Source organism: Talpa europaea, assembly GCF_964194135.1.
Source record: "Talpa europaea genome assembly, chromosome: 9".
Classification (NCBI taxonomy): Eukaryota; Metazoa; Chordata; class Mammalia; order Eulipotyphla; family Talpidae; genus Talpa; species Talpa europaea.
In genome coordinates, this window is record NC_140076.1 from 29,688,789 (window position 1) to 29,977,146 (window position 288,358).

Here is a 288,358-nt window from a genome sequence, read left to right on the forward strand (position 1 = left end):
CTCACAGAACAATCTTGATTACCCTAGGGCTCCAAGGGTCCTGTCCCTAAAATTGTCCTCTGTCCCATTCTGTCCTCCACCCAGCTCGCCTGTCTGGCTGTGGTTTCACCAGCCGCTCTGTTGGTCAAGCTGGGTTAACAAGATGGGACAAGGGAGGTCTGGATTCACACCTGGATCTCCCACCTTCCTCTCTTTGGATCTCAGGGACTAGGGAATCCCCTCCCTCTCAGCACCAACACCCCTCTCCCTCTATAGGGCTTTGTTCGAAACTTTGTTTTCCAAAGAGCTCTGCAGGGTCAGTTCACAGACACTCAGGGTTTTCAAAATAGCAGCATTCTCTTTCCTAAAGTATCCTCCCAACCCCAGGAGGCATTCAGGGGAGGGAAAGACCATCACCATGTCACCATTCACTCTGGCTCCCAAATCCAGCTTCACAAAAGCTAAGCCTGTCTGCCTGCTCTGCACTCTGAGGTCCCCAAGGTGGGAGAAACCAAACATGGACTCGAGGCTTCTGCTGATTCAGGAGCCAGCCAGGTCAAAGCCATGGTCGGTTCACACAAGATCGCAGATGTCCTGGCCACCTGGCCTCACCTCCCGGCTTGGCATTGGGGCTAATTTAGGAGTTTTTAACATAGGTCACATAAAGATAGTTTTATCGGTAGAATAAATACATTTTTTTTTTAATATGGACACTTATTTTACAAAAGAGCCCCATAGCACTATGGGAAATTAAGATCCTTCTACAAAAAAGAAGATGTAACTTGGTACATTAAAGCTCTAGTGTGCTAACGGATCCCGTTTGGACTGCCTGTGAGGGGTCAGGCACCCCTGGAGCTGGTGGGAGGGGCAGTGGGTGTGGCCACAGACCCTCCTGTGGTTTCTCTGGCTTCTCTGCCCCCAGCGGCGGAGGTCAAGAGGGCCAGAGGGTGTGAAGCAGAAGGCAGGCTGAGAGGCTGGCAGCCATGATGGGCAGGAGACCCAGGGAGGCTTGTGAGCAGCCGGACACTGAGCTGCTGGCTGGCCTTGTCTCTTCTGGCTGTTGGAGCTGGTCGGAGAACTGCACGGGGGGCTTGGCGGTCCCAGAGCTGTGTGTGGACTGGAGGGGCAGTGGCGGTGGGGAGCCAGTGGTGCTGGAGAGAGAAAATACACGAAATGTGGAGTCCTCTCCGGGGCCCTGGTCTTAGGGTTCAGACCTGACTTGGAATTTTTTTCATGACGTGGGGAAAGAAACAAGGGATTCAGACAAGAAAAGTGAACAGCCCAGAGTCACACACATATCGTGAGGCCACACACCCTCCCTGCCAGGCTCGGGACTGGGCTGGGCAGAAAGGCCACAGGCTTCCCCTATGGCCACTGGAAAGGATAGATCTGGGTCACTCTCGGGCCGTCAAGAGTCCCTACTGATGTATGCAGGCACCCCGACCTTTATGTGTCCCTCCCCTGCTCACTCTGAGCTAAACAGAAAATAAAACAGAATGCAAACAGCTCCAGCATTTCCCGCCTGCATGATCACACCTACCATTTATTGAGTGTGTCTGGTTCTCAAAACAAACCTTCACACGGGTCTCAGCCCTCTTTCACCAGATGAGAAAACAGAGGCCGAGAGAGGCTCCAGGCAAGAGGCGGCCGGCAGCCCTTCATGGGCTGGAGCCCCAGGCCCGCCTCACTTGGCGGAACCACAGGGGGTTTTAGTGAAAACTGCTGTTCTTTGTGAACTTATAAAAATGCAATCCAGTTTTGGAGGTAACGGGTGAGATTGTTGTCTCAAGTAAGCCTGTGTGAGAAAGAGGGCGGGAGAGAGACAGAAACACAGAGACCGAATGAAGAACAAACTGGCAGCCTGAGGCAGGCACTGGGTGGTTGGAAAGTGCGGGGAGGACTCGAGAGCAGGTTACTGGCTCAGAGAGAGAGGAAGTGATGAACTGAGAGGGTCAGCGGGCAAGACATGCTGGGGGAGAGGTCACAACAGCCACAAGGTGTAACAGAGAGGCCACGGGGAAGGCTGTGGGATGGAGATGGGGCTGGGACCCCAAAGCTCATGGTCCACACCCACCTGGGTAGTGTGGGGTGTTGGGAGGCAGGTGGAGATGCAGACAGGTTCTGACAAATATCATCACACCAGAGGGGTAAGGTTTTGAGAAGCCCAAGGGCAGCAGGGAGACACAGAAGCCCCTTCCAGGAAGGGCTCTTGGAAGAGGTGACCTCTTATCAGTCAGCTGTGAAGGCAGGGAGTGTAGCTTGCACATGGCTGCTGAACACTGATGGGTGAGAGAAGTACTTACAGAGCCTGGCCCTGTGCCAAGTTCTCACCATACTCTAACTCAAAACCTCAACACTTCAAGGCAGGTAAGCCCTTATACCTGTTTCAAAGATGAAGAAACTGAGGCACTAAGGGGTTCAATGACTTGCTCCAGGACACACAGTAGGGCCAGGGTCTGAAGTGGGCCTGCAGCTGGTGCTCACCAGCAGATACTGGATGGGCAGAAATCTTGCCCTCCGTGGCCAGCCTACGGAACAGGCAGGCAGAACCCGGGCAGGGCCACCCCTGGGAGTCTGCATTGTGGGTGGGCCTCCACCATGTGGGACACTGCCCTCCTTCCCAGTGCTCGCCCACAGGCTGCTCACTCCCTGGGTCTCAGGGCCTCCCCCATGACTCCCTCATCCCATGGGGGCCCAACAACTGGGGGAACCCCCGTGGGAGCTCTACCATCACCACCAGTGCAGCCAGTGCCACTGTAGCCCTGGCCCAGGAGCCTCTCACACAGCCTGGATCAGCCTCGGCCTGGGCAGTGGGCAGGGGCTCAGCAGTCAGTGTGCACCCCCATCTTAATCTGGGCTGGGGCCTCTGTTCTGACAGCAGATGTCCAATCATCCTCAGTAAATGAAGGGTCCTCCTCCATGCTCCATCCCCCTACTTCCCTCTACTCCTGGTCACATTCCCTGCATAGGAGGCGCCTGCGTCCTGGTCCTTGTCCTTGTGTGCGTTTCTTCCCAACCTGGAGTCTGCGCTCATCTCAGAACCCCCGGAGGAGCTGGCAGGGAGGAGGGAGCAAGCTCCAGCCCCGCACCAAGGACACAGGGATGTTCCTGAATAGAGAGTGTGTGTGTGTGTGTGTGTGTGTGTGTGTGTGTGGACTGCAGGAGAGTCAGCTTGGCTGACTTCAAGGCCCCTCATAACCCACACCGGTATGCCTCCCTTCAGCCTGCCTGGGACTCGCAGTGATCAGGTGCCTCACCTTACCTTTCAGGGCTTTCCCAGCCACCCTCTCCAGTCACATCTAATGTCCTGCTGCCAGCTTCCTCCTCACCTATGAAGGCCTGGCTCAATGGCCCCCTCACCTGGAGGCCTCAGATCTGTCCTACATCCCCAATGCCACCTAGGAGAGTTGTCTCCCATTAAACCTTGTACATTTCTTGTCAATCACACTGTCAGAGATTCCTTTTTAGTTGTATGAGGTGTGAAGGGGTTTCTCTGTGCTGTGCTTAGAATGGTGGGGAGTACACCGAAAATGCCATATGGTGTTGGCTCGTTTTAACAGCGTTATTAATAGGATTACGTCTAATAACGTGCTCCATTCACAGAGCACTTCCTGTGTGCTGACTGACTGTGCTTGATTCTCTACGCGTGTCATTTTAGTAGTATTCCCATTTCCAAGACGAGGAAACCAAGGCTACAGGAAATCAGGACACAGATGTGCACTGGCGCTTGGGCTCCTGAGACTGAGCTGGGCCAGGGTGTGTCCCTGACTGAGCAAAAGAGACGAACACAGCAGGGAAGCTCCTGGTTGAGCCCTTGCTGCCTGGGGGTAGAGGCTGGCCGGGATCAGAGGCCAGAGGTGAAGTCTCCTATGGCCTCTGACCTAGCTGCCCTCAGCAGGGGCCATTACCTCAGCACCTTCCCTCCCTTTCTTTTCCAATAAAAGAAAACCCCACATCAACGAGGAAAGTTCCACCTAGCTGCTGCCCGAGCCTTGCAGTCTGAGCAGCTGGGAGCGCTGGGAGGGGGCTGGCCTGGGAGGAGGCTGGCATGCCACTTGGCCTCAGTCAGCTCCCTCTGTCAGAAGAAAGACCAAGTAGGAGTTATGAAAACTATGCCTCACAGGCGCCCAAAGGCATTTGCTTTCACACTTTGAAAACCAAAGATGCCAGCTCCCCCTTGGAGCCCGAGTGGGGTTTTTATTGCTTGGAAGAAGTCCCAGGGAAATGGGCTGAGGTTGGGGGGTAGGGAGGAAAAGCCCCTTCAAATGCTCCCCCACCTCCCCAGCCCACTGCTCACAAAGCTCAGTCCCCCAGCTCGGGATGCCCCCTCCCCTTGCTCCCCTGCCCCCGGCCCATGCTGGGGAAAATTGTCTCATGGCAAAGTGGCCTCAAAGCCAAACCAAACACTCTGAGTGTTCCCAGGCTCCACAGCCGGCTGGCACCGAGGGGCTGCGTCTGCTCTAAGCCGACAGGGCCCCTTTGCTTGGCTGGAAGAAGCCCCGTTCTAGCCTGCCCTGTGTTCCCATTTGCCGTCTGATTTTGGGGAAGTCCTGTCCTCTAGCCTGTTTTCCCTCGGTGTACAATGGAGGAGCAGGAATAGACCCATGGTCTTTAAAATGTTTTCTTGCAGCAGAAGCCAAGGTGAGATCTTTGCCTGAAGCCCCAGGGCATGAAGATGGCAGGATCTGGGAGTCTCTGGGCTGTGGCTTTCTGGCTAATATGAGGGGCTGCTGGGCTGTGCCCTGGGCAAACTTTTTAAAGGGTTCTGAGCAGACAAAGCAGAGATGGAGCTTGGGGCACATGGGGTGTCGGAGATAGGTCGACCTGTTGCTGGGGAGTGGATTAGATTGGCTAGAGGAGACTCCGCTAGATTCTAGGCTGGCCCCTAGTCTTGCTGGGCCAAGCAGGTCAGATGCAGGCAGAGATCTTAATTTGACAGTTTGCCTGCAGCTCTACGTCCTGCTAGCATGCCTTTGGCCACAGGGCCTTCTCTGCTGGGAATGCCTTCACCTTTCCCTCAGCCTCCCTCAATCATTCCTGACATTTAAGGTCCCCCTGATCCGTCGTCTGGGTTCCTTCTCAGGCACAGGCTGACTGTGGCTCCAGGGCCCTTTCAACTGGACCTTTTGGGGAAGCTGTCCCTGTGCCCAGTGGCGGCTCATTTAAGGCTGTAAGTCTAGGACATGCTGCAGGCTCAGGAGCAGTTTTCTGCTAGGGGGAGACTGGAGGTGTCTCAGGCTAGACTAAGTCTGCCACCAACTCTGGACACAGCTGTTAGCAGGTGACACCAGGGCTCTGCCGGCTGCCAATTCTAAGCATATACTCATTTACTCTGAGCCACAAGGCGACTACAAGGAGAGGCCAGGATTTGAATCTGATTCTGCCTGAATTCATCTGTGCTTTTATTCAATGAGTAATCCAGTTTCCCATTTCTCCTGGGGAAGTCTTTGACCTCTAATCAGACAATGTCCTGGCCTCATACAGAGACACTGATAACCCTGGACCATCCCGAGAGAAGGTCTGGATGTGCTAAGAGAAACCAGAACTGGGGAGCCCTGGGCAGCAGGAGGTGTAGAACAAGATTCTCTTCCCTCTGCAGGGCTTCTGGTCATCGGTTCCCCCAGAGAAGGAGGTCAATGACCCGACAAGGCTCTGGGTCTACCACATACAGATGTCACCTGTGTGTCTTGCTGTCTGCCAGGCCCAACACTTGCAAATGACCCCCTCACTGCACCTGCCCCATCGTGACTTTCCCAGTCCAATGGCCCAGAACTCTACACGCGGTTTATCCAATGTGTTTATACAACATATCTCACTCACACACACACACACACACACACACACACACACACACACCCCTCCCCCCCGCCTCCCCCTGTGAACTTCAAGAACAACAGAGCTGGTGTGACCTTCATTCAAAGCCCTAATGGCAGAAAAGGAGAAACTGAGGGTGGTCACGGCTGCCACACATGGGTGATGCCCTGCACACAGCCCGCTTGGGACTGGTCTCCACCTCGCTTGCCCTGGTCACACCCTGCCCTGCTGGCCCCTACTGGCTCTCAGATGTGACGGTCCTGGAGAGTGCTGTCGCTGCTGTGTAGCCTTCTGCAGACACACGCTTGGCCCTTTCACGGTCCCCCATAAATCATCCTGCCACGGACTGCTGCTTCCCTAAACCTCCTCGGGTGTGTTTACATCTTGGGTAATGAGGGGCAAGGGGAGGCTAGCCTGCTCCAGGTAGTGTCCTGACCTGGTGCTTGCGCGCGCACACACACACACAAGCGCGTGCGCACATGCACACCTGTCACTCATGCACACGTGAGCAAACCATTAGCCAGGCCCCCGATGACCTAGAGAAATCTACCCAGATCTGGGTTCCAGGGCCTCCTGGTCAAGAAACACAAGTGAGGAATTGAGGTCTGTGTGCTGTGTGGACCTCCACAGGGGCTAGCGGAGGAGAGCAGGGAGACCCCAGCAGTGGTGGCGTGGCTCTTCGATTAGATAGAGCTGCATGCAAGTTCTGACTCCACAGCTGACTTGTTACAGGGTTTGGGCAAGGTATCTGATCGCAGAGCCTTGGCTTCCACTTTGACAAATAAGGTCTCCTTCCAGGACTCTTGACAGAACGGGGACATGATGGCAAGAAGTGCCTGACACAGAATGGGAGTTGGACACATGGCCAGTGGCACCGGGCTCTGCAGAGAGGGCAGCATGGAGGGTGGAGGGGTCAGGCAGGGCCTGCTGAAGAGCAGCACAAGCCTGGCAGGGGTGGGGTGGGGCAGCAGGCTCTTAGCAGGAGGGACAGCGGGTGGGCAGGGAAGGAGGTGGAGGCTCTGCAACTGGGCAGACAAAAGGAAGATCATCTGGGGGAGAGGGAGCACCGAAGACTCTCACATGGAGGGGGGTGATGTAAAGCACAGACCTGGAACCAGGCCTGTTAGGACCCCAGCATAGGCTTACAGGCAGAAGATGAGTAGGGACAGCAAAACAGCAAGGAAAAGGGCCTTGTTCGAAGAGCTACAAAGCGGGCCTGGGGCCCTCCGATAGCACTCGTCTGGCCTTTCGGAGAATTGGAAACCTAGGAGGAGGGGATGAGTTCTCGGGGAAGGACAGGAGCCGGGCCCTGCACCTCGGCCTCTTGGGGAGCTCAGGGCCCATGGGACAAATTGGGCCCATTTGCACACTGGGTGCGTCCCAGGAAACCAAAGCCAAGGTTTCCAACAACAGGTTGCCAGTCAGTGGAAACTTTGTTCTTCATCCCAACCAGATAGAAGAAAGTTTTCTTCTATCCAACCACAATTTACCTGTTTGGACTGAGAAGGGGCTCCCTCTTGCCAAAGAAAAACTGTTTTCTTCTCCTGAAACTGGGCCCTGTGTTTCAGAACTATGTGTTGTGAAAAGGAAACTGTTTGGAACCATTTATAGAAATTTGCCTTTCAGACATGGTTAGGGGCTGGGGGTCCGTAGCCTGAGCTGACAGCCAGCCTCCTGTCGCCTGGTGGGCTGGACCCACCACTGGCCGGGTCTCTGGTCACCCATAGGGTTCATCAAGGCTCTCAGTGACCTACTGATCTGAGCTCTTCATGGGCTGCCAGCTCCTCCATTTGTCCCTCGTCTCCCTGGCAGCCTGCATGCCCTCCCCAGGGCTGAAGGAAGCGTGCTTGCTAACGGTGCCCTCCTCCCCTGGTTTGAAGGGGGCATCCCTGCTGGGCATGTGAACCACATGTGTCAAGCCAATTTGGTGACAGCTGTGTCTCTGCTTTGGGCAGGCAGGCTGGGCGACCAGGGCTCTGTAGATGTTACTATCCCAGTAGTCCAAGCCAGCACTTTGAAACCAATGCCTCAGGGGCTGATGGCTTGATGCTTATTTGCTCAAAATCTTACAGATAGTTCATACACCGAACCTTAAGGTAGTGGACTGGGTGTGGTCAACCTTTCATCAGTGACAGACCTGGCTGAAGGAGGATCATGAAGTAGCCAGTGCGGGAAGCAGCCGACACCTGTGTGACCCTGGACAAGCCTTTTGCCCTGCACCCTGGGCCTTAGCTGTTCATTATCTGGAGACTCATCTATATCTGCAGTGCACATTTAACATGAGGCCTCCTGTGCCACGGAGTCTGGTTCCCAAGCCTAGGCTGGCTGCTGCAGCTTGGGACACCACCCTTCCCTGGGACATCCTCGGTGCTCGGTGACACTGGTCACCAAAGGTGGACATTCCTGCCACAAATCCTGCAGGTGGAGGATTAGAAGTTTAGAAGACTGTCCTGGTTATAGCAGGAACTTTGGGAACAGACAGGCCCAGAAGGTGGGGCAGGAGGGACACACAGCGGAGGGCAGAGGCAGCGGCATAGTAGGGGGATTCCTGCAGCTGTTGGTTTCCAACAAGGTTTATCGCAAATTCCCTGCACCCTGATGAGACCGAGCTCGGGCAGGCAGGCCTGTCCTCTCTCTGGCACAGTGGGATCCGCCCTGTCAGGATGTTGCTGCCCAGGCCAGGGAGTCATGCCTGGGATGGAGTCAGCCTACCCCTTGCCCTCCAAGTTTCATCTTCTGTCCATGGGACAAACTGGGTGCGACCCAGGAAATGAAAACCAAAGCTGACTTTTGTCCACTGCACCTAACAGAAGCTTCTATTCCCCCACCTTTAAAACGGAGAAAAAGATGCTCACTCTTTTTTGAGATTGTAAGTGAGAAGTCAGATATGAGCGTGCTCTGGAAGCCCCAAATAAGAGGATCCTCTGTGAATGGGGAAAGCCAGGCCCACGTTTCCCCTCAAGTACCCACTGGCCATGCTTCCTTAGAGCAGGACTTGGGGCAACATAGTGCCAGGCCCAGGGCAGGTTCAAGGTCAGCTGACAGGCTCCTGGCAGACCTGCCCTGCCCCCCAACCTCTGGCTCACCTGTCCTCGATGCGGACCCAGAGGTCATTGAACTGCCGTGGCCGCTGGTGTTTGTTCTGCCGCTTGTGCCACTTCTTCTGGCGCCCAAACTCTTCCAGCTGGCTGAGGCTGTCGGGGAGCAGGAGGTGAGGGGACAGGGCGGGGTCTTCCTCCTCAGGGGGGGCAGTGGGTGTCGCTGAGGGCACCGGCAGGACAGCAGCGGCTGGGGTCTCCGGGGCTGGGCTCGCCGAGGTACCTTCAGGAGGGGGTGCTGGGCTCCGGGCAGCAGGGCTGTAAGGGGTAACGGCACGTGAGACACACATGGAGGGCAGGGCTCTCATGTGGGACAGAAGTGCAATTCCCTGGGAGAGTCCTTAGGTCAGGAGGAGATGCGGGGCTGGTCAGAGTAACCAGGACAACTGTCACCTGGTATTGCGAGGCCGACCTATTCTTTCATTTACTGATTCGATGCATACTTACTGAGCATCCGCCCTGCAGCAGACGCTTTTCCAGAACTGGGCATTGGCAGTGATGCCAACAGATAATGTTTCCCTGCCTTCTCTGAGGGTGCACTTCAAAATCGATGGAAAGTAAGACAACAGGACATCAAACAGTCTTTTGGGTAGTCCTTCGGCTAGCTGCTGAAGAAAAAGATCAAGAAGAGAGAGCAGAGAGCATGGGGCGGGGTGCTGGTCATTGCCAGGTGACGTTTGAGCCCAGGCTGTAGGAGGTGAGGGAGTGAGCCATGCATGGGTTTCTGGTCAGGGTCACTCATTCAACCTGCTCTTGGACTGAGGGGTGTTAGGTGAGTTACTTAACCTTGTGGTGACTCCATCTGCTGCCCTGGAAAATGGGCCATTACAGCCTGTTACCTCATAGGGGCCTCCTGAGGGTGGTACAGTTAATGCAGCCCAAGTACTCAGAACAGTGCCTGGCAAAGAGCAAGCTGCTGAAGCACTCAAGCAGTTAACATTAGTAATTACATAGTCGAGGTCACCAAATATTGCATTTTAACATATTACTGCTATGTCATTGGTCCAATGGTCCATTCAAACACCTGTTTACTGAGCCCCGTTTCAGGGGAGGCAGGGCATTGTTGATCAGGTTAGAGCTGAAGCTGGAGGTAGAGAGATGTGGGTTTGACCAGGACACTGCACCTTGCAGACTGTGACTGAGGGGCAGGTGATATGATCATACCAAACAGCAGTTTGCTGTCAAGTGCTACTACTGACCACGCAGGGCTGTCATAGGATGAAGGAGAGGAGTTCAAACAGCTCTGGCACATAACCAGCCTCTCTGTGATGTTGGCCAATGGGCAAAGAACCTGGCTGCAGCAGGCCTGCAGGGCACAGGAAATACGTGTGTGGAGCTCAACCCACACAGAGGTGCACACAGACACTCCTTAGCCTGGGAGTAGCCTCTGCTCCTCTCCCTTTTTCCTTCCTTTCTGTGGCCTGAGGGGAATTCCTGGGGGGACATCTGACCCTGGGGGAAGTTTGGGCAGGGTTTCAGGAACTGTCAAGGGGAGACAGTGCCCAAGGAGTCAGCAGCCTGTTCCCTCCACTCCCACATGCCAGTGTGGTGGGGGGTTTCTTTCTCCTTGAGAGAGAGAGAAGGCCATCTACTCAGTCTGTGCTCCCCCAGCCCCCATGGCAACCCCAGATTCCCAGGGCCCGGGAGATGCCGCAGCTGCTGGGGAGATAATTCAAAACAGGCAGACAAAAGATGGACCTAGGGAGCACCTGTGGCCGATGATGGCTTTTATTGTTGGGGTGGCCTTAGCATCCCCTCCCCCTTATCCCACCAGAGGATTTCAGTGTGCTCTCAAGACTCAGGCTGAGCGCCCTTGGAGCAGGGCTCTGGGGGGAGAAATGGAGGGACCCCTCTTTAAGGCCTGGGCTCTGAGATGAATAGGAGTTGGGGCAGCCTCAGTGGCCTGCCTCCCGGCCCCTCTCCCACCCTGACCTGGGCTGGCACAATGAGCTTCAAGGTGAAGGTCCCTGGGGCTGACAGGGTGCTTGAGGAATGCCTTGCTGTGCTCAGATGCTGAGAAAAAGCAGTCTTGTCAGGCTGACTCAAGAGATGAGAAGAGGAAGGACTCAAACACGAGGGGTTATAAGCGCCTCTAGAAGCGCCCTGTGAGCAGCTGCTGACCTGTGGATGGTCTGTCCCGCGGGCGTGTGCTCCACCTCCAGCCCTGCCTGCCGCAGCACGTCGATGACGGTGTTGTTCCCCAGAAAGTGACCTGCAACACAAGACACAAAGTGAGCTCAGCCTCATGCCAGGTGACCTGCAGCAGGGCACGCCCCAGGCTGGGGGCCTACAGCAAAGTGAGGTGCCAGACTCTGAGGCAGGGCAGGTTAGTGGGAAGATGTACTGGTGTCACCCTGCCTGGGTCCAAATCCTGGTTCTGCTGTTCATCAATTGCACCTCCCTGAGGCTGTTTCCCCATCTGTAAAGAGGGAATGTCTGTTGTGGCAACCTGCAAGGTTGTGCGGATTACGGGGTGGCAGCCGGCATAGAGCAAAGGCTCCCAAGGGTCTTGTGCTGCATCACTGCATCAGCCCAGCTGTCCATGCGGGGGTTGCCTCCAGCCATCACGCAAGGCTAAGCGCAAAGAAACCTCTTTCAAGAAGCCAGCAAGCCTTCGACACACCTATGGCTCATCTTTGTAAGATCCGCCAGCAACTCCGGGCTCCTTGTTCTGCGTGTCTTGTCTGTCTCCTCACCAAGTCCCTTGGGGCACAGACTGCAGGATCACTGCTCTGCATAGGCCTGGCATGTGCTGAGTGTTGGTTGGATCTGAGCCTTCCCCGATTCATTTTTGCACCATTTATCTAATATTTATGGACTGATACTATGGCCCAGGCACTGGGATAGCCCCTGAGGACTCACCAAGGTGTCAGATCCTGGAGGGGTGACCATCCAATCACAGGGTCCAGGAGGCAGTGGCAAGGGCATGGAGGTGGCACAGACACAGACATTCATGTGTAAGGGGGAGGGGCCATCTCAACACCCAACCTGTAATCATTCAACAAACACTCAGGATGCACTGACTCTGTGGCCAGCCCTGTGCCAGGCACTGGGAACACAGGAATGAATCACCTAGCCAGCAGACGCAGAGGAGAGGGGGAGCCAGCCTCCTCCAGAGGACGCATGCTGAGAGCTGAGAACACAGGTGGCTCTGCCGGGCTCTGGAAGGAGGCATCCTCTGAGGCTGGGCTGTGAGGCAGCTCCCTGGCAGCCCCCACTGTTCACTGTAGCAATGTAGGCAGACAGGGGTGGCCGGTGTTTACCCAGAGCTCTGGGGGCCTGACCCGCCTGTGTGGCTGTTCCTCAGCCCCATCATCCGTGTAGAGTGCTCCCCTCCTGCTTACCAGTCTCCCAGACCCCTGGGGAGGGGAGTCCTGCACCACGACTCTAATTGACTTGACGGGTGGTGACAGGTGACAGGCTGGAAGGTCAGCATGTTGACAGCCCCATGGAGGTCTGAGGAGACCAAAGAGTGGACAAGCTGTCGGGGAATACAGCGGTTCCCACCAGTGCAACTGGGACGGCACAGCAGCAGGAGCGAGGGGAAGCCCTGCAGCCCTCCCCAGCGGCCTTGGCTTTGCTAACCTAGGGAATGCCCAAGGAGGCCCCCTGCCCAGCAATCTCTCTTGCCGCCTGCCACTGTCCCTGAGATCCTGCCTCTGGAGCACTGGACACGCGGCGTGGGGTATGGCCCAGGACCAGCTCACTTGGAGACCTTGGCGAGCCCATTATGCTAAAATGCCTCCATTTCTGTGTGCAAGGTAGGAAGCGGCTGCATACTTTCTCTAGCTCTCAGATTCTACAGGGAAGGTTTTTGATGCCAGAGACCCTCATAGAAATGTATTTGCCCTCTCTTTAATGCCTTTTCTCCACGTCCATTTCATTCATCTGAGTAACACTGCCTGAGTGCACGTCCAGTGCTGGGCAGAGGGGCAGGCGGCCTCCGGGCCAGGCACTCACTGAGAGTCAGGCTCTTCTGATCCAGGTGCCAAGGGCTATGTTGAAGGGAGCACATGAGGATTAAGGTCACCCAGGAAGCGCTGAATCAAACTTGGGGTGAGGGATGACCTCCCTGAGGCGGCACTGCTAATTGACCAGAGGCCAGCTAGGCGAGGACAGGAGAGGGAGGCACCCAGGGGGGGTGTTCCAGTTAGGGAAGAGGGTACTGCAAAGATGAGGAGGTGGGAGAGGCAAGTTGGGGAGCTGGCTGCAGGAGAGATGAGGACAACAGACAGGCCCTCCCAGGCTCTGGCCTTGATCCACTGCTGTCAGGGACAGAAGCCCCAGCCTCCTGCCAGACTAAGTCTCTTGTGCATGTTCCTGAGCAAGTGGCTTCCCCGCTCCCGGGCTGTTTTTCTGTGTGGCAAATGGGCACAAGCCCTTGGTTGACTTGTTGGGGCATCTGTAAGGCCCTATCAAGGAAGGAGAGCGAAAGTCTCTGGGAAAAGTCCAGAGTGCACTTTTGAGTGATGTGCTGAGCCGGCCCCTGGCAGGGGCCATGGTCACCCCCACTCTAGCCTCCTCCCCACCCGTGGCTGGAGCACGAACCGGCTGGAAGTGAGCGGGTGTGGCGGCCTCCAGTCCCCAGGCTGCTGCGTGAACTCCACTCCCTGCCAATAGCTCTTGAAATCCACTCCTGGCAGCAAAGACCGTTCCTTTGCTGCCTCCATGGAGACCCCTCTAAAGACGAGGGCCTCCAGATCCAGCAGTGGTCTGCTTGGAGGATTTCAAGAGCCGCCAGAGAAAACAGCCTGACTCAGGCTGCACAGGAGCAGCCGTATTACTGATGGCACAAGGCGGTTCCAAAGCATGTTCCTGGACTGGCGGAGGGGGCATCGGGAGGGCGAGGCTTAGCGGATGGAGGCCCCGGATCCCGAGTCCTGCCTTCCATGTCTCGGTGTCTAGGCAGTGCCTGCTCCATTCCTTCAACCTCAGCAGTTCCAGTCCCTTATTGTGAACCTTAAGATGCTAAATGGAAGCATTAAGATGTTTTTACAAGCTAGAAGCAATCAGCAATGATTTTTTTTCTCAAATTCCCATGCCCTCTCAAGGCCACAGCAGCCCGCACCTCCATCCTCCAGGGCAGGGAGGATGGTGTCTTACTCCCGTCCCGGCTCCTGCACAGCTGCAGGGGGGTCCTTCCCATGCAGCCCATGCTCCGACTGATGCCTCACGCTTGAGCCCATGAGTCCACGACCTTTCTCTCCTCCCCTTCTTTGGGGTTTGGTTTCATGGGGCCCACAATCATGTTGGTCAAGCCAGTATATTCTGGGAGCCCAGGACATGTGCTGTGGTTCTCTGCATACTCCTGTCACTGCTCCCTCTTCCTCTCGGCGGGTTCTTCTTTCTCCTGCTCAGTAAATGTGGGAACCCCTGGGAACCCAAGATCCTCTTTTCTTCTCATTCTACTACTCACAACTGTGGACAAATCATCCATCCACATGGTTTCAAAGACCACACAGTGCTGACCAGTCTGGAAATACTGCCTAACCCAGACCCACTTGTGCAGTGGCCTATTGGACACCCCACTCCCCCAACATCCTCTAGAACCTACAAAACTCAATTCACTTCCCCTCCCAGGCTGTGTCTCAATACAGCTCCATTATCCAGGTCAGATGGAGGGCCCTGCCTTGATGCTTCCTCTCCCTTCTCATGCACATACCACCAGTCACCGGAGTCCCCTGATTTAATCTCCTAAACCTCCTGACTCTGGCTCAGGTTATCACCTTCCTCCCTGCAGCCGGAATGAGTTTCCCACACCCCTGTGCTAATTCTGCCAGAATGTGTTCTCAGCAAGACACTTGAGGGGAGATCAAGAGCTTCTGGAGGGCATAGGACATGCCTGATTCATCTCTGTCCCTGTGGGCAAGCCCAAGTCTGGCACATGGTAGTGACTTCATGAATGTTTGTTGAATGAATGAGTGACAAAACCTGTTACTCCATATCCTTTCCATGATCTCATCCTCTTCCCAGGAGACCTGAACCTGCCTATCACCCGCCTTGCAGCCCTAAACTAGCCTCTCGGTGACACCCCTCTGGATTCCACCAATCCCAGGACTTGGGCCTTGGACGAGCCTTAGTCAGGGCCCAGCTCATGTTGTCCCCAGAGGCTGGCAGCCAGGGCTGAGGCTTGCTTCCAAGGTCAGAGATCCTGAAAAAGCTACCACACCCATCTGGAACCTGCTAGAAGGTTGTGGAAAGTTTCCAAAGGAGCCCACAGTGTTGAGGCTTAGCCTGCATGGCTCGCCCAGGCTCCTGGGGTCTCCTGGCCACTGCTCAGCAGCTCCTTCCAGCACTGACAGATGTTCTCTGGCCAGCTCTCTGCAGGAAGGCAAGTTCTGTTTCATCTGCTGAGGCTGGGTGGATGAGAGAGGAGGAGGAAAGCAAGGGAGGACAGTGGGGGGCGGGAAATAAAGAGCCCAGAGACAGGGACAGGAGACAGGGAGCAATGAGAGAGAGGAGAGGTGTTGAGAGAGGAGGGCAGGGGAAGAGAGCTCCAGAACCTAAGGAAAGAGAGAAGAGAAAGACAAGAGAGAGAAGCGGGAGGTCTTGAGATAGGCAAGAAGAGACATGAGCTACAGCCATAGTGGTAGGAAGAAAAGATACAGTGAGACAGAGAAAGAGCTACAAAGAGACAGGAATAGAGAGGGAAGGAGACAAAGGGAAAAAGTGGACGGAAGAGACAAGGATCCAGAAATAAAAACCAGGGTGTGGTGGAGAGATATCTATGGAGGACATCAGGGAAGGCTTCCAGGAGGAGGAGGCTATGTGGCTGGGACTCCCAGCACGGGCAGGTGTTAGATGGAATGCAGGAGAGGACTAGCAAAGGGTGGAGGAGGTAACGGTCTTGGAAATGGTGGGATTTGTTTGGTGGTCATGTCCTCTGATTTTGCAAGCCAGAGCGCCCTTGAAGAGCACGTGTGGACTAACAGGGAAGGCGCCCTGCTCTGAGCAAGCACAGCCCTGGATTGTTTTAGTGCTGAAAGGGCCCTTATCCAGGCACAAGACACAGTAAATGGGGCATGGACTGGATCTGGCCCCTGCCCATCAGCTGGCCGCAGTCCACAGTCCTGTCATAGAGGCAGGGGTAGACAGAGAAAAACGCTGCACTAGGTTCGGACAGTAAAGCCAACTGTGGCTGTGTGACCTGGGGCAGTTCTCTGCACTTTCCTGGGCCTCAGTTTCCCCACCTGGTCTCATGGGTCTTCCTCCCTCCACCACAATTCCATCTTTCGATGACCCCGAACACAAATTCCAACTTAGTCAGCCTCCTGCGTACAAGAGGCTTCTCAAATGTTACATTTCATCCCTGCAACCTCTCCAGGTACCCCCAGGTTTCAAATGAGGAACCTGCAGTGGGTCCTGCCCAGGGTCACACAGCTGGTGGAAGGCAAAGCTTGGGCCAGCTCACCGCACCTTCCAGTACACCCACTCTGCAGGACTGGCGGCTGGGAGGGGCCCCGAGTCCCTGTTGGTGGGCAGGAAATTGTCAGCAGCATGTGTACCTTCCAAGGTTCACCAGGTTGGAGAGAAGAGCGCAGAGAGCTTAGCAAGAACAATAAGCCAATTAACAGGGTTATTCCAAGACAGTGTTGGGGGGCTGGGGGTGGGGAGAACCATATGTTCCCACAAAGGCTCCAGAGTAACAGGGCTCCCCTCAGCCAGCACACATGTTTTCTCTCCAGTGACTGCCCGGCTTTCCAGTTTTCTTCTCCTGGAAGAGGGCTCCCAAGACCATATTTATGTTCCGTCTGAAATTAATGCAAGGGAAACTTTCAAATGCTAATCTAGCTGCCAGGCTCGGTGGCCGGATATCAAGCAACAGGGGTGTTTGTTTTCCTGAGGAAGTGTGACAGGAGGCCGGGCCAGACAGACCAGGGGACTGACAACTGGGGTACCGCAGGGCTTGCAATCTCCTAGGGAGGGTCTGCGAGGGACACTGGCAAGCGGTGCTCCTTTCTCCTGCTGTGGGCCAGCCCTGGGCAGGGTTGGGCCTCTTCGGTCAGCAGGGTCTGCGAGGACACCTCCCCTGCACCCAGTCTTCTGCCAGGAGCTGAGACCCATGGTCCTCACCCCAGAGGAGATCAGTGTGGAGGGGAGACAGGCCTGCACATAACCACAGGCCAGCGCAGCCCTGCAGTGAGAGGGCTGCTGGGGGCCAACAGGCAGGACCCCACCCAGTGGGTCAGCAAGAGGGGCCTCGGGTGAATTGGAGGAAGAGGAAGAGTCTTCCCAACAGCGGCACCAACAGTGGTTCTGAGTTGTCAGAATATAAATTGAAAGATGAGGTGGGGCAGCGGGATGAGCCCTGGGATTTTGATCTGTGGCAGGATAGGACGCAAGGGCAAGTTTCAGCTGGGTCCAGAGAACATTCTCCCAGACAGCTGTCCACTCCTGTAAGGGCATGAACACCCATCCCTGGAGGCGTGCAAGCAGAGGGTAAATGAATGTGTCTCAGGCCCATGTGGAGAGGATACCGACACTCTCTGGGGAGCTGGGCATGTTTGGGTGGAACCTGATTTCAGCTGGTCAGCTCAGCTCTGCCATGAATAATGCCAAGATAGACACATGCACAAGCAGGGCAACCTACACACCATCTCCCGTCTCCCCAGCTTAGACTGCATGACGTGATTTTTGGTTCATTTTCTCACTTTGGTTACTTCCCAGCAATCCTGCTGAAGGCGATAGGTTGTCCATTATCACATGGGCAGAGCTGAGGTTTGTTTTATACCCATATAGGACAGTTTCTTCCCTATCCTCCTACCCCTTCCAGGCAGTAGGAGCTTCTGGGCCTCTAAAATGCATGTGATGTTGCTTGACAGTTGCCCAATTTAGGGGTCACTATTAAGGCCTCCCCCAATTGAGTACTACTTCTTAGAAGGTTCCACCCCATCCCCTGCCAGGCCTGTCCCTCTAGCCAACTCTTTTAGTTCAACTGAAATCTTCAGGTTAGTCTTTCATTTCCATTGGGTCAGATCTCCTTTCAATGGCTATTTGGTGTAGGGGTGAAGAAGCCTCCTCTATCTGGTCCCACTGGGGAGGACCTAAGTGCTGGGGGTTTCACCAGCATGTGCCTATGGGCCTGGAGCTAGTATATTCTCTAACAAGACTCAACCAGGATCTCTTACATTGGACCCTGGGGATCCTGAGATGGATCAGATGTGGCCCCTTTCACCTGGGGTCTGAGGCAGCTCCGGACCAGGCCATGCCTGTGCAGAGTGATTATTCCAGGTCAGCAAAAGGTGCATGGGGAGATGGAGCCAGGGTCACCTCTCTAACCTCCAGAAGCCCCTTTCCTAGAGTGACAGCATCCAGGACCCCCCGAGAGCTCTCCATGGGTCAACTGCAGGGAGGGGCCCACTCAATCCAGAGCCTCATCGTCACAGAGACCCATTCTGTATGTCTCCCTTCTGAGTCCTGGGAGGCCACAGAGCACTTCCACCACCTCTCAATGGCCCTGCTCTGGTCTGTGTGGGAGTCCTGACCTTGGAGGACAGAGGACTCTGAGGGGGCATAGACCTCAAAATCATGCCAACCCAAGTGTTCATGTACATCTGAATGTGCTGCACAGGCTCTGAGCTGAGCCCCTGACCTGCCCAGTTACTTCAAGAAACTCAGGGAGCCTAGTTCCTAAGCCCATGCTCTTAATCTAGGACATTTTCTTCTTGCCCTCCCCACACTGCCCAGCAAGAGTGCTGAGCCCACAGCTGATGCTCCCTAAACCCTGGCTCACTTGGAGAGCCAGCCTGGGGTAGGTCCGTAGGAGTCCTCCATTCTCCACTCTCCCCTGTTTCAGAACAGAGTTGGCTCCAGTTAGGGACAAACTAGCAGATGGGATGTTCCGCTGGCTGGCTGGCTGCTTTGGGCTGAAACAGGAACAGTGACTCTGGCCAAGGATCGGAGCCCAGAGCAGGCATGCCAACTGCCAGATGTGTCCGTGGTGGGGCAGCAGGGCCCTTTGAAGCAGCATCGGAAATTCTGAAACACTTCCGAACACTGTGGCCTCTGCTCTCCCTGGGGCATCTGCTTGGGAGAAGAGAAAGCAGCTGGGCATGTGCTGTGCTGCCTATCTGCTGGGCCCCTTGTTTCTAAGGGTAGAAGGGGCCATGCTGCTCTTCTGTGCCCAGCCATGAACTCTGAAGGGTTTCTGCTCCTGAGGCCACCAAGTGAAGAAGTAAGGCAGAAAGAGGAGGGTGTGGCCCTTGTCCTGAGGGTGGGGATGATGAAGGAAATTTTAACAGGTCTCACCTCCTCCAGGAAGCCTTCCCTGACTTACCCTGACTTTCAGTGCCATTCACTCAAGTCTTTTCAGTTATGCATGGACTTACTGATACGGGGACTAGAAAGGATCTTAGCCCTTATGCTGTTGAAGTTCCTCACTAGGTATTGAAGGGAAGACTCTGAGAAGGCTATAGGAAGGTTTCAGCATACAAGAAGATTCCATAACACCAGGCTGTTTCCCTTTCCATCCTCATGTCTGTGACTAACCTCTCCCCTTGCACTTTCCTTTCTCAGATTCCCTCCTAACCCTCCTCGGGCCTCCCCTTCCCAAAAAACCCCCGTGCTTAGCACTGAATGCCCTCTCCTCCAGCCTCCGACTGGACCAACACCAGTACCTGTGACTCTGTTTCTGGCTGGTTCTGAGGTCTTGTCATTTGCCACTTCACCCTCACCTTTCTAAGGGTAGATGTGTTGCTGAACCCCATGGGTTTTTCCCACAGGGGGGCAGCAGATGTGGGCTCTAGACCAGTTTTACTGTGGGAGGACATAGGGTGGTATTCTGCTCAGGTGGGACTGTTCATTCATGCACCCATTCATTTGTTCGCTCATCCATCCAACAAGTGGTAAGGAAGAACCACCTCATCGGTGTCAGCTGTCATTTTGCTCCAGTCCTGAGTCTCTTACTTCCCAGCTGCACCTAGATTTACCCGTCTGCCAAATGGAGTAACAAATGCCCTCTATTCGCCCTCCAAGAAGAACTGAGGACACGGAGGAGCTGATGGACATGGGTTTTTCTTCAAGCAGGAATGTGGCCACTCTCCGTGGAGCAATTACTGCTGTTATTTATAAAAAAAAGATGCTAATGTACCTGGTATGTTGGGCTTCCCTCTCTCCTCACAAGCTGGGTCCTCACTGCTGATTTGCTTCTATGTTCCAGCCCCATGGGTGTGTTTCTGATTATGGGTCCACAACCCTTCAACAGGGGAAGCGGGGCCGGCGTGGGCCTGGCAGAGGGTGTGCTGTCTCTGGCACCCACACAGCCCACTTTTAACACTTCAAGTCCTCCTTCTGCCTCCTGCTTCCTGTGGGGACAGGTGGGAGCAGTCCCACCTGGAGGGTGGGACTGGAAGACGCTTAGCATCGCACCACTGTGGAATCCAAGAGCGGTGCTGGAATGTCAGGGTGCTGTGGTGGTGGGGTGTTGGGATCCCAGAGCCATATGATGTTAAAACTGAAGTTCTAGGATCAAAGGATTTGGTCCCAAATTCAGATGATAACCTGATGAATAGCACGCTAGGGGTATAAAATGTGTGCTCACCACTGGCTCTCAGAGTTTGAAAGAAAGAGGTCCCAGAAGTCACCTGGTCTAGCCTGGTGTCTGACTTGTGTTTCCAACCCAGCTCTGCCAGTTCCTACATGATTCACTATTTCGGATGCCAGGAGGCTGACCAAGTAAACACATCCAGGGAAAGCCCCAGCTCCCTGGAGTTAGGGACAAATTGTCATTTTCTTCCTGTGCCTGGGACTGAGATGGCCCCCTGAAGCCTGGGGGCCAGGAGGTACCATGTGACTGGGTAGAATGAACCTGAATGGGAGTGATTCCATATAGTATGTCTCTATAGAGCATGTCCTAGGTGCTGGCAATTCTGAGGAAACCATGTGCGGGGTGGGGACAGCCTGGAATGGGACCCAAGATTCATGTCAAAGGTCTGTCTGCACAGCCTTGACAAAGGCATTCATCCTCCCTAGGCCTTGGATTTCAGAGATGGGCCTGATACTCGCCTGCTGGCCTGGTTCCTGAGGGGTTATCCGCACCTGACATTTGGGGTTTCAGGAAAAGGAAGTTAGTACCCAGGTTGCCTGCCCTTCTCTGATTTTCACCCCCAGGCTCCTCTGTCTTCTTACCTACAGGGAAGAACTGGTATTAGCTAAGCCCCCATTTTGGGAAACTTTGGGCCTCAGGGCAGATGGGGCATGGACACCCCGCACTGGGGTGAGGCATGTGGGATGCCAGAGCCCTCAATGGCCTCCCTCCACAGCCTGCCTGTCAGGGGTTCCTTCTGGGCCTGGGGAGGTGCCTGGGGCTGCCTGAGCTCAGAGTGGGTCCCCATTTGCAGTCAGCTGTGGGCCACACCAGAGCAGGACACACTGCCTGGAGAACCACAGGAGGGCGTATGGGGAGGCATTTGGATGGTGAGGGAGAGGGTGTGTTGGGGGGCACTTACTTCCCAACACAGCCCCCAAGCCCCAATTCATGCCAGGTGTCCAGCAGGTATCCTGCTCTGGAGAACAGCCTTGCCTTCTCCGTGTTGTCAGACAAGGTCCTCTTCTACCTCCTCCAGGCCCTACAGGAATCCCTCTCTTCTCTGAAACCCTGACAGCCACTGTACTCACAAATGGCCCAAGTGGGTCCTGGCTCCTTCTGTTCAGATGAGTAAGCTGTGCCTGCAAGAGGGGAGGCCGCAGGGGCCCTGGCATAGCTCAAGGTGAGCCCAGAACTCTTTCTGCCCAGCAGTAGGTCCTATAAGAGTGGACCCCAGAGGTCCTGTGCTTCTAGGTCCTCCCACATGTCTTGACCATGCTGGAGGCACAGAGGAGGAAGCTGGGCAGTCAGATGAGCCCTGGTTCTTGCCCTTGAAGTGTCTGGGGTTGAATAGAAGGAGACTGGCATCAAACAGTGGGCATGCCCCAAGATCACATGGGGCACCCATAAAGGCGCTGTGTGTCAGACTGCTTGATCTCTACCCAACTCACCTGATCTGGGAGGCAGTGTGTGGGTGACCAATCAGGGAAAGTGGAGGTGAAGGGGGCAGCATGTGCTCACAGACACAGGCTGGGCACATCCATAAGCCACCTTGTTTCACTTGCACAGAACAACCGGCTAGGTAACACGTACAAGAAATACACATCAGTCTTTGCAGCTCTGGTGGTGCCAAAGCTGAATAAGAAAGGAAGCAAATGCAATATCCTGGCCCCAGTGTGGACAGCCACAGAGAAAGGAAGAAAGAATAAGGGAGAAGCAGGAGGAGAAAGATAAGACAGAGCAGGGAGAGAGATGCTGAGCAAGCCTCGCACCTGGGCATCTGGGTTTATTTTTGTACAATGAGGCCAGAGTCTCCAAAAAAAGTGTCAAGTCCATGGTCTCCACTGGGATGCTACATCTTTTATATTAATTGCCGTCACAATAATGATGATCACCATAGGTGTCATTTTGAGTTCCTACTATGGGGCAGGTTATCTAAATGCTATCACTAATCTTTATAGCTCTAGGTAGATATTTTCAGTTCATCAAAGTGTTATTGCTATCACTGCCCATTTACAAAAGAGGGATTGAGCTTTGAGAAAGTTCTGGGCTGAGCTCTGAGAAGGTTCTGCAGCCTGAATAGGGCTGGGCCAGGAATGGAGTTGCAACTGAGGGATATGGAGGCTCCCTTTCCTGCCCCCTGGCCTTCACAGGCTGGGTCCTGGCTCCCCTGGCTGGGCCTGAGGCTAGGCACGGCAGTGGCAATTGGCTTCTGTTCTGAGTTTTCAACACAGACTCCCAGCACACAAAGAGGCCACAGAAATTGTCCTGGTTGGGCAGGGTTAGGCCCCTTGCCCAGGGGTCGGTGATGAAAGATCCCAGGAGAACCCCCTTGGGTCCCAGCTCTGCTGGGTGCCATGTGGGTTGTCCTGCCCGGCTCTGGACCTCAACTATTCCCTTTATGAAGCAGAGGTCAGGAGAGGATCTAGCAAGTCTCCCTACCCCCGAGGACATCCTACCCCTGCCCCACTTGGGTTCGAACCTGCGCCGAAGGCAAAGAAGCAGATCTTGTCTTCATTCTCCTGCAGCAACGCCATGACTCGCCTCCCCATGCGCTCATTCCTCTTGTAGATGAGCTCCTGGCGGAAGTAGCTGTCGATCTCCTGGGCCGTCACCTGCTCGTGTGGGGGCAGGGTGGTGTTGATAAAGTTGGGCAGCTGAAAAGGCAAGACAGGGGCTTTCTTCAGTCCTCTCCAGTACCATTGCCTCCAACATGGTGGCGCCCAAGGGGAGGCCAAGCAGCTGAGAAGAAACTGAGAAACTGAAGCAGTGGGTCAGATCATGTCCTCTCCTCCCCCACACCCATCAATGTCACCCCAACCTCCAAGCTCCTGCTCACAGGTTGTCATCCACCTGGCACCCTCCTCTGATTTCTGATTTTATCAACCCCATCACAAGGCAGGCGGCCGAGCTGCCAGATGAGCTAGCTAGAGAGTCTGGCACGAAGACACTCATGTTTTGCAGGTGTAAGCTTCTCAAGGGGCATACAGTCCAGCCACAGGGCTTCAAGAGCCATTGCCAAATTGGCAGTATTCTTTCTGAGGAAGATGGAGGTGTCAAACCCTGAGGGCCTTGGAGAGGCTGGGGCAGTTGTCTCTGCTATCTGCTGGCCAAGGGTGAGCGCGTTTCCCACAAGGAGGCATGGGAGAAGGTGCTTCTCTGCCAGAAAGGTCTACTGGCTGTTCTGGGATGAACAATGATATGACCGAGGGACTCTAAACTTGGGCAGTGCACAACCTGCTTAAGCTGCAGCCCTGCCGGTGCCTGATCAGGACCAGCACGGAGTCAGTGCAGGGGCCTGTTTGGCAAATGAATACATAAAGCAGTAGAGTTTAGTCCTTCCCCTAGCATGCAAGGGAAGATGGCCATGCTGGAAAACAGGCCATACTTGGAACTCTAGGAAACACTGCAGGCTTCTAAGTGGGATGTGACTCAGAAGGATTCTCTCTGGAGACTCTCACACAGGCTTCTCTTTCTGTGGATATGGGAGAGACTGTGAGATGATGTACCAACAAATAAATGTTTATTCAGTCCTGAAATGGATGAGCGAACATCTGAGAGGCAATAGTGGTGGCTGTGAATGTGGGTCCTGGAGCTGGACAGCCAGGAAAATTTGGGCGTAATCTCTCCAGCAAGTCACTTGGCCTCATTGAGACTCGGTTTCCAAATTGGTAATATGTGGGTTCTCTATGTTGTAGGAATGGAATAACGTCAGTTTGGGGCTTAGCACAATGCATAGCACAGAAGGTCTTAAAGTCAGCTTTATGCAGCTAGCCTGGGGGATGGGGCTGGCTCTCTACCTTCCCCCACCTGCCTGGGTGGCAGAGGCCACAGGGAAGAGTGCTCAGGCAGGGGCAGAGGTGGAGAGGACCAAGAGATGGCTCCTGGGAACCATGAAGGCAGCATTCTGCTTCCTGCCTCCTGGCAGGTCCAAGCAGAGGCCTTTGCCCTGGGTCAGTAGACATGTCCAGCCCTCTCTCCTTTGCCTCCTGACCATGGATGTGCATGTGTGGATACAGGAATCTCCATTCTTTAGGTAACTAAAAAAGCTGAACATGGACAAGAAGCAGAGAGTAAAGTTTCCACACTGTGAAGGAGCTGGGCCCAACACTTGGTCCCTGGGCTCCCCCGCGGCTAGCTGACATTCTCTGCACGCTTCATGCGGATAGGCCATGGCTCCATGCCAAGGATGGGGCCTGGGTTTGGGGTGGAAGGGAAGCAAATTAATGAAGTCATTAGACTTGTTGGGAGCCTTAAATCTCCTATGACAAGTTTAAGTGCAGGATGCATGATAACATTTTAAAGAGGACACGTCAGGTCCCCGGGGCCCTCGAGCAATGGATATGAGAGGGGCGATGAGTAGATGGGCCGCAAGAGCTGAGAGGGGCTGGGGGGATGTTCAGTGTAGGTGCCCCCAATCCTGGCCCAGGGCTGTGTCGGGTCTGAAGGTCAAGTCTGGTGACGGTGCCAGTCTCGATAGCCTTGTCCCTCTCTTTATACCATCACCCAACAGATGCCTTCTGAGAATGGCCCTAGGCCAGGCTTAGTGTTGGCCTAGAGGGTCACTGAGCACCCTCATCTGTGGATGAGGCTCAGAGCCCAGTGGGGGCATCTGACTTGCACACAAGAACACTCGGGCATCTGGTCTGAGAGGCCAGTGGGTATGTGGATTCTGGGAGGGATTAAGTACCTAGCAGGGTGACCCTGTGTCTTGTTTGCCCCGGGCGGCTCAGGCTCATGGTTAGGGTACATGGCTTCACGACTCCTAATTGTTGTCTTAAAAATACACTTGACTTTCACTCTCAGAAATGTCTGCATTTAGATGATTAACACATATGGCTACTTTATATTTAGCACTGGCGTGGGGTGCAGACAAGGTTTCCCAGGGGAGGTCTTTGCATTGCCCTGCTGATCTAGGGGTATTGACAGTGCAGTGAGCTGGGAGCTGACAGAGCCTGGGCCATCAGCCACTTGTGAAGGTGGGTGGTGGAGTGAGAAAACAAGGTGGACCCAGGGTGGGGAGCACACAGCCTAGCCGCTGACTCCAGTGTTACCCTGTCCTTCCTGGCCTCCAGAAGCTGCTCTGGATCCTTGGCACTTTAGCCAAAAGCATCTTTCTGACCACACCACCTTCTATCTCAAACACTTTGGGGCTTTTGCCCTCAGTGGGCATTCTCCCCACAGTGGGTCTGCCCTCTGCTCTGCAAATCATGCCTTTTACCTCACACTTGTCCAAGCTCTGCCTGCCAGCCCCTCCCTTGTCCTCTGCAGTTCCGGCCCAGCAGGGTGTGTGCATAGATGGAAGACACAGCCCACCCTGGTTATGCCTCCAGCCCACCTCCTGCTCTCTCTTGCCTCTGGCTCATGTGCATGCAGTTTCACATGCTGGAACATTCTTCCCCTCTATCTGGTCAATTCAGGCTGACCTCTCATCTTGCCAGAATCTTGGCTTCTCTTTCCAGCCCTAGCCTCTGTCCCCAAGTCCATCTAAATCAGCTGCTCCTGCCACAGGCTCCAACTGCACCCGCCACTCAACCTCATAGCAGGTCACACTACAGACCAGCCGCTGTGGAATCCCTTCACCTGTCCTATGAGACCATCGGTCCCACGAGGGCAGTTCTCTCTGTCCCCCCCCCCCAAATCCCTTCTCATATCTCTCTGCCAGGCATTTGTAAACTATCTCATTCATTCGTACGTTCACCAAACATGTATGGGCCCTGCTCTCTGCCAGGAACTGCTTTGGTCACTTGGAATAACTGATGAATAAATCCCTGCCCTCAGAGGGCTATCTCTAGTGGTGAAGAACAGACGATAAGAAGTCAATGAATGAAGCTATCCAAGCATGCGAGGAGATGATAAAGGCCATGGGGAAAAATAGAACAGACAGAGGGATGAGAGTGTGGGTTCAGGTTTGGGTAGATGGGGCCCACCCACTGGGATGATACTTGAGTTAAGTCTTGAAAACTGAGAAGGAGTAAGGAAGGGCATTCCTGGCAGAGGAAACAGCCAGGACAAAGGTGAAGGATGCCCATTTGGGCTCTTGGCATGGCTAGGAGACTGGCATGTATGAGGAGAGGGCAGGGCAGAAAATGATAGGGCCAAACAGGCCATTGTAGAGACCCTGATGTAATATCCTGAGAAAAGTGGAGGAACCCTTGCAATGTTCTGAGTGGGGAGCAGGCTACTCAGAACTAGTTCAACTACATCCTGAATGAACGGGTATCTGAGCACCATGATTCAGAAAGCATAAGGGACCTAGGAGCCCTCTATCTAGAGAGTCAGGGAGGGCTTCTCAGAGGAGGTGACATCTGGCCATGGTCAAGTGGGAAGAAACCAGGAGGGAGAAGTCTGAGCAAAGGTTTGGCAGGATGAAAAGACAGACTACACTGGGGAAGAGCTACAAGTTGCTAAGATCAGAACAAGGTCTGTGTCATGAGGGCCTGGCTTGTGACAGGTCAGTGGAGGGAGGAGATGGAGGGCCTTAGGTGTTGGATCCAAGATTTTAGAATTTCTTATGAAGGCAATGGGAGGTCTGGTGGAGCCATGTCAAGGCCTCAGGATCCTGCTCACTGCCAGCACAGCCTGAGGTTAACCTTCCCTCTAGGATTCAAATCCAGGGAGAGTGCTCAGGCTGGACTTGAGTCTCAGGTCTAAGCAACTGTGGACTTCTCCTTCCCTGGGCATCCCCAGATGCTGCACCGAACCTCCCTCCTCTTACAGGTTGAGCTTCTAGGGCCCAGGTCCCAGAGCTACACACCAGGCTCAAGGGCTGTTCTCTGTAATTCGGTAACAACTAATAAGTCACATGATGTTAGACAAATATCTTCCGCTTTCTGAGCCTCAATTTCCCCATCTGTAAAATGGAGCTGCCAGTATCACCTGCTCACACCAGTGAACTGGCGCATAGTAGGTACCAATGCCAGGTGGGTTCACATGGGCTTGGTCTTTTGAGTTGGTGACCTAGACAGGGACAGGGTGCCTCACCTGGGAAGTGTCATGGTTGAAGATGACAGCATTGAGGTCCCCACAGTTGTAGTGCTTGATGAGGTCCTCGGTGGTGTAGGGTGCCTGCAGGCTCCCGGCCCGCACGCTCTCATGCTGCAGCAGGGTCTGGTTCAGGGCAAACAGCACCTGGACAGAGGAAGAGACAGGGCTAAGGGCTGTGCTCAGGGACTCTGGTGGAGACCCTGATGCCTCCAGGACTAGCCTCCTCCCTCTAGGCTTCGGGACAGCAGGCCCTGAAACAGAGAAGGTGTGTGGGGCCTCGCACCAGCTGGCTTGTGCTGAACGTTTCCACATTTCCCTGTCTTTGTGGCCTCTGAACACATTCAGCCTGTTCTCATCCCCAGGCTTCTGCCGGCACAGAGCTCCACGTCTGCTCTGGGTGTCAACGTCTCAGAACTCTGGCAATCTGAGAATCTTAGTTTTGTCTGGGTTTGAGAATGATGCAGGAGTTTTTCTTTTTAAGCCATTCTTTTTTTGGGCTTTGGGAAAATTCTAGAATGAGCACATGCTCACTTATAATTAAGAGTATCCCTAAACATAGCAAAAACGAACAAATGAACAAACCAAACTGCCCACTTAGAAGTCAAGGCCCAAGCTAAATGCCCCTCCTCCAGGAGCCGTCCTCACTCCAGGCAAAGGCCTCAGGAGCCTGGGCCCCTGTCAGTCAGACCCAGGCAGGCATGTGGCACCTTTCCTCAGGCCCCCTGCACCCTAGGCCACCACCCCCGGCTCTGGGACACAGCTGCATGGTACATCTGATGGCATCAATGTCCTGTGCTCATTCAGGCATCATGGGGGCGGGAATCTCAGTTTAAAGAAAACGGATCATTGGTCATGGAGTACATATGTGCAGCCGGTGCCAGGTGTGGTGCCTTCTCTTCCTCCCTAGCCCCCATCACGTTTCACTGAGGTCATTTTAGAAGCAAACACCTGCCAACTCCTAGACTAGGGGGCGAGCCCAGCAGAACTACCTGCCAGATGTGCCTGCCCAGTGTGCTCGCTGCTGTAGCTACACAGAAAGTTGTGTTGATAACAAGCAGCCCTCCCCGCCTCCTCCCCAGTGCTGTGAGCGCGAGCTTGCAACTGCCATCTAGTTACCTGTCTTCCCCATTAAGCTCGGAGCTTCCGGAACACAGGTGCCGCATCTTACTCATTTTTGTATTCACAGCACACCCTGGTGCTTGGTAAAGATAGGGTGTCATCCTGTCCTTTCTTTCGAAAGTTGTCCTTTTTATTTTTTTTTAAAGATTTATCTATTTATGCATACAAGAGCTGGGGTACAGGCCAGGGGTGTGGGGGCGAGAGGACTTATCAGAGACAGAGTGGGGAGCAGAACAGGCAAACCAACTGAAACACACTGCTGAGGGGAGCAGCAGGCGAGACAGGAGAGGTCGGCCTCGCTATGTGGGTTTCTCTCTGGCTGGCTGGGGATAGAACTCGTGCTGCAGAGGCTGAGGATTGCTTCACTAGTGCAGTGCATAATGCCTTGTGCCACCAGGGAGGCCCTCAGCAAGTAATTTCTTAGTGTTATAAACCTGCATAGTCACAGGCAGGCAGGAGAACTGCTGCTGCTCACTCTTCCATTCAGATTTAATTGAACATGCTGCTTAAAATCTGGGTATTTGGATGCCAGCTATGCAAAGTCAGGAGGTTTGTCCTTGTAGCTATTTCTTGCATGCATTGATTTACTCAGAGCCATCTCTGAAGTCAAGATCCCTACCAGTCGGGGTTAGACCTCTACACATGCAGAGCAAAGCTCCCAGAAGCGCAGATGTTATGCTCGCACAGCCTAAAGTTGTCCTTTCTTTAACAGCTGCACTGGACACTTCATAGTTCAAAGCTGCTGGTGAAGTCCTTAGACTAGTCCCCGAAACGCTGAAATTCTGCATTTGGGGCACGTCATCACCACGTGGCAGAAGTTCCTACCAAGGGGTCACATGGTTTCAGAACACATAATCTCAATGGAAAAACTCACACAGTAGGTACATATGGTTTGGCCAAAATACTCTCATAGACAACAGGGCCAAGCTTGTCCTTGTGAGATCACCTCCACCCATCCTCTCCCTCTTTTGTTTCTGTCAGGGCAAGAGAGCTGGATTGCAATGGGGTGAAGCAGCCCAAGCTGCTCCCCATAATGAACTGGCTAGAGATGATGTCAGACCCCATGGCCCCACCTCTGGGCCTCCTCCAGGGTCTGGCCACCACCCCTGAAATCTGATCTGTAGCCACCTGGTGCGGGGTGTCGATGGCAGTGGGGTGGCTGGGGATGGATCACAGGAGGCAGTGGCCCTGTTGCTGTGGACATTGCTAAGGCAACAGGCGCTTCCTCCTGCACGGCACATGCCGAGGATGAAAACGTCCGTGTCGAGCTGGAACCTTCCCTTCCTCTGGGGGGCTGGGACACAGACTTCCTGTGACCACACCCTGCTGCTACACACACCTGCCCTGCCCCTCCTGGAGTCAGCACTGCCTGGCTGGTGGTGAGGTCATCTGTTCAGGCGCCCAGAAGACCCAACTGGAGGGGAAATGGCTCCCCTGGACCTTCCGAGGCACATGGAGTCACTTCCGCAGCCTCGTGGCTCTCAAGGCTCTGGGAGGTGTTTCAGTGACTTAGGCATGTTATTATCTGCGGGGTGCTAAGAACAGTCCTGGCATGGAGTAAGGGCTGCATAAATGCTGGTTAAGTAAACTTGGAAGAAAATAGGCCCAGATCTTCCTGGATTGGAGCTGGAAGGGCCCTTAGAGGTCATCTGGTTCAGTGGTTTTTCAGACCTTTTTTAGCCATGGAATCCTTTTAAGTTGTTATTTTCCAAAAGATCTGTACTTGGAATGCAACATGTGGAGCAGATAAAAATGGAAACTTCCGTGATTGATGTAAGAGAAGCAGGCTAGATCCTAAAGTTCTGCCAGCTCAATGCTGCTTTGGAGCAGGGACTCCCAAAATTTCTCTGGGACCCACAGTTTCCAAGTTTGAGAATCATTGATGTCATTCTGTGCTCTCTTCATAAAGGAGAGGAGGAGAGATACCCAGGGAGCTGGGGCAGAGTGGGCTCAAACCCATTTCCTGACACCTAGTCCTGGCCCCTGCAAAGCCAGGCCCCTGCAGACCCTGGACCTTGTGTGGGCTGGATTTCTGGATGTCCATGGGCATGTTCCGTGCTCATTCCCCATACACTGACATGCCTGTTTTCTTTCTGGAGCCTTGTGCAATAGCCAGAAATAGCCAGGGAGTATTTATTACTAGCATTACAGAGAAAACCAAGGCCATATAATTCTAGAGGCACCCCAACATGATACAGCCAGAGTGTAGCAGGGCCAGAAATGAAACCCAGGCCTGTTGTGGGGAACCTGTCCTACCTCTTCAGGGTATGGCGCTTCCCTTTGACCTTGGAAATGATCCCCCTGAAGTGTCCACCTCGGGTAATTTCCTGCTCCCTGCCTGTTTAGACGGAGAGATGGCTGTGGGCTGGGAGCCTGTCTTTGCTCACTGGGGAGCAGCACATACTCAGGAACTACTTTAGAAGTAAGGATGCTGACCCCAAATCACATGCCCTTTTCCCGATGCTTCCCACTTCCTGTCCATCCTTTGCAATTTATGAAGCAGCCCTCATCCCTTCATTGCTAGGTTTGCTTGAATGAGTGCACACCACGTGTCAGGAACCCTCTAAGTTCATATTAATGCATTTAATCTTTGCAGTAACTAGTAAGTCTAGTATTCACACCATTTAATAGATTAAAAAAAAAAAGGGGGCAACAAAAGACATTAACTCACCAAAGGTGAAGCTGGAAGGGATGGAACATGTACGCATCCTCTGACCACTAGGCCTCCCTCTGTTCTAAGAGACAGCCAGCAGGGATGGTCTCCCCAGTCACAAGGGGAAGCCAGAGAAGTGGAGAGGAAGACAGGTCCCAAAGCTGCATGGTTTGAAAGGATGTCTGTCTAGTTCCAGACCAGGTTGGTTCCCAGGACTAGGACTTCAAAGTAACAAGTGCTCCTTTGCAAGTATTCATGGTGTGTCCAACAGACACAGGGAAGCTACATTCATTCATTCATTCAACAAACATTTACTTTCTGTTGACCCTTGCAGGAATCTGAGATGGGTGGATTAATAAGAGGTGGTTCCCTCCCATATGGAGTTCATTTTAGTGGCAAATATACCAATAGACTATTACACAGAAGGTGAGAAGAGGGGCTTCTAGGGGTGTGTGCACAGACACAGAGGTGCCTCTCTGATTTCTGCCCCCAACCCCCATTTGCCCTGAATTCCCAAGCCTGGTGTTGCCCACAGACCCCCAGGCTTCTGCTCCTGGCCACTTTAGAAAAACAAACCCTCCCTGCCTGTAGCCTCAGTGGCCCACTCTATGATAATGTTTATGATAAGGCCTTGACATGGAATAACAAACACACGGAAAAGGTTAGAGCCGCCTTGCTCCCCCTCTCGCTGCCATGACTGTGTGGAGGCTCAGCCACCAAGAGACCCTGGGCGCCCCAGCGGCCCCCTCGCCTGGGCTTACCAGCCAGGACCTGGCTCGTGGCATCTGCTGAGTGTAGGCCTGGAATTTAAACACATCTTCAGACTTGGGCCCAGGATGGAGTGAGGCAGGCGCCAGGAGGGTGGGGGCAGGTTTATTGTTCCACATTAGTCTAATAAACAGTCCAGGATGGCTGGAATGGTGAACACCGAAGCCTTGTGTTCGCTTGATGGCCCAGCATCATCACCATGAGAAGGCAGCGCAACCCCCTTTGTCAGGAAAGACATGCGTGGGGACCCAGGCTCCTGGGCGCAGGCCTGACTCTAAGGCGGGGCTCCAAGATGGGCAACGCTCAGCCACCCTTAAGCACTGGGACAGCTCAGCCAGGCCCCGACCCCCTAGGCAGTGCTTGCTGACACCTACTGCATGATGGGGTCAGACGTTGGGGATTGGCCAGGGACAAACAGACAAAAATCCTGTCTCACTAAGCCTACCTTCTAGGGGGCTCAACAGAATAAACTAAGTTATCAGCAAATGATTAATCTGATACTTACAGACATAACAAAGGATCTATTGAGCTGGAAGTGAAGACTCTCCCTGGCTACTCTGGGCATCTCATGCCTCTGAGTCAACAGGCAAAGAAGGAGTACGTGTGCTGGCTGGGGTGACTGGCCCTGGCTCCCGAGGGGAATTGGACTCTACTCCATGGTGCAGGTAAAGAAGAGGAGTATGTCTGCAGCACAGGAATCCCTTGGGGCATCTCTCAGTATTACCACACCCCGAGATTAACCTATGTCAGTGGAAAACTACAACAACCCAGTCCAGGCAGGACTATTATTGGCCCAGACCCTCCAAGCAGTGAAAGTGTGGGTCATCCCCCAAGGATGAATCACAAGCGAAGGTGCTTGCGGAAGGCAAGGGGAGCATGGCCATAGGGGAAGAGGCTGCAAACACTGGGTACCACCACATAATCAGTTACAGGAGCAAGGACGCTTTGTCAGGAGTATTCCTGGTTTTGTTCGCAACATGTCTGTGTGTGTGTGTGTGTGTGTGTGTATATGAAATCTTTGTTTTGTTCTTTCTTTTTATGTTCCCCAATATGTAACATAAAGCTTATTGACTTCATAACCTAGGGTTTTAGTTACAGGGTATCAAAGGGAAGAGGAAGCATCACCCATTGAGGAGTCTGCATCCTCCTAAACACATTAGTGCACTTGGGTTATACACAAGGTCAGGTGTCATGTCAGGGAGAAGATGGCTTTGTTATTGTCTTTATTTGTGGCTTAAGGATGGGTTAAGGAGTGCCGAGCTGGCAAGGGATGTGATGATCAGTTTTACATGACAAAAGGCTAGTCTGCGGTACCCAAATATTTGCTCGAACACTACTCTAGATGTTTCTCTAAAGATTTTTCAGATGAGATGAACATTTGAATCAGTAAACTTTGAGTAAAGCAAATGATGTTCCATGAGAACTGGGTGAGGGTGGGCCTCATCCAATATGTTGAAAGTTTTGTTTTTTTTTTTAATAAGTTGAAAGTTTTAACAGAAAAAGACCAACTTCCCTTAACCAAGGGATTTCTGCTTGCAGACTGCCTTTGACCTTGACCTGCAGCACTTTTTGCTCTTCCCTCGGTTTTCAGTCTGCCAGCCTACCCTGTAGATTTCGGACTTGCCAGCCTCCATGGTGGCAAGCCTCCATTTGTTCCTTAAAACAAGTCAATCCATGTATCTACCCATCTATATCCAACTGTCTGTCTGTCTACCCATCTAGATCCAACTGTCTGTCTGTCTACCTACCTATCTACCTACACATTCTATTGGTTTTGTTTCTCACCCTGACAAATGCAGTATGAGTTAGAGAAACAGGAAGGAGAACAAGGAATGACAAGGGAAGGGGAAAAGCACATGTGAGGAGGATCAGGGGCCAGGGTGGCTGGAGCTGAGTAAACAGTGATGGGGGACACGAGATCAGGCTGATTAGCCTGCCAGATTCCGTGGGCACTGGAAGGGTGTTGAGAAACCATTCCACACCATAATCTTCCAGAAAAGAGTTATTCTTACATAACAAATAGACAAACTAAAGCCTTGAGGATGGTGAAGTTACGTGTATGAAATCTCACACTGAAGAATTGGAGCTCGTATTCAGACGCAGGTCCAGCTCAGGTCCTGGCTTCCTTCTAATACCCCTTGGCCTGACCCACCCAGCTGTCTCCATCCAACCATTGGTAGGAAGGACAGACATAAACAGACAAGTAGGGGCCAGTGTGTGAGGCCCAAATTCTGAGTGGTCCACTGGGGAAGCTGAGGGATGCTAGAGCCTTAGCCCCTGGGCCTGTTCAGACCTGAAGAGGAAAGAGGCCACTTTTGCCAAGATCACCCCATCTGGAGCAAAGCCTCCCTGCACTGTTCTCACTCTGCCCTGGCCTGATGGAACCATGATCAGATCCTTGATTATTCTGAGCTCTTCTTGCTCCATGGTGATGCTCTGAGGACAGGCAAGTCATCTGACTTGGTCATGGTTATAACTGCAGTTGAGAACATAGTGCCTAATATTTAGTAGATGCTTGAGATATACTTAGAGAATGGCTGACTGAATGAATGAATGAAAAGTTGAGTGATTTGCCCATCGCAGGACCCTGGTACCTCCCCAGGCACAGGACTAGTATTGCTGAGCCCCCTGAATCCTGGCTACATCAGTCTATTAGAGCTCTGGGTTGTGGTGAAGGGCAGTTCTCCCTCACAGGAAGGCTGGGGGACATTTCTTCAAAGGTTAGAGTCTGCCAGGCTCTGGCTGAGGTTTATTTATTTATTCTCTTTGCCCCATAGACAGCACAAAGCACTGCCTACTACTTCCCTGCTTCCTGCTCACTCTTCTGGGTCCCCAGGGCCTCTGTACAGAGCCCTGTCTCTGGACACTGGACTACTAAGCAGCAGGACCCAAATAAACACAAGGCTTCCTGGAGCCAGGGACTGGCTCTGGGCTGGCAGATAGGACCAAGATCTGGTCTCCATCCCAATTTCCACTGTGAAGCTCTAGGCAAATCAGTTCCCTCTCCTGGGCCTTAGTTTACACACCTGTATAGAGACCAATTCACACATTCATTGAACCAAGACCTACTGAGCACTTATGTATCAGATGCCATTCCAGGCCCTGCAGGTACAGTAATAAACATAACAAAAACATCTCTGCCCTTCTGGAACTTTCAGTCCAGTAGAAGAAAGCTGACAATAAGAAAAGCCACTGGTAAAATATCTGTTACAGAGGGATGAAGAGAAAATAAGGCAAGGAGTATAGTGTGTGTGTGTGTGTGTGTGTTGGGGATTGACATTCTACTAGGTAAGATGTCCAGGAAAGTCCACAGTAAGAAGAAATCCAAAGGAGACCAGGGAGGTGGCACATGGATATCTGAGGAATGTTCTGGGTGGAGTGAGCAGCATGTGCTAAGGCCCTCAGGCAGAAGCAGATCTGATGGAGCGGGAAAGAGGCCAGGAGTGAATGAGGGGAGCTGTAGATGAGTTCAGACCCAATAGGAAACAGTGCCCAGGCAGTGAATGATTTCCAAGGAAGTAAGGTCGATGGGAAGGGTGGCTGAAAAGCAGTGACTGGGGAGGGAGGTGATAATCACAGGCATGTGGACAGGGATGATGAGCACAAGGAGGAGGGAGTGGGTGCTGCAGGGAATATCCCAGCTTCTTCCTCCTGCTTACGCATCTCCTGCCAGTGCTTTCTATTTCAGTCAGGACAAGGGAGCCCAGGGGATGTATCAGCACAGGGGGCATGTGGAGAAGTGAAGGGGGTTTGGAAAAAGGTCAGAGGAGTATGGGTAGGGTGGGCAGTTGGGACCAAATCCCATAGGGATCTGTGATGGTCTTTGGCTTTTCCCTGAGTGAGCTGGGAAGTCATGGAGAGTCTGAGGGGAGAAACACAGCAGTAGCTGTGTTGCTAGTGGAACCCAGGGAGGCAGGAGATCACAGTGAAGATAAGGGCAGCTCCTTCTTCCACAGGGAGAGGAACTGAGCACCCCCTCCCTTGCTCTCTCCTCATACCCTATCCCAAACCCCAGCACAACCCGGGAACCATGGACTTGGCTTCGAGCAGCTGTCCCTGCTCCATGCACAGACACCCACCGCTGGACCTGGCAGTGTGACCACATCCTCTGTCTGCCCTGCCTGCCCTGCAGTGTGGGCTTGCGGGGCCCTCTGAGCTTTCCTGGGCGGGCAGTGGAGGCTGACTCACCCTAGCGCTCTCCTTCTTTTCTCTGAATGCCGAGTTTCTCCACCCAAAGACCACCCTTAAAGATCCAGCGTTCCTCTTCTGTCCTTCAAGTCGTGCCAGGAAATGCTCATAAATCCGAAGCCACCCACATGAGGAGATTAGCATTCTGTGGGGTAGGGAGGCTGATAGCTGGGTTAGGGCTGGGGGGAGGGGCAGGCCCAGAGGCTTGGGGTCCTCAGGAAAGGAGATGATGTGAGGTCTGCCCTACTAGAGAGAAAGGGTTCCCTTCATATTTAGTTTTATGATCAGATAAGCTCCAGGAAGTCAGCAGACCTGGATTCTGGGGCTGTAGGCTTTGACCCAGGCCAGTTATGGGATCCACTCTTTGAGTCACAGGGTCCCCCTTCAAAACATGAGAGCATGGAGGATCTCTCAAGCTCTGCAAGCCACGCTCTATGAGTTGACCAATTTAGGACCATGGCACCCACTATTTTATCAGTGAAGCGTCTGTGGTTCCAGGCACTTTCCATATGGAGGCTCATTATTTATTCTTGACAGTCCTGTCAAGCTGACATTCTTGGATCCATTTCACAGACAGGGAAACCAAGGTCCAGCGAACCAGGTGACATCCCATGTTCCCAGTATTGGGGCTACGAGGCCCAGTGCTTGGCTATGCCCAAGTTTACTGTGCCAAGATCTTCTGCCCCTGGGGCCAGCTGCCTGCTATGGATGTTTCTTTGTCCCTCAGCAACCATCTCCAAGAGCCTAAATTGAATATATACTGTCTGGACATGGAGAGAAAAACAGACCGAAACATATCAGAAAGTGTCCCAAATCATTTAGTCAGACCTCTTAGTTGTACAGGTCTGAGAGCTTGAAGTTCATGAAGGAGATGAAAAGAAACAAGTCATTATGAAGCCAAGGGGTGTGCTCGTGATAAAAGGAAAAAGGGCCTGTGGGAGCTCATGGGAGTCTGAGAGTTGGTGAAGCGGTCGGGCTTGAAGCTGGGCTATGTGGGATGGGCAGGGTTGAGGAAGAAGCAAAATAGAGGCATCCATGGACAGCATGGAGTGTTTAAAGGGGTTCAAGATGTGTCTGGAGTTTGGCCTGGGGGAGAGCGTCCCAAGGATGGGGGCTATTTAATCTCAGCCCTCGGGCCCTGCACTTATGCCCATCTAGCTCGTCTTGATCTTGTGACTGTGGGCTGGTCACCTGCGCAGGCTGACAGACTGCTCCATCCATGCTTCCCCTCCTAAGACCTGGATAGTCTGCAAGGCAGGCCATCCGTTGACGGTGGCCATGGTGACCATCATCATTGCTATTATTGTGAAGGGGCTGCATCCACTGGCTCCAAGTATGTCGTTTTTATTTTTTTTTTGCTCTCAGACCTGCCTGCTGACACAGCTGCCTAGACTTCAAAAGGCAAGTCTCCATTTTCATTTGCAAAATCAGTATGAAATTCCTAGAGGGCTTGTCTAATTCCTTCTGGTCTGACCACACAGCAATTACCAATTTGCAGAGAGGAGGGGGGTGTCTTACATGCCCTCCAGCAGTGTGGGGACCTCTGCTCTCCCTGATCCTGGGCAGTGGCCAGGGAGGACTCCAGGGCGGGAGGTGAGGGGCTGGTTCTGAGTGTCCTCAATGCTGAGGAGTGAAATGGTTTGTCTGCTAAGCCACAGGCCACCAAGGGCTGCAGAGACAAAGCAAGTACAGAAGCAGAAAAGGGCAGGGCTGTGAATTGAGTTCAAATCAGGCTCCTGTCTCATACAGATTGTGAAGTTCTTGTTCCGGCTCTTTCAGTAATGTGCTGTAAAAGCATGGGACAGGGCTTCCTCCTCTCTGGGCCTCAGTTTACCTACCTGACAAGTGGGGAGAAGACTATTCATCCAGCCTGCCTAACGAGTTAACATTCTAAAATTATTGTTTTTGCCTAGGGCATTTTAAGAACCCTCCATTGCCTAAGCAGCAGTTGGATGGCTCAGAGGAGGGGCAGGAGCCGGGCTCGTGGACTGGATTCTCATTTACTCCTCAATGTTCAGTACAAATTAGTGTGAGGCACTGTGTTGAGTACAGGAGCTGTGGAATCAAATTGGTATCATTTCTATCCTCAAGGTCAGGGCTAGAGTGGACAAGGGAGGAGCCCCCAAGGAAGACTTGCAATCTTGTGTGCAAGCTACACACAGGGATGGACAAGGTGCTGTAGGAGCATATTGGGAGGGGCTCACAGAGGGAAGTCCACAAAATGGGGTTCCCACGGGAGATAACTCCACAGCAATGCCTCTGGGAGCATACACATACACTTGCATGCAGAAGAAAACGGAGAGCAGCACCAGGTAGTGGTGACAGCCTGTGTGAGGTTTGGGTGAAGCTGGCACGTTCATGGAGTTATCAATGATTCCCAGGGCTGAGTGCAATGAGTGGCTGGTGGAGGCCACGTGACTGGCAAATACAGCAGAGGTGACACCACAGCTCAGAATATACCCGAGGGACCATGGGAAGCCACTGAGTTATGGAGCAGGGAGTAAATGACTAGTCAGGCTTTTGATTAGGAAACCGTCCCTGGCTGGTGCAATGAAGAGAGGATGGAGGGGCACAGGCGGCAGCTGCAGGCTGAGGTGAGGATGCACGGAGGATGTGAAGGTAGGCTAGAATCCCCCATCCTGCTGGCTTGGGTGTTCTAGAACGCTTCAGCTCAGGGTTCTGGGCCTCTCTTCTTACAACGGCCCCTCTTCCTGCCCTGAATATCAGAGCTGAGCCCTCACCCTCTCCTTCACTTCTGTGTCCTCTGACATGCTCTGTGGCCTTGGGCATCTTCCTGCCCTCTCTGGACTGCAGCATCCTCTCTGAACAACAAGGACCCTCACACAGGTCTGAGGACACTCCCTTGCTTGGCATCCTCTTGGCAAAGCCAAAGGAAGTGTCGAGCCCTATTTAAGGCACCACTGGACAGAAGAGGAGTAGGTCCAGAATGGCAGGAAGGATGGAAAACTCTGTGGCCCTAGCATGGGATCAGTGGCCTTGACAACTCAGGCCACAGAGCTGCTGGAGTTTATCAAAAGAGCTGGCTGCATAGAACTTGGCCTCACAGACAAAACCAAAATGCATCCTAATTTCTCCCACATTTTGCCTATTTAAAGCACATCCTGGCAGCAAGATGGGAGAGCTGGAGACTTTGGCTCTGCCAAGAGGATGCCAAGCGAGGGAGTGTCCTCAGGCCTGTGTGAGGGTCCTCATTCAGAGAGGATGTTGCAGCCCAGAGAGGGCAGGAGGACGCCCAAGGCCACAGAGCATGTCAGAGGACACACAATAACGATGGCAGGAACAAGGCTCTGTCTGCTTTACTTGGGTCTCCTATGCCCTTTTATCCCTTCCCTCCCCCCACCACAGAAAGGGAAAATGTTTTTAGACGGGAGGCAAAAGAATGTGAAATGGAAATCTGAGCCTTGGATTTGGGGACAAGAATATAGAGAAGTGAGACACATTCTGGATGAGCAAAGATCATCCAGTGCAGACGGGAAATCCCCCGGCCTCCTGTGCAGGTCTGATCTGGGAGGGCAGGCTGAATGAGCCGATGGAGTACAAGGGGAGCCCCAAAGTGCTGCTAAAGTGCCAATCTGCTTCCAGGATCCACCATGGGCAGAGGGAGGCCTGCTCAGCCACTTAGCTCCCTGCCTGCAACCTTCCAATGGGGGTGTCAGGCACATGATGGCATTCCACTGCCCTGCCTGGACCTACCCTAAGGCTCTGTCCACACCCCCATATTCATCCTACTCACCTTTTCTAAGAAGGGCCCCCTGCAGCTCCAGTCCATGTTGTCAACCCCTTTGTGAACCTCTGTAACTGCAAAGTCACAGGCCAGCATTTCTTTCTGCCCTGGGGTGTCTGGGACTTGAAGTGACACAGGATTGTGTAACAGTGTGTGTGTATGTGTGTGTGTGTGTGTGTGTGTGTGTGTGTGTGTATGTAAGAGAAAGAGGTAACGACATGATAGATAGATGACTGATAGATTCACGACAAGCGCGTGGGCTGCCCTGTGACTATCCGTTTCATTAAGAAGCCTAACCGGGACTTAACATTCCTGTGTTACAACCATCCCCTCCAGGTCATGGGTTGTGCAAGGATCCAGGAAGAAGTGTTTAATGCACTCGGTCCCCCACTTCCTGACAGCTAGGGGCCCCACGGATCATTCTCCATGTTCCAGTCTGAGCGGGGCCTCACCAAAGCCCTCTGTGATCTGGCCTCTGCCATGTCTGTGTCTGCAAACTCATACTCTTCCACTCTCTCCCCTTTACTCTAATTTCTACAAGCTGTCGACAGGCACAGTACAGGTGATCTTAGGCTCTAAGGTGCAGGGCCCGGCCTACGTCCTGTACCTGAGCAGCCCTGACCTGATATGGATCCCCTGGGGAATGCTTGATGTGGGTGTGATCTTTAAAAACCATAAATGCCTGGCACTGCCAGGCTTCAATCTGCATGACTCCCCTATGCTCACAGAACAAGACTGACTTCCTTAACACATCCCTGGGCTCTGCTTGGGGGGGCCCCTGCCTGGCTCTACAGATTCACTTTGCTCTGTGATCTCTACGTGCTGTCTTTACCTATTTTTTGGAATGTTTCTTTCTTTCCTGCTTTAGGGTCTTTGCATGCACTGGTCCTTTTGCCGGGTATGCCATTCCCAGCACCTGTCCCTTTTGCCAGGTTGGCTTGACTCACATTTCAGCCAGTTGAAGCATCGTCTCCTGCAAACTCCTGATCCCCAAATCAGTTTGGGGGCCCCATTCGAAACTCTCCTGTACTCTTCAGAGTGCCCATGAAAATCTGTCTTTATATATTTATGGGTGTAATTATTTGTTTTATATTTGCTTATTCTAATGGCAATTTTAATTACCAGTGATTGATCATTCTGACATTGGGGGAAGCTCTTCACTAATTGTTATTTCATTTAACCCCCCAACAACCCAGTGAAGTAGCTTGTTTTTAAACTCATTTTATTGATACATATGAGACAAAGGAGGCACAGCGCAGCTGTGACTTGCCTGAGTTCACACAGTAAGTGCAGGATGAATCAAGATAGTCTGGCCTTCCTAGCCGTGTACCAAACAGTAATCTCTCCCCACCCCACCCCTCTTGCTGTGCAGACATGATGAGGGGCTTGATGTGGGCTCATCCCCACATCCCCAGTACCCATGCAGGATCTGCTACCGGCAGCAACATGCTAAGGGAAGGGAGGCGTGCGAGGCCAGGGTGCTGGCTGCTAGAAAGACAAGCTAGGGCAGCCAGCTCGCAGGCACAGCCTCTAGAGGCCACGTTTGCCCTGCCCCTGGCTGCTGGATCAGGGAGAGCCAGGGCTGGAAATCAGTAAGTGCTTTTTCAAAAGTGGCTGGAAGGAGCATGCTGGGAACCTGAATGTGGAGCCAGGGCTGGGCAAAAGTCCAAACTTGAACCAGAACCTCTGGATTAGGAGGGGGCCTCAGAAATTGTGCAGGCCAGGGGGGTCCCAGTGGTGGCGGCATTTCTTTTCGAAGTGCACTCCACTCTGCGTGTCTGTCAAGTCTCCTTGGGGGACAGGCTGGAGTCACCAAGAGAGGGGCTCTGGTGTGGTGGCAGAGAGCTTCCTCAGCTGGAGGAAGTGGGCGCTGGAAGGGCCCTTCCTCCTACAGTCCCTATGGCTGCCTCTTGGAGGCAGCATTTCCTGCTGGAGGAACCCATCCTTCAGAGATGGGCAGGTTCCTTTGGAGACAGGGCCAAGTCTCCTCTCAGGACACGAAGGGGGCCTTGCTGCCCTTCCTCTGGACTGCACCCAGCCCCAAGCAGCCTGCAGCCGGCCCTGGGGGTCTGGGCCCCAGAGCAGGCCTGGGAGGTCAGCAAGCCTGAGCACTTTCCCCAGTTCCTCGGCCCCCCTTTGAAGGGGATCAGGTTCCCCCACAAACATAATTGAACGAAAATATGAGAGAGAAAAGGTCTTTGTTCTCCCATTTACAGCGTCAGAAAATATGTAACAAATTAGCCGTTTATGAGGTAAGAGAACAGGGCTGTGCACTGCGGCCGAGAGGCAGGGCCACCGCACAAGGGGGCCTTTCAGCGCTCGGAGTGTGGGGGGCAGCCCAGCAGGCGGGCGCTCAGCCGGGGAAGGACCTGCTCTGCCTTGGGCCTGCCTGCCTGCAAGCGTGGCCTGGCACCGGTAGGATGGAGGGAGGCCCCATCTGACCCCATGGCTTGGACTGGGAGAGGCTCAGCAAATGGAAACATGGTGCCAAGCAGCCACTGGACGACGCCTCCTGGACGGGCAGGCTGGCGAGTGGGAGTGGGGACTGGAGGCCTGGCTTCCAAACCTACTTCTGAGAGCCTCCCAGAGTGACCCGAAGGATCCTCCTTTTCACGGCCTGCCTTCCTATCTCTAAGAGGAGGGTCATTTCTCAGAGTTCCTCAAATCTCAAGGTACAAAGGTTGAACAGCAGACAGGTTTCAATGGCTTCCTTCTGGTTTCTCTGAGCTATAGAGCAGAGAGGTGGTTTTGGCATTTGGCATAGCATAGGATTTTTCTCAAATACCTTCTTCCAGGGTTTGATCAAAAATTCCAGCTGAAGCATCAAGCCGAGGATGTTTGCAGAACTGGTGAGAGGGTGACTGGCTGGGCAGGAAGCAGCCCCCTCCACAGAGAGCGGGGTGGTACTTCTCCCTTCAACCTTGTCTTGGCCTTTTCCTCATCCTTGGGTGACATAAGAACATTGAATGGGCCTTAGGGATGCTAAGAGAATCCTCCAACTTGACCTGCTCTAGACCTGATGCCCTATGACCCCAGTGATGCACAAGTCCATCACTCAAATTTTATGGCTTTGGCATCTCATGATTTGGAATTTCTGCTTCTAGGACATGAGTTTCCCATTATTTACGCTGTTGCAGGGCTAGGCACATGCAGGCCAGTGGTGAGTGGCCCGCAGGTATGGATTTTCCCCTGCTGTGGCCATGGGCCTGGGCCTCTCCTCCCACTGGGCTGTCTGTCCTCTGCCCCGTGCTCCAGCTGGCCTGCACTTTCCTCTCCAGTCACACAGGGGCAGGAGGCTCAAGACGGCCCCAGGCCTTTAAGTGCAGATGCTGGTGAGATCATGGGTCCCTGCCAGTCCGCTGTAAGGAATCCCCGCGAAAAGCGGGGTGCTGGGCTTCAGCATGAATATCCTGAGTGTTTCGTCTGCAGTCACAAACACATCGCTTTCCTGGATCTGATTTTATTTATTTTGATTGGATCTTAACAGTTCTTTACAAGGCTGAAACTGAAGCTGCCTGGGGTCCCCGGGAGACTTGCTAAAACTTCAACTGCACCCAGTTCAGCAGAGTAACTTGAAAGTCAATCAGCAGAGAGGGACAATTTGGCTCATTATTTCCAGCCCTGCAATTTGGCAGCAGATTGAATTCTGGGCCTGGTGTGGACGTGGCGTTGGGCGATGAACACAGCAGGGTCTGTCGCCCTGGGTATGTCCTGGCAGGGCCTGGGGCTGGATGGGCTCATATTCCCTCTGGGGTTGAGTCGGTGGTGCCAGGAAGGATCTCTTTCTGGGGAAGCAGGATGACAGAGCCTACATACCCCAGGTTCAAGGTGGTTGATCCAGACCCAGAGGATTGATCCTTTAGATATAGGATTCTCAGCACCTTTGTGGGCTGAGCCCTGGCTGGGTTCTGGAAAGCAGTGGTGAAGTCGGACATAGTAGGTCTCCTCCAGGAAACAGACCAGAGTGAGTGGGTAAATTCTTAGAAGAGGCCCTGGGAGCTCACAGGAAGATCCCAGTGGCTGACACCTTCTCTTTTAAGCCTCACTCTCCCAGTGAGGTCATCCTCAACTCCTGACTTAAATTGATAGGCCCTCCTCCCCAGCCACAACCATCCTCATTTACTCTGACACCATTTTTCTCTACTAACGAATGTCTAACACTGGCAGTTATTCAGTTATTACCTCCCATGAGGAGGTAAGACACTCCACGAGGGTATAAAATGTACTCCAGGATATCATGTGCTCAAAAAACATTTGCCACCTGAATGAATGAACCTGGTGGCATTTTACTACTGATTCCAGTGTTCTCCTGGGCAAGTCTAGTCCCTCCAAACCTCCATGCTTTCATTAGCAGGGCGCTGGTGCATGGGGAGAAGTAAAGGTGGTGTGGTGTGTACACACCACCAAGCCCAGTTGCTCACTTGGCTGACAAAGATCAGAGAGGGACAGAGGACTGTCCAAGGTCACACAGCACAGAAGCCCATGTTCAGACAGACCTTAGGATGTGCCTGCAGACCTGCTTCTCCCAGGCCAGCCAGTGAGGGCCTGGCTCACTCTAAGTTCCATGAGATACCAGGAAAGAAGGTCTGGGAGCACTAGCAACGCTAGCAACAGTGGGCAAGGCTGGAGGCTGTGTAGCAAGGCTGTCCTTTCTACCTGCCTCTTGCCTACCCTGGCCTGCCGGTTTCATCTCCAGCCCTCCCTCCCCATGTGGGAATCACAATACCATTTGTGTGCACACATACAAAATCTCACTTAATCCTCCCCCAAATCCCATAATTATGAATATTTCAGCTTAAAAATAACAAAGGTTCAGGGGGATTGTACATCTTGCTAAGGTTACACAGGTAGTGGAAGAAGTTTTGACCTCCGAGTTTTTCTTTGCTCCGGGGTCTTTGCATCCGCTCCCCAGATTTGTGTTGGGTTTTGTTATGGAGGTGCCTGGCCTGGCACCTTTCCTTACCCCATTGCTCCCCCCTACACAGGTTCTTTCCCTGGGCACTGACAGAGGCTTTGCTGTCAGGCTCTGGCTGAGTGCAGGCCATGGGCTAACAGCCGCCCTCATGTGCTGGTCTGCACAAAGCTCTGCCGCGGAGCCTTGATGGAAGGGGAGGAGAATCACAGTGGCAAACAGGCTCTGGGTTCACGTTAAGTGTGCCTCTGAGTCTCCAAGTCCTTGTGAAAGGACCAAGAAAAATGGCTATGAGAAATCCCAGGGCTGGTGGGGGAGCTGTGGGGACCCCCAGGACCTGGACTCAGCTCCAAGGCTGGGGCAGAGCCACAGTTCTGGATCTGGAAACTGGCAGGACCCTGTGTCCCAGATTGGGAGGCCCCGGTCCATGCCCCTGTGCCATGCCTCTGGGGCAGAGCTCTGTATTCCTGAAAAGGCTGACCTCATGCTCCCTCAGACCACACCAACTTCTAGAAAGTGCTTCTCACAGCAAACTGAACCCTGCCTGCCTAGGGGGATCCCAGAACTTGTGTGTACTCTGTGATCCTGAAAAGGCTGCAGAAATTTGGGGCAGTCATACCCCCTATGTGGGTCAGCTCCTCTCCAGAGCCAGTTCTCTTAGGGCCTGCATGGATTCCAGACCCCTCCTCCACCCACCCCCCAATCCTGGCCATCCTCTTTGTACACCCTTCAGGCTGTCATCATCCCTCTTCAGAAGCAGATGCAGTCATTTGAGAAAGAAAACATTCTACAGGGGCTGGAACAATGAGGCGCTGCTGATTAACTCCCAGCCAACCAGAAAATGTAATTAACCCCACTGCCCAGCCCAGCACTGGACGAGTGTGCTAGCTCTCTGACCATCTGCAGACACACACACATGTGCACGTGGATGCTCATACACACCAGGCTTCATCCACACCCCGAGCACATCCCTGCCACCCCGCGCAGTCATGAAGTCACATGCCCCAGTGGACAGACCCAGGCACACTGTCTCACAAACATGCTCCCACCAACACACACACTGCCCATCTCTTGCTCTCACTGCCTCCCCCTTCAGTGGGGGTCCTGCTCACCTCTAGGCCAGCCCACCCAAAACTTGATGATGCACTGCTCTGGGATCCCTACTACCTCCCCTCACCCCCCAGCCCCAGTAGGCTCACTCTGGGGAGAGGTCCCTTTACCTCTGGCCTCTGGGCATCCAGGAATCCCAGAACCTGGGCTGTTGCTTGTACTTAGGTCCTAGGTGATGTGCAGATCCAGGTGTTGTGAAGGGCCATGGACCCATCAAGCAGATCTTAGCAGAGAGGGCACCAATCTAGGTTATACCCTTATTTCCTGGCCCCTGGTTTCCCTAGAGTGTGTCCCTAATACCCCCACTGGCATCAGGGGCTTTCGGGGAGTAGGACTAGCTATGGTAGTTGACAAGCAAGCCTGATAATGTCACTGGGAGCAACTGCGCTATTGGCATCTCAGCCTGGACAGTCCAATGAAGCTAGTCCCCGGGGCACTGGGCCAGGGGAGGAAACCCCCCCACCCCCACCCCAAGCCCTCTTACTTTCAGAGGCTGGAACACATGGCCTGAGTATTTCTGGGCTATCATGTGCCCTCAACTCCCTCTGTCCCCAAAGAGCATGGACTCCTCTCCCTGAGGGGGCAGAGGCCTTCAAGGAATCCAGTGTGAGGCAGGGCTGGCCTGGCAGAGCCACGGGTGTGAGCAGGTCTTGCTACTGCTGACACATCCCCCAGGACACTACGGCTCTCCTGGGGACCTATCTGGGGCCTTGGTGCAGGCTGGGAAGGCAGAAGGACGGAATGCGTAGCTGCCCAGCAGAGGCAGACAGTGAAAAGCCTGCCAAGTTGGTGGAGTGTCAGCACATTCTTGGAGCAAAAGCTCTGAAAATCCTGTCCTCCGAATTCACTTCCAAGTGAGAAAGAGGGCCTTGCTGCCCCAACAGGGTCATTCTTGGGTCACTGCCTGCTGCTGGTGGCTTGGGGGGGTGGGGAGGAGGGGAGAGGCCACGGAGGTATCTTCTGGCTTCCCTGTCCCAGAGCACAGGCCTCTGCTTGCATTCCCCTCACGATGGGCAGCTCACTTAGGCCAAGGCTTTATTCCGTGGCTCCCCAGTAGGCCTGCTGCTTTTTAACTGCTGCCTCTTGAGAATGAAACTGTAAGTGTGTTTGCTGGCACGGGGGGAGCTGGGGCGCTGCTGGTCTGAGGGGAGAGTCAAGGTCTTGCTGCAGACTGAGAATGGAGCGGTTGGGAGACAGGTCTCTGGCCCAGCCAAAAAGGCAAGCTTCCCTGCAGAAGAGCAGTGTCAACACTGCATGAGCCCGTGAACTGCTTCCTCCTAGTCTAAATCCGTGGGTTTGCATAAGTGGGACCTAGACCCATACCCCAAGCCTGAGAGTTTCTGTTCACAACTCCTGCTGGGAAGCCATGGAAGGGGCAAACTTTGAAGTCTCCAAGAATCACTCCCTCTCTTAGGGCTCCCCAGGGCTCGAAATGGCACACTGCTCCCTCTCTCGGGGGGTCACAGGTGTCTGGGAATAGGTGCATCCTATCCTGGGGACCTGGTTCCTGCCATTGGCCCTGGGAGGGCTACTGTGACTCTCCTCTTTCCTGCACCCAGATTTCCTTCCTGTGAAACGGAGGCTGTTAACACCTACCTTACACGTTCCTCGTTCCTCATGAGGGTCAGTGACACGAAAGGAAATTGCCCAGCACAGGGCTGGCATGCCGGGGGCTCAGGCTGGGGTCAAGGAATGAGGCAGGAGGTTCAGTGTGGGATCAAGGAATGAGAGTGATGGGGGCAACCCCACAAGGTTTGCTGTCATGAGGACAGTGAGGGCCCCAGGGCCTGGTCAGCCCATCCTTATCTTTGCGCACGCGTCTCCTTTCCCACCTGCCCGGACAGGTTCGCCATCACTCAGCTCCTCCAACTTGCTGACAGCAGAGGACACGGGTGGAGAAGGGCTGTGTGGGAGAGAGGACCCTGAATCTAAGAGGGACAGCGCAGGTGCAAGTGACAGGATGAATTACGGAGGCTATGGTCAAGGCTCTGGGACCATTAATAGTTTTTTCCTTCCACTTTGTTCCATTGTTCCCAGGCCCAGGAGCTGCCTGTGGAGCAGCTAATCATGGGCAGTTACCGCAGTGGCACATCATAAACAGTCTGTAAAAGGCTCAGGGAGCTCAGCGCACACCAGAGCCAGTCAGCACCCTCGACACACACACACACCACTGCCCACAGGGCCCAATTTTTCCCCAGGGGAGGGAGGGAATGACTTTTCCAAGGTCACACAGCAGACCATGGGTGAGGCAGTGATTAGAACTACATGTCTTTGTTTCAAAGAACGACAAAAATAGGAATAAAGGCTGACCCCTCGGTGGCTCCCAAAGTACTTCTAATCTGGGTGCTCACTGAGGCTCACAGCAGCTGTCTTGGAAAGCAGACAGGGAGGCTCTGAGGAAGAAAGTCACTGTCCATACCAGCCTGCCACTAGGATGACCATCCCGCGGCAGAAGTCTGACCACAAGGCTTGGCCTCAAAGCCTAGGAAGGGGGGTCACCACTGCCCCCCCCCACCTCACACCGATACCACCCACCACCCATGCCTCTCCCACTCACCCATTCTCCCACTCAACCCTGTGGGCTGGTGCCTGCAATTCTGAAGTCTCCCAAAGAGTAAAGTCAAACAAACAAACAAACAAAAAAACAAACCACCATGGAATCTGAATGGGGTCTCTTATTTTGCAGTTTGGCCCCACAGACAGGACGGTGCAGGAAGGGTCCTCCTTTCCTGGATGAAGGTCACTGTGAAGATGCTTGAGGGGTGTGGGGATCCACATGGCAGCCCTTCATGGCCTCTCAGACCCTCTTTCTTGGGTGAGGGTCACTGTAAACATGCACGAGGGCCGCTCGGCCAGCAGTTGCTGCAGCCTCTGAGGGGACGCCTGGCTTCAGGTCATAGGACAAATAATGAGGAAAAATCTCTTGGTGAATGGTTCCCTTTTGCGGCCAAGTTGGCAGAGGCCAGAGATGCAAGGCCCTCACCAGGGCCACCTTCTCAGTCACCCATGCCAGCATGAGGGCTCCTGGAGTTGCTCCGTTCCCAAGCCTCTCCCAGAAGTAGCCTGTGGCCTGTCCTATTCTGGACAGGCCGAATTGAACCGAATGATAAAGTGAGCCCCAACATTCAGAACCTACACCCTTAAAACGGGGGGTCCTTGGAGATCTGAGAGCTGCAGCCCCTCAGGTGGTGGAGCAGCCTAGAGTGATCTCAGCACAAACAGCAGAGCCTTGGTCACTGGCCTGCCTGTATTGCGCCCGTGCCTACTGTGTCTCTTGCAGTGTGACATGCTATGGACATGACAATGGTGCCAGAGGGCTCAGAGGTGCTGGAGGGAACAGGTGATCTCATCTGATGCCTGTCCCAGCCTGTGACATGGGTACCATGGGGAGGGTCATTGCAACTGAGGAAACTGAGGCTTGAGAGGAGTATGACCAGCCCAAGGTTACCCATAGAGGTCTGTGCCAGTTTTGTCCCCTATTCTTGGTTATCAGGACAGGCCTTGGCTTTTTAAATTCTTATAAGAAGTTAATTTTAAGTATCCCAGGGGGCAAGACCCAAGGGATGTGCTGGCTTCTAAGACCTAAAGCTGCCCACAGACACAGAACCCTATTTGGCCTGGAGGAGAAGTCTCCAAGAGGCTCACACGCCTCCCCTGACAGAGGGGCTGGGCTGGGGCAGGAGAGGAGGGAGGGGGAAGAACTTGAGAGCCACAGTTTGAGGGACCAGGGCTGAAGCTCAGATCCTATGAGGCCTCAGAGGGGAAAAGTGGTATTTCATGCCTCTGTGACTCAGTTTCCTCAGCTGCCACTCATCATCCAAATCCTTCTGCAGAAGCAAATGCCTTGGTCTGGGAGTCACCCTGGACCAGGTGACCCTCCTGGTCACCAACCCCCACTGGATCCCTCAGTGTATCTCCCAACTCTTCATCTCACCACCTCTCTGCACCTGCTTTTGTTCAGGTTGTCTCTCTGGTCCTCCCTTGCTCATCCCCGCCCCCTTCATTTTCTTCTACATCAGTTCTAGGACCCAAATCAGAACACAAGCACCCATCGTACATTCGATGAATATTCCAAAATACATCCACAAATGACCCTTAAGACACTCATAAAAAAAATCAACCACAATGACACACACCATTCTTAGGGACAAAATCAAGTTGTGATGCAGCGTTAGGGTCCCTGGCCTCTTGGTCCTTGTCTCTTATCACTGCTCACCCCACAGCTTTGCCCTGGCTGCTCTTCCAAAACATCCAGCCCACTTGGCCTCTGGCCCTTGAACTTGCTTTTCTCTTACACCTCTGCCTAACTTCTATCCATCCTTAGAAAGTCACCTGAGCATCCCTCCTGAGGCCTTTCCAGCATTGGCACTCAAACGGGTCTTTCTGGGGTCTCACTGTCCTGCCCAGGGGTCTTCCCACTGAAGGCAGCAGCACACGCTCCACCCTCATTTACCCCTGGACTCATCTGCAACCCTGCAATGGGCCTGGCCCAGAGGACACCCCAACATGTCTCGGATGAACAAGCGGCAGAAAGATAGCAATGACATCAGATCCATGCCCCTGGGAGACAGTGACCGGGTAGTTCAGGGGCTGCAGACACATCGAGGCATTTGCTACCAAGAAATAAAGCAACTTAACACACTCACTTGAATAAGAAAACCCTCTAGGATGGGAATCAAAAGGGCTGGGTTTTAGTCGCAACTCTGCCTCAAATCCAAAAACCAAAACCCCCTTCTCCAGGGCCTCAGTTTCCCCTCCTGCTAAAAGGGACATGACTCCACTTTGCATGTCTTTGAGGATCAGACAAGATAACAGAGGGCAAGAGGAGCTTTGGCAAGTACAAAGTTCTAGCTGGAGGTGTAGGATGGCGGGTATTATTCATGCACAAAGAGAGGTTTCTCCAAGGCCTGTTATCTCTTCTTTATTTTCTTTCAAGGAAATGGCTCAGACCAGCCCGCCTGCATTATTGTTGGCACTGTGAGCCACGGGAGAGGGAGGCAGAGGGGGAGAAGGAATCTTTAAGAGAGACTCTCTGGGGGACACTAATATTTTTAATAGTTTGTGGGTTATGAAGCAAATCTCTGTTCTCCGTATTATATATCTCGGCTGAGCCTGAAGAATGTTTCCAGCGTCTTTAATGAAACTGAAGCAGTAACCCAGCAGAGAGAGAGAAAGGAAGAAAGAGGAGATTTATTTGCAGAGATGTTTGCTCAGAGAGAGGAGAAAGCAGCCAGAGGCAGGGGGCCTGCTCAGCCACATCCCCCCAGCCATCGAGTGCCCCGATCCCGTCCTTGGTCACTGCTCGACCTCCTGTCCTCAGCTTTTGAAGAACATAGATGGTGACAGTGCGCTTGGCCTCCTCTCCCCACTGCGAGGGGTGAGGGGGGTGTGGAGGTGGGGGGCACCTGTGCTTTCCCACTAATTGTCTGGAGAGGAGGGCTAAGTTGCCAGCGGTGGGGGGGTGGGGGTTGGCTTTTACTGTACATAAGAGAGCCGCTGCAGCCCAGAGCCTCGGTGGGAGAGCGGAATTATTAATAGGTCCTACCAAGGCCTCGGGAAAAATGCAGGGCTGCATGGAGTTGAAAAGGTCAGTGTGAATAACAAAAACAGACTTTCTGGGGAGTCAGAATGGATTTAAAATACACTCAGTGGGGCCTAGGGCTCCTTGGCCACTGCGGGTGCGGCAGGACCAGGCTTTGTGTTCGCCGGCGTGTGTGCACACCTCTGGGGTCTGGAGACGTCTGTCAGTTCCCAGGGAGTTTGCTGGAGATTTCAGCCTCACGGGTGTGTGCTCTGGGCAACTTTTGAGTGCCAAGAATTGTAGCTCGGCAGCTGAGCTGCTGTGTGCAAAGGTGATGATTCCCCCTCTCTCTAGAAAGCGAGGAGAGTGAATTATTTTGGTCCTAAGAACCTTTCCAAAGCTTTGGAGGATGGGACGCACCCGGCCCCAGCACTGCATAGACCTGGGTTCAGATCCTCAGCTGGCTATGCAGCTGGTTAGGTGCCTAAGGGCCAGCTGGTTCCCTGGGGCTGCTGTGGGAAGTGAGGGGAGGCTGGGACATGTCTGACACACGGGGTGTTCAGGACATGTGGTTCCTTCTCCTCATGCCAGGCCTCTTCTTTAGAGGATGTCCTTACTCATCCTCTACCTGCATCTGAGAAGATTCAGTTATTCACTCAACCAACATTTATTGAGCACCTACTATGTGCCAGGTGCTGTTTTAGGCACTGGGATACAGTCACAACCTCCTGTCCCCTGGAGCTCACATTTCATATCATCAGCGTTGCCTGTCCAGGGGTTGAGGGAGTCAGACTCTTTCAGAAGAGGCTGGAGGTAGGAGCAGTGACTGGGAGCGCAGGTCCAGTCAGACTGACAGTTACTGTGACTGTGGAGGAGACACTTCATCTCTCACAACTTTGGTTTCTGAATCTGCAAAATGAGGCTAACAGCAACAGTCCTCTTGGGGGGATGACTCAGTGCAGGACACTAGTAGGGACTTAATAAGCACGTGTTAGTGAATGACCGACTGGTGTGAATGCATCTGTAAACTTTAAAGGGGTGTAAAGCTTCCTTCTTCCCTCTCTTTCACAGGCTTTTGCACATATATTAGCAGTCATGTGACAAGTTGCAATGAGACTATCAGGAAACCCTAACAAGTTCCTCTATACTTCAGAGTGGGCACTGGTGTTATATGAGCACTGGCTGTATACTGGCTCTGGTGCTGGGGTATGAGGCACAGAGACAGATCTGGGAGGGCCCTTGCCCTTGTTAAATTCAGTGTGGCTGGGGAGATACAGACACAAACAGGCACTGGAGCTTGTGGGGACCCTGAGCGACATCTAGCCCTGCTTTAAAGAAATGACCCCATCCAGCTGCCAGTCACAGGCTCCGACTTTCACAGGATTCTTTCAGGGTTTTTTCAGGTCCCTGCTTTGTTTCAAAGGTTTAGAATTAGAACCATATAAACTTTGTTTTTAGGGTGTACTATGTACAGTTACAGAATTTACCAGGTGTGATTTCTATGTTAGTAGTTCCTTAGAACTTGCATTTAAGGAAATCTGAATTTCTTTATTTTTTTTTAATAGAGGCATGTTTTTATTTTTTTATTTGTTTGTTTGTTTTGTTTATACATGCACTGGGTACAGTCAGAAGTGTGGGAGGGTGAGAGAATTCACCAGAGCCAGAGCGGGGAGCAGAGCAGGCAGAAGGACCGAAGTACACTGCTGAGGGGAGTAACGGGCAGCAGGAGAGGTCTGCACGCCATGTGGGACCCTCCTCCGGTGGCCAGCGAGCAGCCGGGGATCGAACCAGTGCTGCAGAGGCCGCGGGCAGCTTCGCAACCCAGCGCTCAACCGCTGCGCCACCGGGGAAGCCCATGAATTTCTTTAAATATAGATGCTTGGACAAGGCAATGATTGATAATGGCCAGATTCTAGGAATTGTGGGGGACAGTGGCAGAGAGGTCCTGAGGTTCTGAGACAGGGAGTCCTGGGTTAATTCCAGACTTAACCTGGTCCTAAGCTCTGGTCAGCAAGGGAAAGGACATATCGCAGATGAGAAGATGGTTCTAGGTATTAAGATAGTCTCAAGTCCCATCTGGCTGAGCAGGTCAAAAGATAGGTTCTAGAAGAGAGACTGAAATTTAAAAACCAAGCCTGGCTTCCCCAGATGGATCAGTGTTATTTGGTTGAGTTAACAAAGACCCTGGTGAAATGTCTGGCCAGCAAATGGCCACTGGAAGAAGAGGTGTGTGAGGTGACAGAAGATGCCTGTAGGGGTGAAGGCACCTCCTCTCTTGGCAGTCAGAGCAACTCAGGACCTCACCTCCAGTAACATCTACCTGTACACTTCTGTCTACCTTGATCATACCCTCTGAAGATTCCTATGATGCTTTGGGCACACATTATACCTTCAGAATATTTCCTTCCTATTCCCCTACAATCAACTTTCTCCTTCCAGGCAAAAGGACAAGGAGTTAGCCATCAGTAAGCCACTTACTTAGTGGTGTAAAGACCTCCAAAAACTCTCTGCTCCACAAAAGCAATTAGAACACTGGAAAAAAATGGTCAGAATCAACTTTTTCAGAACTCTGGAAATTAACCAAAGGCTTGCAGCAATTCAGGGATCATTTATCCAAGAAAAACAACTTAATTTCAGTAAGAATTGCCATTTTTTGTGGCATTTTAAGTTGTTCTATTCCCATCTCTCACATTCCCTTGGCAGTAGCCTTGAAAACCAACACCTACAATCACAGTGAAAATCATCAGCCTGGCAGCCACTGGAGGGTGCAAAGTGATGTTGGCACTCTTTTAAAGCCTGATTCCTAGAACACTATCACCCTATGACCTGTCTGGTGATTCCCTGGAAGACTGCTCTTACACTGGCTCTATTTGACCTGACTTGGAGCTGGGCTAGTGCTAACAGCTTTTTCCCTAGGGATATTTGTCAAAAAAGCAATCCAAGACAATTGTTTAACATTATACTTGCCCAGTCAATGCATAGTAGATGGGGTAAGCGATAGACCATTTGCTGACCATTTAGCTAACTGAGCAGAGATTTCAGTGGCCACACATGACAAAGAGGACATATTTACCAGATGGTGCAAGAAAATCAAACAGTAATAACTGCACCTAGTAACAATATTCCCTGAGAAGGGGAGAAAATGACTTCCAGAGCTGTCATAATGTATTATTTTCAATAACTAGTTTTCAACAAAAATTTATAAGGCATGCATATAAATAAGAAAGCATAGCCCATAAACAGGAAAAACAAAGCAAATGATCTAAAGTGTCCCAGAGAAGTCCAGAAGCTGTAGACTAAGATTTTGAATTCTCCCTTTTAAATATGTTCAAAGATTTTGGAAATCATGTCTAAAGAGTTAAAGGAAAATATGAGAATTACACCTTACTAAATAGACTATCAATAAAGAAATGTCATTTTTTAAAAAGGACCAAATAGATATTCACATGTACAGTTGGAAAGTACAATAAATGGAATGAAAAATTCACTGAAATAGATCTGGGAAGACAGAAGAATCTGAAACTTGAAGATAAGTCAATTTAATTACGATTATTCAGTCTGAGTAACAGAAGGAAAAAATAATAAAGAAAATGAACACTATCAAGATGCATATCAACATATAGCTAACAGGAGTCCTGGAAGGAGAGGCGGGGTGAGAAAGACCAGAAAGATCACTGAAGAAATAGTATATGAAAACTTCCCAAATTTGATGAAAAAATTAACCTATACATCCAAGAAGTTCAATGAACTCTAGTAAGATAAACTCAAAAAGATTCACACCTAGATAAGCCATCTACAAATTGCTGAAAGTCAAAAATTAGAAAAGCACCTAGAAAGCAGCAAGAAAGAAATGACTTAACACATTTCTAAATAAAATAGCTAGCTGATTTCTCACTGGAAGTCATGGAAGCCAGAAGACAGTTACATGACATATGTACTGAAAGGGAAAGAATGTCAACAAAGAATTCTATATTCAGCAAAACTATCCTGCAAAAAAAAAAAAATTTATGAAGACATGCAGATAAAAGCTAAGAGAATCTGTTCATTACACCTACCCTACAAGAAATACTGAGGGAATTCCTTCAGGCCAAAATGAAAGGACACTAGATAGTAGCTTGAATCCACAAGAAGAAATAGAACAATGTTAAAAGTAATTTTTAAGGGGGGCCTTCCCAGTGGCACAGCGGGTTGAGTGCAGCGCTGTGAAGCTGTCCACAGCCTCTGCAGCGCCGGTTTGATCCCAGCCAGCGGGCGAGGGTCCCACATGGTGCAACAGACCTCTCCTGTCTCACCCACTGCTCCCCTCAGCAGTGTATTTAGTCAGTCTGCCTCCTCTGTTCCCTGCTCTGTCTCTGGTGAATCCTCTCACCCTCCCACGCATCTGGCCTGTACCCAGGTTCTTGTATAAATAAATAAATCTTTAAAAAAAAAAGTAACTTTTAAGGTAAATAGAAAAGATAGTACACATTATTTGGTTTGTAACTTTCTTTTCTATTATCTAATTTAAAAGCCATCTGCATACAGCTATAATTATCTGTATTGATGAACGTTATAATGCTTAAGGATATAATTTGTAAGATAATAACAGCCCAAAAGAGGGGGAGGAGGGACAGAAGCTATATTGGAACAGTTTCAAATGGTACCATAAATAAACTGCTCTTAATCTGACCTAGATTGTTATAAATTAAGATGTTAATTATCCCCAGGGAAACCAAAATGCAAAATGCTTTCACATGACAGGGTTGTCATTTCATAACTAGAAGACTTTGGGCAAGCTAATTCCTGTGTTTGAGTCTTTCCTCATCATTCAATGGCTGTAATTAATCCACACGTTTCTCCATGTCCTAAGAAGGTAATAAATATGCTGTGTTTGCTTAAGAGAAGAGGCTGGTCCTTTCCTCTGGCTTGTGAGAGGCTAAACTGGCAGCCAAGAGGGTCGAGGAGCAAGAATCACACCAGGCTACCAGTTTGGCCTCTGTTTCTTCTGCTGTATGTGACAAAATAGCAGTTCATATGAAGTTAAATGGGATCATGTGCATTGCTCTTATTTGGCAGCGTGCCTAGCATATAGATATTCAATAATGCTGTTGATTTTTCTTAACTGTGAGCAACCCAAGGGGAGGGATGCCCCCTTAGTCATCTCTGGTCCCCAGAGTCTGGCATAGAACAAGTGCCCAGTAGATGGAGTGTTCCTTAAACTAAGGTTCCAGAAACCTAAGATCCTGTGAAAGTTCACACTCCAGGGGAGAGAACTGGGGCTCATGAGGCCAAGGCTGGAATTAGAAGGGAAAGTTGCTGGAAGGATCCATTTGTGGGCCTGGGAGTCCACAGCCAGACCCAGCAGTACAGTGGACTCCTTAGCAGGAAATGTCATAACCTTAGCACCAAGAGGGGGCGGATCTGCGTTTTTCCCACATTAGAACATCTTGTTGAGAGTGGGTTCCTGGCCCTGAAAGATATTTGGGATCCAAGGGTGACCAGGCCAGTTTAAAATCTCTTAAAGGGACATCACAGCCTCCCTTGGCCCCGCAGGCCCTGGGAAGTCTTCCTCTCCTTCACAGGCGAACTTCACTTCCCAAATCCCCTTCCCCGCCAAGCCACTGTCTCACCTTTAAGAGCCTCCTCATGACTGAATCCAAGCCCACAGCTGTGGACTTAGCTCCAGGCTGACTGTAACCTGTACCTGCAGAGAGGCTAATTGGGCATCTGGGAAGTTCACCATTCATGGCCCAAGAGGCCTGCTGAGCTCTAAAAGCCAGGAGTTGAAAATAATCCAGAGGGCAATTATTGCCCGAGACTCATACCTGGGCAAATGAGCAGGGCTCAGGAGTCTCATGCTCGCTATGAGCCAGGCCTCTTCTAGATTCTTTCCATGAGTTTCCTCATTTTATATTCAGAGCAGCCCTATGACGCAGATACTATTACAATTCCCAGTTCATCCTATGTGGAAACAGAGGCACAGAGAAGTTAAATAATTTATTCAAGTCACCGAAGGAGGGGGTGGAGCCGGGCCTGGCATCTGAACAGTGGAAGGGCAAAGGCCATGCTCCTGACCAGAACCCACTCAGGTCTCTCAAGGGGAGACAATGGCTGGGGCGGACCAGAGAGGGCAGCAGAGCCCTTGCCTCTGCTAGCCTAATTTAGGGCTAGTTCTCAACCTGGGGTTGAATGTCGGGAACACAATCAGCTTCAATGACAGCGTCCCAGGAGAGAGCAAAGCAAGAGAGCAGGAGAGGGTGCAATTTGTTTGCGATCAGACGTGGTTGTTGTCCTCCCTTCTCACCTGCCTCTTTTCCAGGGACACTGGTCTTCTGGTCAGAGATCCACACTAACCTTTCTAGAATCATTCGCCCAAGGACAAGATGTCCTAGAGAAAGCATATGTCAATTGCTTTGTTTGAATGATGATATAGCAGAGATAGGGAAGGCCTCTGAGTGAATTCATGCAGCATCAGGATGAGCTGTGTACCCCATCTCTGCACACATAAGCAATGCAACTGCTTATCAGCTGGGGTCCTGCTGGTTCTATGAGGTTCCTTGCCTGCAGGCTTCTGATTGTCTTGAGACACTTCATTCACCTCTCTGAATCGCCTGTTTCCTGCTCAGCAATACAAGGGTGTTGAATGATGCTTTCTAGGGTCAGTTACAGATGCCAGGTTTAGATATTCAGCCACAATCACCATGGGGAAGACTAAATTGCTCTGGAGGCACTTTTAAAGAGATGTAGTATATGGTAAAGTGCCAGGCCTGGGAGGGGCTCACCTATCTCCTGGGGCAACCACAACTGCCAGGTGGGAACAGAAGCCAAGAGGGCAGGGGACTCACTATTGGCCACGCAGCAGATTCAGCACATTGGGGCCCTGATCAAGTGTGGGAGATGGAATGGAGGAGTGAACAAATCACAGTCAAGACTGGTCCCCAAAAGGAAATGGAAGGCCTTAAACAGGGGCCATAGCTGGACATGCACTGGCCCACTGGTCCCTGTTACTGTCTGATAGCTTTGTGTAGTAAGGGGTGCTGACAGGCAGAGACTGTTGGTCCTGCTTCATCCTCAGCCTTGAGTAGGCTGCCCCAGGCCCTCTAGAATGTGCTAGGAGCACCCACTCAACAGTCTGGTGGGGAAGTTAAGTGAGATCAGGGACGCGAAGTGCTTTGATGTCAGGGTGTGCGACATCACGTAGTAGGTGTTACAGGAAAGGCCACAACCTTCTCAAAGAAGAAACTGCTGCAGGAACAGCAGGGCCCTGGAAGACACAGCCAAGCTCAGGCAAGAATGTAGTGGGCAGGTGCAAGTGGAATCAGCTTTCCCTGGGACCATTCTCCACCTCACTTGCCAGGAGCCAGCCCCTCTCATCCCACACTGATCGCTTCCCACCACACACACACATTCATGCACACACATACCCAAGCACTTGAACATGTTCTCACACATGCTCATGCAATATGCACACATGCCCACACTAATGTACTCACTCACACTTGCATGCATGTGCATACATGTGTGCATACTCACACCTAATCAGTCCCCCAGCAGGCTGAGCTGGCCTCTAAATTTCCCGGAGCACCATTGCCATCTTCCTCTCTGGCCCACCATGCATGCCTGCCTCTAGGCCTCATCAGCCTCTACTTGGATTAGTACATGAACCTCCTCACTGGATCCCTGCAATGTATGCTCCAGCCTGTAGCCAGAGGCAATTGGTGAAATGCAAATCTTACCTCTGCGGGGAAGAGAAGAACTAAGGACAGCACTGGAGTAGGCCCCGCTCCTGGTGCAGCACTTGGTGACTCTGGGAAATGCAGACAGTGTCTCCCATCCCCACGACTACAACTACCAGCAGTGTGACTGCTAACTGAGGGCATGTGCTTAGCATCTGTTGCACTACCGAAGCTCTCAGACACTCTGCACAGCTGCAAACGGAGCCCTGTTTACCTGGTAGCACGAAGGAGAGAATGTGGGTGGTGTGGGGTGCAGACTCTGGCACCCCGAGGATGGCTGAGCCTGTTGCTGCCATGTCTTGTCCCTTCCTGTCTATCCTGGTCAGTGTGGGCATCCCCACTGTGGACTGCGTGTGCCTTAGATTAATTACTGCCCTGGGTGCGTCTCAGGAGCTGGCCATTGTGAGTCTGATCAGTGAACAAGCCGAGGATCTTGTATGAGCCTCTGTGGGCCATGGAGCTCAAAGGGCAGCAAGAGTCAGATGGGCAAATCCACCCCACAGATATGTAAAGTGAGCTCGGATGTATTTAAGGACTGGTGTGTGCCTCCTATAGCAGTTTATCCTTATGGGAAATCACTGTTCTATCTTCCCATATATAGGCACTAGGGTGAGGGGGCATGAGGAAGTTAGGCCCGAGAACTGGGTAATATGCTCAAGGACAGATAGGTTAGGCTGGCAAATGATGGAGCTGTGAATCAAACCCAGGTCCCCTGCGTCTATCATTCTTTCCTCTGCTCATATAGACCATACAGACCCAGTTCCTTGACCTTTCTGGAAGCAGCAGACAGAGTCTAAAGCAGGCCCTAGACTTGGTCACAGGACCCCCAGAGCACTCATATTTGGAACAGAACTCGGTCAACCCACTGGGATTAATTAATTCCAGGCCTACCTCCAGGGTGGCCCTGCTGGCTATCACGGCTGCTGTGTACCTGTTGATTGCATAATCCATAAATACATTTGACATCTTTAATTGGAATCAGGCCCCCCAGGCCCTGGCCACAGTTGAGTTATGAGCTCCAAACTCCCTGTTGGCAGCCCCGAGCTTCTGCCTGAATTGGGGCCCAAGGAGGAGGAATCAACTTGGGGCTCAACAACATTTCCTAGGATTAGGAAGCACAGGGAAAAAAATCATTGTTCTAGTGTAAGGATGTGGATCTTCCATAAGCTCTATGGCTGTGGGTCACCTCCCAGTCCCATCTCCTCGAGTCCAGGAAAGCTTTTCTGGGTCCTCTGAACCTGAGCTGCTGGACATGTATGACAGGAGAAACACACTGAGTATGACATATGGGCTTTGGGGCTCTCTTGCTGGAATCCCACAGCAGTCTGCCTCAACCTACCTTGTCTTTCAAGGTGCGCCCAGGCCCATCCCAGCCCAACACACACAAACCAGATGCCACAGCAACTGGCCAAGAGGGCCTGCTTGCCTGGACACTGCAGGAGCTTCCAGACGAGAGTCTGAATCCCCGACTGTCTCTTACTTGGTGCTCTGCATGCCAGACATCCCGCCCACCCACGTCTTGCACTCATTCATTCCCTCTCCCGCTCAGTATCACTGAACACCTCCCCTCACCAGGCTCCACGGGTGTGGGCTGCAGGGATGGAGGGAGCTGCAGCTGCTGAGGGACTCCCCGTCTACAGAAGCACACAGGGTGGGCAGAAAGGCCAGAGGAGGCACAGGCAGGGGGCAGGGGAGCTTGGAGAGGGGTGAAGTGGAGGGAAGGGAGGATCCCTGGAGCCGAGACCTGAGCCAGAGTTCCTGGACAGATCCTATAGGGCCTGCCCATCTGTTCCTCTGCCTGGTTTGATAACATAGCAGGTGGTTGGAACAATTAAACAAGAAACTGGTAGAAGTCCCAGTACTATGCAGCTCTGATACTAGGTTCCCTTTCCAAGCTTTCTCCCATCTAGACTCACGGAGAACATGACAGCACTGGTAGGACACAGTGGGGTAAAAGGCAGGGGCTCTGCTTACCTTCGTCTTACGCCACAGCCCAAGGGCTCAGGGCGCCCACTTGGGCTCATCTGTTGGGAAGCTCTGCCCGAGGGCACGCAACTCACACATTCTCTCTAAAGTTGAGCACCTTCCCCACAGCTTCTCCCAACGTCCAGCCTTGTTCTTCTTGCTCTGCCTGGTCCCCCGTGGGGGCTGTGACCTCCCGTGGTGGGGCAGTCCTACAGACATCTTTCCTTGCTTTGCGTGCGGAAAGCTTCCAGGCAACACTGGAAGGCCAAACTCCAGGAGAGAAAAGGCATGTTCTGTGACAGCAGCTGTCGGTGGCTGGAGCTCGGTTTAGTTTCCAGCACAGCCACATGCTAGCTGTGCGGCCTGGGCCAGCGGTCTACCTCTCTGAGCTTCCTTTTCCTCATCTACTAGCCTTACAAAAGTGACTTGGATAATTTATTTATATGAATTTATTCTGAGTACACTCCATTCAGAAATTGCTGTAGATTCTGGGGACATGCCAGTGAACAAAACAAATCCAACACACTGACATCACATTCTAATGGAAGAGACGGGAATTAGTAAACAAGCAAGCAGACTGCAGGCGGGTAGCACAGCCGCTACGGAGAAGCATAGGGCGGGGTGAGGGACAGCAAGAAGATGCCAGAGGGCGACTATTTTATTTTGTGTAGTAGGGAAGGCTTCATGGAGAAGAGGACATTTGAGTAGCAATCTGAAGAGAGTGTAAAAGCAGCCCTGGGGATGTCTGAAGAACATTCTAGACAGAGGGAGTCTCCATCATGAGGAAGGAGTGTGGCCACCATGCCTGTGGAGCAGCAAGGAGGCAACCGTGCGATGAGGGGGGGGCTCTGGCCCTGGGGGGGGGGCAGCGGAGAGACAGCAGTGGGTGCCCTGGATCCAACATGAAGCCAGAGCCAAGAGGGGTTGCTGACCCACAGGACATAGGGTGTGAGTGGAGAGCAGCTTGAAGCTGACACCTGCTGAACAGAGAACAGAGGCTCCATTTCCTGAGGCAGAAAGGATGCAGGAGGGACAGGTGTGGGGAAAGGGCAAGACTTGGAGTTCTGTTAGGGGTGTGCTAACCCTGAGCTCCTGCTAGACAACCAGGTGGTGGGGTCAGGAAGAAGCTGAGCATATGAGTCTGGGATTCGGGAGGGAAGTCCAGGATGGAGTCAGACATCTGGGAGATGATTTAAAGATGGGCAAAGATGGAGAAAAGAGAGGCTGGAGCCCTGGAGCTGTCGATGTGCAGAGGGCAGGGATTTAGGGAGAAGCCAAAAGTATACCGGGGTCGGGGGAGTGGCCGGTCAGGCAGGGAATGAAAAGAGGACCTGAAATCCTAGTAGAAGTTGTTTCAAGAGGAAGAAATTACCCACCGAGTCAAAGGCTGCTGACAATTACACATGCCCACAGGAGAATACAGACGAGTGTGTGTGGAGCCTAAAAGGCAGAGGGAACCAAAAACAAGGCTATTTACCTCCCTCTCCCAAGATGTCAACTCAGAATGGGTCTTTTTGAAAATTCAGTGGAACTTGCCTGTTGACTCTCTGTAGATGGTCTCCCAGCCCCAGAATCTGTGAAAGGAAACCCCAATAGAAGCCGATTTAGCCCAAACTCCTGGAATGTCTTTGAACCCCAGAAGGAAAAGTTGGAGTTCGGAAGCAGGTAATTTCAGCCAAGTGCACTGTGTTTGCTTAGAGTTTGGGTGCAGCAACCAGTTAATTGCACAAGTAAATCATGTCACCGTCCCCTGCAGCCACAGTGCAGTAACACCAAGCTGACCGCACTTTGAAGGGTGATATAAGCTTCTGAGTGAGAGCTAAGAGGTTTTATAGGCCACCCTTGAAAGGGCCCCTTTCTCCTCCAGCCCACAGGAGTTGTGAGCACCCACGTCTGCTCAGTGGTGGGCAGGAGGGTGGCTGCCTTTTCAGACAAGGTCCATATGACTTGGGGCCTGTCCAGGGCTGGCTAGTGGCCAAGCCTAGAGGTGGGAGAAATCCATCTTTTGTGTCTTTAGCTCATGTCATTGGGATGTGATCCTCCCACTGCCACAGACACAGTCCCACCCCAGTCTCAAATCTATTATCAATTCAGCAAACATCTACTGGGTCTGGCCCTGTGCTGGGGGTTAAAACGCCAGTGTGCTGAGGTATGCCCTAACATTCCCGGCAAGTGTCAGAATGTGCAGAGACACTAAGCGCTTCACAAGCGGCAAGGGACATAATGGGATGTGAACTCCAAGGAAGATTTGATGGGTTCTGGGATACATGTTCCCACAGCCCTATAAGGATAAGATCTCACAGACACTACTCGAGCATAAAGAAACCCCAGGGGGTAGAAGCAGCATGAGCAAAAGGCCCAGGGGATTGGGTATAGTTTACTCAAGGAAGCTGAGACCCCTGGACTCAGACACTCAGAACCAAAGACTCTGGGGTTGCTGAGTCGCAGACTGATGGGACCTAGCATGCAAGAATGTCAGCTTCTGGAGCAAGACAGAGGTACACTGGGTCAGTTCTATGCCCCCAGGGCTGGGGAGCTCTTTACCAGTCACCAACAGGTGACACCTTCCAGAATGGGTGGAGTCACGGCAAGGATTCCATCCTGCACAGGCATCTGCTCAGCATCCTGGTCCCTAGCCATCAATCTCCAGACACAGGCCAGGGGCATGCTTGTGGCCAGCTCTGCCCCCACTGTGTTCCAATGCCTCTTTACTGCCAGCAAAGCTCCTCTCCCGCTAGTGGGGAGCTCCTGCTCCCGCGCACAGTAGTGATTGATAGGGCCATGCTAGTGATTGATAACCGACTCGGACTTGGTTAGGAGCTTGGTCTTTGTCTAATCCTACCCTGACATATTTCTACAATCCTAAGCCACAATTTCTTCTTTAATATTAGGATGATAACAGTAACAATAATGAGCAATCAGCTTGCTTTTACTAAGTGCCTAGCATTGAGTTGATGGCTCTACAGGCACAATTTCTGCTAAACCACCTATGGACATTAATCACCCCTTTCATATGGAAGATTGAGGTAGGGAGACATCAAGTAATTTGCTCATCATCATCCAGCTAGAAAATTGTGGCGCTGGGACATGGACTAAGGAAGTCTGACGCCACAGTCTGCTATTGATGGCAATGAGATTAATCATAATTTTATAAGAATATTACAAAAGTCCTGCATTGAGAGACTTAACAGCTGCTGTGCAGAGACTCCTTAAAGTCTTGCCATTGAGACTAACATAGCACATTCACATAGGACACCCACAGCCCCTGTGCAAATGTGCTGCTCCACCCCTGCCACTCCCAGCACACAGGTCAGCCCTAGAAGGAAGGAATAATAATAATAAAAAGGAAAACAACCCCAAACAGCTGCATGCCTGCTACAGCCATGCAGCATACTCAAGAGAGAGGATCAGCATTCAGGGCTCCTGACTCCAGGCAGGCACATGGTTTCTAGAGGGTTGACTCCTCTAGAGTCCGGGCAGAGTCCACTTCACAGAGGAGCAGGACCACATGGGCAGCAGGGCAGGCATTATATATATTTACATAATATCAAACTACATATAACATTAAAATAGCATGCTATAATAATAATAACAACTATTATTATTATAGCACTATCCTTCCCCAGGCGTATGTGCAGCAAATTCATTATTTGAGTGGGTGTTTATAGTCTGCTTTAAGCGGTTTTGGATATAAAGTATATGCATATATGACCCGAGGCAGGTGGCGGCTAAGAAATTGTTATTTTTTTGTAGTGCAGAATATATTTTTATAAACTGAGTCATTTCCTCTTGATATGTTTGGTCTCCATTAAACCTTGGGCTTCTTAAGAAAAATGAACAAGTTTTATTTAACTCCCCAGAACAATGTCTGGCACACAGTAGGTGCTTAGTGGATGCTTGTGGAATGAACTGAGTCCCCTCCAAGTCTCACAAAGGGGGCTTCCTTCCGGGGCTGACCTGTGTGCTGGGAGTGGCAGGGGTGGAGTAGCACATTTGCCCAGGGGCTGTGGGTGTCCTATGTGAATGTTCTATGTCAGTCTCAATGGCAAGACTTGAACAGCTGCTGTGCAGAGACTCCTGAAGTCTCTCAATGCAGGAGCTTAAAAAAAAAAACAACAACCAGAACCAATATAAGCTAAGATGTGGTTAATACATTCAGCATGCTTCCCCCTCCAGTTAATTAGAAACTTTATTACAGGAAAGTTGAAGTGGTTTTTCTTTCCAAGGAAAAGTACTAACTTCTGAGAAGTGGGGAAGAGGGATGCCCACAGCTGCCCATCCTCATCTCCATCCTGCTCTCCTCGGGCCTGCTGATACTCGCCCGGCCGCCCACGTGGAATGGACTGTGAAATGCACTGGCCCTGCCTGCAGGCCGTGAGGGCTCGACCTTCTAGAAACAGGGTGCCTGTCTAGGAACCAGAAGCCCTGTGTGCTGATCCTATTTCCCCGATCTGCTGCAGACCACAACAGGGAGGGAAATGTTCAGGTTTTTCCTCAACTGTCGCACCTGATGGCTTCCCTGCCTCTCAGGTGCTTGGGAGGTTGAGTGAGACAGTGCAGGAAGCACATGAAATTAAGAGACTGGGCCTCAGAGATGCCAGCAACTGTGGTCTATTCAGGGCACAAAAGGAAGCAAAAACTCCAATGGGGTTCTTGGGGTCCTACAGACTAAGCATCTGGGTGACTTACTGGGCTTTTCAGTTCAAACCACCACTGGGTTGCTACATGGACAATGGGTGACCACGTGGGGCTACAACACCCACCCAGACCTGGAGGGAGTCACATCCTGTGAGACCAGCTGGCTTAACAGAAGGCAGGCCAGGCTAGGTTAAAGCACACACGCTCACTCAAAAATGAGGGCTGGGTGCCCTCTGACCCTCGGTTCAATAGCTACCTCCCAGACAATGTCCACATCAAAGGCCAGAGAGGGGTAGATTTATGGGTGTGCAGGGGCTCCTCCTAGGTGTTTCTGCCCTCATCCTCTCCTCCCCCCAGCATCTGGAGAGGAGGCATTGGCCTTGGAAAGGGAGAGAGAAGATGACTTGCTCTGGAAGCAGTTCCTACTCTGGATGCCAGAAGCGGCCCTGCACTGAAGGCAGCGAGGCTGCTGCCAGGGGCAGAGGGCATGTCACCTGGACTGACAAAATCTGAAACGGGGCCTTCTTAGCCAGGCACAGTGACCCATCCTTCGTGGTGCTCCTGGTAAGCACCTCCCCCATGAAGCCTTCTCTGGTTTCCTCTGCCAGGACAGCCACTTCTGTGTTCTCAAAAACATGCAACTTCTTTCATGGAGCTCCTCTTAGAGTGAAGGCCCGAATTCAATTCATGCTGCAGTACCTGGCGTGGGGCAGTCACACCCGACATCTGAGTGGAGCTGTTCTTAACATTATTGCGTAGCTGGATTCTAAATAATGCTCTTTTACAGGAAACATGGGGAAACAGAGGCCCAGAGGGGTCAGGTTGGGCTCCCAGGTGACTGCAGGGCAACAGCAGCCCATGCAGGACAGAAGCCCTACACCCACTGCAGCTCCAGGCAGCTGGTGCGCCAACCTGGCCTTCAGAAGAGTTTTCCCTCCTGGCCCTGCCTTAATCCACTCAGTGAGGCTGTGCACAGCCCAGCCAGGAGGGGGAAATGTCCACATTACAAAAATCATACGAAAGAAATTATGGATGGAAAAATCATTACCTTATAAATCGGCCGAGCTGTTCAGAACTTGTAGGAAACAGGGCATATAAAATTCATATGGCACGTTGGGGCTTTGATAGCGCCTCATTACGGCCCTCAGATTCCAGTGAAAAATGTCCTCACCCAGAGAGGGCTAATTTTCCTTTATTAATGACCTGGGGCGGGGCTGACACCATAAATTCCAGCCACCTGTGTGCCTGGAGCTTGAGACAAAATCTTTTGAGTGACATCTCTCTAAGCCTGCAATGTTCCCACTCTCCTTGACTCTGCTGTACCCAGAGGAAGCAAGATAGGGGAGATCCCCCCCAATCTATATCACAAAAACACAATGGAGAGAGTGGGGGCCTGGGGGCTTCCCTTCTCCCTGAAAGGGTCCGACCCACATGTTAAAAAAGTTCCTTCATAGGAAATGGGAGTGCCGAAGAGAAGGGGGTCCACATATTACCTCAAGCTTGGGGTATGATCCCTATAATAGGAGCGGTGTGCATTATGCCATCCATACTCCTCAGGATCAGGGCTCAGGCAATGACGAGGATCAAAGTCCAGCCTGTGACTAAGGTCAGGGATCAGGCTGTGGCCACGGTCAGGGCTGAGCTGGTGGCTGGGGTCAGGATACAGGCCGTGACCAGGGGTAGGGCTCAGGCTATTCCAAGAAGACAGGAACCCTGGTCACAGACCCATAGAGAATCCAAAAATATAGAGTCACAGTCATAACAGCAGAGACTAGTCAACGGAGTCTGAAGCAAAACTTGGCTGCCAGCTTGTGGTTTTGCCTTTGTTACAGCTGTGGTCAGCACCCGGGTTACACAACTTAGAAAACTTCTAGGTTAAATTCTCTCTTTGCCATGATACAAATGAGGAAACTGAGGGCCCACAAGTATTCCCCACCAGCCACGGAGAGACCTGGAGGGCCAGGGAAAGTGACCCCAGGCCACTGAACCCCTGGCCCGTGTGACTTCCAACTGTCCCTACTTCTTCTGCAGTGAGAACATGGTGATAGCCTGGCCTACCTCCTGGCTCTTTGTGACCATGTGTCCCCGTGAGAAAGGGAAAAGGGGAGTTTGTCTGTCTTCTTAGAGAGTTTCATGTCCCAAAACATCTCCTCGATGACCCCAGCTTCCTGAAATGCCAGGAACCTCTATCCCTTGGGGTACACAATTAGTAACCCTTCATACCTAGTTTTGTGCAGGTGCCTAATCTGAGCTCCACAGCTCCCTCTTAGTGCTGGGTTACAGATGAGACATTTTAAGAGCAGAGCAGATGGGAGCTGAGCTGTGACCCCCAAATGTGTATGTTGAAGATCTGTGTTTGGAGATAGGACCTTTAAAGGTCTTTAGGGTGGGGCCTAACCGCAAGTGATGGCTGTCCTCATGAGGAGACTGGGAGATGCAGAGAGGCACCAGTACACGTGTGCAGAGGGACGGCCATGTAAAGAGGCAGCAAGGCGGCGGCCATCTACAAGCCATGGACAGAGGCCTCCAAAGAAGCCAACCCTGCGGCCCCCTGATCCTGGACTCCCAGCCTCTAGGGCTGTGTTTAAGCTTCAAGTCAGTAGTATTTGTGATGGCAGCCCAGGTTGACCAGGACAGTGGTTTACCTACAATTTACCAAGATGAGACTGAACCCAAGCCTTCTGACTCCCACTTGGCAAAGCTCCACAAAGAGAGAACCTAAATCCTAAGATGACAAAAGTTGTATCTTTGTCTCAGTACCTGCAGCCCTAGTCATAGGGGTGGCTAGCAGAAGGGGCAGTTGTTGAACCAAGTGCGAGTTTATAAGATTGGTTTGCTGGGTGAGGGGAGATAGATGGAACCACACTCTGGAACTGGGGGTGGGATGGGGGAAGGGCCAGGACAGGTCTAGACCCTGAAGGCAAAATGGTGCTGGGGCTTTTGTCTTTGTTCAGGCTGCAGTCAGCACCCCAGCAGCCACAAGTGGAATCCTCTGGTGGGGCATTTGGCACAACCTGGGGTTTCACAGGCCTGCTCCTTCCAGAAGAAGCTGAAGACCCTGCCAGCACAGGCCCACAGACTCACAGGAGAATTGCAAAACTGAGGCGTTCACCCCAGATCAAATTCCCTGCCTTGGTCTTTGAGCTACTTGTTTATACAGAAAAAAAAAAAAAAAAAAAAAAAAAACAAAACAAAAAATGATTTCCCATCCTTAGCAGGGAGGTGGCTAGACACTGACAGAGTGTGGTTTCGGAAGCATCTTTTACCAGGTGCAAGTCCTCAGGGGACACTGCCCAGGCCCCTTGGTGGGGGTGGTGGTGGCGGTGGCAGGGGCAAAGCCCTGGACACTAGGACAGTGATGAGAGGCGTCCTTACAGTCAGAACAGACTGTGCGTGGCCGGGCCGAACTTGCCAGTGGGGCTGGTATGAAAGCTGCTGCAGGAAGATGAGGAAAAGGACTAAACATCATGTGAAAGATTGGCCCAAATGGCCCCAAAGGCCTTTCCCAGCCTTGAAAGAATAGGAGTCAAAGAATCTAGATCCGCCTACTCAGTGAACATTCACTGAGTATCTCTGAGCCTTGTATTGTGAGAAGCTTCTTGGGGTAGTAGCCATGTCCCTCTAAGATTCACAGGGTTGAATGTGGGGTAAATGAAGAGTGTGGGGTCATGATGGAGACGTGGGGGTGGGGGAAGGGAGAGAAGGAAGTCGATTCTTGACATGCTCAACAAGAAGTTTCAGCCTATTTTTGAGTTATACTTGAGCTGAGCAAGTGTCAGTTTATTAGTCAGAGGCCTCTGTTCAAGTCCTCTGTCCCTTGCCAGGTGAGCTCAGGCAAGGACACTCAACCATAGTGGGAGTGATGGTTCTGACTTCACAGGGCCACAGAGTGAATGAGGCGAGACAGGAGGGACTCGCCGACATGCATCCTTTTCCTGAAGGCTCCTGTGTACCCTGTGAGGCAGAAACTGTGAGCATTACCATATTACTGATGAGGAAGCCAAGGCTCAGAGAGGTTGAGTAACGAGCTCCAGAAAACTCAGCAACTATGTGTCACAGGTGGGGTTTGAACCTGGGCCATGGGAATCCAAAACCTGTGCTCATCAACGGGATTGACACAGTAGGTCCTTGAAATGTCGAAGGAGCAGCCAGGAGGCAGCACAAGCCGAAGCGGGGGCAGCTGCTGTGCCCTTTCAGAACTCTGCTAAGGGCTGAGCCGGGAAAGCAAAACAGAAAGATAGAAACTGTCCAAAAATAACCCCAAACCTAAAACCCCACAAGCCACAATGGTGGCCCATGCTGGGGCTGGGCTCCGGAGAATCTTGGGGGCTCTGGCTGGAGAGCTAGGTTCAAACTGAGGCCTAAGATGGGGAGGGAGGGAGAGGCTCCCTGACCCAAGCAGGGACTCTAAGACCACCTTTGTTGACACCGGAGACCAGAAATTCCAGGCCAAAGTAATCTAACCCACCATGAACAGACTGAACTTTGGGTTACCCCCACCTCCAGCCAGACCCAGGATGAGATTGATTTTCACTATCCCCCTTGAATGGTGTGAGGTGGAGAGTGGTGGAAGCAGGCCCATACAGCACCAAGGGTCCCAGCTGTCCTGGCAGCCACAAGGGCCAATACTGCAGAACTCTCCAAGCACCTGTGACTGTCCTCAGCTCCCGCAGGGTCCCTTCATGTCTTCTGCTCGCCTGGCCCAGCTATGTCCAGGTGCTGCTTAAACATTATTTTGCCTCGTTTAGGAGGAGCTGCTACATTGTTATCTCCAACCAACTGGGTGCTGGTGATGTTGGGGTTAAGCCATTTGTCCAACCTCACTTTTCCAAGTGTCTCTGACTCAAAAGCTCTCAACCACCAACACACCTGCCCCAAAGCTGAGAGACTCAAAGTGTAGTTTTCTTGATTATCTCTAAAATGGGGGTGATGGGAAGAATACCTCCATGAAAGGCCAGGCTGAGTTCTCATACTCTCTTTGATGTTGCAGAGTTTCACTGCCATGGCTCCCCAAAGGCAGCCGGAACTCCAGGAGGCAGGTAAAGGGGGGGCTGGTGGGAAAGCCCCTGCACACCCTGGGAACATGTGAGTGGAGAAAAGCTTTTTCTAATGAGTGCTGGCTGCACAGAGCGGCCCCTGTGCAAATACCCCAGCCGGAGCTCTGCTGGTACTGGGGCCCAGGGCCACTTACGGGGGGGCGGAAGGGGGGTTGGTTGAGCCGGACACGGCAGGCTCTTGGGGGATGAGCAAACAGATCCCTGCGGAGTCCACATTCCTCGGCCTGCAGCCTAGGGCCCCAATCCACCACCGTGCCCTGGCATTGTCTGGCGGTGGCCCGATTTGGGCAAAGGGGCAGGATCAATATTTGCTGGGCTATATTGGGTCCCACCTCCAGCAGCATCTGTGTTTGGACAGCCCAGCCTCCCACTGCCCAGCAGCTCATCCCTAACACTCTGGGCCCAGAGCGTCCTCACAGGAGAGTGGTGACTGGACTTGGCTGGGGAAAACTCGGGTGGGATTTCCTATGGTGTCTGACCTCTCATCTTTCCACATATTTCACAACCATGAAAGCTGAGCAAGGAAGACTCTCAAAGTTGTGAGACTAAGAGACTAACAGTCCTGCTTACAGACCATGTTAGTGAATATGTGTTATCATGGGAATCAAACTTAATTCCTCTTCTTTCCTTCCAAACCCCAGCATCGCATCATCCGACCATCCATTCATTGGCAACCCATCCATCCATTCACACAGCCAGCCAGCCATCTGGCAATCCATTCATCGGGCAATCCATCTCTCTGCCCATCTATCCATTATTTGTTAAGCTCGAACTAGCTCCGGAAGTCCGTCTTCTCAGCTGTCACTACCCCAAGCCCAAAGTCTTATCTGCGAAATTACAATAGCATCCTACCTGGCCCCCCCCACCCCTCTAGCCCTGCAATTTATTCTCTAGGCTGTGGCCAGAGTGAACTCTCTAAACCACAAGGGTGATCAGGTCTCCCTCTCCCTAATCCCGCTGTGGCTCCCATGTCTGTAGGCTTGAACCGAGCTCTACAGAGGGCCTGCAGAGACCTTAATGATTTCATTACTGCTTCCTCCTCCCTCTGCTCTCATTTGGATGTCCCCCCCACAATGACAGGGCATGATTGTAGGAGCACAGTTTTGTAGTGAGATAGACATGACTTGCAACCCTGCCAATTAATAGCTCTGTCCTTTTAGGCAAATCACTCAAATTTCCCAGCCTCTGTATAATGGGGGTGGGTTCTTGGGTATGAATCTAGAAAAAATGTATGTCAACTTCTCAGCATGATGCCCACCACCTAGAGAATTGTGGAGACTGGTCTCACCGCAACCCAGAGGACAGGGAAGGGGCCAAACACAGCATGTCTGAAGGCCTCAGCCGCTCCTGGTCTCGCTCACAGCTCCAGTCTGGTTGGTCTCTTCCTTCCTCCCATCTCTCCACTGCAGAGACTCTAATTCCATTTTGATCAGGAATGGAAAGTATTGGGTATCTGAACTAAGATTTCCTTCCCTTGAGGTCATAATCAAGATGCAGCCAGGGCAGATGTGTCTTATCCAGACAATGAAACTGAAGCGCCGGGCTAACTGGAGTAAGCCGTGGTCCCTGGGATCTGAAGGCAGGGGTCTCAGTCCCAAGTGTGAGGCGCCACAGGCACTTTAATGAGGATTAACAACAGGACAAGGGCAAGTGCACTGAAGGCCCGGCTAGGGAAGCCATGCTTCAGTTTGCATTTTGCAGTGAGGACAAGTAACACTTGGGGAGGGAAAGTCCTTCACCAAAGGTCACAGCCAGTTGGCACCAGAGGCAAAATTCAAGGTCAGGCTCTGACCTCTCACCCCTGAGCTTGTTTTCATTTTGTTTGGTGTTTGAGTTTATAACATTTTATCTATCAAAACAACTTGAGTGGTGCTGGGAGGTGGAGGGGAGAGCACGACTTTAGGGTCACACCTACCAGAGTCTGAAGCTCAGATCTTCCACCTAATAGCTGTGTGATATTAGACAAGTTGCTTACCAATTCTGAGCCTGTTTTCTGCTTTGTGAAAAGGGGTGATTAAATATAAAAATGCTCAAGAGAGCACCTTGCACAGGGCTAAGTCTTCAGAAGCCCTTGGACTTGTGGTTTATGTGGTTTTCGAGTCAGACTGTCTGGGTTTTGTTTAAATATCTTTATTTAAAATGCAACATTTCAAACAAACAAAAATATAGGGAAGAATCTAGCAAATACCTATGTATTTACCACTGAGATTTAACACGCATTGATCTTCTACCATATTTGCTTTCATCTATTTTTTAAAAGAAATAAAATCATAGCATCAGAAGTCCCCTTGCCTGCTCTGTGATCCTATTCACCTCACTTCCCCTTCAGAGGTAATCACTTCTGAGGTTGGGGCACATCCTTCCTGTCTGCATTTCTATTCTTTTATTACATGCATATGTGTGCATAAACAATATGGAATGTTGTTCTGATTTTAAATTTGCATAAGCAGGAGACTGCACGTATTGTACTATGATTGGCCTTTTGAGCCCCAAAGAAGGTGGGGTTTATTCGTATTGGCACATGGAGGTCCTCTGTTCTAATTGCCATGTAGGTTCCACTGCATGGATGTGGTCCACTTCATTTATTCATTTGACAGACAACCTAGGCTCTTGCCCATGACATTCTTGCCAAACTCATTACAGAGAGAGATGGTAGAAGAGAAGCCACTTTTCCTGGAAGATGAGCAAGTCCTGTTCTGAGCACAAAGCTGAACTCAACAAAAGGCCCTTGAGATACTGTTCAGCCTGGGTGGGTGGTGCCAAGGCAGCCCAATCTCCTCCCTTGTAAGCAGAAGCTGGGTATTATCTCCTGGAGACACAGAGAACATGGGGCAGAAGCCCTGCCCCTTCCAGTAAGTCCCTGCACACACACCCAGTGTGAAGGGCTTCCTGCTCCTGCTCGGTGGGCTCTCTGACTCCGGTGCTGGCCAGGAGCACGCTCCATCCCTGCTGCCCTGCCCCAGGTTCCACGCTTAGCACATAATAGGCGCTCAGTCAATGTTAGTACTGGATGCAAGAGAGAGAAGTCCAAGTGCAAGTGACGAATAATGAAAGGATGCAGTGGACGAATGCAATTAGTTCCCAGACTAGAACCATCTCCCTGCGCTGAGTAGCGGGCTGGGATTCCCGTCTCTTGGTTCTAGGCCCAGCTCTGCTGCTGACAGCCATGCCCTCTGCACCCCCACCCCCACCCCTGGGGTGCATACTGTCTGTACATGGCCTCTCATTTTTCAAGAGCATGGCCTGGGATGAATTCCTTGCTCACCACCTATGGTAAAGGAGATTTATTACCCCCTCAAACTCTTTTTATCCTCCCCTTCCCAGAGACTTGGACGGTTTTTATCTTGATAAATGATGAGGCCTGGGCCCTGCAGGCAGAGAGACAGAGAGGTGGGCGGGGAGCTGTGGCCTGGAAAGGAGAAGGAAAAGTCAAAAGTACCAGAAGCTCTTGGCCATTGGTGTTCAGGCAGGGCTGCCAATCTGAGCACCCTCTGAGTCTGGGCGATGACGTCTGAATCAGAGATTTGGGGTCTTTCCAGCCAAGTTCCAATAGCTTTCTGGTACCGCCTCGTGTATCTAGCCTTTGTGCTTTGGCCTGAACCATGGTAAAGGCACCTCTGCATGAAGTGGTTAGTGCTGGTGCTTAGTGAGGCTTTTCCTAAAGTGGCCTCTCCCCCTTAGCCCTGGTCCCTTGCAGGTGCTCCCTAATCAGGGTCCCCCATGTCCTGAGCCTGCCTCCTTCCTAAAGCCATTCTCAGAAGTGGCTGCCTGCATGCTCATCTGCTTGCTTTGCAGATCACACCTGTGTCTGGGCTCAGGCACCATACGCTCAGGTGCTGCTCACTGCACCCACCTGGCGTCTTCCGCTAGCCTCTCCAGGCACAGGGCCATAGACCTCAAAGGACCCCCTTTCTCCGCTGACCTCTGTTTACCCCTCCAAGCCCCTCCCACAGCTCTCCCAGAGGCCTGACTGGTCACCTGCCTGTGCTTTCAGGTGACTTCCTGGGTCATCAGGTCCGATCCACGCCGGAGTCCCAGCTCCAGCTCAGGTTGTGTGCAGGGAGGCCTCCAAACGGGGACGGAAGAGTGGGGCAGTGCGGAACTCACCCGGGATCCTCCCCACGTCAGGGGGTCTGTCAGCTGGACCATGGGCTCCCCTTTACTTCTCTTGAGCAAACTTTTTGCCACACAGCAGATGCCCAGTGACTGGTTAGTCCTGCTAATAGTTCCTGTGCCAGGCACCACACCAAGCACTGCATATCTCATTTAATACTTTGATGGTCTACAAAATAAGATTTATTATGCCCCATGCCAGACAACAAGGATAAGCTTCAGCAGTGGGAAGTGCCTTCCAAAGTTCTCACTGCTGGTAGGACAGAGCCAGATTTCAACACGACCGCCTGCCCCCAAGTCCCCGGGGACTTCACGCTGCCTCCTGCAACTGTGACAGTGAGTCTGAGGCCTCTTCCAGCAGCTCCAGGCAGAAAGGGCTCACCTTGTCCTGGGATGGCTGAGCCTACAGACACCCCAGAGAGGGGCCCCAGAATGGCATCCTAGTGGGGGCAGGAGGAGCGTGTGGGCACAGTGGGGCGCTCCTGTGTAGGCATGGGGACCCACAAGGCTTGCTCAGGGCAGTGGTCCTATCTGCTTCCTAAATCAAATGCAGCTTCAGCCCCCTCTCCCCCACCTCCATACAAGCACCCACTCACATGAAGCCCCTCAAGCCTGCTGGGAGGTGGCCTTTGCAGACACAAATTGTGGTCTCTTCTCAACTTGGTGAGGCACAAGGGGGTTTTCTCGGGATAGGGGCAGCCTGTCCAGAGGCTACATGTGCTTTATTATTGAGGACCAACCCCCTCCCCCTTTTGTTTCCCATCTTTCTTGTCTTTTTCCTGCTTCTCCCCTGTCCTCTCCATCTGGCCTGCCCCTCCCACCTCTGGATGCCCTCCCACTGCCAACACTGTGGTCCTGGTGGTTACTCAGAGCCAACCACACATGGCTGGGAAATGGATGTGGCTAACCAGTACCCCTCACCACTAGCTGGCCCCTTGAATGACAGTCAGACCCCAGCCCCTGCCTCTAGAATCAGCCCCACCGATCCACTGGCCTCCTACCTTCCATTTATGCCTCTCAACATCGTCAGAATAGACTCATGTGCCCTCAGGCTTTACTTGCCCTGGTTTTGACTTGTTTAAAACCCTGGCTGTGGAATTCAGAAGTCTTTCTGCAGCCACCCCTTCCTGGCCTGGCCCTGGGGTCAAGGGAGGCTTCTGCATGCACAAGCAGGCCTGCGGACACAGCCCAGGGGAGGCCTGCCTGTTCGTGTTGGGAGAAGCAGGGATCATGCCATGGGGCCTTGAGTGGCCCGGTTCCCTGCCATCTCCACCTGTCCAAGTGGGACAAGGCCACCCAACTGTCCCCTGAGGGTGAAGGCCTAGGTATCTTCAGCCCTGCCACATTTGTCTGTCTGTCTTTTTGTCTCTGCCCCTCCCTCCCTCCCCACCTATCGCAGTGCTGATCTCATTCTACTTGCTACAACATCAATATTCCTCGTGCCAGGCAACTCCTCCTGGTCAAGCAAACCCTCAGGCTCACATGAGCTCACATGGTCCTCACACTACCCCATAGGGCCTGTAGACAGATGTGGAAAAGGAGCTCATGGAGGTGGGCTGCAGTGGAAGGAGGATGTGACTGCGCCCGAGACCTGTCCCCTGGAGTGCTGGCAGTGGCTGTGAGCCCGACACAGCAGCCCAGGCTCCAGACTCCCGAGGCTTTCATGCTCCTGGAGGGCCAGGCATCTGGAAGGACTCACATCACTGTCGTGGACTCCTGCTACCCTCCTGTGTGCCTTCTTACGAAAGGCTCCCTCAGCATGTCTCCTTTCTCCAGGCAGCGCCCTGCACCAGTACCAGCCTTGTGACTGTGAGCTGGCATTCCTGACCAGCCCTGTCTCCTGCTGCCCCTGTCTTTTACCCAGCACCTCCTGGCACAGGGCTGGACACCTGGTGAGAATGCCTATTGCCCAGTCAGGGCCTGGGTCTATGTAGGAGAGGCCCCAGGCGCCGAGTCTTTGTTACCAATATTAGAGAACCCATGAGTCCTGGAGTCCTGATAGCGGGCACCTTCCTTTTGCTCTGTGCCTGGCATCGGATTAGTAAAGTGAGGGTCCAGTGGGATGTTAACCTTGGGAGCATCTCTTTCAAGTTCCTGTGCACTAGAGAAGACAAGGCCCAGAGGTGTTTGCTGGTTCCTGGCCAAATCAGGACCATACCTGGTCTAGCGTAGGTGACCACCAATATCCCTTCTGGGTCTAAATTCATGATTTATCTACAGCACTGGTTCTCAACCTGGGAGAATTTTGTGCTCCCGCCCCTCCCTGCCATGAGATGCTCAGCAATGTCTGGGGGACATTTTTCGTTGACACAAAGGTATTTAGGCCACATCCGAGTGTCTTCCCCTACTGAGGAAGCTTTGCTGGCTGGCCCTTTGATGCCTGCAGAATGAGGAACAAGTGTTCTGCTTGCATGGGAGGCCCTGTCCTTCTTATTCTGGTCTCACAGGCCCTGTATTGAGAAGCTCATGAATGGGGCCACACTGGGTGTCTGGCAAAATCTCCTGCAGTGGGGACAGGCAGCCCCTGCCTGGAGCATCCAACCCACCTCTGCTTCCCCACAGTCAGACTCTGGCTCATCTTGTCATATCAGTTCCAGCACCATGGTTGCTGCCAGCCGCCACCTGCCTTCAGGCACCAGAAGACACCATCATCACAGTGACACCCCCTACCCGCCCCCGTGTCCCGGTGTGAACTTCTCCAGGCCAGGGGCTGCATCTTGGGCATGCCAGGAACCATCCGGAATGTGGCACAGAGCAGGCTGGAACAACGCCCATTGGAAGCATGAGTGAAGACGTATAGTGATGAGTTACAGGCTTTCCCATGGAACAAACTCGCCGTCTATTTACTCCCCTTAGTCCTAGAAGAGGCATTTGTAGAGAAACTACACTAGGGGAAGAACCAGAAGCCATTCCCAGCAATCAGGTGATGCTGTTGTTCACTTAAAAGCAGCTCTCAAACAAAGTCACTCACTTAGGCCCTATAGGCGGTAAGCCCTGACACCATCTAACTAATAACAGCACCAGTGGGAGCCTGCTTCTCTGAGCCAGGCACCCTGGCCGGCTTCCCTTCAGTGCAGTGGTCCTGAAAGGTGGCTATGATTGTCACCAGCTTACAAATCAAGAAATTGAGACTCAGAGAGGAAAAGAGATGAGCTCGGGTGACAGAGCAGGGAGAACAGAGGGCCCAGGGAAGCTGTGCTTCCGCCTTGCTTACCTGGCCCACCTTGCTACCTGACCAGCATGGCAGGTCTACAAACTGCAGGCAGAGGACATTACAGGCTTGTCCCAAGGGGGCCTTCATCCTAGGGAGGCACGTGCTGTGGAGGAAAGTGTCTACTCTGTCTGCCTGGACCCACTGCCCTCCTCCTTCCTCTCCCTGTGGATAAGTGATGCTCGGGTACCCCAGTCACTTCCAGATTTCCTCTTCCTGTCAAATAGCCACTTCTGAGCCCACCCTGTGTGCTGCCCTGGCCCATCTTAGGTTACACACCTGCTCTTGGCCTCCACTGCTCTCAGATCATCGGTGGGGCAGGCCAGGGGCTATAGGAAGACCTGGCTGCTGGTAGAGAGAGGGTTGCAAGGGGGTTCTGGGCACAAGAACTGGGCACCAGGCCTTGCCATGCACTCCTTCCCAGGAAGGGCCTTTTGTGCAATAGGTCTTCTGGGAGGCCCCAGCTGCCTTTAGCATCACAATCCCTCCAGCTTCCTCTTGGGCCTTCTTCACCTTGGCCCACAGCAGGAACAGAAGTCAGGAGGGGGAAATGAGACCAGGCATGCTCCTCACTGGTGGTATTCTACCTCTGCTGCCAGGCCTGCTGCTTTTGCTTGCTAATTCTCTTCCTAGAAACTGACCTAAAGGCCAATGTCCCCCAAGTACAGATTTACAGGGACTGAACTTCCACGCAGACACCTATGCACTGTGGCTGCTGGTGGACTCCATCTACCCGACCAAGTAACATTTATGACAGCTTCACCAAAGGCATAGCAATTAAATGAGATTTTGCTAGACATTTGATGGTTCACCTTTGTGGGAAAGGACAAAATTTCATGGCATGACCAGCATCCCAGAGAGTCAGGAAAAATGACTGGAGATTCAGAAGTAAGACACTGGCTCCCTGCCCAGTTTAGTGCCCATCTGCTCTCTGGGCCTCATTTCTCATATGCAAAATCATGACTGTGGACCAGACTCTAATGGCCCCACAGCCTTGCATCCTGGGTGCCTGCTATGTCTTTAGGTGGTGGTGCTAACTCTGGCCAGACCAGTGCTCGAAGTCAAACACACAGACATGTGAGCGGCAGGTGTGTCTAGAAGGAGGGAGGATGTCACTGCACACACAGCAGATTTGGATTCAGTTGGGTCTGGGCTCAAATCTCGACTTCTCACTTCCTAAGTGTTACCCAGGCAGGCTTCTTCACTTCTCTGTGCTTCGGTCTCCTCAGCTGTAAAGGGAGATACTAAGGCCTGTTGGACGGACTGAAGTTAGGTGAGGTCTAGACGTAAAGGACCTAGACCAGCACATTAATTTGTGTCATAATGACAGCTGTTACCATCACAAGTGGAAGAACTTAGGGTGCACGGACCCCCAGCTTGGCCCTGTGCACCAGCAGGGTGAGCCCACTTGCTTGGGAGCCCCTGGCCTGGCAACAGAGTGGCTTCAGGGAACAGGCAGGACGGTGCAGACCCAAGTCCTCAGAGCAGCATTTGAGATGCTCTGTCCCTCAGAGGTCACACTCCAGTGTTGACAGGTGCAGGCCTGCCATCTCAGGGCTGCTGAGAATATCAAGAGCAAAGGGACCACATTCCCGTGTAAGCCTCAAAGGGGAGACTTTAATTCCCAGGAGGTCAGAGAAGGCTCAAGAGATATTACTTGACTTTGGGAGTCTTGACAGTTCCTTGACACCCTCCCTCGTTCAGGGGCACAGTGAGGCAAAGAGGGGGACCATCCTGCCTGCTTCTTAAGATGGGGCTCATGCACTGGGGGAGGGGCTTTGGCTCATCTCCTTGAGGGCCCTGACCAGTGAGTGGCCCAGCCAGGACAATGCTTCTTGCTTGCCAACCCCACTATCACCTCCCAAGCCCTTCCAAGTCCAAGAAAGGCCTGGAAAATTCCCAAGGCATGTGCTGGGATGAGGGTGAAGGCTAAGCCAGGAGGCCCCTTGGCTGTGCTCCCCCTATGTGTTAGAACTTGGCTGTGCCTGCAGTGAAATTCAGTGGATTTGCTCCTTTTGGACCCTCCTCACCCCACCCTTCCCATCCAAGCCTGTTACTCTCTGATTTTCTAACAAACGTCCAAATGAAGGCAGGCTGAAAGGCCCCAGGGCCTCTGTGTCCAGGAATGGACTATTAGTAGATTACAAATGCCCAGATTTGACTGCGAAGCTGCAGCCAGCTAGACCCTGATCCTCAGGCTGTCACAACTGATCTGCCCCCCACCAGCTGGTAAGAGAGTCCCTTCCACTCAGCTACACAGTCAGACTCGAGCCACCTGCCTGTCTCCTGCAAGGAATGAAAATATGTAATGACAACTGCATGTGCAGAGCTGCCCTCGATAGTCGACCCAGATGCTCTGAAGTCATTCTTGGCTGTAAAGTTTGCAGTGGCACATCTGCTTACACGTGAGAAAACGTGGTCTCTAGCCCAGAGGGAAGGCGAAGGTGTCAGTCCCTCTCTGGCTTGCACAGACATCCAGTCTCCCTAGCCATTCCTTCTCTGCAAAGTGGGGGAGGGGGGTGCTGGGGCATCAGGGCTGCAACTAGGAGTGGCCGGTGGTAGAAAAGGAGAGAGATGGTCAGTGGGAGGCTGCGGTTGATGCTTCCTGGCCGGGCGACCTGGGTCAAGTTTGTCAGCGTGTCTGAGCTTCAGAAGGGGCGGTTGGGAGGATTCAGAAAGATAATGTTTGTAAAGTACTTAACATTACACATGTTGGCTTCCTTCCATTTTTCTGGAAGGAAAAAGGAAGGCCGGAAAGAGTGAAGAAAGAAAATGGTGATCCTTTCCAAGGACAGGCAAGCGTGCCCGATGGACATCAGAAGTGCAAAATTATGTTCCTGCAGGCTCCAGAATAGCTTTCCTCTGACATTTTGGGTTTTAATGGATTCCAGAAACATTAAAATTTCGCTGCAGTCAGAACAGGATGTTTAACTTTCGTCCTTTATGAAAAAAAACGATGCACTCACTAATCTCTTCATTCACTGGAAATATGTGGGAAACAACGTGAAACGGACTAAAAAAAAAAAAGCCAACATAAAAATTCTGTTGCTAAATATGAGCAACCAACAGGAGGGCTGCAAAATATGGCTGGAATCAATAACAACACTTGGGAGATGAACCATTGAGAGTGATGCTTTATCGGGGCAAAATGCTTGGGAGACTCCAGTTCTGGAGGCCGTCCGTGGAGCTTGGACTTCCTTCAGTACCTCAAGGGCAGGAAGAGGAAATGCTTTTATGGGAAGGGGGTGGGAGTTGAACTGGCTCCCTGAGAAACCCTCATCCCTTCCTCCTTTCTCCTGAATTCCTTCCTATTGTGGAATGAAGGAGCAGAAGCTATTTTCCAGAAAACACCAATGAAGGGAAACAAATGCCAAGCACTGTTGGCATTTGGTATCCAGGGGGATAGTTTCATTCTTTAGTTTAAAATAACATGAATTCTCGAACTAGATGCTGCATGAAGCCATGGCCCGGGGACCGCACGCCACACTCTTGAGTGACAGCAGCTACCAGAGGGCGGCGCTCAGGAAACACACAGGACAAAGGAAAAAACGGAGGGGGGGGGGGGAGAAGAACTGACTGAGCTTGGGGGAAGAGGGAGGCGGGGGGAGTGGAAGGGGGGTGAGGCTGCTTTGTAAACTGGAAGGCAAGGTCCAAATTGGGAAACATCACTCTGCTCAGCCGGGATCAGCCTAGAAACAGGTGGGGGTTTTGACCTGGGAGGCCTCGCCTTTCCCAACTGGCAGATGGACATCCTTGGTCATCCTCGTGAGAGCCGAGAAGCCTCTCACTTGTTGGTTACCTGGGGACTCTTCATCCCCTTCAATTCCTTCCCTATGGGCCTTGCTCTGGACTCTGCCTGTGAGCACTGGCAGTAGCCAGGGAAAGGCTGGGAAGATGCCCCTGAAAGGTCCCTAACTCTTCCCTCCATCTTGCCTTCCCCCTCAGTGGGCTTAGTTCATCCTCTACTTATGCTTCTCCCAAAGAAGCCCCCATCACAGCGCTGTCTCTTAGAGTATCCATCTCCCACCTGGAGGACAGGAGCAGTTTTAAACAGTTTCTCCATTACCTAGAACTTAGCTGGTTCACAATAAAAGTTCACTGAAAGAATGGGTAGCTATAGCTCCAATAAGCAGGAGAAAGAAGACTCTCAAGACATGTAGAACATAAAACAGAACTGAGCATTTTCTGATTTGAGCACTAGGCACTGGAAGCACTAGGCACTATCATAACCACCGGGTCAGCAAAGATGGGCTTGCAGTTCGCCTGTTTAAGCAGATGTGTGCCCTGTGGCCTCCAAAAGAAAGTGAAACCCCACACTGTGCATCCTGGGCTCCCTGCGGGGTTCCCCCATCTCCGGGGCTCAGGGAGCTAGCACAGGGAGACAAGGACTGTTCTGCCAAGGCTTGGGGCTGTGGTATTGACAGTTCTTGGCTAGGGCTGCCTCCTCTGTGTCAAGGGAGAAGGAAGGGAGAGGGCAGGAAAAGAAGGCTTGAAGAACAGGTTTCTGAGGCCCAAAGGCCATCAGATAGCGTTCAAAATCACAGTGCCTTTGAGCACAGAGAGCTGAATCAGAAACACATGGCATACATTCCCTCCCAGGCACACGCAGTCTCAGGAATCAAGGCAAATCAGAAGCAAATAGCACTTTGGAGCCACAGAGACAACCAGGCTGGGTCCCAGCAGGTGACAACTGCTGTACTGATGGGGATTCTCTATTGGAATCGGTAGAACAAGGTACACCTTGAAAGCACTTTCATAAATAGTAAAAACCCATAAGCTCATCTTCCTCAATTTCCTACCTGTCCTCCCCAACCATGGTCAGAATGTGTCCCTCCCAGGAGTACCCACCTGTGTCCACCCCTCCACTGGGGTCACTGTCACAGGCATTAGAATCACTGCACTGCCCCCTCCTGTCATCCAGCACACACTTAGGGGAAGACATATGCATCACTGACATGCCCTGCCCTAGGTCTCCTGCTGGCCTTTCTTAGAGGCCTGAGACAGACAAGTCACATATATGGTCCCTGCCTTCTAGGGGCTCACTCAGTCTAGTGTGAGAGACAGACAAGCAGGGAGATGCTGCCTGCTAAGTGGGGGCCAAGAGCAGCAAGGGGACCATTGCAGCACAATAATCCCCAGTCGCAGCAATGACAGCTATACGCGTGTATTGTTTTCTACAGGATTCTGGGTGTTTTATATGTATCAGCCCTCTGAATACAATGACTTCGGTACTGTTATTTCCATTTTACAGTTGAAGAAACTTGGGCATAGTCACTTGTTCAAGGCCAAACTCATGGGAAAGGGCTAAGGTGTAGGCCCCAGCTAGAGTGAGCAGGAGTGGGGTGGGGGATGAAACCCGAAGGACCCAGAAGCCCCTGCACACCTGCCAATCAGAGGGGCCCCTCCCAGCCTCTCCCCTGCCCACTTTCCCTGCTATAATGGGGACCAGAGCCAGAACAGGGTTTGAAATCTGATAAGAGGCAAGATGGCTTGGAGTCAGCAAGGAAATACATTCATTTCCAAGAAAATTATATTGTTGTTGAAAAGAAAACGCTACCCCCCCTCTCTCCCCCACTCATTGGTGCAGACTTAAGAAAAGGACAGGGCACCCTGGACCAAGCTGCCAGCCTCCCAGGGGCTGGGGAGCCCTGGGCTGAGTCCTGTAAGACTCACACTGGTGCTCAGTCACTCAGAGGGGAGATGGTCATGTCAGTGGGGGCTGCCCTGGCCCCTCGCTGCTTCACAGATGGGGAAGGCGAGGCCCAGGGAAAGCAGTGGTTTCCTTTGTCTGGAGCAGATTAGTGGCAGAGCCTGCTTGAGGGTCTTCTGACCTCCTTTCACATGCTCTCTCTTTACCTCATTCATCCATTTCCTCCTGCGCGACCCCCCCGCCCCCCCACCCCCGCAACGTCATTAGCTCTCAGCATCAGCAAGTCCTAGACCTTGGTACCAACAGGCAAAAAGACCTCTGCAGTGATCAGGGGTTTCTCCAAGGAGAGGCGGGGGGTACCAAGAAGAATGACAGAGCCTGTGACCCGTGCACCAGTATGGTCCCAGGGGCATCTGGGACACACGTGAGTCATTCCACGTGTGTCCCAGGGAACAAGTTCTACTCACGAGCCTGTTATGAGATCCTGGAAGCAGGGGTGTCTGTGTTCAGGTGCATGCTATACCTGTGACACCCCAGGTGTGTCCTCCTGATGCACTCTGACAACACAGCCACACCAGGAGGAGAGCTGCCCCAAGGGAGTCACAGCAGTACTGTTCCCATCCTTCCTGGGGTCCCTCTCTCCATCAGCTCATGTCTATTTTGCCACATACTGTCTAGCTAGCTCCAGTCCCTCCGGACTTGGGTTTGGTCTCCCAGGAGGACTTTCCACCTCTTTTCTGCAATGTGACTGGGTTGTTGCAGTTTTCAGATGACTTTCACCAGACTCTGCATCCTCTGACCTCATAGGTGCCTCATAGCCTCTGACCTCACTGGCTGCCACCCTCCCTGACACCCAAGGGAAATTTAAAAAGAAGAGTGGCTGGACAGATAAAAAGAGCAGCCCAAAACCCCAGCAGGAGGAGAGGCAGACAGAGCTAGAGGCTGGAGTCCTAACTCCTAGCTCAGGAACTTGCTTCCGCTGCCCACATGCCCTGCACGAGGCAGCTAAGCCAAAGTGGGCAGGGAGTTGTATGGATGGGGTGAGAGATTGGAAGGTGGATTGAGGGTGGGGTAAAGCTGAGGGATAAGCAGAGAGAGAAGGACAGAGGTGTCTGCTAAGAACATTCTTTGTGAATATTAACACCCGGCTTTAATATCTGACTGAGAGACCGCAAGGCCCAGATTCACTTACTAGCTGGTGACTAGCAAGCTATTTGACTTTACATTTGTAAATTGAAGGGGAATGGTACCACTGCCTACTTCATGGGGTTCTACCAGGTTAAATAATCTGATATGATATGATCTCAAGTACTGAAGGCAGAGCCTGGTGCACTGTGCCATACAAGCATTCACTCTCATTATTAACTATGAACGCTGAGCATGAAACGGTGTGCCCTGCGTGTCACCAAAGTGGGCAACTGTGCAAGCTTTTGGCCCACAGCTGCTATTCCCACATCGCAGAGGTCACCCCTGCCTTCCTGGGAACTGTCCCCACAGATTGCTCTCAGAAGAAGAAAACCTGCGGTGTGGACCAGCCCTGAGTGCATCCAGGAGCTCTGGCCTGTGCTGCCCACACCCGTCTACTCTGACATTCACCTTGGCAATCACTGCATGCTGCACTCCTCAGGCTTTTCAAGAACTCCATGGGGGTGGGTGGGGTGTGATGTCATTTTACACAAGAAGAAACTGAGGCTCTGAAATGTAAGGCAGCTGTTGTACAACAGGGGAAATACAAAGTCCCAGTGAGGGGTGGAGGGCAGTAGTGCAGTTTGGAAGAGCCCATGAAGGAGTCATGGACGAGGTTCCTAGAGTTATTTTTATTCCTTCAAAGAAAAAGAGAAGGTATGGGGAGAATCTGGCTCCCTCAGGGAGTGAGAAGACCTTCCTTGGGAGGTCTGGAGGCTGGAGGAAGGAAGGTCATGTAGCTGGGGGTCTGGGCCATCCAGCCTGGGAGCAGCTGCTACCTGTGGGATGCCCGGGGTTCCTGTGCTGCCAGGATGACTCCTCCTGTATTTGAGGCTGGCCCAGGCCAGGGAAGAACGCTTCTGCCCAAATGCGAGGAAGGGGGTTTTTCCCCAATGGGTGGTGCCAGGCATGTGACTTTACTGGCTGCTCCTGACCAGATGTATCAGGTGGACACATCCATTTCCTGCTGACTGTTAAGAGCTGCAAACACAAACTCATTTAAAATAGGGACAGGGACAGCAAAATCAGTGTGTGGTCGGGGAGAGGGGACTGTGCCACACAGAGTCAGCCCTCAGGGCTGTGACAGGCAGGGAAGGGAGTGTTGGCCATGCTTCAAGGCACAGCAGTGTCTTTCAGATGTGTCTACACCACCAGATTTTTCTGTCTAGACCATGTGACAGATTTCCCATCCCCAGCGTGGAACTTTGGAGGTCCAAGCACATTCCTAACAAAGCAGGACCTTTGTGGCCCAGTGGAGTCTGAGAGAGTGCCACACCAACCACCTACTGTGTGCCAGCCCCTGGGAATAGCATGTTGACTGCCACATCATTTTATTGGTCAGAATCTGCAGGAAAAGGTGCCAAGAGCAGAATACCGGCTGAGTGCTTAGTGGGCATTTCGACACTAAATAAGTTGGTTTTGCCTTTTTACCTTTTTAAGAGAAACCACTGGATTTCTACTGAAGAGCCAGGCCACGTGAGAGGATGCTGATGGTAGAGGAAAGTGTGATGGGAAGACTGGCTGTCACATGCCTCAGAGCAGGCCACTGCCAGGCTGTGACCTTGTCTTGGAGAAAGAAGACTGCTTGCCTAGCAGAGGTCGGGACAGAGGGCACAACTTGTGAATCTGGAAGCTGGCCAAGAGCGCTCTAGCCGGGCGGGGGCCGGGAGTGAGTTCCCAGCAGGCAAAGTGGGTAATGAGTGAGCAACTCAGCAACTCATTTGGCCAAAGGAGGTCAGAGGAAGTGGGCTTCTGAACTGGACTTGAAAAGACAACAGGAATTTACCAGCAGGCAATGAAGTGGAAGGGGGCCTAGGTCGCTGGCAAGTCAGCTTGCACTTGAATGAGAACCCTCATGGGCTTACTGCTTGGCTGGACTGAGAGAAAAATCACAGAATCTCACAGCTGGAGCCTGCCTTCTGGATGCTCCACACTGGTACTGAGGTGCCAGCAAAATGTAGGGGGCAGGGCCGCTGAGGTGTGGCACCAAGCCCAGGGCTGTTCAAGGAGTTGCGTGGGCTAGTGCAGAACCTCAGTTTTTCCAACAAAAAATGGGAGTAAAAGTTCTGTCCCCTATCCCTCACCACCTCCCCACAGTAAATATAGCTCATATGGCTGTTTGGCAGGAAAAAAATAAGAGTACAGAGAGAAAGACCAAGGGATAGTGGGAAATCATGGTAACACCTGTACGAGTCAGCTGTTGAGCCCAGTGAGACCTGGAGTAATAAAAACTGGAGCTGGAAAGGCCCTTAGAGATAAACTGGCTCCATTTTAGAGATGAGAAGACTGAGGTCCAGAAAAGAGAAGTGGTTTTTCTCTCCTCCTCACTCCCTGCTGAACCCCGGCACTCCCAGCATATCTGCTTAGAGTGACTTTCAGGTCCTGCGGGGTTTTGGTGACAGATTCGCTGCTGTTGCCCAGGCTCTGTACGCTGCGGAAGGTCAGTGCGGGAGGTTTGGAATGTGTCTCTAGGGTAGGCTGAGCCTTAGGTGTTAAAAGGAGATCAATCCCTCCCAGATAGGAAACAGTCTCTGTTCCAAGCTGTTAAAAGCATGTTAGCACTCCATGGAGACTTCTTCCAGAGTCCAGTGAAAGCCTGGGGGTGGGGGGAGTGTTCTCTAGAATTCTCATTCTCTCTTTCTCTCTCTCTCTCTCTCTCTGTCTCTCTCTCTCTCACACACACACACACACACACACACACACACACACACACACACGCACACACACTCTGAAATACTGCCCATAAAAAGTCTGAAGCTTACATGCCACCAAGCTTTCTCTTCTGCGAAGGACAGTGTGACAATCTCCATCCTTGGGACAGTCACTCGACTTCCTCTATGTCCCAAGCCCCTGAGAACACTAATCTGACCCCCAGCTGAGACTGGAACCCAGTCACTCACTGGCCAGTGGCGGCTCTGGCCACAGTCCTGGCTCTTACATGCACTCACATCTACTCATATTTGTGTTTCCGCCCCAGCCTTCTACCCTGTGCTGCACCACACAGGCACTTAATACACATTTACAAAAGCATTGTATGAAAGAATGATGTCTTAAATCAAATCCAAGGCAGATGGATATGCTTTCTCACAGCTGTGAATCAAGATTGACGGGACACTGAAAGGAAATGGTGTTCCCCGCAGCCAAGAGGGGCCCCTACCTTCCAGAAGGTCAGCAGAAACTGAGTCCACCTACCTCACTTCTCCAGCAACAGTAATGAAGGGTCTGCAGCCAGACAAGTCTGATCTTGTCACTTAGTAGCTGTGTGACCTTGAACAAGGTGGCTGTCCTCTTTAAGCCTCAACTAGTCCTCCCCTGAGAACTTAGGGCTGTTGGGGAAAACCCCATCAAATGACTCAAAGGGAGCCATGCAAACCCTCTCAGAACAATGTGCTGTTGTTATTGCTGTGAGCAGAACACAGAGATCCAGTGGGGAGGCCTGAGTCCAAATGACCTTGAACCATAACTACAGCAGTTCAAATAATGTCATTCCATTCAATGCTGTTTCATTCTCTATGATGAAGAAAAACTATCCCTGCAGATGCTAAGTGACAGATGTCATTTTGTCATTTCCCTTCATGTTGTAGTTTCCGAGAAACTTCTACAAAGATAGTGAGGACTTCACTGTATTCCTGGCTCCTGGGCCACGGCATGGACTGTTTACCTCCCAGTCCTGTCCCTGGAACACTCAGTCATTAAGTCAAAGGGTCGAGAGGTCTGAGTGCATGGTGGGTGTGAGGAGGTAGAAAATTCTGGATCTCTAGGACTCAGACCTCTTGGAAAAGGAGCTCAGATTCATGGAGGAGGAAGATGCAGTTCTGTTCCCCAGAAACCACCCTGCACACATGCAGAGAACCCTCTGGCCCAGCACAGAGCCCTGAACACCCAGCAGGACTGGTAGGGTTCTGGGGGTCCGAGGAGTGAGAATTGGGGAGATACTGTTTAAGGGTACAAACTTGGGGCCAACAGAGAAATTAGTCTTGGAGATCCAATGCATACATGCTGAGCATAGTTAACCATACTTCAAAATGTCACAAACTTCGAAGTTGCTAGGAGACCAGATCTTAATTGTTTTTGTCACAGAAAAGAGTAACTATCATCTGATAGTTACAGGATTTGACAAAGGTGCTAGCTAGCAACAATGATGATCATATTGCAGTATGTAAATGTATCAGACCATCATTTTGTATACCTTAAACTTATGTTCTATGCCAACTATATTTCAATTAAAAAAAGGAAACCAGAATAGCTAAACAGGCATGTCGGTCCTGTTTCCCACCCTTATGTTCTCGTGAGTATGTGGGTGTGTGACCATGTGCCAGGGGTCCTGAATGGCATATGTATCAGGCTTATCTGAACATGTGACCGTAAGCACCCATGCATCCCTGTGTGCCGGTGGCATCTGTCTTTATGTCCATGCGTCTGTGTGACTGTAGGTCCTGGCGGGCAGTGCTTATTTGCAGGAACCCACATGTATCTGTGCACTTCTGGCTGGCTGCATGTGCCCGTGCATCGGCACACACATCTGGCTCTGATACGCTGCCTGTGGGGAGGGAGTGGCAGTCACATTAATCCCCATGGTGTGATCTGTATGTGCCTCCTGCCTGGGGAAGCTTGCAGAAACCCGACAGACGCCCTCTCTACTGCAGCAAGGCAGGCAGGCGGGCGCGCTGCTGGGGGCCTGGCTGGGTTTATTTTCAGCCACCGAGGAGGCCCTACAGCATTTAATTAATTCCACTCCCTATGTAAACACCAGCAAACACAGGGTTCCAAAGGCAGAAGCATGTCCCACCTCGCACCCCCTGCAGCTGCCACTGCTCTGAGATGTCACTGTGGTGACCACATGAGTGCCTGAGCACCCACCAAGTCAGTCCTGGCCACTGTACCATGGTCATCTCCCCAGGATCTGCTCCCCCAGTCTGTCTCCTCACCCCCTTTTCTCTACCCTATGATCTTTCTCTCTGTTCAGGGCTCACCTGGCCTGGACCCCCGCAAAAGTCTTGGGGGGGGGGTCTCTTCTCAGCTCCCTCCAGTGATTTACTCCCCTCACTGGAACCAAGGAGAAGGGACCAAGTTTTAAAATGTAGGCAAAGTGGTCTGGTGTTTGTTTCCGATGAAACAGTCTATTGACCATGACATGCAGTGGAGAGTCTGCATGCGTGAGTGACCTGGGAAGATACGGAGGGCCCATTCCCGAAGAGAGGCAGGCAGACCCCCACCCCAGCCCCCAGGCCCTGGTCCCAGTGCTGGCTTCACCGGGACTGGCTCTGTGAACACAGATGACAGTGCCAAATAAGGAGAGCAGGGATCACACGGGCCTCCAAATTAGGTCCAGAGGAAATAGCCAGAGGTGGGAAATTTGTGGGGAAATTTTTCTTTTAAGGCATGAGAACAGAAGGAGTGAGCAAAGAGGCAGGTGAAAGCCAAAGCAGAAGATGGATATCTATAAGGGATGGGTGAGGGGTGGCAGAGGGACCCACGGATTGAGAGAAGAGTGTCAGGGGAGAGGCTGCTCCCCCTCGCCTAACAGGATGACCTTGAGCGAGTCCCCTAAGACACAGCTGTGTCTCCCCAAATGTGCATGTGCTTTCCAAGCCTACAGATGCCCTGGTGGCTCTCACTTCATCAGACACCAGTCCTTTCATGTCCTATTTCACGCACTCTACACAACACCCCAATAGCTCACAGATGAGCAAATGGGGGTGCAGTGATGTCAGCTGCCTTGTCTAAGGCCACACTTGGTCAGGCAGCAGGCAGGATTTAATCCTGAGTCTGCTTTTCCCAGAGCTCCCTGGCTCTACACTGTCTCAGTTCTCCAGCTCAGAATAGGAATATTCAGGCTCAATGTTCATTTTTAGCCACCTCGAAAATTTTAATTCCATTGAAACTCAGATCTGCATGGGCTAGTGCAGAACCTCAGTTTCCCTAACAAAAAATGGGAATAAAAGCAACAAGATGGAGATATAACTAGTGGACAGCAAGCAGCAAAGGAAGCTCAGAGATGAGAATACTAGGGACTCTGGTGGAAGTGGGACAGCCCTGGATCTTGCCGCCTAAGGGGGTGACTTGGGCTGCTTCTCTGAAACCCAGAGGGACCAGGAGCCTCAGCTGTGTCAAAAAATCAGGATATGTGGCTGGTTAAGTGGTCCCAGAATAAAGAAAATGCTCTGGGGCATGTCTAGTGTCTGCATCACAGCAAAACACATGTACACTCATTTTGTTCCAACTCCAGGAAGGCTGACAATGTTTCTGACCAAGGCCAGCAAATGCAAATCCATTGTTCCGTCTCCATAATATCTCATAAAATGCCATCATCAACTTTCTCTTTATTCAGCAAGTTGTTTTTATGTTCACTTTAGTGAAAGCAAAAAAATATGTGCAAAGCATTTAGGAGGGAGGTCCACCCTACCCCAACTTTTCTAGAAGCTCTGAAGTCCCTGAACCCTTAATTCTCTTTCTCTGTGGGGATTTTAGGAAGCTGAGCCTGGTGGTTTGGACAGGATGACTGCACATCTCCCTGGGTGGCTAGGAGGATAAAATGTGACCAGTAAATTAGAAAGCCTGGAAGTAAATTCAAAAAGCAGTGCACAAACATCTGTGAGTTTGTATCACAAGAGAGACGCAGCACCACCAGCCCCATGTTGCTGGTAACTGGGGCAACCAGAACTAGCTTGATTTTCCCATCTACCAAGAACCTCACAGGATTTTCCTACCCTTTTTGAAAATAAAAATGGTCATTGCATTGGCCAGTGAAATGTGGTATGCATCACTTCTGGGAGGAAGCTTTAAAAAAATCAGTAAAAATCAGTGTGAAATTTACTCATTCTCATTCTATTTCCACATTGTGGATAGAGGCTGCTCTCAGATCTCCCCTCCCCCCTTCCCTCAGCTGGTTTGTGGCACTCTCATAATATAGGTGAGAAACAACCCTTTTCATTTGTAGCTACTTGAAATTTTAGGGTTGCTCCTTCCAGCAGCAAGCTCTAGCTGTCCTGACTGCAACCTCCCACAGCCCACATCTGCTGGTGGGCAATGATACAATGTGAAGAGCATCTGGTTCATCCCAGCCCCTCTGATGGTCTCCGGAGTCAGTCACCACTGTCATTCTCCACTCAGCAGCCTGGATCATCTCTTTAAGCCACAAACTGATCACAGCAGGTACCTGCCGCCCCTGCCTCCCCATCAGGCTGCTCAAACAGGATAAGGTTCAAGGATTTACAGCTGCAGCGCTGTGGACTTTGTACTGATTTGCAGTTTCCACTTTTGGGAGTGGACTTGTTGAAAGCAAAGGCTGAGCTTGTCGAGCTCCCTCGGTAGCCCCAGTGCCCATCACTGTGTTGGACACTTGGTAAGCAGGGGAAGTTTTCATGTGTCCCCTCCCCTGAAATCTCTGACTTGGGGGAAGAAGGCAGGGCATTCATGGTGATAAATGGACTCAGTGGATCACTGTCCAGGACACTCAGAGGACAGCAGTCTGGGCCCCCCGAGAGCTAATGGTTTTCAGGAGCAGTTTGGAAAGGAGTCCCACAAACAGTCGAAGCAAACATAACCTCTCCGGACCCCCTCTGTCCTGAGTGCTCAGCTCAGAGAAAGCTCAAAGGGGCTTAATGAATTATTATGTTTACGTTTCTAACTGATAAATGACAGCCTCATGCTCTATTACCAAATGCCGGTTGTAATATTTAATCAAAATCTAGTTTCATGCATCAGTTGGTTTTAGAAATATTTATGAGCCTGGAATGCCTTCAACCTTGAGGCATACGGCCAAAGAGACCCATTGTTTTGTAGCTACTGGTCCAGAACACAGGAAGTGAGATCAAGGCACTTTGAAGTTCCTTATTGCCTGTGTAATGCCAGGGCCTTTACTGGATGTCAGAGATGCCAGCATGGACACATGCCCAAGACCATCTTCCGGTCCAAACCTTTCCATCCTCTCTCCCATCAATTCAGGCCCCACCTCCTCCAGAGAGCCCTCTGTGATGAGCCCTGCCCAGTGAACTCCTCTCTCTCTACCCACTACATCAGGCACATTCCCTTTCTGCACTATGGGTGAACTTTACCCCCAAAGTCCTGGCCATCCCACTGGGTTGAGGGCTCCTCTGGGACAGGCAGGTTTGCCTCTTAGCCCTCTATCTCTCCTCACTGTTGAACACCTAGCTGGAGTTAGTGAAAGTCCATTTGATGATACTGGATTGGATTTATATAGCCTGTGGACCTTGCACACAAAATTTAGAAGCTATTTGATGCAACTATAAATTACTCCCCAAATTTTGCTCTATTCTTTATGCTCCCCATTTCAGTGACTATGCCAAGCCAGGCACCTGTTAGTCCTCTCTCTGCCTCTTATTCATTCACTCACTCACTCATTCATCCATTGGTTCATTTTTCCAACCCTTCAACAATAACAAAAATATGTATTCTCTGCTTATTCACTGCCAACCTATGTGCTAGAGACTAGGAAAAAACTATGGTGAATTAGCCAGAAAGTGGAGAGTTGACCTCCTAAATCATTGTTCAAATTGCTTTGCCACTCTATATCCCCAAGGCTACTGCCTTGGTTTGGACCTCTTCATCCCTAACAGACTTTTAACTGGTCTCTACCTCCATACCATCTTCAGCACACCTTGGAAATGACTGACTTCCAGCTCCCTATTTGAATGTGGATAAGTCTTTCCCTAAGCTTCAATGGGCTAATAACCCACACCTACTGTGAGTCTACCTTAGAGGCAGATCAGGAAGAAATAATAGAAACAATTTACTCAAAAGACCAGCACATTACATGTTTGCATTAACTTGAATAAGCCATTGTGGTGGGCATGAGTTCCTGTTACTAGAGGTCCCACTTCATAACCCAGAAACTGAGGCTCAGAGAGGTTCAAGGGCTTGCCTTGGGTCATACAGCTCTAAGTGGCAGAACTGGGATTCCACAAACAGGTCTGATGGACCCCAAAGCTACAGACTTTAGCCTCACAGTTTTACTAGCTCTTTCAGTCAATAAGGGGATACATATTATGGCCCGTGGCTTGATCTGTGGCTTTGAGTGGCATGGGACTTGGGGGTCATGACTCAGTTTCCCTTAATAGAGAAGAAGTGACATGCTATTTTGGGAGGTAATTACAATTTAATCTATGACTGTCAGGGCCTCCCCTGGTGGTGCAGCAGTTGAGCGCTGGGTTGCAAGGCTGCCCGCAGCCTCTGCAGCGCCGGTTCGATCCCGGCCACCGGTGAGGGTCCCACAAAAAAAAAAAAAAAAAATCTATGACTGTCAGATTCCTCACCATAAGTGAAAGGTGTGGAGTCCCCAGGGAGGAGGAGGGTGACAGCATGATAAAGCTGGGAGTCAGCCTGAACAAGAGCAAAGCTGCGGATCTTGCCAGGGCCTAAAGCACCAGACAGTAGGACAGAGCACCCTGGGGAAACACGGCTGGGGAGAGAGCACAGGGGCCAGGAGGGAAGGGGCCAGGTTCCAGTCTCTCAGAATTGCTGTGGACTTCTCCCCCCAGACTAGTCCTGGGTGCTCCCTGACACTGCACCCCGCACCCTCCGTCCCCACCCCCCAGCAGCTTCCTCTCTCATTAGGATTTCTCTGTCAAGCCCGAGGATTTACAATGTGAAATGTTTCCATTTCCCTGACATGATGTCTCCGCTTCAAAGAGGCCGTGCCTGCCCTCTGGAGCCCGGCATGGAGGTGATTTGGAGAGGGAGACAAATGAATCAAGGGGCTGACACCCATCCCTTTCTTTCCCCCCATAATACATCTGTTTATTATTGAACGGGGGCTTGCGTGCTTCCGTGATGAATTGTCTTCTCCCCCGTAGTCGTGCCCCCAGACGGCTGGGCAGGCTGAAGTGTCTTCCAGGAGCACCTGCTTTTCATCTCTGGTCCTTTTAAATCTCGGGTTAAAATCTTTAGCCTGACGGGTCTGAAAGGCACTTCTAGCGGCAAAGGAGCCTTAAAACCCTTGGAGAGGATCATTTGGGTTCTCTCTAGAGAGAGCCCCACAGGACACTCTCGAACAGGCTGGCAGCAGAGTCAGGGCCTCTGCCTGGAGGAAGCCCCAGCTCTGAGCCAGAAAGTGCAGCTCTCACCTGAGGCAAGAGGCCCCTGGGGCCCTGGGAGGAGGGTGAGGTCTGGGCTGGGTTTTGCCTGGAGAGAGGTTGAGCCTGATCCCTGGTCTCCTCTGAAATGCCACTTCCTTTGGGAAACCACTTTGGGTCACCCTAAACTTGGCATAGCAGATGCCACCTGCCCACCAAATCCATGCCCTCATCTTTCTGGCACACAGTCAGATCTTTGCCAGCCTCCTTTGTAGCTAGACAAGGCCACACTACTGTAAGGCCATTTGCAGGCCTGGCCCTCGGCCCCCTGGCCCGGTGTGGGCCCTTCTCATAAATGCTGGCTGTGTGTCCCTGCCAGGGCAGAGTCTCTGACCCCTGGTCCTGAGCTGTCCCTTGGCCCACTGCAAATACCCACTCTGGGACTACAGAGACACTAAAGTTTGGTGTTTGTCATTCTAACTATTAGTGTCACCCTAGGTTTGGTACCTGTGGTTCCTCCAAACTACCATACTTCTAGGTATTATCAGCTCCCCTGGTATCATTTCATGCTATGGAGAAGTTTGTATGATGTCCGTCTCTCCTTCGCCACTCAACGTGGGTCCAGCAGAGCACCTGCTACACACGGGGACCTAGAGAACAGCTCTGTGGGGACTGACTGTCAGGGTCGAGATTATCCTTCCAAGACCCTTGTTCTCCACAGTATCTGAGTGGAAGTGTGGGGGAAGCAGCCCAGAATGTGATGCCAGGAGTCCTGGCTTAAATCCCAGCCCTGACTGCCATGCAGGGGTAGAGTGTCCATGGTCATTTCATGCCATTTCTCTGACCTCAGTTTCCCTAACCTGGTAGCTGGGCACAGGTGGTAATTTTCACCACACAGGACCTGGGGGAGAACAAAGGATGGAGTGTGGGAGGACCTGCCAAGCACAGTGTGAGGTGCATGGGCATGCAAGTCACATTAGCAGCAGCCCCCGAATCTTAGAATGCAGGATGCATGGGAACTCAGAGGCAACCCAGCTCAGTGTTGGTTCCCCCATAGCACACTGTGTAGGAAATGTGGCTGGAAGGGAGATGTCACCAGAAGATGGGCCAAGTAAGACCCAGAGAGGCTCAATTACTAGTCCAAATAGCCTCCACTGCTGAGAAGTGGGGGCCAGGCAAGCAGATCTCAGGAATTCTGGAGGGGGCACTTCCACCTCAGCACACCTACCCGATCCCTGATGACAGTCCCTGGAGCCAGGCAGCGCCCTAACATTGAGCATCTGGGTACAGCCATGACCCCCCCTTGAGCCTTGGCTTCCCTCTGTTAAAAACGGGGGAGCTGATATTCATGTCCATCGACTAAGTGGGTTAAAATGTATGGGGACACCCATCTCAGTGTCTAAACTGACAGAATCATCTATAAACTCAATTATTAGCTCTCCTGTTTCTGAGATTTTCACGACCTGCATGGCATTGCCCAAGGTGCTGAAAGTCTCTGCCGAGTCTCCTTTTCCCCATCTGCCCACCTCACCAACCTGCTGTAACAGTCAAGGTTCACGTGTCTCTCTTCAAACTTACAATATGTGACATCTACTAGCACAGAACAACAACGATCATGCGTGGTAACAGTAATAGAAAGAGCAGTAGCTTCAAGCTGGCAGAAGTTACTGCAACCAAACATCACACAATGAGAAGATGGGTGGCACCAGCAGCAGCAGCTGCAATGGATCAAAAGCAATGAGCACAGAAAGGGGTCAGCAATGAGAGCCCTCAGGGGCAGTGGCAGTGGTCACTATGCTGTGGGCAGCAATGCTGGCCTTTCCAACACAGGGTCCTGAAGGTGGCAGCGACAATGGGGCGGCAGAAGTAACAAGCTGATGGCAGAAGAGGTGACAAAAGTGGTCACTGTACTCAAGCCACATTGGCTTTCTGTTATGAGGCCCTCACATCTGCTTTCTCCTGAGAGAGGCTATGTGGCATGGCCCGCTCCGGGGCTAGTATTCCTCCAGGACCCTGCTTCCGGAGGAGCCCAGGTGTCCACAGGTGACTAAGCGCTGACAGGTAGGCCAAAGATCCATGAACCTGACACTAAAGGAACACTTGGGAATCCCCTAAGCAAACCTAGGTGTTCTTTCTTCCACTGTGCCTTAACACTCACGATTCATTCAATGCCTGTTCCCTGGGATCCTACTGTGGATGCTGGAGAAGAATAAAATGGTCATCATCATCTTAAAAAGCCAAGTCTAGGGAGAAATCTCAAGTGTACCTTCTTCCAGGAATGGACTGTTATACTGGGGGTGCTCCTATGGGGGCCTCTGCATAGGTGTGTGAGGGTGTTCTTAGGGTCTGGATATAGCACTCATTCAGTGCTGGACTGCTTTCACTCCTTTCACTCAGTGGGTATTTTTGGAGGGGCTACCATGGAAAGGCAAGGGGTACAGTGGTTAAGAATCACTACTGGATCCCAACCTTGGGTCTTGGGCAAGTTTCTTCATCTTTGCCTTGTTTTTTCAAATGCAAAATGGGGGATAGAAATAGGACCTATATTGTGGGTATGTTCTGAGGACTAAGTGAATTATATAGCAAAATGTCTGGAATGCTGCTGATGCACCCAGTGATGCTATAGAAGAGTTGGATAGAATATGCCAAAGGCATATGCCAAAGGCCTGGTTACATATCGGTCACATAGCAATAAGCAAAACCAAGCCCCAGCTTTCATGGAGTTTATATTTTAGTGGGGAAACCAAAGCTGAACATAAATATATATGTCAAGTAGTGATAGGTGCTTTTAGCAAACATCAAGATGGCGAAATAGAGTAATGAGTGGCTGGTGTGTGGGGAGGGAGGGCCCTGAAGATGTGACACTTGAACAGAAGCTTGGGTGCAATGAGGTATAAGTACAGGCCATGTGACCACCTGGGAAAAAAGGTTCCCAGCAGAGGGAATGGCAAGTACAAAGGTCCTGAGGCAGGAACACGCCCTGTGTGTTCAAGGAAGAACAGAGACCAGTGTGGTTGGAGTAGACTGAGTGAGGGGGGTAGAAAATAGTGAGTGGCGCCTCCCTGGCGCAAGGAGTGAAGCACCACACTATGAAGCAATCCGCAGCCTCTGCAGCACGAGTTTGATCCCTGGCTGGTCAGGGAGCAACCACATGGCCAAGCAGACCTCTCCTGTCTCGCCTGCTGCCCCTCAGCAGTGTATTTCAGTAAGTCTGCCTGTTCTGTTCCCCACTCTGTCTCTGGTGAATCCTCTCACCCACCATACCTCTGGCCTGTACCCCAGCTCTTACATGCATAAATAAATAAATCTTTTAAAAAAAATAGTGAGGTAGGGTCTCCCCTGGTGGCACAGCGATTGAGCGCTTGGCTGCGAAGCTGCCCGTAGCCACTGCAGTGCTGGTTTGATCTCCTGCCGCCGGCGAGGGTCCCACACAGTGCGCAGACCTCTCCTGCCGCCCGCTGCTCCCCTCAGCAGTGTACTTCGGTCCTTCTGCCTGTTCTGCTCCCCTCTCTGGCTCTGGTGAATTCTCCAACCCTCCCATGTGTCTGTGCTTCTGACTGTACCCAGTGCTTGTATAAATAAATAAATAAATTTAAAAAAAAAGATTAGTGAGGTAGTTGGGATCAGATCATCTACAAGTTTTCAGGCCACAATAAAGATTTGATTTCTACAGCGAATAAAAGTAGGAACCAGTGAAGAGTTCTGAGCAAAGGAGAGAGAGCTGATCAAACTTAACGTTTGGGGTCCTCCCCTGGTGGCAAAGCAGTTGAGGGCTAGTCTGCGAAGCTGCCCACAGCCACGCCAGTTCGATCCCTGGCCACCGGAGGAGGGTCCCACATGGTGTGAAGACCTCTCCTGCTGCGCCCACTGCTCCCCTCAGCAGTGTACTTAGGTCCTTCTGCCTGTTCTGCTCCCCGCTCTGGTGAATTCTCTCACCTTCCCATGCTTCTGACTGTACCCAGTGCTTGTATAAATAAATAAATAAATCTTTAAAAATAAATAAATAAATAAAAATTAAAAAAAAAAACTAACTTAATGTTTGGAAGGCTGGTCCCGGCTGCTCTGTGAAGCATAGACTCGGGTGTGAGAGGGCAACAGAAAGCTTCCCGTTAGGAGACTATTTACTGCATGCAGCTGAGAGGGAGGCTTGGGGCAGGGTAGCAAGCAGGAGAGGCGGTGAGAAGCAGTGGGATCCCCAACACACTGAGAACAGAGATGACAGAATCTGCTGGTCCATGACACAGGAGATGAAAGAAAGGGAGCATTCAAGCATAAATGGAAGACTTTGGGTCTGGACAACTGGCAGAATGCAGCTGAAAACTCTGGCTGAGAAGCAGCCTGGGACTGTTGTTAAACACGAGATGTGCGCTTGCCCGCGGAGATTCCAGATGAGAGTCAGACCGATGGGTGCCGGGAGCCCACAGGAAGGGAGAACTGGGCTGAAGGTATCAATGCAGTCTGCTCTGGTGTGGAGATAAGAGTGGAAAGGGTGTTGAAGAAGAGAAGAGGGCCAAAGGTTGGGACCCTCCAAAGCCAGAGGTCAGGGGATGAGGAGGAAGCAGCAAAGGAGACTGAGGAGGCAGTAGGAAGGGAGGGAGAACGTGGGGTTCTGGAAAGTAAGTGAAGAAGTGTTTCCAGAAGGAAGGCGTGCTGATAGGCTGAGTGAGATAAGGACTGAAAACTGCCCACTGGATTTATCAACGTGAGCGAAAGGCCAGGAGGTGATAACAGCTGGAGGAGGTATCACGTCATCTGGAGGAAACAGGAGCCATAATCGGAATGCAGGCCGTCTCTGCGGCCCCTGGAAGCCCAGTGCAATGAAACAGCAGGTACGAGCCGAGTCTCCAGTTTTAGGGCCCTGGGAAGTGCAGTCTGACATGCAGAGCTTTAAAAATTTTATGAGGGCATCCAGAGGAATAGGAAAGGGAGAGAAGGGTAAGCTGGTGGGAACTGATTTACATCCACGGTGGAACCACATTAAAAAGTGCCGAGGGTTCCGGGCACCCTGCGCCAGCCACTGTGAGGTCAGTGCTGGACGGGTCCCAGGAGGCCATATGGGGCGTTCTCTGGCCAGATGGCTCCCCTGCCGGTGGACACGGCTCCTCTCCCCGGGGCGGTCCAGGCACTGACTTCTTTATGATTTTCTGTTTCATTAGATTCAGTTGACTATCATTTTCAAAACAAAAAGATTTGTTTTTGAGGAAATGTCCTCCTCATCCTCACTCCTGGCTTCCCCCCCTCACCCCGGGGTCTTTCAGGGGGTCTGGACAGTGGGTGGGTCAGCATATGCAAGGCAGGCTGCTCCAGGGGGGCACTGGGCAAATACCCCAGGCTCTTGCTGAATTTAAGCTTCCCTGGTTTCATCTTTTCAGGAAAGCCCCCCTCCAACCCCTTTCCCCCAGGCTCACTAAGTTCCCTTCCAGCCCTGCTGTTCCACATTCCACCCTGGCTTTGAATCTCCGAATAGCTTGTCCAGAGCGTGGCTGCAAGTTCCTTGAGGGCAGCACCTGTGCTCAGATTGTCACTGTGCACGCTGCTCGAAGCAGTCACAGGAGCACTGCTGTGCAATAAATGGGCAGCGGCCGCCCTCCCAGGCTCGCTCCAGGAACTGAAGGAGGAAAGGCAGCAGAAAGTCTCCACAGTTTGACAGCTCAGGGGCTCAGCAATGCTTTGGACTCCCTGGGTCATCGGCAGGGAGGCTCCTAGGCTCTGTGAGGTCCGCCCCAGAATCCTGGCTGTGGTGATGGAATTCCCAAAAGTGATTCTGGAGTGTTCCAGGTCTCGCACTATCCTCACAGTTGTGGACAGAGCTCTCACAACCCCACCCTCCCAAATGACCCGCGATAGATTTACCCTCTGAGAATGGACTGCGCTCCTTCTTAAACCTGCATTCACTCACTCATTCACTCATCCATATTCTTTTTTTTTTTTACTTCAATAATCCAAATATTGATAAATGGCTAGTATATGTGGGACACTGTTCTGTGTGCTGTGGATACAGGAGTAAGCAGTATGGGCTGAGATACATGGACACATGTACCAAGAATACTCACAAGTCTAGAATGAAGAGCCAAGTCACTAGATTCACACCCTGGCTTGACACTTAGTACTGTGACACTGGCCAAGTTCCTTTTTTTCTGCCTCCATTTCCACATCTGTGTAATGGAAATATAATGGTACTTACCTCACTGGGCTTGGCAGAACAGAAAGAGTCGATCATACAAAGTGCCTGACACTTAGCACATGCTCAAGTGCTGGCCATTGTCATAGCAGTGACTATGACAAAGTCCCTGTCCTCATGGAGTTATATTCCATGGGGGAAACATGACCAGCACATCAATATAACCATCTAAGAGCTGGAAGTAATAAGCACCACAAAGAACAAGGGGACACAATGTGACTAGCTTGTGCTATTGGAGACAGGTTAGTCAGGATGGCTTCCCTGAGGAGGTGACATTGAGCAGGCTGCTGAATGAATATCTAACCACAAAGGAGCCAGTTGTGTGGCTCTCAGGAGAATGAAGTTTCCACAGGGGAACAGAGAGTGTGGTGGCTGAGTGCCTAGCCCTGGTGAGCCGGTTCACATTGGGAAGCAAGCCTTTCTCTTATTTGCTCTACCTCCCCTTTCCACAACTCTGAAAAGCACTAGTGCAGATGGGGAGGACTTCAGGAGCTTCTGTTATTCCAGGCCACCTTGTCCTTGCACATTCCTATTCTCCACCTCCCACCCCTGCTTTCATCTTGCCCCAAGCCTGGGGAGGTCTCGTCTTGGTCAGGCAGGGCAGAGTGGTAGAGGGCCAGGACTCTGACATCTCTCGACCTTCTTTTTCTCATCTGTGACTGAGGGGGCTGCGTCCTGGCAGGGTGAGGATGTGTTGTTCTGTGATCTCCAGGGTGGTCCTGGAAGCAGGCACAGAACAAATCTCAAGCACAATTAGCAAATTCCATGCAAGGCATGTCACTCATGTTGTCCTTCCGCACAGCCCCAGGGACAGGATGAAGCACTGGAGAGGTCTTCCAGGCCCGTGTCACCAACCACAGCACCTAGCAAACTCCTCACGAACGGGAAAGGCTCTGGGGACAAACTGTGCTATGGAGATCTTCCTGGTCGGGAGCCTGGGGGACTGGCTGGCTGGATTTTATATTTTGCTAGAAGTATTTTCTGAGATTCTAACATGTCTACTATGAATGCCAGGGGCCTCACGGGAGCAGGAGAGGAGAAAACTGTCTCCAGTAGGAAAGGCAGAACTCCAGGGTGTGAGTTTGAATCCCAACTCCCCCAGTCACACAGTGTGAGCTACTGCCAGCCACACTTCCCCTCTTTGGACCTCAGTGTTCATCATCTGAGAAATGGGAGCAGTGATGACCCGGCTTATCTCGCCTCAAGGAGCAGAGTGCTGACCAATAATGCATGACAGCTCACATCTGCTACACAAGCGTGACAACTTTGTACAGACTCAAAGGCCATCTGGACCAGATGCCTATTAATGCACAGAGAGACCTTGGGGTCAGAGATTCCAGTGGCAGATTCAGCCCACATGAGCTGTATGTTCCTGGGTCAGTCATATCTCATCCCCCAGTTGGAATTTTCGTATCTGTCATGTGGGTTCTTGGGGCTGTTGTAAAGATTGGGGCTGCCGTAAAGACTTAACAGAGAAATGTGTGGGAAAGTGCTTCTCTGTGGGCTACGAAGAGCCTCACATGTGTTAGTAGCTATTATTACTGAAGCAGCAGAAGATTTGACATGACTGACAACTGCAGGGCTGCTCCCTTTGTCTTCGGACCCCAAGGCTCTACCAGTTCATCGCAGTGCCTGTGTGATGTGGGAAGTCCCCTCATTTAGGAACTAGGCTGTGCAGGGGGTTCAGCACTGGTACCATGTGAAGTCCTGTGTCCTGCTGACTTGGCATGAGAATGTGACCAATTTTGCCCTGGCAGACAGGGAGCACTGTGGACATGCAGGAGCACTGAGAGCAGACAACTTCTAGAACAAGCAGCTTTTGCAGGAAGGGAAGGCAGATGTGGGGGATTAGAAAAAGAGCCTGTCTGTCTAGTCGGTCAACAGATACTTTTTGGGATCTGCTAAGAGGGTAATGACAGTGACTGATGAAGATGGAGGTCTAGCCTTCCTTACTTTGGGTTCCTTTCAAACAAACCTGGGGATGAAGATTCAGGCCCAAGGGAATAATTTGGGAGAAGACCCCAGGAAGATTGACAGAAGAGTGAGGAACTGACACAGGGAATGAGCCAATGAAGGGTGGGCTCTGAAGCAGTCCCCCGAGTGGGGAGCAGGTTAATCCCCACCGGGAACTCAGGGAGCTTGTGGAAAAAGTGAACTTCAGAGGGGACACTCGCTTGCCTAGCTCCCCTCTATCATTGCTATAGACTGTTCCCTGAAGCTTTCACACCCCTGGCACCCTCAGCCTGCTCAGAGTTCAAAAGCAGACTCCAGCAGCAGAGAAAGGGCTGGAGCATAGAAACCGAGGTAAGGTTGGAGGTCAGGCCAGAATGCACGGAGACATCAGGACTGGGTTGTCCACCCAATTTACACACAAGTTCTAGAACACAGTGTAGTGGAGCCAGCAATGGTGTCTGGGGACATGATTACTATTAAATTCTGTGGAAAAATTTGTGAGCATTCCCAGACCCCCCAAATAACCTACCAAATCATACCAAACAGGTTTCTGAGAGAGGGGGAAACCTATAAGCCAGGTTGGTTTCAGGGTAAAGGCAAACTCAGATTCCACTGACTTATTATTTGTGGTTTTTTTTCTCTTAAATCTGTCACTTTGAAAAGCATTTTATTGACACAGAACATACAGAAGAAATATGCAGAAATCATAAGTTACAGCTGGACGACGACATAAAACCAGTACCCACATCAAGAAACAGAACATTATTAATCCCCCAGAAGCAAGTTTCCCCAAGCATAACCACTATCCTGACTTCTAAAGCCATTGATTAATTTTTCCTGCTTTTAAACTTTATATGGATGCAATTGTACAGTGTGTATTCTTTTGTATTTGGTTTCTTAAAAAAACCAAGTCACATTTGTGATTCATTCTAATTATTGCACGTAACTATAGTTTGTTCAGTCTCGTTGTATCTGTCCGCGGTGAGACTACACCGAGACTATACCTGTTCTACTCTTGATGAACTTTTGGGTAGTTTCACTTTTTGCTGTTACAAGTGGCATTAATAACATTCTTGCACATTCTTTGGGTGAAATTATGTTAGATTTTTTTTTTCCACCCAGGAATGAAAATCTTGGGTTGTAGTGTATACTTATGGCTGACTTTAGTAAATCTTGCCAGTTGTATCAATTTGCACCCACTGGCAGGATGTGAGAGTCCAGCTGTGAAGGGAGACATTGCCAGGGAGAGAATAAACAAGACAGCAGTGAAGCGTGTGGGCATGGAAATGAGCATGGCATGTCACTCTTTCTGCAAAGACTTTGGGTCCCCCTACGATGCATGCTCTGGGCATGTGCTAAGGGCACAGAGCTGGTTCAGATGAGACACTTGAGCGCAAGGTGATGCCTGGACTGGCCCACAAAGCATCACAATACCAGGGTTTGAACTAGGCAAGGATGGAACTAGGCTCGGGATGTCCCGTCTTCCCATCCACCACACAGTCTCGCTCAGCTTCGTCTTATGAGGTGTCTAAAATGGCATCTTAAAAGGGCTGGCAGATTATTTAAGAACTCTCAGGACAAAATCAGCTCCTGTGATGACTGCCTCACCCAGAGAAGTAGAGTTGACACTATCCAGGGGATAGTCTCCCAGTAAAGGGAGACTTGCATTTCAAGGACAATCCTCATCACTGCTTGACTTCCCTACCCTCCACCCCCGACGCTGACCTCAACCCCAGCTCCGACACGGAGGCTGAGCCCAGGGAGAGGATGGTCTCACCTTGTACCCTGGCTCCACCCCCTGTGTGGTGGCCCAGTCCAACACCTGCTTCTTGCTGCAGTTCCCATAAAGCACAGGCTGTATCTGGGCCCATGTGGCGTGCCTCTGCGAGTCGTGGGCTGCTCCAGAGAGCAGAGGGCAGCACACACATTTCCAAGGTTAACAACCTTGATGCCTGGCAATGGGTGCTCTGAGACTGCCCGGCCCTGGACCCCACTGCAGTTAGAGAAAGACTCCTTGTTGAGGAGAGGAGTGCGAAGCCTGCCGCCACATCGCAAGCTCCCAAGGGCCAGGTGTTTTGCTCGGCAGCAAACCAGAGCTGTCCTGGAAGCAACCTTGCTCAGACTCTGTCACCCCGTCCATCACCCCGGCTTGGCTGCAGGACCCAAGATGGCAGGAGACAGAGTTCACTCCTCATTTATTCTCAGCATCTCCCTCTGGGGAGGCTGGAGTCAAAGCCTCTTGGAATCACGGTGCCAGGAAGCCCTTGGGGGTTCCTCTGTGCTGATGGGGATTCAGAGGACAGAGATTTCCTCAGGTCCCACTGCTGGGGAAGGAGGGGCAAAGGTGGGACTGGAGAAGGTTCGTGCTGCCCCCACCTTTCACTGGCTTCCTGGTGCCCATGTTCGACCCCCTCCCGTACGGCTCATCATCTCCATCACCGGGACTTGCCCGCCTGCTGGAGGGGAGAGCTACCTGGTGCCTTGGTCCCAGAAGCCTGGGTCATTCCAGTGAGGGCTGTCGGGGCGCCTGCTCTGGCTGCAGAGGCGCATGTGGTGATCTCCTGCCCCAGCCGCAGGCCTTCCCTGCATCTGTCAAGTGCAATCTTTCCCGGGCGCCCGCCGGCTCCTCCAAACAAGCTATCTTTATGAAATGCAATGACTGCGCTTCATATATTAAAATAACACCTCCCCAGGAAAGCCCTCGCGTCAGGGCTGCTGCACAAAGGGACATTCACGGGCTGGCAGAGGGAAGCCAGTGGAGGCTTGGCCTGGGGCCCGGAGGGAAGAGAGGACGGGGAACTCCGAGCTCTGGGGTTATAGACAGGAGGGCGGGTTAAGGGGAGGCAGCATGGTGTTTGTGGAGGCTCCGAGTTAACAAAGAAACTCTGACTTCAACCAGCGGGTGCAGCCCACTCTGAGCTGATGGGTAGGCCAGGGCCCTCTCTGAGTGACTGGGCATAACCTGGTCACTGATGCCATTATCTGCTCAGCTACTTGGATGACCTGGCCATGCAAGCAGGGACCCCAAATTCTCCCCTGCAATACGAGCAGGTTCCCTGGAGGGGAAGTGAGAGGAGAAGAGATCTCAGATGCCAGGACACGTTTCCCAAAGATGCAAAGCAAGCGTGGGTACAGAAGCCTAGCCTGTGAGTCCATAGAAATCAGGAGCCTGGTGCCCCAGACTAGTCAGTCTTCTGCTCCCTGCCCGCTGAATGAGTGCTTCTCTCTCAGGCGCCTCCACCCCTCAGCTTGGGAAATGTAGCTCTAGATTCCGATCCACCTGGGTTCTGATCCTGGCACTCCCTTTTCCTGGGCAAGAAACTCTTCCTTAGCATCAGTTTCCTCATCTGAAATGTAGAGATCATGGCAACTAATTCAAAAGGTTTGTTCATGAGGGTTAACAGGAGAGCGCCAGTGAAAGCATCCATGGAGTAGGCACATCCTTCCAGCTTCCTTCCTTACGCTCCTCATGTCAGGATTTTGAAGAAAGTTGAGGTATTTAGCTCAGCCCCCAGAGCTCCCAGTCTAGTTAGCAAGGTGGGAAGAAAATCTGAAACACACACACACAGCCTCGCCACGAGGAGGAGGCATGTGGTTTCTGAGATGCCGGGAGAGGCAGCAAAAAAACGACTCAGCCAATATATCCTGAGCCCCTACTGTGTGCTGGGCACTGTTGTAGGGGTTGGGATATTTAGCACCTCACAGACCCAAATCCTGCTTTCCTGGGTCTTCCCTGCTGTTGTGCGTGAGAGGGTGAATCAGACAGTACAACACGTCACGAGCACACACCGTAGGACGCCAGACAGGGGTGTTTATGGAGGGAGGGACGCATGGGGGCTGCAATGACATTTAAATAAAAACATGGAAGATATGAGGGAGCTGGTGGTGCAGCTTCATCAGGGCAGACTGTTTTTGGCCTGGGGATCAGGCAGAGCAAACACCATGAGGGGAGGAGGGGCCTGGCCTTAGAGAGAAGCAGCAGGAAGCCAGTGGGCTGGAATGGAGTCAGGTGGGAGGTGATCAGAGAGGAAAAGCCTAAGTTAGGGGCAGCTGAGCATCTGGACCTGGAGGCCACTGTCCAGCTATTTTTTAGGCCACCTTAGAGAAGCAACCTGCAAAATAGCCCTGGATGGATGAGGAAGAGTTCACTAAGCCGGGAGCAAGAAGGCTCAGAGGTGTTTCTAGAATAGACTCTTCCACAGAGCAAGTCCCCTGGAGGGGAGCTGGGGAGATGGAAGTTTTTGATGTACATTTTGGAAAAATGTACAGACTGCATCTGAGGAAGACATAGCTGTTCTCCTTTGAGGCAAGGTGGGCCTCCCTAGCTCAGACTCACTACTTTTCTTCCCAAGTACACATCTGCCCTCATCTTCAAAGGATTGCTGGTTGAAAACAGCACTTGCAAATACGCCTTCAAACCCACACAAACACAAGTGTTAGATAGATATTGACCTCATATAGGAGAAAATTACTAAAATTTACTTTTATCCTAAAGGGGTTTTCCCCATCATCTCTACTGTCCTGAGTTCCAGGATTCACTGCACCGACCCCCAGCCATGTTGGCACATAGTACATGCTCAGAACATTTTTGTTGGATGAAGCGAGGATAAGCAAAGGAAGGCAAGAAAGAATCCGTGTATGGAAGCACACAGTCTCCCACCTGGGACACAGTACCGGTGAGGACTGCGGAGAGGCAATTTGTCAGCCAGGGGCTGTGACAAATGGGAAGTCAGAAGCCCTAATGATGCTGGAGAAACAGGCAGCACCACCCCCCTGGAGGTTGGCCCGGCCACCCCAGTCCAGGCTGACTGGCTTTCCTGCGGATAAGGGTTGCATTAGAGCTCAAATGGTGTGTGATCACACACCTGATGGGGACTCCCACTTCATGGCCTCAGGATGGGGGCTTTACCCTGGAGGCTGAGAATGAAAAACACACTGAAAGAGGGAGCTGAGAGCCAGCTCCAGTCTGAGGGGAGGTTGGGGAGTCATGGGATGGCAGTCAGGTGGCACAGGCAGGTGAGGTGGCATTCTGCATCTCCAAAGGTCTTCTGACGTCAGAAAGAACCTCGCTGGTAATACAGTGCTCACTCCCTTACGGGCCTCCTCTCCCTCAGTTCTGGAACCCAAAAGGCTCTGAAGAACCATGGGTTTTGGTAACCTGGCCTGAACCTGTAAATGGTTATATGGAGTCTTGATCTATCCCAATTTTTGCGACTATTCACCTTTTGCTGCATAAATATGAATGGGTTTGATTAGGGGTGCTGCTCCAGGTCCCAATGGGGTGTTCAATGAAAGATGAAGTTGCGTCATGTTTTACTCTCAAAACCCCAAATATACTGAATTCTGAAACAAATGTGGCTTCTAGGGTTTTGGATAGGAGAGTGGATCTACTCGACTCAGCTGTAGATTTCTTTGTTTCCTCATTTGCTCCGTCCCTCATTGGCTCACTCACTCATTCAGCAAGTCTTCACCACCTTCACCACGGCAGTTGGAGGAGGCCCTGATGATCCATTTATTCATGGCAAATGCCCACTGAACCAGTGAGACCTTCATCTGGGCCAAGAGAAACTCAGTTTGCACATCTGTTGCTGAACTTAGCTCACTACAGTCCTGTTTCTACCTGACCCCCATTCCAGGTTGCACAGGACTGAATCTTTTTCCACTACGCCCATGGGAATGGGCATGCATGTGGGTCTCAGCAAATGAAGTGTCCTGCGGAGGTGGAGAAAGCCTGCTCTCTAAGGTGTTCACGCACACGTGGAAAAACAGGGCACCCAGGTGGCACAGGGAGGCGTCTCAGGCATGGGGAGCAGCAGGGTTGGAGTGCGCTGGTCAGCCCCTTGTGTGCTCTGGCTCCCTCCATCGAGGCCATGCCAAGGTCACTTGCACACCACTGACCCACTCCCATCACACACCACACCAGGTACGGATGACTCTGCTACCTGGTAAGGGGAAATGCGCCTTCTTGGCACTCTGCCCATGAACCTTAGGAGCAGTGAGAGAAGAAATTCATTCTAATGGGGGAGCCAAGGAAGGCTTTCTGAACACGGTGATATGAGAGAAATCTGTGTGGTGTTGGCATCCTGTGTGGTGTTGGCAGTGGCGTGGGAGGGTGTGTGTGGTGGGGGGTTAGGTGTGGTGTTCCAAGGTAAGTGCTCTGGGGTAACGAGGAGTCCAGCTTGTGGAGGGCAGGGCGCAGCAGCCCCAGATCCCACATCAGTGAAAGTGGCTGAGCTACTGGTGCTTTAGGCAGAGCTGTCAGACACAACTGTAACTCCTGGCTCCCTCAGCATTTGCCTCAGCTGCAGAGGCACCTGAGTCAAGGTCCTCCTCTTCCCGAGCTCCCCACATCAGGGATGGACAGAGGTGGGTTTACGAAAGTCCATCTGGCCATTCAGATCCAGGCTTCCCCAGGGAAAGGCGCTCAGACCCGCATCTCAGCATGACTTCTCCTTTGCCCAATTTGCCTCCTGCCCCCTCCTTTTCCAGACAAAGGTGTTGGTCCCAAAATTCTCCCTAATAACATTGTGCACAGTCTGCTTTCCAGAGAACTCAACCCATATGACACTGGGGAAGCTGAAAAGATGGTGCATGAGGGAATAGAGGAACCAAGGCTGCAGCAGCAGGCAAAGGCCACCCTGCCCTTGAAATTACTGGGTGTGGCCAGCCCACAACCCCTCTCCCTGCAGACTTAGAGGCCTCAACAGTGGCCAGGCTGCTCTCCTGGACTCAAGGGGCCGCTGCAAACGGTATGAACTGGCATTAGCAGAACACGTACTACTGGCAAGGAACTGCACAGCTATTATTTAGCTGGATCTTCTACCTACTAGCCTGTATTCTGTCTTCTTAATAGTTGAGGAAGCTGGACACTGGAGAGCTTCAGTAACCGCACAAGGTGTGCACAGCCTGGAAAGGGGCAGAGCCTGGATAAGTCTGACTCCAAAGCCTGTGTATTTACCCAAAAGCAGCCCACACCCTCAGCAGAGCAAAAACAGCATGATCTCTAAGTCCAAGCCTGCCTGAATGGCCCACTTTTTCTAAATGGTTGAAGTGAAAACCTGATTTTCTTTTCTCGGTGCTAGCTGGGAGCTCAGGCAATGGCCAGACAAAGGCTGTCTGGGGATGGGGATGGGGCCGGGGCTCAATGTCTCCCCTGTGGCTGAGACAAGGTGTGTGTGGGAGTTTGGGTTCAGTCTGAGATTATTGACAGCACTCTTGTCTCTGTAAAATTAACTAACCATGACCCTACTGGAGCCATCTGGCTCTCTCAACCCAAACACCATCTTTTAAAAGCAAAAGAAAGCAGAGAGGGCCGAGTGGGTAAAAAGAGTCAGGAGACAGATTTGAAGGCGTTCTATTCAACCTTTTATCCATCATCAAAACCCTTCGTCATTCAGATAGCCGTGCCTGTCTGTCCCATAACATTTATAGACAATCATAAAAGGGAGGGTAATGGCTGCAATTACAACTGAAGGGCTGGTTTAATGAATATTAAACAGCTTTGAACATCAAAGTATTGACTGAAGTGGAAACCTAATATCTCTCCTCCCAGCCCTTTCCGCCCCGCGAAAAGGGCAAGGCAGATGGGCCGCCTTCTGCGGGGATGTCGGGAACAATTTGCAAGAGTCACCAAGTGGCACTTTGAACAATTCCTTTTTCCTAAAGGCCGGCCCAAGAAATAAAAGATCTACCATTATCTCTTCTGCAGCAGTCAATCAGAGGGGGAGGAGACAGTCCACCTCACAGGGAAAACCTGGAGCCCACAAGAAGCGGGCAAGGTGCCCCCTCTTAGGAGAGTCTGCTTAGGTCTGTCTGACGGGAGGAGAGAAGATCCTGCTCAACCAGCAGCCGGGAGCTGGGTCCGTGACACTTGGCCAGCCTCTCTGCACCTCCCAGGCCTTCCCAGACACCTCCTGATTCAGTCAGCTGAACCAGGCGGGGTTTCCACAGAACCATCTCCAATCTCTTCACTTTGCTCCCATTTGGGTGCTGAATGACCCTGCCCCTGTGCTCAAGGAGTTTGTCATCCAATGGTGGAGACAGACCGACAGCAAGTGCTGAGAGTGAGAGCACTCTAAGAGGGGTGATAATGGGGAAGAGAGAAGCATGGTTCAGGGCAGAGGAAGAGCACAATTAACAAGGCAGGTCTGGGCCTTCAAGGAACCCACAGTCTAGTTAGAGACCAGTCATATGGGCAGTCTATGGGACAAGGGTCATTATGAAAATCCAGGAGGAGGGGCTTCTTGAGCAATCAGGAAGGCTTCATAGAGGCAGTGACCCTGATACTAAGCAGGCAGAGCTGTAGGGCAGGCAGGCATTCTCCATGCCCAGTCTCCTCCTCCTGATCATGTCCATGCCCCAGACATCCTGCACTTGGCCAGGTTCCCAAGGTCACCCTGGTATTACTGTTCATGAACTGCCAGGTCACTATGACCCAGCCTTCTATTCGCAGGGGTGGGCTGGGGTGGGGTGATGGATAGATGCTGTGCTTGCTGCTTTTTCATAGGACCCTTGTAATCTCCAAGCCTTGCCATTTCTGAGGAAGCTTCTAACACGTCTCCAAAAGCCAGATTCTCAGGTATATGGCTCTCTTGTAAACCAGTCATATGGGCACAGAGTCAGAGTTCATGTATGAACTCTGAGCAGTCTGAGTACAAGCAAACAGGGGTCCAGAGAAGAGCTGACACCCTCCCTCCTACAGGGAAGAGTCCCACAGTCCTTAGTATGCTATTCTGACCCCAATGTCCCTACAGGGTCTCCCCTTGCTGTCTCAACTACTTCATACTCTAGGGTCAGCTCTAGACAATCAATTTCTTCTGGTGATGAAACTTCTACAGTATATCTGCATGGCTGCTGAGCATTTGAAACCTTGCTATCTAGTGCAAACATGCACAGGGCAGATTCACTGGATTCGGGCAGACAGACAGAGGATCTGTAAATATCCTTGGTGGATCTTTACAGGGCTTTAATGCTCTCCGGGGAAACCAGGTACAACAGGCAGACCAGGCAGAAAGGATGGCACACAAGGAGGCAGGCATGGGCTGGGCAAAGGGACCAGGAGGCTGGCAAACCTCCCAGCCCCCAGCAAATCTTCGCTCTTTATCTGGTCTCTCTGGCGTTCTCAGTCTCATGTCATCTCGTGGTCTCGCCTCAGAGTAGTCCTCCTGCAGCCACAGTCACACCGCTGTGAGCACGCGCCTCTAGGCTCAGGTGTGAGCATTTACACATGAGCACACCCATGCTCTTTGGGCCTAAGTGTCCATAATCAAAGGCACGTGTGCCCTGTGCCCACACCCCTCGGCCCCCGGCATCCACACTAACAGCAGGAGAGCGGAAAAAAGCCTGATTTTAAACTTCATTTACCCTACAGGCCTGTACCACTGAGTACCTGAATTTTAATTTTTGTTTAACTTTCATTAGCTTAAACTAAAATAGCCTCATATACTAGTGGCTACCATACTGGACAGCACAGGGCTAGCCACAGACCCATCACAGTCTCTCAAACACGCCAGATTTTTTTCCCATGCCTCTGGGTTTTGATGTACACTGCTCCTTCTGCCTAACACGCCATTCCCCTGCGCTCTGATTTTACAATGCAGTTCGAGATTTACTTCCTGGGAGATGCAGATGCTGGAATGATGAGATGACCCCTCCACTCCCCACAGCCCCCGGGCACCCTCTGCTCACAGCACCACTATGTGTAGCTTTGCCTGTTTATTTCCCCATCGAGGCCTCCAGCGTGGTGATCTGAGGGAGTGTGCACCCCAAGAATGTGCACCAAATCACCGGGGGCTTCTGTACTCCTCTAATCCTGGGACCCCGACATCTGAGCTTCTGTACAACCTCTCAGCTGTACATTTCCCCCAGATGTCCAGCTATGCCCTCCCTCCTCCCCATGTGGGCACCTATGTCTCACTGACCCAGCTAGTGCCAGGCAGGAAAGGACTAAGGCTCACTTCAGGACAGAGGACATGTGTAAGGAAAATGGAGTTACTCAGGCCCTTTTCCCCTCCCTGCCGCAGGCCTCTACAGCCGCCACCTGCAGCTTTGTTTTCCTCCCAGGTTTCACCACCCACGTGGTATCCTGTTGATACAAAAAGGACTTGGGAGCGTAAGCATGGGGCATGCACACCAATGATTATGGGCACCCAGGCCGAGAAGCAAGAGAGTGCGGGGCGTGAATGACACCTGGGCTGAGAATGGAGAGAGACAGAGAAGCCAGAAGAAGCTTGGAGTCGTGGGGGTGCTGCCTGCCTCCTAGCCTCCTCCGTTGGTCTTCCCATGCACCCAGTGCCGGTGCCCTGCTTCAGCATTAAAGGCAAGGGTTCCAAGATTCTCTTCCAAATCATTGTGAACCTGCCCGACCTGGGATGGTGGCATGACAGCATGAGAAACATGGGGACTCCTGGAGAGGAAGCAGCTGTGTCTGCTCCATGTCTGTGTCCCCAGCACTCAGGCTTCTGTGGGGAGGGATGGAGGGAGACGATGAGGGAGGTGAGCTGCCTGGAGGGCACAGGCAGGGCTTGAGAGTCCAAGACAATAACTAAAAGCCAAAGTCCTGCCTCCATGGGCTTCTGGACCTTGCTGGACTAGAAAGTTAGTGTATGTTGGTGGGGGTGGGGGAGGGTACATGGGATTCTGGAACTGGCCTGAAGGCAGTGGAGGGAGTTCCCTCTCCAAAGCCCCTAGGTTGCACGTGCTTCCACTACCATAAATGAGAATGGCTGCTAAGTCCTGCATTATGGCTGAAAACTTAACACCCAGTAAATATTTATTGATCACATGTACCCCTGATTAACTCCCACTGTGCCAGAGGCTCTAACAGGCCAGGCTACCGGCTCCTTCTGCCTCCTTAGGTGGCTCTCCATTGCCCACGCTCCTTGGCTGCCTCTGGGTCCGGTTCCCTGTGATGACCTCTCCTCTCTCGAGGAGCTGCCTCTGGGGAAGGAGAGAAAGAGGAACATTCTCCCCAAGTCTAACTTGAGTATAAAATAGCATGAGGCATGAGAAGCTATTTGTAGGCTAAATGGAGTTGGTCAGGCTTTTACACCTTTGGCCTCTGTGGTTATCACCTGCGGCTTTGATCTTGTTAATGTAGTGGACTCGTGGGCACGGGGCACAGGTGCCTGACTATGTACACCCGAGCATGGGTGTGTGCGCATGTGCAAGTGTGCACACCTGAGCCTAGAGGTCAGGGATATAAGGGTGGTGTTACTCAGAGACAGCGTGGCTACGAGGGGAAGAGGCCACGAGAGAATGCCGGAGAAAGCCCAGAGAAAAGAGCATGTAGAGATTTGCAGGGGCTCAAGTTGCCATCTCCCCACTGGCTTGTTTCTCCTGTTTACGATTAAAGCCGATGAAGATGATGCCATAAGGCTCCAAAGTCCTCTTTTAAATTGTTAGAACAGATGGTGAACCTACCCGGCCTGCGATGGTTGAAGACACTATTGTAGGGCACTGACTGGAGAGAGAGATTTGCAGCAGGCTAAATGAAGGAAGGCTTCCTGGAAGAGGAATCGGAACCTAACCTTGAAGGATAGGAAGAAGGGTGTGGCATGGGTCAGGGTCAGAAAGTCTATTCAAAGAGATGGGAACAGGGTGAGCCAAAGGGGGAGCTTGCAGAGAGGGGAAGGAAAGAAACGAGGGCGGAGTGGCTGTCAGTATTCACATCTAAGGACGCCGAGCAGAGGAGCTTAGATTTGTTCTGTAGGCAGAGATAAGATGTCAGAAGACTCCCCTGACTCAGCCTCCCTCAGTCTGGTTTTGGTTGGAGATTTCTGGGCAGCGAGTGCTACCACCTCCCCGCCCCCTGTGTCTATGTGGTTCCACCAGTTACTCCCTGCCCCTGTCTCCTGAGGCTGTACCTCCACTACAGATGGGACATCCACCCTTCCGCCTCTTTTAGGGCTGACTCCACCCTGCTGCTCAACGTAAAACCTCTTTGCTCTTGTTCTAGCTCTTCTTTCTCTCCCCTCGGTCCCCCTACCTGCTCCTAGCCCTAAGTCTCTGGCACATGTGAGTGAGTGCAGACGGACAGCTATCATCGGGAAGAGTCACCTCACGTGTTTCCAAGACTGAGTTAGTTTTAGAGAGGCGAGGTGCAAGACCAGATTTAGTTCTGGGGAAGGCCTCCAAACTGGCTGGCAAATTCCTACCCGGAGCCTTGTCTGCCCCGTGCCCCACACTTGCCTCTCCCCAGCCCCAGCACTCGAGTTACTCCTGGGCTGGGAGTCTCACCCCAGGACTGCCACCTCTCCCTCGCTCTCACCCAGAGACAAGTTAGCAATGGCCAAGAGAGTGGCAGAATCAGCCAAAATTACACCATGGCCTGTGGCAGAGATGGGATCAAAAGCTGGGTTTTCTGACTCCCAGCTGACGGCTCCCCCACTCCAGCATACCCTGGCAGCATTAAGGTCCCATGAAAGGAAAAACATTTGTGTGGTGCCAGCATGTGCCAGTCGCTGGACTCAGTGCTTTGCAGAATGCATCAAAGAAACATCCAGCTCAGTTCACCTGCAGAACCACCCCTGAGCTGGATACTATTGTCTTTCTGGTTTTATCCGAGGCTCAGCGAGGTGCAGGAATGTGCAAAAGGTCAACCGAGAGGACATGGACTTGGCCCAGGCCATTAAGTGCCAAGCTCCAGTGCTATGCCATGGCCCTCCTGCGCCCTTCTTCCCCTGTCTTGGCTCTATTGTCCACTGTCAGGGCTTGAGTGTGCCTGGACTTGGTTGAGCTCCCCATAGCGACGGGACTGATTCCCCAAGCCTGGAGTTGCTCTGCTGCAACCCCGCTTGGTGGCTGCCTAGCTGGGGGCTGTCGGCTGGCTGTCAACCACCCCGCAGGGAACGGCATGGTTCTCCACAGCTACCCCTGTTCAAAGGGACAGGGGCCCAGAATCTTGGCTAGGATGGCCTATACTATGATAGGTCTGGGAACCTTTAAAGTCAAAGACAGCTTAATAATGTAGCAATGTAAATACAAGTCCCTTGGCCCAGGCTCTCAAGGGCAGCCGGAGCTCAGCAGGGGGACCTGCCAGTGCTAAACCCTTGTGCTGTCAGTCCCTCACTGGCAACAGGCGCCAGTGCCCTAGAAGCAATGCCTGCCCAGCTTCAGCCCTTCCACAGACGTCACAGCCTCATCTCTGCAACAGGCTTCGAATTCTCCTGCCTGCACATGACAAGCAGCCTGCGTGGGCACCTGCTGTGCTGAGGTGGGTGAGTCGGAGGCATGTTTGAGCCATGAGAGTGTGGCTTTGCAGGCAGGGATGCCACCACCTCCAGGGCCGGGGCTGTGAGACCCTCACAAATACACTTTCATGCTCACTGGAAACTCTTTCGAGATGAGAGGTTTGTTCATAAAACGGGCTGGGCCACGAACACAGATTTTTTTTACAAGGGATTCTCCTAGTCACACGATTCTGTTTTCTAGCCTTTAGCCACTGAATAAAGGGATAGTTAACCAAGAAAAGGTGTACACACTTAAAGTAAATTCTCTGAGAAGCTAACACAATTTCAAAATGTATTTGTTGAGCACTATTCAATCAATTTGTTGAGCCACCATCTTTCACACTCCCTGCCACTCTTCTGTGTAACAGATGAGGAAACAGGCTGAGGCGTGAATCAGGGCACAAGATCACCCTGTAACTATGGAGGGAAGGTGGAAGTTGACCCTACTTTCCCATCAGTCCATTTCGGGTGGGAGAAGCCAGGGCAGCGGTGCATGCAGAGGATCCGGGACCTGCAGACCATGGGAAAAGCAGAGGAAGGGGCCCTTGCTCGAGCAAGTTGGTGGGAGAACCCTTGGGATACCCCCTTGGAACTCCCCCCTGATGGGTGGTAACTGGTGGAAAGTCACCCCGCACTAGAGACTGCAAAACTCATGGGGGGCTTTGCACAGCCCCACCTGCCCGTCAGCAGGGTGACTGCGCCAGGTGTGCTAAGGAGCGGCTGGGTTGTTTGTCTCTTCCCTAGCGCTGAAGTTTCTGACCTTCCTTTTCTTTCTCATTAAAAAGTTGCCTTGATTGTATAGTTTCACGTATGCCATTGTGGAAACTTGGGAATGAGCTTCCTGGGCCCTGTGGCCCGTGGACATGATATGCTTTCACAGAGGAAATGCGCGCGTGACAGGTGGAGTTGAGTAAAGAAGGTTTCTGAGCAGCACGTGGAGCAGTGATCCCCTATTTCATAAATACATATTCACTCAGCTGCACCTATACAAAGACACAGATTTACAGATGGAAGCAGCTGGACGGAGAGTCAGCAAACATAAACAGTAGTTATCCCCCCAGGTTGTGAAATTTTATAATTTTTGGCTTACGCTTTTTATAAAGATTACATACGCTATAATACCTAGTACTTTTTTTAAGAGGAGGAAAAAAAACTACAATCAGGTCATCAGTTATGTATATTTAGGCAAATCAGTGTCCTCTGAGACTCCGCTTTATGTGTAAAGGGAGCTCCATGTCCGGGCTCCCACTCTCCCACTCCAGTGTCTCACCACCACCGCCTCTCCCCCAAGCCCTCTCCATCTTGTCTGCAACTCTTTCCCGCCAGCCTCCCCGCCTCTGCGCCAACCTTTGCAGGTGACTCGGCTGCACACAGACCTGATGATTTCCCCCTGGGCTGCAGTGCTCCCTTCACCTACCCATTTTCAGGGAGGAGAGCCCCAGCATTCTGGAACACCGGCTTCGGCATTGCCTGGCCTGCTCCATGAAGGAGGCCAGCCTCCAGATGGCTCTGTCCCAACTGATCAAGGCTGCCAGAGGGGACCAGGCATGAAGGAGGACTGCCTGACCCCTTCACCCCTCTCCTGCCACCCCCGCGGCCCATTCTCTAGTCTAGCCTCCTGAGTGGCCCAGGTGTTGCTTTCCACTTTGCCTTTGCTCCTGCTGTTCCTTCGGCTGGACTGTAGTTAGAATAATGGACACCTATGAAATGCGTCGGGATACATATTATCATCCCCCCTTTGCCTGCAGGAGGCACATACTCTCACTGCTTCCATTTGACAGATGAGGAAGCTGATGCTGAGAGAGGTTAAACAACTTTGCCAAGGTGAAAGGACTGGCCAATAATTCCAATTCATCCTTTCACATTGAATTCCCCAAAGTATGAACTCCTTGAAAGCTTTCTTGACTCCCCAACTGAGATCAGGGATCCCTACCCTTATTCCCCAGAGTTCTATCTGTCCAGGACTGTCTGGTCACGATGGAACTGAAATAGTAATTAACCAGCAAGGTCCTAGCAAGGCCATGGGCATCTGTTGAGTATCCTACCACACGGAGTCCAAAACTGAGTGAGCAACCCTCGCTACAGGGCCTCGCACATGCTGGGTGTGCCCCTCCTCTCGGAGTCCAGGGGCCTTCTCCCAGGCCCCGGACCACAAGCGTGGGAGTCAGGAGCCACCCAGACCTGCATGTGCACAAAGGGGCCCAATCATTTCTCTCTGACACTGTTTCCTCACCAACAAAGCTGAGATAAAAGTAGGCATCTCACGTGACAGACTGCTCTTCCTCCCCCAATATCCCCTCTTCTTTTCAGCAGTAATAAACCTCCTGATTTTGTGGCTGGCCAGAAGAGACCCCTTGGCAGCCTCCCTGGCAGTGACATGTGGCCCAGGGGCCCAGCTGTGCCTGATGGGATGTAACAGCCCTGGAAAGTCTAATTCTATGCTCTCCCCTTCTCACCCAGAAGGGTCTGGAACACTGAAGGAGGAATGTTGGAGCACCCCAGATGGAAGGTAGCATCTAGAGGTATAGAACAAGTAAAAGCAGCCCTGGCCCTCCTGGGGCAGCACGTCTCCCCAGCAAGGATTTCACAGGAGAGAAGATGAAGATGTTCCATGCAAGCCCCTCTGCCTGCAGGCTGAGTCCATATTCCTTCTGATAGCCTTAGCAGCCCTCTGGGATGACTAGACGAGACACTTGGTGTTCAGACATAGTGGGGCATGATTGGTGGGCAGCATTTTGATGGTTAAGATAAATTTTCTCCCCTGGAATGATCCTTGGAGACTCACTCTAGACAGTCTGGGGGAGATACCCACCAAAGACATTTCCTCAAACTGCTGGGATGGTTACAATTTATTTCCCCAGGTCATCTTAGGACAGAGAGACTCGGACATTGGGGAGTGTCTTTTGTTCTTAGGGGAACAAAGGCCAAAGTCATGGAAGCTTCTGAAATCACTCAGGACAATGCACTGCCAGTCTCTATGGGCAAACATCCATTCCACACATGGGCAAGACCCTGGCCATGCTCCCTGCCCTGGGGGAGAGCTGGGAGCTCTTGCAAGAGATAGTTTCCCTCGTGGCCAGAGTGCAGGCTCTGCACACCTCTATTCCTTGTGTCCACCTGCATGATTTGCAGGGCAGAATGAAAATGCAGAGTCTCTTGTTCATAAATGGAAAATTTCAAAATGGTGACACCAGAGCATTTTGACAAGCAAGGGTCCTGTGTCACCCATAGAATGGCCTGGCCCCTGCCTTGCACACAGTAGGCAGTCAGTAAGCAGATGTCAGTGGAAGTAACAAATCTGTGTAGACCACGCAAATCCAGAGTCCTCTGGTCTCCTCATCACAGGGTTGATCTGGATGTGGCTTTGTTTTCTTTTCTCCAGTCTCAATTCTTTACGTGTCTTGGAGGAGGGGGCTGAGGGAAGCCTGGGGTTCAGGGACTAGAGGTCACACAGAAAGCAAACTTCCCTGGGTAAGTGAGTGCGCAGGAGCGAGCAGCAGGCATTTCTGAGCCTCTCTCCTTGTTTCTTGCCACAAGATATAAACTAATCTATTTAGTTAGAAAAACATGGTTTATTGCAATCTAAGTAATTTGTATTTCTTTTTCTACCACAAGATGTAAACTAATCTAGTTAGCTAGAGCAAGTTGGTTTAACTGAATTCAGAGTAATTACTCTCCAAAGCAAAGCGATGTGTGTGTTTTTTTGGTTTGCCGGGCATTCCCCACCACCCCCTTCCAGCATTCAAAGGTTGAGACGTATATGAACTTAGGATTAAATAAAACCCAGCCGTCTTTCGGTTTGCAGGGACCTTGGCCTTTCTAGAGGGTCTCAGCCTCCATCACCACCACCTGGGATTTCCCGAAAATGTGCTGGAGGTGGCATGGAAAATCCAGTATGTGCTCTGGTGGAAAAACAATTTGTAACAACATTTCCTGTAGCAGTGGAGTTCCAACTAATAGGGAGGGTATTTGCCATCCGGGGTGGGGGTGGGGTGTGGGGTGTGGGGGGTGCTGGCAGAGGGCAGCCCCAGGGCTGGGGCACGGGACCCTGGTCCTCCCAGTCACTTTGGGAGGGGGTGCTCTAAGGGAGCCCCTCTGAGTTCAAGCCTGTCAATGGCAGGAGGACTCCCCCTTTCCAGGCCTGCCATGTTCTAGAAGCACTGGGTCCCAGGGAACAGTGGCGATGAGGGAGGCTCAGAGGGAGAAAATGATTTCCGTGTGACCCTGAAGCTGGGAAGGGCACAGCCCCGCCAGGCCACACTCCCCATCCCAGAACACCCCCGCCTGCCTTCAGCGACAGGTTGCTGACTGTTCCCAAGCTGAGCAGCCAGGCGGCTCTGGACGGGGAGAAAGCCCTTTCTCACAGCCCCAGCTCTGTCTTTGTGACCGTCTTTCCTCTTGGCCGCAGGGACCTCTCAGCTCTTTGGGGACAGCCTCCTGGACTCCCCCAGCATCCCTCCTCTATCTTGACTCCTGGCGCTTTGGCTCAACTCCTGACCTCCTTCCTACTCCTCCAAACACAGACCTGAATTCCTGAGACTGGGGGGCACAGGCTTCTGCCAATGCCCTGGGTGCCGGGAGCCAGATTAGGCTGAGGTAAGCCAATCTGGTCTCCAGTGGTTTTCCTGCCGGAAGAGGGACACTTGGGAGTGACCTAAATGGTGACTTTGTGGATGGTAGAGAGACACCCAAAAAGAACGCTACCGTTCTGGCAGATCCAGCTGGCAGCTAATCGAGTGTCTGTTCTGCCCTTTGTCCTCAGAACACGTGCCCACCCTTCCCCACCTGACTTTAACAGGTGAGACTGTCCTCCCTTCCTTTCCTACCTGGGCTTGCTGTCTCATCACCTGGCTTCAGGAGAAGAGCAACAAACCAGCAAATAAACAAGAAATAAATGGGTGACAAAGGGGGAAGAACCTACTGTGTGCCAAGAGAGGCAAATCTTCCCTCTAAAACCTCACACATTCATTTTAATGAGGGAGATCACTGCTGCCTTTTTACATATGAGGGAACTGATGCACGATGGTTTATCAATAGGCCCAGTTCAGCCACTGATGCCCAGCCCAGCCCTGCCTGTCTCTATCCTGCATCACATCCACACTCCCACGTGGCCTCCTGCCCTGGGGAAGGCTGGAATTTCTGACTGTTCCTGGGCTTCTAGAGTTTTTGTATTTAGTGCTCCTAAGCTCCCTACTTGGCAGGGTCTGGGTAACTGGAAAAGGGGAGAGATTATGCACTTCTGAAATCCTGGCAGGTGAAGCTGTGACCCTCCCCAACCCACCCCCCTGCCCCCGACCCCTGCCCGTGTCCCTGAAGACTGGACCAAAGATCACAAATACCTTCCTTCTCAGTCACCTTGGCAATATGACTCCTGCCCAGGCCGCCAAAGAACTAGCCCCAAGAATGCAAGCATGAGGCAGACACCCAGACACCAGAGCGTCAGGAAGAGGGAGGGATCTGACCCGAAACCTATCCCAAACACAAATGTTTTTCTTAGGGCATTTCCTCCTCTCCGCTCTTTCTCTCAGGTTCCTGCCCTGGCGACCTAGACAGTTTCTGTTGGGCCTGCCATGGGGTGGGGGGAAAGCAGGGCCTCCTTGGGGATGGCAAGGGCGCCGGGCGCAGTGTGACGGACTGTTGGAATTAATGAAGCAAGGGGCCCGAAGCCAGCTCATTTGCCCACAGGCAATTTTAGCAGCAGTGTGCAATTGGATAATTGGAATCAGGGGTGAACACTGGTATGGAAGGAGCTGGCGTCCAGTACAAACACAGAAGACTACTCTAGCACCCACTGGGCCTCTCTCCCTCCATCGCCAGACTTCCAGGCCCCCTTCGTGGAGAGAAAGGACTTATGCCCCACCAGCGCTGTTGAGGAGGCCACGGCAGGGGGAATTTGACGTTGGAGGGAGTCTGGAGACGAAGTTAGCCTTCCAGTGAATGGGCCGGGACCCTGATCACCCCTGACTTTGTGGCTGCTTGCTGGGATTCCACAGTGAATCAGACCCACATGGCTTCTGCACCCACCCTCCACCCCTTCCAGCACAGACAGCAACTGCATAAGGCAGATGTGTTCAGGGAATAGAGTTACGGAGCGGGGAGGGAGTGCAAGGAGGGACAGGCAGGGCTTACTCATTCACGAATTCCATTACATAAAGCATGGCACAGAGCAGGTACTCAGCAATCACGTGCGACCACTTGAGAGAGGCATTCCAGGCAGAGGAACATCACACATAAAAGTTGGGAGGTGCAAAAGATGGGGTGGCCCATGGGGGGAGGTACTATAAGCAATTCTTTAGCACTGGGAGCTCCTCGGGAGCTCCGGGAAGGCAGTGAGGCTACAGACTTTCTGAAGGCTCCAAAAAGTTGAAAACACCAACTTAGGTTGGCACATGCCCAAGTTCACACACTGTCCCTCATTATTTCAGAGCAAGAGGCCTAGTGCTACAGTAAGTGTGTGATACCCCCAGGTCTGCACTGGGTCATGTGTACATGTGCACAAAGAATGGCCTCACCCAGTCCAATCCCACAAAACTGGTTGGGAGAATCTTTACTAACCCATTTTACAGATGAGTAAAGGAAGACGCCAAGAAAAAAATTAAGGTGGTGGGACTCACATAACTTATAAGGGGCTAAGCAAAGATTCAAAACCAGGTGATCAGGACACCCACACTTTTTTACTTCTTGGGGTGGAGGTGAAATATTGTGAGGTGAGAACAGGACAAGGTCTTATCTATTCCCAGCTGCCTTCTGAGGGCTTGCTCTGGCGAGGGCCCTCCTAGAACCAGAAATCCCTGGCTCCTCTGGTCCAGGCAGTGTGGGGGAGGGAGCCCTGTCAGTCAGTCTCCTGTGACAGGGGCATGAGGTGACTACAGCACCCTGTGCCGGGCCCTGGGAGCCAAGCACTTAGAGTAAGTCCTGCGGTGCCCCAGCCCCTCAGCTGCTCCTGAGGTGGTGACCTCAAGCTGCCACACAGCCGAGGCTGACAGGTCTCCAGGAGACACCTGTTTTTCATTGCAAGCCCCTGTGGCTCTCTGGCAGCAGTTGTGTTTGTTTTGGGGGAGTGTGCGAGTGGGAGGAGAAAGCTTTTTCTGCAGGTCTGCAAGGACCTGGGGTTGCTGAGAAGGACACAGACAGGCCTGGAGGAAAAGCAGAGGGGAAAGCAGACCAGGGACAGCATGAACACTGCAGGGCAGCCGGTGGCTCCTGTAAAAATGAGTGGGGGGGTTGGGGGGGTGCAGGCTTGCAACAGGGAGAAGAACGATAAGGACAGGCCCTTAGAGAAGCTTCCTCTGCTTAACTGCGCACCCTTTCGGTCTTCATTCATTCATTCATTCATCATCTGAATTTTCACTAAGCACTGAAGTCACAAAGATGAATCAAACATGTCCTAGGCTGCAAGAGACTCACAGTCGGGTGGGAGGACAGCGAAGCGAATACTGCGTGATGAGCGCCGTGTAAGAGAGCAGAGCAGAAGACGCTGGGAGTGGCAGACAAAATGGGGGTGGGGGGGCGCTAACTACTAGGGACAGGATCAACCAAGGAGGGCTTTTAGGAGGAGGAATGTTTCATAGTCTGAAGGTCCCAGTACAGGTGGAAAAGGGGAAAGCAACTGCTCACGCAGGGTGAGAAGCAGTGGCTGAGAGAATGGGCGAAAACACTGTACAAGTGGCAGGAAATTCCTGCTGGCTGGAGAAAGCATTTGGGGAATAAGCAGGATTTGGGACCAGAAAGAGGAAGAAGTCAGGCTGGGGAAGTTTTTCATGCCCGACTTTAATACCCTCCATTGGTCCTCTTTTCTCCCCATAGCCAAACCCACTTCTCCCTCTTCTCTTTTCTCCTTTTCTTCTTTTCATTTTCTCTTTTTAAACCTCTCTCCCAGCCTTATCTCAGCTGTGATAATAAGAGTCACTACTTGGAAGCTCCTGCTATGTCTCGGTCAACAGCCAGGGCACTGGATACAGTTCAGTGTTTGCACTTAAGGCCCATTTAAGAAGTAGTTATTATCACCCCATTGTGTAGCATATGAAACAGGTTCTAGGAGGCCAAGTAATTTGACCAAGATCTCCCCCACAGCCCCTGAAGAGCAGAGCCAGGGCTGCATCCAGAGGCCACGGGCTCAAGGCTCCCAGACTGTGTCCAGGACAGAGACCAACCCCACACTCCCCTGGAGGACTGCAGGTCCTGGGAATGAAAGAAGGGAGCCTCTGATGAGTTCCCTCTGGGCCACACCAGAGGAGAACAATACACCCCAAACACGGCCCATTCACTGGAAAGGAATGGGGAGGCGGGCTCAGGAAACGGCGGGTGGCCCAGGGCGAGGTGGCCTGGAAGAGCCAGGCTAGAGCATGGGCCCTCATGCAGGAGCTCCGAGAGGGACCAGAGGCCAAGAGGCCTTCCAGGAGTCAGGGGCCCCAGGTCTGGGCTCCACAGTGCTTGGGCAAGGGCTCCAGAGAGGATTCAGAAACCACTCTGGTGGGCCTGGATGCTGGGCGCTTAAGTCAGGTTGCTCACCTGAGAATCTAACCTATTTTCCCCACCACAACGAAAATCTCCCCTTGCATTTGGGGTGGGTGGGACACAGCAGGGCAATGTGGGAGGAGAAACGGCAGCCGCCGTCACTCATGGTGGGGAGTGACATTCTCCCCAAGCTCTCATGGACTAGAAACCAGTGTAGCTGCCTCCCTCCCAGTCTCTTCCTGGGGAAATCCTCCTGAATTCCTGTTCTGATCTGCGACACGCGTGTTGGCATGCACGTGTGTGCAGCAGGGAAGAGCTTCCGAGCTGGAGGCTGGGTTTGTCTTTGTTCAGTGAAGAGTAGCTCTTTCCCATTACAAAACCTGTTAACATGCATTGTCCTGCCTTGTTTTCACCACAGTTATTATTATTTCCATTTTGCAGTTGAAAGAACCCAGAGTCAGCATAAAGCAACTGAGCAGTGAGAAGCTATTTGGACTCAGGAAAAAAACCTCCCATTTACTCAGCTTCAAGGCCCAGTTAACATGCCACCTTCTCTCCAGAACCTTCCAGGATTGATCACACTGCATGGAAAGTGCAGCTGGGCTGTGACGCTTTATTTTTCAACACTCCCAGCACCTTCAGTCTAAACAGGCAGGCTCGGGCCTCCCCGGTGGCGCAGCGGTTGAGCGCTGGGTTGCGAAGCTGCCCGCAGCCTCCACAGCGCCGGTTCTATCCCCAGCTGCTCCCCGGCCACCGGAGGAGGATCCCACATGGCGCGCAGACCTCTCCTGCCGCCCACTGCTCCCCTCAGCAGTGTACTTCGGTCCTTCTGCCTGCTCTGCTCCCCGCTCTGGCTCTGGTGAATTCTCTCACCCTCCCGCGCTTCTGACTGTACCCAGTGCTTGTATGTATGTATGTATCAATCAATCAATAAATAAATCTTTTAAAAAAAAAATAAACAGGCAGGCTCGACCATAGTGTGCCAAGTAGATGCATGAAAAGCACAAGCCACCAAATTTTGAAAACCTATGCTGTGTCAAAAATGGGCACATACATTAGGTGATGAATCCTATGATTTGGACTCTATTAGCCACATTTCAGAGAAGGAAACAGGCTCCTGGGGACATAGCTACTAAGATCACATAGCTACTAAGCGGCAGAACAGAACTTGAATCCAGGTCTGTTTGTGTGTTTGCACACAGTGGCCTTAATACTACCCTACCGGATAAAGACATTTTTGTTGACTTTCCTCACCCTCCTTTGCTCTCTCCATTTTCCCTCTCCTCCGAGGCAGACAAGCAGAGGCAGAGGAGGCCACATGGAAGTATGCATTGCAGATAAGCATCTGCAAGACTGGCCAAGAAGGGGCTGGAAAGAAAGAGGAGCAAGCTCTTCACGCCCAACCAGACTCACCGCCTCCCACACCCCCCCGGTCTGGGGAACACCAGTGACCGTGGCCACAGAGTCGGGGCCAGACGGGAACAGATCCAGGGCTCAGTTCTTTCTGCCCAGGCTGTCAGCCCAGGTCTAACTGGCCCGAGAGAACCAGGAGCTAAAGGATATTCCTTTCTCTTCTCTCACCTGGGGAACTCCTGCTCCTCCATGGAGGTCCAAGGGGACACCCCCTTCTGGGGGGGGGTCTCTTGGAGTCCATTCTCTCCATTTCAGTGGCTCCCTCCAGGCTGCCCACTGTCTGAACCACGCAGTGGTGCTGCGGAGGTCTCCCCAGTGAGCACAGGCTTAGGGCTCTGTATTTGATTGGTAAACCAATGGGTCAATAAAGCAAACAAATAGGCCAGTGAGTAAGTGGATATATAAAAGAAATATAGAAATAAAGAGAGAATGGAACAATGAATGAAAGATTAAGTGGCTGGCTGGCTGGCTGGGCAATGAATGGACAATGTGCACTAGGTCTTTAGATGCTAAATGGCGTGATGGTTAATTTTGACCAGGGACCCAGATATTTGATCAAGCACTTTAGATGTTTCGGTGATGGTAATTTTCAGATGAGATTAACATTAAAATCAGTGGACTCTGAATGAAGTGGATGACCTTCAGCCATGGAGGTGGGCCTCATCTAATCAGTCGAGACCCTTGATAGAAAAAGAGCGGCCTCCCTGGAGGGGGACGGAATCCTGCAAGCAGACTGCTTTCAGACTCAGCTCACTTTGTCCCTGTATCTACTGTCTGCCGGCTCACCCTGTACATTGTGGACTTGTACCTCCACAATCATGTAATAAATTTCTCCCTCTATAGACATACATGTGTATAAATGTTTCTCCAAAGAAAATGAACCCTTTCCCTGGAAAATCCTGACTAATGCAAATGATGCCTAGATTTATGGTCTAGAATATTCTTGAACTTTGTTTAGTCCTCAGACTCACTGTGAGGAGCAGCTGTGGAGCCTGGCGCCTGAAGACCCAACATAAAGTTACAACTGTGCCACTGAATACGTGGGTGGTCTTCCCCACGCCAGAGCTTCATCTGGGTTCCCACTTGTGACGGGGTCCCAGTGACACCCACCCTGCCTGCTCGCTCCCCACTGACTATGGCCAAGATCAAAGCAGAAGACAAACAGCTGTGCTTTTTGAGCTGAGAGGTTTTTCACCCCAGCCGACACCTGATGTTCAGAACATGGACCCCTGCCTTGGAACACAGTCTACCGAGGAACTTGAGCCCAGCCAGTCTCCTCCCAGGACAAGAGAGCAGAGACTACAAGACAGCGAATGCGAAAAGATGACCGCATCCACCAGGGCCAACGCGTCCAGATCCTCTATCCTCTGCCTAGCACCCGCCTTCTCCTCAGCCCTTGGCTGGGGTGGAAATACTAGACTGCCCCACAAAATGGTCTGCATTTTTAAAGCAGTAACTTTGCTTGCACTTAGCTAGACAGAGCAATGGAAGTCACCAAGTACAGAACAGAATTCAAGCCCTCGCCTACTGTTCTGCTCGCACAGTTGCCTCTGTGTGAAAGAAGGTTCTGCGGGTGCTGGCAGAGGCCCGGAGCTGCACAGCCTGGTGTGGGGAGGGGCAGGAGCCATCCTCCCCTTTGCTAGTGATGGCGCTGGAGTGACTAAGAATCTGCGACTGTGCAAAGGACACGGCTCCAGCTGTTGGGGCCAGGGTCAAGTGTCAGGTTGTGAGCCCAGACTTCAATTCCTGAGAAGTGAATTCAATTCCAGAAAGTCACTGATTAATTCCCCTAATATTGCCAGCAAACAGACCAAACCTTTTGAAACCCAGTCCAGAAATTTCGGCTTCTTTACATCACGAGAGCAGACAGGCATCTCTTTCCATTCCAGGTTTATGACTAGTACTTGCAGTTCCTTCTTGTTCATTTCCCTCAAAACATCCTGTCTCATTCTCTGGTCCCCTTCCACAATTCATGAGGATGGCATTGAAAATAGATTTAAAGATAATCAGCACTTCGTGGAAGCTTCCTTTTTTTAAACTAAAAAGAATTAAAAAACCACTGGGGAATTAAATTTTTAAAAGGACAGGAAAGAACGGGGATTTGTATATTTTATATTGAGAATAATTCTGGCTAATATTTCACTTTATGAGAGTCAGGAACTGATGTCTGAGTGAGCAGAGGAAAATAACCTGGTCTCAAACATTTACTGAGCGCTGCTTTATTTGAACTCTTTCATTTGATCCTCACTGACATGGCTCTGACAGGTAGTTACATTATCACCTCGTGTACCTGCTGCAGAGGGGCCGAGAGCCTCTCCGCCTCGTTTGGCTTAGATTAGATCTCAAGGCACAGACACATCTCTGAGCCATCCCGTTTGCTTCATGGGGGTGCAAGAGCTAGACATCGTTGAGTATTTTCTCTATGCTAAGTGCACGCTAAGCTATTTACAAGGGATGTTCTAATTCTTAGATCAAATTAAAAGACAAGCATTATAATCCTTCCTTACAGAAAGGAGAAGCAAGTGCCCCTGAAGTCTGAGCCTGCCACAGTGCAGAAGAGGGACCGATGAGGAGGCCGTGTTGCTGCCCTCTCAGCTCTCACCCTGCTACAGGGGAAAAGGCACCCAGGTCTGGGATGTGAGTGGGGAAGGGACACCCCACATCACACACCACACAGCAGCAGCACTTCATTCCCCTCTGTACTTCTGCCCTGGCAGTCACAGAGCCTCGGAGCAGCTGGGCTGGGGAGAGGAAGGATCAGAGATAGGCGCAAAGGCAGTGTCCACCCACGGGTTCTGGCACCCAGCACAGAATGCCTTGTGCCATGACCCTACTTGATGTGCCAGGACTCTCCTGCCTTATAGGACTGTTGGTCCTGGCAGCCCCAGGCCCTGCTGTCCTTCTATAACCTTCTCCTGCATTCCATCCAGACCGCTCAGATCCTGCCACGAGGCTGCGAGCTGGGCAAAATCCTGCCGACTAAGCTGCGAGCTGGGCGGCAGCTCCCTTTCCGGTGGAGAGGCACAGTCAGTGCTGCCCAATGGCCATGTGTACACTGGGCCTGGGGAGGGTGGAGCGCCACCTCTATACTTTATAGAGGAAGGAGGCCAAGGTGCCTGCCCTGGGGCATGGAGCACCACAGGTTGCTGCAAACCTCTGGGCCCCATCTCTCCCTTCCCCTGACACTCAGGCTTTGGAAAGCCCATCCTAAGAGCCATATCTAAGTGCTGGTCTGTATTCGGCTGAGAGATGCAGATGCAGCATAAATCCTAGTTCCCAAGTCCAAGAAGTGGATGGAAAGCAAGGTTCACTCACAGACAAGTCCATGCAGCCCACATGTATACAAGGCGCCACAGCCAGGCCGGCAGGAGCCAGATAGTATGACGCAGGCTGAGATCACAGAAAGGAGAGATGGAAGTGGGTATGACAGCCCGCTGCCGGGGCCATGGAGGGCCTGGAAGGACTCAGATTGAGAAAGACAAGAAGACAAGGCATTCTTGCAAGGGCAGGGTGTGCCAAGGTGAGGGCAGAGACTGAGTTCACTTAGTGGAGGCCTGGCACTTGTGAGCAGTGGCCCCGGGCCTGGGTGGGCTCAGACCACCAGAGGTGCCAAGCTCAGGCTTCCTGATCTGGGTGACTCAGTCCCTCAGGCCCGTTTCCCTGACAATATGGGTAAATATGAGGTCTGTAAATCCATCCGCAAACATCCACTCTTGGGGAGCCTTCTCCCTTCCAAGTCAACAAGCCCGAAATCATCCCAGGGAGCGTAAGCATGGCAGTGCCAAGCACTACAGAGCCACTGTGGGTGGAGGACAGCCAACTCCTCCTCCCAGCCTACCCCTTCAGAGAGCCAGGTCCTTCTTAGGTTAAGACTCTGAGGGGGAGGGGGGCAGGTCACAAAGGACCTTCATCAGGGGGTAGCTCCCCATTAGAGAAAAGTGCTATGGGAGGTGCTTATTGAAGATGCTGACCCCCCACGGTGCCAAGAAGAGACTGCCAAATGTAGAAAGCCCCCCAAAGACAGTCGGAGAATACAGGCAGGAGCATGAGCCGGGCAGCAGCAGGAGTGAGCAAGCCTCATGCCCTCTCTGAGCCTCTGGGTCCTCTCCTATAAAGAGGAGACATTCACCTCACCCTCAGCTCTGCACAGAAGCTGAATGCAATGGGAAAGAACCCCAGAAAGATCTCAGTTTGAGTAGCACCTCCACTCTCTCCCGCAAGTTAGTCTCACAGATAGCGTGTTTGGACATGGTCCAGCCCTTGCACTCAAAGGGTGGTCCATGGACCAGGAGCATCAGCATTGCCTGGGAGCTTGTCCAAAAGGCTGACTCAGACCTGACTTAGAATGTGCATTTTAACAAGATCCCCGGGTGGGGACAGTAAAGTCTGAGAAAGACTGCTCTAGTCTACCAAATCCAACCCTCCATGTCAGTGGTGAAGAAACTGGCTCAGCAGGAATAAGTCACTTGCAGGATGTCTCAAGTTAATCAGTGGTGGATGTTGGCTGTAGGAGCAGGATGATGACAGGGCCTGAAATCAGGGCAACCTTGGTTCAAATCTGCCATAATATGCGACCCAGGAGAAGGTTAGCTCATGACTGAGCTTTAGTATTACCATCTGTAAAGTGGGTACAAGAATAGCTACCTCTTCTTAAAAAATTTATGCATACAAGAGCTGGGGTACAGGCCAGAGGTGTGGGGGTGAGAACATTCACCAGAGACAGAGTGGGGAACAGAACAGGTGGATCCACTGAGATACACTGCTGAGGGGAGCAGTGGGTGAGATAGGAGAGGTCTTCTGCGCCATGTGGGGAGCTCCCTGGCTGGCAGGGGATTGAACTCATGCTGCAGAGGCTGTGGATAGCTTCACAGTGCTGTGCTTAACCCCTTGCACCACCAGGGAGGCCCCAAGAATCGCTACCTCTTAGGGTTAAAATGAGATGACATGCTAGCATACACATCTAGCCTGGTGTGCATAAGCTTTACCTCCTTCACACCCACTGCCTCTGTATTCCACACTGTGACTCCTGGGCCCAAGGCCTGTGAAGAGAGTACTTTTCTACCTCCCACAATACCTCCCCTCTGGCTGAACTGAGAAGAGGGGAAAGGATGGGTAGGTAGGTAGCAAAGGCTTTTGAAGTTTAGATAGTCTTATCTTTTAATTCTCAACAGTACCCAATCGAATCTTCAAGCAAAAAGTCAATCTGTAAACACTACCCAATAGTAGACAGCCAGTGCCTCATACACCCAGTATGATGCATGTGAATGTGTGACGGATTGTCCCCATGGCCCGGTGCTGGCTCCAGCTTTCTCACCACCTCCGCCTCCCCGTGTCTGGATTCTCCACGACCCACACGTCATCGGAGCCAGGAAATCCATACTGATTCCCGTGGTGAAACAATCTCCTCAGTGAAACCCTGACTGCTTTCACGTGACATCTCAGGCACATTCTGACCCTTTGGCTAGACCAGGAGACCGGCAGGTCCCTGAGCACAGGCACCCTGGCCCCTCTGCCCACCCTCCTTCCTTGGCCAAGGAGGCTCTTCACACAGACCTGCTCTTCAACTGCTTCCTATTCATCCTTTATGGTTCTGCCTCCATGTCAGTTTAGACACATCTTCCTCCATGTCAGTTTAGACACATCTTCCCCTAGAGGACCAGACTTGGGTGAGGTCCCTAGACCACAAAATTTATGGAGGCCTTTCTCTTCAGTGCAGACCCTGAATAAATGAATCTCCTAAAAGCTTGCATTCTCGGCTCCTCCCTTGCTCACCCTGGGCCCTTTGCTGTTCCCCTGAATCTCCTGCTGATTCGAGCCCTGCTGTGCTACCCCCTTAGCGCCAGCTTTCCCCTGAGCACGCCCTCGCCTGGGGCTTACAGTCTCCCCTCCGTGCTGTGAGCTCCAGTCAGGAGGCTTCTAACTTAATCACTATTTTATTCCTGCAGCCTGGCACAAAGCACTGTGCCACTCTCCCTCCTGTCCTCTTAATCCCACAGAAGGCACAATGTCAGGCACTGACCATCTTGGCCTTCTACAACCCCTAAGGTGCTCTCACTGGCCTACACCCTTAGGGAGTCATCCCTCAGCTCTTATCTCTGTATGCCCAGAGATTAGCACAGGACCTACCAAGGAGTAGGGCTCATAAATATTGGGGTCATGCCAGGGAATGACACCCTAATGGGGGTGCTCTGGGCACCGTGGACAGCTAGGGCTGGACTTGGGCTGGACAACTCCAAAAACACCCTCCTCTTCCTCCCTCTGTCCTGCTCTTCAGCCAGAGCGGGACTGACATGTCTGCCTGTAGCTCGCTGCTGCTTAAAGTTTTGCAGCAAACTCATAGTTGTTCAGGTCCGAACTCCTCAAGCAAGGCTTTTTGGATCCTCTGTGAGACCAACTTTTTCACCCTCACCTCTGCCTCCTCCTGCCAGGCTGCTCTCGTTGTAGGCTTGGCAACCCCAAATTGCTTGTCCTCTCTTTCTTACCACCCACCCTCCAATCCCAATACACACACATAACTGTACCACTGCCCACTTTCTGGTTGGAATCTCTCCTGTCCCCCAACCAGGCCTCCCTTTCAGATTCCAAGAGGACACCTCCTTTCTCCAGGCATTTCTCTTTGTCTCTGAGCCTTTGCATATATGGTTCCCTTTACCTGAACACTCTGCTGCTTTTCACCTAACTGCTTTTCATCCTTCAGCTGCCCAGAGCCAGCCCCCCGCCAGGATCACAATGCACTGACCCAGCAGAGAAGAGCTGGTCACTGTGCAGACCTCACCCCGCTCCCCACTTCTGTCCCTCCACACATACACAATGACTGTTACCCAGCCGGTCACCATGACATTGTTTCATGCAATGTCATGGCATTATAATGAGGGGAAAAAATCTGTTCTGAAGTTAAAGAAAATGTTATTTGAGAACCTGCTTTCCTTATATGTCATTATGCTTAAAGTCGCAGATACTGAGAACCTAGTGATGAAGCTGAGTGAGGCCTCGCTCTACCGCCCTCAGTGGGACCAGCACGCCCTGGTCTCTGGTCCCCAACATGCAGTCATGCAGGTGCTTAGGTGTGGAGCGCAGGCTGTTCAACCTGCAGACCTCCCCCCAGTCGCCTGGCATCACCCCCACTGCTCCCTCCTCCCTACCCACCTCCCTCCCAAAGGGGGATCCTGAGCTACCCTCAGCTGAGGTTTAGGGTTCGATTTCCTGAATGCCTTTTGGTTTCTGACAGAAGACGCCAAAGAGAAAGACCAGGAGGCCAGTGATTTATGAGGGACGCGTTGGCTCTGACAGAGTTTGAGCCCCAGAGATTAGGGCAGGCCAGAACAAAATACACAGACCCTCCTGAGGGGCGGTGGGGTTTCTCCGGGTATCTGCACCTTGATCCCTCTGGATCAGCATTTAGCTCAGAGCTGACTCCACAGCTCTGCATCCTGAGACAGAGCAGGGCAGGGCAGTGTGGGAGGTGGGTGAGAGAAGAGAGCTGCGCCCGAGGCCATTCTCTGGATCTACTTTGTCCCACCCTCTTCCTCGCCACTCTGCTCCTCAGACTTCCGGTGGATGGAGGAGACTGAGCCGGCTGTGACACCTCTGCTTGTAAGCTGGCGGCATACAGATGCCCATTTGTCCTCTCGTCTCTCTACCAGAGACCGGTATCCCAAGAAAACTCATCCCCAGCCTTCTAGTCACACAAGCTTTCTCCCTCCCAATTGCCTTCATGTCCAGGGCCGTAGGTGGTTAGAATGTGATTTAGGACCAATTCCTCACTCTGTAGATAGGAAAACTCAGGTCCAGAGAGGGAAAGGGACTTACCCAGGGTATCAAAGTGGCTACAAGCAGAACTGGGGCCAAATTCCATATCTGTTGACTGGGGCTCTCCCAGGCTCTTCTTGGCACACCCGTCCAGGTGGAGGGAACATAAGGTGAGGGGTGGCTGCCGGAGGCAGGAAGAGAAAGATCTGGCCATAGAGAAAGATCTTCCCAAGGCTGAGTCAGAGGCTCTCCAAAGTTGTCCCTGCTCTAAAACACTCTAGGGCGCCAGAAAAAATAGACCAGACAAGAATAACCATCTCCATTTTTTCAAGTAAGCAATCAAGACTTCACAAGATAAGTCTCTTGTCCTATATGCATTCATTCATGCATTCATTCATCAGTTGTTTTGATCCCTCTGTGTGCCAGGCACTGTTTTTGTGCTGGGGATAGAGCAGCGTAGTGAGAAAAGGTCTCAGCCCTCAGGAGTCTGCATTCTGCTGAATGACATCGGACATATAAAATGAGTAGACTGGAGTGACAATGTCAGGGTTAAAGGTGGTCATAGAATCTTTGACATTCCTCCCATCAGAGGGGTGTGGCCTGTGTCCCCGCTCCCTGAACCTCAGTGGGTTCTGTGGCTACTTTTGATGGAGACATAGATGGGGGGTAGATGTGCCAGTTTTCTGGCCCAGGACACACGCGCACTGATGGTTTCCATTTCCTGTGTCTTGGAATACACTTTCCTGGAAGCAACCTCATCAAAAATGTAACTCTCTAATGAGAGCTCAGGGACACCCCCAACACTACACAGGGAGTGTGAGCATTCTGCTGGGCAAGGTCTTCCTGCTGTAGCTGCCTTCCACATTGAACCTCTTGAATTTGCCATGCCACACCAGCCCTGTTGCCACCAAATAGCCCTGAAGGGTCTCCCAGGATGCTGTGGAGAACGCCCAGCAGTTCCCTGCCCAAGGCTCTGACCTACAGGCCATGAGCACAATCAAAGCACTGTTAAGTCACCAAATCTGGGGCATTTTGTTAAGCAGTTTTAGGTAAGATCAAGCAGTGACAAGTACCTTGGGGAAAAATAATACAGAGTAAAGGAATATAGAGACACAGGGTGTTATTCTCTGAGAATGGGCCTTTCTGGGGATGTGATATTTAACCAGAGGTCATAATGAGAGGAGAGAGCCAGCAGGGAATGATCCAGGGACAGAGCCTGCCAGGCATGGGCACAGTAGCAAGCACAGGAGCCTGGGTTGGGAAGGAGTCAGTTCTTTTAAGGAGCAACAAAGAGCCAGAGAGGCCAGAGTAAGGTGAAGAGGTTCGCCTCATGTGGAGAGGACTGTGCACGTCATTCTAAGTGTGAAGGGGAGAGGCCTTGCAGGGTTACACAGGGCTGCAAAATGATCTAGAGGAAGAGAGGTTCTTCTGGCTTCCATAGGAGGAGAACCATAGGGAATGAGAACCAGAGCAAAGGACACCCACTGGGAGGCCACTGCGAGTCACACAGGTGGCCTGGATGAAATCAGTGGCAAGAGGCAGGGTTCAAAAGGCATTGTGAAAGGGCACTGCTGGGACTTTCTGATGGCTTGGGTCTGGGGGAGCAGAGGGAGGGAGAGGAATCAAAGATGGCTCCGGGGTTTCTGGCTGAGTCACTGACTGAGATGAAGCCTAGGGAAGGAGGAGGCTGGGAGGTGCAGGAGGGGCACTTGACATCAAGAGTTCATTTATGATCACATTCAATCTAAGATGCCTGATAGACCGCCAAGAAGCATGCTGAGTAAACAGACATTAGTCTGGAGACCAGGACTAGAGATATAAACTTAGGAGTAAACAGCACGTCCCAGCTCACTCATACTGAGCCCTTACAAATTCTGGGACAAATCTAATAGCTCCACATGTGTCCACGTTACACATGGATGGCATAAAGGGAGTGCAAACACGGTGTTCAAGCCATGGTGCTAGATGGGATGACCTGGAATATAGAAAGAGAAGGTCCATTAAGGGGAGGGCTGGTGAAATGGACTTGGTGAAATGGAAGTCATATCTTAAACAGAAGTGACACCAGAGCAGCATTGAGGATGAGAAGGGACTGGGAGGCCAGGCAGGGCACGGCGAGGATGGCCAAGTCAGAGCTTAGCTGTAAGGGAAAGCTGAGATATGGGGCCAGGCCTGGGAGGATGTTGAGTCAATAGACTTGCTGCTGGATGAGCAACAGCACAGCATGTGTGTGCGTGGCAGAGGGGGGCGTGGACACAGGAAAGAGAGGGTAAGGGCAGGAGCAGAGGCTCATGTGGTCAGGGAAGGAATGTGTGACCATATCATGCAGCGAGGTGTAGTTTATGGCTGTGACCGTCATCATGTGGCAGAGTCTCTATGCTTAGGAGAGGCCGTGACCACAGTGGCTAGTCCCTGCCCCACTACTGACAGCAGGAGGCAGTCATCCTCACCCCCCGGGAATGCTGGAAAAAATCCACGGGTATCAGCTCTACCTGGAGTGTCTCTACCTGACATCCCTTACTATCAGCTCATGCATGCGCGCAGCAGAGAAGCTTCTCTCACTTCCTCTAGACCCGTTCAGGTGCCTTTCCTCTAGGCCTACCATTGTGCCATTTCTCACACTGTTTGCCCATCTCTGTTGGTAAACTCTGCTCCTTGAAGGATAGAGCAGGGTTTCAATCATCTCTGTAACCCCAGGGCCTGGCCTGTGAATATGTCTGCTTCTTTTCCCTGGTAGCAGATGGATCTGGGAACAGCACGGTCCCACAGAGCTCCTGCAGTGGAGCCAGGCGGGTACGCGGCTATCCAGGCCAGGACTGCTCCACACGTGTGCATGGTTATGGAGCACTTGAAATGCACTGGTGCAATTGAGAAACTGAATTTTTAATTTAATTGAGTTTACATTAAATTTAAATAGTTACAGATGGCTAATGACTGCTATATTCGACAGCTCAGGTAGGAGGCAGACAGCAGGGCTTGGGGGAAGACTGACATTAGGAAGCACTTAGAACTTGTCTGGCTGACTGCTTAATGCAGGCATCTTCACAATGATCCATCCTGGGAGGTGGGAAATATTATTCCTATTTTACAGACAAGGAAATTGAGTCTTGCAGAAAAGCAATGACTTGCCACAGTCTCCCAGCTTGAAGACTGAACAGCAGGTTTTCTGATTGTGAGATCCCTGTGTCTTCCCACCAGACTAAGTTGACCCCACAGCTTTTTAGGGCCAGGTCCTGAAAGTGCTTTTGTGGAGGACCCCCTCCCACCCCAATGTCCTCCCTCTCCCAGCCATCCTGTCCCTGCAATGCACTTGCCTGCAAATGCCCGGAGACACAGCCTAAGTGGTGGGGTAGGAGGGCCCCCAGCTGCCTGCAGGAGGGGCAGGCAGGGCCCCGAGCCTGCTAGCATTCTGCTCCTTAGATTCCCACTCGCGTGAGTAGCTTTGGGGAGTTCTCTCGATGCTGTTGTAATTTATTGTTTCTGCTCTAATGATTGCTCCATGTCTGATTATAAATGCCTTCTGGCTGGGGGCCCAGATTCAGAAAATTCCCATGATCTGCTTCCAAAGTTGATGGAGCCGCAAAAGGGACTCATGTCTCCCTTTCGTCATCAGCTACATTTCCAAGGTTGGAGAGGTGGGGGGTTGCTCCGGGACAGACGCAGGGCTCGGAGTGAGGTTGCAAGAAGAGGAATCTTGGAACTCCAAGAGTCCCAACCAAGCATCTCCTGCATCCTGAAGAATCTTTGAGGTGGCACTTGGATGCGCCTGCTGCCCTCCTCTCAAAACCCAAGGCAGAGTCTGAGTCAGAAGCAGCAGACGCTACAACTCAGGGTGAAAGGAGCCTGGAGAGCCCAGTCAAACTGCCAACGTCCTTCTCCTTCCCTGGCTAATTCTCACTCCTTCAGGAGGCAGTTTTGGTATCACCTCCTGCAAGACACTCTGTCCCACTGCAGGCAGCTCATCTCTGCTCCCTGTGAACCCCCTCTAGCCCAGCGCAGATGATAATAACAATTACACCTGCTGTTTACCCAGGCTCGCCTCTTTGCCAGGCACCAGGGAGTGCGGTAGGTACCTTATCTCATCTAATCCTTGCACCATCCCAGAGGGGGAAGCACTATGTTTACCCACATTGACAGATAAAGCAACAAAAGCTCAGAGAGGTTAAGTGTTTTGCCTAAGGTCAAACAGCTGTCAAATAATGAAGTGGAACTTAAACTCAGAAGATTCTAATTCAACACTTTAGTCTCACATGCTCTTGGCTTTCCCACCTGTCATCGCTGGGAAGGAGCTTCTAGGGGCAGTGCCAGGCCACCCTCACACATGGCGGGTGCTCAGGGATTGCTTGTGAAGTGAACTGCCTGTGGAGAAAATCTTGCTGCACGAAATAGGTAATAAAACCAGTGCACCCAATGGCAGGCAATATAAGTAGACTCAAAAATAGCACGGAGCAGATGCTTAATGAGCAAGCAAGACCTGACCACAGAGACAAATGCTGTATCTCAACTGGGACTGAAAGACCCGAGTTTTCTGGATTAGTCCTAGTTTCAAATATCATATCCCACTAGCCTCTTACATCACTGGAATGACCTAGAAATTTCAATATTTAGGTTTCTAAACTGCCTCCCAAATGATATCTTGAGTCGCAAAGAGGCATCCCAAAGGTTCCACCCCAGCCTGTAATTTACAAGCTAGGAAATAAAGTCCCAAAAAGAAAAAGCATCGCCTTTAGAGGCAGGCAATCTGTGCTTGAATTCTGCCACTCACTAGCTATGTAATCCTGGGACAAATTACTTCTCTGACTCTTGAATGCAGACATGGGGCTAAGAGCTGCTGCCTTGCAGGGCTTTCAGGAGTAACCAGAACAGATGGGAAAGTGCTCAGGATGGTGCCTGGCACCCAGAAGGGGCTCAGGAGACATGAAGTCCCTTCCTCTAAGTCAGGGATTCTTAACAACAGACCCAGCCAGCTGCAGAAGTTGTGATGCTCTGGCAGGGCATCAGACAGAGAAATGAACCCACCTCGGTCTGGCATCGTAAATTGGTTGCTTCAATATTTATTGACTCTCAAAGTGTGTGGATCAAATAGTCTACCCAAGGCCATCCCAAGTAGGGCAGCAGGAGAGAGAGAGAAGGGCAAAATAGTGGTACAGCTGGGAGCCTACAGTGTGCGAGAGCAGAAAAGCAACCGGGGGAGAAGAAGGGATACTACAGGTATGAGGGTGAAGGACAGACATTGTGGGGACCCAGATGACGGTGAGGAGCTCTGCCAGGCTGGAGAAGTCAGGGAGGATTGTGGAAGAGCTGACTCTTAAGGAAAAAGCAGAACTTGTGTGAAAGGGCAGGTTCAGCTACAAAAGGGCAGCATGCAGACCAAGGAAAAGGCATGATAAAAACCAGAAAATGTTATTGCCATTATATTTTAGACTTGGAAGGGAGTTTAAAAAATCCATGGCATTGGGCCTCCCCGGGTGGCACAGCAGTTGAGCACTGGGCTGCGAAGCTGACCACAGCCTCTGCAGCACTGGTACGATCCCCAGCCGCCGGCGAGGGTCCCCATGCCGCAACAGATCTCTCCTGCTGCGCCCACTGCTCCCCTCAGCAGTGTATTTCATCAGTCTGCCTGTTCTGTTCCCCACTCTGGCTTTGGTGAATTCTCTCACCCTCCCGCGCTTCTGACTGTACCCAGTGCTTATATAAATAAATAAATAAATCTTAAAAAAAAAAATCCACAGCATCCCCTTTGTTAAAGGCACTCCACTCTTCCTATTTATGAGTCGTATAATCTTGTCAAGCTAATTATTCAATGCTTCAGTTGAAGAATAGGGATTATAACAATACTTGCCACATTGGGATGTTGTTAGGCAACCATTTACAACATACTGATCAATACACAAGGGTCACCCTCACCATCCTCACCATCATCTCATTATCACCACCACCAGCATTTTCACAGATGAGGAAACTGAGTCCCGAAGAGGGGGTTTGTTCAGGGTGACTCAGAGACTTAAGCCCCAACACTTATTTTTTTAACAAGTATAGGATTTTTTGAAACAAGCTCCCTATGACAAGAAGGAGCCCAGAGATCACTGATAAGAGTGAACGGTACTTGGAGACCAGGACATTCAGGGTTTACATAGATAACTTTGTTCAATGTCCACCTTTCTGCCTCCTGTGCCCTGGTGTTGACTGTCCGTCAGCTAGGCTCTCACCATCTGTGGTCAACCGCAGAGGGCAACATCCCCACCCTGCCCCCCGGATACTCAGAGGAGGCAGCAAGTGGGGGGGGCACACATCTGTCATGACTTCCTTCTTCCAAGAGGAAATCGGAATCCCCCTCCAATTCCCACCTCATTCCCACAGCAGTCTCCAACAATATTATCATTCTCAAATTCTACCACTCATGTATTTTGCCAGCCACAAACAGGGCCTAAATTACATATCATAGCCACCAAACCTCGGGCACAGGCCCACAGAGCAACAGTTGAGGGAAATTAGGTGAGGCCAAAGGGAACTCAGGCCTGGAAGAGACCAGAAACCAAACAAGGGTATGTACAGTCCACTCAGAGGAACCATCTCTCTTTGGGGTTTTATGCACACGAGTTCGGGTTCAAGGCCACAAGTGTGGGGTGCCTAGGGCAGGTAGATGAGAGAACAGTGGGGCCCAGTGAGAGAGAACACAGGATGAAGGAGTCACAAAATCTCCACACTATTCTAATTCCAACTCTGCTCCTCTTTGGAATATGGCCTTCCACAGTCTCTTCCTCTTTCCTCCTATTTTGCTGAAAACATTGGTCCCTTCTGCCTTGAATTCTGCCCTAAACATAAACGGCAGGCAGGGGGCAAAGAGGCAGAGGGGAGCACATGAAGATGGATGCTTCAGTCCACCTTCTTTCTAGAACCACCAGGAAAAGACATTTCTCTCTCCTGCCTCGAGAACTAGCGTGTATTCTGTGACCAGCTTACCAATAACTGGGGTGGGGGTAGGGGCTCACAGGAATTCTCTGGGATTGGGGTTGGGGTAGGAAGCTGAGGGCCCTTTCAGTGGACTTCTGTGTCCCTATCTGTAAAATGGTGGAGTTGGGCTGATTCAATTCAAGTCAAGCATGAAGCCCATGGCACTGGAAATGTGCAGGATGGCGGCAAGGCACACAGCCAGAGAGAAGGCCCAGCTCCTCTACATAGCATTCTTAATGGTCAAACTGTGTTCCATGAGACTGGGGGGCGGGGGGGCAAGATTCCCTCCTTCTGGAAAGAGATCTGAGAAGACTTCTGGAAGGAGTGGAACAGAGGTTGACTTTGACAGGTTCAGAATCCCACAGATAGAGAAGTGTGACTGTGCATTTGTGCACGTGAGTGCAGGTATGAGGACAGACGGCAGACAGACACCAGGTAAGGGAGAGAGGTGAAAGTGGGAGGGGGCTTTCCAGGGGGCTTTATGCCTGGGGTGACTGCACAGAGGTAGAGAGCAAGAACCAAGAACCCAGAGATCACACTGCGAGACCCTTGAATCCCCATGCTCCATGGGAGTCTCTAATTATTACTAATTAATCAGCTCCATTTTGGACAGGGTTTAGCAAGGTAAGATGAGATTGAAGAGCAGGCAGAAAGTTTTAAAAGTTTTGTGAGTCAAAGTCCAATGCAAACCAATAGGACCCTAAAGAGGACACAATGAACAGCCCAGAGCACAGCAGACAAGGAGGCAGAATGGGTGCGCTGGACTAACTTAGGGGAGTTCTGTGTAAACATTTTGTAATCATGAATGGTAAGAAAGGACTTTAAATGATAATAATAATGACAATAATGGTAAATAACATAGCAATAAGCCACGACTCTGAGAGCAGACATTTCTCTAGGCTTCATCCTCCAGGCCCTGTGCTCTGGTCTGTCTGGATGTTTTTTTTCTTTAAGATTTATTTATTCATACAAGAACTGGGGTGCAGGCCAGAGATGCAGGGGAGTGAGAGGATTCGCCGGAGACAGAGTGGGGAACAGTACAGGTGGACTGACTGAAATACACTGCTGAGGGGAGCAGCAGGCGAGACAGGAGAGGTCTGCTGCGCCATGTGGGTCACCTCCCTGGCTGGGAATTGAACTCATGCTGCAGTGGCTGCAGATAGCTTCACAGTGCTGCATCTTAACCCCTTGCACCATCAGGGAGGCCCCCTGTCTGGATTTTTCTTTTGATCCTCTCACTAACCCTAAGACAGTTTCTACTGTTAGCACCTTTTATTCATAAAGATGCCACGGCTTTGAGAGGTTTAAGTAACTCACCAAAGTCACCCAACGAGTGGGAAACCAGGCTGGGGGTCTAACTCAGATACTAATCATGAGACTGTTTTAGTGTCTTTGTTACAGATGGAAAAATATAAGCCATCAGAGGACAAGTGACTTCCTTAAGGCCACACAGTGAGCCTATCTCCTCCTTCCCAAACCATTTACTTAAATATCTATTTAGAGCCTCTTCTGTAGCAGAGCCAGCCCTAGCCCAGGCACTGGGGACCCCTCTTCTGGACTATCCCACAGGCTCCTCTCTGGCCTTCCTGTCTCCAGCCTCTCCAGTCCATCCTCCACATTGCCCTGAGTGACCTTCTGAGTGATGGGACACTTCCCCAGTGAGAAGCCAGGCAGGGCTTAGATGACCCAGGAACAAGTGTCATTAAAGACTCATCACAACCTGCCCTCCACTAATCTCCCAGCCTCTTTTTCCACGCCATCCCTGATGCCCACTTTCTCTCTGGGCCCATGCACCACCCCAACCCCAGGGTCTCTCTGCCCACCCATCTGCCCCCTTTAAAATGCCCTGACACCTTGTCTGCTCTGTCAGCTCTGACGCTTCAAGGAGCAAGCTTATAAGCCCTCCCTGGCTCCCGGATGGAAGGCCAGCGGGCGGGACTCTGCTGGTCCCACGCTGTCTCACCATCAGACCGGGAGCATCTCAACAGCAATGAAGAGGATGATGGAATTTGTGGGGGATTCCTATGGACAGGCATGATAATGATCTCAGTTATTACCTCATTCCTATTCTCATTATTATTCTCATTACTATTATTATCTCATTCATTATCTCAGTTCTCATTCATGAGAAAATTGGGGCCCAGAGAGATAGAGGGGGCTGCTCAGGCTCACACACCTTGGCAAGGCGGCGCTGGTGCTCAATATCTGATGAAGAGGCCATATGCCGACCGCTGCATCTCCACTGTCCCCAAGGGACCGTCACAGTGCACAGGAGCGCAGCAGGCCAGCTCCGCAGCCTCCTTCACCCTGTGCTCTGCTCCGTCCCATCACCCAGGCTGGCTCCTGGAAGGGGCCGCGCCGCCCAGCATTGAGCTGAGTTGCCGGGGCCACATGTGCAAGCCCTAGCCTGGCTTTCCCGTGTGCAATCAAGGGGAAGAGGTGGCATGCAGGAATCAGAACAGACAGACTCTAGTCAGGGAGGAATAAAGTGGGCAAGTGTGGGAGGGGAGCTTGGGGGGCATGGCAGTCCAGGAATTTGGAGGGGAAAAATGCCCATAATGGCATATTTTCCAGCAGTGAAAAACGTTAAGACCCACTCTAAAAATGTAGTTCTCACCACAGCTATTCCTGGACTCCAGCCCAGAGGAGCCGTCGGCGCGTATGAATGACACTCCCTGCCCACACTCACCCACTCCTGCCTGTCCGTCTCGGTCCCAAACAGCTTGTTCTTGGTGCACATCCTCTGCACAGCCTCCTGCCCCCAACCTCTCCCTGCTCTCTGTGGCCCTGGGCAGCAGAGAATGCCAGGAAAGACACCTTGGAGTCACTCCTTGCCCATCCCTCATCCTGGGTTAGATACCAGAGAGGAAGGCACAGTATCAAGGTCTCAGGACCTCGTTGTAGAGGCAGGATGCATGCCTTGGTCTTTAGGTTAGAACCCTCGGAGCTCCCACCAGGCCCCTTCTGTCTCATGACCCTCTCCAGTGAGCCTAAACCCATCCTAACCGCACACACACAGGCAGCCCTATTTACCTGTACATATACATGCACACAGAAACATGTACTGGCAAGCACACACAAACGCATGCAAACACATGCAGACATCGCCACATAGACACAACACTGGTACTTGGGTGTGTATACATGTGCACCTGTGTGCCTGTGCACACAGTCCAGTGCAGGAAAATCTAAACTACCTTAAGAGCCAGGAAAACCTGAGTTCCTATTTAATCTGGCCACTGGCTGGCTGTGAACCTGGCCAAGTCATTTCACAGCTCAGCCCTCCCATTTACGAGGCAGGTTCTCACCCTTGTCCATCTCTCGGGGCTGTCGTGAGGCTAAAAGGAGGCACGGGAAGGCACGGACTGGGCTTCATCTTTGAGAGGCCGAAAATTTGGCAGCTACTTGGGTTTGAGGCCCATCTCTGCCCCAGACTATCTGTGTGACCTTGGGAAAGTTTCTTCCCATCTCCATGCCTCAGTTACCTCATTTCTAAAACTGGGATAATAATAGAATTTATTCACTGTGTTTGTGTCAGGATTAAATGAATTCATAGTGGTAAAGTTCTTAGAACAACGAATGGGATACTATAAGTGTTCAGTAAATGTTAGCCAACAATATATCATTGTCAAATTATACTTATTAACTTTGTTTTGCCTGGCACAACACTGGGAGTTCAGGAAATGTTTGTCCAATGAGTGAACGAACACGGTGGCAGTGGGGTGATGTGTGGCACGAACTCCCACCTGGTGATGGAGAACTGGTCTGAAATGACTTCTGGTAGCCCCTTTGGACTCCTGCTTCTCTGGGGATGCCAAGGGCTTCTGGTATATGCCACTCACATTGTCAGGCTCTCTACCCACAGGGAGCAAAAATCTCTTGCTCTCTCGGAGAATAAGCAGGGCAGTTCCCCGCTCACCAGCCCAGAGCACTTAAGCACTTAAGAGCAGAGCGAGGCCAGGGCTGGGAGGGGGTGAAGGGGCCCGAGCAGGGGAGGCAGTGTCTCCATAGCCGGGGTGTTTATCATGTTCAGGGTCCTGCTCCAGCAATCAGCAAGCACTGCTCCAGGAAACAATGGTCTCCCAGGACAAGCGGGGCTCGGACGATATTCGTTCCTCCCCATGAGTCAATGGGCTGGATCACAGCTGCGATGACACTCCCCAGAAGGACAGCCCTCACCACCCACCTAGTGCCCTCCAGAACAGAAGAGCCAGCAGAAATCTGCCGGGTCGCAGGCTTGGATCAAAATAAGGATGACTACAACAACAACGCTAATGAGAAATAATTCCCAACGCTTATTGCATACTTACGGGGCTGCAGGCAGGCACCACTTTATAAACTCTCTATGCATATTAACTGATTTGATGCTTAGAACAACCTAGGAGGTAGTTACTAATATTATGCCCATTTTACAGATGAAGAAATGGGAACAGAGCAAGTTGAAGAACTTGCCCAAGGCTGCAAGACTGGGAGGAGGCAGAGCTGAGATTTCAATCAGGTCGGCTTCTTGAGAGTGCATGTTTTTTATTTTCTATGCCCAGGCATTCACTGACTTGTTATTCCTAAATAACTTAGAGGTTTTCATTGTTTTTTTTTTTTTTTCCTTCTTGTTCTTTCTTTTTTTTTTTTTAAAGCCTGAATGCAAAAGAACTTGACCTCAAAAGAAGAACGCAGGTTTTGGAGCCAGGGAGCAGTGGCTTCAAAATTCAATCATTTGGTTGTTCTGAGTCTGTAGGAAAGTTTCTCCTGCTCCCTGAGTCTTGGTTTCCCAGTGAAAAACATGAGAATAACATTACCTTCCCCAGAATGTAGCTCTGACGGTCCAGTGAGGATCTGCACCAAAATCTCTATACTGAGGCCTCTCTTGTGGCACAAGGGGTTAAACACAGCACTGGGAAACTGTCTGCAGATTCTGCAGCACGAGTTCAATCCCTGGCCGGCCAGGGAGCTACCCACATGGCATGGCAGACCTCTCCTGACCTCCCCCGCTGCTCCCCTCAGCAGTGTATTTCAGTCAGTATGCCTGTTCTGTTCCCCACTCTGGCTCTGGTGAATCCTCTTACCCCCTGCACCTCTGGCCTGTTCCCCAGTTCTTGTATGCATAAATAATTCTTTTTTAAAAAAATCTCTACACTGGCTCCCTGGCCCACAACTAATGCTTAGCAGAGGTTCATTTTCTTCCCCTATTTTTGATAAGTAATTTCAAAGGTCACTGAAAGACACCTATGTTCTTCCACAGGGAAACTGCAAAGTGTAATTAATATCAAGTTATAATATATAAATTAAATTAATATATATATTTCATCGTGCTATCTACCTTCTGTGATTACAAGTCCATATGATGAACTCTTAGCCTTTCATAGAGAAAAGAGGTGGGGGAAGGAAAAACCACAGATAATGTCAAGCAAATACCAAGTCCAAGTTCATTTCTACTGGTTGTGAACCATATTGTAGAGTCTTAGCTTTGTAAGGATTGTGGAAATCAGATGGGGAAATTGAGGCCTGGAGAAGGACAGGACCATAGGTCCAGCTACCACAGAGCCCCCAGGCTGGCACACAGTCCCGATGCCAGCCTGGTGTGTCAGGCAGTCACGAGGCATGCACATTTTGTCTCCTGTGTCTCAGAAAGAAAACACACAATGTAGAAGATTTCAGCATCTCTCTCTTTCCCAAAAATACGAAATGCACCAAGTGGGGAAAGCACTCAGGATGTAATAGAAGGGACATCAGCTCTGATTTGTGCATTATGTCATATCCCAGGAATATGTGAGAGAGCTGCTGCCAAGATCCATGCTTGCAGCCTTACATACATCATCTCTGCTAATCGACCCTGACAAGTCATGTGAGAGTCACCCAGACACTCAACTAGCAATTTCTGGACCCTAACATCCGCTGTGTCCTGTACTGACAGTCACAAGGCCAGGTGCCATTGCCTAAGGCTTCTCGAAGGTCTGAGAGGAGGAACCCACCTGGGGAATAAAGGATGGCATTGTAAGACCCAGCGATTAATGAGCCCAGGAATGGAAGACATGGAATTCCTGTGTGTGTTGGGGGTGGAAGGGCAGGAAAAGGCTGATAAGTTAGATCTATAAGCGTGCACTGGGAAGACAGCAACCTTGGCATTGAGCCGAGGATGCAGGCACTGTGATGGTGGACCTTGAGAAATATTTGTTGAGCGAATGACCAAATGCATGAATTTTTAATGGGAGAAGGAGGAATAATCAGTGAGGAGTCCTTCCAGAAGCAGAAGCCAAGATCAAGTATGAAGTGCAAGCAATTTTCTGGGGGTAAATGCTGACAAAAGGGCATGGGCAGAGTGCACAGAGCAGGTGAAGCATTCAGACTGTAATGCAGATTATATAAGACAAAAAGGGAGCAAAGTGGGCTGGGGAGAATAAGCTGCAGCCAAGCCCTTCTGAGGATGTCTGGTGGGTCCACCAAAGATCGCACACAAGAGTTTGGGGAACAAAAGCAGGGCCCTAGGCTGTGCTCAGCTGGCAGCTGGGGCTGTCTAAAAGAGCACAGATTTGGCTCAAAGGGGCAGATCCCAGAGGTGCTGCACCAGTCAGAGGTGTGACATCTGGGGAGAGGGGGCAGCATGCCACTCTGTCCTGGCAGGAACGGCTTAGGGGACCTTGCAGGGTGAGAAGATAGAAAAAAGGGGCTTGGAATCTCAGAATAAGAAAGAGTCCCCTCCCCAACCCCAAAGGCACCAAAGTGGGCGTCTGGCTTGGGCCGCAATTACAAAGCAGTTGAGGGTTTCTGGAGCTCAGGAAGGCCTGGGAAAGTGGGAGTGGGTGGGGAGCAGACTGCAGAGGTTGCACAGGACCTTGTGGGTTATGGGATGGTGTCAGTGTTCCCAGCACAGGCTGAGAGGAGCCTATGCATTTCGGTCTTAGATCCCTGGGGCAGCAAATGCAGGTGGGTAGAAGGGAGGAAAGCAGGGAGAGTGATGAGGCTGCTGCCATGTTCCAGGGAGATGACCACCTCCAGAGCCCATATTGGATTAGACAGGATGGTAGCAGTAACTCTGGAACTAGTCTGGAAGACAGTTTCAGCAGGGAACTAGAAAAGTCTAGGATTTCTCTACCTATTAGCAGGTCCAACAAATATCTGCATACCATCAGCCTACTCCCAGAGCGTTTACTGTTTTCCTTATTAAGATATTACTCTTTACATATAGTTCTGTAAATTTTGGAGCATAGTCACATCATTATTCAAAATGAGGTATGAAACAGTTCCAATACCCCCAAAGAATTCCCCTGTGCTCCTTTGCAGTAAACTCACTCTGCACCCGTGGCAGTCACTAATGTCTCTTTTTCTCTGCTTATGCTTTCTCCAAAATTTCATGTAAATGGGTCATACATTATGTAGACTTTTGAGTCTCCTTCTTTCACACAGCACAATGCAAGTGAGATCCATTGGTGAGTCTGGGTCAGTTCTTTCCTTTTCATGGCTGAGGTGTATTCCATTGCATGGATGTATCACAGCTTTATGTTTGTTTGTTTTGTTCCCCCTTGACCCCAATATCACAGTTTGTTTATCCATTCCCTGGTCTAGGGCATTTGGGTGGCTTCCAATTGGGGTGATTTCAGATAAAGCCACTATAAACATTTGTGTACAGTTTCTGTGTGAACATAGGTTTTGATTTCACTTCTGTAAATACCTAGGAGTGGGATTTCCAGCTGTGCTAAATGTATGTTTAACTTTATAAGAAGCCACCAAGCTATTTTACAAAGTGGTTGTGTACATTTTGCATTCCTAGCAGCAATCCAGGAACACTGTTGTTGCTCAGTATCTTACCAACAGTTGATACAGTGAGGTTGCATTGCAGTCATTCTATTAAATATGGATGTAGTTTTAATTTGCTGACTGCTAATGATCATCAGCATTTTTGAGAAGTCTTTATATCTTTTGCTCATTTTAAACCGTATTTGTGTTTTTATCATTGCACTTTGAGAGTTCTTTATATATTCAGGAGACAAACCCTTTTATCATATAGGTAACTTACCTTGCCCTGATTTTAGGAGAAAAGTATTCCATGTCCACTGTTATGATTGATGTCAGTTATAGGATCTTTGCAGATGTCCTTTACCAGATCAAAAAAGTCCCCTTCTAAGGGGTGTTACTGAATGGTGTTAGATGTTGTCAGAAGATTATTCTGTCTATGGAGATAATCATATGGGGTTTTCTTCTTTAGTCTGTTGATAAATTACATTAATTGACTTTTGAATGTTAAACCAGCCTTGCATTCCCAGGATAAACCCCACTTGGCCATGATGCATCATCCTATTTCGATATTGCTGGGTTTGATTGATAACATGCTGAATGTCGGCATCCACTGCAGTCACGAACCAGGGAGAATGGGCCAAGTTTCCTTTCCATAGTGTCTTTGCTGTTGCTGTCAGAGTAGTGCTGGCCTCGTAAAGTTGGGAGGTGAGTTGAGGGTGTGTGCCCTGCTCTAGCTTCTCAGAGTTCACTATTTTCTCCTTCCACTCCTCTGTGCAGTCTTTCGACCTGAGATATCTGTTGTGCTAATTCACTTGTGCTCAGAGATTAAGTTTTACCACACACAGCATCTCAAAGTGTTTGCAAAAATTAAGACTAGGTTCCTCCCGCATGGAGGCAATGGGAAACAATAACAGCAGTTACATTTATTGAGAGCCTGCCCTTCCCTTATGTTTTACTGATATTAGCACCAAACCTTATCACAATCCCGTTATACCAGTTTTTGAGGATTTTAAAGATTACAAAGTGGAGGCTTAGGAGACTGAGTAGCCTGCCTAAAGTCACCAACTCTCATAGGGCAGAGGTGTGGTTGAATCCAGGTTCAAAATTTAAGTTTTTCCCACCTTATTTTGCCATGCCTCCTAATGTTTGAATACCTGCTATGCCAGGTCCTTTAAATGCTTTAAGGCTAGTATTCTGCTCACTGTTAATCACTGCAACTTTATGAGGTTTCCCAATGTTAACAGTGAGGAAATTAAGATTCAGAAAGGCCAGGGGGGCCTCACCCAAGGGCATCCAATACTGTAAGACACCAAAGACCCACAAATGACAGGGAGCGTGGGTAATTGGCATAATAACATAATTAACACAGACACAGACAACATGTATACACAGCAGCTTTGCAGAGTACTGAGAGGTATAAATAGAGGGGGCTGAAGCAGGGGAGGGACTCATCATGACGTGGGCATCCTGGAAAATGCACAGGGAAGCAGGGAAACAGTGAAACTCGATGAGAGAACTAGAGGAGCCGGAGAGAGTAGACTGAGTTAAAAATCTGAGTAAACAGCAAAGGGCAGACAGGGCCCATGGAGCAAGTAAAAGCCAAGACAAGCAGGGCGCGCAGCTGGATTTTCCAGTGTCACGACGCTGATGCTGAGCGGGACTGACAGGTCCTAAAACAGGAACAGCTCACATATGGGAAGCACTTTCTTTTCCAGCACATTATCTTGTTCATCCTCGCAAACATGCTCCGAGGTTGTTTGTTCTCTGTATTTTATACGTGAAGACACCAAGGCTCAACCTGGGGAAAGGCTTGATGGTGGTTAAATTCCACCTACCAGCAGCCCCAGGACCAGACCTGATTCCTGGTCCAGGATCCTGCCAGAGGCAGAGCTGGGGACTGAGCAGACTGGAGAGCATGGATCTAAAGTCAGAGAAGCACCCTGGAAAGGTCTGGGACTTCGATGACGTGGACTCTTAAAATCATGGTAATGAAAATTCTGGAATTTGAAGGCCATGGGCTTTGGAATCTTGAGGTTGATGTCCTGACTTCATAACCTCTACGATCTTGGTCAAAGACCTGTGACAGGCTCTGGGACAGTGGGGACAAGGACTTTAGCATTTTGGGCAAAGGAGCTGTCATCCTAAGGGCATTCCTCAGGGGGATGGCTTGCCAAGGACATCCTTTAGGGGGAGCAGATAGACCAATTATGAAGCAAAATGGCTTCATAAAAGGTAAAAAAAGTGTTGAGTCAAAGATTAAATTTCCAGATCTGTCACCCCAACCATCACCCCAGTCACTCCACAATACCTGGAGCACCTGTGGTTAATACACCTCTCAGGGGCCATTAATATTTCACCTCCTGATGCCCCTGGGCTTAGAGTATGGTCTTCAGATTTCAACCTCAAAAATGGATACTTCCCCATCTCTCCCCACTCCCTGGATTTAAAAATTAAGACCATATTTGGATTTTCAGGAGAGTGATGGAGAGGAAGCCCCACTCAAAGAACTCGCTCCAAATTCTTTTCTTGGCTCTTGATCTGTTGGGAGGAGGTATGCTAAATCCTTACCTCCCACAAGGTTCAAGACCCTCCCAAGTGCCTTTTTCCCTCCCCTCCTTTTTGGCACCTAAATCCCTATATTCGCTCTTGAAATTCCAAGATGTTTGCCTTCCTTCGGGTTACCTACACTCCCCCATTTCTCTGCCTCTAAATCAATGCTCACAGACCCTACCCCACCTCCGGCCAAGCCTCCCAACCCTCTCTCTCACCCCTGAGTCTCTCTCCTTCAGCATATATGTCTCCAGCTTCCACGACTGCTAAGCACTTGATGTACATTTTTTTCATTACAGCCTTATGATAAATTTCTAAGGCTAGTAATTACCATTAACCATGGGGGACAATTGAGAAAATAAGTGAGAAAATCAAGGCTTATGGGGGTTCCATACCTAATGTAAGAATGCAAATGTAAATGTCAGAGCTGAGTTTTCTTTTTTTTTTTTTAAAGATTTATTTATTTATTTATACAAGCACTGGGTACAGTCAGAAGCACAGATGCATGGGAGGGTGAGAGAATCCACCAGAGCCAGAGTGGGGAACAGAACAGGCAGACTAACGAAATACACTGCTGAGGGGAGCAGTGGGTACGGCAGGAGAGGTCTGTCGCACCATGTGGGACCCTTGCCGGCAGCCGGGGATCGAACTGGCGCTGCAGAGGCTGCGGGCAGCTTCGCAGACCAGCACTCAACCGCTGCGCCACCAGGGCAGGCCCCAGAGCTGAGTTTTAATAACAACTGTACTACTACTACTACTAATAGTAAAAATATCAAATAATAAGTGATCATGGATAATATTAATATATTGCTTACTATGGGCCAGGTATTATTCTCAGTACTCTTCATTTAGTAACTCATTTACTCATCAAAACAATCCTTGAGGGTAGTGCTATTATTATTCCTACTTTACAGATGAGGAAACTGAGGCACAGAGAGATAAGTAAATTGTCCAACTCTCCTCAGTCTGTTTGGCCTTAAGGCCTGGTCATCTAACTTCTCTGTCCAATTTCGCTGGCCTCTCCCCATCAGTCAACCCTATTAATACGCCTTTCCAGGCACTGGTTCTTCAGATCTGTGTCCCAACATCATAGAAACTTACTGAATGAAACAATAAAATAGTCTGAGAAAAAGTCCCTAAAGATTAAGACATAAAATTTCAGATTTCATCCAATCACTTATCCAAAAATAAACAGATTGGCCAAGTTCCTAGGATGGGCTGGATGTGGAGTTCACAACCTAGTGGGGTGACAGATACACAAGCAAGCGTAGAAGTACGATGATTTTAGGAAGTGCCAAATGATAAGGCAAAGGAGAAGTGTTATGGGCAGTGGGAGACCATTTTTAAAAAAAGAGTCCCTCTTATCCATTGAGGGCCAGTCCTGCCAACATGGGGGCAAGAGAAGTCCAGACAGTGCAAAGGCCCTGAGGTGAAAATTAGTTGATAAGGAGAAAAAAACCCACAAAAAATAGAATAAGACCAGAGAGGTTTTGAAATACCAAGGAAGGAGGCTCTGGTGATGCTGCAGTATCAGGTGGGACCTGACTCCCACCTGACTCTGACTCTGACTGTCTGTCCCGCCTATGATGAGAGGCCTCAGCTAGGCACCCAGGAGGGTGAGAAGAGAAGGCTGTGGCCAAGCGGGCAGGGAAAGCTGATGACACCTGGGACACCTCTGCTGACCCACTGAGCTTTGCCTCTCCCCAGAGCAGTGGAAGGCTATGCCCACAGATTTCACCACTGACACTTCACTGTATAAACTGGAGGCTGCCCATCCCCTTAGAGTTGCCTTTTCTCTTTCTGCAAAATGGCAGTGAAAACTCAGTGGGCAGAGGTACAAAGGGCACGGGGCTCACCTGAGACCTGAGCCTTGGGCTTTGCTCAAGGAGGGAAGAGGGCTTCATTATGGTGGGCAGTGCTTGGCACAGGGTTGGGCCTCACTACATGTTTATGGACTGAGGGGCTACAAAGAGATTGATCTGGGGGAGGGAGCACAGAGGCACGGAGGACCCAGAAGGCCTGCAGGGCCCGGCAGGCCAGCCTAGAATGATCAGCCAAGGCCTCGGGCGTCTCCCTCCCTTTCTTCCCAGCAGCCAAGTCAAGCGGGCAGCAGCAGGCCCACTGGACCAAGGGCAGACAGGCGGGCGGGCAGGCGGGGGCGAGCCGTCGGGCACAGGGAAAAAGGAGGGCATTGTCTGCCGAAACCCAACCAAGGGGCCAGGGCCACAATGCAGGGGATTCTTGCAGGAGAAACAGACATGCCTTTCTTTCCTCCAACTGCTGCTAAAACAGCCCATTGGATTTGATTCTCTCCCATTTCACCCCAAACAAATGATAAATAAATAAACCTTGGTGAGCTCAGAGCTCTGGAGCCAGGACCCAGGCCCGGAGCAGACTGGACGCCGTCCTCCCGTGGCCAGCAGTCTCCTGTGCCAGGTGGGCCTGCCTGTGTTCCTGCTGCCAGGCGTGTGGGTGGATCAGTGAGGGGGGTGGTGGCAGGCTCTGGGGCAGCCTGAGGACATCCCTCCAGATGTGGGGTGGGGCTGACTGGGCTGTGCTGTCCTCAGACCCAGTGGTGGGGGGGGTACATCAGAGCAAGACCTGTGGCCTGGCCATAGGAAAGTGCTGGCACTTTCAGAAACATCTCCTGGACACGACACCTCCCAGCCCCTCAGGATCATTGGGCATGAGCTCTGTGTATTTCCCCGGCACCTTCTGCACGGTAACCCCAGAGGCTCCATCTGGTGACAACAGCAGCGCTTCCTTCTCTGACTTGATCATCCAGGCAGCCGAGACCCAGATGTGGCTCACAGTTATGAGGGGTTCGGTCACAAAATGCCACTGGGGGTGGTCACAGAATGTCAATGGTCCCTCCCTCCCATGTCCTTGTTTTCAAGTGGTCAACTGAGGCACTGGGCAGTAAAGGACACCACCACAGAAGCTGTGTCTTCAGACACCTTCACTCAAACGTTCAACAGCCTCGGCCATCTGACCAGGGAGCGGTGGTGGCCACTCCCACTGCCAGAGCCTTCTCTTGACCCAAGGATGCCTCCCTGGCATTCACTCAGAAAATTAGCTCCCAGACCAACTGAGGGAGCTGACATTGTGCATGTGCCACTCCCAGGCCCCCTCAATCAGGTCCCCCCATGCCCTGCTTTCATCCAGCCCCTGCTGATAGACCCCCATAGGCTCCCATTGGCTTTCCATCCTGCTTAGCCAAACATTCCACTGAGATGTCAGGTATATTTCCTCCTCCAGGAAGCCTTCCAAGGTTGCTCCCAACTCCACTAGTCTAGCCCACCTTACATCCTCTGTTGCCCGTCCTGACAGCTGGATTCTGCTGAGACCAGGGCAGGGACATCTGGTGGCCCTTAGGAAGGGACCGGGAACAGGCACACCTGCACTCATCCCACACCAAGAGCATGCCCAACTGCTCAGGCCTCAAGTCCCACCTACTGGCTGCCTTCCCGCATCCAATACCCTTTCTCTTCTTTCCCTGAAGTCAGGCTTCTCTGCAACAGGACTCCTTTGCTGGTGCCCAGGGCTGGAGCACACCCCCCTGTCCCAGTGCCCATCACTCACTCCTGCACTCTCCACGGTGAGTGCTTCAAGGATGAACGTTCAGACAGCAGAGCAGCCCCAGAGCCCCTGGACCTCTGCCTCCTCCATTCCCTCAGCATTTGCTGAGCTCTGAAGAGTGTGAGAACCACCCCACCCTCATACAACTGTTCTCCCACTTGCCTGGTCTCTGCCTGGGCAACACTGTGGGCTCCCCAAGGGCAGGTCTGGTCTCTCCGGGCTTTTTCAACTCTTAGATCCCACATGCTGGACTGAGTCTCCCCTCGTTCTGTCCCCTCTGAGGGCCTCATTCTGCTGTGACAGAAGAGGGACTCTGCTCAGCCCACATCCCCTACCCCAGCTTCCAGCTCAATCCACAGGCAGCTCAGCAAGTGCCTGCTTTACTCAGGGTCGGGGGAATGTTTGCTTTGTTTTAATGTTCTTAGCTCCTGACAGCGCATGATTGAAAAATGCCACAGAGGAAAGGCCAGAGTCTGGGAAAATGGGATAAGAGGAGCCAGGCCTGCAGGCCTTACCCCATGCAGATGAAGACCCAGGGGCCTGGACCAACTCCAGGGAAGAACCAGAGCCTTTCTGAGACAAAGAGGACAGGCCAAAATCGAACACACACGTACATGCAAAAGGCCAATTCCTTCTTTGGAGTTTTGGGGACACTTTCCTAGTTTTTCATGACATCAGGTCAAATGTTTCCAGGCATCTGAGACAAACCTTGGCCCCAAACCTATGTATTCACAGGGCTCCCAAAACATGGGAGACACTACCTCTCGCTCCGTCCCTTCCTGAAGGTTTACACTTGCCTCTTCTCAAGCAAAAGAAAACCTGTCCTACTTTCAGAGGCCTCCAGGACTGTAGAGGGATGGCCAGGCAGCTCTGCACTCTGGAGAGAATCACTCAGTGACATACAAGACACACACCATCAGGCTACCTGCAACCTCCCAGCTCTCTGACCCTGAGCTCCTTACTTCACCTCTTCGCGTTGCCAGATGTTCTTAAATATATTGAAGATAATGAATCAATATGATTTGGTATCCCAAGTTTGCCTGTGGGTTAATGAAGTAAACTCCTGTTTGTGAGTGTGCCTAGCTTCATGCCTGGCTCCAGAAGAGAGCTAGAAAATGTGTCTCTTCCCCTACCCAGCCTGAGGCAGGTGGCCATGTGGGGGCTAGGCACCCACAGGCTCTGCCTTCCGCTGCAGAGCTCTTTCCAGGTGATAGCTTTGGAGAATTAGGCAATCTGAGCCCCCTTTTCTCAGACTGTCAGCTCCCTTTCAACAGTTCTCATGTCACTGTTGGCCCCAGGCAGACCTCCTAGGATGTCCACAATTGGATGGCTACAATGCATCAAACAAGCATTTTCTGAGGGCCTAGTATATGCCTAGCTACAGAGACTCAGGTCACAACTTCCAAAAACTGCAGTAACAGAAGCTACCAAGTTACAGGAAAGGCTATTGGGTCAAATTAGGATCCAGGTGGACAGCAGGTGACTAGCAACTTGGGGAAGGGAGAATGAATCGGCAGTGGAAACCATGGAGTGCATCCTCTCCGTCCACTTCTTGTTCTACCACCTACCCTACAGGCTGCAGCTTCAGAAGCCACAGCCAAAAGCCCAAGTGCTTTTCCAGGCCTTCTCATGGAAACTCTCCTCAATCAGTTGACACCTGTACTGACCACAGGGCTGACCCAAACTGCCACCTGGGCCTGCAGTACTGGAGAGGTCAGACCAGCAAAGATCACAGTCTGGTGGAGACCCTCTGATAGTGCAGATAATTGCAAAATATCAAATGATAATGATAGAGTTTTCCAGAGGAGATAATACTTGAGTTGACATTTGACTCAGATGGGCTGTGATGGGTGTGTGCATGCTTGGGGACATGGATTCCAGCAACGGGGTAGAAGTTCTGGGACACTGGGCACAGCAGGCAGCTACACTCTCCTGTCTGCCTCTGACCACTGTGATCCCTACTTCCTGGGGCTGCGACATCTCCTTCCCTGAACCCAGGAAAGCTGTTGTCCCAGCTTCTGTCATGGTCTCCTCTCCTTCACTCTGTACTCCATCTCTTCCCTGTCCATGAATGCAGCTCTACCCCGAGGTCCACTGAATCCCCACCTCCAGCTCCGGCCTCCCAACCCAGGGCCTCACCACCTGACAGAATTCCACTTGGAAGTCCTCTGCCTTCACCGCCTGTCCTGTGAAATGGAAATGGAATTCATTTCTACCCACAATGGCCTCCCCTGCTCCAGAGTCTCCATACACATGTGTGTCCCCTGTACCTCATCTGCTACCAGGCCCTAGGGCTTTTCTTTCACCAATATTTCTCCCATCTCTCCCTTCCTCACCATTCTTCTGCCTCCACCAGGTCTTTGCTTTTGCAGGCTATTGATTATAAGGATTAAATTGAGAAACTGCTCTAACTGCTTCTAGTCAGCTCCTCCCCCAGTTTCCTGTTCCTTCTACCTCCTCTGTGATACAATCACCCACTGGACAGACATGCAAGATAGCAGAGACACTGAGCCACCACTGGGTTCATCATCAGTCTGTTCAAAACCTGGCCAGGGGCTCTCTGTGAACTTCAGACTATACTCTCTGCCCGTTTCTCCCTACACACCTTCCCACTCAAGAGGGTAACCGCACACACTAGAATAGTCTGACGCCTGCCCCAGGGCAGGACTAGCCACACACCTGGTGCAAGACTGCACATACTCAGAGGAAGGGGTATCTGCTTCTGTGTCACACAAAAGCACCACATAGTGGGGGCCTGCTGCCCAGCCATGAAACAAGGGAAGCCTGGTTGCTGTTTTGCCCAAGTGCTGGAGCTAAATATCTATAATTCTGGCTCCACTCATTCATTCTGTAGATACTGACTCTGTGCCTGCCACCTCTAGGTAACAGCCGGGTCCCTTGAGAGCGAGGAACACAGACCCATGTAAGCATCCGTACACACTTATCTGAGGCACCATCTCCTAAGTGGGGGTGAGCAGGCTCCTGTGAGAGGGAGTACTTCATAGACAGATGCCTGGCAATCTCCATTCACCGGAGCCAAGACCTGCTCACTGAAGGCAGGAGCAGACAGTCGGCCAGCAGGTGGACAGGCTGGACTTCCTTCACCACCTGTCCTGCAGGTGACGGGAGGTAACCAGAGAGGCTGAGAGGCTGGGGACTAGCGCCATCCCTCCTGACTCCCCACTGCCTAGAGAAGCCTCTCAGGGGACAGGAAAGGAATCTCCCTAAAAGGCACTGCTGAGGAAAAGAGCAGACCCTTAAACAAGGGGATAAAGAGCACATGAGCCACTTTGGCAAATCTCTAGCACAGGAAGAACGCTGACTTTCAGAGGCATGGCAAAGGTAGATGGAGAAAAAAAAGTTGGCATTTAGCAGAGGAGATAAACGGAGCTGATAACGGGTCTTTGAACACTTGGGTTATTTATTTGCTCCCAGTTCTTGTGTGGTTGCTAATTCCAGCAACAGCTCCCTGCTGCTACCCCATGCGCACTGCATTATGTGTCCATCTGGCAGCAAGACAGACACCTCCCCGGTGACCGCGCTCTGCAGCTCCAAACACACATACGTGTCTGTGACCTGACAGCGATACAGAGGAGGACACCCTGGAGTTTACGGCACTGACGCTGCCTGGCCTTGTTAACAATGTCTTGTCGGCAGCAGTTCTAGGAACATGTGAGGAAGCGGACCCGGCCCAGGCCCACAGCTGGACTGAGTGAGACACTGTGGGAATGGGGGCGCCGTAGCAACTGCAGGGCTTAGCCTGAGGTCCCCTCTGCAAGGCGAAGATGATTTGTACTGGAGATTTTTTTTTTTTTTTCACACTCCCTCTGCTTAAACAATTCCTGCTGAAAAGAACGCCAGCTCTGATGGGTCCGTGGAAAGGTTCCCTGGAATGCTGGCCGGGGTCTCTGGAATGTATAGATTTAATGAGCCAATTTAGAAATTAATGGAGATGAAAAGGGAACATTCTGGTTATGTTACACACTTGATCACTACCTGAGTGAGGGCAGGGGGTCCATAGGTGACTTGAAACTTCTGATGAGCAGGCAAGGCACTTTCCAGGCCAAACTCTTGGCCACTCTGCAATTTTAAGGTTGGAAGGGCTGGCAAAAACCAGCCAGCATCTTTTTGAGGGAACAACACAGCCTCCATTAAGAATTCAGAAATGGGGGCCTCCCCGGTGGCGCAGCGGTTGAGCGCTGGGTTGCGAGGCTGCCCGCAGCCTCTGCAGTGCTGGTTCAATCCCCGGCTGCGGGGCGAGGGCCCCACATGGCGCACAGACCTCTCCTGCCGCCCGCTGCTCCCCTCAGCAGTGTACTTCAGTCCTCTACCTGCTCTTCTCTCCCCTCTGTCTCTGGTGAATTCTCTCACCCCCCCGTGCTTCTGACTGTTCCCAGTGCTTGTATAAATAAATAAATATCTTAATTAAAAAAAAAAAACTTACAAAAAAAGAAAGAATTCAGAAATGCAAGAAATACGGCTTCTAAACTTTTTCTTGAGCAAAAACTTCCCGTCCAAGGCCTGTGGAGTGTCATATTTTGACGTCTTTCCCTTACTAAACAAACTGCATCCCCGTCCCAAGTAATTTTGTCAAAATGCCAGTCCAGCCGTCTAATCAGGAAAGAGAAAACAGAGCTTGAGCCATGGATATTGATAGATTTGGGGGTTAAAAACTTGACATTTGAGCTATCTTTGCAGTTTTGCTTTCAATGACTATAATATTCCTTTAGTAGCTTATTTAATGTTGAACAGCCTTGAAACTTTAGCTATTACCTACGGGATGGGGGATCTTGGGGCCCAGGCTGGGCACATCATCTGGCTTCTCATGTTGCAGATTCAGGGATGGAAGACAAGGTCCCTGTTAGGTTTTTACAAGCCACAATCCCTCGCCCCCCCACTCCCAGGGAGGGCACTGCCCCACCACAGGCAGACATCATTTCTCCTCATCTTAGGCTTCTACCAAGTATGTCAGAGCCTTTCTTCCCATTTAGGGCACTGGGCCCTTTGGCTTGGTATTCAGAGAACAAGTCATATTTTGTTTACAGATATATTCAGGGATTTAAGTACCCCATATGATTCTTCTTCAGTAGCCTTTGATTTTTACTCCAGGACTTGAACAAGTGTATTCAACAGAAGCATCAAGGGCAGGTAGCAGTTCCCACCCAAAGTCCCTGGAGGAGGGGGCTACCCCTGTCAGATGGGAGGCTGGAAGGGCTCCCGGTGAGGGAATAATCTGGCCTTCCTGGGAACTTGGGGCCTGCACCTCTGCATTGCAGAGTAATGGCGTAATATCTGACAGGTGCAGGCCCAAGTTACAGATCTAGATTTATAATTCAGCACCTTCCCTTGCAAAAAATCCCCTTGTGGGCCAGAGAGTCTAGTGGACTTCTTAGGAGGATGTCAGACAGAGGAAGGGCAAGCCAGAAGCCCCTTGGCTGGCCTCAGTAACATCAGACCTCTGACTGCCTCTCCCTCCCTTGACCTGACGATGGCTGCCTGGCTGCCCCTGGCCCATCCCCCTCCCCCAACAGAGTTCAGAAACTGAACTCTGGGGATCTGTTCAGCAGCCTCTCTGACAAGGGGCCCCATATCAAAATGTGACTATACATCCCTTTCCCATTTCAATACATAGAAAATGGGGCTCCACCTTCCCTCTTGATAGCCACTAAATCAATATGAGTCCCTCCCACTTCGAACTGCTCAGGATTCAGGTCAGAGAGAGCTGGTTTTGATGAATTTCTGGTGGCCCCTGAGTCTTGGAGAACAGAGAAGAAGAAGAATTCCCCACTCTCTCCCCTCCCTATCCTGCCAAGAAGACTCTCTTGCAGGCAGACACTTCTCACTGTTTATAAGGGGGGGGAAGAACCCAAACAAATAGAAAGTTCCAGCCGCACTTGGCATCAGCCACGCAAAGTGATACATGTGCTTGAACAACTGCTTGGCACTTTTGACAAAAAGGCTCATTAAATCCTTTTGAACATCAGCTACATGGGATTGAGTCCCATGTAGTGACTTGGCCAAAAACAGCAGGGAGGTGGCAGGGCTGTGTGTTATGACATCTGGAAGCATTGGTCAGGACCTGGGAACCCAGGCAGCTGCTCCCCAGCATGACACATGCAGCCTGGAGCCTTCCACATGCTTCTGTCAGTATTTGTGGTCTTACAGCTGGGTTCTTCACTTGCCCAGCTGTCACCTGACAAAGAAAGTGTCACCCACTTCTAGTTGTTTGATATGAAGGTCTCCCCTCAGAAGCCAGGCTAGAACACATCTATACTCAAGATTTCATGGAGGTGACACTGGACTGCTTGCTGAATGAAGCAGGACAGAAATTCAGTAATTCACACCCACTGGGAAGAGAGTCCTGGCTTTAGTAAGCTTGGGCTGTTACAGGGAGTGAAAACAACAGAAATCCTCACAGTTCTGGAGGCTGCAGGTGCCAGCTCGGTGGGGTGGCACTCTTTCTGCCACCGTCTAGCTGTGTCCTCCCATCTAGCTGTGGCCAGAGAGACAGCAAGCTTGCTGGGATCTCATTGCCTAAGAGCACAAGTTCCATCATGGGGGTCCCTCCTCCATCATGTCATCTAATACTAAATACTTTCCAAAGACCCCCTCCACCTCCAAATGCTATCCCATTGGGGGTCTGGGCTTCAACACAGGAATCTCAGAGGATACAATTACTCAAGACCTCCAGTCGCTAGTCTGAAGGTCAGGGTGCAGTGGCTAGGCAGATTCTTATCTAGAAAGCATAACTTTTCCCAATCTTAAAAACAGGTCTTAAAAATCAATCAGGTCAAACTTTCAAGTACATATTAGTTTATACTTGACATATTAACATATTAACATGTTGATGATATTTTATAAAGTTGAAAAAAATTTAACAACCAGGTCAATCTTAACTACGGATGAGTAGTTACTCACTCCCCCCCATGAAGGCCATTAATCCACAACTGGACTTTTCTGACTGATTACTGTACTGGAGAAGCAGATTCTTCCTTTACTCAACTGAAATTGGCCTCCCAGAGGCTTTAATGCACTAATCAAGGCCATAAAGAACTCTCTGGGTCCCTGGGCCAAGAAAGTCCTTCAGGAATGGAATTAACTGAACAAATGATGTACCCCCACAATGTGGATTATGTCAGTAAGCATGAACACACACACACAAAGCAACACATTATTGTATCCAAAAGTCTCATATCTAGTGGGACCTCGTCTTCCTGTGTCCAGAACACACACTCAAATAACAGAATTATGCCAATTGCATTTATGCACTTGACTCCTAGAAGAATGCTCCACATCTTCATCTGAAATTGTTTAGTTTAGTTTTGGACTCGCTTTTAATAGGTCTGGTTCTCTAGGTTCCTGGTGTGTGATTAAAAGCAGACAATAAGTTGCAAAGGATACTGGCTCCAGTAAGAAGTCAAAACGTTCAGCCTGACTCTGAAGGGGGTGAGGGTGGGGTGGAGGGGAGCTCTGAAGGGGGTGAGGGTGGGGTGGAGGGGAGCTCTGGGGGGAGGCTGAGATGTGGTCTGACTCCCAGGAATGAGAGAAAGATGGCCACCAGGTTACGGTCATCCAGAGAAAAGGTGGTCACTAGTCTGCACCCTGTCCATGATGTCCAGGGCCACGTGGATGACCCTGAGTCTCCCACAGCAGGGTCCACTGTTGTGTGTGACAAACACCTCTAAAAGCTTCTCAGGCAAGGCTGCTATGTCAGCTTACGCCATGATACATAAGGGTAATGATTTCACTCTCTAGATAACCCATTTCTGGTAGGAGGGCTTACTCTAAGCTGAAGTTACCTGAATGAGGTGTCACTGGTGTTATCTCATGGTGTACAGTGAGGTTTTCAAGCACAAATGATACTGGGGATTACAATGCACAGCACAGTGGTAGGTTTGTGGCGGGCAACCGCCTGGTTGACTGATTGCCATGGTAACACAATCTAGGCAAGAAACTATGGCCTAGTAGAAACGCTTACCTTACCTGCTTTCATAGAGATAAGAACAGTTGGAATCAGCATATTAATATTTGATTCAAAACAAATAACACCCCTGCCTTGTGATAACTCTGAGTTCATGACCCAGATCCACATTTCCTCATGAATATTTATTTTCAAATCAAATTTGCTCAGCAAATCCTTTTCCTAGAGAGTCCATGAAGTCTTTCTAAACTGCAGGCTGCTCCTGTGACAATAATTGTGGTTTTACACTCTCCACCACCTGAGTTGCCAAACCCTTAAGCCGGCTGCCAAAAGTCGGGATCTGGGGCATGAGCCACCACAATGGGACAATAACTCTTGGTTGATGGGGCAGCTGGAAGAAATACAGCGAATGCCAAAAAATGGTTGATCCAAAGTCATTCATCTTGGTTTTGGGAACACAGCTGGCACAGGTGCTCCCATGTACACACAAGTATTCACATCTCTCCCTGCCCCCCACTCCACCCAAGGCATCAGTGCCCCTCCGCAGGTGATTGAGCCCCAGGAGCAGAAGCCCCAGTCACAGGGGCCCTATGCTGCTCTGACCACATTAGACAAGACCGTCCCTGGGAGGGCACTTCAGAGCCCCCTCCCTTCCCCTTGCCACACATTACCTTCCAGCCTATCTTCTGAATTTACTTCGATGATTATTATATGCTGCCTGTCTGTCCCCGCCAGAATGTAGGATCTGAAGGCCCTGAAAATTGTTTTGTTTTGAAGTTGCAATCCCAGAACCCAGGACACTCCCCAACACAGAGCAGGGGCTCAGTGATAATTTGTGGAATGAATGGGTGCTGATCCTGCAGCCTAAGGAAAGATAACAGCCTGCCCACCTGCTGTGTCTCTGGGCCCATCATTGACTCATCACTGCCCTGCATTGAGTATGTCGGGTGGAGCCTCTGAATCATTTGCACCCCAGGATTTCAGGCAGCCACAACTAATAGCTTCTTATTGACATAGAAAATGGGATCTGCTACCACTCCTGGCGGGGGGCTATTATTACTGAAGCCTGGAGGTTTTGCTTGCTTGTTTGTTTTTCTTTCCCTCACAGATCTACAGGCAGGGGTTGATATCTGCTAACCTGGGGCAGGTGAAAATAAATGTTCACTGTGTGAGTCAGCTCACACAAGCAGGGACTCAAGGATACAGCCTGTACCAGACAGGGCCTTGACTTAGACCTGATGTCAACGGTATTGGACACTTTTGAAAAGTGCCATCCTCTGAGCTCATGCGCAGCCTCTGTCCCACTCACCACTTCCCACAGGATTGTCACGCCTGCACGGATGGGACCAGGCCACCTTTTAAAGGCACACTCAAATAATAACTTCTTCAAGGTTGCACTGTCAGTAAGGGGCAGATGGGATTCAAACCCAATGTCCATTTTACAGATGAAGTAAAAGGCTGGGATAGGGCCAAGATTTGATGAAAGTCACATACTGGGGATTTAAGAGTCACTGAAGTATGTGCTCCTCTGAGCAAGGGACCACCTCTCAGTCATCAATGACTCTCCCACGCCCAGCCTGGGGCCTAGCCCAGAGCAGATGAATGAAAGGAAGTGCAGACACAAAGGCTAAAAGCCCGTTTTAAAGGAAACGTCAAATATAATGGAAATCCCCAAAGCTTGTTGGCCCTGCACAACCAGCTGTGGGTTTGAGAGGGAGGAAAAGTGATGCTGTCCAGACAGCAGGTGAAGCCAGCAGAGGTGATGATTGCTCCCACCATGTTCTCCTGACCTGGGGTGGGAAGTATGCCCTCACGCAAAGCTGCCCCTTCCCAGGTTGAGCCCCCACCTCTCCCACCAATCCTCACTCTCACATTCTAGTCCTTCATCCTTGTCCATCTGGTCCCTTTTCCAAAACGTACAGGGAAGGACCCTACGTTGTCTTCTCAGGCTCTGTCCAGCCCTGAAGCAGATTTAAGTTCCTATTCATTGTAAGAGCTCAACAAGCATTGGTGAATGAATGAATAGCTGAGTTATCATTCTATCATCTGCCAGGCAAGCATCAATATCAAACTCTGGACAATTTGTTACATGTTTATTCATTCATTAAATTCTTACTGAGTACCTGCTGTTTAGAGGGTCTGGTGGAAGGCTCTGGGATACAGTGAGAAGCAAGTAATAACGGCTTTCCAACGGGTCCTTGGTCCATTAGTCTCCTCTCGTCCATTTTAACATTTCTGCAATTATTTTCAAATTTATCCTTCGAAAGGAGGGTTGGGTCTCAACAACTTTCAGTGCCTCCCATCACCTACATGAAGTATAATTAAATCTCCCTGCACTGACACTCAAGACCTTCAGAGATTTAGCTGAAACCTGTACTCAAAGCCTCATCTCCTGTCTCTCACTTTTTCCTTCCATTACATATGTTATGGGCCAGCCCTGCCTGAGCTGCCTACTCATCTGCATGAGGCAGCTGCTGCTACTGTGTTACAAACCCTCCAAGGCCTTGTAGCTTAAGCAATAATCAGTTCATTTCACTGTGGCTCAGCTAGGGGTTGGCTGGTCTGGGTTGGGCTTGGCTAGACTCAAGCTGTGGGTTCATTTGGGCTTGGTTCTTCACGGTGGGTTGGGCTCAGGTCTGCTCTGTTTATTCTGGGACCCAGGCCAAAGGGGCAGCAGCTACATGGAGGAATCTCTTTTCATGGTGGTGGCTGAGACACAAAAGGGCAAATCCTACTAAGCAAGTGCATTAAGACTCTGCTGGGTTTGTGTTTGCTAATGTATCACTGGTCAAAAGCAAGTCATGTGGCAAGGCACACATCAAGGAACAAGGAAGAACAGTTGCCCAACGTGAATTCAAAGCAAGCCACATGGCTAAACCACGCATCACTGGGGTTTAGGGAAGGGGAAGGCAGGGAGTAAATGTTTTCAAACAATGATCTAATCAAACATACCATCTCTGCCCAATGAAATTGGGCAATATGGTCTTTTTGGGGAGCCTCCAACACCGTAAACGCTGCAAATATTTCATCCATTTGATACAAGTGCACTGAAAACCAATGTAGAATAAAATGGACAGGTCCCTGCTCTCCTGATGGTGTGAATGAAGCTCTCAGAACGCTGACTATCAGCTCTTTCTGCCACTAAGTGGAGAAAAACCACCTTGCAATACATGAGAAAACCACAGGAAGCTGGCTGGCTGTGGGACGGTTATCAGCAGAGAAAGGCCTGTATCAAACAATATTAATTCCATCCTGGCCAGGCTAGCAAATGCTGTTGGAAGCATTCTCTCACCAATCTGCATCCTTAAAACAGTTCATCACCATGCGGTTAAGGGCTCTTGCAATCAATGAGAAAATTTATTGAGGTCTGCCTTGTGCCAGGCAGGACTACCAAGCTCCCTGCCTTCACAGTGTCCTAGCGGGGAGTCAGATGTCTGCTCCCTGACAGCACCCAGTGCAGCACCATGCCCACATGGGTGCTCAATACATACAACCGACCAAGACTCCAGAACCTCCTCCATCGCTTTACTCACTCATTCCTGGAAACAGCCTCAAAGACTGAGGTTTCCACCAAAGCCTTCCCATTCACCCAGAAAGAAAAATGCAGTTAATCAAAACAATCTGGACTTTTCTTGCATTCCCACCACCCCTCCACCCCACCCCAAAATGAAACCTCCCTAAGTGATTAAATGTTATAATAAGGATTTGGCATATTGACCCTGTCAAAGATTATGCATTTGTGGTATCTCATGGAACATAAAGTGCCATGGTGAGATGGGCTATCAGCAGAGACCAGCAAGGAAAGGAAACAAGGAATCCCCAAGATAAAAAAGCCCCTCAGAGTCTCAGTCAATAAAAAACCTCTAATCACACATAGCCGGGGCCAAGAATGTAACTAACTGCGTCTTTCCGGCAAAAATAATGCTAATTAAATAGTTACAAAAATTATTGTTATTATTAGCAGTATCATTATTATTATAGTAAATTAAATACTGTCTAGAAATTCAAAAATCTTTCTTAAGCATCTGGTTCCTTCCAGTTTTCTTAAGATACTGGTTACATCCGGCAGTGGTTCCCCACAACCCTTAGGAGACCTTGAACTCTTCCTCCTCTCTTTGGAAGCCCTCCAGGAAGTGGCATCAGACTACTCTGCAATCACTCATTCAGCCAACAAATAGTTTGAGTACCAATTCTGACCCCCGAGCTGGTGGACAATGGGCCATAGTTTTATCTCTGCAACCCTTTCTCCCTGTAATTTCCTAACAGAAGCCCTGGCCACATGCCCAATCTGCTCAAAGCACTTCAAATTTACAGTTCTCTTTCCACCTCCTCCAGGGAGCCCTCCCAGATGTGTCTAGGTATTCCTGGGGATATATGTTTTCTCTCCTCTGGCCAACTGTACATGTATGGTTGTGCCATTTTTGCTGGACATACTATCCATTCTCTTGTCTGTCCCCTTACCATGTCCATGCCTGCATGGACATCTGCTCTTTGCATCTCATACTTCAACAGTGTGGACTACTAAGGAGAACAGTAAATCAACCCAATCAGCCCTGTATCAACAAACTGAACACTTAATCCTTCCAGGGATGTGCTGCAACCTAAAGGTACTGCCAACTATGGTGTCTACACATTAAGTTCTGGTGGAATTTCTCCAATGACCCCACAGTGCTGGTACTTTTACCTTCTAAACTTGTTCCTCCCTCAGCTTCTCCTAATTTCGGTTAATGCACAGAGCAAATGTGCAATTATATACCAGTTTCTTGCTTTCTCTGCAAGCAACTCGTCAGATGCATGGTCAGCTCTACCTCCAAAACACAGCAAAACCCATCATCACCTGCTCTCCCCAGGCCTCAGTCCCCATCATCTCTCACCTGGGCCATTCCAACAGCATCCACACTTGTTCTCCTGCTTCCTCCATTCTTACCCTGAGAAGAACCTTCTCTGCACACCACAGACAAGGCCATCTGCCATCTTCTACACCAAAAAGCAAGTCAAATCTCCCTTTGCTTCAACCCTATGGATTCAACCGTTGAATAAAATCCTAATGCCGTCTTGTGAGCTGTAGGCCCAGCAAGATCTCACCCACCTCCTTGCTGCTCCCTTTCCTGATGTGTACAGGGCTCCAGGCACAACATCTTTTTGTTCCTTAAAGGGTCTCAAGGCCTTGGCACCTGCTGTTCCCACCCCCCAGAACATGTGTTCATGGCTGGTTCCCCTTCACCCCCCTGGATTCTGCTGGGAAGATGCATTCTCCCCAGAGCCCAACAAAACAACGCAGGTGCTCCTCTCCCACCCCCACGCATAGCACCCTGGTTCTTCTCTAGCCTGTTGCCTTGTATCCGTATACTCTAAACTTATTTACTTATTCATTGTTAAGCCCTCTTTTCCATGCAGAAAAAGGATCTTTTCTATTTTGTTCACTGCTATATTTTTAGCATCTGTCACAGTGCCCAGCGCATAGTAAGCATTCAAAACATATTGGTTGAAGAAGAAAATTTCCCCACTCCTTAAATGTGGGCAGCTCCTAGTAACTTCTTTCCAAAGTTGAACTGTACAGAAAATGGGAAAAGAGTAATTTTATAGAAAAGAAACACAAGAAACAATGCCTCTGCCAACAATCGAGGTTAATGCCCACGGTGGTAAGTTATGCCACAGAATGTGTCCTCGCTGTGAGATGGTAAGGACGGCACTTGATCTCTGGTCTTCCACCCTCAAATGCACAGATTAAGCCTAAGGAGAAAAATCAGACAAATGCAATGGAAAGACAAATATCTGACCCATACTCCCCAAAGCTGTCAAGCTCATCAAAAACAGGGAAGTCTGAGACATTGCCAGAGCCAAGAGGGGAAGGGGAGGGGCAGTTACATGGCATAGGGGTGCCTGATGGGATCCTGGAAGAGGAAAAGTACATTAGGGGAAAACTAAGGAAATCTGAATAAAGTGTGAGCCTTGGTTAATAATAATGGCTCGATATTGGTTCATTCATCAAGACAAATTTACCCATATTGATACATGCCAGTAACAGGGAGAGCTGAGAATAAGGAACTCTCTGTGTTGGTCACCTCAATAGTTTTGTAAATCAAAGGCTGTTAAAATAAAAAAAATACATAAAAAGACACATTTGTGAGGTAAATGACTATACAACAGTAAATACGGCAAAGGTATTTTCATGTCTTTTTGTAAGAATGTACTAAGCACAGATTCCAGCAGGATGCTAGAAGAGAAGAAATCCTAGCTTGTGAAGCACGCTGGGCCACTAGGTTTGTGGCACTACTTTGTGAACAACACATTTTGAAACACTGTAAAGGCAGACTCCAGCCCTCCTAACTGAACTAGTAGTACTGCCTTTGAGAGTTTGGGTCATTGACGAAAATAACAAATGCTGCCCTCTTTGAGGATGAACCCTAGTTTCCCACTGCTCTCAAGTCCCTCTCATCACAAGCACCACTGAGGGCCTTCTGTGGACTCAAGTTTAAGTTTAGTTTATCAGCCAGCTCCTGTCCTAGCTGGGGGTTCAAGTCCCACCCACGGTTGCAGCCCATCAAGGGGTCCGATGGTTCATACAGACTGCAAAGAGCACAGGTGTTCAGAGAGGACTGAACTGGTGCAATCAGGGAAGACTTCCTGCACAAAGGGCCAAGCAGGATCTAGCAGAGGAAACAATATAGTGACAAAAGGAAGGACAGAGGTTACAGCATCAACAGAGCCAGGGCATCCAGGGCCATGTGCAGGGAGCAGTTGATGAGAGCCAAAGGAACTTGGTAAACTGAGCAGGGGGCAAGTGAGGAAAGGTCTTGAAATCCTCCTAGATTATTAAGGGTAAGAAACACTTCCTCCATGAAGCCCTTCCCAAACCTTGGACATAAAGAAGTTCTCCCTCCTTAGTCCCCCTACCCCAGCACTCTTACTTGGCTCACTCCGTCTTCCTTCTGCCTTTTCATATGCTCTTTGCATTCCATCTATCTCTCCTACCTACCTGTAAGCTTTGGGGAGGGGGGGCGAGATCCTTCTCTGCTTCTGCTCTAGAGGATTCTTCACAGAGTAATAGCTCAAAGAAACACCTGGTGAATGATAGAGGGAACTTCACGACAGATCATGATCTAAGAGGCCAGGACTTTATCCTTTACACAACAGGGAGGTTGCAAGATTTGCAGAAAAATCCAGGGTCTATTGACATTTCCTCTTCCCAGCAACTTCTTCCACTGCCTTTCCCCCCCCCAACATTCAACTGGTTCTAATTCATTTTTTCTCTGTCACCTTTTAGTCATTCAACAAACATTAACACATAGTGCCTACTATGCACTAGGCACACTCTAAATGCTAAGGATACAGATAACAGCATGAGGTGACATTGCAGTGATGGGGTGACAGGCAATAAATAAAATAAGTAGTCAAATACCTAGAGTGCCAATTCCAGGTAACAGGGCTCTGGAGGGAAAAGGCAAGATGGAAAGATAGAAAATTCAAAGCGGTGATTTGGAATTTTAAACAGGGATTTTAAACAGACCACCTTTGAGACCTGCTGAAGGTGGGGCAAATTTTTTTCTTTTGTGTTCACCAATATAGGCCTATTACCAAAGCAGTACCTGGGATGCAGCAGGCATAGACAAGAATGAGCCAAAAAAAAAAAAAAAAAAATGAGCCCAAAGAATATTCGAGTGAGGGAATGAGTCTTGGGAAGGCAAATTCTTTTTTTTTTTTTTTTTTAACGTTGAGATAACTGTAGACGACATGCAGTAGCAAGAAATGATATCTTTCTCCCTATTTCTCCCAGTGGTAACATCCCACATAACTACACACAGTACATACCCAAACCAGTCAACAGATGTAGACACAATCCACTGATGTGACTTGGGCTTCAGCACTCTTAGCTCTACTCATTAGTGTCTGCGTGCTTGGTGTATTTAGTTTTGTGCAATCTTAAGGATTAATCCATTTTTAATGTGCAAGTCAGGAGGTCATGTAAAGAGTGTAGAGTGGGAGGGAGGTGGAAAGAAGTAGCCCCCGGCCACTGGGCAGGTTGGGCACCTGACGTGAGCTCCATGTCAGCCTCACAGCCACCTAAGGAGGCAGGTTTGATGCCCATTTTACAGAAGTGAAAACTGAGGGGCTCAGAGAAGGAACTCGGTGGGAGTTACACAGCTGATAGGCAGAGAAATCTGAAGCCCAAACTCCCAGGCCCCCTTTCCAGAGTCTTCCTGAACACAGGAAGGTCTGAAGAAAAAGGCAGAAGGAGCAGGAGCCAAGCGGAAGACCAGGCTCCAGGAGCCTCTGGGAGGGAGAGGAAAATGATGAAGAAGTTGATGAGGATTCTGGGATTCAGAGTTAGGCAGAACTGAGGTACCATTCATGGGGGAAAAGGATGAAGGGCGAGAGGGATCTGGAGGGGAAGAGAATCCTGGCTCAGCCCGGATTCGATGTGTGATTTTGGGTCAATTAACATCTCGAGGCTTCATGTTGCTCCTTCTCGGGACAGGGGTGAGAACGGCCTCCCCACCCATTTGCTAGGAGGCCAGAGAGATGAAAGGTAGCCCTTTGCAAAGCAGAAGTGTTAGACCCACTGCCAAAACCAGCAAGAAGGCAACCCAGCCCACGGCCCAGACTGCTGCGGTCTCCCACTAGAATGACTGACTGGCTTTCCCAAAGATGAAAATGCAGAATTTAGGTCAGCACGGAGCAGCTCGCTCTGTTTACAAGAGACAGAATGTGTGTGTGCCTATTAAATGCCTTTGATTCCCGGCGATGATGAGAGACCGAGGGCTGTTTACCACTCTGGATATTTACTTTTCTCATACACAATCAGCTCGGGTGCCGTCAGCGCTGACGCCACCTCACACCGAGGCCCTCTGACGTCCCTGCTCTTCCCCAGTGCCCACACATGGTTTGAATTTATTGGTTTTAGCAGCTTTCATTTATACTGTGTGGGGATCATGGACTGACCAGCAAACAGAAGCTCAAATCTGTGCCCTGGAAAAAACACAGAAGCTTGAGAGAGGAGGGTGCGAGGAGGGCTGAGAGGATGCCTGCAAGCCAAGGAGACAGGGCTCCCCAGTGGAGGCCCTTAAGGCCCCATGGGAATGAATCAGTGGTCCCACGGGGAGCTGGAAGGTGTGTGGCAGTCACAGCCACCAAGGCCAACCACCTGGGTGCCACAGTGGGACGTGAAGGTGGCTGCTGGGGACAGTGTGGGGGCTCTGACTGGGGCTTTCTGTTTTCCACCCAGAAACTCAGAGGAGGATGTGTAGATGGGGTGGGCAATCTTACAGCTCCCCCAGCATCCCTGAGTGTGTGCTTGCAGCCAGAGCCTAGGGAAACCCAGACTCATTAGACGAGGTTCCTGTCCCCAAAGATCTTCAGTCTATGGTGGAGACAGACATGTAAACATATAAAAGGCAATTTTATATGTTAAAATGCCCTTTCCCAGTGAGGTCAGAGCCAGCTTAGAAAGTGGCTTTGCGGCAGCAGGGGTGCCATTTATGGTTTACCAAGCACGCTGCTCATACCGCCTCAGGGGCCGGGCAGGGGAGGGCGCCGCTCAGGCTCAGGCTACTGGACTCCCAATCCAGTGCTTTCATTATTTACAGACCATTTCTGGGATGCACATCCTCCTGTCCCCCACTTCTGACTGGGGAGCATTCAGGAACCCCATCCCCACTCTGAACAGGTGGAATCCCCCAAATCGGCCATGAAATACAGTCATGTCCCACAATGGCTCTTCTCAGGCCAGTGATCAGGGTCTCAGGCTCCCTCACACTGGGGGTCTAACTGTGCTGGCCTCCAGCAGCCTCCAGGCCACATTTACAATCTATAGTTTCTAGGAGCAAATGGTCCTAAGAGTCTGTTCCAGAAGCCGAGAGTCCTCTTCTGCCTGTGCTGCGTGACTGCGCCCTGGAGCTCATGAGGGTTAACACGCTTACACAGTAGCTCCTTCCTTAAGCCAAGGGGCTTGAGCATTTAACAGCAAGCCTGAGGGAGATGCTTTAGTTTCATAAGTGAATGAACTGCAGAACATGGGAGTGGGGGACAGTGGCCCTGCAGTGACCCCAGGATCAAGTGCATGGCTTACAAGGAGGCCTCCACCATCCTTCCTGTCCCCCTTTGACCTTCAGCACCAAAGCTCAGGAAAGCCATGCCTCGTCCCCCTAAGGCAAGGAGCTCCTCCATCACACACAAAATGCCACCAGCTCAGGACTCCCGGACAGTGAGCGTGCAGTGCTACCAGCTTGGCAGCATTTGCTACCAGCTTGATAGCATTTGCAGGGTTCCAGAGTCCTCCAGCACCTGCAGAGTCCCAGCCAGCATGGGTGGAGGCTCAGAGAGCCTGACAGGTGGCTGGGAACTGAAATTCTGTCCAGCTACTACGGCGCACTGAACGGGGCTCCTCACAGGGCTCTCAGTCCTGTGCACAGACGGGGGACACTGCAGGAAGCATGCCAGCCCCGCAGACCAGTGCTGGCACAAATTTACAGCCTCCATTTCTTTTTTATTGTTGTTGTTGTTTGTTTTCTTTATTTCTTCTCCAGTTTTACTGAGATACAGTGACAGAGTACTGTGTAAGTTTAAGGTGTACAGAATAATGATGACTTTCATGTACTGAGAAACAATCACCACAATAAACTTAGTAAATATCCATCATCTTATACCAAAAAGAGGGGGAAATTTTTCTCAGAATTCTTAGGATTTGCTCTCTTAACAATTTACAAATGTACCAATTGCAGGGTTAATGTAAGCCCTGGAGATGTCTAATATTGTAGCTAATTATCCCATAACTGGAAATTGGTACTTTTGGATAACCTTCCTCTAAATCCCCACCCCTCATTGTTAACTATATTTTTCTATCTGTTCTGATTTTAAGTTTGTCTTTCTTTTAACATTCCACATATAAGTAAGTCACATAGAGTTCGTCTTTGCTTATTTCGTTTAGAATGATGCTATCAAGTTCTGTCCTTGTCACAAATGGCAAGATTTCCTTCTTTTTTTATATATAGCTGAATAATATCCTTAGTATACACACCACAACCTCCTTATCCATTTATCTATTGATGAACACTGAGCTTGTATCTCTCCCTAGGATATTACAAACAATGTTGCTACAAACATGGATGAGATACCTCTTTGCCATAGTGTTTTCATTGGCTTGGGATAAATGCCTGGAAATGGAATTGCTGGATTAATTAGGCAGGATCAATTTTTTAACTTTTTTTTTTTAAGATTTATTTATTTATTTATACAAGCACTGGGTACAGTCAGAAGCACGGGAGGGCGAGAGAATTCACCAGAGTGGGGAGCAGAGCAGGCAGAAGGACCGAAGTACACTGCTGAGGGGAGCAGCGGGTGGCAGGAGAGGTCTGTGCGCCATGTGGGACCCTCCTCTGGGGGCCGGGGAGCAGCCGGGGATCGAACGGGTGCTGCAGAGGCTGCGGGCAGCTTTGCAACCCAGCGCTCAACTGCTGCACCACCGGGGAGGCCCAATTTTTTAACTTTTTGAGGAAACTCCCTACTTTTTCTATAGTGGCACCACCAATTTCATTTCCACCAACAGTGCACAAGGGTTCCCTTCTTTCCCCATTCTCGGCACTTGCTATCCCTTATCTTTTCGATGATGATTATTCTAATGGGGGAAGTGATAGCTCACTGTGGTTTTGAATTGCAATTCCTGATGAATAGTGATGTTGAGCACCTTTGCAGGTACCATTTGTATTTCTTCTTTGGGGAAAAGTCTGTTCAGAGCCTTTCCAAATTTTTTAGCTGGATTATTTGTTTTTCATTTGCTATTGAGATGCATATCTTCTTTATATATTTTGGATATTAACTCCTTCATCAGATATGTTTTGCAAATATTTTTTTCCCATTCTCTAGGTTGTCTTTCCATTGTGTTGATCTTTTCTTATGCTGTGCAGAAGCTTTTTAGTTTGATAGATAGAGTCCCATTTATTTACTTTTTTGTGGCTTGTACTTTGTCATATTGAAAAAAGTCACTGCCCAGACCCAAGTCAAGGAGCTTTTCTCCTGTGTTTTCCTTAGTTTATGGTTTCCAGTCTTACATTTAGGTCTTTAATCTATTTCAAGTTGATTTTTTGAATGGTGTAAGATAGGGGTTGTTTCATGTGGGCTCAGCCTCTCTACCACACCTTCACCTGCCAAAGTCAGCTTCTGCTCCCAGCCCCTCACAGCCCTCCTCACTCTAGTCCTTCCTGAAGAGGTAGTCTTCCTCTGAGGAAACCTCAAGAGTCTCTTAAATTTCTGCTTCTGCTAATCTTCTATATCCCAAGCCCCCACTCCCAAGCCCCCACTATCAGATTCCAGTTCCTTTCTTTAGATACAAAGAGGTTGAGAGCATAAGTTCTGCAGCCAGACTTCCCGAGTTTGAATTCCTGACACTCCACTTACTGGATGTATGACCGCAGGTAAATGAATTAGCCTCCTTGGGCCTCAGTTTCCTCACCTGCAAAATGGTGCTAAATACAGCACTACCTGAGAAACTGTGGTGAGGAAAAGTACATGGAAAGGACTAGAACCACATCCAGCACTCTACTGTGAAGCTCCCTTTCTCAGGTCTTTCCATTCTTCCCTCCCCGACCACCCCCATATTCATCTTTGCACCCCCAGAACCTGGAACTGAGTGTGGCACATGGCATTTCCCAGCAGAGCTTGCTAAGCGAAGGAATGAGTGAATGGAGGAACAGTTTAATAGTAACTAATTCAAGTGGCAGAGATTTGTAGGATATTTCTCTTTGGGGGAAAGAGAAGAGGAAAAACATCTGCACACGGAAGAGATGCCACTGTGCAGAGAGCTTTGGAGGGCTAGTAAAGTCCTTCCCAGGCTTTCTCCCTTGATTCTCCCCAGAACTCGGAATTGCTGCTATTAACAGCCAACCTGCCCCTGCATCCCGGAGAAAGAACACTCCGAGAGGGGACTGCCCAGGGAGCCCTGTAACCAGTGGCGGTGCTGAGCCTCAGAATGGAGTCTCCAGTCAAAAGTTTTCGATCTCTCCTTCTGATGTGCCCCACGCCAGGGAGTGGTGGGAGCTCACTGGACGCCAGACCTGAGCAAATATGGTCAGATATTACATACCGCTGATGGTCAGAAAAAATAACCACACGCCAGGCCACTGGGTTCCAATGAGGCCAACCCAACACCCAGCCCTGCTCTGGCCCATGCTCAGTGAGACTAAGGGATCACATGCCTTCTTCACTGTGGATGGGCTTCACCTCAAGACATAGTGACAAATGGGCCAACAATAACAATTAAAATGACCACCACATAAACCACCAGTTAACATCCATCACTTCCTACACATGCCCAGCACTCAGCTACGTGGTTTATATGCATTATCCCACTGACTCCTCACAACACCCCAAGGACTAAATACCACTGGGAGCCCCATTTTTGCAGATGTAGGAACAGACCCAGCCAATGTGGAGTAGCTGGGATTTCTACTCCAGTTTATCTCTAAAGATACCAAAAACTCTAAATAGAAATCCTTGCTCCATCAGTTTGCACAAAATGCTTAGCCTTGAATTCTTTTTTTTATTTAAAAATTTTATTTTATATAATTCTTACATCTTTTTTCATCTTTGCACAATGTATGCATTTTCATTTTGGCTATATTCCCCATACAATTGCACCCCCCCTTCTTTTGACTCTAGTCCTTCCTTTCCTGGCCCCTCCCTCTCCCCACCCCCTGTAGTGTGTCTCTGGTTTATAGTTGCTTGTTGATTTTGATTTATACTTTGTATTGATTAGTCTTTTTCCTGGTCTCTTATTTAGGTTTTCTAAATTCCTGCTATGAGTGAGACCATCCGGTATTTTTCTTTTTCTTTCTGGCTTATTTCGCTGAGCATGATCCCTTCTAGCTCCATCCATGTTGCTGCAAACTTCATGTGTTTATCTTTTTTGAATGCTGAGTAATATTCCATGGTGTATATGTACCACATCTTCTTGATCCAGTCATCTATTTTTGGGCATTTGGGTTGCTTCCATAGCTTAGCTATTGTAAATAGTGCTGCTATAAACATAGGGGTGCAGGTGTTCTTTGGAATTGATGTTTCTGTGTCCTTTGGGTAAATACCTAGGAGTGGAATTGCTGGATCATCTGGAAGCTCTATGTTTAGTAGGTCCAGAAATCTCCACACAGCTCTCCATAGTGGTTGGACCAGTTTGCACTCCCACCAACAGTGCAGAAGAGTTCCTTTTTCTCCACAACCTCGCCAACATTTGTTGTTGCCAGTTTTTTTAATATGTGCCATTCTCACTGGTGTGAGATGGTATCTCATGGTAGTTTTGATTTTTAGCCTCGAATTCTTCACAATAGGGAAAATAATACTTACCTTTCAGGACTGTTTAGGAACTTACTGTGATAAACTGAGGTCTAGTACCTAACAGGCACTGAATATCAATGGATCTGTAAGAAGCTGGATAGGAACAGCAACAATAAAGCTAAAGAAGGGAAGTGTAGAAAAACTATTCCTTGCAGATTCCCTACATTTTCCCATTTAGCACTTTTACATAGCAGTCTCCTTCCCACCTTAATCCTTTGTGGTCCCATGTCCAGGGTCCACAATCCTATTCAACCTGCCAGGTCTCCATTAAGAATCCTGAATTTCTTTCTCACCACATCTACAATAAACTATACAGATGGATGCAGAATAATAAAAAATCACTGCAAGACCACTAGCAGGCTATGATCACTGTGCAGTTCTAGGTCAACTGAACATCTCAGTCAAAGTCAAACTCAAGGATCAAGCATCACTATCACTGAGGTCCCAAAGTATCTCCATTTACCTATGCCATGACCAACCCATCACTCCTCAAGCTGCATCTCAATATCAACAGAGGGTGGTCTAGGGCTCAAAAATGTCCCATAATTCAGTGGATGCTGCAATCACTCAGTTGGAGATCCAGGGGAGCTACTGGGATTCTGGGACCCCAGAACCCCTGAGTGGCCAGAAGCAAACTTCCTTACCTTTCTGAGCTCAACAGTCACAGTGGCAACAGAGGGGCCAGGACGCTGTGAGAATACAGTGGGAAAGCACTGTCTGCAGGCAAAGAAGCAGGCTCTCGCCAGAACCCTACCATGCTGATACCCTGATCTCAGCTCTCCAGCCTCCAGCACTACGAAAAAGTAAATTTCTGTTGTTTAGGCCACTAAGTCTGTGGATTCTGTAATAGGAGTTCAAACAGAGCAAGACACCCACCAATTATTTTAAAATGCAAAGCTAAAAAGCAGCCACATCACTGCACTTAAACTCCACCTGCTGAGTTATGATCAGGTGGCATCAACCCACTGGGGTCATCCAATATGGGGACCTCAGACAAAAGTCTGTCTGCCAAAAGGCATTTGTTTAGAGTCCAGGCTTTCAAAATGGACGGTGCTCAAGAACTCACCACTTCAGAGGAGTATGAGCTGGCCAGACTACAAAGCTGCAAGATGGAAGTCAGGCAGAGGGCAGTGAGAGCGAAGGCATGGGCCACGACAGGGATCGCGTGAGGGGGGAGAACAAGGACAGGTTGGCATCGCTGGAGCTCAAAACCAACTCAGCGAGTAACAGAAAAAATTAAACATTTAAAAATGAAAATAAAGTGCATGTAGGGGGGCAGAGGGGAGAGGGTGAGCTTAGAGAAGCTCATGTGTGCTGTGATCTGGTAAAAAAAGAGAAAGAAAAAAAGAGGCCTTTGTTTGCAAGTAACAGATGATGCTCTGGTCTGGCGTCCAACACAACAAAATGTTCCAGGATGAAAGAGATAAACCCAACAGGGACCTGGGACCCATGGGAGTTAAAGTCCTGACCAAAGAGGCCGGCAACATTAGCTCATCTGCACACCTCAGGTGGGAAGTGTGAAGGCTTTTGTGAATATGGAGGGCAAGATGCAGTCCCTTTTTAGCAACCCTGCTACCAGCATCCCAACCACCAAACACAACACAAAGCCCCAACTCCAGAACTGCAGCACTTTCAGTCCAACTTTATCATCAACTAAAAGCATATTTTGAGCTAAGTTTAAAATCTGGATCTACCAGGAAAGACTGCTTTGGTAATGATTATAATATAAAGTATAATATGTAAGTGCTAAAAAAAATCAATTGCCATTAAAAAAATCCCACAGAGAAAAATATATGTAAATGAGTCATTGAGGAAAGCCATGGACCAGGTTCCCAAGCAGATGAACCTTAGGAATACTCTGGGAAGACTTCCTGGAGGAGGCACGGCTTTGGATTGAGCCTTGGAGATCTCACAAGATTCAGAAGGAAAAGAAAAAAAAGGAGGAAATTCCTGAAGAGGGAGGGGGCCCAGGACAAGCAACAGCCTTTCCAAGATTGGGGCAACAGTTTTGTGTTCCAGCGGATATACTGCACAGATTTAAAAGCCTGTGGATCCTGGAGGAGCTGCTCGGCGAGACGGCTTGGCAGCGGCTGAGCAGAACTGAAGGCTGGGCCACCAGCTGCCTGTGGATTAAGTGGGCGGACAGAGAGCCAGTGATGGGAGATAAAAGGGAGTGAAGTGGATAATATTTAGAAGCGAACTTGAGGGGGGAAAAGAACGTCGGCAGCCGGGCTGGCAGGCTGCGCGCTTGTCGAATTCTTCAGTTTCCTCCCTCAGAAAGCTGCATTACCAGGCGACCCCTTCCTGGCTTCCAGAGATGTCCAAATGGGAACTATTAACAAAGGCACGCTCCCATTTTATCTCCCTCACAAAGTGCTTTGCCGCTGCTCAGGCGTTCTCGCCTTGGCTTGAGGTTGACTGGCGGATGGGCTGCAGGAAGGGGAGCAATGTGTTTGCAGATGGGGCTTCTTGGAATTCTTGTGAGCTGGTCCCTTCCAACTCTCCGAGTTTAGAAATCTGTGTCTATGTGCTGAAAATTCTTCAAAGTTAAGAGGGTAGGATTTCACGACGTGAAGATTCTTCGAGTCCAAAAATGCCTCTGAGCCTCATGTTCTAAGATTTCACCATTCTTAGATTCCCTGAGCCTCTGAGTCTCAACCCGTGATTCGGATATTCTGGAAAGCTGGTGATTTTCTTACTACGGACTTCTGATTCTGAGACTCGAATATCTGCAGCCCTCTTGGTCACCTCAGGCTCTCTGGCCTCACTCTCCTCCAGCAGAGACACCTGAGCTGCATGCCTACTTCTGCATTTGTTTTTTGCTCTATGCTGGGATAATATATTAAACATTAAAGTCTGAGTTAACCAGGTCAGAAAGATCAGCTGAGCCTGCTGCGCCAGCAGGGGCTCTTTGCAAACAGCTCTCAGAGCACAGAAAGAATCTGGGATGACACATGCTGAGGGTCAGAGCTAGAAGGTCCCCTGAGGGACTCCGCATCACGTGACAGACATTTGCCGAACAGCTCCTGACCACAGTGCCCCGGCTGGGTGTGAGAGACAGTGGGTGTGGCAGGCCGCAGCAGGAGGTGGAGCCGGAAGCCCAGTTCCTAGTGCAGGGTCTGGAGTTACAAGGTGCGGCCTGGGCCAGCCTGTGTGTTGATCCCACAGTGACCAACAGTGGCTGGCCTGAGGTCCTGGAGGGGGTGCCCAGCTGCCCAGGGTAAGGCGCCTGATCCTTCACGCTGACCAGGGCACACAGATCCTACAGGGTGCCACAAGCAAGGACAAGGGCTGTGAACTCGAGGAACCAGCGGTGGGTGCCGCAGTGGCTGTGGTGCAGGCTCAGAGAGAGTGGAAGGCCACCAAAGTGGCCACTCTGTGGGTATGAGAGCTGGGTTCTCAAAGATGGGAGTATGCAACAGGAGGAGAAGGGAAGAAGAAGAGGGTCTCGAGGTGAATGTGGAGAACAAGGACACCGGAGACACTAATGCCAGGTGCTCCGTGCCTCAGTTTCCACAGCCGTGAAGGGCGGAAACACCTAATAGAGGCCAAGACCGTGAACTTTTCACAGGTTAAACCTTCCTCAGGGCTCTCTCCAGCACCACAGGGGGCCCACACAGTGGGTGCTGTGCTTGAATGAGTAAGAAAGCGAGTGAGGGAGAGGAGTCCTGAGGAAAGAGAGGATCCAAGCCTGGGCAGGTGTCCAGCGGACCATGCTGCGACAGGCTGGGGCTCTCTCTCCACTCTGTAGACTGGCAGAGAAAGAGGCAGCAGGATCACCCACCGGAACCAGCAGGCTGCCAGACAAGTAGGTAGCAGCAGCAGCCTGCCAGAGACAAGCCTGCCAGCCTCTCCCGATGGCTGATAACTCAGGCTCAAAATCTCAGGGTGGGATGGCCCAGGGCCTCCAAGATGTGGGGCAGAAGATGAGCACCAGAGTAGTCAGACCTGGACTGACCCTGGAAATCTAGCCCAACACTTTTCAGGGACACAGCGGCAACCTCAGTCAGAAAGGGAAAAGGACCAGTCCAAAGTCACAGGCAAGGGAGGAAGGAGGGCAGCAGGGCTAGTGGTGTCCCTGGAGGAAGGTGGCAGCTATTAGAATTCAAGGAGGGGGTTCTTCGCTGTGACCTACACAGTTCCCTTCATTCATTCATTCATTCATTCATTCAATAGTGCTGGATGGCTGGGAGGCAGGACAGGTCATGTCATGGTTTTCGACCATTCATTCATTCACTCAGGCAGGCATTCTCCAAAATGCCTGATGTGTGCTGTTGACTCCTCAGGGTGTGGCTAAAGGAGCTCTGACAACAAATCAAGGCAGCCCTTCTTTATTCAACAGTGCCTGGTTGGCATGGGTTAGGGGATGCTCTTCTTCACAACAGTCTCAGAAAGCTGGGGAAGCATTCCAAGGAGGCAGCTGGTTCCCGGGATGTCTTTGGGAACTCTTATTTTAGAATCACAGCCAGATCCAATTTACTAATCAGGGAGAAACCGTTTCAGCACTTTCCAATGATCTCTCCAGACATTTTTTTTTTTTTTTAGTAAGAACTTAATCTCCCTCCCTGCCCCCACACATACACACAAGTCACCATATAATGTAATCTGACTATTAAAAATTAATTCATCTCACAGGTGCCCGACAAGCACAGAGGTAGACTCCTGAGTCCACTTGGCTTGGTCGTGTAATCGCTGCCAAAGGTCTTATTCTTTTGAAGCCTCAATTTACTGTCTGTAAAAGAGATACGAGATGACTTGTCACAGCTCCCTAAGGCTCGATGGGATACACTTTTGAGGTGTAATGTAGCACCCTGTACAGAGACAGAGGTCATAAATGAGGATTCTGCGGTCTCTGACTTCCCACCGAGGAGCCTGGAGAACTTTACAACGGTTTGAATGCCTTGGCCATCATGGCCAAGTGTCCAGCCTGGATGGGCACTCTGGATGGGCAATGGCCACTCCAGCATGCTTATTAAACCCTGCCAAGCACAGGATGGCAGGGTCCTCGTTTTCTTAATGCCTCGGAGAACCACAAAAGTCAGTCTTCTCCTTTAGCACCTTCCTTCACTGTGCAGGTGGGGGAGGACTGAGGACCTCTAGAGGGGAAAGGAGGTCTCCTAACCAGCCCAGTGAGTTGGTGGCGGTCAGTCCCTGTCCCTGCAGGCAGCCCACAGTGCTGATTAAAATCTGCAGGTCCCAAGACTGTCACAGGTCTGGAGCCAAGGTTCAGGCATCCCAGGCCGCTAAAGGCAGGGGCTGCCATCCTCTTATTACCCCAGCTCTACTTTGTTTAATAGCAGATGGTCAGTGGACATGGCCGCTGAGGGAAGGTGCCAACAGGGCAGACCTGATGTTTCCCAGGCAGCCTCTACTTTCCCTGCCCTAGAGCTGGTGACCCAGATTCTTTTCCAAGCACAAGGCCTCCTGAAGGTAGTGTTCTTGCATGTCTCATAAATCTGGTCACTAGTCTCCCATCTGAGAGATGGGGAAACCAAAGTTTATAAACAAGTCCTTGGGTTTAGTGTCAGAGCTGGGACTGAAATCTAGAAGTAAATCTTTTTATCTCTCAGCCCACAATGCTGAGCTGCCTGTAACACACTGGAAATCTTAGTGGACATGTCTTCTCCAATTCCATACAAGCCCTAGAGCCAAAGGAAAAAACGTCTAAGTATAAATTCTCTAAGAAGTAAAATTTTAAGTCCTCAAGGGAAGAAAGAAGACTGACAGAAGAACATGAAATACCTACCCTATAGAGAGTCAGTGTGGAGCAGGGGGAAAAGCATCTTTCATTTAGAGTCAAGCAGACCGACTCTGTTCCTCATTAGCCATATGACCTTGGGCAAGTCCTCCAACCCTTCTGAGTGCCCACCTTAGAAAGCCACAGGTTGTGAGAATCCAACAAAATGGAAAAGCATGGGAGTCTCCTGCAGGGTGCCTAGCACATGGAATTGATTATACCCATCCCAAGGAATGTCGGGGCTGGAAGGGGCTTGAAAGATGACCTAATCCCAGGGTCTCATTTCACAGATGGGAAAAACAAGGCCCAGAGAGGGCAACTGACCTGCCCCAAGTCACATAACAGGGTGATGCTGGGTCTATCATCCTCAGTTAATGTTAAAATTAGAGACCATGGCCAATAAACTTGCCCTTCCAAGCTGTTGCAAAGGTAGAAGAATTTTTTTCAGTGGCTCCTCCAGCCAATGGAATCCCAAAATGTAAGCTTTCTTTCTCCACTTAACAAGGGAAAATGTGGTATTTCTGCCCAGAAGAAAACACAACAATTTGAGTAATATGAAAATGAAAACAAAAATCCCAGGTCTGAACAAAAAAACACTCTTTTAAGGCTTCTTTTTCCCACCTTCCTCTCTCATTGCAACCCCCCCCCCCAAATATTTTGCAATAACAGTAATGCTGAGAGGAAAGAAAAAATAAAAATCTGATGCACTTAACAGATATTTCGGTACAATAATGCATCACAGATGTTCATATCAAACTGTGCACGCGTGCATACAGTTTTACTGAGGCTATTGCATTTCTGGCTTTGGGGTTGGGGATCCCTAACCACCCCATCCGTCCAGGTGCTGGTAGCCCACCATTCCCAATTAGCCCCTGGCTGCCCAAGAGACCGGAGGAGCGATTTCACCGCCTGACTCCAAAATGATAATGGGACAAATTGGTGGGGTTGGCCGCTCTGGCAGGTGGTGAGGGTGTGTAGATGAGGTCCTGTATTGCTTGTTCTGGACTTGCTTCCTATAGCCCTCTCAAGGAGATGCACCCCAAAACAATTTTAAGAGCAGCCCAGGCTGGTGATGGGGTGGGCGCATTTTTGAAACTGGAGATTTGAGTCCGTTTGATCTTCAAATGTGGGCTTTGGAGACTGTCAGCGGGCTCCTTGCTGGCCGATGAATGGTTCTCAGAAACTTTTCCTAAAACATAACCTCATACACTTCCCAGCAAATGTTTTCAACCCACCAAAACCATCACTCAGTTGAACAGCAGTGTTTCCAGACCCCGAAGAAAGATAGTTTTGTTGTTTTAAGAGAGACAGACTAAAGCCAGGGGCTGTGTAACCGGAGGGTCGGTGTGCTCCCTTCGGGCCCCGTCCGATTCTTCTGTGGTTGGTACAAAGAGGGTGTTGAGAGTGATGGTGGAACCCACCTCCCTAACTTAAAAAAGATATCGAGGCCCCGAACAGAGGGGCCTCCCACAAATCTGCCTCCAAAATGAGTTGGGCGTTGAGCACCGGAGAGCCCCACACAGATAATATCAGCACCGAGGCCGGCCAGGGAAAAGTCACTTCAGAGGGAGAGAGCCGGTATGTTCAGAGGAATCAGCCGGAGCCAGAGAATGCACAGGATTTTCCCCCGTGGAGAAGGAGTCAGGCGTCGTCAGAACCCCGCGGGGCGTGACTAACTGCCCCAATATTCCTGCCACCGGGGCCCTCTGGGTAAGGACGCCACAATTATGGGAGAGCCAGCAGGAGAACCGACAAACCAGCCTTTCATTTGGCCGGCCAATCAATCTGGCTTCTTACCTCCCTGGGGACAATATTGCATTTCCCCTGGAAAAACAAAAGCCAGAGATCTCTGAAGGGGGATCAGTTTCTGCCGTGGTTTCCCTGGTGAAGAGCTTGCAACATCCCCGGAGCAGCAAACAGGTCTGGTCCCAGTGGTAGACTTTCCAGCCCGGCCAATTTATGGGGTTGTCTCCTTAAAGGAAGAGCAGGGCTCAGGGACCACGCCTCACTCAGGGCACCAGCCCAAGCCCTGCTTGGGGCCTCCTTGCAGGAGCCACCAGCCTGGCTCAGAGTCCCCATCCTGGGATTGACAGCCGGTCTCAAGGCACAGATGTGAACTCATTGTTCCCAGGGCCTCAGAGTTGAGTTTGGGGCCAGTGAGTTGCTAGTGACCTCTGCCCACGGAGACAGAGCTTTTTAATGACAGTTTGCTGGATCAAGTCTCTGGCAATCGGAGACTTTAAACCTCCTAAGCGCCCCTCCAGCCCTTTCTCCCTGCTCCCACTCCTGAGGTTCAGAAATCAGAACTGTCAACTTTTAAGGAAACAGACTTCTCTGAAATTGTTAACCCCAAAACTACCCTTGCCGACTGTCTCCCAGTCTAGGCAGGCAGTCCAAGGGTTGCCTGGAGTTTTGCAAAGGCCTGGAAATGGGGCAACCGCAAACCAGTGCTACTCAGATACCAGGTCCACTAACATTAACTGTGTGCCCAGCCCCACGGACCGTGCATCCGCTGATTCCTCTCCCCAGATGTGCTGCCGCCAGGAGGTGCCCACACAGCAGCCTCCCAACAGCCTCCAGCCCTTGCGACCAGGGCCTCAGAAAGCCAGAAGCAAACTTGCACCTCCCTCTTCTTGTTTGTCATTAGGCTGATGCTCCCAGGGAATTCCTTCTGCTCAGGCAAGCACAGCAGGTGGGGGTGTATATCCCCAACAGGTAACACCACAGAGACTGAGAAAAACACCCAAGCCCCAATTCCAGCTCATACCACTCACCCTCATACCACCACAAAAGCAGCAGGAGGCCTGCCCCATGGCCCCCAAAGCCTCTCTCCCTATGGGGGCAGGGCTTTGGCTGCCCCAGGAGAAAGACCATCCGTGGAGATAAAGGCGCCTGGGGGGGCGGCCTGCCTACCTGAGAGAAGTTGAGCCCATTGAGTGGGTGGCACTGCTCCTCCACCCGCTCCACGGCGCCAGTGCTCTTCTTCATCTTCTCGGCCTGCTGGGCCAGGTAGAGGTCCAGCACGGGCACTCCTCGGGAGCGCACGTCGGTCTCCGTGAGCGAGTTCACCATGAGCATCACCCACACGGGCCGCTTGCGCTCCCAGTTGCCAGCGATGGCATTGAAGAGGTAGTCGGCGTACAGCCCCTTGCCCCGCTGCGCAGGCGTCATCCACGAAGGCATCATCAGCTTCACATAGTCCAGATGGCGCTTCAGGCGCCAGTAGAGCTCGCGGGGCAGCACGTCCTGCAGGTTCTCCCCGTGCGGCAGCAGCTGGCAGCTGGCCAGGGCCGAGATGGTGTAGGGGTCCGTCAGGTCCAGCTCGAAGTAGACACGGGCGCTGGCCTGGAAGGCCGCCTTGGAATTGTCTGGGATGAAGTTCCAGACGCGGGTGTAGGGGACATGGATGGTGCCAAACAGGTAGGCTGGTGGGTCACGCCGGATAGTCCACAGGAAGGAGTTCAGGTCCCTCTGCTACGGGAGGAGAAGAAGGAGAGTTTGAGGCTGACAGCAGCTGAGTGAGCCAAGGTTAAGGGTGGTAGCCCAGGACTGATGTGGGGACATACGGGCCGAGGTGGCACCATGGTAAAGAGCAAGGGTTTCAGAATCCGGAAGACCCACATGCAGATCCTGGCTTCATCTGCCTTCAGGGTATGACCTTGAGCGCCCACGGACTCAGTTTCCCTATCAGTAACATGAGGGGGTGAGAGGTTGTCGGGAGGGCTTGGAAGCACAATACACATACAGAAGCCCTTCAAGGCATGCCAGGCACAGAGGAAGGAGCTATGAAGGCAGGCAGGCAGGCAGGAAGGAAGAAGGCAATGAAGGCAATGTGACTGGCTTTGGCCATGAATGCCAAGAACTGCCAGGCCACCTGAGAATATTCATGCTTGGCCAAGCCAAACCTTTACCGGTGGGGTTTCACGTGGAGGGTGGGGAGAGGGGGGGATCAAGAGTCCTGCTCTGGCAAGAAGGGAGGAAGTCATATAACTTTTAAATCCAACCATTAGAAGATACACGCCAAGAGCACTTTGAAAGCAGAACACCTATTAAAAATAGCACACCTATTTAAACAGCTACTTCCCATTCATCAGGGTGGATACAGTTTTCTTTTTTGGAGGGCAGGTCTGGGGTGTCAGCTACTCTGCCTCACCAGCTGAAACCACAGATGAGAAAATGCTTTGAAACCTGCAGGCTAAGTGAAGTCTTAAGGCCCCAGTTTAGGAGGGGAAGATTCCATAGAATTAGCCCCAAGAAATGTACATATTCCGAGTGCTTTCCAGACTCCTCCCTAAAAGAGATGTACCTGGTCTCCAACCCCAATCCATCTTCTCTGACCTCAGCTGTGAGTGTGTGTGTGTGTGTGAAGGAGGGGCATGAAGACAGCAGTCATTTCTCCAGATCCAGTTTAAGGGTTAAAGGGCATGAGAAAGGAACCACCATGTCTCTCAGGCAAGGCCATTTTCCATCCATAAAAAAACCTTGACCTGCCCACTTACCACCTGCAAGCTTGAGGTCAACTCACAACACTTTCCTGCCTGATTCTATTAAATAGCACGAATGAAAAGTATGTCTTGGGGTGAAGCAGCAGGACATCAATTTACTAACAACCAAAAACTGAAAATCCCAGCCCACTGGAGATAGACTAGGTCTGCGCGCCCAGCCAGCCACCCAGCTCACTGTGGGCACAAGTCAGGAAGCACCTTGCCCAAGGTCAACTAACTCCCAGCCTACAGGTCGCAGGGTAAGGACCCTCCAAGCCATCCCCAGTCCTCTGGGCTCCAATTAGAGTGATTTTCCATGCATTGGGGGAGGGATACTGAGGGAAGTCAAGGGTTTCCTTGGTCTGGAAGGAAAATTAGGAGAACTGGTAATTACTCAACCCTCAAGGAAATGCTAGGCCAGCATACCCTGGCCTTCCTTCTCCTCTGCTCTGGAATCTTCCTTCTTTTTGTGACATGGGCAACTTGGGAGAGTGGGTGCTGCGGGGGGGGGGGGGGAGTAAAGGGGGGGGCCCTCCAGGAAAAGTCTGCCTTAGGTCAGGGATGGGGAGCAGGGGAAAGAGGAAAGCCTCTGCCAGGGGGGCCGAGTGTGTGAATGAGAGAGGAAGGACTAGGTGGAAGTCAGGGGAGCGGAGGGCAAGGAGTGGTGGAAACAGTTAAATGTGTCCAGGGGGAGTCCAGAGCGCAAAGACAGGGTAAAAGCGAGGAAGAAGCGGGTCAAAAGGGGCACGGAGAGGAAGCGTCCGGCGGGAGGGAATGTCGAGGAGAGCCTCAGAGCGACAGCCTGGGAGCCTGCGAGGGAGCGCCCCATCTCCGCTCCCGGCACGGAGCTGCAGCGCGGGCAGAAGCAGGGACGGGTGCCCGCGGCAGCGCCAGGCGGGCGAAGGTGGAACGGGTGGGCGAAGGTGGCTGCGGAAGGCAGGACCCGAGTCTTCGTCCCCACGGGGCTGGACGGCCCCGGCGGCCAGAGAGTGGCCAGGCAGGCGCTCGCTCACCGATCCGGGCGGCCGGCACTGTCCTCCGTCCGGGGGCTGCGGGCGGGCGCGGGCGGTGGTGAGGAGGGCGGCGAGCAGCGGCCCCGCCAGGGCGGCGTGCATCCTGCCGGGGCCCGCGGGGCGCGGGGGACCCTCCTGGGCGGCGCCCCCTCAGCGGGGCGGAGAGTCCCCAGCTGGGCACCGAGGTTCCTCTGGAGCGCGGGGCTCCAGCTACGGGATGCTGGGAGCCCTCTGGGGCGTGGCTGGATGTCCCTGCCGGACTCGGGGGTCCCTCTGGGGCGGGGCTCCGTCTGTTGGGAGAGGGGGACCCTCTGGGGCGGGGCCCCCTCCCCAGGGTGCGCAGCCCGGCTGGCTGAGTCTGGGGGCAGTGAGAGCGCGCTCGGGCGCCCCGAGGCGCGGGGAGGTCCCGAGCTGCGTCGGGGTCCAGGGGCGCGCGAGGTGCCCGGGGCAGTCCCGGGCTCCCGAGCGCGCGAGGGTCCTGGGGTTATGTTGGGGACCCGGGGCGCACAGAGTCCCAGGGGTGCGCAGCGCTCCAGGGGGCGCGCAGTGGGACAAGTGCGGCGGCGGGCGCTGCGGGCGCGGGGGTCGGGTCTGGGGCGCCCGGCTGCCCCCGAGCCGGGCTCAGAGGGGCGGCGGGCGGCCGCGCGGCCGCTGCCCGGGCTCCGCCATGCTGCTCCGCGGCCGGGAGGGAGGGAGAGAGGAGGGCGGGAGAGCGGCGCGGAGCCGGGCCGGGCGGGGGGCTGGGGCCGCCGGGGCGGGGGGAGGGGAGGACCCGGCGCGGGGGGCGGGGGGCCGGGGCCGCGCCGGGCCGCGCCGGGCCGGGCCGGGCCGGGCCGCAGGGAGTCGGGGCGAGCTCCGCGCCCGGGCGCGGCGAGGCGGGGTCTGATGGGCATGGCAGGCGCTCGCTCGCTCCTCGCTCGCTCCCTCGCTCGCTCCCTCACACACGCGCGGAGGGAGGCGAAGCCCGCAGCAGCCACTTCCCAACTTTCCAAACTTCCCAGCGCAACTTTTTCCTCTCCTCCCCTGCCCGCGCCTCCTCCTCCCGCGGCCCTCCCCTGCCCCGAGCCAGCTCCCCGCCCGGCCGCGGCCTCCGCGCGCAGCCGCCAGAGGGCGCCCGGGGCGCGGCCCCGCCACCAGCCCCGGCGCCCCGAGGTGGTCTGGAGATGCGCGAGCCGTGGCAGATCCGGGGACCCGGACCAGCCTCGCTTGCCCAGTGCATCTGATGCTCAGCTGCTGGTGGGAGCGAAGAGCTGAGGGGCGAGAGACCGGAGTGGGCAGGCGCTCCCTGACTGCCTGGGAAGGCAGCTCTCCTGGGAAATCCAGGGAAGCCGGTATTTACAACTCTGGATGTTGCCACTGTTCCCTGCACCGGTGTGTGCTTAGTCGGAGCACGGCAAATCCTCCTTGAATTGAGACAAAATAAACTAACAAAATTATCAGAAACCCACAGATGAGAAGTGAAGACAGGGAAGCTTGCAAAGAATTGGTTGAAATATGGAAGTGAGTGCTAGGAGAGGAAAAAACTGGGAACAGAGGGGAAGGACCTGTAACACAGAAGATTCAGGAGCACTCTTATAGGAGTCGCAGGTAGCTGAGGGAAGGAGCTGCACAAAGACTTCCATGTGGAGGAAGAGCAGGCGCCAAGGAGTAGAGGGGGGCGTGCAGGTGTGCACAGGGACCGCCAGCAGTTATGCATGGCTGGAGCAGAAAGCCAGCAGCGGAAACTGAAGCTGTCCACCTCCTCCCCTGCCAGCCTGGGAGCCTGTGCTTTAAATGTACTAGGTGCTGGGGAGTCATTGCAAGAGTTGAAGTAGAGGGTGACCGGACAGTTGTGCTTTAGAGACCTGGGTTGAGGGGCAAGTGGGGAGAGGGGCAGTGAGTGGAGAGGTCTCTTCCCTCCCATTCAGTGCTCTTGTTCTAGTCCCCCTCATGCTTTCAGGCACCAGATTGAGCCACTGGAGAATGGCCACTCTAGAAACTTGTCCCAGGAAGACCAGTTGGGCTGGACAGGCAGAAAGGCTTCTAGAGCCCATGATCGGAGCTGTTGGTTAGCACACAGACAAAAAGGAGGGGGAACACCAGAGACTTGAAGGCTGAACCACATGAGGTTCCCTTTATGTAGATCAGAAATAGTTGACCATTCATATATTTTAGCCAACAAGGGTCCAGGGCCAGCTCGGTCTTTTTCACCCTGCACATGCCTTGTGATAGAGGCAGAGCAGGCTGGAGTGCCCTGGTGATGTGACACAACAGTCTGACCTCTGCGTCCCCTAAATAGGGCTCTGAGAACTGCAGCTGTGATGAAAAGAGCAGTCCTTTAAAGAGCCTCCACTCCACGGCTCCAGAACTCCCTACAAAGCCACCTCTCCCCTGCTAAGAATGAGGGGAAAGAGTTGGGACGTGGAAGGCATATTTAATTCCATTGAGAGGTTGTGAGATGGTGTTCATGGGAAACTAGAAGACATAGGCAGATAAGGCATAAGAAGGTCCTGTAGGGTAAATGGAAATGATCAGGGTTTTTCTGCCCTCCCACTGTTAGCATCTATGATCAGCATGAGGTTGGATGCCTGGCGTGGACATGCGTAAGTAAGTGTGAATTCCTGAGCCTGGCGGCTGAGGCTACAAGGGCAGTGTCACACAGAGGACTGTGTGCAGCAGAGGACGGTGCCATAGAGTGGGCCTGAGAGCGGTGGAGAATGGCTACTAGAGGATGAGCTACGAGCTACAGCTGTGAGAGGAAGCCCAGGGGAAAGAGCTTATAGAGCTTTTCAAGGGGCCCAAGTTGCTATTTCCCTGCTGGCTTGTTTTCTTCTGCATGCTATTACTATAACCTGTGGGGATGATGCCAAAGGCTCCTAGGTTGTCTTTTAAGCTGCCTGAACCAACTATGGACCTACCCAGGCCGGGATGGTCGCAGAACAGGACCCAGTCAAGTTAAAGATTGAGGCACACAAACTCTTGGGGCATGTGAGTATGGGTGGGTATTTTAAAAAATGTTCCAGGGTATTTGTTCCCAAATTATGAACCTTTCATTAGTTCATAGTTAAGAGTGCCTTCTATGGCTTCCTCCTCCATGGCACTATCCTATGGCTGTGTCACCAGGTTCAAAATTATTAACCTCTTTGTGCCTCTCTTTCTCCATCCAGCTTCCTGTCTTCACTTTTTTTCTGAGTCAATGTATGCAACAATGTTTTAGGATCTCCACTATTGTTATTGATGTCATTAATGAGATGCAAGAACAGGGTTTTTCAGTTGTAGGTAGATGCGCAAGAGAATTGAAAGCATATGTCCAGACAAAAATATAAGCAAGTGTTGATAGTGACATGATTCAAAGTAGCTAAGAGAAAGAAACAACCCAAATGTCCCTCAACTGAGTAGATCTACAAAATATGGCATAATTATAATCATATGGTGGAACATTACTTATTGGTAAAAAAGGATACATGCTGCAATATGGATCCATCTCAAAAACCTTATGCTAAATCAATTCTGTCATAAAAGGATGTTTATAGTATAATTCCCCTTAATGTAGTATCCAGAATAGGCAACTATATAGGGGCAGAGTAGATTAGAGGTGGCTACTGGGGAATTTGTGGGGGGAGGGGAAAATGGGAGGAATGAGGAAATTGGGAGACATGACTATGGTAATGCATTTCTTTTGGGAGTAATGAAAATATTCTAACATTGTGATGATTGATGATGACTGCATAACTCTGAATACACGAAAAATAAATCCTTAAATGAGTTGTATGATATGTGAATTACATTTCCATAAAGCTGTTTCCCCCAAAAGCAGGTGAGGAGGACAAACAACTTTGGGTTCCCAAGAAGGAGCCCCAAGAACAGTAGTCATAGTGTTTTTAAATCATTTTTTCTTCCACCTTGTGTAATGAGAGAAGCCTGAAGTCCTGGAAATGTATGGTGCTTCTGCTCAAGCCCCGCTGAGTGGCTGTGAGGAGTTCAGTTCTCCTCTCTGGAACAGAATTTCCCTACTGTCAGTATGAATGAGCTCACAGAACAGATCACCTTAAGGGTCTTCTGTACCCAACACTACAAGAGTTCCATGGCCACTACCTGCCCAGGGGCTTGAGGCAGGATGGCAAGGGGCACAGGGTTCAGGGGCAGGCGGTGGACCAAGACTCCTGCCTCCTGTCCCGAGGCACATCCGGTCCACTTTCCTTTTATTGCATTTTAATTAAGTTGTTCAATCAGATGGGTACCAGCAATCTGTAGGCTGTAACAGCCAGGGCAGGAACAGAAGCCTTGTAGCGTAACTAAACCAACAAAGTCTGCCTCTTGAGCAGATCCAGCAGCCCCAGGTCCTGCCCAAAGGCCTCTCTCAGGGAGGCCGATGAGGGGCTCTCTTGCTTGGCTGGCCCAAAGGAGGAGCTTTGCTCTGGACCTGAGGGCTGCTCTTGCTGGTCATTGGCCACTCTGGTGTTTGCAGATGAACTTGGTCAGGTGTGATTTCTAGCTTCAACTCTTATCTCCCTGCTTGTGTCTCCTCCATCCCCCACACTCACCCCCACCTTCCCTTCCCTTCCCAGGCCCTGTCTTCTCCACCCCAGCCTTAGTTAACTAGAAGTTAATCCTTGGCGATTGGAAGTCCTGGTCACCTTAAGGGCGGGGAAAAGGCAAGTAGATTCTAGGACCATACAGAAGTCAATAGGGTTTAAGGCAATACACAGTGATAGAAAGGACCAGAAAAGATGCCAGGAAAATGCATTTCCTCGAGAGTTTGGGGGGGGGGGGAGGAACACTAAGTCACTGATAATAAGGGATTATACAAGATAACATTCATTAAAATGAAAAAGCTTAAGATGGCCCAGACCCTTGAGGGAGTGAAGATCACAGAGGAATCAGGCCAGGACTTTGTCCTCAGGGAGCTTAACCTCCATGAAGGAGCCTGAGATGCAAACAAATAGGGTGCTTTGGGAAACAAATGGGGAGCAAAGAGGGAGAGCAACCCTGTTTATTTAGGAAGAAGGAGATCAGCAAAGGCCTTTCCCTCAAAGATGATGTTTGGGTTTATCTACAAGGAAGAGCAGGATTGGGAAGGGAGGTGAGGAAAGGAAGTCATTTCAGACAGCGGGAAAAGTGTGCTAAGGCATGGAATGGAAATGTTTGGCATGCCTGATGGGGGAGAGTTAGGATACAAGAACTGTTGGGGAAGGTTAGACATAAATCTCTTCATCCTCAGCAGCCTTTCAGAGGCCATAATCGTTTTTGCGTGCATTGCGTGAACGGCACGTGCTGGCTGAGGGTGGCTAAGATGTCAGGTTCCATATGAAATTTGTTCACACTCCAGCTGGGTTATCAGCAACATAACAGCAGTGATGGACGTGCACGCTGAACTCACCTGGACTTAAACGCTGCGTGAACATGTTAGAGTCCAGACCTCAGGCGACTTGCAATTCTTAAACAAGACAAAAAATATTCAGGTGACTAGTTAAAATGCACTGTCAGGTGAGTGATAGACTGTGGCCAAAGTCCAAGAGAAATCAGTGAGAGTTGGAGTGGCAAGAACAGCTTCCTGGAGGGATGGGGATCTGAAGTAGGTGTTGAAGGAAAAGGAGGATTAAGTAGATGAAAAGAGTCTTTCTTGCATCCGGGCAGGAGGATGATGAAAGTGAAGGGACAGAGGTGGAGGAGGGACTAGAACATTCTGAATAGAGAAGTGGGGTGGTACCGGAGAGTGGGCTGGAGTGGTGCTGGCAAGTGGAGGAAGAAAAGGAGCTGTTGTTATTGCAGACCAGCTCTGTGCCGGCCTTTTATCTAAAGGATCTCAACAACACTTGACACAAGATTTTTGCCCCCATTTTAAAGATAAGAAAACTGAATGTTAGAGGGTCAGGACACATGGCATGTTCAAGTCATGCATCTAATAACTAGAAAGCCTGTTCGGTCTAGTTCTTTCTACTCAGCCACTTGCTTCCATGAATGCACGAATGGAAATGTTGTACAGGCTGCCCTGGCCAGGCTGGGTAAGGCTGGTGGACACACACACACATTTTCATACCATATAGGGCACATTCTGGGTTGTTGCTCCCATCAAATTAGGATGGTGGGACAATTGTCATTTAGAAGACTTTTGTTTTTCACTTTAGCCCAAGTGGTGCGAGACTTCTTTCCTCAGCATTTGATAAATGTATGGAAAGGGGGGAAAGAAATGTGATGCTTGAAACAAAATACCCCACCAAGCTGACCACTAAATAGCACTTAGACCCCAAGTATACACACAGCTGCTTTCTGTAATGAAGGCTGCGGACCGTGTTCCTGGATATAAAATAACAAACCACATATAAGGTTTTACGCTGCTGTGTAATTAGCACGGATCTGTGAGTGTGTGAGCCCACCAGGGTAAAGGAAGGGGGGCTGGGGCTGGAGCACGGGCCATGGAACAAGGAGCATGTGCTGCAGGGCCAGGAAGAAGGGAGTTTGAGTCCTTGCTCCCCTGCTTTATAGCTCTGTGAACTAGGGAAAATAATTTAAACTATGAACTTCTAATTTCATTTTTGTCCATGTGGGTAAAATACATACCTTGTAGTAATTGCCTTTGCCCTTCCTGCCCCCACAGGAGCCCTTGGCAATGTCTAAACACAATGTAGGTTATCATAACTGGGAAGATGCTACCAGCACCTAGTGGTAGAGGCTGGGGTGCTATTTAACACCCCCCCCCATCCATTGTGTAATTTCCACAATGAAGAATTACCCCTGAGATGGAAAGCTCCTGTCTCACAGAGGTGCTGTTTCAGGATAGAACTATTACTTTTGTTGAGCATTTACTGTGTGCCTGTTACTATATGCAAATGTGTTGCCTCTACCTGTTCATAACAAATCACTATTGCCATCCTCTTGTTATAGAGAAGGTAGGAGAGGCCCAAAATCTTGCCCAAAGTCACAGAACAAGTCAGGATGGAGCAGGACTGGAAGCAGCCAGGGAGGGGCTGGAGCCTGCCACCTGGTAGATGGAGCTCGTGCCCAGCAGGTGCCTGCTGCAGCACCAGGTGACTAGCACCAGTGGAGCATCCAGTGAATAACAAGAGGGAGTCTGCGGGAGGAGCTCTGGGGAAGAGCATTAGTAGCAGAGGGGACAGTCTGGGCAAAGCCTGGAAGGGGACCACCTAGCATAGCCAGGAAACAGAAGTCTAGCAATGAGGGCTGTTCCGAGCACAGGGAGACAATTCTAAGAAGTTACAATGGAAAGAAGGGAGGAGGTGGGGGAAAGAGACTGCAGGGCAGAGTAAGGGGATGGGACTCAGACATTACAGAGAAGCTCTGGGCACAGGGGAGATTAGAAGAGTAATATGATCTGATTTACCTTTTTAAAAGATGTGCTAACTTTGGTGTGGAGGTTGGTGAGGTGGTCGTGAGGACATCTGGGAGTCCAGCAAGGGTGCTAGGATAGGAGCCAGGACCAGGGTGGTGGTTGGTCCAGGGTGGGTGTAGTGAGACTGAAGGAAAGTGAGCAGATTTGGTTCCTACAGTTAGACCCAATGGGAGCATTTTGTGGCGGAGATCTGGACAGTGCGGCAGAGGGAGCACAGAGGAAGCAAAGATGGCCTTGTGTTCTTGAGCAGCTGGCTGCTTTCATGGAGACAGGGATGGCTGGAGAAGGGCAGAGTTTGGAGGGAGTGCAGGGGAGGTATAGAGAGCCCAGTTTTAGGTCATGTCAAGCATGAGCTGCCTACTATGTTGGAGGCGTTAAGAAAACATCTTCAGCTTACAAATGGTCTGGGGCTCTGGGAAGCAGTGAGGACTGCAAGGATAAATTTAGTCTCCGTTGCCTAGAGGTGACATTTAAAGCCAAGGGCACAGCTGAAAGAGAGAGAGAATTGAAATGGACTTGGGTGTAAGCCCAAGGGACACCATCATTTCAAGTTGGTGAGAGGAGCATCCATTAAAAGAGACAGAAGTAGGAGAAAATGCAGGAGAGGAAGTGTCAAGACATCCAGTAAAATAAATCATAGATGTGACCACTAGATTTGACCACATGGAGCTTGACAGGAGCCATTTCACTGCACAGCTGGGGAGGAAGCTCCAGTGAGATGGCCTGAGAACAGAGAGGGAGGAGAGGAATTGGAAACAGTTGGTTGATTTGGGCAACACTGTCTCAGTTTTGTGGGAAAGGGGAAACACATGGAGCAGCAGCAATCATGGGCTCAATGAAGAGACTGAAAAACACAGTTCAGGGGCCTCCCTGGTGGTGCAAGTGGTTAAGGCACAATGTATGAAGTTGTCTAAGGCCACTGCAGCACGAGTTTGATCCCTGTCCAGCTGGGGAGCAACCCATGGGGCGCAGCAGACCTCCCCTGTCTCCCCCGCTGCTCCCCTCAGCAGTGTGTTTCAGTTAATCCACCTGTTCTGTTCCCCACTCTGTCTCTGGTGAATCCTCTCACACCTCTGGCCTGTACCCCAGCTCTTGTGTGCATAAATAAATCTTTAAAAAAAACAACACAGGTCACACATTTGTATTCTGACATGGAGGGTCAGAACTGGGGATCCCAAAGAGGTTCACTGGGGACGCCCTTGAGCAGAACTAGAGAAAACAATAGGCTTACTTGCATTGTCCAGAGACAATACAGGCACCTTCTTGTTAGGACACGTCCCCCATTATCTAGGAGGGACTAAAGTGAATAATAGTGAATGAGGTAGGGGACTGATGAAGTTGTTCTGAGAGCATGACCTTTATCATTATCAGAACAGCACCCTGACCTGGGTCACTGGTTAAGCCCTAACCCTGAGCACTGAGGCAGACTGAGCTCTTCCCTACCCAACCATCTCCCTTCGTGCATAACGGACACTCTGGAAAAGACCATGGAGGATACATATAACCCATCCCTACAGCTCAAAAGAAAACTTGCAGCTAAGTGAGGTTCAGCTGCACCATGATCAGGCAACATATAAAGGCTGCCTTCCAAGAAGGGGAGCCCTCAGAATTTGTCAGAGGGAAGGAGAGAGCCAAGAACAGGAAACTATCTAAGTGGACCCCAAGTTGCTGTCCATTAGAATGAGAGGCCCAGGCCAAGGCAGGATGTAAGAGTAGGATGGAGAAATTACTGAGATTTTCATTAAGAATTCAAGAAGAGCTAAGTGAAGTGAAAGTGGGTTAAGTGGGGTTATTGGTGTTTCAACTACTTCTAGAAATGCTGAGTGCTCTTCAGGGTTTTCCATTTACATGGGCTCTCACAGGGCCCGTGTGGTCTGTGCAAGTAAATTAATACATTTATATGTGATTAAGTTTATAGCTGTAAAATACATACTGCATAAGAAGACTTCATAACATCATAACTTAATCCCCTTAGACCTCAATTTCCTCATCTGTGGATGATAGTAATGCTTAGCATATAGGTTTGTTGTGGGGATCAAGTAAGATGAGGAATGTGAAAGCATTTGGTGTGCTGGGAAGGGCTACGAATGTAGCGTTGGTGATCATTATTAATAATAGTAGTAAAAAGAAGAGATATCCAAATATCTCCTCTCCTAGGATAAACACTTCCATGGTCCTCTAAGAAGTTACAAAGGAGCATGATTCACCTGTTACGTGGATGCTTCCATGAGGGTGTTCTGTTGAGAAGCGAGTTAGAAATCCTGCCAGCACTCCCCCGGGACAAGTTGTGAGCCTGGCAAGGGACCACATCTGTGTTTGATTCCAGAAGGTTCCACACAGGTTGGCAGTGGCTCTGATGGCACCCCAGCCCACTGCCTTATGGAGGCTTATGGGGCTGGCTCATCTTTCATGACATCTGCTCAAGGATTCATGAGAACCAAGTCACCATGTGTCATCTTGTTCTCTCTTTGATTCCTTAGATCAAAGGCTTTGCTTCTTTCTACTCTCCTGATCATCCTTTTTAAAATGCTGTGTCTAGACACAAAGAAATGGAAAGACATCCCCTGATCATGGATTGAAAGAACAAACATTATTAAAATGGCCATCCTACCAAAAGCAATATACAGATTCAATGCTATTCCAATCCAAATTTCAATGTCATTCTTCAAAGAAATAGAACAATTATTGATGAAATTCATATGGAATCACCAAAAATCCCGAATAGCCAAAGCTCTCCTGAAAAAAAAAAGAAGGGAATGGAGGTATCACACTCCCAGACTTCAAACTATACTACAAAGCCATAATCATCAAAACTGCATGGTATTGGAACAAGAACAGACACACAGACCAATGGAATGGAATAGAAAATCCAGAAATCCACAGATTTATGGTCAAGTAATCTTTGACAAAGGAGCAAAGACTATGCATTGGAGCAAAGAAAGTTTGTTCAATAAATGGTGCTGGGGAAACTGGGTCGCTACATGCAAAAGAATGAAGCTTGACCACTACCTCACACCATACACAAAAATCAACTCAAAATGGATTAAAGAACTAGACATAAGACCTGAGACCATAAAATACATAGAAGGAAATATAGGCGAAACACTCCATGATATACACATCAAAGACATCTTTACAGACACATCAGTGATAGTGAAGGCAAAGATAAACAGCTGGAACTACCTCAAATTAAAGAGCTTCTGCACAGCAAAAGAGACAATAACAAAAACAAAGAGAAACCCCACCGACTGGGAGAACATTTTTGCACACAACACTGATGATAAAGGACTAATTACAAAAATCTACAAAGAGCTGATGAGACTCAACAGCAAAGAAAATAATCCTGTCAAAAAAATGGGCAGAAGAGCTAAAAAGAAACTTCTCCAAAGAGGAAATGCAAATGGCCAACATGCATATGAAAAAATGTTCAGCATCGCTTGTAATCAGGGAAATGCAAATCAAAACTACCATGAGATACCATCTTACACCAGTGAGAATAGCACATATTAAAAAAACTAGCAACAACAAATGTTGTCGAGGATGTGGAGAAAAAGGAACTCCCCTGCACTGTTGGTGGGAGTGCAAACTGGTCCAACCACTATGGAGAGCTGTGTGGAGAGTTCTGGACCTACTAAACATAGAGCTTCCATATGATCCAGCAATTCCACTCCTAGGTATTTACCCAAAGGACACAGAAACATCAATTCCAAAGAGCACCTGCACCCCTATGTTTATAGCAGCACAATTTACAATAGCTAAGCTTTGGAAACAACCCAAATGCCCAAAAATAGATGACTGGATCAAGAAGATGTGGTACATATACACCATGGAATATTACTCAGCATTCAAAAAAGATAAACACATGCAATTTGCAGCAACATGGATGGTGCTGGAAGGGATCATGCTCAGCGAAATAAGCCAGAAAGAAAAAGAAAAATATCGGATGGTCTCACTCATAGCAGGAATCTAGAAAACTTAAATAAGGGACCAGGAAAATGAATAACTGTAAGGCAGTGAAAATCAAAATCAAAAAACAACTATGAACCAGAGACACTCTATGGGGGGGTGGGAGGTGGGGAGGGGAGGGATTGGGGTCAAAATAAGGGGGTTGCAATTGTATGGGGAATATAAAAATAAAATTTATTTTTAAAAAATGCTGTGTCTAGAAAGGTTACCAACATTCTACAGGCTTTTCATTCCTTGATTTACTACCATCCATCCAATGTCCATGTGCCCAGGGACTGAAGGCTAAGAGAGACATGGTGATTTGTCCAGGATGTGACCAGCTACGGAGCATTCTTCTGACTCTAGATGGGGTTCTTTCACACCCCACAGTTGCCCTCGTTGAGAAGCAGTTAGCCTCCTCTCCCTCAAATCAGCAGCTCATGCTTACAGGCTTGTCTATCCAGTGTCGATTGCTAACTCACGGCTCTAGATCCTTTCTCCTCAAGAACTTTTCAGAAGTTTTGCAGCTGGACCAAACATGATTTCTAGCAATCACACAAAGCATTAGCTCAGAAGTAAGCAAACATGAGTTCTCAGGAGACTGAAATCTAGGGATTGTCCCCTAATCAGGGAAAGGGTGTGGTCAGGTAAGCTTCATGAGGGTAGAGAACATGTCAAGGTTGTTCATTAGCATTGTGCACAGTTTACATTCTCAACAACCGCTATGCTTGGGTGCTGTGACTAATTGATAACACACTGGCCCATTTCTTATGTGTCAGCCACTTAGTAGAATGCAGAATCTATGCATTCCAGTTGTCCCACCTCCTCACCAACACTTGGTCCTGTTGGTTTTTGTAATTATAGCCATCCTTTGGATGCAAAGTGATATTATGCTTTTAATTTGCATCTCTCTAATGATTAATGTTTTTCATCTTTCCACATGCTTATTTGCCATTCTTAGGTTTTCTTCAGTGAAGTCTTGGTTCAGATTGTTTCTATCAGGTTGTTTGGCTTTTGGCTGTTGAGTTATAATAATTCTTGAAATATTCTGCTTACAAGTGCTTTGTCAAACAAGTTTTGCAAATATTTTCTAATACATGGCTTGTATTTTCCTTTTCTTAATAGTGTCTTTTGAAGAGCAAGCGGTGTAATTTTGAAGAAATACAATTGATTGATTTTTTTGTTGTTTAATTTACACTTTTTGTGTCCTACTTAAGAAATCTGGACTTATTTTTCTCTCCTTTGTTTTCCAGAATTTTTATAGTCTTTAGTTTTACATTTAATCCATATTTAGTTTAATTTTGTGTGACGTATAAGGTAAGGGTTACCTGCCTCTTCTGCTCCCCATCACTTCCCTTTACCTTCCCCTTCCTTGTCTTCCTCCTTCCCCCACTTCCCTCTCTAACTCCTCCTTTTGCTCCTCCTCCATCTTCTTCTCTTTAAGAAATGTCTATCCTTTATCCCAGCACCGTAGTTTAAAAAAATTACTCTTTCTGCATTATTGAATTGCCTTGGAATTTTTATAAAAAATCAATTGGTTATTCATGTGAGGGTCTATTTTTGGTCTCTCTAGTCTGTTCCATGTATATGTTCCATGTATACAGCAACTGTACATTGTCTTTATTATTATAGTTTTATAATTAATCGCAAAATGAAATTGTCTGGCTACCTTAAGGCATTTGCATTTTCCTATAAATTTTAGAATCAGTTTGTCAATTTCTGCACAAAATCCTGCCAAGATTACAATAAATCTCTACATCAATTAGGGGAGAATTTACATTTTAATAGTTACACCTCTGGAGTGTGGGGGTTTAAGATGGTGAAGCAGGGAGAACTTGTGCTTCCAACCTGCTACGATCACAAAACACCTACACTAAATATGGACTAATCTACACAGAAGCAGCCTGGACACCTGGATGAATAGAACTTCCACAACAAAGGATAAAAAGGCAGCACAGATGGGAGGGACAGAGAAATGCAGGGGGAACGAGGTGAAATCAGAAGAGATCTCTAAGGTGTGGAACTTTTCCCTGAAGAACAGGGGGAGGGCTGACCCTAACACCCAGCACCTCAACCTTATGATCCAGAATAGTAAAGATGAGCCCTGGAGCCCTCCACTGAGGGTCAGGAAGAAGTGAGGACAGGAAAGCCAAGGGAAAACTGGAGTGAGAATCAGCCTTTAATTAAGCCAGAAAGCACCCTCCACACTACCAGACCCAGAGGGCAAATCCCTGATGGGAGCCTCCCACCCCAAGGAAGGAGCCAAGCTAGCTGGGGGCCCAGAGAACAATTAAGAGGCTGAAGGACAAATAAGAGATGTGGCACCTGTTAGCCTCCACCTGCCTGCCTAGCAAGCAAGCAGTGTCCCTATGGCTGGCAAACACCTCATGGGCCTCCCAAAGCATAGAAAACCAATAAGTCAAACTTGCCCTCCCACCACTAGCCACACATGTGCTTTACCCCCAGCAAGGCCTGCCCTGTGGCCTGAGCTGTGCTCACAAGGCCCAGCTGCATAGCTGCACTGCATCCCAAAGGCCTGCTCTGCCCACAAGTCCCTAGCCACCAGACCCAAGAATATGTACTGCAACTACCAGCAGCAGCAGCCTACCACACCTTGGCAGCTTAACCCACCTCCTGCAGCCTGGCTGGTAGGCTTCATGACAGCAAGTTGCTACCTAAGTGCCCTCCAATGACAGTCCAGTGAGACCCACACAGACATAGCCCAGAAGCATTTGTGCAGTCCTGAAACTCTACATTGCTTATCAGCAGGGAAATGCAAATCAAAACTACCATGAGATACCATCTTACACCAGTGAGAATGGCACATATTAAAAAAACTAGCAACAACAAATGTTGGCGAGGGTGTGGAGAAAAAGGAACTCTTCTGCACTGTTGGTGGGAGTGCAAACTGGTCCAACCACTGTGGAAAGCTGTGTGGAGATTTCTGGACCTACTAAACATAGAGCTTCCATATGACCCAGCAATTCCACTCCTAGGTATTTACCCAAAGGACACAGAAACATCAATTCCAAAGAACACCTGCACCCCTATGTTTATAGCAGCACTGTTTACAATAGCTAAGCTTTGGAAACAACCCAAATGCCCAAAAATAGATGACTGGATCAAGAAGATGTGGTACATATATACCATGGAATATTACTCAGCATTCAAAAAAGATAAACACATGCAATTTGCTGCAACATGGATGGCGCTGGAAGGGATCATGCTCAGCGAAATAAGCCAAAAAGAAAAAGAAAAATACCGGATGGTCTCACTCATAGCAGGAATCTAGAAAACTTAAATAAGGGACCAGGAAAATGAATAACTATAAGAAAGTGAAAATCAAAATCAACAAAAAACTATGAACCAGAGACACTTTTAGGGGGGCGGGGGCGGGAGGGGAGGGATTGGGGTCAGAATGGGGGGCTGCAATTGTATGGGGAATATAACAATAAAATTTATAAAAAAAAAAAAAAAAAAAAAATGGGCAGAAGAGCTTAAAAGAAACTTCTCTGAAGAGGAAATGCAAATGGCCAACAGGCATATGAAAAAATGTTCAACATCACTTGTCATCAGGGAAATGCAAATCAGGTCATTGACTTTAAATCTTTCTTCTTCCCACCTCATTGGCAACAATTGCAATGTGTTTAATGTGGTTTTGTGTGTGTGTGTGTGTGTGTGTGTTTGTATATGTTCTTACAAACTGCTATTTTGTATGCTTATATTTTTAGTTTTCTTCTTTCCCTACCTTCCCACGTTTCCCTCTCTCACCCTCTCTGCCTTGCTTCCTTCTTCCTATCTATCTTTCTATCCTCCCATAATTCATACGAAAGGAAAGAACAGTACTACTTGGGGAAGGGAAATTGTCATGTCTAGTTTTAAGCCCTGTTGGGATGTTCAGGTCAAACACCCACCCTGCAGAACATGCAGGTCTGGATCCCAGAAGAATCCATGCTAGAGATGAACACTTGAAGACACAGTTAAAGTCATGATGCAAGTGAATACCTACAATAAGAAGAGGACTAAGAATAGAATCTGGGAATGAGGCTTATAAAATTAAAATTAGGGAGATGAAAAGGTTTTACAGAGGAAAGCTGCTGTCAGGTGTTTTATAAGACGAAAGCATTTTGTTTTTATAAAGGCGCTTTGGAAGGAAGTTTGCTTAATGATTCATAATCTTTTGGAATCCTTTTTACATCCCCTTATGTTGGAATAAAACTGGTCAAGTTGATAATATCCTATGGTTTCAAAGTATTTTACTGATTTTTAGAGATTTTGCTAATCAGATATTGGAACAAACTTCTTTATTGCTTTTTGCCTTAATTTTTCCATCTATAAAGTGGACATAAGATTTATTTGATGAGAATGTGTAAAATTCAGTTCTAGGAAAGTAAGGAATTTCTACCGAATTAGGAAATCTCAGTTCTATTATTCTTTATGATAATACTAAGGGTTAAATTTGTTTTCTGTCTTTGACCTTTTCTTACCCCATCCAGTGACTAACTTTTTTTTATAAACAAGCATTCATTCCAGCCTCACATATCTTTTCCTTCTGTCTCAGCTCCTCTGGGTTCCCCACACCCAGCAGTTGGGAGATCAGATAGACACCATCTGCTGATTAATAAACAAACATGCATTCGTTTATGAGTTGATTGGATCAGGGTGTCTGTTGATGTCCTTGCACTGAATATTCATACGTTCCAACACATACTCACTTATCAGAGGTCTCACCCAGAGACTCTGGCTGGGAAGAATTACATCTGAGCAGCCTTGCATGGAAGCTTTTTATTTATCAAGACCAGTTGGGGGCCTCCCTGGTGACCTAGGGGCTAAGTCTCAGTGCTACCACCTTGGTGGCCCACTGCAAAGGCCTGAGTTCTGAGTTCGATCCCTGGCCAGGGATCTACCCCACATGGCACAGCAGGCCTCTCTTGTTTCATCTGCTGCTCCCCTCAGCAGTGTATTTTAGTAGATCCTTTTCTGCTCCCCACTCTGTCTCTGGTGCATCCTCTCACCCCCCGCACCTCTGGCCTGCACCCCAGCTCTTCTACACAAAAATAAATAAAATCTTTAAAAAAATAAAAAAAAGAAATATCAAGGCCAGTTGGGATCTTGCAACCTACAACTCCCCCCAAATGAATTAATACTCTGCCTAGAGGGCCAAAATTCTCTCAAGTCCCTCTGAGCTTATTGACTTCCGCTGGCTCCTCTATAGCACTGAAGCATGTTTATTTCCCTGGGAGTTGCAGGCTCTCAAGTTCACAGGGCTGGTCGAGGGCCTTGGTGTGGCCTCCTCCAAGTGGAGATGAAGAGCTGCAGATTATCTGGGTTCCACAGTCCCCTTCCCTGCATTCTTTATCCCCCAGCTGGGTGTCCCAGAGACATTAACAGATGAAGAAGGGGGAGCTGCCTTAGAAAAACAGAGAGATGTTGAAGAAAGAGAATGAAGCACAAAGCCAAAAGGAATCAGTCATTGAGCCACTCAAATATTTGGGGGAGCAAAACTTCCTGTCATGAGAAGGGCGCCCACACCAATCTTTGTGTATGGCATGTCCACTTTCCAGAAGGGATGCTCAGACCCCCACATTTGTAATCAGCAACAGAGTTGAGATTGAAATGCATGAGCTCTGTTTCTCAGTATGAGCCTCCTTGTACTGCAGGAGGACTCAGGACAGCCTAAGAAGGAGGACTGGCGGCCCAGTGTGACCAGGAGAGCCCCCGGAGCCAGGGCAGAGCCTGGGGTCTGGGGTCATGTCTTCAGGACTTGCACACCCTCATGGGCTGCTCAGAGTGGTCCTTCCTTGTCTTCTGTTTTAATTTCTTCCAGAGGGTTGGATTTTTCAGAGGTGCGACCATCCACATTGCAGGGTTGACCTGGGCCGTCCACAGGGCCATGGCTGTTGGTATGTCTGTCCTCTCTGGGCCAGCTCTAAGCTGCACACCTGCCACAGAAGGCAGGGTCTGAGAGCAGGTGGGTGGTAGGTGCTCTGTGGATGCAACATGAACTTCAGGATCAGACAGATTTAAATTCAGAACCCAGATCTACCAATTCTCAGTTGTACCAACTTAGACAAGCTTTTTTATGAGGCCAGTTTCCAAATTTTGTTTTCCCCTTAAATCATGCTAAGAAGACGTATTAGAAAATTAAAAACCAGAGAGGCGATGGCTACCCCAATGCAATACCATCCTTATGAGGCGATAGGTAAGACCTCCCCCTCATGTCACGCTAGCGCCATGTATTAACCCTCACGTCAGCCTGTGCTGGAGACTTTTGCCAGGCTTGTCCCGTTTTATGGATGGGGAAAGTGAAAATGAAAGCAAGCAGGCACTTTTTTGGATAACACATACATTCCACAAGGCAGGCAAGGAAACCCTTTCCACTTTACAGGGCAGAAGTTGAGGTGCAGAGAGGAAGATGAAGACTGTACCTGGGGTGGGGTCCCTCAACAAGGAGTGGGTGGAGGAGCTGGATATGAGTCCAGATCTTCTGGCTCCAGCTCAGGATCCTCTCACTGCCTCTGCTTGATGGGCCCTGCCACACCCCAGGAAGGGCATCCTGCCCCAGAGTGATGCTCTCCCAGGCCAACCTCACCCTCTTGCCCTAGAAGCACTGCCCTTATCCCCTGCCAGAAAGCCCTGTTGCCCAACTCGTGGGCAGGAGCCAACCTTGGCATCCAAGTGGAGCTGCTTTTTTCCTGGACCGCGTTTAGCACGCAGCATAGCTTCATCATCCAAGTATGTCCTGCCAGACAGGCCTCAGCTGCTGGCCAGCGGGGCCTTGGCGGCCCAAGAGAACTTGGCGCTAATTGGACCCAGCCATCGTAAATCATGGCTCTCGTTAAGAGGAAGTCCAGCCGTTCTCTGGCAGGAAAGGGGTGAGAGGTGGGGAAGGGTGGCAGGGTGAGACCCTCCCACTAAAAGGGGTTGAGTCCTTTGAGGGCCCTGTGATCTCAGCAATGTCCACATCTTGGCTTTCCCCTTCCATCTAAAGAACTAAGAGGCTGGACCCAGTGAGCTCTGAGAGTTCATGTCAACTCACAGAGCTGTCCTATTGCATGTGTGTGCGTGTGCGCATGTATGTGAGTGTGTGTGACTATTTTTTCTCTGCTTGGAGCACCATCAGGGATAAATCTCACTATCTCCTGTGGTGTGGCGGGCTGGTTGTGTCACCTGACATGAGGGGGAGGAGAAGAGAGAGTTCTCCCTATGAACAAGGGCTATCCCTCAGGGCTGCTTTGATGTCTGGAACCTTTGTAGCAGAAGGCTTTGGATTCCCTCTGGAACAGAGGAGGCCCTCTAGAAGGGAGGCCTTCCCAGCTGCACCGGGTCACTCATTGACAGGCAGAGTCACTTGTCAGGATCTGTCTGAAGAGCAGCCGTGAGCTGGATACAGTGGTTGAGTGTGTTGACATGAAGCTGGAAAATATTTTGAAGACAAATTATACCAACTTTACAACTGCTGAGCTTGCTAAGCAGGCACGACCAAACCAGCCATGCGTCCTGAGCTCGTTCCCTCGCACCCTCGGCGCGGGCAGAGCACACGGGGTGTGCTGTGTGCTGTGTGTTGTGGTGGGCACCGGGAGCCTAACAAATCCCACTGCATTGTGCCAGGGTCGCCTGCAAAGGCTACTCATCTGAAAACTGGCGACAAGATAGCATGATAAATCCTACACCAAGTTTTCTGTGATCCCAAGTACAGAGGAAGAATTTAGGGGCTCTGACTTGGGTGGGGGGAATCAAGGAGGCTGACAGGTGTCCCAGAGAAGGTGGCATCACAGTTCCTTAGAGTAGTTGAAAGTTCTGGAGAGAAGAGTCAGGTTAGAGGAAAGAGCATGAGCTGAAGCTGAACAGAAATACAATAGGGGTGCTATGGGCAAAGAACAGCCGAGTTTGGGGTGGCTTGAGGGGAAATGGGTGGCGGGAAATGGAAAAAGTCTAGAGTCGAGATGTACTCAAAAGACATCCCCTGGACTGCCATGGTCAGGAAAGGCCTCTGAGGAACCCAGCAACGAAGTTGAACAGTGAGCAAGTTGGGATCTGGGGACACTCACCCAGCCCCAACCAGGTGGAGAGACCCTAGGGGACAGTGGGCATTTGTCCCTACCCCTCTGCCCTTCCAGGTTCCCAGCTTGGCTCTGCCCTAGTCACACCCTCAGAGCTCAGTCTGGTTTGCTCGGCCTGGACTAGGCCACCTTCTAAATTGATCTAGGTGCTGGGAGGGGGACTTGGCTGGGAGGGGTAGGCTCACACACGCAGGTTAACTGTGTCTGCCAGGGAAGGAATGTTTCAGAGGCAATTTGTTTAGATGCAACTTCTTTGTTCTTTTGATATTCCATTCTTTCATCAACTCCTTTCTTAGGTCTCTTGGGCTCCATCCATGGGTTGGGTGGGCACTGGGGATAAAGAGGCAAGTTTCTGCTCTGTATAGGTTCACCACCCCTGGCTCAGAAAGGTGACCCATAATCACCAGCTGTGCTGAAGGACCAGAGAAAGCTGGGGGACTGGGGAAAGGCAAGAAATGAATTCTAGCCCAAGAAACAGAACATTCCTCTCTGCCATTCATTCATTCATTCGTTCATTTGGCCTGGGTCCTGGGGATGCAGAGATGACAGGCTGTTTTTGAGAATCTCAGAACTGGTGGGTGGTGAGTCTCCACATTCTGTCCTGATATGGGCCACCTGAGAGAGAGTGGCTGTACGGCACCCCTTCCCAGGTATGGTGCAGGTGTATGTGTGACCTCTGGATACACAAGTGACACAGATCTGATAAGACAGCTTGCTTGTAATGCACTGTTTATGCATCTATGATAGGTCTTAAGGGGAGCCCAGTTTTTAAAGAGTCTTGCCGTGTCTTCCTCCCTATCTCCAAATACATGTCAAAGAAGAAGGGTATTTGTGCTTCCGCTTTGCTTTTGCTCAGTTATACAGTCAAGCAGGAGTTTGTTTCCAAGTGACACGTTGAGCTGTGTAAACACTTTTGTTTGTTTCAAATAAAATAGATTTGTGTTGTCATTCACCACAGTGTCCTCTGCATCAGGAGGTTCAATACAAATACACTTGTCTTCAAGGATGATTGTTAGACTTTGAAAAATATACTGGTTACCACAGGGAATGGGGGAGGGAGTAGGAAGGTAAAGTGGCAGAATTGTGGCATTGGGGTGTTGGTGGAAAATGAAGCAGGCACATAGCGAGATGTGAAGTATAATCCCCAAATTATATAGTCTGTAAATGAGTGGCAAATAAAATCTCAGAGACAAATAAATACAAAGCAACTGAAAATACACCTGTTTTGTTCTTAGAAATAGAGTGGCAGGGGTGGGGGCAAAATCATTTCTGGGGGAAGAGGGTTAGAGAGAGGGTATTTGATGAGGCCTTGAGGAAGGGGAGACTTCTCACTGCTTGAAGATAGGAAGTTGGACTGTCAGGGAACCACATTTACCTCCTGCATGGTGTCCTGGGACAGTTCTTATTTATACACTCTGCTTCTTATTTGCTCTGAAATATCAATTTTAGGCTGACTTTTGTACTCATTTTTATGTAACAGTCTCATTAAAGACTACATAGACTTACAAAGTTTCTATGATTTGATGGCTTTGATCAAACTTTTCAGAGAAATAAATGAATCAAATAAGAACAGGCTATTTTTCACACCACATGTCTTGATTTCTCCTTCAGAAATATCATCTCTGTGCTTATATCCACATAGCTGGGTTCTAATTTGCCCTCTTCACCCAATCACAATGAGGAGAGGCACTGCCTTCAGTCTCCATCCCTGTGCAGAGTGGACTGATGGGTGGGAAGGAGATAAGAAAAAAGAAGAGCTTCCAGCTACTCAAGTAGAAGGTCCCAGTGGTTTCAGCATTCTCAGCTTGAATTGATCCAGGTCCCCAGAGTAGAAGCTCACGGATTGGGAAGGTTTGGTTATATTAGTGGTAAGAACAAGGGATTTTCAGTTCAGCCATAACTAGCATACACACGTCTTGAGCAAATTAATTAATGCACCTGCACCTGCTGGTCTTCTGTAGGGTTATTGAGAGCATTCTGTGAGAAAATATAAAACACTCAATCCTGCGTCTGGCACCTAGTTAGGACTTGAGGAAAGGGAGCTAATAAATGGGTAGTCATAGTTGTAGCTCTGCAGCAGATTTGACTTTGGGGACCAGAATCTCACAGCCCCTAAGATCCTGTCCCCACCAGGGCTGTCACCCAGCCCTCCCTCCCCAGTTCCAATTCACTCATACCTGGGCAGGTGCAGTCAAGGTCAGAAGCTAAAATGCTCAAAAATCATAAACCAGAAAGCGTGAAGATGATGTCAGAAGTCGGGCTGCTGCTGTGGGAATCTGAGACCCCCTCGTACCGCACCCCCTCCCCCCAAAGCCCGCAGTGTCTCTCTGGTCACATACTTCACAAGAGACCTAGCGCTCTGCCTCCAACCCAGAGGCCCTGCCCCTTTAAAAGGCCCCTTCTCATCTTCATTCTGCTGGTTCTAACCATTATCCATGAATGGAAATGGAAGCTTAATTTTTCTCACTTGAAGCCATTAACACTCTGGGCCCTTGACAGGAAACACAGCTCAGCTTTAATTAGCCACAGCAAGCTCCCTGCATGGGCTTCTAGCACAGCTCGGGACTTCAAAGATAAAGCTTCTCCATTCTCTCTAATCACAGCTATTAATGAACCAATTAAGGCTTTCTCTGGGGCCGAGGCAGCAGCTCTCCTAGTACCTTGGGCAAGCAGCTGTCTGTGCTGGGAAGCCTGAGAATGCCGGAATGGGGAGCCTCAGTGCTGCAGCTTATTTGCTGAGAGTCCTGGGACAGAACAAATGTCCCCTCTGGGCCTCTTTCCACTACATGGGAGAATAACACGTTTTTCCTAAGGACTGATTCTTAGAACAGAAATTATTACAAGCTAGTGGCGCTCAGGCTTTTGCCTGCTTCAGAACCCTCAGGAGACTTTATTGCACCCCTAGAGTTTCTGACTCAGGTGGCTGGGATGGTTGGCATGCAAGAATGTGCATTTTTGCATTTCTAACCTGTTCCCAGGTGATACTGATGCTGCTGGTTCGGGTTCTCAAAACACTTTTCCAGAAGCACTGCTCTAGACAAGTTTGAGATAGCTTGGCCTTGGTTGCACTTCCTTCTACAAAATCCCCACTTTCCTTCACCTGCTCTCATCTGTTAGTTTGCAGGAACCCTGCTCTGTAGGCTATCAGCACTTGGCCACACCAGCCTTTGTGACTGCGTGACTGCCTGTGTATATGTGTGTGTGATCCTCTAGGGACGCTAAGTCCAGGCAGAATTCGTCAGGACCACTTTTTTGGTGATCCCAGGTCCTGACATTAATATCTTAGTCTCCAGTGTCTGCTTTGGGAGGGAAAATGGGCAGGAGAAGACTGGGGGAACTGCGTGGTCAATGTCTTTTTCATGATGGGCTGCAGAGTGCATGGGGGAAGCTGGAGATGGCAGGAAGGGGATATGCCAGTGTGGCAAGCAAAGAGGGGTGGTGGACTAACTTAGATGGTTTATGGGGGAACTGGGTAGAAGCTGCAACTGGTGATCTCACTGATGTCTAAATGCCTTGTGCTGCTGTCTCCTTCGGCAGCAGAGACAGGCTTGTGATCAGCTACCTCCTCCCGCCCATGTTGCCAACAGCACTGGAGTCGCTCTGCTCTGGCTGTGGAGACAGGCGTTTATGATCAGAGCTGTTGGACCTTTCTGAACTTAGCATATTGGGTTTCAGCTGGGACTGCTGCCTCCATCCAGATAGCTCCTCGCACTCCTGCCTTTGCTTGCTCCATTCTGCCCACCTTGTGTGCCCTTCTCCTACCTCCTCTTACTCAAGTCTAAATCAGGCTCATGCTTCTTAGAGAACCCAGTCCTGACCACTCCCACCTTGGCGTTCGCTGTGTGATATAGGGATCCCAGAGTGTGTGCCTGGTTGTATGTGACGGGGTATCCTCAGGGAGCCCTGGGCTAAGTCAAATCAGCCAGGTATCTTCTTGCAGGACTTCTCAGAACCTTCAGTGTGCCACTGTGGGATGGGAGACTCAAGAGCAATGCTTAACAAGCAGCATTTTCCATATACATTTCAGCACAACATGTACACTTCCCCACAGAGGACCTTGACTGGATGTAGTGGAGCTGGATAAGCTTCCAAATCCTGCAGATCGGGGTTCCTGCCCTGAGCCTCGCTCTTCTCATTGAAAGTGGGGATAGTGGTCCTTACCTTGGGGGACATTTGCAAGGTCTAAGGGAGATGATATATGAGGGTGCTCAGCTCAGGGGGAGGTATACAGTAGAGGCTTAATAAATGTTTATTTTCTCTTCCCCTTTTGGCCCTGTCCGGGTGGAAGGTTATGGTCTGAGTCAAAAGTGAAGTGTACAAAACAGAGTGTGCTGCAAGCACTTGGCATGTGAGCGTGAAGTCTCCCTCAGATCCACGAGGGTGGAGGAGTGAGGGCCCCTGAGGCCTAGATCTGGGGTCATCCAAGCAGGCTTCACAGGGGAAGCACATCTTTGCTGGGCTGCATTCTCACAAAGGCCAGCACAAGGGAGCGGAAAGTGGGAGGCTTGGAGAGCCGCATCTCTGTGAGCAAGCTACGGCAGGAATCCTCTCTATTTTCCTTTTCTCCCCTGGAGGCCCATTTCCCCACCGAATCCAGCCAACACAGCACTGGCCCTCCCCTCCCACAGCCTGAACTTGGCTAACATCTCAAGTTCCCAAGGTGGAAGCCTCAGAGCGGGCCTGGCTGGCTTGTGGAAATTCACCAAGCTCATGGACGCCGGCACCGATGCCCACAGCAAGTTCAGGGCAAACCAACCGCTAGGACCTGGGGTGCTGGCCTAGACCCTGCCTACCCCAACTCTGGCCACCAGAGTGGTGGGGAGGAGCCCAATCAAGACTGGGGAAGACACCATACTGGAGATTTTCTCCCCACCCCTACTTTTTATCATTTCCTACCCCCTGCCCCCCAGCAACCAATCAACCATTTCAGGAGACCCCACTTTGAATGAGGCCCATTTCCTCCTTAATTCATCCAATCTCTGTAACATCCCTAAATGAGTATCATGTTTCTCACTTTACTGATGAGCAAATAAAGGCTCAGAGGCTCAGCTTGGAAACAAGCCAATTGGGTCCAAAACCCAAGCTCTCCCCACTGGTGATCCGGAGTGGTTTATTTCCCTTTGTGTCTTTCCTAGCGTGTCCAGCATGTCACTGCTCCCAAAGCCTTCCTGGCCCACCAAAGCTACTCTTAGCTCCTCTTCTCTGGAGTAGGGGGGTGCACAATGACCTCTCCCTTCACTGCTACCCTCCCTTCAGAAGGAAAGGATGAGACCGTGACCGTGTCCTGCACTTCACCCTGAGGGACTGAGAAGTATCGTTTGCATGACCCAAGGTCTTAGCTTGTGTTTTGCATCCTCGAGTACCGAGTTGCTCCCTGTCTTCACAGTTCTTCCTATTCTTTACACCACGTGAGGCTGGGCCCACTGACACTCGCTCACTCCACTTTCTAGGCTCATCCTCTTTACCCTCCACAACTCAGTTTGCTTCCTGGATGTCAACAGACCCCAAATAAATATTCATAAGCAGACCCCTGGGGTGGGCACCCTCAGGAGGGGCCCTGCAAGGTCTTGGCTCTAATTCTCTACCTCCAAACCAGCTAGAATTTAACACATTCAGACTGGCCCTTGAGCTTGCCCGGTGCCCGCAAAACCCGCTTCAGTGATTAACAATGATGCCAGGGATATTATGAAAACCATGTGACAGGTAAATGGCTGTTCCAGCAACTTCTTAGATTGCAAAGGGGGGATGGCTTGCTCCTGTGTGTGGGCTGAGAATTCAGGCTTTGCCAACACTTCCAGAAGCCACAGGGCACAGCAGCCTCCTTCAGGGTTCTGCTTTCCCTCCCCATGAAATCTGACTTGGCCTCTCAGTCCCTGGGACGGCGACCTGGGGCAGAACCAGTGCCATCCAAACCCTGTGGCTTTGCTCCCCTGCATGAAAAGCAGACATGGAAATAGATTTAGAACAGAGAGGAGCAAAGTTAATAGGTCAGTGGATACCCAAGCTGGAAAATACTATAAGTCACTAAGTCCCATATTTTCATTTTCTAGACAGGGCAACTGATGCCCAGAGCAAGGTGTTTGCCTAGAGTTAAAACAAATGTTTGAAACTTGAACTATGGCTAGAATGAACACATCAGTATCTCTAAAATCTTGGAAGAACTCAACTCATAAATGTCCATGAAGAATATGTCCAGAAGCTTCTCTGTGTATTGGTCAGTGAAATTGTCACAGGAACATGGGGTTGGGGCTATCCTACGGTAGGTTAGGATAGCATGTCTCTTGAGGTGCCTATAGATAATCACAGGTTGGGACCCAGAGCCGGTGTCTGTTTTCTAGCATCTGACCACCTGGTTCTGAACACAGGTAACGGGATGCCCAGCGACCTCCCAGGCAGACTTTATCCTAGACCAGAGCTCAATGTGAGCACCAAGTTACTTTGACATGGGGAGAGGAGACTCCATAAAGGATAAGCAACAGGCGGTTTCTATGGGTCCCATGAGATACCTGTGAAAGCACCTGCTACATTTTTAAACTGTGGATTCTGCAGATGGCCCTTAAGTGCATATCCATCCAACAACTCATGTGCTAGCACTTCCAATGGCTCCCTATTACCTGTAAGAAATAATGACCAAATACTTCCCATGATGCTCATTATGTCCTAATCTCACTTGTCATCCCTGAAGAGTTTTTGGTAAAACCCCACTAATAGCCATATGTGGAAAGCACCACCACATTTTTGCCTCTGAATCTTTAAAAATGGCCTGGAATGTATTTTTCTGATTCTCTATCTGAAGGATGCCTCATCTGTCTCTGCAATAAACAACCCAGAGAAGTGTCACCTTCTCTGTCAGGTCTTCCTTCTCCCAATCCCCAGGTGGTTGTCCCTCCAAAATATATCTCAGACTTGAGTCCTTTCTCCCTCCACACTATTAGCACCCTTGTGCAGCCACAGTCATCTCCTGCCTGCTCTGTTCCAGTAGGCTGTGGGCTGGCCTGCCTACTCTGATCTTGTCCCCTTGCAAACTCTCCTCAGTGCAGCAGCAGTGCCTTCTGAATCAGACTGCATCGCTTCTGTGCTTATAACACTCAAGTAGCTCCCCATTACTACTGGGGCTGCCCTCTCTGTTCCCAGCATGGTGGAGGGACAGCAGAAGCCATCATGCCTCCAGGCCCTTCTCACCAGATTCCTTCCACCCTTTCTGCTCAGTGTAGCCCCCCCACACCCTTCCTGGGCTTCCCCTTTTTGTCACCACTCTCCTTCCATTGCTTTGGGGAAAGTCTCCACAGGAGGATGCCAGGTCCCTGAATTCCTTCCCATACCCATTTAATTCCTACTTCAAGACCATACAGATCTTGCTAATGGGAATGTAAAGTGGGGTAGCTGCTGTGGGAGACAGTATGATTCCTCAAAAAATTAAACATAGATTATAGCAGCACTATTTACAATAGTTAAGCTATGAAAACAACCCAAAATGCCCAAAAATAGATGACTGGATCAAGACGATGTGGTCCATATACACCATGGAATATTACTCAGCGATCAAAAAAGATAAACACATGCAGTTTGCAGCAACATGGATGGAGCTAGAAGGGATCATGCTCAGCGAAATAAGTCAGAAAGAAAAAGAAAAATACTGGATGGTCTCACTTATAAAAGGAATTTAGAAAACCTAAATCAGAGACCAGGAAAAAGACTAATTAATACAAAGTAAAAATCAAAATCAACAAGCAACTATAAACCAGAGACACACTATGGGGGGAGGGGCAGGGAGAGGAAGGATTAGTGTCAAAAGAAGGGGGGATGCAATTGTATGGGGAATATAACCAAAATGAAAATGCATACATTGTGCAAAAATGAAAAATGATGTAAGAATTATATAAAATAAAATATTTTTTAAAAATTAAACAAAGAATATAATATGATCCAGCAATTCCACTTGTCAGAATATACTCCTCAAATTAAAAAGCGGGGACTCAGTAATATACAAATGTTCTTTGCTGCATTAGTCACAAGAGCCAAAAAAGTGGAATAGCCCAAATGCCCATCAACAGATGAATGGATAAACAAAATGTGGCGCATATTCATAATGGAATACTATTCAACCAGTAAAAGGGGGAAATTTGATATGAGCTATAACTTAGTGAACCTTGAAAATGGTGTGGTAAGTAAAATAATCCAGATGTGAAAGGGCAGATATTGTATGTTTCCACTTACATTAAATACCTAGGGTAGGCAAACCCATCCACAGGAACTACCTTAGAGGTTACTGGGTATGGAGTCTCTATTTAGGATGATAAATAAGTTCTAAAAATGGATAGTGATGATGGCTATATGACACTGTGAATATACTTAATACCTCAGAATTGTATACTTAAAATGATTAAAAAGGCAAATTTTGTGCTGTGTATATTATATCACAATAAGAAAAATTTTGTGAAAGATCACACATATCTACCCTTTGTACCCTGACAAAGAGCAGTCAAGCACCAGACATTTATCAAGTACTAAGTAGACTGGACTCTCACCCTTTGGGTCTGTGTGATCAGCAGAAGAGACTATCTGTGTCCAACATCACAACACTAACAGCCAAGCACTAGGTTACGCATTTAACACGATGCCATCATTGAATCCACATAGCCTTCTCAAGTAACTATCATTGCACCAATTTGACAAATGGAACTCAGCCTCAAAAATGTTAAATGGCTTGCTCAAGATTGCAAAGGATGTAATTCAGACTTGAAATGTGAATTTCTGATTTCAGAGGCTAAGATTTTAATCATAATACTTACTTTTAGAAGGAAATTTTATAAAAAGCTAAAGAGCAAGAAAACACACACACACACACACACACACACACACCCTCTGAGATGGTTTAATGGATTACATGTGATTAAAGACTTGATATAGAGTGAGAAACGTGGAGAACTTGCTCACTGCTTTATCCTCAATCAGTATTTGCTGAATGAGTAAGTATGGAGCAATCATCAGTGTGTTCTGAAGAAACTGGAGTTCCCAAAGGAGGTGGCATTTCAACTGGACCTTGCAATGCAGAGAGAATGGAGGGAAGAATACCTGAACTTGCACTTCTTGGGAAGACTGTCCTGACCTCCAGGCTGGGCTTCAGGGTGCCCTCCCCCACCCCACGCTTCCTTGCTAATGGCACCCGGCCATGGTGGGAAAGCTCGTCAGTCACTGTTTACTGCTTATTAGGTGGACACTGCTGTGGGGCTGAGCCCATTCTAACTCTCTGTGCCCAGTGCCCAGTCCAGGGCTGGCACAAAGTTGGTGCTCTAGGTTTTCTCACTGGGGAGATGAACAAGGGGAGTGCTGGAGAAAGCCTATGAGGAGCTCAGCCTTGAGGAGCTCTTATTCAATTCTCCTTACTTCCCTATAATTAGAACAAATTCCCTGTTAGCTCAGTTTCCATTCCCGAAGGTGGAAGGAATTCAGGAAACTTCTCCCAAGATGCAGAGCCCCATTCTCAGTCTGACTGTCTAGACATATGACCCGCAGGCTGCCCTTGGCGTGATCTTGCAGAGCTAGTGGGGGCTGCAGCAGCAGCTGGCGCACATTACTCTGGGGCTGGCGAGGCCTCACCCCCAGAACAGCAGTCCTGACTGAATGACTGAGGCTCACACCTGGCTGACAGCAGCCTTGTGCAGGTGAGGACTGGGCCACTCAATGCACAACCCCAGGGGGCACAATTCACATTAAATGCAAGGTCAGGAGCATTCCCTGGACTTGTGCTTCACGGTCACACATGGGCAGAGGTAAGACTGCTGGGGCAGGCCTGTCATTGGGCCAGGCCTGTCACTGGGCCCTCTCCCCAGCTGGATGAGCCTAATGGACTTAGAGCTTACCCATCTGCCCTCTGACCTGGACTCCCCGCTACTGGCAAGCAAGTACTTGGACTTATATCTCTAACATCCAATGGGATGATAAGGAGCAGAGGAAGAAGTATAGGACAAACCTGGTTCAAATCTCAAGTGGGCACTCCTTAATTGTGTACCCATGGAAAACTGATATCATTTCTTAGTATTTCAACCCTCTCATTTGTAAATTGAGGATAATCAAACCTTCCCCCAGGATTCCTAGGAGGATTAAATAAGAGAATATTTATAAATTACTTAGAAGTGAGCACATAGTTTCATATACGTGTTTATTAAATAAATACAAATTTATCTTATGCCAAGTGTTAGTTTGGGATTTGGGAGATGATTATAAAAAAAAAAAAATGACTGAAATAGCCGAAACCTGGGTCTGAACCCTAACCCCAGGAGAAACACTTGGTATGACTTTGTATAGGTTATATGCCCTCTCTGAGCTTCAGTATTCCATTTGCAATGGGGGTACAATGCCCCAAAGGTGTCTCCTGGATAGAACATGCTAGGACTCCAAAGCTCGAACACCAGATCCCACCTTCCATCCTTACTTGTCTCTTGTCTTGGTCTACTTCATTCCCTCGATCCCTGGATGATCCAGGCCTTCTGCGCTACAGAACTTGGGCCACTCAGAAGGGTCAGGCCCACCCAGCGATGTCAACGTGGATTCACTCTGGGAAACAGGACAGCCAGCAGAGTGACCCCAGAGAGGGTGTTTATTCTGCCTGGCCACCAAGGGGGTAGGCTGAATTCCAATCGACCAAATACCCTCAGGGGAGAATTTAGAGAAAAGGGCAGTGGGAAGCTGGTGCTGGAGGTCTCTTAATCCTGGGGAATTTAGAGTCACCACAAAGTTGACTCCTAAATGGTTAGGGATTTGCTTTTCCTCCCAGCCTCAATAGACAGGCTTCTGCAAAGAGAGGTTTTAAATAGCAAAGGTGACTTGGCTTAATTTGGCCCAGCTCACAGACACATTCTTCCTTTGGTTCCCCGGGCTGAGAAACAGTCTGGAAGGGTGGGGGAGGGAGTTGCCCTGGGAGAAAGGAGATGGTGGTTGTCTCAGGTGACCCCAGTAGGAGGTATATGATCTTTCAAATAAATGTGGAGGGGGCCCCCATTGTGGGGCATGTTATGACTTAACGGGTCTCAGAATTATCTCGTGTGGTCCTCATAGAAGAGAGGCTGAGTCCCATGGAAGAAAAAAAGACCAACTCATGGTCATCCTTGATCAGACTAAATGAAGGTCTGAGCTAGTCAGAGCTAAAACCTTGTCTCCTGACCTGAAAGTTGGCTCACTGTTGCCCCTTAGACCACAGCTTTCTCGCTGGTTCTGAATAGCACATGTAGGTGCCATAATTTACTCAGGGCATATCTACCAAGACTGCCACGTGCAGGTCAGAGCAGCTGGGTCTGGGATGGGACAGAGAGGAACAAGGTGCCCCCTCACCTTCCTGATTGCAGCAACCAGAGAACCAATGCTTTAGGAAGAAGGAACTGAGGAAGGGGAGTACTTTTGGCAGCAGTAGGGTGATGGGGGATCCTAGCTGAAAAGCTGCTTCTGTTTTCTGTTTTCTCATTTTCACTGGTCTTTCCCCTCTGTTAACCCCAGAGAGCAATTAAGGCTCCCTCTTTAGCCAGGCACTCCCTCAGGCTGGTTTTCTAAGTTAGCCTCTCCCTTCCCTGACGAACATAAGGCCTGCTCTTGAATGTCCCTTTGTGACCTTCGTCCTGGCTGTAGATGAATCCTCTCTCACCTGGTGTGTTTCTGGACTCCAGCCCACAGTAATCCCTTCCCAGGCATCCCGCTCCCTGCTGGTAGGGTGGACTTTCGTAGCCAAACACTCATTGTGGGAACCTGACATTGCCTCCAATCCTCTTTGGGGCTGTCCTGAGACTGGTGCAGTCAGAGAGGTTTGGCTGCCCCAGGGGCAGAGTTTGGGCAAGAGGGAGGAGCCTGAGGGGCAGGTTTCAGCAACCAGGGAGCCAGCACTGTCTGCTAGAGGATCCAGCATTGTAACAGGCTGCTGGAGATGGGTGGAAAGAGGGAACAGTTCCCCCCAGCTTGGAAGGCACATGCGCAGGGGATTGAGACCCCCCGTTGCTTGCTGGAACATTGTAGAGCATGTTTGGGCATCAAATACAGGCAGCGAATGCCAGACCAGACCTGTGATTTTAAGCGCTCCAGCGCACTGTCTCTGTTTCCATGTCTGTATCTCTTCTTGGGCGGGGAGCAATTTGAGATTGTTTGTGGTTGCAGAATAAGCATGTGCGTCTGATTCATCTCAGCCTCCTTAGCCTTTAGCACAGAACTCAGCTCTTCCTAGGTTCAGAAGCACTTGCTGAGTGAATGAATGAGTTGTGAGCTTCTGAGATCCTAGAATTTCTCTAGGACTGGGCCCAGCCACTCCAGCTGAGGAATGATGAGGACTTGGAGATGGAAAAATGACTCTCCTCCAGCTGCTGAGAGCTCACCCACTTCAAAGGACTCAGATAAGGGTTTTCTGGGCTGAGGTGCTGCCCTTTCCTAGCCTTCCCTCCCCCCACCTGAAAATCTAGCTACCTTATCTGCTTAGGCTCAGATTTGGCACCCTGGGGCTTGGGAGGCTGAGAGAGGAACTGATGGTCCATCCAGATGTCCTTAGAGGCCTCCAGCTGTGGGCCCTGGGACAATGCTCCTCTCCAGGTGCTAGTCCTAGCTTGCACCTGAACGGAGGTGTGAGGCCCTGCTGAGTTGGGAGAAGATCTGCAGTGGAAATCAAATTTGGAAAGACAGACGAGCCCAGAGAGTGACAGAGTTGCTTGGAAGGATCCCAGGAGAAGAAAGAACACGAGGACAAGCAAAAGAGGACAAAGAAGGTAGAGACACTCACCTTTGAAGGGGAATTACCAGTACATGGGAGAGTCTTTCACTCACACTGGATGAGTAGTGATTGGGTGGCTGGGAGGATGAACGGCTGGAGTGGATGGTGGTCCATGCAAAGACCAATTGTATGCTTCCTTTGTCTCTGTGCAATAAATCAGACCCAGTATCTGTCCCCACGGTGTTCACAATACATAGATGGTGGCACCACAGTTGTAATTCAGCTGTTGGGGATAGCCTTGAGAGATGGAGAGGATTAGGGATAATATTGAGCAGAATTTTCTAAGAGGTTCTAGGTCATGCCTGTGATTTTTAAGATGCTTGCAACATGTTGAGATGAGATAGAAAATGAGCAAATATCTTGACTGCTATTGAGTGTATGCCTTCTTAAATTGGATTTCAGTGTGGTTAAGATCTAGTGGGGAATAACTTAAGGAAGAAAATAAAAAATGAGAAAACTCTATCTCAAAGTATTTTCTGTGTGTGAACTGAAAACTTGAAAGTGGAGGAGAGTACCCTCTCTCTACAGTCTGTTGTTCAATGTAATCCATGTGAGGATTATGACACAGACTTTTCAGATAAGAACACTTGAGTTCAGGGAGGCTACGTAACTTGTTCAAGGTCACAGAGTCTAAGTGGCAGACCTGGGATTTGGTGCCTTAGCTCTGACTTCAAGGGAGATGATCTCTCTTATATCACATGGATCTTAAGATTTATCTCAGCGGCAGTATCCCGGGCTATACCTCCTGGTACTCCAGAGCTCACAAAAACAGGGATTGAAAGTATTAAGTCTGAACAAAGATCTGGAAAGAAGAGAATTGTGGAGCGGTAGTAACTGTTCAGTGTGACTGAAGAGAGCCTCTGTTTAAGTACCAGAGAAAGATGAAATTAAGGAGGGGAAGTTGTGCCAGTTTATAGGGGGCTTTGAACACCAGACCAAGAGCCCCAGGGGTCCTAGTATAGAATTGATGGCCAGAAGTTATAGCCAGAATTAAAATGTCACATCAACTGGCCAGCACAGTTGGTGTGCAAGAAGTGTTTGTTGACCTAGTGTGACATGATTAATGGAGTGACGAGGCCAGTATTTTCTTACCCCACACTCATAGGTTCCTCTGCCACCAATCCCCTACCCAAGGGTCTAGCACATAGTAGGTGATCATTAAATGTCTGTTAAGTGGTTGGTGACATCTGTGTGAATCAGACCGGCTGTTTTCTTGCACTCCACCTGTAGGAAGAAAAAGGTGTGTTTTCTTGAGTGGGGAAGTTCACTCCTGCAGACACTGCTTCCTTGATTCACAGGGGCCTGATCTCCAAGGGGAGAGCTCGAGTCAGCCTCAGAGGAGTGGCAGTGGAGATCCCCCAACAAGGGTGTACTTCCCTTTATGCTGGTGTCAGCCCCTGGGCAGGGTGGATTCCCGGCTCTCTGGGTGGTATGTGCAAGACTGAAAGCTGCTTGTCTGAAAGCCAAGTGCAGATGGGGAGGCATATGCCTCCTACTGCCGGATGTATGTGCAACAGCCTGTGTTTGTCTTCGTGTGAAACAATCTTTGTGCCCATCGCCTCCTAGAAGCGGATTATCTGGTCCTTCAGAGACAAAATCACCCTAAGGAAACCTGTGTGCTGCGATGTCAGGCTGGGAGGTTCTGAGTGTGGGGGTCAAACAGCGAGTGCTTGCACCGAGCTTTGCTTGGTGCAGAAGGTCTTTTCTCTAGCATCCACTCCCTGCCTGCCTAGGGTTTCTGCAGAACTGGTGATCAGGCCCCCAGCATAACATCTGGCTTTGCCTGAGCCCTGGAGGGAAGGAAGGGGGATGGAGCTGGGGCTTTGACAGATAAGTGTCTGGAGCCTAGAGAAGATAGAGGAAGGGCACAGTCAGCAGCGAAGCAGCATTGGGCCTCCAGAGGCACACAGCTGCAAGGCCAAGCAGGGGGAGCACAAGACCACAGCTGTCACACACCTGGACTTGCTGCAGACCTGGGGTTTGTCCTGAGTCCAGTCAGCGCAGAGCTGACTCCTGTTGCACTTGGAGTGGTAGAATCATTTGGTCAGCTGACTGGCTGGGATGACAGCACATGGAGTCAGCACAGCCAGTCAGTCCAGTCCCTTTCCTGAACCTTCCGAAGGATGCATTCTAGGCCACCTCGGTGGAGCTGTTTTCAGGAAAGCGCAGCCCACCCTGACCTGTCAGCCCCTCCAGCTCCTCCTCCAGCCCTCCTGGGAGTCTCCCTGCTGGATCTGTTTGCACAGCTGGGGCAGGGGTACAGGGTGGGTAGGGCTGGGCTGAGACTGACCAGCTATCCGTAGGCCAATGGGAAGTAGCCTGGAATGATGGAAAGGACCCCACAGATCCACAAAGGGACGTGGAATCTGGGGCTCTTAGGAGCCTCTGTGTGCTTATCCGTAAAATGGAGGGAATATATACAGAGCAGCATTTGGGAGAACTGATTACACACATAAGTAACCAGCTTAGTGCCCGACACAGTGAAGACTACAAAGGTTAGTTCCCTTCTGTTTCTTCCCTTTTCTCCTGTTGTTAGTTCTGCAGAGCCGTCCACCGGCCACACAGTGAGTGCTGGCTATCGGCAGCAGGCACTGATGAGGCAGGCCCAGCTCCTGATCAGCTTCCCAACTCAAGGCACAGACAAGGGCAATGCTGCACAGAGAGTGGGGATAGGGCCCGCTTCTCAGGAGGTGCTGCCTGGACTGATTCTGGAGTCATCTGGCTGATTCTCTTGAGGGGTCAGAGTTCCCCCTGCCTGAGCCGCTAGGCAGTTTCTCTTCTTCTAATCACTGCCTCCTCCGTGAAGCTGCTCAGCTACTACCCGTGCAGCCTGCCCCACCGCCCCGGCAAGGCAGGCTCATACCAAACACTTTCCTGGTCAGCCCTGTGAGATGGGCAGTGCCGCCCCCTGGTTTACATGTCAGGCACTGGACTTGGAGAAGCCAGTGACCAATGGCAGGATGTCATTGAGTTCACTGGAGAGTGCAGGGTCTGAGCTCTTTCCACCAAGCCGTCTCAATTTGCCTCTTCCTTAGGCCTTCTGCCTTGCCCCCTCTCCCTGCCCCTCCTCCCCCCACTTTCCTTCCCTCCTACCTCCCACCCCTTAGAACAATTATCACCTTGATCCTAATTATTTGTTTACTGAGTTGTTGTCCCTACAGCCTAGAAAGCCTCAGGAGCTGGCTATGTCTGACCCTGATCTGTGACCACTGACTCAGGCTTCAGGGAACAAGGTGAATGTTCATTCTGATGGCCCCAGATCAGAAGCAAACACAGCACTGTCACCCCACCCCACCCCCTGCTTCAGTCTTGCAGTCTGTGATAGGAACAGTTACCTTCTGACCAGATTCCACCCCAGCAGCAGCACCTGCCTGTGGGCCAGGTCCTCCTTCCTCCTTGCTTCCTCACTCCAGGTGCTCTGTGGCCAACAGGAAGTGACCAGGCAGGACGTGTGGGACCACACATGTCCAGCCAAGCTGGCCAAGTCAGGAGGCCACGGCATGAGCTCCTGACTCACACCGAGTGAGGATGAAGGCCGGGGAAGGGAACCGGGCCTGACAAGAAGTCACACCTCATAAGCCCAGTAAGAACCAGTATGGTTTGGTAAAAGACCTTAAGGAATTTAGGGTTGGGACAAAGTGCTCAGAGAATAGGCTGGGCAGGAGGCAGATTTGGCTAGTTCAGCGTGGGTCCCTCTTGGTGGCATTCCAGTCGCTGCTTCGATTCCCTGTCAGAGACAGCTACGTGGGCCCGTTTGCCTGGGTGCCAGGAGACCCTGGGAAGGAGGTCACCCAGGGAGTGGCCGACAGACTGTGAGGCAGGCCGACTTCTAGATGGGAATGTGGCTCATGGCAGATCAGACAGAGGCAGAGAGCCCCGGGGAAATGGTCCTGGTGATGGATGCTCTGAGACCGTCCTGTTTGCCTTTGCTCTGTCTCCCCCCGCCCCCTCCCATCCCCTCTCCTTGGTCACTGGCCAGCGGGGCGGGGTGGATGAGCGGAAGACTCAGAAGATTCATCAGACAGGGAATGTAGGGAGGCACGAACCATCAGTTCATGAATCAGCTCAGCTCAGGGGCTCCTGACAGTTGGACACAGCGCAGTGGCATCTGGAGGCTGTCCCCCAGGACACTGTGGTCTGGAGGGGAAAAGGGGGTGTTCGGGACCAGACAGACCTGGTCTCAAATCCTGGCACTGCCACTCACCAGCTCCGTGACCTTTGGCAGACCACTTGACTTCTCTGAGCTTCATGGTCCTCCTCTGTTAGATGTGGATAAAGGAAACCTTCTTACCTAACTCCAGGTTGTGATAAGGATCAAGCGAGAAAAAGGGTTACCCAAGTGCTGTCAATGGGTATCACCACACTAGCGACCCAGACAGCGGTCCAGGGGCAGAATCCAGCTCAAGTCAAGCCTGACTCCAGAAGCTTGTTCGACTCTGTACTAGTCCCTCATATTTACCTAGCCTAGATTTTAGCCTGATCTGGAGTCAGACGATGACCTTGGGTCTCCCTGATTTACTTCCAGGGGTTAAGGACATTTATGAATTGGGCTATCGCTGTGTTGAAATGATTAACTGATCACTGGATGTGATTGATGAAATGGCGCTCACTCGGGACCCCTGACCAGATCCCTAGATCCTCAATATGAAGGGTGTGTGCTTGTGGGGAGGTGGATGGAGGTGAGTGTTGAGGCTGGGGAAGGGGGCAGTGATGAGCTCCGTCCTTGAGGACTGTTTGGGGAGGTGGGACACCTCAGAGATATTAGCTAAAAGAGGGAAAAACATCCACGATATCAAGTCTGGTCTGTCCATAATTACATCCCCGTTAGCTAATGCACATCATCATTGCTGGTATTCAGTAAGCGCTTGCCAGATGAAAGGATAAAGGGCTGAGTGGACAACACAGATAATCTTTGTATGCAGCTGCTCCTGGTGCTTCTATTTTCCTGGGAGATTTGGGGGCATCTTGCTCTGATTCCTGGACTGATCAGCTGTTCTGCAGTTGTTTGTCATGCCCCTGTTTCTGCTTATGCCATGTCAAACCATCAGACCACACACAAAACTTTCTCCTCTTTTTATTATAAACACTTATTTGTGCCAGAGATTTCTCTTTGCTTTGCCATTTCACCAAAAATTGGGGACGTTATGGGGGATAGGATTACAAATTTTTCTAACTTTTATCTGTGGCCCCTAGACCACCCTACCTTCCAAACTCTAAGTTCCTGACCTGTGGTCCCTCCCCAGACTCTGGGAAATGCAGTCCAGGGAATACCCCCAAGACCCTTCCTGTCCCAATTCCTGGTTTTCCTTGCAGTCTGCTTTCCCCATCTCAGAGAATTCCAAGGAATTTCCCTACATTTTTCCTTCTACCTGAATCTCCCTATGTCCTGTGACTTCTCAGACAAGTTCCCAAGGGTAGTGAGGTACATTTAGAGAAGCCCTTTCTAACACAGAACCCTCTAGAATGGCTGGAGGTGCCGAGCTCCCTGTCATGGGTCATGTGCCAACAGAGACTAAGGAAGCTCCTCAGGGTGCAGCTGTGAATTCTCCACTATTGACTCAGCTTGGGGCTAGGAAAGGGTAGGAAGCCAGGAAGCAGTGGGCCTGGGTTTATAGCCTCACCTCTCTCACTGGCACGCAGTATGGACCTGATCAAATCCCCACCTGTCCCTCCGCCTCAGTTTCTGCACTTACACCAGGGGTGGGAGCTGAGGAGGGAGGTCAGACTAGGGGCTCTGAAACACTGTGATTTCCTAGTATCTCCAGGGTGCAAGGTGATTTGTTTTTCCTGCAGCAGGAACTGAGCATCAGGTTCGTGGGACATTGAGTGACTGGATCTTCTTATCTCTCTGGCTCTGGGCCTAGTCGGTGCTCTGTCTGGCTCAGCAGAGAGTGACGGTTTGCCCAGCCCCTCCTCTGGTCTGTGGAGAAAGTGAAGAGGCATAGTCATCTGCACAGGGTGGGCCAGCTGGCCTGTGGAGGCTAGAAGGCAGCAGTGTGGCCTGTGGGTGCAGTGAGGTGGGGTAGGGAAAAGGGCCATGGGAGGACTTCTGCATCTCTGTGTTGCTGCCTGTCAGGGAGGAGGCTCTGCTCTTGGAATGGTCTGTGAGCCGCTCCTGTCTCCTATCCCTTGTAATGCAGATCCCAAATGAGGATGTGGAAAAGCATGGCTCTCTCTGACTCTCTCGGGAGACTTATCCCAATATTACAAACATTTTCCCTTCCAAGATCTCCACAGGGCCCTTAAATTATTAGTAAGCATGTTTTTCAGCCACTACTACCTGTCAGGTTTTGTGCTGATAATAGCAAGGCAATAGTGGTGAATAAGAAAGAAATGACTTTTGGCTTTTGCTCTGCCCACTTCTGGGACCTCAGCCAACATGCCCAGCACCTTCAGCACCCAAAGGCAGGAGGCAGGCAGTGTGCCCTGGTGGGAGGTCTTCCTGGGTCAGCATCCCCAGAAGAGAGAGATCCAGCCTAAGCTAGTGGCCGAGAAGTTCCTTCCTCTCTGAGGAGTACCTGAGGAACAGGTTCTTCCTGGCTAGGTGAAATGCATGGCCTCAGGGCTGCTGTGGCCACAGTCAGGGAGGGGCTGGGTGTGATGAAGATGGAGCCAGGTGATGCTAGGGAGACCCACCCAGCAGAATCCACCAGCCCCATTAGAGGGGACTTCTGATTGTCGGCAGAAACATGATTTGTGCCGATGAATCAGAAAAGAAGTCAGCTTATGTTTTTTTTTTTTTAATAGAGGCATGTTTTATTTATTTATTTGTTTGGTTGGTTGTTTGTTTTGTTTATACAAGCACTGGGTACAGTCAGAAGTGCGGGAGGGTGAGAGAATTCACCAGAGCCAGAGCGGGGAGCAGAGCAGGCAGAAGGACCGAAGTACACTGCTGAGGGGAGCAGCGGGCGGCAGGAGAGGTCTGCGCGCCATGTGGGACCCTCCTCTGGTGGCCGGGGAGCAGCCGGGGATCGAACCGGCGCCGCAGAGGCTGCGGGCAGCTTCGCAACCCAGCGCTCAACCGCTGCGCCACCGGGAGGCCCAGCTTATGGTTTAAACCTGAAGAAAGGATGACTACAAGTCTATGCTTTCACTTGACTGTATGAACAGGCGGATGAAACCACAGCCCCCTTCACCACCCCTTGTCGTGACCCTGGGCCCAACTCTTCATTCCACTGACTGGAAAGCATAGGGCCAATCTTTGTTTTATTATTTATTTATTTGTTTGTTTGTTTGTTTATCTAAAGATTTATTTTATTTATGCAAGAGCTGGGGTACAGGCCAGATGCGCTGGAGGGTGAGAGGATTCACCAGAGACAGAGCGGGGAGCAAAACAGGCAGACTGACGAAATACATTGCTGAGGGGAGCAGCGGGCGAGATAGGAAAGGTCTGCTGCGCCATGTGATATTGAACCCACGCTGCAGAGGCTGTGGACAGCTTCACAGTGTGGTGCTTAACCGCCTGTGCCACCAGGGAGGCCCCCAATCTTTGTTTTATAAAACATATTTACCAATGAAGCCTTTGGAAATTATGAGGAAGGGAGGGAAGGAGGGAGGGAGGGCTCAGCCTTATGAGGGGGCAAAGAGACAAGCACTCTGGCACAGAGTCCATGAAAGGCTGTGGTGGGGGTGAGGAGCAGGTATCCAGTTGTGATGGGGTCACATAAAGACTTGTAAATCTAAGTAGGAATTTATTAGACCAAGGGAATATGGGAAGGAAACTGGCGTGTCCAGGGAGAAGGAGCAGGGTGTGTAGAGTCTACCATGGGGAGAGAGCGAGGCTCCAGCTGTGCCTGCAGGGGCTGTGTCTGGTGTGAACTGTGAATGAAGAGCACAAGGTTGAGGAGTTAGGGAGGTGAGCATGGACATGTAGAGGAACTAGGGCTACTCAGAGAGAACCAGGACAGTTTGGGGCCGGGCCCACCAGCAGGAGGCTGGACATTACTATCCCTGTGGCAGTCAGAGCCAGGAAGGCTTTTAACTGGAGTGAATGCTTTCTCCAGTTATAAGATAATGACCCTGGTAATCTCTTCCCCCTCTCTCACCCGCATGCTCAACCCTTTGCCCCATCATTCTGATTTACTATTCCTTTCTAAACCTGCTGTCAACCTCCCCACCCCCAACTGTCTTGACCCCCATGCTGTCTTGCTGGGATCCTTTGAGGAGTCTATTATCTGGAATCTGCCTCCATCCTGCTTCTCTTTAAGTCATTCTCTGTACAGCAGCCAAAGAGGCCCTTTAAAATGTAAAACAGATCATGTTATTCCCCCACCTTCCTGCTACAAATCAAGCATTTGGCACTGCTCTTAAAGTATCATACTTGTCAAGGCCCAATATGATCCGTCCCTACCTACCTGAGATGAACACAGAGTGCGTCCGGTTAGCTGTGCTGGAACTACATTTCCCAGAATTCCTTTCACTGCATACTCCAAGGTGCTAGGGTAGCAAGAACCATTTGCTGGAGATTTGGAAGGAGGCAGTAAAGTAGCAGTGGTCTTTCACACTTGGAAGGATAATGCAGGGCAAGGTCCAGGCTCTGATGCAATTATTCATGTTGGCCTGGGGCTGTGACCAAACAAAGTTCCTCTGTCACCTGACATCTTCTTCTTTGCTGCTTCTTCTCCTGGCCCAGGGGAGTATTTAGCTCCATTGTGAAGGGCCCCCACTTCTCCTGCCAGTCACCTCCGGCAGCTCAGCTTCTCTGACAGAAGCCTGACCCATGCCCTACTCACAAGAATCATCTTGAGTTATTTCCCTTCATGCTCAAGGCTGGCCAGCTGTCCTGGCCTTCTCTTGTTTATTGTTTGTTTTCTTGAACATGTGATATTCTTCCCACTTCTGAAACTTTACATGTACTATTCTTCTTCCTAATTGCAATCCTTCACATTCTGCTGACCAACTCCATTCATCCTATGGACCACAGGTCTGCTATTTTTTTTTTTATGGTCCTAAATATTTCTTTTATTGTGGCTTTAACAGGTGTGTGTGTATATGTGGTGTGATTATATGTATTATATCTATTTCCCATTAAACTATAATCTTCTGTAGCCAAAAATACAACTGATTGATTCACCTTCCATAGCCTTACCTAGCAAAGTGGTTGACATAGTAGTTCTTTAGCGTTGATTAGTTTAATAGTTGAATGAAAGAATAAACAGACAAAGAAAAAAAGAATAAGAGAACGGATGTGAGAAAGAAAGAGACATAGAAAGAATTAAAGAAAAAGGAAGAAAAAAGAAGGTCGTTTTTCAGGTCCTCCTGGGTTTCCCGTTATCATATCCCTTCTGACTCTGGATTCTGAGCGCCCCTTAACTTTCTCCTCTCCCCCATCAGACTGTGAGCTCTCTGAGATGGGGCTGGGCTGGGGGGAGTGCAAAGAACATGTGGCAAAGGGGCTAAACTCATGGTGAAGTCTGAATCCCGTAATCTGGCATCCCAGACCTTTTTCTGTGCACTCTGCTCACTCACTGGACTCATCTCTTCTCCTCAAAGTCTTGACTATTGCCCGGATAAGCCACACTCCTTCTGGCTTCCAAGCCATTGCACAGACAGTTTCTCCTACCTGGGTTGTCTTCCCTTCTCTGTCTGACAAAGTGCAGATACCCTTCCAGTCCTGCGCAAAGGACAGGCCCCTCCAGACCTGTGGAGGGCCGGGTACTGGGGCGGGGAGGGCTCGCTCAGGCTACAGGGCTGACGGATTTTTCCATGGGGTTCTTCCTCCCAAATGCTTTCTCAGTGATTCAAAGGTTTGCCAAAAATAACATGTCAATAAACTGGATGTTGTTTCCTTGGGTTATAGGACACAGTCCCACCACTGCCAACTTTTTCTCAGCTTTGCCTCTGCTGTGTGGTCCTAAAGCACATGCCTCTTCCTCCTCCTCTCACTCAGCTCCATGCCTTCTCCTTTGCACAGGTTCTGGTGTTGACACGGGGTCGTCTCTGAAGGTGGGCCACAGTTCCAGTCTTTACCCTTCATTCATTATTTATTCCTCTTGGACGGAGCCCTAGGGGTCTAGGTTTAACTATCTCTGACTTGGTGAGAGACCATAAACAATTAGAGCCTCGCATCAGAGGTGGGATCACAGGGGCTAGAAGAAGGACAAGGGAGACAAGGGAGGTTTTCGGAGGCCTCGACATCCAAACTTACACCCAGAGGATTATAAAATATGGCCACGTAAAGGAATGGTGGGTGTCCCAAGAGGACAGAACAGCAAGAAGGACCTGGAGGCGTAAGAGGAGCAGCTGGTGCAGGTCCCGGAGCTGGATAACAAATTTGAAATTTATCCAGAGGGTAGGGAAAGCCACTGATAGGCCTTTGCCCAATAGTGAAAGGAAACAAACATCCTTGGCTTTATTTTGCTTGGAAAATTGCATCCTAAGAGCCCCCCTGCCTTCATCTCACAGGGCCACCTTTGTCCTGTCCTCTACCCCAAACCCTAATTTTCCTTCACTCCCAGGCCTCTTCATCTAGAAAATGAGGTGTTCGACCTAGGTGATCTCGAAAGGGCTGCTAGCTCTGAGATGCTTTGATTCTGTGATATTCTGCTTGATTAGTTAATTGATTAAATGCTACTTATTGAGCCAACTGAGCACACGTTTTGTGTGGGTGTTTTGGAAGAAGCTGGCTCTCCCTTGCTGCCCTGAGGAGCTCAGTCTGCTGAGGACACACACTTCTATGCCCGTGACACAGAGCAGTGAGCTCAGAGCTGGAGTGCAGCGGGGAGAGTGATTCATCCTCCCTCAGGGATCTGGAGGCGGCTTCAGAGGAGGCAGCAGATGAGCTGGGCCTTGAAGGATGCGCTGGGGATGAAGATAGGGCCTGCTTTGTTTAGGAAGGATGAGTCACCTGGGGAACTAGAGGCAGGAAATGAGGCCCAGAGACAGGTAGCCTCCAGGCACCTGGGGCCCTGAATGCCAGCAGAGGGTGTGCTCTGCCTTCCACAAGGCCTGGAGGTCCTGGGGTGCGTGGAGGAGGGGGACCAACTCCTGTGCTCTGTCTTTGGGGGACAGGCATGGACTTTGTTTTATTGGCTGGAGTCATTCAGGTAATGTGTGTGAGAAAGGAGGGGTCATTTTAGAGTCCCAGCTATAGGTCAGGCTGCGCGCCAGGTGGCTGAAATATGTGATCTTTCCTGTTTCAACCCTGATAAGAACTCTCCAAGACAGGAATGATAAGCCAGCTTTTTATAGGGGAAGCACCGTGTCTGAGGTCACACAGTCAGAAGGACTGCACCCACAGCCCTCTGGGTGCTCCAGAACAGTATTCCCGCTGGGTCCAGCGCCCATGTCTGCGGGCTTCTTCCATCAATGTTTCCTGCTGGCCCCTGATGATGGAGGCATGTGGGTGAGTAAGTGTTGGGGAGGTGGAGGAAGTGCCCTTCCATCTGTCCTGTCACTGGACACCCTCCAAGAACGGGCACCAGGCTCCCTGCTGCCCCGGGTGGGAATAAACTCTTGAACTCCCTGCCGAGATAAAAAGCGCTATCTCTTCCCAGTCCTGAGTGTCGGCAGACGGGGCCTCTTGGGCCAACCTCCGGCTGCCTCCACCCACAACTGTGAGGGAAAACTGTCTGAGGGGGTGGGGCCCTGGGGATCTGTCCTCCACGAAGATGCCCCCTCGCTGGCTTTCTAAATTCATTGCACAGTCGCTGCGCAGCAGAGCGTGGGGGGAGCATGCAGGGTCTGAGATGGGTGTGGACTCACGCCCCAGCTCTGCCTTTTCCCTGAAATGGGACTGGGGCAAATCACTTCACTGAGCCTCAGTGTCTTCACCTGTAAAGTGTAGGGGTAAGTCTTTCCCAGGGAGCAAGTAAAAGTGGTGCGTGGTATAGCAAATGGACGATCATTTCAGTGTGGTAGTAGATGGGCCCAGACCCAGGCTGCCGGGCTCAAATCCCATTCCAGCTTCTCTAGCTGCTGTGTGACCTCTCTTCCCCAGAATGAGAGCTGTGAGGATGACACTAGTTCACTCAGATAAAGCAGTGAGCGCTGCGGCAGAGCGTGCATGCGTCACCTATTTATCATTGGTGTCACGCTCATCACCCTCTGGTGGCTCACCTGGCACCCCTCCTGGCCCCCAGCCCTCCTCTGGGAGGCCCTGTGTCTCTCTCTTTCTCTTCCCCTGGACAAGCCTCTCTCATTCTCTCCTTCTCTGTCTCAACTCAGGAGGAGGGAGGCTCTGTGGACCCCTTTCCAGCACGCTCTACACCCTTTCCCTTTGCCCTTCACCCCTCCTCTCCACCCCCGCCCCAGTAGAAGGCACTAGATCTCTAGCATAAGACTCAGGGTAACCACGCTGAGCCAGATTTCCCTGCTGCTGCCCAATAACCACCAGGTCAGAGGATGAGCCTGCTTGTTCCTCTGCAGCCTCAGCTGGGAGGCTGGCCATGAGCTCGGCTATTGGGAGTGAGGCTTGATAACCTCTAACACTCCTCCCCCGCCTGCAAAGTCCCACCTGATCACCCACACTCCCCGGCCCTCTTATCTCCTTGCTCTAAGCTCCCCATCCATTACTGTGCACAAGTTTTATCTGAGCCGCCTTGGGATGAGATTGATTTCTATGAATAATTGGAATAGCTGGCTGGTGACCAGTGCTGCTGCCATTGGGGCAGTTGGGGCTTCAGAGCTCACATCTCACTCTTCTTCTCTCTACTCCCAGGGCTTTTTTTATCTGGGCTACAATAACTATTGCCAAGGACTGTGGTTACAGCTTCTGATCACCTTCCCTGCCAGGTTTCCAGGCCCTTCCCCACCACCCTCCACCATCCACTCTGTCCCCTCCAAAGAGCCGCCAGATTAATCTGTGTAAGTTTGGGCCTTCCCAGGGTGCTAGTCATTTAGGGTCATTTAGGGTCTTCCCTAGGGTGGTCATTTAGGGTCTTCTTGATCAAATCCCAATTTAACTTCCCTAAGCACAATCAAAAGAAGTCTTTGCCTGATTTTTCTCCATCATTCATTCATTCAACCACTGTTGAGTAGTTATCTTAACTGAGTGTTCCAAAGAGCAGTAAAAATACAGACAGGAGTAGAGTATAGGCCTTGTCCTTAGGGAGCCCATGGGAAAAGCAGATTCATAAACAGGTCATTTGCCATGAAGCAAATAGGTGTTCCACAGCAGTGAAGGATTAGTGGGGGGAAGGAGGAACTGAATGGGGCTGTGAGATCCCAGAGGGCTCTAACTCAGCCTGAGGTTAGTAATGTGGGCATCGTGGGAGGGGAGGGGCGTGTAGAGTTGGATCCTGAGGATACATAGGCCAGATAGGCAAAGCAACCTTTACCTGTTAAACAATACTGACCTCTAGAAACAGACCAATCCAAATGTTGATTCCTCCAAGACTTCCGTAACTGTCAAGACCCACTCTGCTCTGTCTCCAGGGCTGGTCTCAGGGACAAGCAGCCTGTGCAGTCACACATGGCCCACACTCAGAGGAGCTCCACACTAGGCTTCATCCCCTGCTGTTTTTATTTATCATTAATTGTTTTTCTTTTTCACTAATTTCCTCCAAATTATGTAGCACTGCTCCTATCAGCTCTTGTCACTTGCAACCTTGTATTATGTTTGCACCTTACGCATCCTTTCTTTCTTCCTGGGGTACACCTACACATCTGGTGGGTCTGACTCATTCCTGTCCTAGAAGTTCTAACATATAGGTGGGCACCCAAAAGACCTTGGGGAGATTTGGGTGAATGCCATGAAGGCCCACTGGAACACAGCCATGTCAGCCCATGGAAAGAGGCCTGGCCTGGCCTGCACATGCTCCAGGAATTCAGAGGGATGGCTGTGGCTGGAAACATCAGGAAATGCTCCCCAAAGGACCTCCACTGCTCCCCTGTCAAATGTCTCTTCTTGGTGTCTGGTCTCCAAGCTAGTTGTTGCATGGCTGCCCTCAAACCCCCCCCCAACCCTCTGCACCCCCCACCCCCCATCTTCAGACCTCTCCCCAGGCCTCTGGGCATAGCAGAGAGAAGCTGGGAGGTAGGATGACAGCATCTTAATTTCCCTGCTAATTAAGTGCCGGGAAGAGGGGTGCTAAATGCCAGATAATTACCCAGGAGGAGACACGCGCCAGACTCCTGGCTGCTCCCAGGCCCAGGAATTTCACTTTAATGGTTTTCTTTTCTTCTTCCTTAAAGAAAAAGAAAGATAAAAAGAGCTAAGGCCCATGGCCCCCTCTCTCTTTAGTCTTAGGAGGTAAAGAAAGCAGTCCCTGGAGTCCTCATTTTTGGACCTAGATTTAGGCCCTGCCACATGGGGCCTGGGGAGGTCTCAGGGCTGCCAACCTTGTTTGCACTCGAGTTAGGCTGAGGGTTTGGAATGGGGTGGGCTGGAGGGGGAGCCCCAGCCCTCTCCTCCCTGCTCATCACCCCAGACACACGCATGTGCACACACACGTACACACACATACACCCACACTCACTCACCACCACTACCACCGCGGCTCCACTTCAGCGAATGGGAAAACTGAGTGGCCGTCTTGTTCAGGGAGACGGCAGGGAGGGCTCCCCTTGGGTCCCCATGGGCTCCGCCATGCAGCCCGAGGGCGGGCTGGGGGAGGCAGTGTCACCCAGTTCCTTGGCCTTGCGCCCTGTGCCTGCCAGCTTCAGGCATAGCTTGAAAGGCTCCCAACAGGAAGCTATTAAGTTGATGAGCATTCTTGTGGTCCTGGATTGATACAGCAACGCTCTGTTTCGTAAAGCTGTTGTAATTTCCATAATAACATTTTCCTCTTCTTAAGTAAACTTGGACCCCAGCCCGAGGAATGTGGCTGGCTTTGCCTGGGGAATTCAGGACCTGAGACTCAGAGGGAACACTACAAGGTGGGAAAGGGAAGGGAGAGGCACAGCCTCCAGCCTGGGGCTGGGACTTAGGTGGGCCTATGGTTGATGGGGAATCTCAGAAGGAACCATAGCTCACCCATCCTCCTGGATATCTCTGTGCTTTTGAGCCTAGTACAGTGCCTGAGAATATTGACTCCAGGTTTCAGTGATAGTGGTCACTATGTCTCCTTCCCTGTCCCTCGTAAAACTTTGTCCCTCATTCCTGTCCCACCCTCCGGACCTTATTCCTCATACTGTTATAGGACAGGGAGAGGAGCAGCCCAAACCCCGCAAACCTGCCTATTCTAAATGGGTTCTGTCATCCGCCGCATCAACACAAAACATAGGAGACTTTAATGGGAAGGAACTTTAATAAAACTAGGAAACAATACAGGTAAGGCAGAGTCTAGTTTCTAAATGAAGCACCCAAAGTTACCCGTCCCCTCGTAGGTAAAACTCCATCCATATGGGATCGGCCCAGAGCAAGGCCCCAAAGCCTGCCACAAGTCTAAAGCATCTTCCAGTGGGGACCCACAGAAAAGAGTCAGAAACAACCAGACAAGCCCGGAAGGAAAAGAGCAAAATCAACATTAAGATAAAAGCTGCCATTGTCACCTCCCCATGGGTCTTACCCACATCTGTGTCACCCCGTCCATGACCAAAAGACAAGCGCAGCTTCTTTACGTGTCTCTAGGCTCCATGTGCCTCCTCCAGGTCTCCTGGCTCCATCCTGCTTCCTTCCTTAGTCTCTTCTTCTACTCCTCCTCTTCCTGCTCAGCTCCACCCTCCCTTGGGTGGGGCAGGGAACCTCCCCCTTTCCTGGGGACCACCCTGTTACAATACCACTGTCATGTGATCAGCTTTCTAGCCTGCGTGTTTTCAATAAATGGACGAGAATGTCTGCTCAAGTAGCAGAGTCTTGCCTTGCAAACCTATTCCATGATTGCTGTGTCCCTGATCACATTCCTGCTGCAAAGTGGCAACAAAGATCCTGCTGCAACATCTTCCCTTAAGGAGCAGAAGATCCACGCAGGAAACAGACATCCAAATAGACATGATAAGAGCTGGTGGGACCCTAAAGGAGGTGAGCATGGCGGCTATAGCTCCAGGTCCTGGATGGTGATTAGGAGGACATGTGGGTAGAAGTTGTTAGAAGCGGAGACCTAGGCAGCATATAAATGCTGGAGAACAGGGAATGCATATTGTGACTGATATGAAAAAAATATTTGGTCCTTTAGATGATCAAAATATATTTCTCATACATGGCTGGTCTTTATCCCAGGTTTCTGGCTCACAGCTCCCAAAACCCTTGGAATTTCTCAGATGATAATAGTTTTTGTTTGAATATTTGGTCTCCATTCTTGAAATCACTTGAGTTATAAAAGTGAAATGGGTATCTTGTTATTCACAAGTCCTTTCACCACAAGGGGATTTATGTTAATGAGGTGACTTTTTGGACCACGCCTAAGGGTAGGGGCTGATTGCCAGGGGAGCTACCATGTGATTCCAGGGTTCGAACATTCAGTCCTGGCCCCCACCTGGGTGGGGAATGATCTGGAGGTTGAGTCAATCACCAATGGCCAATTATTTAATCAATGGTACCTAGGTAATGAGGCTCCATAAAACCCCAAATGGACAAGATTTGGAGAGCTTCCATGCTGGTGAACCAGAACACATCCATGTGCTGCTGAGCTGGGCCCAGACTCTGGAGGACAAAAGCTCCTTTGTTTAGGACCTCATCGGACATATCTCTTCAGTAGGCTGTTGATTCCAATTCTTTAGTTGATTTATCCTTTGGAATAAACAGGTAATCTAGTGAGTAAGCAGGTTTTCTGAGTCCTGTGAGCCACACTAGAAAATCAATGGAAACAAAAGAGGGGGTCCTGGGAACCTCCAATCTGTAGTTGTCTGGTCAGAAGCACAGGCCACAGTCTGGGCTAACAAGGGGTCAATTGGTGTCTGAAGCGGAGGGCAGTCTTCGGAGATGGAGCCCACCTGTCGGACCTGATACTGTGGTGTCAGAACTGAGTTGAATGGTGGGATACCCAGCTGGTGTCAGAATTGCTTAGTACTACTAGTGGACCCTGGTGCCCCACCAGCCCCACGCATATGTTAGAGTTGGGTGTTAGGATCATTTTAGGAATGATCCTCAGCACCCAGACAGGGTTTAGCCTGGGAAGATTTTGAACACATATCTGATGAGCGACTCAATAGCTGAATAAAGGTGCATAGGTGACTGGGGGAATTGGAAGGAAGTAAAGTTGGGGATATGGGCAGGGCCTGGATTTAGAAGGTCCCAAGACTATATGTGAAGATGCTCAGTTCTCCTGTTGTGACAGGGTGCCATTGAGGGGCATGACTTGTTAGGATGATCGTTAAAGTAAAGGTGTGAAGGTGGCTCAGAATGGGGGCATGAGACAAGAGACTCCATTAGCCACCTGTATTGTCACTGCTTTGGGATATGTTCTGAGGTTGGAGCCAGGTGAGTGGCACTGGGTGGACTGGGATGCAGGGAGCTGGAGGATTGCTCCCCACACAGCTGGGGGGAGTGTGGATGCAGATGTAGGGGCAGGAAAGGCCAGTGCAGGTTTGTCTATGATTCCAGCAGATGGTATAAAGGAGGAGAGAGTCCTGGAGCCCTCGGTGGCTTTTGCAGGCTTTTATTGGGATTTACCAGCTACACAGCAGGCAAGGGTGCTGGGGGGCTGGCAGGCCTCCCAGCCCCCAGCAAGTCTTCACTCTGTCTGGGCTCTCTGGTGTTCTCTGGTGGTCTCTGCTTCTGCTCATGGTTCTTCTTTTGTTCTGCTTCTCTGCTTCTTTTCTTCTCTTCTTCTGCTGGTGTTCCCATGACGCCACCCTTAAAAGCCCAGTCTTAGCCCAGGTGAATCCCACCTACCTATGCCCATACCCTACTCCAGGTGCCCGCCATCAGGCATGCATTCGGGACCACAGGGTTCCGTCATCTATCCTAATGGCGGGAGGGCAGAAAAGCCTGATACTTTTACCTAACCCTACAAGACCCCTGGGGGCTCCTTAGGCCTGGTGTGTGTTTCCTTCTTCACCAGCAGGAGTGTTATCTGCCCAGACTTGGACTGGAGCATCTGGGTCCTCCCTGGATGAACATGAGGTAACCTCCCCCCAATTGCAGAGCATGGAATCCATGGGCCATTTGCCAGATTGTCAGATCTGGACCCCAATATCTCATTCTTTCTCAGGAGCTTGCTCTGGAAAAGCAATTTCATGGCTGCTGGGTTCTGTGGAAGGGGAGATGGAGGCCCAGGTGGGCAAGTTTGGTAGTGACGGAAAACAGGGATGAGCACTGGGGGTCTGAGAAACAAAGCCCTAGAGAGGAGGTTGCCTTTTGAGCCTAAGTCCTGATGTGACCCGGCCTGGGACACCTCCCCTCCCCCACCAATCTAGGCCCAAATCTGTAGAACTCAGAGAACATCAGCCCAAGGCAGGGGTGCAAGAAGATTGGAAGCCCCTTCTTGTCTCTGAGGTTCAGCTCTGAGGAGCTCTGAGGTTCAGGTCATTCTGACCTGCTTGGGAAGAGGCATATTGTAGGGTAAGCTAAAAGTATCAGGCTTTTCTGCCCTCTCGCCATTAGGATAGATGACGGAACCCTGTGGTCCTGAATGCATGCCTGATGGCGGGCACCTGGAGCAGGGTGTGGGCATAGGTAGGTGGGATTCACTTGGGCTAAGACTGGGCTTTTAAGGGCGGCATCACTTTTAAGAGGTGGAGTCACTTTTGGGAACATGACCCAAATAGAAGTTGAGAGAGGAGGAGCAGAGAAGCAGAGAGAGAAGCAGAGCCATGAGAAGAGCAGAGAGAATGTGACAGAAGGCTGGAGAGCCCAGAGTGAAGACTTTCTGGGGGCTGGGAGGCCTGCCAGTCTCCCGGCCCCCCAGAGCCCCTGCCTGCCGTGTACCTGGTAAATCCCAATAAAAGCCTGCAAAAGCCACCAAGGACTCCAGGACTCCTCCTTTACCCCAGTCTGCTGGATCAGAAAACCTGCTCAGTGGCCTGTCCTGCCCCTACACAGGTAGACAGAAGGTATGTTTGGAAAAGGAGAGAATCTGAAGCTTGTGGAAGGTTTCAGGGCAAATGTGCCCTATAAGCAAGGAAGGGGCACTTAGCTCTTCTAGCACCCTAACCTAGTCTCCAGCTCCAAGCACTTCTGTAGGGTAAGTGAATTAATCAGACCACTAGCCTCTGTGGCCATCACCTGCATCCTTGATGGTGTTAATGCAGAAGGCTCTTGGGAGCGTGGGTGTGAGCACGCGTGCATGAATGTAGACACCTGGAGTGTGGGTGTGCACGCATATAAGAGGCTGGGAGAAAATCTGCCACAGCAACGGCTACAAGAGGACCAGCAGCGTGACTGCAGAAAAGGCGAGATCACAAGAGAATGCCAGAGAAAGGACCCAAAGATTCGCTGGGGGCTGGGGGGCTTGCTTGCTGCAGGCCTCCAGGCTCCCTGCCTTGCCTGCCTGCAGGCCTGCACTACAACCTCCCTCCTCTACCTCCAATTGTTAGCTCACCCAGGTCCCCTTCCACAACCTTCCCCCGTCTGCCTTGGGAATGCCCCTTCCTCTGCTCCGGTGCCTCCCTGGCCAGCAGCCCTTGCTCCTTTGCCACCTCTCTTCCTGCCTCAGCTCCAGCAGGGAGCCATACTCCTCCCCTTTTTTTTTTATATTAAGAGACATCTTGCAAAAAATCTTAATTATCTTCACCCATGTAACTGAAGCCAAGGGATTCATTTTTTTTTTTAAAGATTTATTTATTTATTTATACAAGCACTGGGTACAGCCAGAAGTGCGGGAGGGTGAGAGAATTCACCAGAGCCAGAGCCGGGAGCAGAACAGGCAGAAGGACTGAAGTACACTGCTGAGGGGAGCAGCGGGCGGCAGGAGAGGTCTGCGTGCCATGTGGGACCCTCCTCCAGTGGCTGGGAAGCAGCCGGGGATCGAACCGGCGCAGCAGAGACTGCGGGCAGCTTCGCAATCCAGCGCTCAACTGCTTTGCCACCGGGGAGGCCCAAGGGACCCATTCTTAAGAACCCCTGCTCTTGGGAGTGATGTAAAGGTGGATGTAGCCCTTAGCCTCCCAGGGCCTCCACTTCCTAGTTTCTAAACCAAGGGCCTATACCTCTGAGACGGGGCATCCATCTGCCCTGGCATGCCTGGGACAATCCTACTTTATTCCTGTTGTCCCCGTAATTATCAATAGTGCCCCCTTTGCTCTCAGAAGTGTCTTGGTTTGTATAATAAATTATATGTTCACCCTACTCCTGAAGCTCTTATGAAGATCAAATTAGATAATCCCATGAGATAATCCATGTAAAGTTTCTCAGCAGAGTGCCTGGCATAGAATAAGTACTCATTAAATAGTCACTTTTGTTATTTTGTTCCCCACAGACTGAACTCCTTGAGGGAGAGACTGTCTGATTCAGTTACAATGACTAGATGAGAATAGCAAATTATCTGAGAATTCAGAGTACAATCAAGTCCAATAAATGCCCAAGTGACTATGAGGATGACTTTGTCACAACTCAAAAGCCTGGTGGCCACGTCATTACCCCTCTCTGACCAGAGCTGTGGCCTGGGACTCCATGAGCCACCTTTGCTGTGCACTTACTGTGTGTGAAGCTCTTTTATGTCACTGCCTCCTCCCTGACAGGTGGGTTGGATACTTCTGGACTGTGGGCATTAAAAAGTAGTTCTGTTTTAGGATGTGTAGGGGAAGTGAATTGCTCAGGCTTTTACGCCTCTGGCCTTTTGTGGGCATGGGGCATGCACCCTGATAGTGGGCACCTGGAGTGTGGTGCGGGCATGCATGAATGTGCACACCTGAGCCTGGAGGCTTTGTCTATAAAGGCTGCATCACTCAGAGACGGGAGGTGACTATGGCAGAATGGCTACGAGAAGACGAGTGACTACAGGAGGACAGGACCATGGGACGATGCCAGAGAAAGCCCAAAGAGAAAGAACAAAGATTTGCTGGGGGCTGCCCCCTCTCCTCCCTGCCTTGCCAGCCTGCAGGCTTGCCCCACAACAATTGGGGAAGGAAGACCATTAAAGCCAGAAAAGGCCCCTGAGGGCTCCAGGACTCTCCTTCATCTATCTGCCCTAGTGGATAGAGAATGTGCCCCGTGCTTGCAGGCACTACAGATGACCAAGCTGGAGGGCAGGAGTGGTGGGAGGGGAAAATGAGGAATTAGTCCGAAGAGATGGCTCAGGGCTTGTAGGGCACAGGGAAGGCGTCTGCTAGAAAAGCCGCTGAAGGAAACTGATGCAACCAGACACTTGTGCACAGTCCAGACTGTTTTAGAGTGATGGCCTTGGCATTGGGGTGGGGGTCGAAACCAGATGGGAGATGGCGGTAGCCTTAGTCCAGATGGGAGATAAAGTAGGGCAGGGCCATGGAGCTCGAGAGAAATGTCTAAGATGTCTAGGGCAGTGGTTCTCAGTGGGTTTATCACCATGTCTGGGACACATTTGTTAGTAAGATTGATTAATAATGGCATTGTCCATTCTGACGATAATAGTAGCACCTTTTTCTTGAGCATTATGTGTGCGATATTAAGTGCTTTACTCACGTGATTTCATTTAAGCCTTATGACTATCCTATCAAGGCAGGTGCTCTTACTATCCTGCTTTACAAATGAGGAAACTGAGGCTCAGTGAATTTAGATGTTTTGCTCAAGGTTACACAGCTGAAAAGAGACAAATTGGGTATTTCAAGCACACGGGCCCAATGCCAGCACTTTTGCTCTTGTTAACCCTCTATACCAATTGCCTTGGAGAACCTTCTCAATTGTTCTGAGCCCTGAGGAGAGATCTAGCAGAGATGCTTATGTCAGGCTGGCCCTGGGGGAGGGAAGGAGACCAGGTTTATTGTCAATGGGTCACTGAGTGAGATGACTTTGATGGAGGTGCCAGTACAGCCTCTGCTCCTGAGACGACTTTGATGGAGGTGCCAGTACAGCCTCTGCTCCGCTCCATTCCCGTCCACCAATGCAAACTGCGGCTGACTTGGAGATGGGTCCCCAAGGAAGGAAAGGGAGGAGGGACACCACCCCCACACCTCAGGTTTTGGTTCCCTGGTGTATCTAGGATCATCTCTCTTCTCGTCCCAGCTCTTTGGAGCCATTCAACTTCCTCCAGAGACCACCATCTCTCTTCTAATTGGTGGAAAATTGGTTGCTAACTGTCAGGAAATCACCGATTTTCCATCCATTACTGGGGGGACCAGGGCTGTGTAGCTGTGGGGGACTCTGGGTGGGAAGCAGATGCTGATTAGGCCTCGCAGTTAACAATTAGGTTCATGGACCTCCTCAGGCAGTCCTCCCAGACTGCTTATTAACTCCCTGTGAAGACCCATTGGGTAGGAGATATTGGTTAAATGGAACGCGGAGCCACAAAAGAGTTACTATTCATTAGGCTTTGGTTGTGGGGAGGGAGGAGACTGAAGGAAAAAACTGTGGCCTCAATCCAGGAATGTTAAACGGCCCCATAAGTTGGCAGAGAACTTTATAATTGCTGCTATTAAAATATATGTATTTATATAGGTGATTTGTCAGAGGAAAGAATTTCGGCATTGGGGGGAGATCCCTGCTATGATCTCACCCAGGATTAAGTTGTTAGGGACTAGATATTAATTAAAGCGGAGGGCCCCAATCCCTTCCTAATTAGCTCGTGGAGTATAATTTGCCTGCAAATGCTACTGTTACGATCACCTTGAATTTGTCTGGAGCGTTCTTCCAACTGGATTGAGTGAGTTTTAACCCCATTGTGAGAAAAGGGAGAGCAGGGAGTAGGAGGCCTGGAAGCTACTTGCATCCCTGTCTCTCCTTTAGCTCCCTCTCCTGCAACGAAGGGGGAGTGGAGGAAACAACGGGGTGGGGGTGTCTTAGCCCTTGTCATCTGGGACTTTGGAGACACCTGCAGGTGGTGAAGTCAACACAGGCCTGATTTTGGGATATACTGATGCTCTGCTTCTTCTGGATTCTCTGCAACTAATCCAAGAGGTCTTTTTTGAAGAGTGGGGAAGAGGGCATTTGCCAATCTTGGTGACAGGGAGAGTTCTCACCCCTCCATCCTCTGACCAGCCTGCCTCTATTCCCTGAATAATGTGTGAGCGAGCTCTCCTTGCTCCAGAAATTCTCCCTTTCTGCTCACCACCTTGTCTAGTTGGCAACTCCTATCCACCCTTTAGCACCTCATTCAAATAGCCCTTCTTATTGAAACATTTCCTGATTCTCCCAGGTAGGGTTAGTTAAGTCTCCCCTAACCCTCTGCTTTTCTTGAATACTATTGGAGCTTTGCCTTACAAGATGTTTATGCCTTGGTCTCACCCATCAGACTATAAACTTCGTGAGTATAGGTTCCCACCATGCTGGATTCACTTTGAAATCTGCAGAGCTTAGCCCAGAGCAGGTAGCAAAGTTGGTTGAGCTTGTTTTATGTTTTTGGCTTGTGCAGTTAGCTTGTGCGTCTCTGAGAAAGGACAATTACACTCTGAAAGTACCGGGTCCTTGGGTGACCTCTGGGGGTGTGGGTCCTGTTCTCAGTCCTAGCATAGATGGTTAAGAGGCAGTGTTATGTCCCCACCCTCTCTGGGGCTCCTGAGTTTATGGGAGTGAAGACAAGGTCTATATCTTCCCTTTCTCCCTCTTCCTGAGACTCCTGACACTGATGTGGGCATACAAATGGGATTTGAGCGGAGGAAGTGAGCTGTATTGCTCTGAATTCAATCGACTTGATGGAACCCACCAAAGAGACTGAGAAATCTCGTTCAAACCCAGAGCCCTAGGCAGAGAGGTTTGCCTGCAGCTCCCTGGACTGGGGGCGCCAAGGATCAAAAAACAAGGGAGGTGCTGCAGACTGGAATCTAAACAGGTTGAAGAAGGGCTTAAAGAAATTCCTGGATGACAGATCCCTAGCAGGTAACAGGTCATTAATAACCATGAAAGATGATGATGGTGATAATAATAATAATAATTAATAACAATACCTCTAAGAGAGCTTTTATACAATACATTTCAAAGCTTTTTTTCTTGCCAGTGTCTCATTAGATACTCACCACCCGCTCAGGGGAGGGTGTGGGTGCTCAGAGAGGTGAAAGGACTTGCTTGAGGCCACACAGCTTGTCAGGGCAGAGCTGGCACTGGATCTGAGAAGACTCCCTGACTTCCTCCTCAGGAGGGGCTCTCCAGCCATCCCCATTTCTATCCCTATTTCACCAGCCCCATCGTGCATCACCACACTGCTTGGTAAGCTCTTCTTTCTAAGGTGTGCACAGGACCTCATCCTGCTGTCAGGGATTAGCCCCAGGACACTGAACTGCGATTTCCACTGGCTTGTTTCCCTGTTTGTTCCAGGTTGTGGTGGGATGTTCTGGAAGTTCGACTCTTGCTTAAGAGTAGAGCTGTTTCTTCTTTGAAAGTGGAGTGGGAACAGAACCTGCACAGGGAGTAGTGAGGACATGCAGTATGTTGGCCATGTGCCGGGCATGCAGTGATTCCTCCATGAATAGAAATTTTGGGTAATGTCTGAATGAGACTCAGGGTGCTGCAGAACTGGCTCAGGGAACAGTTATTTGTCTTCCAGCTGTCAACAGATGTGTTCGCATCTTAAATATGTGAGGATATTTGCTCTCTTCTGTTATCTTTGCATTGCTTGTTCTTTAGAGCACTTACTTGTTCTCAAGTTAAAAATGGTTCCTTTCTGGGGGAGCGGAGGGACCAGTGCTGCCATCTACAGACAGAAAAGCAATTAGAGTTTTCTTGAAGGAGAAATTTGTTGTCAATCCAACTGCCTCCCTCATCTGAATATTTTAAAACATGTCATCATTCACCACACTATCTTCAGACAGCTCACCATAATAGAAATTTCTGCTTACAAAGCAGAATACATACAGTGGCACTTCCATTTGGGACCAGTGGGGTCCTGCCTCCATTGTCATGTCTTGTTGGATACGCAGTGGCTAAAGTAGCTGTTCATTCATTGGTCACTAAATGTTGTGCCTTGGTTGGTGTTGGATCAAGATTTAGAAGGCCTGTGCAAAGCTTTGGTTTAACAGATCCCATTGGGATGGGACCAACCAAAGGGAAGTCCTAGAAATGAACCAATGGATCAGTGGGCTCAGAGAACCTTCCTCTAGAAATAACTTGGGCCAGTGCCTCGAAAGCAAAGGGGACAAGTTGTGGACCAGAGATGCCAGCTGGCCAGTTTGGGGTGCCAGGAGGCGGGGGTGGGAGTCCCTGAGTACTGACTCTCTTGGTGGATTTGTGTTTTACTGCCAGCTTTCCAAGGCCACATAGATAGAGACCAAGCTTGCACTGGACAACCTGGGGACACAGACAATATAGACTGAGAAAAGCAAATGCATGTAGATTATTCTTAGAGCAACATATGCTGGAGCATCATAAAGAAACTGATGGAAGTTTTTCCATGCATCAGAGGAGGAATTGCTAGCTCAGCTGGGGGAGTGCCCTGCCCAAGCACCCCCGCTTTCACCCCATGCAGATGGAGAGCAGAGCAGGACTGGAACCCAGGCCACTGGAACCTCACCACAGGCTCTCTGGGGAGACTTTCACAGTAGGTGACCTCCTGGAACAGGACCTTGCTCTCCACCCAAACCTCTCTTTCCCCGAGGGCTGTGGTGATGAAGCTTAATCTTTAATGAACTGGCTTTCAGTTTAACTTCTCCCTTGGCAATGATTAATAAACCGTGACCTCGTCTGGCATTTGGTGATCCTGACCAGGACTGATCCAAGAAGGGGTGGTTGGTCCCCAGGCCCAGCTGTGGGCTCGTAAGCACCAGGGTGAGGTTTGAGGGGTACTGGAATAACCTTCCAGGACCAGTGCCTGGTATCCTGTCACTAGCTGTCACTCCTTGGATGTCACATCACAAATGTGCCTGGTCGGGGAGCTAGGATATAAAATGTTTTTAAAATACACATTAGACTATCAGTTTTGACAGTTCTGGTATCCAACAGCTCAGAGGAATGAAAGGTTTCATGATTTTAATCAAAGGTTAATCTAGTTGGCATCACCAAATGTGCAGGGTAACCCTGAAAGATCTTGTAGGCAGGGATGGGGCTGGAGAGCAGAGCCTTGTGGGAGAGTCTGGAACTGGTCAGCCCTCAGTGCCAAGTCTGGCTGGGATAGTCACTAGCTGTGAGAGCTTAGGAAAGCTTTTCTGAGCCCCAGCCTCGTTTTCTAGCAAGTGGAGAAAAAAATTCTTCCCTGTAAATTCTTTTGAGGATAAAAGGGACAGGTCAAGTAAAGCATCCTATCCAGAGGAGGCACGGACTGACTAGGTGCTTCTTGCCTCATTCTCTGCCTTCTTGCAGTCCCCTTAGCTGACCCTCTGTAGCGGCAGGATGGTCACAGGGCAGGTTTTATGATTCGACCAGACCAGGTAAAGGAAAGTCCTGGAGCCCGGTGGCTTTCTCAGGCTTTTATTGGGCTTTTACAGGTAGTGCAGCAACCAGGTACACGGCAGGCAAGGCTGCTGGGGGGAGGGGGTGGGGGACAGGAGGCCAGCAAGGCTCCAAGCCCCCTGCAAGTCTTCATTCTGGGCTTCTCTGGCGTTCCTTCTCCCCTTTTCTCTTTTCTTGCCTCTTCTCCTGTTTCTACTTCTCTTGGTGACTATGTCAATACTGCTTGTCAAGGCCCACAAAAGTAAACAACATAACTTATAACAGTGTAACAACTGCAGGTGCTCTATCAGGCAGGGCAATCCTAATGGAGGAGGGTAGAAAAGCCTGAAAACCATTTACCCTACACCCTCTAAGGGAGGTAGGGGCAAGTAGATTTGGGGTTAACTGGGGAGGAATATTTTTCTCACTTGCTCTGAGATTCTTACAAGGACTGATGCTCTCCCTGGGAGATTTGGTTCTCAGCCAGGCATCAGGGTTCCATCCTTTTCTGTCCCTGTGGGCACTGAAAGCAACAAGCAGGGTTAGGTTTACCTCCCTCAGCATCCACCTTCTAATAATTGCACGCACTATGAGCTGAGAAAGTGCTTGGCGTGAGCCCGTCACTACTTCTGTCTTGTGTCTCAGCACCGGCCTGCATCATCATGGAGGTGAGCAGCAGCTCCCTCTGACGGCTGCCACATGGGCGTAGATGCAGGTTGGCATCCCTGGCTTGGTGCAGAGATTCTATATTCTAGTTTTCCCCTGGCCACAGTAAGACTGTGAGAAGCACGACCAACCAGGACCACTATGTGGAACAGCATCATCCCCTGCTCTCTGCCCATGACTGTGAAGAGGCCTTCCTCTTGTGCTCCTCTCCCTCCCAGACACTATTCCCAGAGCCCTGTCTGGATACCTGCTAGTCATTGGGCCCGGGTGCCCCTTCCCTGATCCCCAGACTCCAGCCCTGCAGCCCTTGGCTTCCTGGCTCCACTCTCCTCACTCTACGTGGGGTCTATTTGCTGCCTATCTCTTTGACTGGAGGCTGCATGAAGAGCTGTCAAGTTCTGGCTTGGGGTGCCCTGTGCCTTTTTTTCTGGACTTGCTGAGATGAAGTCCTGAGTAGAGGCAGAAAAGTGACTTCCGAGATCTCCCCAGGGAGGATGGATTGGGAGCCTGGTTTGGGGTCAGGCAGGCTGAAGCAGAGAACCATGAAGCCCCCCAGCGGAAGCCATGGCTCCTTCTCTGTTTTGGTTTTGCTTTTGTGGGCTTTTCATTTCAGAAGTTAATCTAGTTAATGCCAACAATGTCATTTCGGCAAGCCAGCAATTTCCTTTTGCCCTTTATTTAATGAGCCCCCACCCCTACCCCAATGTCTATAATAAAAGGCGTGCAGGTGGGTAATTACAGAGGTGTGAAATAGGGGTGCTGGGCCAGGGCCAGTTGAGCATTCTGGGGCATCCGTTCGGGAGATTTCTGTGGAACTACTCAGCCTTACTTTTCAGTTGCGGGTAGGGAAATACAAGCTCAGAGAGGGCGGGAGCCACAGAAGACTGTAGAGCAGATGGGCACCCTCAGTTTGGTTCCTTTCTATACTCAGGGCCAGGCCCCCCCCACCATCTCCCTGTGTGCATTTTGTGGAACCTGCCATAGGTGTTCCTACCTGCATCTGTCCACCAAGCCCCCCTCCATCCACCATCCACTCACCAGGTGTTTTATAAATACTGTAGAGTCCCATGACGTGCAAGGCACTGTGGGTATAGCGGGAATCAGGACGGTCTCAGCCTGTCCTCACAGAGATTGCCCTCCCAGGTTACAGTCTTACACTCACGCTGGTGGAGGTCTACCATGGGTGCAGGTGAACTTGGTTTCGGGGTGGCAAGGGCTCCACTGCAGCCCCTGATTCTTCCCATGGAGTTGCAGAGGAGGGTGTAATAAGCCCTGAAGGAGGGCTCATTGGTGAGAGTTTGGAAAACATAATGTGCTAGGGCATAAGAGTTTTTTTTTAAAAATCTGGAGGGATTCTGTTGGGAATCTACCCACATGTTAACAGTATTTATTTCTGGAGGGTGAAAACTACAGAATGGTGGGCGGATGTGGATGAAAGACAAATTTTACTTTCTACTTTCCACCTTTGGTATTATTTGAATTAGAGCGAGCATGTATTAGCATTTTATTAAAACAAGATGTTTCTATTTGCAAAGAACAGCATAAGGGTCTGAGACATCATCAATTGACTCAGCATGAAAAGTGCAAAGTCCTGGAAGGAAAGAGGGTGAATACCAGGCTGTGGAGGTCAGCTCTAAGAAGGTTCTGAAATGCTGAGTTAAGGGATTTGGGGTTTAACCATAAATCCGGTAAAAGTAAGAGCAGAAGTCATATTCAGGCATGACTAGAGATGCCTGGTACAGAGTAGATGCTCAATTAATCCATACTGATTGCATGAAAAGTCACAGTCAGATAATGTGGAAACATCTTAAGTTTGAAGTAGAAGATTATGAAGATGTGGTGCTTTTCTGCCATATGTTGGTGGCAGTGACATTTCAGTGGGGAACCCATTATGGGAAAGTGTGAGTACCTGCAGAAGTGGGTGTGGGGACTCTTATAATACACAAAGAGAGAAAAGGATGTTGTGATTTCTTCTCACACTGGAGGGATATGAAAGGGATCCAGATTTATAGACTCTGGTATAAATTGATAATCACAGAGAGTGCTTTTTTATGTAAGAAGATTCCCAGGACATAAGCTTTTCTAGACCAGACAGAGTTTTTGGTGTCCTTTGTGGCTATACACTAATCAAAACAGACCACCACCATTTTCCTGCCTCCCAGCTGTGTCTACTCCAATCAGTCTTTTCTATGTTATGTCTCCACCAGCACTGCAGGAGGGAGGCTTCTCAAATACAGCTCTGACCATGTTGCTCTTTGTCTGAATCCTTCAGGATCAAGTTCAGTCCCCTCACCCAGGTTTAGGAGGCCTTTGATCTGTTCTTTGCTTAGTTCTCCAGTCTCAACTACCATAACGTAAACCCTTCACTCTTCTGCCAACTCTCTTGCTCTCAGTTAACTCAGCTACTTCCCACCCCTCTATTTTTGCACAGATCAAGTCTTTCCTTCTCTTCTTTGGGATGATCCCACCTTTACCTGTTCCCTCTGTCTGTTTGCCTGATGAACACCTAGCCCTCTCCTGAGGTTCTGTTTTGTGTTCTCTTCCCTCTAAAGCCTGTGTGATCACATCTGTGCTACTCTCTGGACTTCACCCCTTGGGGTGGATACAGTCATGCCCTCTCTGGAAGCCATACCTGTACTCTGTATTATTAAATAGATTTACTATTAAAGCACCATCATGCCTCACTGAACTTAGTACTTACTTATCTGCCTCTCCCCTGATACCTTCCCTACTTCTCTCTTTTCCCAGGTTAACTGTTCCTCAGTGTCAGGGACTATTTTTGGCTCTCCTTAGCACCTGCCAAAACAACTGGAACATACTAGTTATCAGCAAATATTTGTTGAACCAATGCAAGAATGAGTAACAAGGCACCTCTGAATGATATAGAAAATCTATCATGCCCCCACCTTCTCTCACCTTGAGGGGCCAGGAGGGCCTAAACACTCTCTGCAAGAGACACTGGAAAGATGCCAGGCAGGGAAACAGGAGATTTGGATCTTAATCCTTGTCCCTCAGCCCTTGAGCAACCCCTTGCCTTTCTCTGGGCCTCAATTTCCCCATGTGTACAGTGAGGATAGAAATTCTAGGGCTACTTCTGCCTTGAAATGTAACAAAACTCAGATGAGCCCCAAACCCCTCACTGCATACACTCCACACACAGGACTGGAACGTCAGCTGGGCGGACGTGGTTGTCTGCCAAACAATCATGCCCAGGCTTTGGGGGCCCCCTTCCACCCCGATGGGGACCTATTCAGAGAATATTCTCTCCCCCCTCCAGCTTACTCATGTTGTGGGGCTCAGAGAATGTTAATTATTAGGCCCCAGCCCACCCGGAGAGTCTCAGATGAAAGCAAGCAGGGAGTGTAAAGTCTAATCGAAGCTCTTGCCTGGCGTCAGGGTCGGCTCACTCTGCCTGGAGATGGATCATTAATCCAGACACTCCGACCTGGAACACTGGGCCCAGGAAGTCCTGAAACATTCCTGACCACCCACGGCTCAGACCATCAGACCCACGAGGCAGCCAGCCTACTGCTGAGTCTCAGAATTTGACAATCAGATGAGTTGTGAGCACACTCGTCCAGATGCCACCCAGAGCAGACATCCAGGCCCATTTTGCCCACTTGCCACAGCCACCCACCCACAGACTGTCTCAAGAGGTGTGCCCTGGTCTTGGGGTGAACGAATCTGATTGACTTTGGAAGTTGCTTGCCCCTTCTGTAAATGTGGGATAAGGTTACCTCAAAGGACTGATGTTAGGAATAAGGTTGCTTGAAGATTTTTATTTTCAGATTAATAAGGATGATACATGCGAGCTGTCAATGCCAGTGTTAACATTATGATCTGTCCCTGAGATGTATTAATTTTTACCCCCAGAGTCATCTTTGACTGATGAGTTGCTTCTTTTCTTAAAGACTTTGATGGCCTATGGGCCTTAAATATGAAGGCCTCCACCCCTAGTCTTGCACCTAAGACCCTTCAGCTTATAGCTTCCATCTTCTTCCTTGGATGCCTCTCCGTTCTTCTTCCCATCATTAACTGCTTCACAGACACAAGAAGCTGACTTTTTGTACCCTCTGAGCTTGGCATATCTGAGCTCCTCACCTCTATCCTGTTGGTAAATTTCCATTCATCTTTCAAGCGCCTGCTTAAATGTGGCCCCATTTGAGAGGGCTTCCTGATGATTCCCCATCATGATTAGTTGATGTTTCCCCAGGATTTCCGTAGCAGGATGTCACTCTTTCCATTACAGTAGCAAGGTACATTGTTTGAGTTGTAGCTAGTTTTCTTCTCAAATTAACACTTCTCCCTTTCTGGGAGGAGTGGCTGTCTTGTTATAGCCAATATCAACAGCAGCAACAGTGGTCATTGGTTGCTTAGCATGATTCTGTTAAACAGCTGAGTACCTAGATTCTAGAACCAACCAAACTAGATATGAACCTGTATGTAACCACTTTAAAGCTGTATAACCTGGATATTTTCTCTTTCTCAGTCATTCACCTTATTTGAACAACAGGGATGTTAACAAAACTTATCTCTTAGGGCCCTTGTAGAGGTGTCTATACTGGACTCAGGACTATTAGTCAGTCGTCCTATCTGGGCCCCTGCCCTGCTTCTCTCTGGTCCTCTATTTCCTCATCTGTACTATAAATGATTATACTCAGAGGAGAATTCAGTTTTTAATGCTGTGGTCCTTGGTCGTGTGACTGTACCAAGCAGGGCATGACCTTCCAGGCAGAGGCAAAGACCTCCATCATGCATTCCCCTCACAGATTTTGTGGATTGGCTAGTTTTTGATGGTGCTCTGGCTCTGATCTACTGTGATTCCATAATTCCAGGAGGCAGGCAACAGGGAATAGTTGTGATGAAGGGCGGAAGCTGACAGGCTGGCCTGGTCATGTTCCAGGCCCTGGTTCAAGGATACCAGGCACCTGGGATCGACCTCAAGAGAACAGGGCTTTATCTGTCTTTGCACATCATGCCTTGCATGGTGTCTGGCACAGAACAGGTATTAAATGAGTGTGTTGGATGGAGAAATGGAGAGTCACCAGGAAATAATTCTTCAGACCAGGTAAACTGAGTGGCACGAGGCCCAACCACTGCTTCCTGTCCCAATTTTTCTTTTGGGGAAATAACTCTTGAATGCAATCACAGAGCCTAGAAGCCTCCCACACCCAGTTTCTCAGTGGCCACCACGGCTGCCAGGTTTCACCTTCAGACTGGGGAACTTCCTAGAGAAGGGGTGGGGGTATGAGGGAGAAAGTCTGGGGTGCCCACCACTCAGGGAAACTGAGGCAAGCAAAGGGTCCTGAGATGTCATTGAGTATCTCAGAGAAGATATCAGTACCCCTGAAGAGAGATAAATTTTGAAAGGAAAAAAAAAAACCAACAAAACTCTGAAATGGAGAAAGACCTGTGAGGTCAAACCTCTCATAGGAAGCGCGGAGTTGGACAAGGATAGAAATGCAGGACTGAGGAAGGCAGCCCATAGAGGTCCCGGGATCTATGGGGAGGAAGAAACATGAGTGTCTCGCTGCCTTATAATGAGCTTCTAGATAACAGGAGTGGGGCTCAGTGTGAGCAGCTTAAAGGACAGGACACAGGGCAGTTTACCGTCCCTGTGGGTTCAACACCAAGCATCGCAACTATTGATCAGATGATAAGCGCTGTTTGAACTCAATTTCCCCTCCTCCATTTTACCCTTTTATTTTAAGCTCAAATCTTCCTTCTCTACATGGAGTTCTCCCATCTGGTTACAGAAACTAGATCAGTGGAAAGAGAAATTCTAGGATGTTGGAATTTCAGGAACGTTTCCAGGATGCCAAGAAAAATAGCTCTGTGATGAGCCAATGGCATCATGATGGCAGAAATGGAAAATAGATCTGACTGTCTAAATAACAACCTCATAAGATTGCAGAGACATTGAGGTCATCTGGTCTACCCCATGATGTTGTGAATGGAATTGCTGAGGCCCTGGAAAGTATAGAATGGGTTGGTGGCAGAGACAGGGCTGGACCTGAGAGCTGCCGCCGTTAACCTCTCACTCTGATCAGATGCCAGGTCCCCATCACAGGGCCTTTTCTGAGAGCCGCATGACATGTATAGCTTTGCCTTATCAGCAGGAAGAGAAGACGACAGCACACAGTACTTCCTGGCCAAGCATCCATCAGGACTCACATAAATATTTTCCCAGTGTCTCATGGCCGGCATCTAGTTGGCTATGTTCCAGGGGACACTAAATAATTCGGACGACTGGTTGCTCCCTGACAAGTTTCTTGGGTGTGTTTTCTGACAACTCTGTTTTCTGGAGCGGATATGCAGGAGACCTTGATGAAGGCAGGGAGCCAAGCCCTGACTGGACTCTCTGATGGCATTTCTGGTCGGGAAGGAAGTACTCATGATGTCTTGATGTCAGGGCACTTGGGACAGATTACTTTCACTCAGTCTGAAAAAGCTTTCAAGTGGGGCCAGGAATTAGTTTCAGGGACTAGGGTGGGGTGAGGTTGGAGATTCTGGAACTAAAAAGTCAGAAGAAATAAGCTCAAATGTGGTAAACTGGGTAAGCCTGACTAAAGGCATGTTAGAGTGTTGGCCGCTAAGCTGGCAGGGAAGGCAAGGATAGTGCTGGAGCTGACAAGGCCTTTGGGCATCAGAGTGACCAGTATTGGAGCCCAAAGTTGAGGAACAGGGTGGGTTGTTCTGGCCCTTTGATTCTGATGTTCTAGCCCATACATTCTGATGCCTCTCCAAGGGCCTTTGATTGGGGTCCGGAATTGCAGGGAACTATTTGGTCATCTGTAGGTCAGATTCCAGATGCTCTATCTAGTTTATAGTAGGACTGCAGTCAGCAACTGGAAGAAATGTAAATGGAGGAGATGGCAGGAATCATCTGGAAAGAGTGACAGGGCTAGGGAGTATCAGGGCCAATGAATGGGGTAACAGCCTTCGGTACATTCTAGATCTCACCTTTGGTAGGAAGATTCATTATCCTCTGTGTGTTGGACAATGTGGACTGGGGATGGAGCAGGTCTGAGTGTGCAGGGTGAAGCTTCTCAGTGTTGCTCTCGTCAGGCAGAGCAAAGCCAGGCAGGCCCTGATGGTCCCACATACTTGTGGCTGAAGGAAAAGCATTCAGTGTCTCTGGTGGACTTGGGGACATAGACCCCATGATGGCTGGAAGGACCTGTCATCATGAGGCATTGTCTGAGCTTCACTGTGAATTCACTGGAGTCGTGTGTCCCAGCTCTCAGTCTGCAGTGTGTGTGGGTGACCCGGGAACCCTAGTGAAGATCACAGCAGCCCTGTCTCTGATAGAAGCAGGGAATGGGATTTTAGAAGCCCAGTCAGTCTTCTTTTAGGTAATTCTTCATGATTAGAGGTGGAAATGTTTAATTCCCATGGCAATGCTCCCTCATGCTCGTAAGGACTCACATTCCCACATGCGCAGGGACCAGCCTATCCTACATTTAGAGCACAGCACCCAGGAAACCCTCAAAACTCATCTGTGGGATGAGTGAAAGAATATACCCTCTCACAGATGGACACAGCATCCATACACACCACTCCACAGAGACCAGCCCCAGTGTGCACACTTGGGTGTGCCGGTACCTGCTGACCTGAGGTGAACACCCCAGCACACACTCCACCCGCACACCCACATCGCAGGTCTCCTGCAGGTGCTTTCTGGGGGCTCAACAGAGGGAGATCCTTTTCTCACATGTCACCCTGAAGCCTCCCCTGTTGCCAGGTGTGGCTCTAGAGACACCCACGGACCTTGTTCCATGTGTCAGGGACACGGTGTAACTTTATATGAGGACAGTGCTTTTGTAAAATCAGATCGCTTTATGAGATGATATCCCTCTCTGCCTCTCCCAGTGACTGTTTTAAGAGGATTATTTATTCTTCAGTCGTTTTCCCCCTTCTAATTCATTTATCTTTTTTTTTTAATTCCCTGTTTTCCACCTGAGAAGAACTGGGTTCAGCAGGGAGTGAGGGAGGCCAAGTCCACTGTCACAAGAAAAGTCTAAGCGTAACCTCCTTGTACACGCCAGCCATGACTCCTGCCCTAACTTGCAAAGGGAAAAGCATTAATAAAGTTAATATCTACTTCAGAGGACAGAGTAGGGGCTCTCTGACCATATAATTTGCCAATTAATTAAAAAAATTATTCACACCTTTTAAAAAAAGATCTATTTTATTTATTTATGCATAAAAGAACTGGGGTCCTTTCAACCCCCAGAGAAGTGGGGGTTGAAAGGACTAACCAGAGACAGAGTGGGGAACAGAACAGGCGGATTTACTGAAATACACTGCTGAGGGGAGCAACAGGTGAGACAGGAGAGGTCTGCTGTGCCATGTGGATCAGCTCCCTGGCCAGGGATTGAACTCATGCCACAATGATTTGATAGTGCCGAGGCTTTAACTCCTGTGCTACCAGGGAGGCCCCAGACACCAGTTTAGACTGGTTCTTATCCTGAAAAAAGGCACAACAGGACAGCTGAGTCTCCCTATGAAGCTCTGAGGACCCAGAGCTCACTGTCAGCCTACATGCACCTCTCCTTCCTCACTCGAGCAGACCCCGGGAGAGACGGCATGGTTGTACGGCAAAAGCACTGATTTTGGAGACAGACTCACCTGTTTGAATCCCATCTCCACCCCCGAATGGCCATCTGACTATGGACAAGTCACTTAGTCTCACGGATCTCAGATGTTTCATGGTGTAAAGGCTAACAGTGCTCCTCCCTGGTTATTGCAAGAATCAGGCCTAACATTCACAAGAGACTCTGCCCAAAGTCAGAGCATGGTAACTGGTAGACACCCTCGGGTGAGCCAAGTTGGCACTTTATTCCTCTCCTGGGTTTCCAGGGAGCTGTGTGGCATCACAGGGAGGTCTAGAAGAGAGACAGAAGATAGTCAACATGGGGAAAATCTTGCCTGGCTTTGGGCCTCAGTCACCTCATCTGGATGTCTCTATGGGAACCGTGTGTTTACCAAGGGTTAAAACTGGAACTTCTACACTGGAAAGGAACACAGGTCAGGTACACAGCAGTGCTCAAAGGTGCTGTAATCCATTCACCTTGCCCACGGCTGGTCCACCAGTTAGCGAGGGACAGTTAAGCTCTGGCATGTAGCTGTGACATTGACTCATGATGGGGAGGATCAAGAGACAGCTTTTTCCACTCATTCTGCAGGGCTGAATCTCTCCCATCCCATTGGATGAAATCTTGAACTTGTTCCACATCTCTTCTGTTTCCTCTTAGGTATCAGGGTGTTTTCCCCATTATCTTAACTCATAAAACACTGTTTCATGCCCAGTGTACCACCTTACTGCTGTTAGTGATAGTAATAATAATAAACACTTCAAACCTCACTTAAGGTAATGCTTTTCCTCGCCACCCACTTGGACCCGAGCCTGGTGCTGGCTCATCTCCTCTACTAAGGATGTGGTTCAGTTTCATCTTTTCCCACCTAAAGCATCACTTCTGCTTCTACATCTTGCTAACCATGGTGGATTTTTGATTTCTTCATTATCAGGGAAGGAGAGAAGGAGAGGGTGACAGGAAAGTTCTTTCCTATCTAGTCCTGAAGACTAGATAAGATGTATTCTTTGGAACAAATCCAACCCTTCCCATGAAGAGGTGCCTTGATGTGGGTGAGGGCATGTCTATGTCAGCAGGCAGCTTCCGACTCCTTCCCCAGGCCTGTACCAGCACCACCAGTCTCTTCCAGGTCTTTCCTCCTAGTTAGTCCTCTGGCAGGATCTAAGATGGCCTGGACCATCCTGTTCTCATGTGGTCCAGATCCAGTTCAGAGAAAATACTCCTGTATTTTTCACTTGATAAACTCCAAGGATGTGGGTTGCCTCCATGTAACACCCCCTGTGTTAGAGGAACTGGCCAGCCAGCGCCTGCCCTTTAGCCTTAGTGGGAGTCAGGTCCAGTCCACAGTATCTCCCAAGCACAGGGAGAGCACTGAGTTCTCCTAGGATCCTATTCCAGTCATTTCCCAGGCTTGGTGTTAGGAGGGAGTGGATGAAGATGCACATAGTGCTCTCAGCTCTTCCAGGTATTTCTATCTAGCTCTAGCTCTGTTCTTGGCCTCTCCTACCTCTTTTATATGCCATATGGGTGGTCAGTAAAAAACCAGAAAAGCAGTTTTCAGCACCACTTTCACAGTCCTTGCATATTGGTCCCCCATTTCACCTGGGGAATGTGTCTTCCATTATCCTGGGGCCTCACATGCAGTCTGAACTAATGTAGTTAAATTGCAAGGCTTTCTTTACATTTTTTTTTTCATTCCCAGGCAAAACTTAGAGGTAGATATTACTATTTCCATTCAATGGATGAGCAAACAGGTACAGAAAGATTAAGACATCAACCCTTGTAACTAGTAGGGGTTGAAAACCAGGTCAATCATATCCCCGCGCTACTGCGGAGACTGGGGCTTCACCTCGGGAGCACTGGAGAACCCATCGTGCAGACAGCAGGAGAGTGAACTCAGGTTTCAGCATCAAAGTCCGCACTGACTGTCAGCTTCTGACAATGCACTCCTGCTCCTGAGCCTGTGGGAGGGGAAGTCATCCAGGACGAGTGCAGCCCCCATGCCCAGGGGTAACTTGGGCAGAAGCTTCCTGGCAAATAGGACCACGTGTGTTTCCCTCCAGCTTCAATCCTCTTCCCAGCTTCTCTCCAAAACTCGAATTTTTTTTCCTGCCTTTTCAGATCTTCTGATCATTATATTGAAGGTTGGCCTTCTATTATCATGGCCTTTATTCATTCCTCATGGTTAAAAAGTTTTCCTTTGTTTTGAGCCCAGTTCATCTCTGTGTTTGCAGAGTTCTTAGTGAATACTGATCCTAGCAGAGGTCAGCTGACGTGATTCATCATCTGGAAGTGGGTTAGGCGTCGAAGAAGGGGAATGAAAAGTAGCGGAAGTGGGTACTGGATGGGGCCGGAGGCATCAGCCACCACCACCCGCCTGCCACTGTGATTCAGCTTCTGTCAGCTTCAGTTTTCTCATCCCACCAGTGGGGATAAAGGCCCCCATTCTGTCACCTCACCAGGATGTAAGGTGAACCTCAGAAAAGAATACAGATGTGAAAAGAAGCAGAAATGTTTGGGTTTGGTCTAAGAAATAAAACTTCTGATTCAGGCTAGGTTTCTTCAGATGTGGGCTGGGAAGACCCAGAGAACCACCCTGCCTGCGTGAGTCGCAGAGAGGCCTCTATTTTCTGGGATAAATTATCCACAAGGCAGAGGCGTCAGGGCCGTCTGCTCCCTGTCTGGCCTCCTCAGCCATCTCACTTCATGAGACATAAATCCCCAAGACTCACTAGTCATTTTCAATCTTCATCAGTGTTTATTTTTTAGTCTTGTCCCCCTTTTTTTCTACCCTGGAGACTGCTTGCTATTTTATAGGGTTAGGGGCCAAGAGGGCAGAACCCAGCCACAAATCTCACAGCCCTCCCTATGAAGACAGAGGGACAGAGGGTGTAAGCGGCCGTGGTCTAAGCATAGATGTCTCAGGAAGCCATAGCCAGACTGGAGGATGGGATAGCCATGGAGGGCTTTCCTAGGAAGTGGGATCCAGGGTTTGCTCTCCTGGTGTGCCCAGGCCTCAGAGTTCAGAATCCAGAAGGACCAAGCAGTGCGTGCATGTAAAGAAGGCGTGACTGGTATTAGACTCATCTTCATCACGCCTGTCTGGGTGGCATTGACCAAACCACTGAATGTCTCAGCTTTGTGTCCTTCTTTGTAATAGTTGTGCTACATTGTAAGGTGACAGAGAGGGTTGGTTGAGATGGCCTAGGTCAGTGGGTGCACACTGCCTGACCACAGAGGGACCAGCACACATCACCTTCCCCTTCTCCTAAGCAGTCCACGATTATGAAGTCATAACCTGTCTTCTGATCTTCCTCTAGACACCCTCAAATGTGAGCCCTTGCCTGGCTTGTTCACCCCATGACCCCCAGCACCTGGTAGGATGCCTGATATATTATCTGTACTCAGAAAATATTAACTGAATGAAAAATAAAACCAAATTCCACGTACAATTCCCGTCGGTCCAGAGGAGTTTTTCTATACAAGAGAATATTGCCCCAGAGACACACAGATGCTCAGAAAGAAAGGACTTTAGAACCCCACACAGCTCCCTATTTTCCTTATTGAGAGGAAGCCCTTAGGTTTGGGGAGAAGAGACTTGCCCAGGATCCATTAGAAGTTAAGGACAGAGGTGGAGCTGGAGCCAGGCCATTTCCCATTGGGGTTCTTTGAAATACTTTATGCTATCAGTCATCTTAAGGTAGACGAGAGGTGGCTAACCAAGAAAAAAAAGTCAAATCTAAGAAAAAGAGAGTTAGGGGAAAGAAACTTTGAGAGAGAGAGAGAGAGAGAGAGAGAGAGAGAGAGAGAGAGAGAGAGAGAGAGAGAGGAGGCTTAGGACTAGAACTTGAAAGAAAATAAGTCCCAAGCACCCTGTCACCTGACAGGCTCCCAAGCATTTCTTCACTCACTGAGGGCTGTAACTTCACTCCCTAGCTCAGCAGAGCCCTTGAACTTCCATGAAAGTCACAGGATGGAGTCACCAAGGTGGGGATGGGAAGCTTCCAATGTAACCCAATACATATTCCGTTTCAACCTGGCTAGCAAAGCCTTCTGTTTCTCCATGAACTATACAACAATGATTCTGCTACCACAACTGCTCTTTCTAATATTATTAGTACTACAAAAGTTACTACTTTTTTAATGTTTCTATGCATTAGGCACTGTTCTGAGTAGTTCACATGTATTAACTCAGTTCATCCTCATGACCACCCCCATTTTGCAGAGGAGGACAGTCAGAGTAAGTAATCTGCTTATGATCAGCCCCTAAGTCAAGGCAAGACATAGACTCTTGCCCTCCAGGGGCTCACATTTGAGGGGTTCTAGAGGGAGAGCAGATGATAGACTTGTGACTTCATAATCATGACTGCTGAAAGCAGACATCATGCTGGATTGAAACCTAGCATGGTCTGTCCTGGGGGCTCTCTCCAGCCTGTCCACTTAGATGTCACTTTGCTTTCATTGAATCTGAACAGATTATTCCGCTTTATTCAGACATGATTTTACTCTACTACCTGCTCCTCTGTGCCTGAAAATATCCTGGAAAAAAGTATATATATACATATTGTTCCAGGCTGTAGGCTTTGGGGATATAGCTGTAAGAAAAGGCGCCATCTCACAGGGAGACTGGCGTTGAAGTGAAACATCATGACTTGTGCTTTGAGTTCTGAGGAGAGGTGCGAGGGGAGCAGGTGGGGATTTGAGCTGGTGCTGAGGTTGGATAAATGAGCACAAGATGGAAAGAAGACACTGCAGCTGAGGGAACAAGAGTGCAGATTGAGAGGTCCTGGTGTGATTGGGGGTACTGAGGGAGCCAGGATCTCACAATGGAGAAGGCCAGATGTCAGACTTCAAGGAGACTTGACTTGAGACCAGGCTACGGATGGGGGCTTCATCTTAAGGCACTAGCCTGTGTGAGGCCTTTAGGAACGACAAACTTTCTTGTCTCCCTATATTGACTGGCACGTAGTAGGCACTTAGGCTTCTTAATAGCTGATAGGCTGGTAAAGTTACTCATCAAAAGTTCTCCACAGCACCAGAGTGGATGTTGGAGTTGTTTCTCTTGAAGGCCCTGCCACAGCAGAGAAGATTCTTTTTGCCCTTAATTTCCTCCAAGCTGGGACTTTGCTGCTTCTGGCTGCAGATGGTGCTTCTGGCTCTGGGATGTGTGGGGCCAAGAATTTCTGCCAGCCCTCTGGGCTTCTTATGAAATCTGAGCTTCAGGCCGGGCCCCAGCTTCCTGACACATGCCTAAATCACTTCCACTGCTCTGAAGCCTACCCCGCCTTCCTCCCGCTCACCGCAGCCAGAAGGGTCTGCAGCCAAATTGGGAAGCATCAAACCTTCCATGCTCCAAACCCTGGGAGATGTGGGGCTCAGACCAGGCCTGCAAGAGGACAGGGGTCCACCCTCATCCCTGGCAGGAGAACTCCCCAAATGTATGGCCATGAGCAGCTTGAATAACTCTGGGACCTGCTCACAGGCATAAACTCTGAGTTTTATTTTTCTATTTATAGTTACTTGTAAAATAAATAACATGTTTGATTGGAGTTGTTAAACTGGTTCTTGATGCTGGCCAAGGGCCTGGGAAGCAAGTGACGGTGTGACTGCTCTAGACATGCCACGAAGCGTGACTGTTCTTCCTTCCACCTGGGTCTACAACAGTGTCCTATGGGGATGCGTTCACCCCTGACACCTTCCTCCTGCAGCCTCACTCGGAGCTGGCTGAGGTCTCCTTGCCTTCCGTCATCCTAGAGCCCCGATAGTGTTTAGGAGATAACTTAGCATCTTCTGCTCTCTTAGAATCGTTGTGCTGCTGAATCAATTTTTTTTAAACCTAGACAGTAATATCTAAGAATACTCAGGCTTTTAAGAGAGACTTGGAATTCTAAGCTCTCTGAAACTTTGAGATATGGAGTGCTAAAACACTGAATGGTAAGAATATTAAGAAGTTAGGAGCTTAGCTGGAGTCCAGGCCTCTGTCTACCATTGAGGTTTACACAAGGGCATGGGGATGCTAGTGGCATCTAAAGGTGGAGACCGCAGATGTTTCTAAACATCCTACAGTGCACAGAACAGCCCCCACAACAAAGAATGATCTGGTACCAAATATCAGTAGTTCCAGGGTGGAAAAAATTCTGTTCTGGGAACTTCCTAGGACATTCAGCTGTGAGATCAGCACGTCTAGCTAACTGGTGCCTGTCAGTGGGAGGAGGGCTGAGCAAGTGATGCTGAGTGGGGTGTGGGGAGGGAAAATCCATCTCCTTTCTTCATTGTTCTTTATATTTCCATTTACTAGGTAGGCTGGAGAGGCACAGAGGGGCGGCTTTCTCACTGACCAAAATGTGCTCATGAGGACACCTGAAATACCAATTGGGAATTTGGGGCAGATGGGGGCAGGGGCCAGGGAAAACCTGAATTATTACTATTATGTAACCTCATGTATTTCTTGGAGAAATTCAAGTTACACTGAGAATCCTAGATGCAACACTTTAGAATTTAAGACTTCTAGGCTTCTAGAATTTTAAGCTCCCAGGTAATAAGGCTAGAAGCTAGAATAGCAAAGAAATAGATTACTAGTATCTTAGAATTCTAGGGTCCTATATCTAATTCAGTCTTTTTCATATAGATTGGAGTCCGGGGAGAGTCTGGGCGAATGAGGACCCACTGAAGGCTATTAAGAGTTTGTTGAGTATCACAACATCCAAGTTTAAGCTGGTGATAGTGAGAGAGGAGGGAGGAAAAAGCTGCAGCACTTGGTTACTATTACACGTAGATGTATAAACAGGATCTCGATTAATGCTTCTCAGTGAAGTTAACATTAAAAATTAAGAGATTCCTAGCCCACTGTTCTTACTTTATGTTAGGGAAACAAGAAGTTCCAGAAGGAAAGTGATTTGTCCAGTTTGTAACAATCAGTTAGTGACAGGTCAGATCTGGACACAAATCCATGGTTTTTGACACCCAGCCAGGTATTTTCCTTCCACTGCTGTGCCTCTCTGAGGCTGAGGTCACTCCTTTCATTCCTTTGACAGCTTTATGGGAGGCAGTTAGTATATCACTGGGCTATTTAGTACATGGAAATATAAAGGACAAGGGAAAAAAGGATTGTGTGATGGAAGAGCTGGATGAAATTCACCAATTAAGTGGGAGCCAAGCTGTGTGGGTTTTACCCTCTGTGTTCCATTTGTTTGTTATTTTGTTTTTGTTGTGGGGGGTTTTGTGTTCCAAACCAAGTCCTGTCCTTGATGGACTGACTTTGGACCTTGATCACAAAAGCGATGCCTCACTCAGGTCACAGACCAGCCCTTGGCCTTGGCCAAAGACTGAGCCTTGACTTCATTAACAAATTATGGTAAGGCATTCAGTGACAACATCAGAACACAGGCCGTGTTTTGTACTGAGACAATCTTCTGGTGCAGAGAAAAGACAGTGGGATCTGGAGTTCCTCAGACCAGAGTATACTGGTTTTGAAAACTTTCCCACCAAGCGTATTTCAGATTTCTCTGCCACTGTGGATAACAAGTGACGTATCAGTGAATTTGGACATGCAGCGCTCAGCCTTGCTATTCTCTTTATTGCAGAGGCTGTCTACCCACACTTTCCGCTGTTCCTCTTGGGCTTGGTCTTTGTAGGCATGGGTGGTGCCTGGCCTAATGTGGCCTTGCCTTCTTGGGTAAACCTGTCTTTTTATGGGGCCCTAGCAAAACCATACCGGTGAGGGGAAACTCACTTCTCAACAAACAACTCCCAAATTGTAGTGACATTATACAGTAAAAGTTAATTTTTGGCTCATGGTTTTAACAAATATGGGAAGGATGCTCAACTCCATGCAGTCATTCAGGAATCAAATTCCTTTGGTTGTATGACTTTGGCATCATTGGAGCAGTGGCCATAGAAGGGAACATTTGAGAGTGTCTGGAGATACCTTGGATGTCACATTAGGGCATGGGGAGGCTAGTGGCATTGAGTAGGTATTGAGACCTGAGATGCTTCTAAACATCTTAAAATGCAAACATCAGCCCCTGTAGCAAAGAAGTATTTGGCCCAAAATACCAGTAGTGCTGAGCTTGAAAATTCCTATTCTGAGAACTTCTGGGGGAACTCAGACAACAGATAAGGAGTAAGCAGGGGAATAGAGACATATATGGAAGGATTTTATGGGTCTTACCTGAAAGTAATGTACATTTCTTTTCACAGTCCACTGGCTAGGACCTGTCATATGGCCACACCAAACAATGAAGGCAACTGGGACATTTACTCTTGCTCATGGCCAAAGAAGAGGGAGAGGGTTTGTTGAACAGCTACCCAGTATCTGATACAAGACACATTTGTCTCCTACTCTAAACAATAAAGGTATTATTTTGGTCTTTAACTCTATATTTTCTTTTATCTTTCTAATCATTCAGATTTAATCAACCATGACTTCAAATACTAACCAGGGCAAACTTCTTCAACCACTTTGGCCCTCTGTCTGTCTGTCTGTCTGTCTATTTCCTATAAAAATGCAGGAAATAACACTGACCTCATAGTCTTTGTGAAGGTTTCTCCTGTTCTCGCTTTACCTACATTCTGAGAAGTGACTTCTAGTTGGAAAAAGATTCTGAGGTGTCCCATTCCAGGAAAGAATATTTCATCCTGATTATGACTTTCAGCTCTCCAAGAGAGAGGAAAAATTTTGCAAGAGTTTCAATATCCAGGTTTAATTCCAGATAGAATTTTGACAAATTGCCAAGTTATTCAAAATAAAATAAAAATGACAGCAGGAAAGGACCCTTAATTGACAGGTGGGACACTTGGCCCAGCTTTCAGTTAGCTGCTCTCTGTGTGGCCTGAGCTGCATTCCCGTTTTGGGCACTAGAGTCCTTGTTACGCAGCGGGAAGGATGACTTCTTTCTAACTCTGAGGCGCCATAGAAGCTTATCTCTGTGGTCTTTCTCTGTTCCCCCTCACCCCCACTAATCTAACCCCTATCATGGCATCAATATTCACTTGAAGAATGGGACAATTTTTAAAGAAAGGACACAGCAGAGGTGGGTGGTTTAATGACCATATCTCTCCTGGGGAACCAATTCTCAGGAGGTTGTTACAAATAACCAGGCACTTATCCTCACTTCCTCAGAAATAAGTGGTGACAACATGGTTCATTTGGGAAATGTTGGGAAACCAGAAGAAAGCTCCCTGGCAGATCCGCTTGTAAAATTTCACATTAACCCAAGCCTGATGGGAACCAGGATCTCAGATGTTCTTGAAGACCTGCTCCAGAGTCTCAAAGAAGAAACAGAGAATTTCAGGCCAGGAAAGAAGTGAGAGGTCTGTCTGTGGATATGGAAAGAGAAAACCTCCTAGACTTTTCTACAAAATCCTTACAAGAAAATCTCTACTTCATTCCTTTTTTTGGATTTATTTATTTATTTATACAAACACTGGGTACAGTCAGAAGCATGGGAGGGTGAGAGAATTCACCAGAGTCAGAGCGGAGAGCCAGAGCAGGCAGACAAAGTACACTGTCAAGGGGAGCAGCGGGTGGCAGGAGAGGTCTGCGCGCCATGTGGGACCCTCACCCGGTGACCAGGGATCGAACTGGTGCTGCAGAGGCTGCAGGCAGCTTCGCAACCCAGTGCTCAACCACTGCGCCACCGGGGAGGCCCCTGTACTTCATTCTTAATCTCAGATCATCCAGAACAGGAATTAAAAGACAGTGGGCCTCATTAAGACCTACTTCAAATGACATGACACATACAGGATTTGAATATTTAAATTGCTTTTGATTAGGATAATCAATTGTGTTTTAAAAAGGACACACAGTGGAAAAACATCAGACATAAAAGAGTTGTCTATTCTCCCTACTCAGCAACACTAAAAGGAGGAGAAAAGAGGGAGGAAGAATGTGGGGGAAGAGGCTGGACAAAAACTCTGCTGACTTGAAGATCTGGCTGACCCAAGTCTCCATTCCCCCAAGAGAGATGTCATTAAAGACTTGTTGACTTAGCTCAATATGCAGCCTGAAGTCTTCTGGGCTCAGGGCTACCCCTTCCCACTCCCCATTATAAGCCTCCTCCTCCCTCCACAGCCTTGGCCAAACAGCAAATCTCTTTCCTTCTGGCTTCTGTGGACTTTGTTGAGCAAGAGATTGCCTTGCAGCTGCTAACAATTGGGATGAGATACCCCCTTATCAGGTAAATAAACATCCCACCCAAACCCAGTCTTCACTGCAGCTTTGAAGCACCCCACCCCCAGAGTCTGCAAGAGGAGAGAGGGGGAAATTTGTCATAATCAGGGTGGGAAGTGCCGTGCTCATGAAGAGGACACTCCTTCCACTCCACTTCTCCTATAGCTTAATCTAAATGAGAATGAAGTTTCCAAGAAAGAAACCTCTAGAGATGGGGAGTGTCTAAGAGAAGAGGGGACTGGCAACATCTCTGGTTAGAAACTTGCTGAGGTGCTGAAACTACAGGTCCATCCCAGACATGCTATTAGAGAACAGCAGAGCTTGGAAGGAAATTTCGAAGAAGGGCTTGACCTCTGTCCACTGGCATTTGAGGGACACATGAACCAGAGATTGACATTTTTTTTTCCTTTTAAAAATGACTTTATTACGGTATAGTTGACCTTCTATACATATTGAAAGTGTGAAATTACCTAAGTATCATCCTGTGTCTGTTCATAAAATGATCACCACAATGAAGAGAGTGAGTAGATCCAACATCCCCAAGTTTCCTTTACAAAAGTTTGTCCCTTCGCAAACTACCCCTCCCATCCCACTCTTGGTCTCCCCAGACAGACTCTGATCTGTTTTCTGTTACCATAGACTTTGTTTGCATTGGTAGAGTTTCACATAAATGGAATCATGCAGCATGTCTGCTCACATGCCCAGTCCTTCCATTCAGCTTAAATATTTTGAGATTAATCCATGTTACTGTGTGTATCATTAGTTCATTCTTATTGCCAAGCTGTAAGTTACAATTCTTTTCTGGTTCCTGATATTAGAAAGAATAAATTTAATTTTTACTATAAAGTAAAACTATAGTTTTATTGTTGTTGTAGCATCTTTCCTCTGATGAGGAAGTTCCCTTCTATTCTTAGTTTGTTGAAAGTTTTTCTCCAGGTTGATTGGATTTTATAAAGATGTTAGATTTTGTTAAATGCTTTTTCTGCACCTATTAAGATAATCATGTGGTTTTTCTTTTTTGGTTTGTTGCTATGGTGAATTACATCTATCCATTTTTTTAAATTATGGTAAAAAGACACATGATATAAAATTTATGATACTAACCATTTTGAAGTGTAAGTTCAGTAGTATTAAGTATCTTCACATCATTATAATAGGTCTCCAGAACTTGCACTGATTTTTGGATGTTAAAATCACACTATGTTCTTTGAAAAAATTCCACTTGTTATTATGCTTTGTCCTTATATATTGTCAGATTTTTTAAAAACTGTACTTTTTTTTATTATGGCAGTAACACTGGCACACAACATCGCATATTGTTGTTGGATTTGATTTGCTGAAACATCGTTTAAAATTTTGCAGCTGTGCTTTTGAAAGATACTAACTGGTTTGTAGTTAGCTTTTCTGGTTATGTCATCAGCTGGTTTCACTATCACAGTCTGCTGGCATCATTAATGAGTTGGGAGACAGTCCCTCCTGTTGGACTTTCTGGAAGAGTCTATGTAGAAGGGGTACTTTTTTCTTCCCTTAATGCTTAGTAGAATTCATAGGGAAGTCATTTGGCCTAGCATTTACTTTGTGGGAAAGCTTTAAAATTACAAATTCTATTTCCTCAATAGATACATAGCTGTTAAGTTTATCTATTTCTTGTCTAAACTTTGGTAGTTTCTATTTTTTGAGGAATTGGTTCACATAAGCCGAATTGTAAGATTTTTAAGATAAAGTTGCTTATACTGTTCTCTAATTGCTTTTTTTCATATCTGTGGAATCTCTGATGATGTCACCTCTTTCAATCCTGATTTTGTAATTTGTGTTTTTTCTTTATTAAACTGGCCAAATTTAATGAGTCTTCTCAAAGCACCAGCTTTGGTTTCATTGTTTATTTTCTTGTTTTACTGATTTCCATGCTGAACTTTATCATTTTGCTTTTTCTTTATGTTTAACTTGCTCTTATTGTTTTTTTAAAATTTATTATTGCAATGTCTTCAGGTTAACTAACCCTTCCTTCTGCTATATTTAATAAGTACTTACACTTATCCAGAGTGTTTTTCATCTAAGGCATTGTAGTTTTCATCTCTAGAAATCCTATTTGGATCTTTCTGATGTCATCTATGTTCTACTTACTTTTTGAACCTAGGAAATATAGTTACAACAATTATTTTGACATATTTAGTCTGCTAATTTGAATATCTGTGTAAGTTCCTAGGCTGTTTTGATAGATTGATTATTCTCCTTATTAGGGACTGTGTTGACCTGCTCCTCTGCATGCCCAGTGATCTTTGATTAGATGCCAGGAACTATGACTTTTGCTTTGTTGGGTGGTGGATATCTTTTGTTCCTGTAAATCTTGAGCTTTTTTTTCTGGGATGTTGTTATTGGAAACAGTTTAATCTTTTTGGGTCTTGCTTTTATGATTTATTTGGCAAATCTGCAACAGTCTAGGACTAATTATTTCCTATTACTGGTCACTTTCTTGAGTACTCTACCCTGTCCTGGGAACGATCCTTCCCTTCAGTATGACTAAGAGAAGAGGCAATATTCCCAGTGCCCCAGTGTTGAACATTGTTCTCTAACCTTTCCAGACTGTTTTTCCTCCAGTTTCTAATTTTCCTTATATGAGTTCATTGCTCAGTACTTTCTTCAGTATCATTAGGCAGCTTACACACCACATAAATTTACTTCCCACAGCTCTGGTCTCTGGAAGTCTGAAATCAGGCTACCAGCTCATTCAGATGAGGGCCCTCTTCCAGTCTGTAGACTTTCATTGGGTCCTTATAGGGCAGGAGGCCCTACGGAGCTTTCTGGAGCCTCCTATATAAAGGCACTAATCTTACACATGTGGACTCCACCCTTGTGACCTAGTCACTTTTCCAAACCTCCAGCTACTAATACCATCACCCTTGGGGGTTAGGATTCAACATGTGGATTGGGGTGGGGGAATACAAATTTTTAGGCCATAGCAGTAACAATGTCTACATTATAAGGTTGTTGTGAGGAACAAAGTGTCAACACGGATAGGGCCATTGGTCAGGATCTGTGGCACATACTCCGCTCTAAGCACAGCCAGGATTATAATCTGCCTCCATTACTGGGGAAGTTCTCTTTCACTGCTGAAAAAAAAATTCAAATGTGGATTCTCCCTAGTGGCCTAGGGGTTAAGTCTCAGTGCTATCGCACTACAGCATGAATTGGATCCCTGTCCAGGGAGCTAACCCACATGGCGGGGCAGACTTCTCCTGTCTTGCCAGCTGTTCCCCTTAGCAGTATATTTCAGTAGATCTACCTGCTCTGCTCCCCACTCCGTCTCTGATGAATCCTTTCACCCCCCCTACATCTCTGGTCTACACCCAGCTTTTGCATGCATAAATAAAAAACTCTTTTAAAACTATATAATAAAAATAATTCAAATGCACCCAAACACATGCATTTCTTTTTTGCTCTACATCTTCACTCTTCCTCCCTCTTTACCATATCTCTGTGGCCACCCCAAGAAACATGAGTTATTTAGCAAAACCACTTTTTCCACTCACAAGAGAAAGAAGGGGAACTTTTTTTTTTTTGCTATTATGGGAGAAAACATACATGTGACACTGGATATCTGCCCAGCTTTTCTAAGTACAACTCTGGTCACAGTGCTGGAGGGTATCAGAATGAGCATTTGAGCCCAGCTCTGTCTGAGGGATAGTTGCCCAGATGAGAAATTCTAGAGGCCTTCTCCAGCCCCCTCTGTGATGAGCTGCACAACCAGTTCTGCAGGTGGCACAGAATCACCTGGGAGATTTCTAGCAACAGATATGCCCAGGCCCCTCCCTGAGGTCCCAATGCCCTGGGTTTGGTGTGAGATCCAGGCATAGATGTTTCTAAAAACTCCACAGGTTATTACGATTCAGCTTGTTGCAAGGACCTGAATTTGAATAGCATGACTAGAATATTCCAAAGAGCAGCTATGCACAAACATGAGTGTGTAACTGGGAGCACAGCTCACCAGCAGGCTCCTGGAACTCAGAGATTGAGAAGCGTACAGTGCATCAGAATTGAAAAGGAACTCTGAGTTCCCTGAGGAAGCACTAATCATAAGGAGCCTGAGGCCAGGGAGAACTGCCCACCAGCAGGTCTCCAGTTACAAAGCTGCCAGTGCCCCTCTGTTCCATCGAGCTGAGGATACTTTGCAGGAAGCTATAAGTAGGACCCTCCTCCCTGAGTCAGTGCCTTTAGTTGCTGTTGGAACAACTACAAGCCCTAAATAATTCACAACTGTGTGGAACATGTTTTTGCCTGATTCGGGATTCACACCCTGGCAGCCTGGCTCCGGAGGCCACATTCTTTTTTTTTTTTTTTTTTATTGTTATATTCCCCATACAATTGCAGCCCCCCATTCTGTCCTCCATCCTGGTGCTCTCTCAGAGTGGGGAGGCAGAGAGAGCACCAGGATGGAGGAGGGGTCCAGGTTTGCAGCATAATTAAGAATGAGGCCACATTCTTAATTATGCTGCAAACCTGGACCCCTCCTCCATCCTGGTGCTCTCTCTGCCTCCCCACTCTGAACTCCCTCTCTTCCTTCTCCGGCTTCTCACAGCCCCGGGGCAAATCAAGCCTTTCTGGGCCTTAGTTTCTCCCTCTGGGAGACAGGATTAATGTTTGAATTTAAAAAAGTAGGTATGGGGGGGCCTCCCTGATGGTCTACTATCCCCTCTTGAGGCCTGAGTTCAACACCCGGCCAGGGAACTAACCCACAAATGGCATAGCAGACCCACTGCTCCTCTTAGCAGTGTATTTCAGTAAGTCCTCCTGTTTGGCTCTCCACTCTGTCTCTGGCGAATCCTTTTACCTGCACCCCCACCCCCAACCCCAGCACCTCTGGCCTACACTCCAGTTCTTCTGTGCAAAAAAAATTTTTTTCAAGTAGCCATCATGTGTAACTGTGGGAGGGAATTATCTTTCCTCTGTGCCCTCTCTGACTTGCAGTGCTTTTCAGCTGGACTCTGGTGGGACAGTTGGCAGGAGACTGAGGACTTCAGAGAATCCATTGCTGAAGTCCCAAACTTTATAGAAGGACAAACTGGGTCCAGAAAGTTGAGTTACTGTTCTGTCCAACATACCACACTCACGTGGACCTGCAGCCGCCCTCGGAGCCTCTTGCTATCAGTATTTTAAATTTTCCTGATTGCTAGTGGGGCATCTCTCCCACCCTGTTGACCTGCCTCCTCCTACCAGCCTGTAGCCAGTACCTGCTTTATGAGGGGCTCTGTATTAAGTTGCTGTTAAAGAGCCTTCATCATAATAGACCCTAAATAGGTGGTGATGGTGGTTTATTTACTTACTTACACTTAATCACATATTTAGCAGTAAGCACTTGCTTTGTGTGTATGAGGGTTTTTGTTTTTTTTTTAGCGTAGCTGTGAGGGATCTAAGAAAAGCAGAGAAAGACATGGTCCATAATGCCCTCCAGGTACTGGCAGAGCTTGGGAGGAGAGCACACACATGCACACAGAGACACACACACAGGCAGATGGACACACACATGCATAGACACAGACACACACCCATGGGGATCACTCGTGTCCGGCAGAAGGTGCAGGGGCATCCACACTGCAGTGTGCGGTTGGGAAGGCTGAGTAGTCAGAGCTTGGCTGCTGTTCTATTTTTCCAGCTGTTTTCTCAGCCTAATCTCTGACTCCCCTTCCCTGTAACCCCTGATGTGCCAGGTTCCTTAGGCATCTGGAACCCCCTTTTCAGCTGGACTTTGTTGGGACAGTTAGCAGACTAAGGACTTCAGAGAATCTATCGCTGAAGTCCCAAACTTTATATAAGGACAAACTGGGTCCAGAAAGCTGAGTTACTATTCTGTCCAACATACCACACTCATGTGGCCCTGTAGCCACCCTCGGACCCTCTTGCTATCAGTATTTTAAATTTTCCTGATTGTTAGTGGGGCATCTCCAGGTGGCTACATGAGGTATCAGCCACTTCTGTGAGCATCTGCTTATTCGTGGCTTCTAAATCTGTATCTCCAAAGAAAGGGTTTCTATGATTTTAGACCTTTACATCCAACTACCCCGAACATCTATAACCAAATAGCTCATGCATCACTGTCCTGAAGAACCATCTCCCCACCGGTCAGCAGGCTGGTTTTCCCCCTTGGAGTTCAGTTGCTCATTCAGATGCCAGGAAGTCACTGGACTCATCCTTCCCCTTGCTCCTCCCACAGCCCAGTAACTGCCAGTTCCTGGAACTGGACTCTCCAAGCTCCAACTACCCCCATCACTGATGCTTTTCTCTCTAAACCATCTTTTCCGCTATCTTCAACCTCATGTATCATCAAGACTCCCCTGCATGAATATAACTTTTTCCCAACTGGCCTTTCAATCTTAGGCTATGTTAACAGGTCTATGCACCCCCTCCCTCCCCCACCCCCCCCAAACAAACCAACAAAAGCACTTTATCACTTATTTTATCACAGACAGCCCTCCCAATGTCCCCCTTTGTCCACAGGGTAAACCTGCACTTGAAGGTGACCTCTGTAACCCGTGATATGACTTCAGGTGTGTCCCCCAAAACTGTGTTGAGATCCTAACCCCTGCTGCCTCAGAATGCCACCTTATTTGAGAAAGGGATGGGTGAAATACAATTAGTCAAGTTTAAATGAGGTCCTGCTGGAGGAAGGTGGGCTGTCTATATGACGGCTGGCCTGCAAAAGGGGCCGATGGACATGGACAGAGGGAGAAGGGCCGTGTGAAGGCAGGGTGTGGAGACTGGCGTTATGCTGCTCCAGCCAAGGACTGCTGAGGGCCACATGAAGGGACAAGACAAGGAAGGCTCCTCCCCAAGAGGCTTTGGGGGAGCCTGGCCCTGCTGACTCCTTGATTTCGGACTTCTAGCCTCTAGAATGGAGACAGTCACTTCTGTTGTCTTAGTCACCAGTGTGTGGCACTTTGAGATGGCAGCACTTGCAAGGACTACCCTCCAGAGTCAAGTACCTAGTGTCTCCTACCCTTCTAGCCTCTTCGACAGTCATGTGACTCCAATCACCCTACTATCTCAGCCATCCTGGTGGTTTCCAGTTCCCTAAACACACCAGGGCCCACACACCCTCACACCTATGGTCCCTCTGCATGACAGCCATGCCCTCCCCTCCCACCGCCTTTTCCACATGGCCTCCCCTCTGCCCTGGCTGCACCTGACAGCTCTGCCCAGGTTTCCTCTTTTGATCTTGGACCCCTGCTGTCTCCCATTCTCTCTCCAGTGCCTTAGCACTGAGTCGGAGCTAGCACAACACTAGAGAATAGACTTGGCCTTGCCCCGATGTTCTCCCAGAGCTTATGATGTGGGTGGTTGGTGGCGTTCAGCACACGTCTCCCTTGTGCCTCGCTGGGTGGCCAAAGAGGGTGCTGCCCTGATTTTACCAATGATTAAGAGCTAATCAGCTGCAGGATGGGAGTTCTAGGAACCCTCCAAACTGCCAAATATTTCTCTGCTGAGGGACTTGGGCAGGCTTGAGGGGAGAGGGACTCAGAGAAAGAGATTCTGCATGTTCCTTTGAGGCCAACACCTAATCACTGTCCCCTTCAAATGAAAAATGGGGAATACACTAGCTAACTGTTGTTTAGTGACCCCAGCCCCCACCCCTTTAAAATAAACACTCTTTTCAATTAGGAAGATTTGTCACCAGGGACAGTAATTCCGTGTCCTACCAAAACAAACACAGTTGTAATTAGTTTTATCCAGGAAGAAAATTAACTCTGTTTATCTTAGCATAATTAATCATTGACCCTTTCTGTCCAGGCAGCTTGGGGGAGGGTGCGGGAGTGGGGGGTTATGATCTACAGCAAAGGGGCATTCCGGGACCCATCTATCTCTCTTCTTGGTTACACAGCTGTCCGCATGAGTTATTTGAAATAATATTCCAGGCCAAGAGTTATGGAGCCGCCTCAGAGCTAGACTTGGAGAAACACTAAATATGGCTATGATTTTACAGTTTCAGTCTGCCACGAATTGAGGATCAGTGTGTATCACACGGGCATTAAGGGTTGGTGCAGATCCCGGGATTTGCTGGGCTTCCGTGGTGCCTTTTACCATGTCCCCCTCAAGTCCTGAGGATGGAGAAGGAGCTGCAGGGAACCCTGGCCCTGGTTCCCTCCCTGGTGCCTATTTTCAGTTATCATGAGAATGAAGAGGGTTATTACATCAGCGATGGTCCAGGGCTTGTGCAATCAGATCACCTTCAGTCTCCAGCTGCACATTGACCAGGCTCTCCTCCTCCTACCTGTTTCCTGGCTTCACATTTGCTGGTTGGTTCTTGATTACCCCAGAGAGGCTGTTGTTGCAGAAAGAACAGCACACGTTTGGGGGTTAAATGGATTTGAATCTAGTCTTTTCTCTGACATACTCTAGCTCAGTGACCTTGGGAAAGATACCTTATCTTTCTTAACCACTGTTACCGCCTAAGTTAAACAACAACAACAAAAAAGGTGTGGTATGAGGGTTAGTAATCTGTATTCTCTGGGATTTCAGAAGGATTAGAAGTCAGGTGTGCCAAGTCCCCAGCCCACTGCCTGGTACCAAGTAGCTGCTTAATAAACACTGGTGGGTTTTGTTAGGCGTGCATGAGCTGACTAGGATCCAAGGGTGGAAGAACACACTTATAAAAATAGGCACAGCTCACAGAAACCCTACTATGTTCCTAGCTCTGCATCAGAATCTGGAAATAGAGGATTTAATCTGACCCCCTGCCTCGTTTTGCCCACAGCCTACTGAGGAAAGGGAGAGCTATCCAGACATTTGCAAGCTGTTATTGCAAATGCTAAGCTGACATGAGATCCCTGCGGTTGAGGTGGCAGAGATGGAAGGCAATCTGATTTCACAAGCTCTGGACCATTCGGCTGATGTATAATACCTCACTTAATCCTCACGACAACTCTAAAAATAGGCGTGAAGGAGGCGTACCCAGGGAAGGGTGACTGAGGCTTGCAGATGTCAAATCATCAGACCCAGGCCATGGGGCCGAACATGGAGCAGCTGGGATGTGAAGCGGGCCTGCCTGACACGGGGAGCCTGTGCTTTATCAGCTTCACCTCAGAGCCCCTGGCTGAGTTTCAGTGGCTGGTGTCCTGCCCTGAGACCCCAGTCAGGCCATGAAAGCAGCATGCTCCCTGGGGCTGGCGTTTGGCGTCCCCTTGCTTAAAACTGAAGCTCCTTGGGCCTCACCCCAGGCTCTTCCCAATCAGAATCTCTTACAGGGGAATCGTCATAAACAACCATCTAAAGTGAGCGTAGGGTCAGGAATGGACACGGAGCAGGTTTTCTATGATCCAGCAGACCGGGTAAAGGAGTCAGAGTCCTCAGTGGCTTTTGCAGGCTTTTATTGGGGTTCACCAGGTACATGGCAGGCAGGGGTACTGGGGTGGTGGGAGGCTGGCAGGCGTCCCAGCCCCCAGAAAGTCTTCACTCTGTCTGGGCTCTCCGGCCTTCTCTCACATTCTCTCTGCTCTTCTCATCTTCTGCTGCTGCTTTCTCAGCTTCTCTTTTGGCTTCTGCTGGCGTCCCCGTGACGCCGCCCTTAAAAGCCCAGTCTCAGCCCAGGTGAATCCCATATACCTATGCCCACACCCCACTCCAGGTGCCCGCCATCAGGCATGCATTCGGGACCACAGGGTTCCGTCATCTATCCTGATGGCGGGAGGCAGAAAAGCCTGATACCTTTTACCTTACCCTACAGTAAGTCTCATGTTCTCACCGGTGCCCTGTTAGAGTCAGAGTCTAGTTCTTATGTGGAGAGGCCAACTCCAAGGCAGGTGCTTGGGGTGTGGAAGCTGGTTGAGAGAAGAGGGGGAGGCCAACCAGCACCCTCTATCCTGAGATGAGCAGAGGGAGAGAGAAGGGGAGATGGGCCAGGGCCTCTGAGGGGCTTAGCAAGCTCACACTGGGGTCTTTGGCGGCCAGAGGCAGAAAACTGATCAGTGCTTTTCGTGAGCCCTGGCCTTCCCGCCCACGCAGACCTGAGCCAGGGGGCTTCCAGAATGGATGAGAGCAGCCGTGATTGCTTCTTGAAGCAGGAGAAAACTTGAGGCTGCGTAGCAGCACCTTCTCCCCACTGCAGAGGAGAGGCAGCCTCTAGCGATGCTCACGTTGCTGGCAGGGATGTGGGGCTTCTGTCCTTTCCAAATTTAGTAGGGGCAGAGCAGGGAAAGTCCATTTTGGTGCTGCAAAGGACTCCAGGGTGAAAAGCAACTGCAGCTTCTGAGGACATCGAGGCTGGTTTTTCGGGCCACAGTGATGCTTAACCCTGCAAGGCTGGGCACCTAGAAGGCAGGGGTCCCCACACCCTGACCAGTGGCAAGGCTGACCTGAATTGTATCCTCTGTCCCACGTTGCCAGTAACAAGCTGCACAACCCTGGAAAACTCTTCCCTTCTGAGTGCCTCAGTTTCCTCATCTGTAAAATAAAGATAACAATAGTTATCTGTAGGGTTAGTGAATTGCTCAGACTTTTACTCCACTGGCCTCTGTGGCTGTCACCTGCGGTCTTGAATGCAGAAGACACTGGGAAGCGTGGGCGCACAGCGCACATGCCTGATGGTGGGCACCTGGAGTGTGATGCGGGCATGCGTGAGTGTGCACACCTGAACCTGGAGGCTGAGTCTACAAGGGCAGCATCACTCAGAGACGGCAGATGACTATGGCGGAACGGCTACAAGAGGACGAGTGACTACAGGATGGCAGGACCACGAGACGTTGATCTAGAAAGCCCAAAGAGAAAGAGCAAAGATTCGCTGGGGGCTGGGAGGCCTGCCAGCCTCCTGGCCTCCCCAGCCTCCCTGCCTTGCCAGCCTGCAGGTTTGCCCCACAACAATTAGCGAGGGAAGAGCATTAAAGCCTGAAAAAGCCACCAAGGGCTCTAGGACTCTCCTTTATCCATCCGCCCTAGTGGATAGAGAACCTGCCCCGTGCTTGCTGGCACCACACTGTCTCACCGGGATTTGGTGGGGATTGAATGACTTTATTACATTCTCATTTGCTCTTCTCAACAACCTTTGCAATAGGGGTGTAATTATTCTCAGATTTACAGCTGAGAATGAGGGGGTCCAAGTGACTTGCCCAGGGTGACAGAGGATTTTAGCAGCAGAACAAAGGTTGAAACATGATTTTGTTGGATTTTAGAACCTCTGTGTAAAGGCAGGAACAAGACACAGTGCAGGTTTTCTGATCCAGCAGACCAGGTAAAGGAGGAGTCAGAGTCCTTAGTGGTTTTGCAGGTTTTTATTGGGGTTCAGCGGGTACGTGGCAGGCAGGGGTGCTGAGCAGTCCTCCCAGCCCCCAGCAAATCTTCACTCTATCTGGGCTCTCTGGCATTCTCTGCTTCTGCTTCAGGCTTCTTCTTTCGGTTTCTACTCAGCTGCTACTAGCGTCCCCGTGACGCCGCCCTTAAAAAGCACAGTCTTAGCGCAGGTGTACCCACTTCAGGTGCCCGCCATCAGGCATGCATTCAGGATCACAGGGTTCCCTCATCTATCCTGATGGCGGGAGGGCAGAAAAGCCTGATTTTTTACCTTACCCTACACTCTGCTTCGGCTGTATTCCATAAGGCTTCTTTTTTTTTTTAAATAAATTTTATTTTTATATTCCCCATACAATTGCAACCCCCTAATTTTGACCCCAATCCCTCCCCTCCCCACCCTCCATAGAGTGTCTCTGGTTCATAGTTGTTTGTTGATTTTGATTTTCACTTTCTTATAGTTATTCATTTTCCTGGTCCCTTATTTAAGTTTTCTAGATTCCTGCTATGAGTGAGACCATCCGGTATTTTTCTTTTTCTTTTTGGCTTATTTCGCTGAGCATGATCCCTTCCAGCGCCATCCATGTTGCTGCAAATTGCATGTGTTTATCTTTTTTGAATGCTGAGTAATATTCCATGGTATATATGTACCACATCTTCTTGATCCAGTCATCTATTTTTGGGCATTTGGGCTGTTTCCAAACCTTAGCTATTGTAAATAGTGCTGCTATAAACATAGGGGTGCAGGTGTTCTTTGGAATTGATGTTTCTGTGTCCTTTGGGTAAATACCTAGGAGTGGAATTGCTGGATCATCCATAAGGCTTCTTTTTCGGGAATGAATCAATTTCCTTATGTATAGTCCTCCAGCGGCTGAGGTTTATCTGATAACGGAGCTTAGCCCCTCCTGTGACTTGCTGCTGTGGCACATGAGCCTGCTACCTGGCTCGTCATTTCGGGGCACCTCTCGCTGCTGACCGTGCTGGAGGCTGTGCACCCCGTGGATTCAGGCACAGCCTCTGGAGTCAAGCAAGCCCGAGCACAAGCTGGTTCGGGAATCCTTCCACTATGGGTCTCTCGGTGAGGAAGATGCTGTCTGACAATAGAGTTCCCAGGAGCCTGTATTTCTTGGGGGCACACAGGTAAGCCAAGGAAGAACTGGAAACTCCTAAAGAATTGCCTTAGACCGTCCCCAAAAGGCTGCCCCTCCCAGAGATAAGGGGCCACATAAGAGGAAGCCAAAAAGGAGTCTGAATTTTGTGGGAAAGGAAGGGAGGAGGGTCTCCCAGAAATGTTTGTACAATTTAAAAACTTCCAGTTGGAACTTTATATGCAGGATTTAATCAGCAGGGAATCCAGAAAGGACTTGTTTTTATTCTCATTGCTGCTTTAAGTAGCTGCTTGAACTGGCTTCCCCGAGGCACTCTTTAGTCCAGCTAACATTTACTGAGGACTTACTGGGTGCTGACTCCGTAGGGGCGCGGGGAGGAAGCAGGCAGTCCCCAGGCAGGCAGGCCCCAGAGCTCTGCAGCTCTGTGAGGAGCGCGTGTGTGTGCACGCGTGTGCGTGATGTTGGGAGGGCAGGAGAAGGGGAAGGACTGAGGCGGCCTGTGAAAGTGTATTCTTGCTCTTGGTTCCTGGGAGGAACCAGTCACGCCACCTCCTGCGCAGGGGCGGCCCTGGCAGTGCCGGCTGGGCTGAGAGTGAGCAGTTGACTTTTCCTTGGAGCACTGGTTTATAATTGCTTGTAAAGGAATCTAGGGGTTGAACTTTTTCCATAAGAGGTTTCTGAGGTGGAGTGAGCCGAGCTCTGTGTTGCTTACCAGACAGCAGTCTATGTGTTGGGGAGCAGGATGGATTTAGGGCTCAAGGCAGAGGCACTGGTGGAGACAGCCCAGGTGAGCTTAGTCCAGGGACAGGTGATGCAGGACTCCACGAGGTGGTGAGTCCCAAGCCCAGAGTGCTCAGTGCACTGCTCATCCAGGGGCCGCGGGGGGCTGAGCAAGGAAATTTCTGGTGGTAGGATCCGTGACCAGTGGGCCTTTGGGGCTTTGTCCCTCTCATAATTAGAAAATGTAAAGTTTATAGTTTAAATTTATAGGACATTTAGGTTTAGGTACTGAAGATCTTTATAAGAAATTTATTTAATGTCCATATACAGGTTTTAATTAGTGTAAGCATTTTGTTTTGTTTTGGGGGTATTTAAAAAAATTATATTATTTTTTGAAGTAATGCTGGTATCCAACACTGTATATGATTTAGGGTTTAGGGTCACACTTCTTCAGATGTGTGTTACCAGATCTACCACCACCCATAAGCCTCCACCACAGTCCATTGAGCCCCATCCCCCCCACATAAGTCCCTCTACCCCTCCCCCTCTGGTGGTCTCATGAGGGCTTTGAAACAGATATGCGGAATCAAGGGTAATATAAGAAACTCTTTTTCTGAAAACACTCAGAAATAGAATAAAGCAACTTTCTTTCAGTTGGTGATTATAAAAGATAGCTACCATTTAAAAAATTTGCATGTAAATGACATATTTGAAGCTACAGATTAATTCCAGCCTACAGTGGGGCAGGGATAGCCTGCAACCAAGTATTTCCCTGCATAACTTGGCTTATTAGGGAAAGAGAAGAGAACAGGATGATGTCACAGTCTGTTTGGACTCCTGTGACAAAATATCAATTCCTGGGCGGCTTGTAAACAAGTGAAGTTTATTTCTCAGTTCTGGGGGCTGGAGTCCTGGCAGGGTCTGCCTCCTGTAGCCTGGCTCCTGACTCTTTTCACCTTCTTGCTGGGTGCTCCACAGAGGGAGGGTGCGGAGCGCTCTGGGGATTTTTATATGGCACTAAATCTCATTCATGAGGGGGTCAGTCCTCATGACCTCATCGCCATTCCCAAACCCCACTTCCTAACACCATCACACAGTAGGTGAGGGTCTCGGTGTGTGAATGGGGCTGGGGTAGTGGGATATTCAGAACACAGGAGATGAGGTTGACAGGGGGGAGACAAGGCGGGGGTGGGGGGACATCAGAAGATGTCATTCACTATTTTTTTGGCACTTACTGTATTCCAGGCATGTCCACCTACTCGGTCATATTCAATCCTCAAGCAAACTTCTGTGGTTATTTTACTGATGATGGTCTGAGGTGACCTCTCAGCCGCTAATCCCCCGTGTATGCCAGTCTGTAAGACTTGCTCTGTTCTGACAACCCACTGCTTTCTTCAGTGTGGACAGCTCAAAGGTCACTTCTTGAAGCCCTCCCCCTTCCCTGGAGTGTCCACCTGCAACCTGCTAGTCCAACCTGTGGATCTGTCCAAAGGAGTGGGGGCGCTTGGCTCCCTCTTGTGGTCAGACTAAAATGTTGCAGATGTTGCTTGCCGGAGGCAATGACTTTCAGGAATGCTAAGAAGGCTAAAAAATCTGACCTAAGATGTATGAGGATATTCTAGGAATGGAAATCTGCCAAGTAGCAGGTGGTCCACACAAATACGATGAGTCATTGGATGAAATGGAGACCTGGAGGTAGAGAAATGGGCCATGGGGAGGCTGGGGGTAAGGAAGCCTGCTAAGGCCAGCAGCCAGGAGGGAAGAGCGTCTCCTGGAACAGAACAGCAGGCTCTAGATCCAGCTCTCAACCACCCTGGGAATCCCGTGCCAGTCACCCTCTCTGTCGCATCGCAGAGCTGCTGCCTGGAGAGTCATGAGCTGTTATATCGGGGGTGTTCATTCTAGGCTGTACTTAATAATCACCTGGGAAGTTTTTAAGTATTCTGGTAACTGAGCCCTGAGTTAATACGTCTGGGGGGAGGTAGGTTGTGCTGTGCAATGCTGTTTTTTAAAAGCTCCCTTGGCGATTACAATATGCTTCCAAGACTGAGAAAGGGGTGGATAATTTTCCGGTATCCTTCAAGCCACCATTGCTTGTGCTTTTGCGATTTTTTTTTTTTGAAAAATTTCACTAAATTTAATTGTATCCTCTGGTAGTAAATGATGTTATTTCACCATTAGGACAGTGGACTGATATTTGTCACCAATAAACCCGCAGATAGATCTCGATGTTTGTGTCCAGAAGGTAATCCCAACAACTGGCAACAGGGAATATGATTTATTCCCCAGGATGCTAATGTAATTAAGTGTGCATTATAAAGAAAACTGCTCTATTGAGATGCAAATTAGGAATGGCAGGCTTCTTCCCAGGGCCATTTTGTGGAGGTTTCCATAGTGTTGTTTCAAGTGCTTAAAAGTGCATTTTTAAAGCACCGGAAGGAAGTCACCAAGTCACCGGGAGAGAGAGGAGTATGCTCTCCAGAGATGATGGGAGGCGCCTGGACTTCCTCACACCCACAAAGCTATGGCTCCATTCACGACGCAGTCAGTTCTCCTTGTGTTCTGTGCTGAAATGTACTAGAAACTCAATTCTGGTCTGGTGTTGGGGGGCGGGGGGAAAGGGAAAGAAAAGTCATCCCAGCTTGGGTGGCTACCCTTCAGATATACCTGGTAAAGCAAATAGTTCTTACTAGAAACGTCCAAAGAGCAAGCAGTATTTTTGTTATAGGACAGCCCCGATATTGAACGGGTTCCTGGCTGTGGGTCCTCACCCGCGCGCTTAAAAGGGACTTATTAAAACTCCACTACACACACACACACAAAGTTAATAAAAGGTTTATTTACAAGAGAAAAGGAAATAAGGAAAAGGTACAACTCAGGGAGAAAATAGGGAAATAAAGTCTTTAATGTGTCCTACCCGATCCGCCGACCTGGAAACCCAAAGTCACTCTCAGAGCTGGCCGGACGCTGCTAGTGGGTGGAGAGCCAAAATGGGGGGCCCCCCAAAGCCCACGTGTCTGGCTTTATATCAACCTGGCTGCTTAACCCCACCCTCGGTCCCAGCCACCTTCCCTTTGGTGGTGATGGGATTTGGAGTTCCCAGTGTCTTTGGCTTTGGCCTGGGGTGGGGGTGGAGTCCACGAAGCCTGTATGGAATTAGCTTTAGGACATCCTTTTCCCCCTAACATTTTGAGTCATTTCTTGAATGTCTCTTGCTAGGAAAAAGAGTGCATTTAAAGAGAGAAATATATGAAGATATTTCAGAATTCTGAACTGTGTCTGTGCAGAACTTGGTTCGACGCCCCTTCCTGGTAGTCTCTCCTTGTCACCCAGGGGGTTCTGGCCTAGTCGCTGAGGGCGCCTTCCCTGCGAGGTTGCCTACGGGACCTGGAGGGCCCTGTGACATGAGCTAAGCCTTGGATTAGCAAGAAACCGTGTGAAACAATAATGTCAGTAGTAAGAACCGCCGTTGATTGAAGGGTACCCCATCCAGATGCAAAGCTTGGATGACCCCCTTTTTGAGGCATTAAGAAATGTTGCAAGGCTTTTACTTCCCCTTTAATTGTTTAAAACCTAAATACCTATAATATCTAGTGTCCTTGAGTTTTCCAGAACAGTCTGTCTTACAAAGGGTTTGGTGATGCTTCCTGAGGCACTTTGTTTCTCAAAGAGATTCTAATCTTGGTGATTCTCCGGTGGAAAAGGATTGGTTTTAATCCCTCTTCTTCCTGAGATTTTCTCAACTCTGCAAATTTAGCCCTTTCTTCCAACTAGTCACATCTTGAAAGGTTTGGAAAAGGGCAACCTTTGTAAAGCTCAGGGATCCTGTTAGACCTAGCCCACACCTCCCTGCGTACTTTGTGAGCTTTTGTTTGCAAAAACTAAGAGGTGCAACTAAAGAGTTCTGAGATCCACTTCTAGGTGATAAACTTAGTGTTCTTACCTACCAGGAGATGGTGGGATGTGCTTTTCCAGAAGATCCTGTCCTGACAAAGGTAGGAAGCACGTTTCAGAGAGAAATGCACAGTGTGCTCCTGTGGAGGGGACTGAGGGACTCCAGTTATTTGCAGCCCAGGCACTGACTTGTGAATTAGCAGATAAGCCCATAGGGAGCACAGGCTAGAACAAAGACTACATTAAAAAGTATTTGTTGAAGATTGATAGTTTCTGACTTCAGACCGGTTAAATGATATAGAAAATATGCTAGGAAGTCAGTGAAGGGGGAGTTCCTGTGGTCTGCAGTGGTCAGGGAAAGTGAAGGCAGATTGTGATCCAATATCTGAAAAATCTTCTTACTATTTTTGTTGATGACTGTGGCAGTACCAAACAGACCGTGAGGTTGAGGGGTCTCAGGGACAAATTTCTACCATCCCTTTTGGATAGGCAGTCTTTTAAAAGCATGCAGTACCAAATTAACCTCTAGGTGGCACTCATGTCCTTTTATAGCTAAAGGTGCTCACCTACCTGGTAAAAATGCCTGGGAGTGCAGAAAAGAGTTGGAAGGAAAGAGGCAGAAGAAAACACGGAGATCTGTTGAAGCTTTGTGTGTGCAATAGTCAACTTGCCTCCCTAACCCCTGCCCAGAGTGGTGTTTAGCCAGTATTCATCCCTTGGCAAGTCCCAAACAAATAAAAGGAAGTTCTTTTAAAACACATTGAAGAAGGCATACGTGCACCTCTAGCAGAGCAAGTGAAGGTATTGTCTACCTAACTATGCCGCCCATCTCTTGGTGGTGCCCCAGAAAAACTGCTGGTTCCCTGGCAGCTGATAATTTGATTTTCCATCAAATTAAGCTTGATTGTCCATCAGTCTCATTCACCTACTAGCACTCTAGCTTTGCTTTCCATTGTCTTCAATCTTACATGTAAATTGGTAAAGTGATTGCAAGAAAGTCTGCAATATGAAGGGAACCAAGATTCAAAGATAGAGAACAGAAACAGATCAATTTAGAGAACTCAACGAAAACAAGTGAGGAAAAAAATCCTTCATACCTCCAAGAATATTAAAAAGGAGGCATACCAGTATATATTAGAGTATATAAAGAATGAGAACAAATGGCTATCAATTAAAATTTGATTTCTATTTCTTTTTATAACATTGGTTAAAAGTTTTGTTGTACACAATAATTTGCTAATATTGTGTGTTTTGCATCAATATTCATGAAAGATAGTCTGTAGTTTTCCTTACAAAATCTTTATCTGCTTGGGTATTAGAATTATGTTGTTCTCATAGAATGAGGTTGGAAGTCTCTCTGCTGTTTCCATTTTCTGGAAGTGATCATGGAGAATTAATACAATTTCTTCCTTAAGTGGTTGGTGGAATTCACCAGTAAAACTATTTGGGCCTGGTGGCTTTATTTTCTTGAAAGTTATTAATTATTGATTCAATTTATTTAATAAATAGATATTTAATAGATTCAATTTATTTAATAGATAACTTATTCAGGTTATCTATTAATCTTTGTGTGAGTTTGGTTGTTTATGTCATTGAAGAATTGCATCTATTTTATCTAAATTATCAATTTGTGGGACTAGGTTTGATCATAATACTTTTCTCTATCCTTTTAATGTCTTTGGGTTTAATCTGATGACACTTTTCATTTGTGATATGACTAATTTTTGTCTTTTTTTTCTCGATTAGGTTGACCTAAGGTTTATCAATTTTATTAATCTTTTCAAAGGACTAACTTCTGATTTTGCTGATTTCCTTTATTGTTTCCCTGTTTTCAGTTTCACGGATTTTTATGTAACATTCTTTCTTCTACTTGCTTTAGGCTTAAATTGTCCTTTTCCCTTTTATTTCCTGAGGTAGAAGCTAAGATTATAGATTTCTGATATTTCTCCTTCTCTAATATATGCATTTAACATTATAAATTTCCCTCTAGACACTGTTTTCACTGCATCCTTCAAATTTGATAAGTTGGGATTTTTTGTTTTACTTAGTTAAAACTATTTTTAAATTTCTCTTAATTTTCCTTAACCACATGATATTTAGTAGTGTGTCACTTAACCTGTAAATATGTTGGGATTTTCAACTATCGTTCCTTTATTAATTTGTAGTTTAATTCATTATTATAGGAAAACATACTTTGATCTCTAGTCTTGTTTTTTAGGGGCATTTTATGGATCAGAATGTATCTATTGTGATGAATGTACCATATGAACTTGAGTATAATGTGAGGTCTACTGTGGTAGATAAAGTGTTCTGCAAATGTCAACAAATAACATTGGTGATGCTGTTCAGGCCATGTATCCACAGTCTTGCGGATTTTTGCTTGATTGTTGTATCAATTACCAAATGATGAGTTTCGCTGAAGCTTCCAACTGTTTCTCCTTGCGATTCTATCAGTTCTTGCCTTGCATATTTGGATATGCTATTATTAGTTACATAAACTTTTAGGATTATTATATTTTCTTAGACTGTTGATCCTTTTATCATTATGTAAAATCTCTATCCCTGATGAGTTTCTTTTTACCAAATTCTGCTTTTTCTACAGTTAATATTCTAGTAGAAGTAGACATTATTACTACTTAAGCTTTCATTTAATTACTGTTGCCTGGCACATCTCCATATAGCGCTTACTGTTTAACAGTGAACCAGATTAAGAATTAGAAAACAAAAATATTTATTGTATGATAATTTATTCCTTCTCCACATTCTCAGTTATACAGATCCAAATTTATGACATACTTCATTTTCTTTCTCTCTGAAGAAATTATTTGAACATTTTTTTTACAGGACACATTTCCTGCTTGTATTTTAGTTTGTAACATACATGGTGGCAAAATATATGGCAAAAATATCACAAAGCCTGGGGTAGGGAAATAGTAGTTGACTGTTCAAGTTTCTTGAGTTTTCTGTGAAGTGGTATAATATTACTTGAATATAAACTGATAAATATGTTTAACACAAATGTCAAGGCAATTTCTAAATTTTGAGTAATAGCTAGTGGGCAGCAGAGCAGATAAAATAACAGAATCATCCAATTAATCAAAAAAGACAGAAAGTGAGGAAAAATAAAAATAGAATGAATAAAATATATAAAAACAAATGGCAAGATGGTAGATTTAAACTAATCATATCAATGATAATATTAAATGCACTTGTTCTACACACCTTAATTGAAAGTGTCAGATTACATTAAAAAATCCATTATATGGTGCCTATATTCAATAAAAAGGCACAATTTGGTCTAAGTAATAAGGGCAGGAAAGATATACCATGCCATCATTAATCAAAGGATAGCTAGAGTGGTGATAGTAAAATCAGACAAAATAAATTTCAGAACAAAGATTATCTGTGATAAATGGAATCATTTCATAATTATGCAAAGAACATTCAACTAGGAGATATAAAAATTTTAAATATTCATCTACCTAACAGCAGAATTTTAAAATGTGCAAAGCAATATTGATAGAACTAAAAGGAAAAATAGGCAATTCATACATTTATTTGGAGATTTCAAAATTCAGCAATTGATAAGTAATCATAAAATCAGATTTCAACACAAGGCAATCTACAATAACCTGGTTCACATTCACAAAAAACTCTGCCCAACAATAGCAGCAGCCCCATGGATGAGCTCTAGCTGTGGCTGCAGATCATAATCTTCTCATTAAGAGTCACTTTTGAGAAACTGCAGCCTCAACCCTCTGGCAATGGCAGACCTCCTACAGAGAGGTTCTGGTGGTTCTAGTGGACCCACCCTCCTGCAAGGCTGGGAGGTTCTGCATCTCCAGCCTTCTCAGACCCTCAGTAGACCCTGATCCCTTCTGCAGACCACCTTCTATTCTCAAGTTCATGTGTGACTCTATGATTATCTCACATTAACTGTCTCATGTTACATTTTATCTTTTTTTTTTGTCCTATAGTTATTTCCTAGCTGTTGAAATTTTTTATGTTTATTTTTAATTTTTAAAACATTCTTGTTTATTTTTTCACAGTATAGGATATTTTCCCTGAGATGCAGTCTTTCTTTTAATTTTTGGAATATAATATGTATCAGTGTTTTATAAGGTTGCCTCGTAATGGAAATATCTAAAATTGTGTTGCATCTGTTTCTGATTTCTACTTAGTGTTTTCTTTGTAGTTCTATTTCATTTAACAAGTATTTAATAAGGGCCTACTTTGTACTAGTCACATTCCAAACACTGGGACTCAACACTGGACAAAAATGATAAGACCCTGCCCTCCTGGAGCTTACGTCTTAATGGCAGTGCTTGGTATTAATAAAATGAATACTAGCACCTTTAACTTCTCTACTGGTCCTTCAAAGGCCTCATTACTATACCAGTTTTTTTTTTTTAAATATTTGAGTTCAGTAATCAAAACTACTTTCATGATCACCATCTACCCATTTGTTACTTCAGTGGATTGACTTTGAGCCCCATCATTTTTATGAGCATATCCATTACACGTTGCATGTTAAAATATTATCTTCCACCACTGAAATGCAATAAAATTTTGTTCTATCCAGCTGTTCAGAATCCAACATTTTATCTCAATGACATTTCTGGAACATTTTGCCTCTATGGCTCTTAACCAAGGTTATAAAACAAATGAGAATGTGTTTTCAGATACCTATGGGTAAATGAATAGGTAGGATGCCTCCCAGTTTGCATTCATGGCTCAGTTTGTGCATTCTCTCTCTCTCTCTCTCTCCCACTTCCTCCCTCTTTCTTTTATACACACAGCTTTTAAACCTTCTCTCTCTTCCAGTCTCTGTGTCAGATAACCTGTTACTGGTGTATAACTCTTGGATGGAAGATATAAAGGTGATCCTGATTGTGTGCTGATGCTGTTCTTGACCCTTCTCATTTCTCTTCTGTTTCAGTCTCTGAGAGGTAAGTGGGGCAGCGAGGGTGGGCGCGCTGAGGAGGTCCTCTCCTATACTTCCATCTGAATCCCTTGAGCATTTCGCTTGTACTCTATGAAATGTTTGAGTCAAACTCTAGGGGGAAAATGCCAGCTTGTGTTATCCACATAGTCTCTTCTATGTCAGCAAGCAGAACAGGAATATTTTAGGATTTACTTCATGTCTTGCTATGTGCTCATTCCACTAAATTGCAAAATTCCCTTTCACTGATTAAAAAATGTATGAGATTAAGGCATTTACCATTTACATCAAAGACTCAGTGGCACCAGACAAAACCCTCAACCCAATTATTACACTTAGGTATTGACAAATTAATTGTTGAAAGCTTGTTTAAGATCCACAGAGAGGGTTCTCAC

At 49.9% G+C, this 288,358-nt stretch overlaps 1 protein-coding gene across 1 annotated transcript; it reads right to left on the bottom strand.

Annotated features, from left to right (window-relative positions):
- Positions 1-910: 910 nt before the first annotated feature.
- On the bottom strand, positions 911-188,364 carry TRABD2B (TraB domain containing 2B; the record flags this gene model as incomplete). The annotated part of the gene is made up of 7 exons (XM_084244274.1): positions 911-1,130; positions 8,880-9,149; positions 11,013-11,103; positions 22,898-23,072; positions 27,400-27,546; positions 185,679-186,239; positions 188,263-188,364. The coding sequence occupies 7 exons, from the start codon at positions 188,362-188,364 to the stop codon at positions 911-913; spliced, it is 1,566 nt and encodes a 521-aa protein (XP_084100400.1).
- Between the last annotated feature and the right edge of the window lie 99,994 nt (positions 188,365-288,358).